Here is a 247,862-nt window from a genome sequence, read left to right as displayed (position 1 = left end):
TGAAAGACCAACCCTAATTGTGTTTGCATTTTGAGAAATTTGTAGGGCAGGACAATGTCTTACAGAGGAGGTCAGGTCTCCTGCTCCCCTGGTGCATTCACTATAGCTGCCCAATTTCCCTGCTTTTTAAAGTTTGATAGAAATAGCTGTGGGCTATAGGTACATTCTTAAACCACAAGGTTTTTTGCCTATTAGTGATATTTATTGCAATTATTTATGTCGCGTATTTCAGGATACGAATTTTTCCAAAGCAGATACCATGCCCATCATAAAATAATCTTTCTATATTCCTAATGCCTACTTATCAAATCTCCCACTATTTAGAGATCCCCTATCCTCAGAGATCTATCGCCAGTATAAGAAGAAATCAGTTCATCATCAAAGCCATGGGTTCCTCAGAATGATGCCTCATTCTCCCAAGGACTTTCATTTTCTATAGCGGTCTACATAGAGGTTTCAAAGTACATTCTGCATGAAGTAAAAAAATCACAGAGAATTTTGTGACCCATTAAAGACCAGCAGATTAATTTTGGCATAAACATTCATGGACAGAGACTACTTTATTAGTTGTATCAAGTGGTCACCTAACTGGGTTAGAATATATAGGGTGAATACAGGGGGTGGAGGATGTAAGAAAATGTGTTTTTTAATAAGCCATGGCCAGTCAAACAATGTACATTGTACTATATACGACGGAGAACAGAAACGAATACATAATATCAAATCATACAAGATTTAGGGTGCAATCCTAACCCTAGATCAGCCATGATGAGTGAGTTAGGATATGGTAGATCTCCTGGCTCTGCCGGGCCCTTCCAGCACAACTTGTTCATCCCAGCTCAGCTAGCTGAGGCACCAGTGTGCCCCAAGCCCGCACCACTGTAGCCCAACACCCCCCCGATACAGGTGGCGCAGGGCTAATAAGCATGCCCATGTGCCCCACCTACCTCTTGTGTCATGTGAATGACGTGTGCATAGTGCACACGCTTGCCATCAACCAAGAACTCCTGCCGCTATCTTCAGTGATGGCAGGCATGCGCACACAGCATTCACACTGACAGGAGAGGTAGGTGGGGCATGCGGGCATGCTTATTGAAGCCTGCACTGTCTGTATTGGGGGTGTGCCTAGGAGCTCCCTCTCCGCGATCCATGGCAGGGTCAGATTGCAGGACCTGATGCTGCCGCGAATCATGGAATGGGAGCGCCACCCTCCCACCCCAATGAGGGGCACTTCATTGGCCCCTCTGGGCCACAGGGGCCCTCGGCCATGGCCCAGCCTGACTACCTTCTGCTGCCAGCCCTGGGAACAATGCCTTCATGTTAATATGTCTCTTCTAAGCTTATTTCCCTCAAAGGGATGTAGCAGCAACAGCAACCACCTACAAGGAGGAACAGCGAAGGAGCCAGAAAACAAGGTCAGTCTGGGAAGGGGGGAACCGCTGGAAGAGGGCTAACAGGAGAGCTGGAGGCAGCCCCACATGCTGCCCCAGCACTCTCAGATCCTGTTTGTTTTACTGGGCATAATTCTGCACTGGATTGCAGCGTAATAAGCTTGAGTACCTCTTCTCTGCCTCTGATGCCTTTTTTTATCTGCCCTTCTGCTTCCAACCTTCTCACTCTCTACCTAGACTTTGTCTTCAATTATAAAATCAGTCATCTTTATCTCCTTCCCACACTCACTTTTGTCCTCCTCGTTTGGGTCATCCTAATCTTACGCCTCCCTCAACTCTTTAAATCATAGAATCATAGAATAGTAGGGTTGGAAGGGGCTTACAAGGCCATGAAGTCCAACCCCCTGCTCAATGTTGCATACACTTAATGGATTACCAAGAATGGTGCATCTGATGAAGTGGACTCTAACCTAAGAAAGCTTATGCATAATGTATTTTTCTAGGATGCAATCCAATGCACACTTACTTAGGAGTAATTCCCAAGGAACCCAGTTGAGCTTTCTTCTGCATAGACATGTATTGGATTGCAGCCTTAGTCTTTAAGGTGGTAGTACTCTGTTGTTTTGTTAAAATTGTACTGTGACCTACTTTACAGGGGTGTTGTGAGGACAGAAGATTATACAATACTCTGGCAAATTCAAAATGTAATTACAAAAATTAGGAAGCTTCAGGGAATGGTTCAGATCAGAATGCAGTGTGCAGAGCCCAAGAGAGCAGGGATTACACCCTTCCCATGCCCCACAAACCTATCCCAGCAGGCAGCCATCTACATGTAAAGTCCAGTGTTTAGAGGTCTGAGCTGTTTAGATGTCTGAATATCTTGACTGTTTGATTCTTTTTTCTTTGGTTTTTTTAGGTTAGGTTTTTTATGATTCCAAACCTGCACCCTACCCCCGATTCAAAATCAGGGACAGGCAGGCTGGAGATAACAACAACAGCAGCAACAACTATTATAATTATAATTATTATTATTATTACTGCTACTGCTACTACATCCACTCCACCTTTCCTCCAAGGAATTCAAGTCAGCATTCATGGGTCTCCTTTTCTTCATGTTATCCTCACAACAATTCTGTGAGATAGGTTAGGCTAAGAGATAGTGACTTGCCTTTTCTGATTGAAGAGTGGGGTAAAAATGCTTGCTCTCCTCCCACAGGTGGCTCTAGAGTTAGTGAGGCCTTAGGCGAAAGTCATACATGAGGCCCCTTGACATGAGGAGAAAAGTGCAGATTTTTAAGTGAAATAAAACATTGTAATAGGATCACAACAAATTGTATTTATAGGTACAATCACTTAGTAGCAATTTCCACTGCTTTCAGTAAATAAATATCTATAAATAATAGCAGAATATATTGTTGTCACCCTAAGCTAATTTCAAATAGATTACAGAGGTTACCATTGGTCAATTAATTAGTATAGTGACCCAAAGGGTTACTAAGAACAGGCTGAAAATATTCAGAGCATTTCCTGCTCTAGATAATCATTTAATGTTGGGAAGGGGTTCCCTCCCGATACATAAAATAGCTGTGACTTGTTTTTGTATTTTGGAAGCCTATCTACCCAGGGTTGGCAGGTTCCTGGCCTGAGACTGATCCTGTATCTTTAGGAGAAGAGAAAATCAGCCAAGTGCAGGTGTTCTTGCAACACTGTAATGAGAAAAACCACAAGGTGGAATTCTCCCTTCCCCCTTGCACAACTTTTAAAGATACAGAAGACCTCTTGGAGGCCTGGCCTGGCAAAATGTTGAATTACAGATTTTTCAAGATGTCTACCCTGATACCCTGCTGTGCTGCAACGGTTTCAGACCATTCACTGTTGTGACCCATGTCAGGGGGAAGGGCTGGCAGGAGGAGAACTCTGACTTTGAGGACTTGAGTAAGGGTTTGAGGAAGGAGGTCTTGCAGCATCCCCAGCTTTCCCCTTCCCCTGTGAATGGAAGTCGGAGGGGGAAGTCGAGGCCCAGCCCCTCCCCCCCGCTCTCGCAGGATTCAGAGGCGCAAAGAGCAGGCCGGCACTTCGAAAACGTTTGCACACGAAGGACTGCAAAAAGCTAACATCCCCTACCTCGGGGGTTATCCTTTCAAGCTTACGGTTCATCGAGGAGACTGCTTTTATACAACGGCAATGATAGGTCAAGGATCTGTTTTATTACACGATCTTGGGCTTGAGCTCCCAAACCTGCCATCTGAATCTGAATAGACTTTGGCAACTTGCACTAGATGAAAAATTAACTCAAGAGTGGAAAAAAGCTTGGGGGGAGACATCCTTCAATAGATTTACTCAAATATGGTATTCCTTTTTATGTTATGCTGTAGAAGATGGGGCAGAAGCAAGACCACCCTCATCATTAACTTCCTTTTGGTGGGATGTGTACCCTGCTTTTTAATTCTATTATTCTGCTTTCTGGTATTCTTTCTATTATATATATATATACATTCTGTTGCTGAATGTCCTCTTTTTCTATTTTATATAGAGTGACATGTTTATTGTACTTTGATTGTTGTTTTACTTGTTAATTTACTAGAAATCTCAATAGAACACTATTCACAAAATGAATAAAGTATGAATCTTGCATAGTCTTTGTCTGCAAAAGACAAAGGAGAGGCTTGAAGGTTGCAATCCTTCCCTAGGAGTAAGTCCCACTGACATCAGTGGGAATTACTTCCAATTACATGGTCCTGGGATTGTACAGAAAGTTCTTTGCTCTTCTCAATAATCTTTAGGGAGGCCGGTTTGCAGGTCTCAAGAGTCTTACAATCCACCAATTGCTACATCATGGTGGTTTAAGACAGAAACAGGAGTGTGTGAAACACACACATATATTCTGTACACCAACAACAGAAAGTCTTTCTGCTTCACGCCTGGGAGCTAACAAATATGAGTGACCATCCCAGAGGGCACAAATTGTCTGCTAAGGTATCAAAGCAGGGTTGCCAGCTTTTTTTTTTTCTGGTTCAGTTCCTTTTTGCCAGATGCAAACAGTTAACAGATGAAGTTTTTTCTCTCTATCCCTGGGAAAGCTCACTTGCTAAATTTCTGCCACTCAGGTAGTTGTTGAAGGCACAGGACAACTCACAGGAAAGGAATGGTCAGGAGTGGTTAGAATGGACAGCTAAAAAAATGAGTGCATTGCAGTTGCTGACTACCCCGCAGGCTAGAAAAGTAGGAAGAAAGAGCAAGGGCAGGGAAGAGGAAGGGGAAGAAATTGGAGTAGGATAGAATACCCTAATAGGTTTGGTTCTTTGTCTTTACATGCAGCTGGGGTTTGAGGCCACAGCCCATAGTTCGCTTTTGAAAAGAGAAGTAGTGTCCCCAGAATTAAGCTCTGTACTTCCAGAAACTCTACTCAGCTAATAGTTGATCCCTTGCGAAGGGGGACGCATGCTCTGCACACATGCACATCTAGAGGCATTCACTTCTCTGTACTCCCAGTTCCAGGCCTGAAGCATGCCATTTCATCCAGGCTTAGCCATGTCCATCCCCTGGAGAAAATCTCACTGAGTTCAGTGGGACATACCTCAAAGTAAACATGCATGGGCACAATCCAAAAGGAAGCCCCTTTGAATTAAAAAGAGGAGCAGCAGACACACCTCTCAGATGAGGTCTTCATGGCACCCGCACATCCCACAGAAAAGGATTAGGCACTTCCTTTGAAGAAGGAGCGACAGCTGCAGGTACTCCCTACAAGTTATTTTCTGCAAATATTATTACAATAAGTGCTAATGCAAAAATGAGAAAATTTTGCAAAAAGGCTTAGACATGTCTCCTGCTGTGCAGGGGTGGAAGTCCAGACACTCATAAATAATGTACTTACAGCATAATGGTACACATAGCTGGATCATCACCTTGCAGTGGTGAGTGGGCTTGCGTGTTCCAATGAACCCTGTGAGCAATGCCGTCGGGAGTCATGTACTCCCAGCATGGTCACCCATGGTGGTAAGGTCAAGGGAGAGGAACCAGACAAAGAACGATCCAAGAAAGTCCTCAACGGCAGAACAGGCGGAGGATAACAATGTGTACGTTACAACAGCTGTGAAGATGGATGAAGGCTGCAGCAGATAAAAGACTTCCAATTGTCATGGTACCCATGCCTTCAAAGCCCTTTTCTGTCAAGATTGTGTGCTGGTCGTTGTGCACCAATCTCCCCACATAAAACAAATTCACACACAGGCGTCTTCCAACCAAACCAAACCAAAAGTCCCATGGTGATCAGCGAATGGCAACGGGGGCAGGACTGTGAAATCCGGAAGCCCCTAGTCATGGACTGGCACATGGGTGGTGGATACAGACTCAGTCGTCCTGGATCAAGGACTGAGGCAGTTGAGTTGTTCACCAGCTGTATCCACAACTGAGCAGTCCTATTCAGGATCCACTCTGCTCACCCGTATGGGGAAGGGGCTAGAAAAGGTGCCCTAAACATAGTCTGCCTCATCTCTGTCCCTGACTGGATCACCGCGTCCAGTGGGGTCACCACTTAGCGGTCTCAAAAGACAAATGAACTTTGGAACGTGGAATATACAGACATTGCTGGACAATACAGATAGTTAATGTCCTGAACGCAGGACGGCCATCATTGCAAGGGAGTTGAGACGTTTTGATATTGATATAGCAGCACTCCAAGAAACTCGAAGAGCAGGAGAGGGACAATTGAAGGAAGAAAAAGGAGGTTACACCTTCTTCTGGAAAGGACTGTCTGAACAAGAACGACAAATACATGGCGTAGGCTTTGCTATTAAAAATGATCTTGTGAAGCTCTCAGAGCTTGGAAGTAACTCGTTATTTTTAACGAGTTACTTGTAATTCGTTACAATTTTAAATAACGAGTGGGTAATTCCATTACATTTGGCAAGTAACGGAACGACTAGTAATTTCCCTACTTTTCAGCTGCAACTTTAACGTTTCCACGTTAGGTTGCACGTTACTTGGGGGTGGGAACAAGGGGAAGACAGCTCCTGGCTGTGATTGGTTAACACAAGACATGTGCCTCACACTGATTGGACCTCTGCACAGACTCTCTCTTTCCTCGTGATCTGTGTTAGGATGCACAAGGGAAGAGGTGAATAGGCAGGGCCTGCTAGCGTCTGAGAGGAAAAAATGGACACCGGAGGAAAAAGCCAGAGCAAGGACAACGGAGGAGAAAAGGCAGCAGCAGAAGGGCGAAGAGCTGTGGAGGTGAGTGACGATGATTTGTGTGTGTGTGTGTGTGTGTGCGTGCGCCCCCCCGCGGCACCGTTCTGCCCCCCCGCCCCCCCACAGCACCGTTCTCCCCCCCCACACTGCCTCTCCTTGCCTCTGCCGTCCCCTCCATCAATCACAAGGCACTTCCAAAACTTTGGCTACTTCTCTTCCTTCCCCCCCTTTTTGAACTCTCCCCCTTGTTCCCATGCATACATACCTGTGTGCTGTATTTATCCAGACAGAGCACTCCTGCCTTTTAAAATGCCGGCTAGCTTTTTATTGTATATTTATTTGAACTCCATCTTTCTTTTTATTTGTATTTTTGTCCTGTTTAATCACAAGACTGAATTGTATGTGGGACAAAAACAGTCTCAGTAATAATAATAATAATAATAATAATAATAAATCATTAAGCATATAATAAATGGCTTAAGGCTGATTTTTTTGTTCTTGGCAGAGATGAGGTGAGAAGTAGGGTCCTTGCAGCTCCTCCTCTCAGTCCCCCAGCTCTCAAACTCATATTCTGTGAGAAAGAGAGAGATTCCCAGTCCCAGAGAGAGAGAGACTGTTGACAATCTCTGCTAATATCTATACAAATGTACATAACATGCATCACCTGAACTCACATGATCTAGAGTTACCTTAGATCTTGCAAGATTTGCAAATGAGAAGCAATAGGGTTTTATATTAGTTCTGATTGTCTATTGGGCTATCATAGGTTATATGTTTTTTTCATTTTCTATGGCAAAAACTCCAACTTCAGTGGAATTTATGTGATGTGTTCTAATCATTTGAATTTGGCTAATGAATGCTTTATTCTTTCATCAGAACTTTAGCAGTAGTACTAAAATATTAATAAAAAAGAAAAGGGAAAGAAAAAATACTTTACATACATCATTCAGCTGTATTGCTAATTATAGATATAGATATAAAAGATAAACGGCATTTTGTCAAAAGTATTTTTTGTCTACATTTTATACCTCATCCTTGGTTTTCCAAGCTTGGCATGGAATGCTTCTCATACAGAATTAATTTGAAATGCTGCATATTTATTATCATAATCATCATATTCAAAATAAAAAATATATGTACCGCCTTCAAGTTGATTCCAACTTATGGTGACCCTATGACTAGGGTTTTCATGAGGCTGAGAGGCAGTGACAGGCCCAAGGTCACCCAGTGAGCTTCATGGCTATGTGGGGATTTGAACCCTAGTCTCATTTTGTTCTTACAACAACCCTGTGAGATAGTAGGTTAGACTGGCCCAGGCAGGGTTATTCAGTGAGCAAAAATGATGCAAATAGGATCTCTTTTAATTGTGCTATCGACCTGCTTACTTCCACTCTGACTGGGGCATCTTGCAGGATGGGGAAGAGATGGGGGCACATCACAGCTGAAGTTCACCCACATAGGAGCATTATCTCTTGTTTATTACAGAGACGCCTGTTGCAGGTTTTGCTGCTGAGAGCAGCAGTCAGTTAGTGCGGCCACTTGCGTCACAGCTTGTTGATCCTGAGGAGGCAAAACTAGAAAGTGAGGTTCAGAAAGGAGGCCCTGTGCATGAGGAGGAGGAGGGCATGAAGCAGTGCCAGTTGCCCACAGCCACATCTGCAGAACAGCAAGTACCATGGTTTGGCTTTGAGAAAGCTTGTACATTTGTGAGCCAGAGTGGGAAAAATGTTGTTGTACGATGCAATTACTGCCTTCCAAGGATCAAAAATCTGAGATCAGCTGTTTCCTCCTCATCCAATGTGAAGAAACATTTTGAGGTAAGCCTTTGTCATGCTGGTCCTCAAAGAGTGTCCATTGTCTATTTATGTTTAAATTGTGAAGTTCCTCTTCCATTTTTTCTTGGCTTCATGCTTTGTTCTTCTTCCTCAGAGGGCACACCCTGAGAAGCTGAGAGCAATTGAAGAAGCAATAAAGGCAAGGAGACGTGGCCTTCCTGAACCAGTGCATGACACCCCTCCTCCCAAAATGCTGAAGCAGCAGCAGACAACCCTTGAGAGGTGGGGATCTGGCAGGGAGCCTGTCACCCAGAGCAATCTCAACAGGAGAATCATTGATTTCATTGTAGAGGAGACATTACCACTTCAGACTGTGGACAAACCATCATTCATTAATCTGGTTCGCATTGGACTCCCCAAAGATCTCACCATCATATGTGCCAAGACTCTGAGAGACAGAATTGAGAAGAGAGCATGCCACATGAGAGAAACTCTTGCAAACCGAATGGGTGCTGTGGCATATATAGCAACCACTGCAGATTGTTGGACCAATGGCAAGAAGAGTTACTTTGGGGTAACAGCCCACTGGATCAACCCAACTACCCTGAAACGTGAGGTCGGGGCCTTGGCTTGTAAGCGTCTGAAGGGGCGCCATACATACGATGTCCTTTCAAAAGCACTGCATGATGTACATGTGCAGTACAGGATCCACAACAAAGTTATGTGCACTACTACAGACAATGGCTCCTACTTTGTGAAAGCGTTCAGAGTTTTCATGGCCAAAGAACCAGTGGAAGCTGCAGGCACCAGTGACGATGATGGTGATAACCAGGAGGAGGAGGAGGCTGAGGTGGAGTTTGTGCCTATCTGTGAGATTCTGGACACAGGACCTGAGGCAGAGGAAGAAGCTGCAGACTCAGGAGAGGATTTTGTTTTACCACCACACCAGAGATGTGCTAGCCACACCCTCAACCTTGTGGCAACACAAGACATAGAGGCCATGCTTTCTGACTCCTCCAAAAGTAGTCTTCTTGGTCCTTTCAAGAAACAGTTTCGTTCCTTGATGGGAAAGTGCAGCAAGTTGTGGTCCAAGCAGAACCAGTCAGCACAGATTGCTGAGTATATCCGTGCGCAATGTGGTGTGTATCTGAAGGTACCGAATAAGACCAGGTGGAATTCCACCTTTGATGCGTTGAAGCAACTACATGAGCTCCTGTCAACTGTGCCACTAAAAATGCATGCCATAATGGACCGCTGCTCCTTGTCCAGGATCACAGCTGCTGAGATTGAAGTGGTACAGGAATACACAGAGATTATGGAGCCACTAGCCCAGTCCCTAGATATCCTGCAACGGGAGAACGGCATGTTCATGGGGTATTTGCTACCAATGCTCTGCAATCTGGACCGCAAGTTAGAAGGACTGGAAAACAAACCTGAGAGGTACACATACTGTTTTCAGCTGCTGAGAGGTGTGCGCGAAGCCCTAAGAAAGCAGTTTGCAGCTATCTGGGAGGACAAGAGGCTTCTTCTGGCAGCCTGCCTACACCCTCGCTTCAAACTAGATTGGCTGGAATTGTGTCAGGCCGCCACCCATACCAACAAGTAAGAACATTAGGGAAGCCCTTTGGGTGGATTACTCCAAGGGAAATGTTGTCTCAAGGGAGGCATCAGAGGGCTTAAGGTGGTAGGCAGGGGCTGGGCCTTTTCTTCCTGGGGCTCCTCATCACAACCTTGGGTTGGTGCAGGTAATCCTTAAGGGTCTGCTGTGCTGCCCCATGAGTGTGGTGACTTGGTCACCTTTCTACCTTCCATGTCATCATCCACAGGCTCAGGCTGGACCCTGAACCAGGGGACATGACAAGCATCAGGAAATGAAGAGCAGATGATGGTTTCCTAACATATATGTGTTAACATATCCTCTCTCTTTCTTAGATACACAATGGAAGCCTTGTTGAAAGCTGAAATAAAGATGGGTGTACTTAATGAGGACAGTGATCAGTCTTCAGATAAAGACCAGGAAGGAGATGACTTAGAAGATGACTTCTTTAACTTTCTGCCCCAGGGCAAGAAGTCAGCAGTGGACACTGCTGAGGAGGAACTGGTGAGGTACCTGAGGTCTCCCAGCAGGGAAGTGTCATCACTCCATGGCTTTCCACGTGTGCTGCGGTGTTTTTTGCAGCACAACACAGGCATGCCTTCAAGCGCCGCAGTAGAACGCCTGTTCAGTACTGGTGGCAATGTAATGACTGTAAAAAGACATTCCTTGTCTAACATGCTCTTTGAGCATCTTGTTCTTTTGAGACATAACAGAAACATATTATAAAAGCACTTCAAGTGTAAAATTTGATTTCAAGAGTTGGGGTATCTTCATTGCTTGGGGGGATGTGAGATTCTGTTATGCCATTATGTTAATCTTATGGATAATTTTTTTTATTCTACTACCCCCTGTGTGTGTGTGTTTATTTTTAATATTGTTTTAGGCTTCTTAGATGTGCAGCAGCCAAGGCCAGCACCTTGTAGGAGTTTTTTTTTTAAAGTAACTGAAATGTAATTGTAGTGATTACTTTTGAGAAAAAGTAATCAGTTACTTTCAGAGCAATTGTAATTGTAACGGTAATTACTACTTTTTTGGGCCAAGTAATTGTAACTGTAATTTATTACTTTTTAAAAGTAATCTTCCAAGCTCTGGAAGCTCTTGTCAAAAGTTTCTACTGGCATTAATGAATGACTCTCAACTCTCCGATTAAAACTCGCCAAAAACCAGCAGGCAACTATTCTAAGTGCTTATGCACCAACATTAGATGCTGATGAAGACATCAAGGAAAATTTTTATACCCAGCTGGACACCATCTTATCAGAGATACCTAAGGAGGATAAAATTATCCTCCTGGATGATTTCAATGCAAGAGTTGGGCGTGATTTTGATTTATGGCCAGAAACCATTGGGAAAGAAGGAGTTGGCAATAGCAACCTGAATGGAATTCTACTTCTGACTAAATGCGCAGAGCATAATCTTGTTATCACACACTCTTTCGCCAGAAAGATAAATTTAAAAGCACCCTCAGTCGAAGCATTGGCATCTCCTGGATTACGTAATTGTCCATGCCAGAGATTGTCGTGATGTACTCCTCACCAGGGCCATGACGAGTGCTGATGACTGCTGGACAGATCACCGACTAATTCAATCCACTATATGGTTCCTCAACGTAGGCTCCAAGGAAGAAAACCAAGGCGTTAAATGAACACCCATGCCCTTCAAGATCCTATTAAGCGAGCTTGCTTTCATCAAGAAACATCTACCTACGGAACTCCCTGAAAACGTTGAGTAACACTGGATTAAACTGAAGACTTCCATTATTGCAGCATGTGAACAAACTATTGGATACCAAACTAAGAAACATCAGGACTGGTTTGATGAGAATGATAGTGAGATTGAACATATCATTGACAAGAAAAGAAAAGTCTTCCAGATATGGCAAAAATACATTAACTGTGCTGCTAAGAAAAAAATCTATGCCAGTGCAAAGGCTGAGGTCCAGAGAAGAACTAGAGAACTTAAGAACGCCTGGTGGATAAAGAAAGCTCAAGAAATCCAGCATTTTGCAGGTGCTCATGATGCATGGGGCTTTTTTAATGCCACAAAGGCCATCTGCAGACCAACAAATTATAGTACAAATCCCTTACATTCAATAGATGGTACCAAACTTCTTAAGGACAAAGAGTCTATTGCACTGCGTTGGAAAGCGCATTACCACGACCTCCTTAATTGTAACTCTATTGTGCCTGATGAGGTCTTCTCGCAAATCCCGCCACAACAAATTAGAGATGAGTTTGCACTATCCCCTAATTTGGATGAAGTCAGTAAAGCCATTAATCAAATGAAAAATAACAAAGCTAGTGGACCTGATGGGATTCCTGCTGAAGTCTTTAAAGAAGATGGGCCTGAACTTACACAACAACTTCATAAGCTCATCAAAAAAATCTGGATGAGGGAAGAGATCCTGGAAGACTTTAGGGATGCCATAATTATCACTCTTTTCAAGAAGGTTGATAGAACAGATTGTGAGAACTACTGAGGCATCCCTCTTCTTGCTACCGCAGGTAAAATCCTTGCAAGGATCCTCGCAAATCGCCTCCTACCTATCTCAGAAGACATCCTCCCTGAATCCCAAAATGGTTTCTGCCCTTCCAGGGGGACAGTGGACATGATCTTCACTGCACGACGGCTTCAAGAAAAATGCAGGGAGCAAAAACGACCTCTGTATATGGCGTTTATTGATTTGACTAAGGCCTTTGATAATGTAAATCGAACTGCTCTCTGGACCATGCTTCTGAAAATTGGATGCCCTGATAAATTTGTGAATATTTTGCGACTCCTCCATGACAACATGACAGTGACAATTTTGGACAACAATGGCTCTCAAAGTGATGCATTCAGGCGTCAAACAGGGATGTCTCATTGCTCCGACCTTATTTGCTACATTCATTGCCATGATTCTACACCTTGTTGAGGGGAAACTTCCCACTGGCGTGGAAATCACTTATCAAACAGATGGAAAGCTTTTTAATCTCAGTAGGCTGAAGCAAAAAGCAAGGTAATTGCAACCTCTGTCATAGAACTTCAATATGCCGATGATAATGTAGTCTCTGCACATTCAGAGGAAGATCTTCAAACTACCCTAAATGTCTTTGCAGAAGCATATGAAAAGCTTGGCCTGTTGCTTAACATCAAAAAAACCAAAGTGCTTCATCAGCAAGTGCGAACCGATCCCTCTGTAGCACCATCAATCCAGCTTAATGGTGCGATGCTGGAGAATGTCGATCACTTTTCTTGTCTTGGCAGCCATCTCTCTGTAAAAGCTGACATTGACACTGAAATTCAGCATCGTCTGAGCTCTGCGAGTGCTGCACTCTCCCAAATGAAACATAGAGTGTTCAAGGATCGGGATATTCGCAGGGAGACCAAAATGCTTATTTACAAAGCCATTGTACTACCGACCTTACTGTATGCCTGTGAAACATGGACCATCTATAAACGCCACTCCCAACTTCTTGAAAGATTCCACCAACGTTGCCTCCAGAAAATTCTGCAAATTACTTGGGAAGATAGGCGGATGTTGGAAGGCAGAGCTGGGGTCCCAATCCCGGGGAGCTGGATCCCGGAGAGTTGGGAGAAGAGTATTCGGATGGATGGCAGAGGGAAGGGGGAGGAACTTCCCCCCTTTGGAGCGAAGACGAAACAGAGGAACTGCCAGTGATAAGGTCGCTTAGCAACAGGGAGCCTGAGCCCTCCCTGGACATTCTCACGCCTCCCCCTCTTTCAGGCTCAGAGCAAGAGGGGAAAGAGGGAGGGCTGCTCACAGCCAAAAAGCGGGGAGGCAGTTTACCATCAGCCCCTCCCCTATCCCCCATCCTGGAATCGGAAACTTCAGAAGAGGAGGGGGTGATGCTTCCCCCCTCACCGCGCACACGCAGACAGCTGAAAAGACAGGAGAGAAGGGGGGGAAGGTGGGCAGTACCTGAGGGGCAGTTAAGGAGGAGCGAAAGATTGCGCGCCCGTTTGGCCCCTTCTTAAAGAACAGGCGGGAAGAAGTCCCTTGCTCTGTCAACTTTCTCCCAATGCCGCAGGACCTGTATCCCTGTATTGCTTCATGAGAAAACGCAGTCTTTGTTTGGACATTACCCTAATAAAACACAAATTAACTACAGCCGTTGGTCTGGTTCCTGAGTCACATCCTGGGCCTGACAGCTTGACAGAGCCACCTAAATCACCCTCAACGCTCTCTTCACTTGACTGGGACAAGATGTCAAAGGGAGCAGCGGGGGGGACGAACCCCACTTCTGAGACGGAAGAAGTGGAACTCTTGAGGACTAAGGTAGCTGATTTGCAGACGGATGTTCAAGCCCTGCTAGCAGCAGTCAATGCGCTGAAGACGGATAATCAAACCTTGAAGGCCACGATAGACCAGATGCGAACAGCCCCTCCAGCTGCCGTTGTAAAGGTTCCCATTGGATTGCCCCCAAAATACGCGGGACAAAGTGATCAGTTGGCAACCTTCGTGGCTCAATGTGAGTTATATCTGGATGTCAGGCACACGGAATTTCCAGACGATGGGGCTAAAGTAGCTTTCGTGATTAGCCTCCTGGAGGGAGAAGCTGCAAAATGGGTGACTCCGTATCTCGTGAGAAAGGATACTGTCTTAGGAAGGTACAGACGATTTATACAGGAGATGACCGAGATGTTTCAAGACCCGCAAAGGGCTGAAACAGTAGCGCGGCAACTAGGCGCTCTGAAGCAAGCTAAAGGGACTGTTTCCGAGTACACTAACGCTTTTAAAATTCTGTCCCAGGAAACTGGTTACAATGATGCCGCCCTGATGTTTATGTACCGGAGTGGATTAAATGCTGAAATCCTGGATGAGTTGGCCAGGACCTCCCCCCCGCTGACCTACCAGGGCTCATCCGGCTATGCCTACAGATAGATCACCGGATGGAAGGAAGGCGCCTGGAAAGGAAGCAGGAGGTCCCGAGATACTCAGCCTCGGCATCCCGCAACAAGACCCTTCCCACTGCAGGGATGGCAGGTAATGCAACTGAGGGACAGGGAGGGGCTAGGCCAAGACTGTCGGAAGAAGAAAAGGAAAGACGCCGCCGGGAACGTTTATGCTTTTATTGTTCAAAGCCAGGCCATGTGGCCAGAGACTGTGGACTGAAAGGGGGGAAAGCCGAGCCGTCGGGAAACTAGAACACCCAGTCCACGTGCAGGCCGGTGGACTGGGGGCAGCGTTGTATAAAGGCCCCCCAACGATCCAACCTCCCTCAAAGGGGTTGTTGGTCTTGCCTATTCGGATTACAACTTCCAGAGGAGTGGTGTTTAATTCCACTGCCTTAATTGACAGTGGAGCCTCCACAAATTTTATTGATGCAAAGTTAGTCAAGCGTCATGGAATTTCCCGGTGGAAACTGGACGCTCCCCTAGCTGTGGAGACTATCGATGGGAGACCCCTGAAGTCAGGAGGGGTGACACAAGCCACGGAGGAAGTGAAACTTCAAATCCCTGGGCACGAAGAGTTCATTTCGCTATACGCGTCAGATCTCTCGAACTTTGAGGTGATTCTGGGAATGCCCTGGCTAGCAAAGCATGAACCCAAAATAAGTTGGAAGGAGGCGGTGGTGTGGTTCACCTCACAGTATTGCCAGGAGAACTGTCAACATGAAGGAATCAAGAACACCCTAGTGGGGGCAGTGCAACAGATCAAGCAAGTGACCCTGCCGCCAAAGTATGAAGAATTCAAAGATGTGTTTGATGAAAAAGAGGCAGAGACTTTACTCCCCCACCGCCCTTACGACTGTGCGATTGACCTAGTGCCAGGAGCCAGCATCCCATCAGGGAGAATCTACTCTCTCACAGAGAATGAGAGGGAGGCCCTGAAGGAATTCCTGGATAAAAACCTGAGGCGAGGATTCATACGCCCCTCACAATCCCCTGCTGCAGTGCCACTATTGTTTGTGAAAAAGAAGGGGGGGAACTCAGACCCTGTAACGACTATCGCGCATTGAACCAGATCACCATCCCCAACAGCTACCCGCTGCCCCTGATCTCAGAGTTGCTGGACCGACTGCGCTCTGCAAAAATCTTCACGAAGTTGGATTTGAGAGGAGCGTACAATCTGATCAGAATGAAGGAGGGAGATGAATGGAAAACAGGATTCTTGACCGCTTACGGACAGTATGAATACCTGGTCATGCCGTTCGGACTTTGTGGAAGTCCAGGAATTTTTCAAAAATTCATGAACGACGTGTTTAGAGACTTGTTGGACACGTATGTAATCTGTTACTTAGATGATATCCTGGTGTTTTCAAAGAACCAGGAAGACCACGACCAGCATGTGAAGATGGTGTTGAAGAGACTGAGAGAAAATCACCTGTATGCTAAATTAGGGAAATGTGGATTTGACCTCAAGTCTCCAGACTTCCTTGGATATCGAATCTCAGCGGAAGGCGTGGAGATGGACCCAGGGAAAGTAAGCTGCATATTTGGACTGGGGCCAACCTGTCACCAAAAAGGATGTACAACAGTTTTTGGGGTTTGCCAATTATTACAGAAAGTTCATTCCAGGGTTTTCCAAATTAACAGCTCCTCTGACTGACTGTTTAAGGGGGAAGAAGAAGTTTCAATGGACAGAGAACGCCACCGAGGCCTTTGAGGAGCTGAAGAGAAGGTTTGCTACTGAGCCCATTCTGCGCTTTGCTGATCCGAACTGCCCTTTCGTAGTGGAAGCAGATGCTTCAGATTTTGCCATCGGGGGGGTCCTGCTACAATTAGACCAAGAAGGGAAGGAGCTGCACCCCTGTGCGTACTTCTCTCGGAAGTTAAAGCCTGCAGAGAAGAACTACACAGTTTGGGAGAAGGAGCTGCTGGCCATCAAGGACTCTTTTGAAAACTGGAGACAATACCTAGAGGGGAACTCTCATCGAATTGAAGTGCGCTCCGACCACAAGAATCTTGAAAGCCTCCAAACCGCCAGAAAGCTGAACCAGAGACAGATAAGATGGTCCCAGTTCTTCACTAGGTTTAACTTCCAGATTACTTACCATGCCCAAGCCAAAAACCAGAGAGCGGATGCCTTATCCAGACAGCCACAATACAAAGAAAGTGAATCCGAGGACCAGCCTCAGTACGTAATCCCGCCAGAGAAATTAACGTTGGGAGTATGCCAGCCTTCATGGGAAGAGGAACTCAAAAAGGCACAACAAGAAGATGCAGACATGCTAAAATATCAGCAGGAGACGGGACAAGGTCAAGACTCAGAAGTAACCTTTCACTGGAGAAATGGACTGTTATGGTTCAAAACCGCCAGATATGTGCCAGAAGGGGAATTAAGGCTCAGAATCCTACGCCAGTGTCATGATTCCATCACAGCGGGACACTTTGGGATTTACAAGACCATTCAGAACGTGGCCAAGGACTTCTGGTGGCCTAAAATGCGTCGGGATATTGAGAGTTATGTAAAGTCCTGCTCTGTCTGTCTGCGGACAAAAACACAAACAGGGACACCAGCAGGACTGTTACAACCGTTGCCTGTCCCACACGAACCCTGGAAGGACCTCTCCATGGATTTTATAACTGATCTACCCAAGTCCCAAGGAATGACAGCCATCTTAATAGTGGTGGATCTACTTACCAAAATGGCACACTTTCTTCCTTGTGCAGGGGCCTTAGAGGCTAAAGAAACGGCCAAGTTATTCATAAAAGAAGTCTACCGGCTGCATGGATTGCCAAACAGCGTAGTCTCAGACCGAGGAACTCAGTTCACAGCCAAATTTTGGAGAGCAATGTGGAAACAGTTGCAGACGGAATTAAAACTCTCCTCCGCCCATCACCCCCAGACAGATGGGCAGACGGAATGCTTGAACGCCATTTTGGAAAGATATTTACGAAGTTATGTGTCCTATCAACAGACTGACTGGGTATCATATTTGCATTTTGCAGAGTTCGCCTACAACAATTCTCTGCACTCCAGCACTCAACAAACCCCGTTCTTCACTAATTATGGATTCCATCCTAAAGTCTTTCCAAGCAGCTCAGAAGGAATGCTGGTACCGGCAGCTGAGAACTTCCTTAAGGAATTGCAAGCGGCGCAACAGACACTGAAACAGCAGTTAAACAAAGCCAAAACGGAGTACAAGCGAGTTGCTGACCTGCACAGGAAGGAGGCCCCCCCTTCAACCGGGAGACCAGGTATGGCTGTCCACCCGCTTCCTCCAGATGCCGGGCAAATGTAGAAAATTACAAGACAAGAGGGTGGGTCCTTTCGAAATAGAAACTCAAATCAATCCCGTGGCGTACCGACTGAAGCTGCCTGACACGTTTAAAATACATCCTGTGTTCCATCGATCCCTCTTAACGAAAGCCGCCCCTCCCAGTGAGTTACGGCCGGAGGAACCTCCCGGAGCTCCACTCCTGGTAAATGAGCAGCTTGAGTTTGAAGTTGAGGAGATCTTAGATGCCAGGATCAGACACCACAAGCTGCAGTACTTGATTCACTGGAAAGGCTATGGGGTGGCTGACAGATCATGGGAAGATGCAGCTGATGTGCATGCTCCAGAATTGGTAAAACTTTTCCATCAACGTTTTCCCCACCGTCCCAAGCCAGACAAGGGGAGGGGGGCACAGCCTGGGAGGGGGGATGGTGTCGGAAGGCAGAGCTGGGGTCCCAATCCCGGGGAGCTGGATCCCGGAGAGTTGGGAGAAGAGTATTCGGATGGATGGGAGAGGGAAGGGGGAGGAACTTCCTCCCTTTGGAGCGAAGACGAAACAGAGGAACTGCCAGTGATAAGGTCGCTTAGCAACGGGGAGCCTGAGCCCTCCCTGGACATTCTCACGCCTCCCCCTCTTTCAGGCTCAGAGCAAGAGGGGAAAGAGGGAGGGCTGCTCACAGCCGAAAAGCGGGGAGGCAGTTTACCATCAGCCCCTCCCCATCCCCCATCTTGGAATCGGAAACTTCAGAAGAGGAGGGGGTGATGCTTTCCCCCTCACCGCGCACACGCAGACAGCTGAAAAGACAGGAGAGAAGGGGGGAAGGTGGGCAGTACCTGAGGGGCAGTTAAGGAGGAGCGAAAGATTGCGCGCCCGTTTGGCCCCTTCTTAAAGAACAGGCGGGAAGAAGTCCCTTGCTCTGTCAACTTTCTCCCAATGCCGCAGGACCTGTATCCCTGTATTGCTTCATGAGAAAACGCAGTCTTTGTTTGGACATTACCCTAATAAAACACGAATTAACTACAGCCGTTGGTCTGGTTCCTGAGTCACATCCTGGGCCTGACAGCGGACTAATGTTAGCGTATTGGAAGAAGCAAAGACCACCAGTGTTGAAACAATAATCCTCCAACATCAACTTCGCTGGACCGGCCATGTTGTTTGAATGTCTGATCACCATCTTCCAAAGCAGCTACTTTACTCCCAACTTAAGGATGGAAAACGGAATATCGGTGGACAGCAAAAGAGGTTTAAAGATGTTCTCAAAGCTAAACTAAAAAAAAGTAACATAAGCATCGAGAACTGGGAAGCCTTGGCCCATGAGCGTCCCAATTGGAGGTCGGCCGTTATCAAAGGTGCTATGGATGAGTACAGGGCAAAAAGGCCAAAGAGCTAAGCGGAAGGTACGTCAAGCAAATCCTCATCGTGACCATCTTCCATCTGGAAACCTATGTCCTCACTGTGGAATGCTGTGTGGATCCAGAATTGGCCTCCACAGTCACTTATGGACCCACCGCTAAAGACCTTACCTTGGAAGACAATCTTACTCGGCCACAAGTGTTCGCCAATGAATGAATGAATGACACATAGCTATTCAGAAGTAAGTAAGGGAGCTTACTCCAAGGTAAATGGATACAGGAAAAAAGTGCTGAACTTAAATATAGACAGTAAGAGTGGTATAAAATCAAATAATGTTAACTATTAAATTATTATTAATAGAATAAAATTATTCTGTAACATTTAAAAATCCTGATATTTCTTCACTGATTTTGCTTTTGAGGCATAACATTAGAAAGTGGGAGTGGGATCCCTCCCCAAGTACTTAGGAAAAGTCCTAACAATGCTTTTCCTTACTTTTTATTTCAAAAAGTAAAATAGTAATAAATACATAAATCATTTTGAAAATGAAAGATCATTCGGCTTTCCATAGTTCCCTACTCCCAGTGGCCATAAACCTAAAATAACTCCTTAAGAATCAATACTTTGTATACAATAACTTGGGAGTAATCTCAATTGAACACAAGTGGAATTTATGCATCTGAATAATCATACCATACTTGTCAGACCATACTTGGAGCTGTACTAATTTGACCAGGAAAGAAACAGAAAAACATGACCCTTTAGAGTACAAAGATGCAGCACGTTGGTTAAAGGAACCAAAATTTGATGCCTGTGATACAACCTCTAAATCCCCCTTTGGAGCCATTTTATATATTGATATAAAATGAAGATATTGACAACAGCCATGTGAGGTAGGTTAGACTAAGAATTGGTGATTGGCCCAAGGTATTTTTTGTAGTCCATAGAAGTTTATACTGTAATATATTATTCACTAATAGGCAAAAAACCTTGCGGTTTATGAATGTACATATAGCCCACAGATCTTTCTATCAAACTTTAAAAAACAGGGAAATTGGGCAGCTATAGTGAATCCACCAGGGGAGCAGGAGACCTGAACTCCTCTCCGAGATATTATACCGCCCTACAAATTTATCAAAATGCAAACACAATTTGGGTTGGTCTTTCACAGTCCAATGCACTTCCTATGTAGCTTGGAAGAATTTGGTAAGGTGCCTCTGAACATATGGTGAGTGGCGGCAATACCTGCCATCTCCAAAGAAGGAGAATTACATTTTTGTATGTTTGTTGGTGTTCTTACTTTGCTTCATTCCTGTGTTACTATTGTTTCTAGAGAGAATCTAATCTAGAAAATTTTATTTCTCTCATTATTCATCCTAGAAACCCGTGTCAAATTATTTTTATTAATTTCAAAGCCTTTTTATTGGTCAGTGTCATATGATGGTGAAGACAGCCTTTTGTGTTTCAAATTAGGTTATGTTCTATTTCTATTTTGGGTGCATTAACAGTTGAATCTGAAACTGTGGTTTGATGTAAAATCAGACTGATTACAAAATGTTGCTACTTCAGGAGTGACTCTAGCTGTTGGAAAAAACAAACTTAGCCTGCCCAAGATGCATGTTTTCAGCCTGCTATGTTTAAACCACTTCATTTAAGGCAAGGTGGGCACGGTCAATTAAAAACATAGGGCACACTTAGAATTTTGCTAGAATACATTTCACCTCCCACTGTTTTATCTTGTGCAAACTGAGACACTCCTGATGTCCACTGGAGACTATTTGGCAGAATAGTCAGTGCCATTATTCCACAATTATTTTTGGACTTATTTTAGTGTAAATTTTGCAAAGTGTTGCTGTACTTCACATATTCACAGAAATAGAAGCAAAACAAAATGATTTCCTATAGGATACTTCACTAAAATTGCAGAGTAGATCAGACATATTTAAAGCGACTATCTGAACTATGTCAACTGTCTTAATAATGTTGCTTCCTCCCTAAAACAAGATCAGCACAGCACATGCCTTTTTTCTATTATTTGGGCCGATTGCAGGTGTTGCCACCACTCACCATATGCTCAGAGGCCTTTACAGAACTTATTTTGTGATACCTTATGTCACAGTTTCTTTTGGGGGGAAGGGGGCCCTGTTTTGGGAATTGTACCCTTTTCTCAGATGGGAGATTTTGCAAGACCACCAGAGCTGGCCCGCTAAGGTTGGCTGTGAGAAATCCTCCTCTCTGTCCTTCATCCCAGCCATTTATGTGGGAGATTATTTCAAACTGGGAGGGATAGGCTTCCCAGGAGACTTTGCCATCATAGAGAGTGGGCTTCTGGGCCACACCAGCTGTGGTGACATTCTCTCAAGGCTTTTGCGTTGAGCACATGGGGTAGAAAAGTCCATGAGGGGAAAATCCTTACCCACAGTTGCTGGCTGCTGGTCTCTCACCCCCGCCACTCACTCCCAAGGTGGGTTGGTACTCTTGCTTCACCTCCTGCAGTTGCCTCTTCAGTTACCACAACTCTTTCTAGAGCAGTTTGTTTTCGTCTCTGCTGGCCAGTTCAAAGTTGGCTAAAGGTTTTTGGGATTTGGCTACTGACTCAAACACCCTAGAGTCCAGGCTAAGCAGTCTCTCATCCACCTCATCAACTTTCTGCAGGAAACCCCACATCTGGACCTTCATTTGTTGTTGGTCCTCCTGGTGCTCTCATTGCCTCTGCTGCTGGTCCTCCTGGCGCTCTACTTGCCTCTGCTGCTGGTCCTTCTGGCGCTCTACTTGCCTCTGCTGCTGGTCCTCCTGGCGCTCTCGTTGCCTCTGCTGCTGGTCCTCCTGGCGCTCTCGTTGCCTCTGCTGCTAGTCCTCCTGGAGCTCTACTTGCCTCTGCTGCTGGTCCTCCTGGCGCTCTACTTGCCTCTGCTGCTGGTCCTCCTGGCGCTCTCGTTGCCTCTGCTGCTGGTCCTCCTGGCGCTCTCGTTGCCTCTGCTGCTAGTCCTCCTGGTGCTCTCCTTGCCTCTGCTGCTGGTCCTCCTGGCGCTCTCCTTGCCTCTACTGCTGGTCCTCCTGGCGCTCTCCTTGTCTCTGCTGCTGGTCCTCTTGGTGCTCTCCTTGCCTCTGCTGCTGGTCCTCTTGGTGCTCTCCTTGCCTCTGCTGCTGGTCCTCCTGGTGCTCTCCTTGTCTCTGCTGCTGGTCCTCCTGGTGCTCTCCTTGCCTTTGCTGCTGGTCCTCCTGGCGCTCTCCTTGCCTCTGCTGCTGGTCCTCCTGGCGCTCTCCTTGCCTCTGCTGCTGGTCCTCCTGGCGCTCTCCTTGCCTCTGCTGCTGGTCCTCCTGGCGCTCTCCTTGCCTCTGCTGCTGGTCCTCCTGGCGCTCTCCTTGCCTCTACTGCTGGTCCTCCTGGCATTCTCCTTGCCTCTGCTGCTGGTCCTCCTGGCGCTCTCCTTGCCTCTACTGCTGGTCCTCTTGGTGCTCTCCTTGCCTCTGCTGCTGGTCCTCCTGGTGCTCTCCTTGCCTCTACTGCTGGTCCACTTGGTGCTCTCCTTGCCTCTGCTGCTGGTCCTCCTGGCACTCTCCTTGCCTCTGCTGCTGGTCCTCCTGGTGCTCTCCTTGTCTCTGCTGCTGGTCCTCCTGGCGCTCTCCTTGTCTCTGCTGCTGGTCCTCCTGGCGCTCTCCTTGTCTCTGCTGCTGGTCCTCCTGGTGCTCTCCTTGCCTCTACTGCTGGTCCTCCTGGCGCTCTCCTTGCCTCTACTGCTGGTCCTCCTGGCGCTCTCCTTGTCTCTGCTGCTGGTCCTCCTGGCGGTCTCCTGGTCTCTGCTGCTGGTCCTCCTGGCGCTCTCCTTGTCTCTACTGCTGGTCCTCCTGGCGCTCTCCTTGTCTCTACTGCTGGTCCTCCTGGCGCTCTACTTGCCTCTGCTGCTGGTCCTCCTGGCGCTCTCCTTGCCTCTGCTGCTGGTCCTCCTGGCGCTCTCCTTGCCTCTGCTGCTGGTCCTCTTGGCGCTCTCGTTGCCTTTGCTGCTGGTCCTCCTGGCACTCTTGTTGCCTCTGCTGCTGGTCCTCTTGGCGCCTCTGCTGCTTGAACATCAATTTTATCTGTTCCAGGAGGGTTACTTTTTCTCCTTCCATTTTAACTCAGGCACACCAATGCTTCTTCCATGAAACTCAACCCCACTTCTAACACCAGTGTTATGTGCCACCCCAATCTCCAAGTGGTGAGAGATTTCCAGGGGTCCCTGCACTTGCCCAGGGTTTGGTTTCCTTGGAAAGAAGGTCAGTGGAATCTGTGGTGTCTTTATGAAATATGGTTACACATTCCAATCTGAGCTTAGGATGGAGGGGTTCAAGGCATCAGCAATCCAATAGATCTTGCATTTTTCTTTACAGGAGACACCCCAGAGTCATCGTGCAGAGAGCCAGTCTCTCCGCCTGCCTCCAGTCCCCAGCCCTTCCTTCCACTCAAGTCCAAGCTCAAGCCTCTCCTTGGCCTCAGGAAAGGGGGGCTCTCCTGAGGAGTTTCAACAACAATAGGATCTCCCTGGCTCATTCACCAGTTAATGGGCACTTGTTAGGCCTATTAACTCACCTGGCCACTCTATTAGACTAACAAAGGGAGATCTGGCCAGCAGAGCAGATTTCTCACGTCAAGGTGTAGGATTCCAAATCAGAGGCTGAAGGGGACTCCTAGAAATCATCTATCTCAACCCCAAACCCATAACAATACAATATATATATATATATATATTGTGTACACACACACACAGAGGGAGTGGTACTGATGGGACTACAGAGGTAAAAATTAACATAGAAGACATAAACAGTATCAGGCTCTACCCTCAGTCCCTCCCAAAGGCTCTCCGGAACAAGATTGTTTTCAGAAGTCTCCGGAAAACCATCAGGGAGCAGAGCGGGCTTCTTGGGGTAGGGTATTCCAAACCTTGGGGGCCACAGTTATTTTATTACATTCATGTTGTGCCTTTCCACGAATAAGCTCAAGGTAGTGTTCATGGTCCTCCCACCATTTATCTTCCTAGCAACCACAAAGTTTTACTTTATCTTTGAATCCTCCTCCTTTGCTCCCTCATGTCATATCACTTTTCCTTATACAGCATTCTGAAAATCAGTCCCTTCCTTCTCATTTCTTTAGCTGAAACTCAAATTTGTATTCCAGTCATCTCGGTCTCAACTACTTATCTCTGGCTTTTCATTGTCACACCTCGTCTCACTTCTGTCCGGAACTCTGTCACCAAAATCATACACTCAGTGGAGGCTAGCCCACTAGGGCTACTGGGGCACAGCCCTCCCAATCAGAATGTCAAACAATGTTTAAAAAACCCCTCCCCCCAACCCCCCCTCAAACCTGCATACTCCTGTCTTACATGCAATTGTATTATTCAGCCACAAGAGTAGCTGTATACTATAGGCAGCATGGATTTTTGCATTTCTCCATGTTAAATTGAAAATACCCCTCATGACATTCTACAGCTTCCCATAAGCTCATTTCAAAACAAAATCTTACAAAACTTTTCCTGGATTCAGAAACACTTGCTTAACAACCCTCTAAGTTTTCATGGTGGTAAACAAAACACGCAGAAGGAATCATCAGTTTAAAATCCAAAACAAGAGGGGGAAAATCCGGACCCTTCTTGGACTTTTTTCTGTCAGTGGTCTCATAATTTGTTGAAATTAATTAAAAATCAGCTGTGTTCACAAAGTGCCTGTAATTCTGTTACTGACCTTGCCCAATACTCTGACCTTCATCTTCCGCAGTTTAAAAGTTAAAAAAAAAATGCATGGCTAGTTTTTAATTTTAAGAAAATTAACATTGGAGTCAATGATAAGCACAGGCATGCTCAGTAAGAACCAACTGTCAGTGTTCTAAAAACCTAGCAGCTGTTTGGCTTGGCTAATTGGGAGACTCTTAGTCTCCTGACAGAGTTCCAACGGCCAGAGTGGTTTAGCAGTCAGCCCTTCCCAGAGAATTGTTTAAAGTGGAATAAATGTCTGATGTGGTTGTGGCCTGGATCAGCTTTCGTTTAAATTTGGGTGGGAGACTACATGTCTGCTGTAGAATGAAAAGGTGAGGAAAACCCTGAAAAATAATGATACTGTTTAGCATGTTTTCATTTTGGAAAGGGGCTTTCTCTCTGCCAGTGGCCATCCACCCAATCTCCTTCCCTCCCTTCCCCTATCCCTACCCCTTCCTCCCTACCTGTACCCTTCCTCCCCCGCCCTCCACCAGCTTCACATATCCTAAGCATTATTGCACAGGGGTAAATCCCATTTAACTCAATAAGCATACAAATGATCAAACCTGCCCTCCCCCTCCCTCCTATCCCCTTCTCTTTCCTTCCTCCTCTCTCCACTCCAGCCCTCTCTCCCTCCCCCTCATATTCTGCCCCCATGGTCAGTTTCACTTTTCCTAAGCATGATTGCGCGGGAGTAAATCTCATTGAACTGAATAAGCATGCAAATGATCAAAGCTGCCCCCTTCTCCTCCTCCCTTCTATCACCTCCCTCCTGCCCCTCCCCTCCCCATCCCTTCCTCTCCCTCCCATTCCCCTTCCGCCATGGTCAGTTTCACCTTTCCTAAGCATGACTGCATGGGAGTAAATCTCATTCAACTCAATAAGCATGCAAATGATCAATCCATTAACTGGCATAGGATTCCATTTCTTACCTCCTGAGTTAAAAAGCAGAGAAATTCACTAATAGGCCAAAAAAAAAAAAAACCTTGTGGTTTAAGAATGTACCTATAGCCAACAGATATGTCTATCAAACTTTAAAAAGCAGGGAAATTTGGCAGCTATAGTGAATGCACCAGAGGAGCAGGAGACCTGATCTCCTCTCTGAGATATTGTACTGCCCTACAAATTTGTGGAAAAATGGAAACACAATTTGGATTGGTCTTTCACAGTCCAATGCACTTCCTGTGTAGCTTGGAAGAATTTAATAGCATGTGCCTCTGAGCATATGGGGAGTGGTGGCAAAACCTGTAACCAGGACTGCATTTCCAAAGATTGAGAATTACATTTTTTTATGTTAGTGTTCTTCTTTCTTTGCTTCTTTCCCATGTTACTACTGTATATGTTACCAAATTCTTCCAAGCTACACAGGAAGTAGATTGGACAATGAAAGATCAACCCAAACTGTGTTTGCATTTTTACAAATTTGTAGGGCAGTACAGTATCTCAGAGATTCAGTACAATATCTCAAGGAGTCTCCTGTTTCCCTGGTGCATTTACTATTCTCCCTCCCCCCTCCCCAACTTTTAAAGATACAGAAGACCTTAAACTGCAAGGATTTTGTTTGCCTATTAGTGAATTTTTTCTTGAACTTATTCTCTGGCCAATTTCCTCTCTGCACCACCCAGCCAATCTTCATCCAAAGGTGTAGCTATGGCAAAGAGGTCCCTCCTTGGACTGCCTGCTTGTCTGCCTACTAGGTAGTCTCCTACTTCATCTGGTATTATGAGGTTTATCCAGCACAGCCAGTATAGCAGATTAGGGAGGAGTCAGGCCTGCTTCAATAACAGTTCCATGTGGTAACCCAAAGGTTCATAGGGTTTTTGTGGTAAGAGGTATTCAGAGGTGGTTTACCATTGCCTTCCTCTGAGTTTGGATGCATCTTAGTCTAGTGTCCCAGCTTTGACCACTCCGCCTTGGGTGCCCCTGCTAGGAGTCTAGCCTCCCGGTTTAGACTCCTGACGGCATTGCTCTCAGCTTCTTCAACACTCTCAAACCCCCTCACCATGTTAAGGTGTGCATCCTAGAGGAGGGGAATAAGACTTGGTGAAGCGAAAAACCCAGACCTCCCACTGTGGTAGAGTAATTTCTTTCCATGCTCAAGAAATATCTCCCCTAAGTCCTTTTATTACATTGAATGGAGAGCTATTTGTTTAAATGGCTTTAAACCTGTCTGTTTGTACTGCTTGTTGATAAAATGCTGAAGCAAATGCCAACCTTATTTGAGCTGAGGGGCTTTACACATACACAGGCCACCTCCTTGGCTGTTTGGCTCTCACTTCTGTGGCTCACAGTTCAGACCACTTGCACAGCTATTAACAGACTTCCCAATGTGCTGTAATGGTGGGTCAAGATTTGAAACACAAATCCCGCAGAAAGTAACTATGGAAATAAACGTTCCGCAATGGCAGCAAGATTGGTTTAATCTGAGCTTGGATCTAGTCCATAATATATGAAGTAAGAGGCTTTATGGATTTCTGTAGTGTTTTTGCACTATATTGAAATATCCCTGTTCAGGCTAACTTTCTCCAGATTCTGATGGTGGTGCTATTTATTGACTTTCAGATTAGCCCCTGCTACATAGGATGCATCCGTCACCTGGGTTAATGTCTGAATCATAGAATAGTAGAGTTGGAAGGGGCCTACAAGACCATCAAGTCCAACCCCCTGCTCAATGCAGGAATCCAAATCAAAGGATTCCCGTCATATGGCTGTCCAGCTGCCTCTTGAATGCCTCCAGTGTCGGACAGTCCACTACCTCTCCAGGTAATTGGTTCCATTGCCATATGGCTCTAGCAAATTATGACAACTCTGACAGAAAAAAGTCCAAAAGGGGTCTGGTTTTACAATTTGAACTCTCGATTCTCTTTGACTGTGTTGTGTATTGCCATGAAAATGTAGAGTGTTGTTAAGCAAGCATTTCTGAGTTCGGGACTTAAGTTTTGTAAGGTTTTGTTTTGAAATGAGCTTATAGGAAGCATCAGAATGGCATGGGGGTATTTTCAATTTAACATTGCGGAATGTGAAAAATCTATGCTGGCTTTATAATACAGTTCACTCACATCTCCTCTTACCTTTTCCCTAAACTAAAAAGCCCTAAATGCTCTGTAACCCAGGGGTCACCAGTCTTTTGGACCAGAGGGCACAGTTCAAGTTCTCAGAGTGCTGGAGGCACCAGTCACAAAATGGCTGCCATGGGGGGAGCTGGCATAACACAAAATTAAAAAGTAGTCATGGTAAAGCTTTTCCCATAATTGTATTTCCATACCAGAAAAGGCCAGACCTGTTTAATTTCTGCCTGCCATACAGCTGTTAAAGGAATAAGAACCCTCTTTTTCCCCAATGCCAACCCTAAACCAAGGCTTAAGCCTCTGCAAAGCTTTCACATTTGCCTTTGTGGGGAGAGGAATTCTTTAACATTCATGCACACTTATGTAGTAGTATTTATGGTAGTCACTGACCATAACAAGAAAGACTTAATATGTAGTAGTATTTGCAGAAAATAATTTCTAGGCACTACCTGATCTCAGGCAAACCCATCATAGGAAAGATGCATCCTGGTTTCAGTGAGAAAAAAAGAAGGGCAAACTATGTAGGTTCTAAGGACTAGAAAAAAGACAGAAGCAGGAAAGATGCAGGGAAAACAGGAGCTCTATTGCCTGGTGTCTGAACAACTTGCTTATCAATCACATCTCTGACTTCACTCATTGGCTAATAACACTGACAGGCAGGAGCAGCCAGATTTGCTCATTTCACATAAATTACTTAGAAGGGTACTTGCTCATTTTGCTCCATAACTTACTTTGTAGGAGATGTGAATAAACCTTCATTAAAAAAAAAAAAACAAGCTTGGAGTCTTGTGCTACCTGCTGAGGGCACCACTGAAAGTCTTTGTGGGTGCCATAATGCCTGGTTGGTGACCTTTTCCTCATAGGGGAGTTGCTCCATCCCCTTAATCATTCTCTCAGGATGAAAATATATAATGCAGTTGTGTCATTATGGGTTGAAATTGGATTAGAGATGCTGGAGAATTACTTTTGTTGATATTTTAAATGTCTCTTTTACTTTATTTAGTTCATATTGATAAATACAGTAATCATTTATGTTCCTCACAATCTCCAATGGCAGCAATATTATTTATTTTAACAGGAAAGGACAGGATGTACCTTGGATTTCTCTTGAAATTTGCAAGCAGCATTAGAAATTTCAATTATTGATAAAGTCAGATGTATTTACACATCTGTATAACAACTATGCAAGGACAGTGTATCATCACTTCCAGCAGGTGTGTTAAGTGCATGTCCTTGTTTGGAAGAAGCTCACGGAAAAAGGCCAATTATGGATTTGAGGGTGTTATTCAGTGTTCTTCAAGGGCATTTTAAAAAAGATAATCAATTACATTTTCACAAGATATTTAAATTATTGCTCAGAAACAATGTAGTAGTCTTAGTTTAAAAAATCACAGAGCCTGGGCATTAAGTACCATGGACTACAGGATCTATTTTAATAGTAATTACACTATACATAACAGTTTGAGTTTCCAGTCAATAAATTCCAACATATGACAAAAAGTGTACAAAAGGAAACTAATGGCCGGGGGGGGGGAATCATACAGTGACTAACATTTCTTTGGAGCAACACATACCAAACAAAATGTACCACACAGACACAACATAATCATGCACTACTGAGACAGAGAAAAGGTCTTAATTCAACTACAGTTGTTCAAGAATACAGGAAGATAAAGTTTAATGAAGCAGATTGGTTTATCGGGCTCCAAAGCTGTAGTAGTAAGGTTCATCTGGTCGATACCCATAAGCAGTGGTGGGGCGGCTTGGGATACCCATGGACTGGCCAAATCCATCCATAGCAACACTATATAGAAAAGAAAAACAGTTGTGTTCACACTTGTAATATAGACATTGGACATCAACCAGTACAAGCTGCAGAGTTTTTCAGAATGCAAATATCTATATTAAAATGTATATATTTAATACCAAGCATATGACTGAAGTCTCCGCCCAGTTTTAAGAGCCAGTTCTCATGTTCAAATCAGACACCTCTTCTGCAAGTTACTGCTTGTTTGAAGCTACTGTGTGTGACTAGTGTAACAGGGAAGCAATAACCAACACAGGGGTAGCCAGTGTGGTGCACTCCAGATGATGTTGGACTCCAACTCCCATCAGCCCCAGCTAGCATTACCAATGATTAGGGATTATGGCAGTTGGAGCCCAGCCACATCTGGAGGGCACAATGTTGGTTACTACAGAACTGTCAGAAGCTTGGCCTTTCCCTTCTATGGGCTGAAAAATTGCAGACTGCTTTTTCCCCTAGCTGACAGAAAAGGAGCCATAATCTTCATGTTTATGTTCAAGAAAAGCTCTGCTATGCCTATTCCATTTTAGGCCTAAGCATTCTGTTCTGACAGTGACCAACCAGATGCCTATGGGAAGCCTGCAACTAAACTGCTCATTCATGTAGACCACTCAGGTGAGCAGTTATTTGCTAGCTTCTTGAACATGGGAACAAACTGTAGGTCTCTTTCTCTCACGCACACATATACACACACATGATTAAAGTGGAAAGGACAGAGATTAATAAAAAGAGAAAAGCAAGCATGAACAGATGGAAGAGTGCATATAGTGTACAAACTCAGTGCCAGGTACAGTCAAAATATTTCACTTCTAACAACCAATCAGTATATTACAGGCAGAAAATGTATGATCACCTTGGAATACTCTCACACAACGGAGATGGAATAGGAAAGCTTCTACAAGCTCAACTACTTAGAAACAAATTTGCATAGAATTGTGACTTTATGGAGAAAATTCCATAAAAGTTAGGATATTCATCATTCATTGTCCTAAAGAATTCTCGCTGCTTGGACTAACAGAACAAATAGTCCATGGGTACTTTCACTGAAGTTTTTGGACAGGTTTAGTTGATGTTTCTAAATTTAAGCCTTGGAAACTATCATGAACAAATATGAGGTTTAACAACTAGAAGGCAGGAGCAGTGAGGTTATACATGCACATGTTCTGTATGTAGACAAGCAGCCGAAAGCCAACTCATCTGCTGCTCAGGAAGTTTTTACATATAACTGAAACCTAACTGAAAGGTGCAAACTGCTTAAAAAGACTACACCTGATCCCTGATACCCAATGAAAATATGATGGGATCTATTCATGAATATTTCTAGATGTACAAATCTCCATATACATAAATCTTTTACAAGCAATGTGCAGGTATCAGCCACAACCTATTTTCCCATTATACTACAGTGCTATGCAGATTTAGGGAAGTGTCTACAGAAGTGTATGCTCTTGAAGCTGTGAGGCACTAGCAGACATAGTAAGATAAATGGAGGAAAGTTGGAAAGGGAAAAAGAAAAGCAGGGAAATCACTTACACAGAGCAAAGCAAAGAAATGAAAAAGGGGAGTAAGGATAAACTCAAACCCAAAGCAACTTAGTGGCATGAGGTAGGAGCATCATCCTCAGTCTACTTTGTAACCTTGCTTGGCATCTCATAATTGAATGGGGTCTTATGTTCAAACCAGGCAGAAGCATACAGGGGTGAGAGGTCTACTGCTTTTCAAGTGCCTTCCACAGCAAGGTCAATCAGGGAAACATGGATAGATGATAGTCATCTTTGCTTTATGAATTTGCTGTACCTGTTTTGGTAGCCCATCTAGGTAAGTCTGTACTTGGAATCATAAGCTACATGACATTCTAACTTGTACTGTTCACCTGGCGTTACTTCAGGTTAAGGACACTTGCAAAGGCTACTTTAAACAGAAAATGTTGCTATATACGAAGTCAAATCATTAGTTCATGATTGGCAAAAACTTTCTAAGGTCTAAGCATGTCTTTCTCAGTACTGCTAAGAGAATCTGGGTGTTTACTGTGGGACTGGTGCTTCTCATGCATGCGCATTTTTGCAGTATCCACATGTTATTATCAAAGTGCCAGTCTGTATTTGCCCTCATTTAATCTGGATTTGCCCTTTCCAGGGGAAATCCACTTAAACAACAACTCCTCTGTTGTCAATGACTTGTTTATGGTATCTTAACAACCTGTTTGCAAATTAAGCCTCTACCTGCTGGAAACATCCTGTGTGGACTGAACAGATGCTTCCCTGCTGGCAGAACTTCTTTGCCCAGTTTCATGCATTTCTTTGCTAGGTGCAAGGGGGCATAGGAGCAGGCTATTTAGAAGTCTTGGTAAGCCAGTAGATGGCACTCTCTCCTCATCCCTGGAAATCACTAGCTGCTTCCAGCCATTTTCAATTTACTTCAACTTATTCAAAACTACTCCTGAACATATTTTTAATTAGGTAAGGGAGGGGAATCATGGTTTCAATTACATTTTGATGAAATCAAGCCCTTTAGTTCAATAAACATGTAAGAGCTTGAAACATTTTGGTTATTTCCAAATGGTTTATGTATGTGATGGCTCTTCTATGACAACCAACATATTAAAATATTCAGATCACTGGGCACACTGTGAATTTAGCCTAATTTACATTACATTAGTGGCATAGCTGCTGCTCCACTATGGTTAAGTCCCACATTGCAGTGGCAGTATCTAAAGTTTTAATAATTATTATTTATATTTTTAATGCTTGCATTCAAAGAGAGAAAAAAACCATAAAAATAAAATTATACGAAGAGAAGGAAAAGAATGGAAATTACATAGTAGTAGTCTATTATATTAATGTAAAAGAATTATAAGGAGACGCATCATCTACAACTTTATCATTCCAAAATTCATAGAATCATTGAATCGTACATTTGGAAGGGGCCTATAAGGCCATCAAGTCAACCCCCCTGCTCAATGAAGGAATCCAACTTAAAGCATATCTGACAGGTGGCTGTCCAGCTGCCTCTTTAAGGCCTCCAGTGTAGGGAGCTCATCACTTTCTTAGGTAATTGGTCCCATTGATGTACCACTCTAACAGTTAAGAAGTTTTTCCTAATGTGATGTTCAGCCAAAGTTTGGCTTTCTGTAAGTTGAGCCCATCTGTGTCCTGCACTCTGGGATGGTTGAGAAGAGATCTTGGCCCTCCTCGGTGTGACAACCTTTCAAGTACTTGAAGAGTGCTATCATATATCCCCTCAATCTTCTCTTTTCAAGACTAAGCATGCCCAATTATTTCAGTCTCTCCTCATAGGGTTGTTTCCAATCCCCTGATCAACATTGTTGTCCTCTTCTGAACCTAATTTGTCTGGAATAAAAGCCCATCTCTCAAAGAATTTATCTTGCTAGTGTAGTTTATAGTTTTTCTTTTATATGTCAACTTTGTCATCAGTGCTATCTCTTGTATTGTTCTCAGCCATTCCATGTTAGTTGGCAGATTTTTGTTTTTCCATTGCTCAGTTATACAAAGTTTTGTAACAATCAAGAGGCTTGCCACCAGTTGAAGATGAACGTTTCTGACTTCTGATCAGTACACAGAGGACTGTTTTTGGATTCTTCGGTAGTACATACCCTGTTATTTCCTATGACATGTTCAATATTATCGTAGAAAATGGTTTTATTTTTGTGCAGCACCAAAAAATATGCATATATTCTTTTTGCTCTTACGTCTCCCCGCAGAACTAGATGGTATAGTTTGTTCAGCTAATATGGAGAAAGTTACCACTGATATACTGATTTTTAAAAAATCTTTCACATTAGCATTTATTGATGGAACATTTTTAAACAGCTATTACCACTTTGTGACAAAGTTAAATTAAATTTCTCTGTCCCATCCCTATTTTCTCTTATATGTTGGCTGCAATTGTTCCCTTTTCAACTGAGATAAAATTAAATATATTTTTGTAATTGCTTTCTTTTTAACAGCTTATAATAAAAGATTGTCAAATGGGATATTGCATATTTGTCATTAGTTGTTCCACTACGTCTTAACTGAAAAAAATGGTGGCCGTGTTTGATTCAATCCTATTACAATTTATTCATAGGAAATAATAAATCCTTGTTTAAACCATTTGCCAAAATACAGCAAATTTTTCCAATCTGCTTGATCATGCTTGATTTCTTATAAATTCATTGGTTAAGACTAAAGTTAAAAAGAGATAAGCCTGGGACCAATTGTTGCGAACAGTTACTCCAAATTCTAAATACTGCTTTTGTAGGCAGGAGAAGTGTAGTGTCATATAATTTTGGGGGGGTGTTAAACAAGAGTAGCTCCCATAATTCTTTCTTTTATAATTCCTGTTCAGCCTTTAATAGTATATTATTGCTGTCTCAAAACCAATTAACAATAGATTTCAGTTATATAGCTTGATAGTATCATATCCTATTAGGTATACCTAGCCCTCCATTGCTCACCTTTTCATATGAATTTTCATTACCCATTCTATTTGGTTTATTTGACATAGAAATTTCAGTTGTAGCTGAGAGCAATGCTGCATCAGACCAAGATGCATCCAGACTCAGAGGAAGTCTTCCCATGAAAACCCTATGAATAGACTATCCAAAATGCAACATGAGATAGTGCTGGAAGATGAAACCCCCAGGTCAGATGGCACACAGTGAGCTATTGGGGAAGAACAATGGACAAGTACAAGTAGTGCTGTGACTAATGACGCACCTGGGTCAAAGCCCAGAGGATGATGTGCACAGATGCGAAAGGAGAGTCCGGAGTTGTAGGAAGTATACAATAGAAACATGGGATTTATTTATTTATTGCATTTATATACTGCCTCATAGCTGGAGCTCTCTGGGCGGTTTACAACAATTAGAATCACAGAATCATAGAGTCGGAAGGGACCTTGTAGGCCATCGAGTCCAACCCCCTGCTCACAGCAGGAAATCCACAGCTAGAGCATCTCCCGCAGATAGCTGTCCAGCCTCTGCTTGAAGACATCCAGCGAAGGGGATGCCACCACCTCCCTAGGCAGTCCGTTCCATTGCCGAACTGCCCTTACTGTCAAGAAGTTCCTTCTAATGTCCAATCTGAATCTATGCTCCTGCAACTTAAAACCATTAGACCTAGTCCTACCCTCTGGGGCAGCAGAGAACAAATATGTACCCTCCTCTATGTGACAGCCCTTCAGGTACTTAAAGAGTGCAATCATGTCGCCCCTCAGCCTTCTCTTCACCAGACTGAACATGCCAAGTTCCTTCAACCTTTCCTCATAAGACTTGTTCTCCATACCGGCTATCATCCTCGTCGCCCTCTTCTGAACCCGCTCTAACTTGTCTATATCTTTCTTAAAATGAGGCGCCCAGAACTGAACGCAGTATTCCAGATGAGGCCTGACCAATGCAGAATATAGTGGGACTATTACTTCCCTCGACCTGGAAACTATAGCTCTGTTTATGCAGCCCAAAACTGTGTTTGCCTTTTTTGCCGCAGCATCACACTGCTGGGTCATGTTCAACTTGCGATCCACTACAATTCCAAGGTCCTTCTCACACGCACTACTGCTAAGCCGGGTATTTCCCATCCTGTACCCGTGCATTTTGTTTTTGTGGCCTAAATGCAGAATCCTGTATTTGTCTTTATTGAATGTCATTTTATTAATTTCAGCCCAATTTTCTATTCTATCCAGGTCCCTTTGGATTTTATTCCTGTCTTCCATTGTATTAGCTATCCCTCCCAGTTTCGTATCATCCACAAACTTCATAAGGCTTCCGTCCACCCCATCATCTAAGTCATTGATAAAAATGTTGAAGAGTATCGGCCCCAGGACAGAACCCTGTGGCACTCCACTCGAGACCTCCTTCCAGTCCGAAGCAGAGCCACCGACGACCACTCTGTGAGTACGGTTTTCCAACCAGTTGTGAATCCACCTGACAGTATTTCCATGTAGTCCGCATTTGACTAGTTTGCTAATCAAAAGGTCGTGGGGGACTTTGTCAAACGCCTTGCTGAAATCTAGATAGATGACATCTACAGCATTTCCACCATCTAGTAAGCTAGTGACCCGATCAAAAAAAGAGATGAGATTAGTTTGACAGGATTTTTTCTTGACAAACCCATGCTGGCTCCTTCTAATCACAGCATTGTCATCTAGATAGTTGCCAATGGCTCTTTTATTATCCGTTCTAATATCTTACCCGATATTGAAGTCAGACTGACTGGCCTGTAATTCCCCGGATCTTCTTTTTTACCCTTTTTAAAGAGCCGGACAACGTTTGCTCGTCTCCAATCCTCCGGCACCTCTCCCGTTCTCCAGGATTTCTCAAAGATGATGGCAAGAGGTTCCGAGAGTACATCCGCAAGTTCCTTCAATACTCTGGGATGCAGTTCATCAGGCCCTGGAGATTTGAACTCATTTAGGTTAACTAGGTATTTCCTGACTATCTCCTTATCAATCTCGAACTGCAGTCCCGACCCCTTACTGAGATTGCTACCGATGCAAGGTTGCACACTCTTCCCTTTTTGGGAGAAAACGGAGGCAAAATAGGCGTTGAGCAGTTCTGCTTTTTCCTCGTTATCTGTCAACATTTTCCCATCTTCATTGAGCAGCAGTCCCACCGTTTCCATGGTCTTTCTCTTGCTTCGAACATATCTGAAAAACCCCTTTTTGTTGTTCCTCACTTCCCTCGCCAGCCTCAGCTCATTCTGGGTTTTAGCTTTCCTTACGCTATTCCTGCAAGCCCGAGCCGCTCGTCGGTACTCTTCCTTGGTGATGCGTCCTTCCTTCCATTCTTTATACATGCTCTTTTTTACTTTTACCTCCTCCACCAGTCTTCCGTGTAGCCACATTGGCTTTTTCCGATGTCTTCCATTTTTCTTCCTCTTTGGAATTGTTTGCGATTGCGCATTTTGTAATACGTTCTTCATGAACTCCCACGCTTCTTGGGCTCCTTTTTTCTTTAGTCTATCTAGCCACGGGATCCTACCCATCATTTCCCTGAGCTTGCTAAAATTGGCTTTCCTGAAATCCAAGGTCCATGTTTGACTATATTCTTCTTTGGCTTTCCCCAGAATCCCGAATTCCAGCATTACGTGGTCACTTTCCCCCAAGGTACCGACCGCTTTAATTCCCGTGACCAATTCGTCCGTGTTAGTTAAAAACATTAAAAACAAGTATTTTACTGATATTAAACAATGGGAAACACCGTACGAGTTCAATGCAAATTATTTCCCCATTTTATTTATAGTTTTTTTCAAAATTGGGGTTTCAAGAAACAATACTTGCAAAAAAGAGAGGGAGGGAAAATATTATTTTATAATTTTTTTATAATTAGAAATATTTCATTTGAGTACAAATTCATTTAGGGTAGATATTAAATATTATTTTCTATTTTTAATTCAATCAGGAAGTGTTAATTTCAAAAACAGTGTTGTGTCCAAAATGAAGATGTGTTGTGAAAGAGTTGTTTCTATTTCATTCCAAACAACAGATAATACTTAAAAGTGGGTTTTCATCCAATGATAAGTAAAACTTTGTTCATTAGAGAATGAATATACTCAGTCCAATGCTAGTTCAAGTTTCAAATCACAAGAGTCAATTGATTAGAAGGCATTCACACAGCAATATCTCTTTCTAATCAAAAAGGGATCCAGAGGGGATCCCGGAAATTACAGGCCAGTTAGCTTAACTTCTGTCCCTGGAAAACTGGTAGAAAGTATTATTAAAGCTAGATTAACTAAGCACATAGAAGAACAAGCCTTGCTGAAGCAGAGCCAGCATGGCTTCTGCAAGGGAAAGTCCTGTCTCTGTAACCTATTAGAATTCTTTGAGAGTGTCAACAAGCATATAGATAGAGGTGATCCAGTGGACATAGTGTACTTAGACTTTCAAAAAGCATTTGACAAGGTACCTCACCAAAGGCTTCTGAGGAAGCTTAGCAGTCATGGAATAAGAGAGGTCCTCTTGTGGATAAGGAATTGGTTAAGAAGCAGAAAGCAGAGAGTAGGAATAAACGGACAGTTCTCCCAATGGAGGGCTGTAGAAAGTGGAGTCCCTCAAGGATCGGTATTGGGACCTGTACTTTTCAACTTGTTCATTAATGACCTAGAATTAGGAGTGAGCAGTCAAGTGGCCAAGTTTGCTGACGACACTAAATTGTTCAGGGTTGTTAAAACAAAAAGGGATTGCGAAGAGCTCCAAAAAGACCTCTCCAAACTGAGTGAATGGGCGGAAAAATGGCAAATGCAATTCAATATAAACAAGTGTAAAATTATGCATATTGGAGCAAAAAATCTTAATTTCACATATACGCTCATGGGGTCTGAACTGGCAGTGACCGACCAGGAGAGAGACCTCGGGGTTGTAGTGGACAGCACGATGAAAATGTCGACCCAGTGTGCGGCAGCTGTGAAAAAGGCAAATTCCATGCTAGCAATAATTAGGAAAGGTATTGAAAATAAAACAGCCGATATCATAATGCCGTTGTATAAATCTATGGTGCGGCCGCATTTGGAATACTGTGTACAGTTCTGGTCGCCTCATCTCAAAAAGGATATTCTAGAGTTGGAAAAGGTTCAGAAGAGGGCAACCAGAATGATCAAGGGGATGGAGCGACTCCCTTACGAGGAAAGGTTGCAGCATTTGGGGCTTTTTAGTTTAGAGAAAAGGCAGGTCAGAGGAGACATGATAGAAGTGTATAAAATTATGCATGGCATTGAGAAAGTGGATAGAGAAAAGTTCTTCTCCCTCTCTCATAATACTAGAACTCGTGGACATTCAAAGAAGCTGAATGTTGGAAGATTCAGGACAGACAAAAGGAAGTACTTCTTTACTCAGCGCATAGTTAAACTATGGAATTTGCTCCCACAAGATGCAGTAATGGCCACCAGCTTGGACGGCTTTAAAAGATTAGACAAATTCATGGAGGACAGGGCTATCAATGGCTACTAGCCGTGATGGCTGTGCTCTGCCACCCTAGTCAGAGGCAGCATGCTTCTGAAAACCAGTTGCCGGAAGCCTCAGGAGGGGAGAGTGTTCTTGCACTCAGGTCCTGCTTGCGGGCTTCCCCCAGGCACCTGGTTGGCCACTGTGAGAACAGGATGCTGGACTAGATGGGCCACTGGCCTGATCCAGCAGGCTCTTCTTATGTTCTTAATTCTTCCAGAGAATAATTTTCAAAATAACTAAATGCTTTAAAGTTTCTGTTTTCATCTGTTTCCTCTCTTGGTGCTTGCTTCCTTATTTATAACCCACCTATGTTTCACATTGACAGAACTTGCTAACCCCTCAATACGGTACTTGCTAAATAGTTTGCGTTACTTGCTTAAGTTCTTAGCTGCATTCTGTGATATGAACCTTGACTGACTGCAGGGCTGGTCTTCTGCCCTTCCTCTCTCCTTCCCCCTGTGGAGGAAGGGAAGGGCTCCTCAGCTGTAGCTGGCAGGCAACATCACTCAGTTCCTTCTCTCCACTTCTCTCGCTCTGGCTGTTGCAATCTCTTTTCAAGTAGTGTCTAAAGTTTTAAAGGTATGAATAGTTCTAATGCCAGTGCCAGTGGACACATGGCAGTAGTGTAGAAGTTTTTAGACATTTCTCATTCAATGTAGTAAACAACAACGGGGAGCGGCAATCATGTCACAAAGCTAACATGTAAATTAGGAGTCTCTCACACATTATATGTCCCCAGGAGCAGGAACAAAATAACTGATGGATCAATTTGTGGCTGGTACAAACACAGCAGACAATTTTCAGACCACCCTGATGATCAGCCCAGATTTGTAATACTGCTAAGAGGTGACTATCTAAAAATGTGTTGCCTTGATTCTTCTTTGCCATACAGGAAGTCTTGAAGCTTCAGATAGAAGAGGGAAGCTAGAAATAATACACATCTTGGCCTACATGCTAGTACAGACTCTCAAACTATTCCATGCATAGTGGAAAATGTGTTGTTTGACATGCCCACAACTTTTAAACTTTAAAACCACAGGGATGCATTCACTCCAGAATTCCAAGGAGTGATTGCTAGGTGCAGTAACAGGCATTTGGATATGTGTGAGATATGTAGACAGCTGGAGCTGACCAGAGTTCACTGGGGCATGGGGACATATAAAAGTGTACAAATAAGCCTAAAATGATTATACAAAATCATGAAGGTTTCATCCCTTCATCACCAACAACTGCAGCACTAGGGGACTGAAGAGGACCTGCCCTGGGAGTGAGTATCTGAACATCTGGATGCTTGCTGCTCGCTCCTTTGGGTTGCTGTCTCTCAAGACAGCTGAAGTCCCTGGTAAGTGCTGCAAGGACTGGGACCCCCACCTGACCCTTGCTCCAGAGAGAGGCTGCAGCTGCTGGCTGGGTCAGGAGGCATAAAAACCCAGCTGCCCTTGGGGAGCCCCGAGGGTGAGGGCACTACCCCCTCCTATTACATTTTCAATTTTTTTTGTTTTTTATTTTTCTGTTAAACCAATCTAGAGGAGATTGGTGGTGGGGAGGGCTTGTGGTGCATGTGTAGTTCCTGCACAGGGTGAGAGTCTGTGCAGTGAACTGAATGATAGGAGAAAGTCACCAGATGCCTTCAGAGTGAGAGTCTGTAACTGGCAGAAGGCTGGCCTTTCCTGGATGTGAGACAGAGGGGGAGTAGATGGGCCCTGTGTGAAAACGTTTGAATGGCTATGACTGTACCCAATTCTCGCAGAGGTCTACTGGGAGGTTTTGTTGGTGGGCTCGTGTTGGGTCCATATCAGGTGTTTAGGAGGAGTCTTAGTACGGAGGAACATGGGTGATGCCACCCCAATTTCAGTGATTACGGGCAGAGGGAAATATAGCCATGGGGAGGTGGTGAATTAACATAGAAGACGAAGGCAAGGCTATCTGTGCCTTGTTCCTTGCTGCTGCTCCTCTCACAGATGGGTTCCACGTGGCTCATCTGCTGTGCCCACTGGTCTGTGTGTGCTGTTGTTTAACGCCAGATAGGTAAACAATAAGACCACTCTCATCCATGATTTGATTGTGGATGAAGTACAGCTTGGAAGATTATTTTTTAAAAGTAATAAATTACAGTTACAACTACATGGCTCCAAAATTACCATTACAATTACAATTTCTCTGAAAGTAACTGATTACTTTATCTCAAAAGTAATCACTACAATTACATTTCAGTTACTTAAAAAAAATGACTACAAGGTGCTGGCCTTGGCTGCTGTACATCTAAGTAGCCTAAAACAACATAAAAAATAAACACACACATCCAGAGGTAGTAGAATTCTTTTTATCCGTAAGATAGCAATGGTGATCTCTCCGCTGGTAAGGGAGGTAGGGAGGGAGGCAGAGGCCACTACTCAGGTCTTTCCACGTCAAAACTAGTGCAACCCCCCCACCACCACCACTCAGCCAGCAAGCATAATCTCTCTCACTTAACCACGTCCCGGACCCTGCCCTCCCATGCCAGCAACTAAGGGACACTCACCCAAGCAAACATTTTCCCCTGAGATGCAAAACATTTTAAATACTGCAAATGTAGCACTGTAGCGAGAGGGTGGTGGAGGCCACTGTGAGTGCCAAGCGCACGCATGCACGCACACACACACACCCCTTTCACCTCCACAGTTCTTTATCTCCATCCTTCTCCTCCTTTATCCATGTTCTTGCCCTCTAGCTCTTTTTCCCCTCCACTCCATTCTTCACCACCACCATCCATCTTTTTAAGCAATTCTTTTATCCACTCCACTCCATCTCACTCTCCACCTCTTCCCTCGTTGTGAGAATATAGGAACCCCATGCAACTGAAACCCTGAGCGAGAGTATTCATTCATGACATGCCAAACTAAGTTCACCATACGGTCTGAATTGTCAAAGTACTTCCCTGAAACACTTCTTTGCTCATTCAGTAATTGTTCCTGGACAGAGACAGCCTGGCCACAGTCATCCTCCTGCTGGGAGGAAGGGCGGGATACAAATTAAATAAATAAATATTAAATAAATAAATAATCCATGTTCTGGAAACCTCCAGGTTAGATGACTGTAGTACACTTTAGATGGGTCTGCCCTTCGAGATAGTTAACAGGCCTCCATTGAAACAAAATGCAGTAGCCAAAGAGTTGATTGGTACAGTTTAAAGTAAGGTGAATAGCAAGCCCCTCCTTAAAATTTTGGAGATATTTCTCCCTCCCCCATGATCTTTCCAGAGGTGCTCCCAGTCACCCAAGTGTTCAGAAGTGTTCAGGCCACACTATAGATTGAATATGCATGTACAGGAGGATGAGGCAGAGCCCTGAAAATGAACTGAAGCACTTACAACTGTAGATAAGTTTTTTTTAAAAAAAACACACTGCATCAGAAAAAGTACGCAAGTACAGACTAAACTAGAACATCTCCCCTTACGTTCTAATTTTCTTGATGCAGATTTTTTTTTAATGTGGGAAAGCATTAAAATATATAACCCACCTGCAGTTTAAAGTGGTACGGTCTGCTACACTAACTTTGGCTATGCCACTTTTTCCTATTATATATACAGATCTGGCCAATGTTTATGCTACCATTGTACTCATTTTGTTCTCATATTCACCATAACATTCTATTCTATAAGCTTGCGTCTAGAACAAGGTACATTATAAACCTTTACAGTACTTTATATTAAGGTTAAGAAAGGGCTTATAGAATAGTAGTGAGTGCTGCACCATGTTTTTATGGAAGTGGATTTTTGGCACAAAAGCTATCATTTTCCAACAGAGGGGAGAAGCATACCACAAACCCTGCTGATCATTGACTCCTTTAAAGGGGCCTCTGCTTTTTTAAAAGAGGTGTTGCACAGAGGGATCCTCATCCATTCCCTTCTCTCTACAAAACTCAAACTTAAAGACGGAGAGGGATGTGCTGCTTTCTGCGCATCGTCTCCTTTAAAATGACAACTGTTCATGTGGTCTATATGCATTCACCTTCCACCTGCAACATTCAGCTTCTAGCTGGAAGGGAAATGTCTTTGTATGAAGCAAACATATAATATACACGTCCAGGCTTTCCCTTACTGTGTGATTCATACATCTCTTAAAAATTAAACGCATTGTTCACCATCCTATGTAGCATGAGTATGTTATTTAGACCAGGGACAGCCGACATGGTGCCTTCCAGGTGATTTCTATGACATCTCCCATAATCATTGAGCATGCTGGCTGGGGCTGATGGGAGTTGTAGTCCACAACATCTAGAGGGCATCACATTGGTTACCCATGACAGACTATCCTAATCTGATAAGACAGGGCAAACATTTCAAGTTATGGACAAACACCATTTCACTTGCATCATATCACTTGCCAGTGAATATAGGATTTTGGTGATGGTGCAACTGTTACAACCCTGAAGATTTTTGCAGAAAGATTAGATTTGCTGACTATTTCTGCCTAAGGAGTAAATGAATTGTTCTTGTTCCACCCAGTAAAAGGCAGTGATGTGCCAATGGAGTTAAATGCCATCACTGTTAGATTTAATGCTCATTAACAGTATCATGAAATACGGCTATTATGGTAGATGATAAAATCACACAATATTTTAGTAATGGTAATGAAAAAAAAAGTAAATTGAATACAACTGGTACCTAGTGATGTGACCATTTAAGAGAATTGTGAATATCAAGCAATTCAACATTGCAGGGCGATAAAAACCAAAATAATTTGTTTAAAGTTATTGCTGCCCAAGCAACTGCTAATTTGAACTGTTCTAATAAACTGAATAACATATGCCACAGGGTTTAGCTGGAGTTGTGATCAGCACAATTTATTTCTCATTGCTGATCCAAAGTAGCAGCCTGTGTAGTTTGCAAGTTGGTGACATTTAGTGTCAAATTAGACACACCATTCACACAATTGTGAATGGCTTTTATAATGCAAACTGCAAGTGTGAGCCCCCAATCCAGATTGGGACCTTGGTGCTGAGGGGGTAGGGGGTGGGGCTTTAATCCTTTAGTCCCTGTTGCAATCCCAATCCAGATAGCAGGTCCCATGCTGGCAAGAGAGTGTGGGTATGGGCATTAGGACTAGTGAGGGATTGAGCAAGCAGCGGCAAGAGTGTGTGGGTGGGGGCATTAGGACAAGTGAGGGAGTGTGGGAGTGGTGGCAAGAGTGTGCGGGTGGGGGCATTAGGACTAGTGAGGGATTGAGCAAGCGGCGGCAAAAGAGTGCGGTGGGGGCATTAGGACGGACGGGGACACACACACACACACACACACAGCTCCTCACCTCCATTCTGCTGCTGCCTCCTCCTTCATGCTTCCCTTAAGCTTTCTCCCTCCACTCCTTTCTTCACCACCGTCCACAATTTTACTCTCTCTCTCTCCACTCCACACCATTCAGCTCTCCACCTCCTCCCTCATGGTCTCCTGACACAGAGCAAAAGGGAAGAGCTAAGCTGCGCAGAAGCCCAGTATGAGGCATGTCTTTCGTCGACCAATCACAACAGCAGAAGACTTCCCTTCCTCCCCCCCCACTAACGTCCAAAAGTAACGCAGGAAACGTTATAGTTGCAACTGAAAAGTAATGACATTACCACTCATTCTGTTACAAGCAAAAATGTAACGAAGTTACCCCCTGGTTACTCAAAAAAATAATGAATTACAAGTAACTCGTTATTTCTAACAAGTTACTTCCAAACTCTGGGATGAAGGTGCTGATTTGGTGTGCATTACCAAGGCCTGGGTGGGTGAGCTGGGAGGAATTGATCTCACCCAGCTTTGCCCACCTGGATACTTGGTGCAACACCAACACAGGCTGCAGGGATGGGGGGGGAGGAGTTGCTGTGGTCTACAGAACTTCTGTCTCTGTCACCATGAAAGCACTCTGTCTTGGAGCTGGCTGTGAAGGGTTACATCTGGTGTCAGGCTGAGGAGACAGTAAACAAGGGTTGCTGCTGGTGTACCATCCACCCTGCTGCCCGGCAGCTTCTCTCAGCTGTGGTATTGAAGGAGCCCAGAACAATAGTGCTGGGTGATTTCAATGTCCATGCTGAGGCTGCCTCTAGTGTTCCGGCTTGGAACTTCATCGGACGGTTTCAAGTTGTCACTGGCCCGACACAGGGCAGAGCACACTCTTGACTTGGTTTTTGCTCCAGATGGAGGAAAGGGTGTTCTGGAGATGGGGGTGGTGGATGTCACCCCATTATCAGTCAGATCACTTCCTGGTGAAGTTTAGACTTATGGCTCTGATCCTTCCCTGCAGGGGGGATGGACAGATTAAGATGGTCTGCCCCAGGAGACTAATAATAAAGGATTCCTGAATGCCCTGGGGGTGTTCCCAGTAGACAGAGCAGGTGACCCTTTTGAAGCCCTTGTCATGCTGTGGAACAGCGAGGTGCGTCGGGCTCTTGACACAGTTGCTGCAAGCTGCCTCCCCGGCATTGTGGAGCCCAGTTTGCCCCTTGCTACACCAGTGAGCTACGGGCAATGAAACAGGTTGGACGACAGCTAAAGTGCAAGTGGCGAAAGACATGCTGTGAGGCTAGAAGGCTAGAGATTAGAAGGGAAAAAAGTAAGGTTAGGATCACCAAAAACAGGCAGAGAAACTAGCCAGGAAGAGAACCCAGTCTTCACCAACCACAGGCAGGGTCAGTCTGGCTAGAGGGATGACCCCTCCCCCTGGAGAGGAGGCACAAGGCTTGCAGCGACCCTGCTTGATCCTCCAGTAGGATGCATCATCCTATCAAGAATCTTCTATCAGGATCTGGCAAACCAGCAAGACCACCCCTTGTCTCTGCATCAATGTTCTACCATTATTTAGATCTCTCACTTTTAAAAAAAATCCCTGAGAAATTTGAAGTTTTATTTATTTAATACTTTCTTGCCTACCGTTCACCATAAAATCCCAGGGTGAGTACAGTAATAGAAAATACAGTTATAAAAGGTTGTTCAACAAATGGCTTCTTTTTTAAAGCTGCACACAGAAGTGACACAATAATCCTTATTTCATTCAATCAATCAATGGATTGATTTATATCCTGCCCTTCCTCCCAGCAGGAGCGCTGTAATGTGCAATAACAGGCAGAGGACCCATATTAGTACAAAGATTTTGGTAACAAAACATAGAGGCGAAAAAATGAATATAATTCACATTTTGTTAACAAGAGCAATCTAATTCAAATTTAATATTCACCAATCAACATCTTTTAAACATGTTACTTTTTATATAACTGCCTATGCACGCTCTGATATTTCACAGATCTTGGATATAAGAATTCCTGCTGTTCTGAACAGCAGTAGAACCTCTGTGAAATCCAACAAAAGCTATAAAAGAAAAACAATCTAAAAGATGCTGATAAATGACCATGTGTTGACAAGTTTGTTTCACAAGATTCTTCTTGCTAGTAGCACATAGTGATAAGCAACACAGGTTCAGAGGTAAAGTTTTCTCCCAGAACCTTTACACAGTGATTGGGAGATATGGAGTTAAATTGGTGTACAGCTTAGCTTAGCTAACTGCTGTGTAATGCTAAGTTCAGTTGCTGGATCATTTGGAGATCCGTTAAAATAGGAACTATATATTTTACCCCCATGTACTCTTAATAATTTGCTTTTTTAGTCTGAAATCATTTCCAGTTACGCTTGTGATCTCTACACATGTATTTCTCTTGAGCACAAATATATTTTTTCCGATTGGTCTGCCAGCCTTGTCAGAGTAAATTGCACTGTAAACTGAATACCAATACTTAAAGCTGCTTGGATTACTCAGCCTGCTAGCATGATCTAGGAACTCTTCAGAATGACAGCTGAGCTTTCTGGTTTGCTTGTGAGAACTTGTGAAAAGAGGGAATGTTCCAAAAATTCAAGACACATTTTGTAAAAATTTTGGGACTTAACCCTGCTTCAGAGCAAATAAAAATACCATATACTCATGATCTCAAATCAGCAGATACCTCAAAATGCAATAGGCTAATAACATGGTAAGAATTACACTAGGAAATTACAAACTCTTTCCAGCCCACACAAGCTAACCTTTTTATAACCATAATCCTCCAGAGCTTAGGAGGGAGACAGGTTGTTTACCTGTAATTATACACATTGGTGTTCTGTACTTGCACAGAACATTTCTGCCCAAGCGGGTAGGAAGAGCAGTTTTCCTGCTCAGTTCCCAGTAGACCGATGCAGCAGCCTAAAAGAAAAAGTAATAGAGCCTAGAACAAAAGCAAGACTCAACAAGCTGCAAAGGGGAAAGTCGATGAGTGTGACTGCACAGATGACCACTTGAACTAGTTACAAGTAAGCAACCTGTCTTTTCTTATGTATGTTTTTGGGTGGTCCCACAGATAAAAGATTAGCAAGCTAATTTCCCCAGAATATGGGAGCAGATCTGTTCAAGCAAATATGTTCAGGACATTTCTCCCCTAAGCTGCAACTGCTGAAGCCTGAACATCCAATGGTATACTACTTTATGAATATGGAAGGCTAGGATCACAATGCATGTTAACAGGTAACATCTCTCAGAAAAGCAGCCGTCAGCACCACTGTCCTACCTGCACCATCCATCTTGTACCATTGATTTTAACAGGACCTAAACAGTGGTGGCCCAAGACATTTAGCTGCTTGAAGCAAAGCCCAAATGGTGCCCCCCTCCCCTGCTAGGGCCAACACTTAAAAAGTCTTGCTGCATCATTGAGGGTCCACTTCCTGCCTTCTTCTCTTCAGCTACAATCCTATGCATGCTTACCTGGAAGTAACAAGGATGATCAGGGGACTGGAAACAAAGCCCTATGAGGAGAGACTGAAAGAACTGGGCATGTTTAACCTGGAGAAGACAAGACTGAGGAGAGATATGATAGCACTCTTCAAGTACATGAAAGGTTGTCACACAGAGGAGGGCCGGGATCTCTTCTCGATCGTCCCAGAGTGCAGGACATGGAATAATGGGCTCAAGTTGCAGGAAGCCAGATTTCGACTGGACATCAGGAAAAACTTCCTAACTGTTAGAGCCATACGACAATGGAACCAATTACCTAGACTGGTAGTGGACTCTCTGACACTAGCGGCATTCAAGAGGTAGCTGGACAGCCATCTGTCAGGAATGCTTTGATATGGATTCCTGCATTGATGGCCTTATAGGCCCCTTCCAACTCTACTCTTCTATGATTTTAAGTCCCATTGAAATCAGTGGAACTTACTTCTGAATAAACTTGTAAAATAATGTGCTGCATATTCCCCATCTTTCTTATGTACACATATCTTCCACCCCTGGATGTGTGAATGGGGTGTGTAGCTTTTAGTGTCTTGTGTCCATAGTTTCCTTGCTTTGATTATTCACAACAGAAAAATGACACACAAAACACAAATAGTAAGAGGGTTGGAAAAGAGAATAAACATGAATCTATTATGTAACCTCCCATTCCAATGTTTATCCACTATGTCACCCAGACATTTCTAATTCTTCTCTTCTTTGTAGAATCAGCTGAATTTATCAGACCTTTCTTTTTTTGAATTAGTGCATTACAATATATACAGAAAACAGAACAAAATCTCAAGCCAATAATTGCAATGGCAACTACAGATGAAATGAAGCAGTGTGTGCATGTGCATATGTGCACAAGGCAAGAGAAAGAATCTGTTTAGTTTTCTACAAAATATGAATTAGGTAAAACAAGTTCTTTCTGCACCATCCAGGAGTTAAAATTTATGTTTAAAACAGCTGTATCCTGCTTTTCTGGCAGCTCATAAGCAACACTAACATCCAGTTCTATTCTCCTTGTCAGGTGAGGCTGTAAAGGAGCTGAACTACTATCTGGATGCTGCAAATGAGATGGATGAGAGCCAGTAAACTGAGACTGAATCCTGACAAGACAGAGGCATTGGGGGCAGGTTCTGCGGCACTGTGGATAGGACTGTGGTTCCCAGGTCTAGAAACTGCGTGTGCAACCAGTGCTGGATGGGCTTGCATTTCCCATAAAGAGGTGTACAACTTGGTGCTCATTTGATTAAACAAACATTGTCACTAAGGGCCAAAGTGGCCTTGGAGGCTTGGAGCACCTTTTAATGACTTCAGCTGGTTCATCAGCTGTGTCTTTTCCTGGAAAGGACAACCTGGCTACAGTGATCCATGCTAGTAATCTCCATATTGGACTACTGTAATGTGTTATTATGGCTCCCCTTATTTATTTATTTATTTAATTAAGCTTATATACCGCCCGACTAGCAACAGCTCTCTGGGCGGTGAACATTAAAAATACAATAAAAATAACACAAAACTGTACACAAAACTGTACAGTCTAAAATCAAAATATAATAATTTACAATTAACAGGAATTAAAATGCCTCAGAGAAGAGAAAGGTTTTAACCTGGCGCCGAAAAGATGATAGTGTCGGCGCCAGGCGCACCTCCTCGGGGAGACCATTCCATAGTTCGGGGGCCACCACTGAGAAGGCCCTAGATCTTGTCACCACTCTCCGGGCGTCCCTATGAGTCGGAACCCGGAGGAGGGCCTTCGTAGTAGACCGTAGTGTACGGGCCGGTTCATATCGGGAGAGGCGTTCCGACAGATATCGTGGTCCCGCGCCGTATAAGGCTTTATAGGTAAGTACCAACACTTTGAATCTGGCCCGGAAGCATATTGGAAGCCAGTGCAAACGGGCTAGCACAGGTGTTATATGCTCAGACTGCTTAGTTCTTGTTAGCAGTCTGGCTGCCGCATTTTGCACTAGCTGTAGCTTCCGAATCGTCTTCAAAGGTAGCCCTACGTAAAGCGCATTGCAGTAGTCCAGACGTGAGGTTACCATAGCATGTACCACTGATGAGAGGTCCTCCTTATTCAGATAGGGACGTAGCTGGGCTACCAACCGAAGTTGGTAGAACGCATTCCGGGCCACCGAGGCTACATGAGCCTCAAGTGTGAGGTAAGAGTCTAAGATGACTCCCAGACTACGCACCTGTTCCTTTAGGGGGAGTGTAACCCCATCCAGGACAGAGTATATATCCACCATCCGATCAGAGAAACCATCCACCAACAGCATCTCAGTCTTGTCAGGATTGAGTCTCAGTTTGATAGTTCTCATCCAGTCCATTGTCGCAGCCAGGCAACGGTTCAGCACGTCGACTGCCTCACCTGAAGAAGATGTAAAGGAGAAGTAGAGCTGCGTGTCATCAGCATACTGATGACAACGCACTCCAAAACTCCTGATGACCGCCCCCAGTGGCTTCATATAAATGTTGAAAAGCATGGGAGACAGAACCGAACCCTGCGGGACCCCACATTGGAGAACCCACGGTGTCGAGCAATGTTCCTCAAGCACTATCTTCTGGAGACGACCCGCTAAGTAGGAGCGGAACCACTGCCAAGCAGTGCCTCCAACTCCCAATTCCGCAAGCCTCTCCAGAAGGATACCATGGTCAATGGTATCAAAAGCCGCTGAGAGGTCAAGGAGAATCAACAGAGTTACACTCCCTCTGTCTCTCTCCCGACATAGGTCATCAAACAGGGCGACCAAGGCAGTCTCAGTGCCAAAACCAGGCCTGAACCCCGATTGAAATGGATCTAGATAATCGGTTTTATCCAATAGCGCCTGGAGCTGGTCAGCAACCACACGTTCCAGGATCTTGCCCAGGAACGGAACATTGGCTACTGGTCTGTAGCTGCTGACATCCTCTGGGTCCAAGGAAGGTTTTTTCAGGAGTGGTCTCACTGCCGCCTCTTTCAGACAGCCAGGGACCACTCCCTCTCGTAAAGAGGCATTAATCACTTCCTTGGCCCAGCCAACTGTTCCTTCCTTGCTAGTTTTAATTAGCCAAGAGGGGCAAGGATCCAGTACCGAAGTGGTCGCACGAACCTGTCCAAGCACCTTGTCCACGTCCTCGAGCTGAACCAACTGAAACTCATCCAACAAAACATGACAAGACTGTGCTCTGGACACCTCAGTAGGATTAACTGCTATTAAATAGGAGTCTAAGTCCCGGCGAATGCATGAGATCTTATGCTGGAAGTGTTCAGCAAATTTATTACATCGAGCTACCGATGTATCTGCCGTATCTTGTAGGCCTGGATGAAGTAGGCCACGAACCACTTTAAAAAGCTCCCGCGGGCGTGAGAGAGATGACTGAATAGTGGCGGCGAAATGTTGTTTTTTTGCCGCCCTCACCGCTCCTACATAGAGCTTAGTAGAAATACGAACCAGCTCATAATTGCATTCGTCGGGAGTTCGTCTCCATCTCCGCTCAAGCCACCTCCTGTCTTGTTTCATCGCTCTCAGCTCCGGAGTATACCAAGGAGCTGTATGAGCTCTACATAGGAGAGGGCGCGCAGGAGCGATCGTGTCAACAGCCCGGGTCATCTCTGTATTCCACAGATCGACCAGGGCTTCGACAGGAGCGCCAGTCTTATCAGCCGGAAAAACCCCCAGAGCCTTTTGAAAACCCTTGAAATTGGTTCTGATGTTGCAACCAGTGCAGACTTCTGCCACTAAAGATCTGACGGGTTCATTTAGGTCAGGGGTGGTGAAACTCAGGCCCACCCTTCTTTTGCCGCCACATCCTAAAGTCCCTCAGGCCAGAGTATCTTCCAGATGGATTGTGCCCTTAGTCATAATAAATAATAATAAAATTTTATTTTTGAGTTGCCTATCTGGCCGAGTTAACGGCCACTCTAGGCAACATACAATAACAAGATAAAATACAATATAAAACCATAACAACAACGTTCAATAATTAAGCTACCCACTCTTACATGTAATCAGCAGCACTAAAAACTAACCCACCCCAGAAAGCCCACAGGCCTGCCTGAACAGCCAGGTCTTCAAGAATTGGCGGAAAGCCGTCAAGGAGGGGGCATGGCAGAGATCTAAAGGAAGGGAGTTCCAGAGGGTGGGGGCCACAATCGAAAATGACCTCTCTCTGGTCCACACCAGCCTAGCTGTTTTAACTGGTGGGACCGAGAGAAGGTCTTGTGTGGCTGATCTTGTCAGGGGGCATAATTGGTGATGCTGGAGGCGCTCCTTCAGATAAACTGGGCCAAAATCGTATAGGGCTTTAAAGGTTAATACCAGCACTTTGAATTGGGCCAGGTAAACAACTGGTAACCAGTGAAGATCTATTAATACTGGAGTGATATGATCACGGCAACGGCTGTTCTTTATCAAACGTGCCGCCGCATTCTGTACCAGCTGTAATTTCCGGACTGTTTTCAAGGGCAGCCCCACGTAGAGCGCATTACAGTAGTCTAAGCGAGAGGAGACCAGGGCATGTATCACTCGTGAGATAAGATGGACAGGAAGGTAGGGTTGCAGCCTCTGTATCAGATGGAGTTGATACCAAGCTGCCCGGCTCACTGCTGATACTTGAGCTTCCATAGACAGCTGTGAGTCAAGAATAACCCCAAGGCTGCGGACCTGGTCCTTCAGGGGCAATCTTACCCCATTAAACACCAGGTTTATATCTCCCAGCCTTCTCTTATCTCCCACGAGTAACACCTTGGTCTTATCAGGGTTCAGCTTCAGCCTATTCCGTCCCATCCATCCACTTACGGTCTCCAGGCACTTGGACACGGTATCTACAGCCAACTCTGGTGAAGATTTAAACGAGAGGTAGAGCTGAGTGTCATCCGCATATTGGTGACACTGCAGCCCAAACCTCCTGATGATAGCCCCCAGCGGCTTTACATAGATGTTGAATAGCATGGGGGAGAGGATAGAACCCTGTGGTACTCCACAATTGAGAGGCCAAGGGTCTGAGACCTCATCCCCCAATACTACCCGTTGGTGCCTGTCTGAGAGATAGGAACGGAGCCACCGTAAAACAGTGCCCCCTATTCCTAATCCCTCCAGGCGATCTAAAAGGATACCGTGGTCAATGGTATCAAAAGCTGCTGAGAGATCCAGGAGGATGAGGAAGGTATGTTCTCCCCTATCCAACGCCCTCCTCATATCATCCACCAGAGCGACCAAGGCTGTTTCAGTTCTATGTCCAGTCCTGAAGCCCGATTGGAATGGATCTAGATAATCTGCTTCATCCAAGTGTGTTTGTAACTGTTCGGCCACCACTCGCTCGATCACCTTGCCCAAGAATGGTAAATTGGAGACTGGACGAAAATTATTTAGTTCTTGTGGATCCAAGGAGGGCTTTTTCAGAATAGGCTTTATTACTGCCTTCTTGAGGGCTAATGGCAATGCACCCTCTTCCAAGGATCCATTTACCATTGCCTTGATCCTTTCATTCAGTCTCTCTTTACAGCTCATAATGAGCCATGATGGGCAAGGATCCAGTAGACAGGTGGTTGGCTTCACAGAAGAGAGCACCTTTTCCACTTCCTCAGAAGGAAGAGGCTGAAACCGATCCCATTGAACCGGAATGCAACTGGCCGACTTTGGCTCACTCCCTGTATCCACAGCGCACGGAATCGTGTTCTTCAGATGCTCGATTTTATCGGCAAAGTGTTTAGCAAATATGTCACAGGAGGCTTTAGAATGCTCCATGGGTTCCTGAGCAACTGGACCGACCAGGCTTCGGACCACTTGGAACAACTTCATTAACTTCAGTGGGTCTACTCTGAGTAGGACTAGCATTGAATACCACCCTATATTTTAATGGGGCTTTATTTACTTACACTCTAAGTGTCTGACCAGAATGGCACGTTTCTCAGGAAAACATTTAACCAATGGCTCATTAGTTACAAATGAGACTAGTGGATACACCATCCATAAAATAATCTAAATGGTCTCACTTCATAAAGGAATGGCTTTATTTTGTTAACTTGTTGACTAAAACCAGTGACCATATTTGTCTAGACCATTATCCTGTGGTGTTGTTGTTATATGCCTTCAAGTCGATAACGACTTATGGCGACCCTATGAATCAGCGGCCTCCAAGAGCACCTGTCATGAACCACCCTGTTCAGATCTTGTAAGTTCAGGTCTGTGGCTTCCTTTATGGAATCAATCCATCTCTTGTTTGGCCTTCCTCTTTTTCTACTCCCTGCTGTTTTCCCCGGCATTATTGTCTTTTCTAGTGAATCATGTCTTCTCATGATGTGTCCAAAGTATGATAGCCTCAGTTTCATCATTTTAGCTTCTGGTGACAGTTCTGGTTTAATTTGTTCTAACACCCAATTATTTGTCTTTTTCGCAGTCCATGGTATGCTCGAATCTCTCCTCCAACACCACATTTCATATGAGTTGATTTTTCTCTTATCCGCTTTTTTCACTGTCCAACTTTCACATCCATTCATAGAGATTGGGAATACCATGGTCTGAATGATCCTGCCTTTAGTGTTCAGTGATACATCTTTGCATTTGAGGACCTTTTCTAGTTCCCTCATAGCTGCCTTCCGCAGTCCTAGCCTTCTTCTGATTTCTCGACTATGGTCTCCACAGAAATAAATCCCATTAAACTCAAAAAGTATGCAAATGATCAAACTAGGGCTGCCAAGCCCAGCTTCCAAGAGGTCTTCTGTATCTTTAAAAGTTGTGCAGGGGGAAGGGAGAATTGCACCTTGTGGTTTTTCCCATTACAGTGTTGCAAGAAAACCTGTACTTGGCTGAATTTGGCTACTCTAAGTTACTCTTTTTTTTTTATAATAATTTTTATTATTCAAATTTTCATAAAACAAACACAACAAAATCAAACAACAAAAACAATACAACAAAAATAAAAAGAAAAACTTGACTTCCGATTTGTCACAGATCAGCTATAAGTATATAATATATATCAAACCTGTCCCCTAAAACATACGAAATTCACTTTTTTCCATAGTCTATCTTAATTAATTGTCAAATCCCATTATCATCATTTCATTTTTTTCTTTCAACAAAAAGTCCAAAAGAGGCTTCCATTCCTTAAGAAATGTATCTGTCGTTTTTTCTCTGAGAAGGCATGTCAATTTGTCCATCTCTACTAAGTCCATTAATTTCAATAGCCATTCTTCCGTTGTTGGTATTAGTTCCATTTTCCACTTTTGTGCATATAATAATCTTGCTGCCGTAATCATATATAATATTATTCTTCCATATTTCTTTTCCTTTTGTTTATCCATAAAACCCAATAAAAAAATTCTGGCTTTGACTGAATATTTATCTTTAAGATTTTTTGCATCATCCTACCTATCTGCGCCCAAAATAATTTTGCCTGTTTACACAGCCACCACATATGATAAAAAGATCCTTCTTGTTGTTTACATTTCCAACATACATTAGAAACATTACTATACATTTTTGACAACTTTTCTGGAGTCATGTACCAACGATACATCATTTTATAAAAATTTTCTTTAAGATTATAGCATAATGTAAATTTCAAACCTTTTTTCCACATATTTTCCCATTGATCCATTTGTATATTATAACCAAAATTTTTGCCCACTTGACCATACACTCTTTTACTTGTTCTTCTTCCATGTCCATTTTCAATAAAAAATTATACATTTTTGCAATTATAGATTCATTTGTACACAAACCTATTTCAAAATCAGATTTATTTATTTCAAACCCATACATTTTCTTATCCATTTTGTATCTTTCTAACAATTGTAAATAGGCAAACCATTGAGAACTATATCCTTCTTTTGTTAGTTGTTCTCTCTCTTTCATTATATATTCTCCATGCACATTTTCTAATAATTCTTGGTAAGTTAACCATTTCTCTTTTCCAGCCATTTCTCTTCTATAAAATGCTTCTTGACTTGAAACACATAGTGGTATTTTCGGAAAAAAACTTGTTTTGTATTTATTCCATATTTTCAACAAAGGACGTCTTATAAAATGATTATTAAAATCCACATTCACTTTTACTTTATCATACCATAGATATCCATGCCATCCCCACTTCAGGTTGTGACCCTCCAAATCCAATAGTCTTTTGTTCCTCAATACAATCCATTCCTTTATCCAGACTAAGCAACAAGCAGCAAAATAAAGTCTCAAATTTGGTAATCCCAGTCCTCCTCTTTCTTTGGCGTCTTGTAATAATTTAAATTTAACTCTTGGTTTTTTCCCCTGCCAAACAAATTTAGAAATATCTTTTTGCCATTGTTTAAAAGGTAAATCAGAGGATATTACAGGTATTGTTTGAAATAGAAACATCATTCTCAGCAATACATTCATTTTTATTACAGATATTCTACCCATTAATGACAACTGTAATTTATTCCATTTTAACAAATCTTTCTTAATCTCTGTCCATAATTTTTCATAATTATTATGAAACAACTTTGAATTTTTATTTGTCATAATAATACCTAAATATTTCACCTTTTCTTCTATTTTAAAATCTGTCTTCTCCATTAATTCTTTTAGATCCCTTAACGATAAATTTTTCACCAACATCTTTGTTTTTTGGTTATTGATCTTAAATCCTGCTAATGGTCCAAATTCTTTTAGTTTATCCATCAATACTTTAATTCCTTCCAAGGGATTTTCTAATACAATTATCAAGTCGTCAGCAAATGATCTGTTTATATTCCTCTTTTTTTATCTTTATTCCTGAAATCCTTTTGTCTTGCCTTATGTCTCTAAGCAGCACTTCTAGAACCAAAATAAATAAAAGAGGGGACAATGGACATCCCTGTCTTGTACCCTTTTGTATTTCACATGAGTCCGTTAAATCCCCATTGACAATTATCTGTGCCTTCTGTGATGTATAAATTGATCTGATCCATTTTATAAAATTATCTCCAAAATCCATTTGCTCTAGAACCTTAAACATAAATTTCCAATTCAAATTATCAAATGCTTTCTCAGCATCCAAAAAAATCAAAGCTGCTTGTATGTCATTTCGTTGTTCTAGACATTCCAACACATTCAAAACATTCCTGACGTTATCACGTAGTTGTCTTTTAGGTAAAAACCCCGCTTGATCTTCCTGAATAAATTGTTGCAATATTATTTTCATTCTTTCTGCCAAAATCATTGTAAAAATTTTATAGTCATTATTCAATAAAGATATTGGCCGATAATTTTTTGTTTTAGTTAAGTCCTGCTCCTCTTTCGGTATTAATGTTATATTAGCATTTTTCCAACTATCCGGTATCTTCCCCTCTTGCAAAATTGAATTCATTGTACATTGTAAAGGTGACAAGAGTTCCTCCTCCAAACATTTGTAATACGCTGCCGATAATCCATCCGGTCCTGGTGCCTTTCCTAGTTTAATTTTACTTATTGCATCGGATATTTCTCTTAACGTAATAGGACCATTAATAGCTTGTCTCTGAAAATCTGTGATTTTAGGCAAATTCTGTTTGGATATATACTCTTCTATTTTTTCAGAAGGAATTTCCTGACATTTGTACAACATTGAATAATATTGATGAAAAGCTTTTTGGATTTTTACATTGTCTGTCAACATCTCTTCTCCTTCTTGTATCTTTAAAATGAGATTTTTTTGTCGTTCTTTTCTTAATTTATATGCTAACCATTTCCCTGGTTTATTTGCAAATTCAAAAGTCCTTTGTTTAGCAAAATTCAATTTCCTTTCAATTTCTCTAACTGTCAACATTGACACTTGTTTCTGTAACATTTTAATTTGATTTATAATGAAAACTTTAGTTGGATTCTTTTTCAATTCTTCCTCTTTTTGTTTTATTTCTTCCAGAATTAATTGCATTTTCTGTTGTTTCTTCTTTTTTAGTTCAGAATTGCATTTAATAAAATATCCCCTCATAAATGCTTTACTTGTATCCCAAACAATATTTTCATCTGTTCCTTTGTATAAATTATGTTCAAAAAACTCTTTTAATTTCTTCTTACATTCTTGCACTACTTTATCATTCTGTAATAAAGATTCATTTAGTCTCCATCTAAATCCAATATTTTTTTTAAAAAAGTCAATATCACAGGGTTATGATCCGAAAAAGTTTTTGGTAATACATCCATCTTGGAAATGTCTTTCACTAAATTTTTAGACATCCAAATCATATCAATCCTCAAAAATGTTTTATGTCTTTCTGAAAAGTAAGTAAATTCCTTTGCATTGTCATTTATATATCTCCAAGCATCCACCAATTCTAAATTTTCCATCAATTCGAAGCAGATCTTCGGCAATTTGCCCTGTGTCTCTTTAATATTTTTCTCAGAAAGTCTATCCGTTTTTGGTGAAATTACCCCATTCCAATCACCCATGACACACCAATGATCATATGCAAATTCTGATAATTTTTCCATAAGTCCTTGTTTTATCTTCATTGGGGGCATAAATGCCCACTATCAAAATTTTTGTACCATGTATGGTGATTTCAACTCCCACAAATCTGCCACTATCATCCAATAATATCAATTTAGGAGACAGTTGTGAGTTAATATAAAAAACAACACCATTTCTTTTCTTGGATCCTGCCGAAATAAATTCTTCACCCAAATTTTTACAGATCAAATATTTAGAATCTTTCTTCTTAATATGAGTTTCTTGTAAACAAATTACATCCAATTTTAATTTTTTCAAATAATGAAATACTTCCTTTCTCTTCTGCGACGTATTAGCTCCATTTATATTCCAAGTTAGATATTTGTAATCCATTTTTAGGCATGTATTTTAGAAAAGTCTGTACCTGTTGCTCCCTTTAATTCATCATCATCCTTTTCTTCCTCTACCTGTTTCTGTTGACTTTGTTTCCCAGGAATTATATCCATGTCTTTAAGTTTGTCTTCTTCCATGTCTTTTGAAGCTTTTCTCAAGAAATCCCTTGCTTTTTGAACAGTATTCAATCGATACTTCTGTTATCTAAATGTAAAAATCACTCCCTCTGGAACATCCCATCTAAATTGAATTTTACATTGTTTGAGTTTTTCTGTGAAGAAAGTGTATTCTTTTCTCTTACGTAGAAGTCTAATAGGAATTTCCTTCATCACCAATATTTCTTTACCGTCAATTTTGAAGACATTGTTAAAATGATGTTGCAAAACCATATCTCTGGCCTCTTTTTTAAAAAGTAAACAAGCACATCTCTTGGGATTTTTTTCAATGTTGCGTATCTGGAATTAATTCTATAAACTTTATCTATTTCAAGTTCCATCTGATCATCATCCCAGTCCAAGAATTTTACCAAGGCATTAACAATTTTCTCTCTGATATCTTCACCTGTTTCCTCAGGAATTGCACGGAATCTCAAGCAATGTTCTTTGTCTCTGAGTTCCATGACAGCAATATAGTCCAAATTTTTTTCCAATTCTATATTTAAAATATCTGTTCTATTCTCTAAGGTTTGCACCTTGTCTTTAACATTTTTTACATCTTGTGTTAGTTGCCCAATTGTGACTTTAATCTGATCCACTTCTGTTGTGATATGATCTTTTAAATCTTTAAAATCCTTTTTCATATTGTGAAATTTACCTTTAAATTCTTGTCTGTCCTGTTTCATCTCTTGTTTCATCTCTTGTTTAAGATCATTAATCCCCTCCATAATTTTCTGGAACATATCTATCCCTTCCTGTGTATCAGTTGAACCTCTTCGCTCTAAAACTTTGGCTGCTTTCCTGGTTGTCATTCTTGAAAAAACCTTTTCTATTATCTAGTCAATGTTCCCAAACTTAGAGGCAAACTGTTTCTTTTTTCCCCCAACAACAAAAGAGTTAATATTCCAGGCCTGTTAATATGATCTAACCAGCACGGTTCTTATCTCCAGCACGTTCAGGAATGTAAAACAAATCCAGCTCTCAGCATCCAGCAGTTAGTAACATACACGAACAGCAGATTCGTTCAAAAATAAATAATCCAAAAAAAGGAATAAAAAAATAGTCTCAGATATATTTCCTTCAAATAATCAAATCATCTTATCTAATAAGTTGCCTCTTATCCGTTGTAATCTTTGTAATTCCAAATTTAAGCCAGCTTTTTGTCATAAAAAAATAAAACAAGTTCTTTAAGTTGCTCCCTTCTTCCTTAACTTTATATAAAAGAAAAAAGTGTGACTCACCCAGATTTCTGAATTGCTGATTCGTAAACAAGTCTCTTTTACGGTAGTAATTTAAGTCAAATGATAAGATATAGACAGAAAGAGGCTCGCTCGTTAAAAACATTTTTTTGAAAGAAAAAAAAAGTCTCGCTTATTTTCAGCACAGCTGCTTGTAAATCCGGACTCCGTCTTCCGCTGCTAGATATGCCTTCTTATCTCAGGGGATTCCTGATCAAATCCAGCTATCTACAGCTCAACGAAGTTGACGTGGATAATCTCTTCGGTTCTCCTTTATCTTGGAGAACATTTATGCCAGTCAGAGATTCCTCTTGACTGACTTTTAACTGAAAAAAGCTTCCTCTGAGGCAGAGCTCCCTCAGAGACAACCACCAGCCAGCACTCTTTCCGGGAAGTCCTCTAAGTTACTCTTTTAAAGAACTCACTATACTCACATAGTGGTTATTTTTCTTCTTTTTCTTGAGTACTTATGCAAAGGATGAAACCAGCTCTAGAGGAATAGAAATATTGCTGTGCGCACTACGAGTTAGTGAGCTGGCTGGCTAGCTACCTAGGCTCCTGTAACCCAGATCCAATTTCTGATTTTCCCAGTATGTGCAGCCTAGCATGAGGCCTCTTCAGGATTTCTGGACAGAAAAAACCCACAGCAACCAGTAAAAAAAAATCCAATTGCTTTCCACAATTAGTTTCCAATTGCTTAAAGTAAAGGTGTCCCCGCACTTATAGTGCGAGTCGTTTCCGACTCTTACGGTGACGTCTTGCGACGGTTACTAGGCAGACCATATATATGGGGTGGGATTGCCAGTTCCTTCCCCGGCCTTTCTTTACCCCCCAGCATATGCCGGGTACTCATTTTACCGACCACGGATGGATGGAAGGCTGACTGGACCTCGACCCCTTTTACCGAAGATTCGACTTCCTCCTTCCATTGGAATTGAACTCCAGCCGTGAGCAGAGCTTCGGCTGCGTTACCGCCACTTACCACTCTGAGCCACGGAGTCCTTTATACAGTTGAAAATTTTCCCCTTGACTGTCCAACAGAAAGGAACCTTTTACAGTCAAGAACAAGACTAGAAGGAGGAACTCTCAAGAAGGAGTTAACAAACACATCCTAAAGTATTTATTTTCTCTCTGCCCTTCCCTAAACTTCTAGTGTGGACCAGTTTGTTTTTCAGATGGAATCAAAAACAAAGATATTTAATGTAGCATGAAAGCCAAGCTCAGGAGCATACTGTCTTTACCAAAGTAGTTCAGTTCATGAAGAACATAGGGACAGACCCCAGGTGAAAGAGAACTGTAGTTATAGACAAAGTCAAGTTTTTGAGTCTGGTATTCCTGGGGATCTCTCAAAAAAGAGTGAGACAATTCAGCAGATTAAACTTCAATCATGTAAGTTAACACACTCCCTGGATGGAAGAGAAGTGAAGGGGAAGATTACTGCCTTTCCCTTCCCCTGGCCTGGCCCTCACTTCCTCCCCCCCTGCCCCCACTCCATTTACAAATGTGGCTGCCTCACCTATCAAGGAAGGTTGGCTACAGGGCTGCTACAGTATCATTTTATTAAATGCATTAAAGACTTGTCTCCAGAACAGACTGATGACATTGCATTCCAGCTACTTACTGAAATATTTTCCCAGGCTTCCATAACATCCCCAACATTTTGGAGAAATATAAATACAATTATATTTTAGTGAATACAAACACCAATGATGGATTATCTTTAAGGAGCAGGTGTTGAGCTCTTGAACATATGGAGATGAGCCACTCATGAAACTTTTTGCTACACTGGGGATCAACGTAGAACAAATCTTATGAATGGCTACAGCATGCATATTTATTTATTTTATTTATTTATTTCATTAAACTTATAGACCGCCCCATAGCTGAAGCTCTCTGGGCGGTTCACAAGACAAGAAACATCAAAAATACAATAAACGTATAGCAATATAAACACATTAAAAGTTTAAAATGTTAAAAGATTAAAAACAATATCAGCGCATACAAACATGTTAAAAAGCCTGGGTGAAGAGAAAAGTTTTAACCTGGTGCCAGAAAGATAGTAACATTGGCGCCAGGCGTATCTCCTCTGGGAGATCGTTCCACAGTTCGGGGGCCACCACAGAAAAAGCCTTTTTCCGCATTGCCACCCTCCGAGCTTCCCTATAAGTAGGAACTCGGAGGAGGGTCTTTGATGATGAGCGTAGTGTACAGGCAGGTTCGTAACAGGGAAGGCATTCCAACAGGTATTGTGGTCCTGTGCCGTGTAAGGCTTTGTAGGTCAAAACCAGCACTTTGAACCGGGCCCGGAAACAAATAGGCACCCAGTGCAAGCGGGCCAGAATCGGTGTTATGTGGTCGAACCGTCTGGTCCCCGTGAGCAGTCTGGCCGCTGCATTCTGCACAAGCTGCAGTTTCCGAACCGTCTTCATAGGCAGCCCCACGTAGAGCGCATTGCAGTAATCTAATTTCGAGGTTACCAGCGCATGAACTACTGAAGCGAGGCTCTCTCTGTCCAGATAGAGGCATAGCTGGGCCACCAGTCGAAGCTGGTAAAAAGCACCCCGTGCCACCGAGGCTATCTGAGCCTCAAGTGACAGGGATGGATCTAAAAGAACTCCCAAGCTACAAACCTGTTCCTTCAGGGGGAGTGCAACCCCCTCCAGAACAGGTCGAACATCCCCCATCCTGTCAGGAGAACCACCCACCAGCAGCATCTCAGTCTTGTCTGGATTAAGCCTCAGTTTGTTAGCCCTCATCCAGTCCATTGTCGCAGCTAGACATCGGTTCAGCACAATGACAGACTCACCTGGAGAAGATGAAAAAGAGAAATAGAGCTGCATGTCATCAGCGTACTGATGGCAACGCACTCCAAAGCTCCTAATGACCACACCCAGCAGCTTCATATAGATATTAAAAAGCATGGGAGACAGAACTGACCCCTGCGGAACCCCATACTGGAGATCCCAGGGTGCTGAGCAATGCTCCCCAAGCACTACCCTCTGGAGACGACCCACCAGGTAGGAGCGGAACCATTGCCATACAGTACCACCCACTCCCAAATCAGTGAGTCGTCCCAGAAGGATACCATGGTCGATGGTATCGAAAGCTGCTGAGAGATCAAGGAAAATCAACAGGGTCACACTCCCCCTGTCTGTCTCCCGACAGAGGTCATCATACAGGGCGACCAAGGCTGTCTCCGTGCCAAAACCGGGTCTAAAACCCAACTGAAATGGATCCAGATAATTGGTGTCATCCAAGAGTGTCTGGAGCTGGTTGGCGACCACTCGTTCCAGGACCTTGCCAAGGAATGGAACGTTAGCTACCGGCCTATAGTTGTTAAGATTTTCCGGGTCCAGGGACGTTTTATTCAGGAGTGGTTTTACAATCGCCTCTTTCAGGAGGCCAGGGACCACTCCTTCCCGCAATGAAGCATTAATCACTGCCCTGGCCCAGCCGGCTGTTCCATTCCTGCTAGCTTTTATTAGCCAAGAAGGGCAAGGATCCAACTTAGAAGTGGTCGCACGCACCAGTCCAAGCACCTTGTCAACGTCCTCAAGCTGTACCAACTGAAACTCATCCAAAAAATTAGGACGAGACTGTGTACTGGACACCTCATTCGATTCTACTGCTACAACATTGGAGTCTAAGTACTGGCGGATGCAAGAAATTTTATCCTGGAAGTGCCTAGCAAATTCATTACAGCGCGCCTGCGATGACTCCACCATGTCCGTAGGGCCAGAATGTAATAGCCCTCGGACTATTTTAAAAAGCTCCGCTGGACGGCAGATCGATTATTTAATGGTGGCAGCAAAGTGTTGCTTCTTTGCTGCTCTCACTGCCTCTAAATACAGCTTAGTGTAGGCACTTACCAGTGCATAATTGCATCCATCAGGAGTTCGCCTCCATCTGCACTCAAGCCGTCTTCTATGCTGTGTCATCGCTCTCAGCTCCGGAGTATACTAAGGAGCTGTATGAGCTCTACATAGGAGAGGGCGCACAGGGGCGATCGTGTCAACCGCCCGGGTCATTTCTGCATTCCACAGTTCCACCAGGGCTTCAACAGGAGCACCAGCCTTATCAGCCGAAAAACTCCCCAGAGCCTTTTGAAAATCCTCAGGAATCATTAGTCTCTGGGGGCGGACCATCTTAATGGGTCCCCCACCCTTGCAGAGGGAAGAGGTCGCTGTGAGTCTAAACCTCAACAAGCGGTGATCTGTCCATGACAAAGGGACCGATGTAAAATTCCCTACATTCAGATCACCATCTCCCAGTCCAGTGGCAAAAATTAAGTCTAGAGTGTGTCCTGCTATATGTGTTGGGCCAGCAGCATATTGAGACAGCCCCATGGTTGTCATGGAAGCCATGAAGTCCTGAGCCGCCCCAGACAAGGTGGTCTCGGCATGAATGTTGACATCCCCCAGCACCAAAAGTCTAGGGGATCTCAACAATACATCCGAGACCACCTCCGTCAGCTCAGTTAGGGAGACCGTTGGGCAGCTGGGTGGGCGGTACACCAACAGAATCCCCAATCTGTCACGTTGACCCAACACAAGATGCAAGCACTCCAAACCAGTAGCCACTTGGACACGGTGCCTGGAGAGGGAGATGGAACTCCTATAGACCACAGCTACCCCCCCTCCCCAACCCTCAGATCTACCCTGATGCTGAACCAGATACCCTGGTGGGCACAGCTGGGAGAGACTAACTCCTCCCTGCTCACCCACCCAGGTCTCTGTAATGCACATCAGGTCGGCTCCCTCATCCACAATTAAATCGTGGATGAGGGCGGTCTTATTTTGAACCGATCTGGCATTTAAGAGCAGCATCCGAAGATCTGAGGGCTGGCTGATAGGACAACCACAAAACCCGTGGGTGCGAGGAAGACCGGAACAAGGCACAGTCGTTAGCTGCCTGGGCCAAGTTCCCCTTACCTGGCCAGACTTCCTCACAACGCCATATCTCCCTCTGCCCGTCACCACAGCAATTGGGGCCCCCTCAGATCTCCCCACACAGCCCTGAAACCTCTCACCCAGGCACATAATGTAAAACCTTAAACGTACACGCAGTTCTCATACACATACACTCTCATCACACACTCATACCACCACACTCGCACAGAAACAAAGCTGTAAACACATGCTGACAAAACCCTGTTAAATACTCTTCTCCTAAAGAGATGAGTTGGGCGATGTTATAGCTGGCACTTCATCAAATACCCGGAAATTCTGGGTTATACTGCCCACGTTGCTATAGTGGCATGAAGAAAGAATATGTGCACCAACCCTTACCCATGAGAGATGGTGAAACAGTCAATTCTAATACAAAAAGGTTCTTCCATGGATATCCCAAAGGTCATGTTGCATCATTCATACTGTATGGTATCAAGAAAATTGGGGGACAATTTTGCAAGACATATGACAATGTTTAAAATGTAATGGTAAAAAAGGCTCACTGTAAAGGTGAATTGAGTACAGATTCTGAAACCACAGTACTTTATAAAGCCAATAAAATTCTACTCGTCAAAATTAAAATTTCATTATCTGACTTACATTTTTCAGTTTTCATCTGAAATAAAAAACCCAAGTAATATCCCATTAATGTTTAAGCCTGGTAATGCTTGGTCTCTTTAATTTGGAATAGTGCAAGTATACTTATTCATAGTTACACACGGCCCTCTTCAATTTATTACTATTTTAAATCTCTCTCCACCCCACCCCCCAAGTCTGGCTTTGCAAATGCTTGTTTAGAAATAGGGTCACTTAAAAGACAAGATGATTAAACCTTTTGTGCTACTTTTGTACCATACAACGGAGCTCTGCAAATGTTCTGCTGGCTGTGGTTTGGCATTTAACAGCATGTGATCAGTGACAAGAAGTAAATGTTATTCCATTTAACTGTTGCAGATTTACTGCAGTGAAAAGGGACTATGTAACCTGAGAAGCAACAGAACAGAGAGATCAAAGCTGCAGTCTGGAAACTAAAATAAACCTTCAGGCTACTTCCTGCAAGAAAACTCACTCTGGCAACTAAAACAGAGTCCACCTAAAAATTGTTCTGTTTTATGAGCTGTCACAGCAGCTCAAGTTTGGTCGGACCAGTCAAGTTCAGAACATTATATTTCCTTGTTTCTGTGTCATATACTTCTGTAAGCATTTTTATAGGGGAGTTTTGTTGTTAAAAAAAGAAAAATAGAATTCTTTCCTTTTGGTTGAAATTGAGAAGACCACAGCTAAACTCATTAAAATAAGCAGGCCTTCATTTACACATTCCATTCCTGTTTACTACATTTTAATATTTTATTTTTGAGATTTACAGGCAATGTACATTTTCTTTAATAACTCTTCCACATTCTGTTCAATTATTATTTAATATAGGCACAAATCAGATGGCTAGTAACACGGGCTGGCCTAGTCCTAGTAGCACATCTGGAGAAAGTTCAGGGAGCAGCGTGTCCATGAGAATTAATTAATACTAGGTTTCAAAAACTGGCTATTTTTGGTCTCTCACAGGACATGAAGAAACCTGAAATTACTACACCAGTATTAGAGACAGTATGTATTAATGTTGACTAGACTGCAGGTGTAATTGAGTTAAAGAACCACGTGTGATAAACCAATGCAGCTAAATACTTGAGATAGATTAACAAATCATAACACAGTCTCCTTGAAAAAGTCATCAAATAAATATCCTGTTCAGAATTATCACCACTGACTACTGTCCACAGGTCTTTTTAAAAATAATTAAAATAAACTGCTGAAGCATGCATGCATTTATGCTCTTATCGATTGATTGATATCCCAGCATTTCTCCCAGTAGGAGCCTACGGTGGCAAACAAAAGCACTAAAAACACTTTAAATCATCATAAAAACAGACTTTAAAATATATTAAAACAAAACATCTTTAAAAACATTTTTAAAAGGTTTAAAAATACTTTTTTAAAAAAACAAGGCTTAAAACATATTAAAAAGCAATTCCAACAGAGACACAAACTGGGATAAGGTCTGTACTTAAAAAGCTTGTTGAAAGAGGAAGGCCTTCAGTGAGCGCCAAAATCCATTTCAGTCGGGTTTCAGGCCTGGTTTTGGCACAGAAACAGCCTGGTTGCCCTGTATGATGACCTTTGTTGGGAGAAAGACAGGGGCAGTGTGACTCTGTTGATTCTCCTTGATCTCTCAGCAGCTTTCGATACCATCGACCATGGTATCCTTCTGGGGAGACTGGCTGAGTTGGGAGTGGGAGGTACTGCATTGCAGTGGTTCCACTCCCACTTGGCAGGTCGCCTCCAGAAGGTGGTGCTTGGGGAACATTACTCGGCACCCTGGACTCTCCAGTATGGGGTTCCGCAGGGGTCAGTTCTGTCCCCCATGCTGTTCATCATCTACATGAAACCATTGGGTGCAGTCATCCGGAGCTTTGGAGTGTGTTGCCATCAGTATGCCGATGACACGCAGCTCCATTTCTCCTTTTCATCTTTTTCAGGTGAGGCTGTCATTGTGCTGAACCGGTGCCTGGCTGCGACAATGGACTGGATGAGGGCTAATAAACTGAGGCTCAATCCAGACAAGACTGAGATGCTGCTAGTGGGTGGTTCTTCTGACCGGATGGTGGATGTCCAACCTGTCCTGGATGGAGTTGCACTCCCCCTGAAGGAGCAGGTTCGTAGCTTGGGGGTTCTCCTAGAACCATCTCTGTCACTTGAGGCTCAGGTAGCCTCGGTGGCACGGAGTGCCTTCTACCAACTTTGGTTGGCGGCCCAGCTACATCCCTATCTGGACAGGGATAACCTGGCTTCAGTTGTCCATGCTCTGGTAACCTCTAAATTAGATTACTGCAATGCACTCTACGTGGCGCTGCCTTTGAAGACGGTTTGGAAACTGCAGCTTGTACAAAATGCAGCGGCCAGATTGGTAACAGGGACCAGACGGTCCGAACATATAAAACCGATTCTGTCCTGCTTGCACTGGCTGCCTCCATGTTTCCGAGCTCAATTCAAGGTGCTGGTTTTGACCTATATTGGGACCACAATACCTGATGGAACGCCTCTCCCAATACAAACCAACCCATACACTGCATTCAAGATCAAAGGCTCTCCTCCGGGTGCCTACTCCAAGGGAAGCTCGGATGGTGGCAACAAGGGAGAGGGCCTTCTCAGTGGTGGCCCCCAAATTAAGGAATGATGGTGTTGACGAGGTGCACCTGGCACCAACACTGTTATATTTTCAGCGCCAGGTCAAGACTTTCCTCTTCTCCCAGGCATTTTAGCATGTGTTTTATATTGTTTTAAATTTTTAAATTGTGTTTTAAATTGTTTTTTAAAAGATGTATTTTAAATTGTATTTGTTTTTAGTTCCTGTAAACCGCCCAGAGAGCTTCAGCTATGGGGCGGTATACAAGTGCAATAAATAAATAGAAAGATAAGAGAATGGCGCCTGTCTAATATTTAAGGGGAGGGAAATCCAAAGAGTAGGTGTCACTACACTAAAGGTCCACTTCCTATGTTGTGCAGAACAGACTTTCTGATAAGATGGCATCTGCAGGAGGCCCTTACCTGCAGAGCACAGTGATCGAATGGGTATGTAAGGGATAAAACCGTTTTTCAGGTATCCTGGTCTCAAGCTTTGTATAGGGCTTTGTACACCAAAACTAGAACCTTGAACTTAGCCCAGTAGCTGATAGCCAGTGCAATTCTTTCAGCAATGTTAGTAAGCAGTTGCGCCACCACATTTTGCACCAGCTGCAACTTCCGGACCAACCTCAAGGGCAGCCCCACATAGAGCGCATTATAGTAATCCAGCCTGGAGGTTACCAGTGCATGGACAACAGTGGTCAGGCTATCCCGGTCCAGAAACAGTCGTAGATGTCTTACCAGCCGAAGAGGATAAAAGGCACTCCTAGCCACTGAGGTCACCTTGGACTCTAGCAACAAACATGGATCCAGGAACACCCACACACTACGGACCTGCTCTTTCAGAGGGATTATGACCCCATCCAAAATAGGCAACTGACCAATTATCCGAACTCGGGAACTACCAACCCACAGTGTCTCTGTCTTGCTAGGATTCAGACTCAAGTTTCTTGGGCCTCATCCAGCCCACCACCAAGTCCAGGCACCAGTCCAGGGCTTGCATGGCCTCTCCTGATCCAGATGTTACCCAGGTCTTGGTAATGCACACCAAATCAACACTTTCATCCACGATCAGATCATGGATGTGTGTGGTCTTGTTGTGTACTGATCTGGCGTTAAACAGCAGCACCCAAAGGCCAGTGGGCACAGCAGATGAGCAACGAGGAACCCCTAAATGAGAGAAGTGGAAGTGAGGAACAAGGCCTAGACAGCCTTGCCCTCGTCTTCTATGGTAATTCACCACCTCCCCATGGTTATACTTCCCTCTACCCATGATCACTGAAATTGGGTGGCATCACCCATATCCCTCCTTACTAAGACTCCTCCTAAACACTTGATATGGACCCAACAAGAGACAACCAACAAAACCTACCTGAAACAGTTATCCCAGTAGGCCTTGGAGAGAATTGGGAACAGTCACACCCACTCAATATTTTTCACACAGGGCACATGTATGTCCCCCCTGCCTCCCACTTAGGGAGGACCAGCCTTCTGCCAGTTACAGACTCTCACTCTGAAGGCTTCTGCCAATTTTCCCTATTGTTCAGTTCACTGCACAGGCTGTCACCCTGCACAGGAACTACACATGCGTCATACGCCCTCCCCACTATCAATCTCCTCTAGATTGGTTAAAAAAATAGAATGGGATAGCACCCTTGTCCTAAGGGCTCCCTAATGGGCTCCCCAAGGGATAAACCCCTTTGGTGTTGCCCCTTTGGTGGCAACCCTGCTGCTCAAGGGCAGCTGGGATTTTATGCCTCCTGACACAGCCAGGGGCTGATGTAGAAGGCTGCAAGATTGACTGCAGCCTCTCTCTGGAGTCAGGGTCAGGCAGGGGGGCCCAGTCCTTGCAGCAGTTACCTGGGACTTCAGCTGTCTCAAGTGACAGCAACCCAGAGGAGCGAGCAAGCAAGCACCCAGATGCTCACATACTCATTCCCAGGGCAGGTCTTCCCCAGTCCCCCACTGCTGCAGTTGTTATGGAACTTCTACAACCTATAAGCCACTTAGTGAAGTTCACTGAACAATCCATCATTCACTGAAACAGAGATTGCCGCCCTGGGCTCCTACTGGGAGAAAGGGCGAGATATAAATAAATAAATAAGCAGACCGACTTATATAAGGCTAAACTGAAGTAACTAGAAATGTGTTAGGTAAATCTTTATAGATTTCATTCAATTTTGTATCTGGAGTTTGCCTTCACAGAAAGAGGGTGAATGGTAAAGCTGTTATATTACCTGACTGAAGAAAAGGGGTGGGAGATATGAAAAACTCTTGCGCTTAGTGCTATACCTTTATTCTGCCCATCTCTCCATCTTTGAATTCCCTTGTTATTGATACAGCTTCCAGGTGGATATTGTTAAAGATCTGGCTTTCTGTACCTTGAATGGTCATTTTCTTTTTTGCCCATATATTCTGTTGTATCACTTCTTTAAATCTTAAGGTGATGAATGTGCCAAAATATCTCAGGGTTTATTCCTTCTTTTTGCTGTTTTTGCACCAATTCTTGTAACTGTCTCAATGCCCATTGTCGCGGGACTGTCTATATTTAGATGTTCCATCAGTGAAAGAGGAAACCCATCAAATCTTCTTGTGCTGCTTTCTCTGGAAGGCCTCTAAGCTTGAAATTATGTTTTCTGGATTCAAGTTATAGTTCTTGTAGTTTGCCATCAATCTTACTCAAATCTACTTTATAGTGTATTTATTTACTTTTCAGTTCCTTAATCTCTTTACATGCTGTCTAACTTGAGCGGATTCTTGTTTTCTCTGTACTGGGATTCATTCTTTATTGTTACAGTCAATGACTAGCAGTATCTCTATAATGTTACCCTGTTTTTCCACCTTTTATTCCAAATTCATTTTATTTGTTATTATTCCTAAATGTTCTAATTTTTTATCTCTCTTCTCACTGTTTCTTCAAGATCTCTCTGTTGTAGTATTTCTAAGAACATTTCATCTCTTTTCTCCAGGATTTTATTAATTCTTGTTCAGAATTTTGCTATTCCTCTATCAGCAAAGATTTTAGAGATAGCATCAAATCTATATCCTTTTCTGTGTGCTCTTGTTAACTATTCTTCTGCCATATTTTCTGATGCATTCACACTTGTTTCCCCCCTTGTTCCTTATTATTGAGTTATGAGTCTGTAAAGCCACTTGTGTATCCTCTTCTTCATCTAATTCCTGTTCTTGTTCTTTATTTCCTTTCATTTCGTCTTGAGTTAATTTTAAGTTTTTTGTAAACAAGCTTTGTTTGGGCTCTTTGTTTTTAATTGTTTTTCTCCTCCCCATTTTCTAAATTTTAAGCAAAGGAAAATAACCATATCATTACCCTATTCTCTTATTATTATTCCTTCTCCACACTTTGAGTTTTACAAGAAAAAGTGGAAGTGTTATTCCAATGAGATATGTAAGGTATTCTCTCCAAAAACACTTTTTCTTTAGAGACTCCCACACTTAGCTTTTCCAAATAAAGAACGTGATGAGATATATGCTAATTAGTTTCCAAATCCAGAAATACTGTGTGAGTTTTAGGTTATTTCATTAATCTAAACAACAAAATCAATTCCAAATCATAATTAAACATGTCATTCAAGTTGTTGCAATCAGTTGTTTTGATAATTCCATAAGCACTTATGTCTAACTAACAACTGAGGTTTCTAAATTATTCCTTGAATTACTTAATCTATTCCAAATGAAATTCAATCATTCATGCAAAATACTTGTAATTGTTTCACTAGTTCAATAACTCCTTATATCTACAAATCTTTATCACCAAGAGTTAAAGTTTATGCACTTCAACTAGATTTGTGATTCATAAGGGCGGGGTATAAATAAAATAATAAATAAATATACCCTGAGTATTTCAATCATTAGCAAGGTAAAAGAGTAAGAAAAGAGAAAAAATATGTATATATCAGATCGCTCTCCTAACATATACGATGATGTAGTTTGCTCTTCTTGCTAATGACTGCTATAGTGACAGAAGAGGAAAAAAAGGGGAGGGGGAATGGCTGTTCTTCATAGCCCAAGAGTTAAATTCTCAACAATCTCCGGCCCCTCTCCGGCCTTAACTCTGTTGGGATCTCCAATGGCTGGTAGACCAATTAGAGATTTAGTAAATTAGCAGAGTTTAGCTTAGTGTAGCTTGCTCAGTGTTCTGTGCTGCATGGGCATGATTTTACCTGAGAGAAAGTGAACTTTTACCTTGCTTTAAATCACCCAGACTTGGTTTCAAAATAAGAAAAGAGTAATTTTTTATATAGAAAGAGTATATATTAATAGAAATATATACTGGATAGGAAAGGTGCTACTTCTAGCTAGCTAAGTTGGAGGCTGGAATGACCATGCCTGGACATTGCCCCATGCTAGAGGAAAGGAGAGAAAGAGAACCTTCAGTGGTCGGCAGAGAAGTAAGAGAAACAGGAAGGTGAGTCAGAGGCGTGAATAGCTTATCCCTGCGACATATCAGTTTACACAGAAGGAAGACAGACAGAAAATAAGAGCGCAGGTCAGTGGCAGCCTACCCAGCTATGAAGACTGTCTCTCTATCTCCCCCCTCCTGCGCAAAGGGGACCTAAATGGAGTTGCACTTGTCACACTTCTAACACACTTGAGGGCCACAACATGGCCACTGGTTGCTGCAGTTGCTTTTCTAGAGGTGTCTGGAAGGCTCCACCACTTAGCTGTTCCAGGCTGTTGGAAGGCATGGCTGTGGGATATCTACCCATCTTTGCTCCCTCCCCTTGCAGGGATGGCAGGGCATCACAGCTGCAGCTCATTTGAAGGGTGAGTAGGTTGGATGCATGCTGTAAGTCCCGTCTCTCTGCCTTGCTCGCTCAAGAAATACAATGTCAGAAGTTTAACAATAGGACTCACTTTGGAGCAGTACTGAAGCTGCAGAGCAAAAAGAGCAGGTACGAGATTTTGCATCATGAAGCAAGGCTTGAAACCACATGCAATGCGGGATTTGACTGTACCTAATCTGGTTAAGGCATGGCAGCACTGGAAAGAGAGTCTGAACTGTATCTGGATCTTGCCTTTACAGAAGAGGAAGGAGAGCGAAAGGTAAAGCTGTTATATCATCTGACTGGAGAAAAGGAGTGCAAGAGATGCAAAACTCTTGGGCTGCCTACAGTACACTGCATATACTGTGGGAAACAACATGAAAAGAAAAAAGGTGTCCAGTATATGGACAGAAGTGCAAAAGATGTGGCAAATCTAAACATTTCTAAAGTCAGTGCAAGAGTGAGAAGAAATCTCATAGGCTGGCTATGAAAGCAATGCAGAATGAAAGTGATGAGTCAGAAGGTTATGAGGATGTCTTAAGCCTCAACTTTGGGATCAATGGATCACAATGTCCACATAGTGGAAAATATGGGGATGAAAGAAACCTAACCCCCTGCCTTATTTGCCACTATGTTGTTAAACAGGCATCCAGTTCATTTCCAACTGGATTGTGGAGCCACCTGCAATGTGCTGCCATTAGCACTAGTAGACAGAGAAACAGACCTTGAATCATGTGGCCAAGTGCTCATTATGTGTATGATAAGAATGCCCTGAAACCTGTGGGGAAGTGCAGGTTTAGAGTTTATTGTTCTTTGGATTGCAAACTTTATCAACTAGAGTTTATCATTGTTGAACAGAATGTCCAGACTACTGCTAGGAAGCAAAGCAGTTCAAGCCATGAAACTGACTCTGGTGCAACACGAGAACATCTTGCATGCAGTACAAAAGAGTGAGTAGAACCATTCCAGGGCCTAGATTGTGGAGAAAATACTGAAAACTTTTGGATATGTTTTTGAAAGGCTTTTAGCAGGGAAACTGACACTTGAGGTGGACCCTACTAGTAGAGCTAGTAAAAAAATCCCAAAAGGAGAATACCTATGGCACTGGCAGAGCCACTAAGGAACTGGCAAGCCTTCAAGACAAAGGCATAATCGTACCAGTAGAGAACCGCACAGAATGGATCATACATACTGAGTATCATATGGAAGCCCTCTGGAAAACTGCCTATGTGTTTTGACTCTAAACCTTTAAGGCATTAAGATGCTGCCATTATCCCCTGCCAACCATGGATGATGTGCTATGTGACTTATCATGAGCCAAACAGAATATTTATGTAACTTTACAGTTGACAACGAGGACATTGAACTTGTCAAGGATTATCAGTACCTCGGCACAGTCATTAACCAAAATGGAGACCATAGTCAAGAAATCAGAACAAGGCTAGGCCTGGGGAGGGCAGCTGTGAGAGAACTAGAAAAGGTCCTCAAATGCAAAGATGTATCACTGAACACCAAAGTCAGGATCATTCAGACCATGGTATTCCCGATCTCTATGTATGGATGTGAAAGTTGGACAGTGAAAAAGGCAGATAAGAAAAAAATCAACTTATTTGAAATGTGGTGCTGGAGGAGAGCTTTGCGCATACCATGGACTGCGAAAAAGACAAATAATTGGGTGTTAGAACAAATTAAACCAGAACTGTCACTAGAAGCTAAAATGATGAAACTGAGGTTATCATACTTTGGACACATCATGAGAAGACACGATTCACTAGAAAAGACAATAATGCTGGGAAAAACAGAAGGAAGTAGAAAAAGAGGAAGGCCAAACAAGAGATGGATTGATTCCATAAAGGAAGCCACAGACCTGAACTTACAAGATCTGAGCAGGGTGGTTCATGACAGATGCTCTTGGAGGTTGCTGATTCATAGGGTCGCCATAAGTCGTAATCGACTTGAAGGCACATAACAACAACAACAAAGTTCTTCCAGTATTTGATGTGAAGAATGGATTTTGGCACATAGAGCTGGACATGGAATCCAGCTACCTGACCGCTTTTGCAACCACTTTTGGCAGATACCGCTGGTTAGGAATGCCAATGGGCATCTGCCCCACACCAGTTTTAACACAGACTGAATCCTGAGCTGGAGAATATCCCGGCCTGAAGATAACTGCAGATGATAATTGTGGGAGAGAGAGATACAGAAATAGAAGCAACAAGGAATCAGGACAAAAACTTGTGCCATTTCCTGGAGTGATGCAAAGAGAAAAACATTAAATTGAATCCAAATAAGGCCAAAGACTGAAACCCTATATTGGCCACCTGTTGAGAACAGATGGTTTGAGGGTGGAGACCCTGGGAAAATTTAACCAATCTGGAAGATGCCAAGACCAAGGATGTGAAAAGAGTTCAAAGATTCTTAGGAATGGTGAATTACCTGGTAAAGTTTTTGAAGGGGCTAAGCCACTTAGACAACTGACATGACAAAGAAGTAGATTGGGGATGGTAAGACAGTCATCAACAAGGGAATTGATAAAATAAAGACACAATAATCAAGACACCTGTACTGAAGTACTAAAATCCAGAGGAACAGTTAGTCTTACAAAGTGATGCACAGGAGCTAGGAGCTGCCCTATTATTTCTGTAAAAGAAATTGCTTTTGCCTATAGAGCAATGTGTGAAACTGAAAGAGGACATGTACAAATCGAAAAAGAACTTTTAGCTGTTCTTTTTGGTATGGAATGCTTCCATCCATTCACTTTTGGACAGACGGTGCATGTTCAATCTGACCACAAGACGTTGGAAACCACAGTGCGGAAACCATTGTGGAGTGCCCCCAAAAGACTTCAGAGGATGTTGACAAGACTCCAAAAGTATGGTGTGTGCATCCAGCATCATCCAGGCAAGCACCTAGTAATGGCACACACATTAAGTACAGCATATCTCTCAGAGCCCAGAGAAAATGGTTCAGTAAAAAAAGATATAGAATCAATAAATATGCTGCATTGTCTACCCATTTCATGGCCACGCCTACAAGCAATGCAGGATTTGCAGATAAGTGTATTATCCTTCATGGGTGGCCAGCTGTCAGCTGAAGTTACACCACAATTCTCAGTAAAGGAGCAGCTCAGTGTGCAAGATGGGATCCTCTTTAGAGGAAACAGCTATGATTCCTGTTTGGACATTATGAGCATTCCTCACACATGGGAATTGAGAGCTGTCTGAGGAGAGCAAATGATATACTGGCCTGGCATGAATGGTCAGTTGAAAGCCAACGTGGCACAATGTGTGATCTGTAACTCTCTAGGTGACAGGTAGCAAAAAGAAACACTTTGCCCACATGAGCTACCAAGGACTCTCTCATACCTGTGGACTATTATTCCACTTTCAGTCAGATCCAAGATTTCAGACAATTATCAGAAAGCTAAAAGGCCACTTTGCCCAGTATAAAATACCTGATGTGCTATTCTCAAATAATGAGCCTCATTTGTGTCTGAATAATTTAGGGCCTTCAAGGCATAGTGGCAATTTGATCACCAGATATCATCACTGGCCTATCCCCAGAACAATGGGAAAGCTGAATCAGCTGATAAGACTGCAAAGTGTATTTTGGTCAAAATCAAGAAGGCTGGGAGAGATCCATTATCTAGCTGTCTTACATCACAGGAACACCTTTCCACGTGGTTTGGATGGGAGCCCAGCACAGAGTATCATGGGCCAAAGAACAAAGACTTTACTCTCAATGCAAGGGAATTCACTGCAGCCAGAAAGCCACAACAGATGAGCAGAACAAAAATCAAGATAGGCTCATTATTATAACAAATTAGCCACATGACCTACACATTGGTGAGCAAGTCTGGATACAGCCAACTGGGCAATAGAACAAGGAGTGGCAGGAAACAAGTCCAAAGTCAAGTAACTGCATGGTTGTTTGAGGTGGTGACCCCACAGGTCAAGTCTTCAGAAGAAATCGCAGAGAAGCAGCCAATCTGAATCACATGCAGACATTCAGAAACAGAAACTGAACCAAGAGCAGCCATTTCAGGAGGAAGCAGCAGCAACTTCACAGGCTGGCTTCCAGGGGAGAGACAATTTGGAATCCCTTGCCAGGAGGAATGGGCAACTGATCAATTTATCCCCACATTCCATGGATACCAATTATGCCACCAATTACCCAGAAGGCACACCACCTAGTGTAACAAAAAAAAAGTCAGAACTCAGGCAGGTTGCCTGGTACAGAGGCCACACTACCTAAAAACTACATTTAAATGGGGGGAGGTTGTTAAAAAAAGTTTGTGCTTGTTAAAAATTAAAATAAGGAATGATGTATCAATATGTGGATCTAAGTGAGAGAGTCAGGAAATCAGACAGGAGGAGAAAGTCAGTGTCAAAGAGGAAAGACACAGATTGAAGGAACACATTCTGAATCAGGAAGTGACTCATCACATACCGTACAGTAATTAGTTAGAGGAAGAGAGAAGCAGAGCAGGAGAAGGCATATTTGGTTTGTAGAAATAGACATTAACTCTGGACAGCTAACTCTTTTAGAGGTAATTTTGAGAGAATGCATGCATGATGTGCAACTCCAGAACTGCATAAGAAATCCCTTTCTTCTCACGAAGACACACAGCACCATCCCCACCACAATCACATTTTACATGAAGTGTATAAAATATAATTGAGCAATATCAGAAGTGCAGAGTCACCACCAACAGAACTGTGTGAGAGTGTGTGGAGAAACAACACCTAAATGAGAACTCTGTAGCTAACTCACATTTTCCAAAGACTGTAAAATCAAAGGTACAAACTGAAAAATGGAGACTAAGGTTGCAGAAGAGTTACAGAAATGGGAGGATTTAGAAACAAATTCTTCAAGGCTGAAAATTCCCAAACCATTACGAGCTGAGCTTAGCTCCCAAGTTTAGCCTTGGCTTATAAATGGCTCAGTGCCAACCCCCTTGACCAAGAGGAATAATTTTAAAAGCTTCCTTGCGTAAAAGCAGTGTTTTGTTTCTAAGCATGTCTTCATTCTGCAACGATGACTCCTGTGCATGCTTGTAGCTTATACTACTGACTCTGGAAGGTGTAATTTCCCAGAGAGAAGGAGAAAGACAGTAGAGGAACATTTTTTCTTCAGCCTTTGGGTCAGAATAAGTAAATCTGTGATTTGGAAAGTGCCTCTTTCCTGCACAATCCAAAGTAAAATTTAAAGGGTGGCATAATGGCTTAGGGCGCAATCCAACTCAAAGGAAGATGGAGTAAGTTGTGCTGTAGCAAGAGAAGCTGGCTGGAAAAAGGAAACTGCCAGATAAGAGGAATCGTGATTATGAGAATATATCCCCATAATGGTCTTCTAAGCTTTAGTCAATTACTGTAAAATCTTACACTTTTTTTGAGAATTCTCCAAACAGGCTTGGAGCTCATCCTCCCGATGGATGGATTTTACCCATTACTATTGAATAATTATTGCAATAGTAGAGACAGAATAAAGCAGTGGGCAAATGCACACATGTCCATATGATGGGAAATGTCAATAATTTCATATGCCATGCTACTTGATACAAAACCCTGACAGCAATTTTGACTAATGGGCTTAATAATATTAATAGATGAATGTTCTGATAGTAATCAAACGGGTTTTATTAAAGACTGAAAAGTAGTTTCCATATTAGAACAGCAAAACATTATAAAGAAGGTTCCAACATTTATTTTTAGATTCATACAAGGCATCAAGTGAAATGGCCCTATTTAAAGTTTTGGGAACATTTCAGATAGGGAACATAATTTTGATCTTAATTTTTGTTTATTCAACACCTACAGTCAAGGAGCACACCAGAGCTGACCTCAGCCACTGCATTATCTTGTCATTTCTTGTGGTATGAACTACAGTTGCCTCCTCTCACTTATATTAACCCTGGTATTAGAATAATTAGTTATATCTTAAAAGACGGGAGTGGGGCATGATGGTTAATATATCTTTATATAAAGATATCATGTCTATGGAAAATCCTATGGATTCTCTAGCTTTTCTCTGGAAGCTAATAGGTATATATAGCCTAACATAAATATATGAAACCCACCAGAAAATGAAAGGTGGTTGTAATAAAAGTTAGTCCCAAGACAGTTGTTATTTTGTTAAGATAAATACTGAGGTAAATTAAGCTCAGATACTTTACCATTGGTTCTGGTAAATTAGGATGCTAAATTGAATTCAGTATTCTCAAAAATGTTTCAAAGCTTAAAGATTTTGTAATGGATAACAATTATTCTTCAGGGTGATAATTGGTTTTAAATAAATGGGCTGTTAAATAAGGGATTGTATCCAATTACTCAGAGTAGAACCATTGAAATTAATGGACTAAGTTAGTCATGTCCTTTAACCTCAATGGGTCTACTCACAAGTATGACTAACACTGGATTTTGTTCTGATTAAATAAAGAAGATCTAGTAAGATCTTTGACAAAATATGAAGTGTTAAAAAACAGGAAAAGGGCAACTGTCTTAGTTATTTATAAAGTTAGGAGTTTAGCAGTAGTTGGTCATAAAACAGGCTTGTGAAAAGCTGATGTTGGTGCCACTGGTATGGGCAATATATGACAGCTCTGTTGCAAAAGTGTCTGAATGTTTTCCTGAGAAGCTATGGCTCTTCATCAGAAAGGAAAGTGAAACCAAATAAAAGTTCATCAGCAGTGAAAGGGAGATAGGAAGTAGGCATGGCTTGGGAGCCACTGATAAAACACAGATGAGGGGAGAGGGAGGAGCCCTCTACAACTCTATCTTGAATTGGAGGAATGGAAGGAAAATCAGTGCTACCAACTGCCTTCCCTTTCTCCAAAGCCAAAAAGAACTCATAGAAATCAGAGACAGAGTCAATAGCTTCTCGTCATCACACCCCAAACTTCTATTCCCCTATCATACCAATTTGCTGAATTGCAAGTGGAACCTAAAACAAACGATGTAGTGTGGAATGCTCCTGTTCAGTATTCCAGCCACTCAACCATGCCCTCTCCCAAGACATTCAAATTCCATTCCTCCTCTGTTTTCAGTTTTTTTCTCCTTCCAACTGTCAACCAGCATTTGGTGGCCACTGACCTCACTCACTGCTCATTGTGCTGTTTTTGGAGATCCCTTTCTTATTATTCTTTTTTCATTTTTTTTATACTTCTGCCAACTTTAGGGTTCACTCAAGACTTCTAATAACTTCTTCTTATATGTGGGGGGTCCCATTTCACTTGCAACAGCACACCCAATCTAAACACTGGAAATGGGGAATAATGATATTTGTTAACGCCATAGCTTTTTCAGATTAAAACCCTTTTTCCTTTGAAAACACCAGCCTCTAGACACTTTTTCTTGTTCACTGAAGTCAGATTTACAGTTTGCTAATGCTGATGTATGATAAACTAATAAAACGTGAACTGCTGGTTTACAGCCCAATTTGCTAAAAGATAAGCAAATGAATGATGTCCAAGTGCAAAAACTTAAGTTCATTTCATTAGATTTCAAGAGTACTCAGAAGCATCTTGAATGAATGAATGAATGAATGAATTTATTTCGGTCATGGACCAGCCAACATAGTATGAACACAATACACAAATTACACAATATACGATTTACAATAAAACCATTAGGAGGCATAAAATGTATAAAATTAGGAATACTAACATATATAAAAGGAACCAATAATTAAAATAATTGATTCATATCTAAAATCTTCTGTCTGCAGGTGGTGACCGCTGCGAAAAATTTAGCTACCCTGAGTGTCATCATTAGGCTAGTGTCTGCTAACAAAAGATGGAGGTAGTCAGCTTCAGACTTTACAGAAAGCTCGTGTAAGATAGGAGTAATAAGAACGTGCCGGAGGTCTCAGTAAAAAGGACAGTTCAAAAGAACATGTCCAATGGTCTCCACCTCCCGTGCTTCGCATGGACAAACTCGATCTTGATACGGCACTCTATTATACCTACCATCGAGCAGGGCAGATGGCAAAACATTGAATCTGGCCAGAGTAAAAGCTTTTCTATATTTGGCCACAGTTAGATTTGTTAAATAAGACATAGAAGAAAATACTCTTTGATTTAGACTCAGATTAGAATATGTCGCAGCCAAACTTAAATTATTCTGTAATTCTATATCCTTGATCCGTTGCTAGATGGCTATTTTGGCCTTAGTGAACCCGAGCTCTATGAGAGCCTCAGGCGAAAAACCCAGGGCGTAAAGTGTGTTGTATACAAGTCGCTTCCATCTAGATTGAAATGGGTCTTCTAGCGTCAGGGGAGCCAATCCTATGGGTGTAAATATCATTTTGAGCCAGTAATTGATTCTATAGATCCAGGCACGGGATTCAATTAGTAGAAGACCGACCTCGAGGTGTATAACCACATTAGGTACACAAGAGGGGAGGCCTAAAATGGCTCTTAGGAACTTGGATTGGATAATTTCCAGAGGGCCATACTCCTCGAGTGCACAAAATTACGCTCCATAGAGCATCTGAGCTATTACCTTGGCGCTAAAGAAGCATCTTAAGGACATTCAATAAAACTGCAAATTACACATTATTAAGAGTCACTGCCAACACCTCCACTATTACCTGGATCCAATTCTGGTTGTATGTACTTATGCTTACTAGCAACTTCAGAATGTGGATGAGCAGCCAGATAAGCATCCAAATCTGCATCCAATTGAAAGTATCACAGTATGGATTGTAACATCCATCTTCAAATGCACATCAAAACATGCATCTGATATATACCCGTGTTTCCTGACCCACAACTGTTAAACATGCAGAACAGCTTGCATCATGTGACTCATTAAGAGTAACCTAAAGGAAAGTTCCATTTTTTTCTACTCTCCCAACATAAATACATTTGGATAGTAGAGAATTCAAGCTTGAAAGGTAATTCCAGAAGAACCAAGAAACAAGGTATTAATATAACTTTCTCTCATTTTGAAACGTTAGTTCAAAGTGCACCTCAATATCAATTTACATTTTGTGAAGCAATGCACTGAGGAAAGTGTGTATATTACAAATATATGTGGTAGGTTGTGTACTGGGGGTTAATAGAGTGGTGGCATGCTCCCTCTCTGTGCTAGCTTTTCCCAAAAGGAAGACCAGGAGAGGGCTTGCTTGGATGCTGCTGTGCATGTGGCACCCAAGCCAACATGGTGGCACCCAAAGGAAAGGCCAGTAGGTGACTTCATAGGTGTGCATGTATGAGATGGCAACTAAAATGTTTGACTTGGACACAAGGGCAGCCCAAAGGTTTAGGCCCCTGGGTAAAGTTACTTTGTGGAAGTAATCTAAAAAAGAAACAAAAATTGGTATGTATGGTGGTAGGGAGATAAATGCAGCAACAGCTGACAAAAAGCTGAAAATGGTTTCCAAACTGAGAAGGGGAACCTATATAACATATGGTTCTCATTAGGATGTTAACAGCTAAGCATAAAAATGCCATAGAATTATCTTATGGAATGGATGAAATGTACACTGTATAATACATAAGAGAACACTGACTTTCTGTTATTATTTTTAATTAGCTTTCCTATCAAGTATTTTACCTTCCAACACCAACTCAGATTTGTAGAGATGGGCAAGTTGAACTCGGATCACAGGGGACTAGCAATTCTGTTCATGCCCCAGAGCACTAATGCATTTAACATCAAGCTCAAACATCAGGAAATCCTGGCTTCTAGCGCCAAGAAGTTCAAAACTGTAATGACACATGTCTGAAAACTGAAATTCATTATCCAAATGCTGCTGTCCCTTCTTTCATGCAAATAACTGCCCCCCTTTTTCTTTGCTATGTACAACAGACTATTGACAGCGAAGTGTTTTCAATTAGATTTTGCCTTATTTATTTATGACCATATAAGTATTCCCAGAAAGGAGGAAAAACAACCCACTGAAAAATACACAGGATTTGTTTATGTATCTGAGAAAAGAAGACTGAGGGGAGATATGATAGCACTCTTCAAGTACTTGAAAGGTTGCCACACAGAAGTGGACCAGGATCTCCTCTCGATTGTCCCAGAGTGCAGGACATGGAATAATGGGCTCAAGTTGCAAAAAGTCAGATTTCGACTGAACATCAGAAAAAACTTCCTAACTGTTAGAGTGGTATGACAATGGAACCAATTACTTAGGGTGGTGGTGGGCTCTCCAACACCGGAGGCATTCAAGAGGCAGCTGGATAGTCCCGTCAGGTGTGCTTTAATTTGGATGCCTGCACTGAGCACGGGGTTGGACTTGATGGCCTTATAGGCCCCTTCCAACCCTACAATTCTACGATTCTGGTACCTCAGTTCTAAACATTAGCATGGTTATATTTGGCTGAAAAGCCAAATTGTACTAGTAATTCATATACTATTGTACATTAGTAATATTACATTATTGTTACATCACAGGTATGCCTCTGCATCAATTAGCAAATCCCATTTTAAGCCATTGTGTGCTGATCCATCATGAGAAAGGGTAACCAGCATCAGGGAGGGCTCACTGAAGGGCTCACCACTCATCCTTTGAGCTTCGTATGGTGCTTTTGAAGATGCTGAGGAGTGTCATTGCTACAATACAATCTGTACGGCAAATTCCATGATCTAAGCTGGAAATGATGCACAGAATGATTTTGTTGTGGTTGTCTGGAGGTAGAGAAGGAAAAAAGGACTGGCAGGGGAAGGAAGACATTTGTAAGAACCATCTGCTCCTTTGTGAGCATTGCTGTTGAATACTTGCAAAAATCCTTGAAGTTGTTCAATTATTTGACAGGAATGCTTGCAAACTCAGATAGGTTTTAAGATAATTGGGTGGGGTTATCGCATCACAATTTCTGTATCTGAAAGGCCTTCATATGAGCAGAATATTAGGTTTTCAAAGCCAGATATGATCAAGGTTCTCCTCTCCATGCATTGTTATGTACCAGATACCTAGAAGCCATTTTAAACATTTGCAGCAATCTGTGTGAATATCCCTAACATAGTTCTCCATAGGACACTTGCAAAATGAGCACTTAAGCAGTTTAAAGCAGTAAACACCCCTCCCTCAAAAATGAGGAAACTTGTGACTTAACAGGACCTCTGTGGTGACAATGTACTTTTGGTGGGCAGACAGCACCCAAAGTTCTGGTCCTGCAAAATCACCTCTTGTCTGCAATGCGCATTGTGTTCAATTCTCTGAAAAACAGACAATGCAAATACACTTGAAAAGGGAGTGTCAACTCTTGATTTAACTGCGGGGAGGGGCAGGCATGAGAGTCAGGAGCTAGCAGGTTGAGGCTGGAGCTCCACACACCCACCCATACCGTGATATTATACATACTTCTCAGCTGAAATTGTTAATAAGCCATTCTAGAGTATTTTGAAACTAACATTACTTTGGATGTTAGCATAGACATTATCTGGAATGTTATGAAAGTGTTAGCTCAAGGAGCCTATACTGGTGAATCTGTCAAAACCAGGAAATCACTGGATCCAGTTAAAGAAAAATCTGTTAACTGAAATTGGCAATTCAGAATCCAAACACAAACTGGGACCAATTTTTTTTATGTAGCATTAGACATGAAAAGAAAAAACCCGGAGATGTTGGATTCTCATAATATCAAAAAACATACTGTATGTCAAGCAAACGTTTTATGAATCAGAAAATAGAAATTAGTGCACACTAATAAAGGGTGCAACAAATCTCATCTACGATTTTTTCAATAAATCAGAAGGATGGCACTGTCACCAAAAACAAATTAATGCCCTCTTTGCAGATTATTATTTTAACTTATATTGATCTACTTTACCTGCAAGAGAAACAGTGAACAATATTTCACACATTTAAACTAAAACCTATAGATGCGACCCACAGAAAACATCTGAATAAACCAATACTGGATGAGGAGGTTGATCTGGCTATCAAAAAGTTGAAAAATAATACGATACCAGGCCTAGATAGCTTTGGAAGTTCCTTTTGTAAAAAAAAATTACAAAATTGTAAAAATATTTCAATTAAATAAATGAGGCAAGTGTGGAACTATCTGAAATTTATTTATTTATTTATTTATTTATTTATTTAAAACATTTATAACCCGCTCTATCTCCGAGGACTCAGAGCGGCAAACAAAAAGCAAAGAACAATACCATATAAAGATTAAAATTGGCATAATAAAAACAGTATTAACTAAGCATATCAGCAGCAAGAGCCTGTCAAGCAATAAAAACATCCTATACATCGCTCAAATTAAATGCTTGACGAAAAAGGAACGTCTTGACCTGGTGACGGAATATAACAAGAGAAGGAGATGACCGCACCTCTATCGGTAAAGAATTCCAAAGTCTGGGGGCAATAACAGAAAAGGCCTTAGTTCTGGTTCCCATTAGATGTACTTGAGAGGTTGGGGGAATCACAAGAGGAGGATCAGCGGAGGACCTCAAGGGCCGGGAGGGTTCATAGGAAGATATACGCCCAGACAAATAAGAGAGGGCCCAAGCCGTGTAGGGCTTTAAAGGTTAAAACCAGCACTTTGAATTGAGTTTGGAAGCAGATTGGCAGCCAGTGTAGTTGTTGTAAAAGGGGAGTTGTATGGGCCCGTAGGCCGGCTCCTGTTAACATTCTAGCTGCCGCTCTCTGAACTAATTTAAGCTTCCGAGCTGTTTTCAAAGGCAGCCCCACATAGAGCGTGTTGCAGTAGTCTAATCGGGATGTAACTAAGGCATGTGTTACCTTCATCAAGTCGGATATCTCCAGAAACGGGCGCAGTTGGCGGACCAGTCTTAACTGGGCAAAAGTGCTCCTGGAATCCGCCAAGACCTGGGCCTCCAGGTTCAGAGCCGAATCCAGAAGCACACCCAAACTGCGAACCTGGGTCTTCAGGGGGAGTGCAACCCCGTCCAACATAGGTAAATTCCCAATGTCCAGATCAGTCCTGCGACTAACGAGGAGCACTTCTGTTTTGTCTGGATTTAATTTCAGCTTATTCACCTTCATCCAGTCCATCACTGAAGTCAGGCATTGGTTCAAAGGGCGGACGGCTTCCCTAGTATCTGGGGGAAAGGAGAAATAAAGCTGAGTATCATCAGCATATTGATGGTATCGCACTCCAAACCTCCGGATGACCTCGCCCAGCGGCTTCATATAGATATTAAATAACATCGGGGACAGCACCGAACCCTGAGGAACCCCACATGTTAGAGGCCAGGGGTCTGAACAGAAGTCCCCGAGTAAAACCTTCTGAGTCCTACCCTCCAGGAAGGAGTGGAGCCACTGCAAAACAGTACCTCGAAGCCCCATCCCAGAGAGATGGTCCAGGAGGATACTGTGGTCAATGGTATCGAAAGCTGCTGAGAGATCAAGGAGAACCAACAGGGACACACTCCCCCTGTCTAGTTCCCTACGAAGGTCATCTACTAAGGCAACCAAAGCCATTTCTGTCCCATGGCCCGGCCTGAAACCAGATTGGAATGGATCATAATAATCAGTTTCATGCAAAAAGTGTTGGAGTTGGGTGGCAACTACTCGTTCAACAATTTTACCTAAGAATGGAAGATTAGAAACTGGGCGGAAATTGTCTAGACATTTTATGCAGGTTTGGACGAGAATGATCTCGGAATAAGGGATCTTTCAATAGTTCCGTTGTCATGGACGGATCTAAAGAGGGTTTCTTTAATAGTGGTCTTACTATAGCCTCTTTTAGACGTCCAGGAAGGTAGCCTTGTTGGAGAGAGGCATTAATTACACCCCAAACCCAATTAGCCAATCCCCCTCTGGCCTGCTTTATGATCCAAGAAGGACAAGGATCGAGTAGGAAGGTGGTAGATCTCATTTCACCAAGAAGCTTATCTATATCCTCGGGGTGAACAAGCTGAAAAGAATCCAACGTAATAGGACAAACAGAATCCAGAGGTACATCCCCAGAGACCGCATGAATATTGGCATCTAAGTCGGAACGAATCTGAGCGACTTTGTTCTCAAAGTGTAAGGCAAATTCTTGGCACCGGATGAGTGAATGCCCTTCAATAGACTCGTGGTGGTCAGGATTAAGCAGCCCTCTGACCACACGGTAGAGTTCAGCTGGTTGGTTGTCAGCTGAAGAAATAGAGACCGAAAAAAAAGTTCTTTGTGCAGCGTGTCTGGCTGCCGCATAGATCTTTGAGAATTCCTTAACACGAAGTCTATCAGATAAGCTCCGAGTTTTCCGCCAACGTCGCTCTAGACCCCTACAAATGTGCTTCATAGTCATCAGTTCACTGGAAAACCACGGAGCTGATCTGGCCCGAAGACGCACAAGGGGACGCTCGGGAGTGATAGAATCCACTGCCCTAGTCATTGCATTGTTCCATAAATCGACCAGGGCTTCGACTGAATCGCTTACTCAAGAAACAGGAAATTCCCCAAGAGCTGACAGGAAACCACTAGGATCCATTAATCTCTTGGGGCGGACCATTCTAATAGGTCTCTTCTCCTCACAGAGGGTATGAGTCGCAGTTAGTCTAAATCTGACCAGGAAATGATCCATCCATGACAACGGAACTATTGAAAGATCCCTTATTCCGAGATCATTCTCGTCCAAACCTGCATAAAAAACGAGATCAAGGGTGTGTCCCGCAACATGAGTGGGAGCAGAAATTAGATGAGTCAACCCCATGGTTGTCATGGCCGCCATGAAGTCCCGGGCCACTCCCCTAAGGGATGAATCGGCATGGACGTTGAAGTCGCCCAGAACTAATAGTCTGGGAGATTCCAGCATCAACCCCGAGACCAGCCTAGATAGCCCGGGTAGAGAGACTGTTGGACAACGAGGAGAACGGTAGACCAACAGAAATGCTATTCTATCCTTGCCACCAAACTTCAGATAGAGACATTCAAGCCCAGTAATTTGCAGGAGAGGACATCTGGTCACAGAAATAGAATCGCGATAAACCACTGCGACTCCCCCTCCCCGACCCCCGGGTCTAGCCTGTTGTTGAACAGAGAAACCTGGTGGGCAAAGACCGGTGAGGTTAACCCCACCGGATTCATCCAACCAGGTCTCAGTAATACATGTCAGGTCGGCCTGTTCATCCAGGATAAGATCCTGGATGATCACAGACTTGTCATTCACCGACCTGGCATTAAGAAGCAGGACTAAAAGCCCGGGGGGATTGTCTTCTGAGTACACCTGTCTATTTGGCTGGGGTAGTCGAGTAGGGGTCATCAACCAGCAGGAAGTTGCATTTTTCTTGCGATGATAGAATGGTTTCCTCCTATTATATCTCCCTCTTTCAGATATAGTTGTTATAGATTTTCCCCCTGAAACCTGGTCCCCTAAAGAGTGTAGTCAAGGGTCAGAAGAAGACTGGTCTGTGGCTAAAGAGTATCGATTTTTAGGATTATCACCAGAGAGAGGGTATTCAGTCAATACGGTATATATTAAATCTAGCTGTGAATCCATTCGGCTAACATTGGAGATGTAAGGTCTAAAAGAAGATGTACAGTGGACATTAGAAGAAGCTTTCTGAAATACATTCACTTGCTGTCTCATAGACTCAGAGAAAGAATTTCGCATATTTAAAGGACTCTGAATTTCAGCTACATTCAGAGATGGAATATTAATGGGAGTAAAACTCCTAGTACCTGGAATAAATCATATATAGGGGTAATATCAAAACCTGGTTAGGGCAAGAAAGAGAGAGGGTCTTAATAGACCTTTTGTCCTACTTAATCAAGATTAAAATAAATCTGCTCTTTGTCTGGTCTTTGACTGTAATAAACTTTTACGATTACGAAATCTGCTCTGTATTAGCTTCCTGGTTATCCCTACAGTGATCCGCCCTGACCAAACGGGATTTATCTCCAAAAGACACATTTCTGATCCCATATGTCAGTTTCTAAATATTATTTATGCAGCTAATAGAGGGAGATGAGCAAAGGTTTGATCTGTAAAAATGATCGTAGGTTTCTGCACCCCAAGATACCTGAAAGTGTTATTGCAAAGAGACATTAGATAGTTTAGAAATTTCTAGCTGATCTTTAGGGCCAGTATTAAGACACATAATCTTGGATTTATCAAAGTTAGTGCAAAGACGTGCCACTTCTCAAAAGTCTGTAAATCTGCTTTTAAAGCCATTATGGCAACACACAGTTCCTGCTGTTTTGCCCAATTTCAGCCCCCTTTCTCAAAAAGATTAATAATCCCTAAACTCTTATCAGAAAGATCCTCCGTGGAGCAGAGTGGTAAGCAGCGGTAATGCAGCCGAAAGCTCTGCTCACGGCCGGAGTTCGATTCCAATGGAAGGAGGAAGTTGAATCTCCGGTAAAAGGGGTCGAGGTCCGCTCAGCCTTCCATCCATCCGGGGTAAGTAAAATGAGTACCCGGCATATGCTGGGGGGTAAAGAAAGGCCGGGGACGGAACTGGCAATCCCACCCCATATATACGGTCTGCCTTGTAAACGTCGCAAGACGTCACCCTAAGAGTCAGAAACAACTTGCACTACAAGTGCGGGAACACCTTTACCTTTAAACTCTTACCATGTTTCAGGTGTGGAAGAAATGCAGATCCGAGTATCCCCTAGTTGCTCACCTTTAATACCTTTACAGTATCACCCTAGCTTAGAAGATGTGACATTTAAAAAGTCATCTCATCATAGGATGAAAGGGACAGTTTAAGCTATGGGATTTCTATAGAAATGATAATCTGATCTCACTGGAACAACTTTGGGTTGATATAGGGGACCTAGGACTGAATTGGCTGCACATGTATCAACTGATCCACATCCTCACAGATCTTGGTGTTAAAACTCTTGCCACTAGACCTCTTACTAGAATTGAGGTTGTTATATTAATTCTTGGTTTTTGTGGCAAAGGCACTGTCTTGAAATTATATTAGGAAGTATTAGATACTAGTTTGGGACCATTTTCAAAGGTATTTGGGAAGAGGATTTCAGTTCAGAAAGATATGTGGACCAGCAAACCAGATTTCTACCCAAATGCAGGAATATACCCTTAAGATGTGACACATGGTAGGAGGCAGCATGCTTCTGAATACCAGCTGCTGGAAATTGCAGGAGGGGAGAGTTCTCTTTCTCAAGTCCTGCTTGTGGGCTTCTGACAGGCATCTTGTTGGCCACTGTGAGAACAGGATGATGAACTAGATGGACCAAGCAGGCTCTTCTTATGTTCTTATGGTATAGGACCCCATCTAGATTTCACAAATGTCACCTAACCTTGCCCCAATGTGCTGGTGAGGATGTGATAATAGGGGTACACATTTCCACTTACAGTGGAGATGTTCATTGGTGAAGGAATTTTGGACTGATGTATATGAAGAGATTACTAATATTGTAAAAAAACTAGTACAAGTCACACCTCAACTGTCACTTCTATCTTTGATGGTTTAAACATAAAAGCTAAAGAGCTCATAATATTTCCATTGTCTGCTGAGACTTTCAACTGTACAAAAATGGAAAACTTTGAAGGGCCTTTGTGGTATTGAAATGTATGGAACATTGCCATTTTCAAGAAGGTAGTACATAATGTCAGAGTCTTGCAAGGAAAAGAAACAGCAGTTTTATGCAGTTCGGTGGAACTTTATTACATATATCAACAGTAACAAAAATAATGAAAATCAATTTTCAAGTGTTCCCTGAAATATGGAATGCATGATGGTATCATTAGTTTCTTGTACTTTGCTTACATTTCAATTCTGAATTTTCATGGGGTTCAGTTTTCAGTGCAAATGTTTTGGTTTTTTGAAGATTCTGCCAAAATATGCCAAATTACATGCTGAACAATGCACAGCACTATCTCTCTTCCACTTGGCAGCAAGAGGGAGAGGGAGAGAGAGAGAGGGAGGGAGGGAGGGAGGGGGAGAGAGAGAGAGAGAGGAGGGAGGGAGGGAGGGAGGGAGGGAGGGAGGGAGGGGGAGAGAGAGAGGGAGGGAGGGAGGGGGAGAGAGAGAGAGAGGGAGGGAGAGAGAGAGAGAGAGAGAGGGAGGGAGGGAGGGAGGGAGAGAGGGAGGGAGGGAGGGAGGGAGGGAGGGAGAGAGGGAGGGAGGGAGGGAGGGAGAGAGAGGGGGGGAGGGAGGGAGGGAGGGAGGGAGAGAGAGGGAGAGAGAGAGAGGGAGGGAGGGAGGGAGAGAGAGAGAGGGAGGGAGGGAGGGAGGGAGAGAGAGAGAGAGAGAGAGGGAGGGAGAGAGAGAGAGAGAGAGGGAGGGAGAGAGAGAGAGAGGGAAGGAGGGAGAGAGAGAGGGAAGGAGGGAGAGAGAGAGGGAGAGAGGGAGAGAGGGAGAGAGAGACAGAGGTATTGACAGTATTTATTTTTTATTTATTATTTGATTTGTATCCTGCCCTTCCTCCCAGCAGGAAAGGCCATGTAGGCCACTAAAGTAGTGGCCACATTAAAGGAGATGAGCATTTTGCCTATTCTCATGCATCCCCTGAAGTCTGCCCAAATAGTGGAGTAGTTTTGCAGAATGTAAGGTAAGAGGTTTCATGAAAAGAACCCTCAGTTTTAGTTCACCACTTATTTAACTTGGTTTTTACAATGCATAGGACCAGAATAAAAATACATCTATCATTCAGCTATTTTTATGCTATTTTATCACAACTATAGTCAAAAACGCAGGTTTTCAGGATGCCTTACAAACATATCTTTTAAACAGAAGTTTGCAATTCAATGTCTGGAAAGCAACAGTAACTTTAGCATGAAGACACCCTGCCTTTTCACAGCTGAAAGTGCCCCCTGTGGCAAACTGACAAGATCGCTACAAAAACAAGCCAGATAGCAACCATCACCACCTTTCGTAAGAATATACAGCCAAGAAAAACCTTACTGATCAAGATGGATTATTGCATGCTGAAATCTGTCATCTCAATGGGCCATAACTAAAAATGCAGAAATATCTGTGAACTTCACTAAGCTACTTTGCATACATCCATGCTGAAACTCCTCTAACAACAAATATTATTTGGTTGGCAACTTAAGGTGTCCGAAATAATGAGTGTGTTGCAGTTCAGTTTATAGTGCTTTTACATTTTAAACAACCCCTTAACAGTTCTATGGTAATATTTCAAAGTAGTTCCAGCCTGTAGTATTCCAGAAAAAAATTAAAGTGGCACTTCTAATAATCTACATTCTTCTTATGTATAAAATTATATTGTTATGAAATATTCAAATACAATGCAATCCTCCCATACTCTTCTTACTGATGGAAATTATAGATTGTGAAATGGGTATGGATGTATTCCTTTGAAGAGTATGTAAACAAACATACCTCCTAAATAAAAGGTGTTCCATAATTCCTACAAAGAACAAAGGCCAACTCTTTTGTAATATCAAAGTTCACCTATTTAGTCTTCCCAGAAAAGCTGGTACATGATCAGAATGGAAGAGTTTGCCAGGACAAAGGAAGAAAACCAAAACGGAGAGATGCAGACACACATTTTCAAAAGAACTAGTGCGGCACTGAATTTACATGATGTTAGATTTTCAACATGAAAAGCTTGCTTTTGAATGAAGCAAAAGCCCTTAGGAAAAAAATCCTACATTAGTAATATTTTGCATTTTTTCAGATCCATTCAGAGCTATATATTTTCTTCTCTCAACACTGAAATGTTGCTTCTTGTGATCCCAGCCAATCAAGGTTCACATATCATGGCACCACACAGCTAGCTAGATTTGATTATGCCATAACTCCACTGACAGCAAACAAAGTCATCCTACTGTCAGACCACATCGCCCTCTATGTGCCTGCCCGGGCCCTGAGATCTTCAGGAGAGGCCCTTCTTTCAATACCTTCATCCACACAAGTACAACTAGTGAGGATACGAGATAGGGCCTTTTCGGTGGCTGCCCCTAGGCTTTGGAATTCCCTCCCTAAGGAGATAAGAATGGCCTCTTCCCTGCAGTCCTTTCGTCGACAGGTAAAAACTTTCTTATTTCAGCAAGCCTTTGATTCCGAAGGCGGCTAAGGATAGGCCCAAAAGGAGGTCATATTGCTCTTGCTTGTTTATTTTTTAATTATTCTGATTTTATGAGTATAGTTTTTAATTATCAGAAACAGATTAATGCTATTTTAAATTAGCGTTCATTTTTTAATTATATCTGTCTATATTTATTTACTTATGTATTATATGCTTTTAACTTTGGTAGGTTTTAATTGTATCTGGTTTTTATCCGGAAGCCGCCGTGAGTTCCAATTTGGAAAAACGGCAGGGTATAAATAAAGTTAATAATAATAATAATAATACTGCACAGGCACATGGGCAACATTGTTCTGCCACACTGCAGTGGACATTTCATTAAACCTGAGAGCAGTGCAGAACATTTGTCTTGATCTAATTTGATGCATATACTTACATATGGCTACATGAGCTACATATACACATGAGGATGCACATCTGACTGTGTGTTCCCATCCACATTCCACCTAACCAAATCAGGTGTGTGTGACTGGACACACCATCAGTTGGTTGCTTCAGCAACAGAGACACATTCCTTCTTCCTGACGCCAAGATTCTTCTGAAGAGCTTCTCTCAAAAGGATGTGAAAAATTATGCAGGGGAGAGACGTTTTGTAGGAGAAGATATTTGCAAAGCATGTTCCACCCCATCTCAGCTCAACATTTACAACTACCCCAACTTGTTTTTTTTTGGAGGTCTGGCATCAGCAAGAATGTTGTCTATTAGATGGATTTATTTTATTTTATTATTATTATTATTTGATTTATATCCCACCCTTCCTCCCGACATTATCATCATAATCATTATGGCAGCTGACACACTTATTTTTAATTAGGATCATTTAAAATTACTGAAACCAACTCTGCTAACTAAATCAAACCCCAGGTGTGTCTATAGTCCATTTTACAAGTAACAATGTCTGAAGAAGAGAAAGAGTTTGAATAACTGTTACAACACTGAAATAATTGTATTGTCTAGTTTTATGTTCTATTTTTATTGCAAGTTGTCAGACATACTTGAATATAACAATCTTTTAAAAAGAAAACCAGGATTTAAAGTGAAAGCTGGGGTTTAGTGAAGTTTGATGAATAACTTTCATAAACTGAGTTTCACTTTGCAACCTTGTTTCCATACTATACTTTTAAAAGATAGTTTGACTGACAAAGCAATCCTATATTCCAGTTATCCCTGGACCAGGGAGAGAAAGAGCAACAGAATGACCACCATATCCTATGCCATATACAGACAGCTTGGACAATACAAAAAGAGCATAAGAACAAGACACCCTCAGCATCCATGAAAACACTGCCAATGCCCACCAATCATAGACTGCATCGATGACAGTGGCCACATGCACACACAGAGGCACTCAATAAAATCAGATCAGTGGGGGCAAACCTTCAACACACATCTGAGATATTTCCCCTGCACATTTTTTGTGCTGGTGGCGTCTCTCTATGTATGTCAGCATAGCAAGGTGTCAAGGTTCCACCTTCTACTTTAGGTCCCTAGGGCTTCTCAGAACTCCAGGTTTTATTCAGAGGCCCGGGGTAGGTCCTTTACTCTGACATCTTGGGTACCCTTTATTGGTAGTAAAACACCAAAACATGTAACAAGTAATCTGAACCGGGGGGGGGGGAGGATAGTCAAAAAGGCAATCTATTCTTCCCTCTGCTGATTCCTTTTTTAAAATAACTACTTGTTTGTTTTCTCAGGGCTTTGCTCCCCCTCCTTCTTCTCGTTCTTGTCTCTTACAGATGGCTTCACTGAGTGCAAGCCTCATGACTCTGCAATGGTCACATGTATTTCTCCGCTGCAATACATATACCAAACTCCAAGACCCCTTTCATTAACAGACCCCACATTTAGATTTCTATAATCCCCTCCCCGCATTTTTGGCTCACCACTGAGATTAACAGCCCCAGACCCTTTGCTATATCCTTTCTTATGTCTCTTTCACGATACACTTCCTCTGGGGCAACATTACTTTTTCATGTTCCTTCTACTCTTCTCCCACCCCCTCGCTTTCTTACTCCACCATTTCACTTTCTCTGTCTCCTTTATTACATTTGTCCTGTCACACCTGCCTCAGACATTCCCATAACTTGCCTTGCCCAACTCTTCCTAATCGGACTGACTACAGAGCGACACAGGGACCAGCTGCACATCCTGTGCTCTCCTGACACATGCCTTCCATCAGCCAGCAGAGCTCAAGGACAGGATTGCACCCACACTGAAACATGTTTGAAAATGCACAAATCCAAAGCTTAAGATGTGACATTTATATTGTTCAAATTAATATAAGAAAAACCTTTTCCAGAAGCAATCTACCTGCTAGAGAAAGGATGCTGACCCACAAGGTCTCCATTCTGAAGGTGGTAATCACTGAAGAAATCAGGGCTCACTGCTCCATCATGGGCTATCAATCCATCTATGTAAAAGAAAAGGCAGAGAGTGAGTGTAGCATTTATTTTTATTCACTATTACATTTATATCCCACCTTTCCTCCAAGGAGTTTAAGGTGGCATACGTGTTTTTCCATTTTATCCTCACAACAAGCCTGTGAGGTAGCTTAAGCTGAGAGATAATCCCTGGACCAAGGTCACCCATGAGTTTCATGCCTGAGTGGGGATTTGAATCCTTGTCTCCCAGAACCTAGTCTGACACACCATAACAGCAAGGTCTTAGGAGACTTTCCTTTCTTCCCATTGGTTCTACTGAAGGAAAGATGCCAAGTTACTTTGAAGCAAGGGACTCATTTGTCCTATATATTGCCACAAGTTAATAATATGTGCTTCCACATTAATCTGCTTAGTGTTAGGTATACTTATTCCAGTTTGATGTACTGTGGCAAAAATGTTGTCAGCTGAAGAGGGACAAATTTCTTACTTTTTTTACCATTGTTTTGAATAGAAATCCCACAAAACCTGTCAGTCCTCTTCCTCTAGTCCTTATTCTTTCACAAGGAAATTTGAATCTAGTATATTTACTTGCTTATGTACACTTAGCCATGCTTGGCAAACTTATGCAAATTTAGTCCCAGTAGTTCTCAACATAAGCAATTTAAACCATAGAACAGTGAAATAGCAATTCTCATCAAACAGACTTATTTTCCACAGTTGCAATTTGCAGGTAAAGAACAGATCAACAATGTGCAATGTTACAGTTTCATTACTGGGGTACAAAGGAGTAGACAAACAGTTCCTCACAATTTCTCCCATAAATCAAGATGAATGTAGTAAATCAAATCAAATTCTCTTGCAATGAAGACATTCCCAAAGAAAGCTTTCAAAATAAACAAGGTGTGAGAAAGGAGATGGTAGGCAAGAATGAACAGCTGAGAGAGAAATTGTCATTCACATACTAATTACATTTCAACCCAAATCTCCAGACCACTTCTGCCAGCAGTTTCATGTAAAAAAAAAGCATGGGGGACAAGATGGACCCTTTCTGGTTGCCAAGAGGATGCTACTCCAAAGTAAAGGCTTCCCTACCCCAGAACTCTGAAGAATACAGTCTCCAGGACAGAGCTGCAACTGGAGCATCCACTGATGTTGTCCTGAGGTGATCCATGATTTATTTTGAAAAAACACTGCCTACCAAACTGATCATTTTCAAAAATTAATCATTTTAACATGCAGCACTGGAGATATAATACATTAATATACATATAAAATACATGAATAAAATAATATAATACAATAAAGCAATGGTGCATGAAGTAATGCAACTTTATCACTTCAAAGAACCATGTGAACCCTAGACTTATGCAAGCTGATAAACATGCATTCAGCTGTCTACACTGGCACACTTATTAAACAAGCCAACTTTATGCTTCCCAGCATAGGATAGCAGAATATTTGAACTTTAGTTGAACCTGTTTATGAGACTGGGTGCATTGGGAACCTCCATGAGATGACTGCAGGGAGTCTGTGCATGGGGGAAATGTATATTATCTATATCAGCCTTACCTGCATTGTAGTAAAGATCAGGTCTTTCAAGAATGTCCCCTTCATGAATATAGGGCTCAATGCGATCATCCCCATATAAGTACTGCTCATTTTCATCCATCTGCCGACTTTCCACCATTTCTAGCCACTGAGAGTTGTGCCATCGGAACTTCTCACTCTGGATCTTCTTAGCCCATTCTTCATCATACTCCTGTAGGGAGATTTAGAGACTTTAATGCTAGGATTTCAAAACAATAATTTGGTTTTGGGCAACGAGTTAACAATAATGTGTAGATAATGGCAAAATATTATTCCTGCATTTCAGGTACAAAATGGAAACTGGAAAACAAGCAGTGATTAGTGCAATTATTGAATGAGAAAACACAAGAGCGGTAGACCAATTCAAACTCCAGATCCACAGGCTGGAGTGGGTTATGATTGTGTAGATGAACCTGTCCTCTGGTCGAGAAGAGCTCTGCTGATGAAGCGCTACTCCCACCACAGAGGTCCCCGCTATGCCCATGGAAAGCACTACAGGCATTTATCTACCACTGGTATTGTTTCTGTCGGCAGTAGCCAGTTTTCATCTTTGAAATGGAGCATTCTGGGGGCAGGGGCAGAATGGAGATGACCTTCATTCATTGAGGAGGCCCTAGGATCAGACCACCCATCCATGCCAACCTACAGCTGGTATAACTAATCCCCCCATTGGAATCTTGCATATGGGCCAAACTGCATTAAGTGTGTGTCCCCTCCATGCACACTTTCCACCATGGCTGCCACTTTGCACCCAACTGTGCTCAGTTGCAGTGTGTGGTTTGCTGAAATTTGCTTTCACCAGTGAAAAACAAAAGCTAATAGTCTTAGTTCACACAGCTGGAAATTAGGAAGTATTCTAACTGAGACATAGCAATTTTCCTTCTTCCATTTTAACAGTGTCTTTTACTCTGTTTCTAAACTGTAAGTTTGGGGGCCATTCGGAGAACTCCAAATGAAGGATTTTCCATGACAAAAAGCAAAAAAAGGTTTCATCATGAATCCTGAATAAAAATAATCGAGTATAGATATCCCGAACCTTTTGAGCTGAGAGAATCAGTGATCTAGCTTAAAAAACTGCATCCAAGGAGAACACTGACTAGCCTATGAAAATTAATGCTAGTAAAAAGTTGTTAGCCGTTCAGTTGCCACAGGACTCCTGCTTCTTGAAAAAGCTGTTATTGGTCCTTCTCTTTTGCAATAAAACATCTTGGACAGGGAATGAAAATAGGCATCTTGCAAGCTAAAACCAGTGTTTCCACAAGGTTCTGGCTTCTTTGCTTTTCTCTAAACAAATCATTACCAGAAGCTAAAGTTTTGTTCTTGGTTTATTTGCTTGTGGTTATGGGGAACCTCCAGCCTGCAGGCCAAATTTGGCCCATGAGGCTGCTTTCCCAAAGCCATATGTGATGTCAAGTTTGGAGCAGGTAGAGCCATGGCTGGATGTGTTGAGTTGGGCAACTCAATCACACAGCTGATCCCTGCATAAAGCAGGGCTAAAGTCACCACCCATCAGCTGATGGGTGGCGAGTTCAGGCTTCTGCCAGAGGAGTACTCTTTGCACTCTGCTGTCCTGTCAGCTGAATGTGAATAAATATTTGGGTGCCAGAATCATGATAGATTGTGATCTGCTTCCCTGCACCCTTCAAGCTTGATACTTGCACAGAAAATCCTAGAAACATGGGAAATATCTGATAAATGCCAAATAAGAACATGAGAAGCAAGAGCATTGTTTGATAATGTATAGCAGTGAAAATACTGTTCTTCTACATGCCAAAACTTTAGTCAGTTCTTGTTATTCCCCTCTACTTTCATTAGGGCCTTCATTGTGGAAAATACACTATTTGTTTCTGCTTAGAATGTGGCATCCTTTTTAAAGTTTTACCTCCAGCTTCTTTGGACAACTGCTGAAACATTATGAAGCATCAAGTACCTTAACAACAAAGCACAGGTGTTATCACTGGCTTCCATCATACCTGGTATCCAATTAATATACTCTCTGCTAAGAGAGAAGTACATAGATCTGCTTTGCATTTTACTGAAGGGAAACACATTTTCGTGTTTTCTTTAATGTAGCAGTTCCTTAATTTGGTCGCTAATGTAGAATAAAGACCTAAACTTTGGTCAAGACTTTGCAAGTACAATGTAAATGAGGAGAGTGACATTGAAATATGCTGACAGGATTGTACAAGGAAATGCCACAGAATATTCTGAGAGAACTGCTGGTACTCAATCTTCTAAACTTATAAAATATGAGTGTGACCCTGATGCTCTACCCTAGTAGCTTGAAATGTTTGTGTTATGATAAGAACACAACTTTCTTTTTGCCTCTGAAAGAAAACTATAAGAATGTCCTGGAAAGGTGAGAATCAGAAAACCTTCAGGGGAGCTCATGACTGCCTGAATTTTCTCTCCAACAGCTCCTTGCTTTGCTTGTTTTTAATATAAGGTGCCTCTAGCAAGTTTTGTTGATTCAACACAACAGGAAGCTCTGTTTACTTCCACAATTCATGGTGCCGTGACTCAGATTAACCATCTCACTTTAAAAGCAGCAGTCTGGACCGTCCACCACTGACTCCCCAGCGCCACCTTAAGTAAGAGACCTTCTGAAAACTCTGTGGGGGCTGTCAGTGGGGGATTGCCCATGCTGCCTGGCCATCACCTGTTCGGGACGGTGCTATCCAACATTTTGCTGCCAGATCTGATACACTCACTATGTAAGTAGATAGTGTAAGTAAGAAAAAAAATGTGTACACGTGTTTGAAGTTTGAAGTATTTTCCCTGGGAAGAGGCATTGAGAGTGAAATTGAAAGTGGTCTTAGCGAATGGACCCTTGTTGTAAATTGAGTGAAATGAGCTGTGGTCTACCATGAAAGAAATATAACTGCCGACCACCTTATAGCTTCAACTTACCCTACCCTGCTTCCCTACCCTTGCTGTGATTTAAGCGAGTGAGCTCTGTGCTCTTGCACATTTTGAGTGCTCTCCTGAGGTGAAAAAGGAGGCTTGGCTGAATGAGCCTCCCTCCTCATTCCCCCGTGTTTCACCTGTTTATGAGCCAGATCTAACTGTGAGAAAATGAATATTGTGCTGCCGTTACACAGTCTTGTCCCTGGGCATTAGGTGGGTGTTGCTGTGCTGTAGCAGACCCCATGGCCAGACTGGAGTTCCGAAATAAGCTTTTCCTGAATGAAAGGAAAAACCTGTATAAGCTTCTCCTGTGTGAAAAACCCGTGCTTGTATGAGAGGGGAAAAAAGGAGGTGGAGGGACCCTGCCAAAAGGAAGACCAGCTTTTGATAGCCATCAAAGTTGCAGATTTTGGATGGAATTTTTATATTATAGTTTGCCCCGGTGGAAACTTTTGATTTAGATAAAATTGTTCACCTCCATGGAGCCCTTGAGTTTAGAGGCAGCAAAATACCTCAGACTCAGTGGAACACCTCTTTTTTATTGGTGTGAGGGAACTAGTAAGAGATTACATGAATCCTGGGTAAGGATTCCCAGGAAGAAGAAAAAATCTTTTGAAGCCCAAGGAATCTAAAGATGACAAGATCCCAGAAAATGTTATAATTCTTTCACTGAAATTTAAATGAAATGTTGGATTCCCCCGCCCCCGGTGTTTGACTCAGAAACAAAATACAGGTTTGCCTAGGGGATTTAAGAATGTAGCTGAAGGTGAGAGTATGTGTAAAAGTGGATGGAGTTACAGATCAGGGAACTGTGCTAAAAACATTCCCCATGAAGAACAGAAGGGTATTTGCAAGGCATCGGTGCAAAACCTAGGTTTTTCTAAAGGAAAGCCCCATGTGCAAGGGGAAGTTGACAAAGGGTTGGGATATAGTATGTCATGCAGAACATGTAAGGAGAACGGTGGAGAGCTAAAGTTGAAGGTTGGGGGTTGGACTTGATGGCCTTATAGGCCCCTTCCAACTCTACTATTGTATGATTACTTTGCAGGAAACAAAGGTTTGGAAGGATTAAAGAATGTCTTGTTGGCAAACAAATGAACCAAGGGAGATGGCAAGAGAATGGGTTAATGCCAACAGCTCAACCCCCTCCTCTTCCTCCATTCTCTGAAGGACTTCAGATCAGTAAACAATCACAAAGGCACACTTCAAGGCGGAGAGAAAGGGGAGCATCATTCTACCAGCAACCCTTACTTTCCCCAGCTCATTTTAAAATAGCATGGTTGTATTTTTATTTTTATTTGTTCTGAAGAACATTTGGGTATAGAAATTTGATAAATTTTAAAAGTTTGCACTGGGCTAGTCTTTGACTACAAGTGAGTCTGATGCTGGCACCATAATATGAGAATTCCAGAGCAACTTTTCATGTGCAGCACTCTGTAATAGCCAGAGGCTATGGACTCCCAAAAGCCCAGAAAACTAGAACTTGCCATCAGGGGGGTAAGATCTGTATTAAGTTGTATATTGGAAGTCTGTTCTCACACGTTTACCCACATTTTCAGAAAATAATGCAACCTTCATAAACTGTCACCTGCTAGCCCTTTCCTCGTCATGACCAACAAAGATGATTTGGGGGTGTGTGTGTTAATGTCTTATTAATGTTTATGTCTGTCTTGTTATGTAGCTACAAAATGTTTAAGTTATTTATTTTTTTATCACCGCTGCCTACGAGAGGCTTTTTCTCCTCCCCCTTCTTTTTCTTCTACAGATGATTTTTCCCCCTCAGAGCCTTGCAAAGAGAGGCTTCATTTTTACTCTGTAACTTTTTTCTCTTAGTATTTTACTTTCTTAATTCTTGAATTTGGACTTTAATTAATAAATACAGTGCTGCAAAATAGTTTAAATTTTAAAGATACTGCTGGCAATCCTAGCATCAAAGAGTGGAAATGTTTTGGTAGCTCCTTTCTAGCACCTCAGGCCACTTCTGTTTACCTCTTCACCACGACCCAGTCTCCAATAGCAACCATTGAAGATGTTACTCTTCCTCAAGATCAGGCCCCAGATTCTGAATGGAGACTGGCAGGGCATCTCTTGCACCCAGACCATCTGTGGCACTCCCCAGATGGCTGCTTGGTGCCACCCATGGTCCTTCTTCCCTATTTTGTTGGAGTGCACCATAGCATGCCCAGTCTAGCAAACCGGGAATGATACACGCAGTACAGCAAGACTGGTATGCTTCAAATTTTCCAACTGTGGCCCAGCAATATTGCCACACTTGCACTGTTTGCCAAACCCACATGGGCAAAGCTGTAAGGATGAAGAAGGCAGCCCATCCCATCACAATTACCAAAAGACCACTGAAGGCTGAAACCGGACTGAAATGGCCAGGTGCCCTTCCCCTTGCCCTTATAAATCCTGCCCATTGTGATCTCCATTTAAATGATGAAATAATCATGACCTATGTTAAGACGTTAATGAAGTGTTAAGGCCTTTTATTTATCCAGGTGGCCCTACCCTGAGAACCAGAGGACCACTGTCATCTGATCCAGCCAGGTGACTGGGTCCAAGTCAAGGTACATTAAAGGAAGTCTTCACTGGAATCTCACTGGAAAGGCCCCTTCCAGGTACTGCTGACCAACAACACTGCTGTAAAGTGCCAAGGACTCCAGGCATGGATTCACACATCACACTGCAAGAAGACTTCACTACCAACCTGATGACTCCAGTAGCAGCACCAGTCAGCTCCCTCCCCCCGACACCTTGGTCCTGAAGAAGACGACTTTTGACTTTGTTCCTGATTTTGGTCTGTTCCATTCTTCCTTGTTTTGACAGCTTTCTTCCTGCTTCTGTCCCCCTTTTTGGAGGGATACTAAAAGCCTTCACAGTCTGGTAGTGAGCCTAGTGCTGGTCAGCAGGGGAGCCGATTAGAGAAGGAACCTTCAGCAAAGGGCCATAATAATGCCCTCAAAGCAATCCCAGTGGTAAGCCAAGCGCTCACTAGTGAAGAGGATTTGCCATTTCAAGATGCAGCTGAACCTGTTCGGCAGACAAGGTATCACTTCTGAGAAAAGAAGAAGCCTTCTGCCTAGATCCTACTTCCCGAAGTGGGTGTGGCCTGTCGCCGAGTGGCTTCTATTCTCCGGACTAGTCTGGCTGCTCCTGTTCAGGCCTGGACAGCCTGAGGGGACCAGGCCTGGTTCCTAGTTACTGCAGCTCCATGGCAACAGGCACCCAAGGTACTGAATGCTGCATGCATAACCCAGAGAAAACCATTGAAGTGTTTCAACAGGCTGAACACATAATAAGCAAAGCTGCTAAGTTCTGTGACATAGACAAATGGGATTTATAGTCTTGGTTCAGTTCCATTTTTGGATCACTTGGCTCTACAATAATACATGGCTTATTGATATTGCTTGCTATATTATTTGGAATTTATACTATCATAATGCTTGTGCAATGCTGCTTAAGTTTTACCATGAAACAAATGCAAAAGCCTTTGAACTTGGAACAAAAACAGGAAGTGCTTAACATGTATGAGATTATAGAAATGAAAGAATATGAGGAGAATGAAATCAATAATTTAATGCAAATTGAAGTTTGAGATGAGGTTGAGCTAGAAAAGCTCAAAAGGGGGGAATTGTGGAATAAAGATTTGTAGGTCCCAACTTTGGTCAAGACTTTGCAAGTACGAAGGGGGTGATGAGGAGAGTGGCATTGAAATATGCTGACAGGATGTTAGAAGGAAATGCCATAAAATGATGTGAGAGAACTGCTGGGGCTCGACCTTCTTAATAGATAAATATGTGTGTGACCCTGATGCTCTGCCCTAGTAGCTTGAAATATATGTGTTATAAGAACACAACTTTCTTTTTGCCTCTGAAAGAAAACTGTAAGAATGTCCTGGAAAGGTGGGAGTCAGAGAACCGGGGGGGGGGGGATGGCTTTCTGAATTTTCTCTCCAAACGGCCATTTGCTTTGCTTTGTTTGCTTTTAATACAAGTTGACTCTAGCAGGTCTTGTTGATTCAACACAACATGAAGCTCTGTTTTCATCCACAGTAATTATTCATTCAGTACAATTGTTCAAATTGTTAAAGCTGCTATGGAGTAAGTTAGATACTCAACATTTAACTTGTAAAGCGATACAGCCATTCACATCTTTGCTCATTAACTAAGTTCACAGCTGCTGTGACAAGATCTGCCTAAAACCATTAGGATTACATGTATTCAACAAAACTGTTAGTCTGAAATTTATTTTTTTGGGTTCTTTATCTAAATGGTGTCATCACATAGCTTCCAACCACAATTTGTCCATCACTATAGACTGATCTATTATCATCTGCCTTGGTATAACCAAGCACAGATGAAATGGAGAGACAAGTTGGACTCGCAAATATATTGTGAACAAATACTGTGGAGTTTTTACATTACAGTGTAAAACCATATCTGGTACCTAATAAGGGTTATTTCCACTTCTTTTATCCGACATACAGTCCTCCTTAATGAAACATTCTGGATTCTTTCCAGTTCCAACCTGGTTATGGGACTGAAATGGCTTTGATTACTCTCATGGATGTGCAATGCCAGGAGATGGATAGGGGGAGCTTGACCCTATTAATTCTCCTGGAGCTGTCTTCATTATTGGTGTCCTCCTGTGTCATCTTTCTAGGACAGCATTCTGTACTTAGCTGGTTCTGCCTTTCCTGCACATCAGATCTCAGGTGGTGCTGGGAAAGTGCTGCTCTACCATGCAGCCAATGGCTTACGGGATGTCCAAGGTTCCATCTCATCTCCAATGCTTTTAAACATCTATAAAAAAGGCACTAGAGAAGTCATCTGGAGGTTGGGTTGAAGCACCATGAGTGGAGAGGCAGCTGACGTTCTGAATCAGCTGCTGAAGTCAATGAAGGGCTGGATAGAGATGAACAAATAATACATATAATATCAAAGTCCTGTTGGTTGTGGGAGAAGTCAGTTCAGGAATATGTGAACAGCCTGTCTTGGATGGGATCGCATTGCCCCCAAGGAGGCAGGTTCACAATCCAAGTGTACTCCATGATCTGGTGCTGCTTTAGGATACACAGGTGACAGCTGTGACTAGGAGTGATTTTAATCAGCTTAGGGTGGTATGCCAGCTGCAGCCTTTTCTGGAGAAGACAGACCTGGCTAAAGTAGAAATACCTGTAATGCCTTGTAGTGACATCCATATTAGACTGCTATAACGCATTCTCCACAGGACAGCCCTAGAAAAGGGCTTGGAAACTGCAACTGGTTTAAAAATGTAGGTACCAGATTTATACCTGCAGCTAGTCAAGAGTATACAGTTCCAATGTGGATTCATCTCCACTGATTACCCATTTGTTTCTCAACCCAAAGTGCTGGTTTTTACCTTTAACCCCTAAACAATCTTGGGAGCATACTTTGAGGATTACTTACTATCGTGTCTACTTTTACACTTAACCAACATCAGAGGTCTTGCTCTGTGTCCCCATGCTATTTGAAGCTTCTTGGGTGGGTAGGCAAGATAGGCAGAATGCAAAATATCTTCTTGTTAAAATGCTATTTAGAAATTATTTTTACTCACTCAAAATGTGCAGTATGAAGATTTGTATGTAAGATGTTCTGTGCCCACTAGTATAGAGGACTGGTGACAATAGTGACAAAGAAGCTGAAGCCATTGCATTTGAGGAAATAGGAACGCCAATACCTGGGTTAGTGGAGACTGACAACAATCCATGAAGGATTCAGAAGAGGGACCATAACTCAGTGGTAGAGCACAACACTTCCCATGAAGTAAATTCCAAGTTCAATCTGCATCACTAGTTAAAAGGATCAGATGAAGGAAAAGACTTCTGCCTGGGATCCTGGAGAGCCACTGAGTAGACAATAATGGACTGGATGGACATACAGTCTGACCTAGCATAAGGCATGTTAATCTGGGTTGGAAGGGAGAGAAAGAGTATGGGAAGAACCCAACAACCAAATGTTTTTTGCTGGCAGAGTTGCTGCTGGACATCATGTCCGAGGCTTGGAATATCTACTCCCACAATGAAGCTCTGAGGTAAGAAGCCCAATTCTTTGAAGACTGCATAGTATAACTTCAGGTAAAGGAATAAGAATCTCCTAGATTCTTCCTCTCCTAGACATAGACATGTTATCATGTCTATGAGAGATGAGAACTTTTCTCCCTAAAACCCACAGCACTTTCTGAAGGAGCTATTTTGTGCCATAACAAGGCTGAGCAAGATCAACAGTATAACATAGCAATGAAAGATAAAAAAATCAAATACTGGGGAAAAACCATAGCTAATACTAAATTAAACTAAGCTGAACAAATGAAAATATTTTTGAAGTTTCCAAAAGCTCAGAAATGCTATTAAATAATGCTACTCTGAACTAAGAGGGAAGGCAGTCACCCATTCTTCAAGGCATCATTTCCCCTCAAGGGGTAGGGCATGTACCAGCTCCCATTTTTTCTAAGCTCTATACGTTTCTGAGATGTTCTGTACAGGTGCATACTCCTTGTGCATGACTGCTGAGAGACTACAAAGAACTATTCTAAGTTCATTCTACATTGCAGTTCATGCTTAGGCTGGAGGAGTCATAGAATCATAGACTTGGGCCTATAAGGCCACTGAGTCCAACCTCCTGGGTTGTGGAGTATACACAACTGGCTCCCAGCTACACCAGTGAATTACTTTGGAGCAACACAACTTATGTGCTACCCATACAGGAGTGACTTAACAGGAATAATCCAAAGCCTTTAATCCTGTAGAAGGAGAAACAGCTTTGACTCACTAAATATGAAATATGTATTTCCATAAAATATTTCATAGTACAAATAGATGAAATTCACTAACAGGCAAATATCCTTGCGGTTTAAGAATGTACCTATAGCCCACAGATATTTCTATCAAACTTTAAAAAGCAGGGAAATTGGACAGCTATGGTGAATGCACCAGGGGAGCAGGAGACCTGACCTCTCTGAGATATTGGACTGCCCTATAAATTTGTCAAAATGCAAACACCATTTGGGTTGGTCTTTCACAGTCCAATCCACTTCCTGTGTAGCTTGGAAGAATTTGGTAACATGTGCCTCTGAGCATATGGTGAGTGGTGGCAATACTCGCTATCTCCAAAGATAGAGAATTATATTTTTGTATGTTTGTTGGTATTCTTACTTTACTTCTTTCCTGTGTTACTACTGTTTCTACAGAGAATCTAAACTAGAAAATTTATTTCCCTCATTATTCATCCTAGAAATCTGTGTCAAATTTATTTTTATTAATTTCAATGACTTTTTATTGGTCAATGTCATATGATGGTGAAGACAGCCTTTTGCATTTCAAATTGTTAGTTATGTTCTATTTCTATTTTGAGTGCATTAATAATTGAATCGGAAACTGCAGTTTGATGTAAAATCAGACTGATTACAATATGTTGCTACTTCAGCAATGACTCTAGCTGTGGGAAAAAAGAGGATGCATGTTTTCAGCCTGCTATGTTTAAACCACTTCATTTAAGGCAAGGTGGGCACAGTCAATTAAAAACATAGAGCACACCTAGCATTTTGCTAGAATATATTTCACCTCCCACTGTTTTATCTTGTGCAAATTGAGACACTCCTGAGGTCCACTGGAGACTATTCTGCAGAAGTCAGTGCCATTATTCCACAATTATGTTTGGAGAGTTTTTTGTGTAAATTTTGCAAAGTGTTGCTGTACTTCACATATTCACAGAAATAGAACCAAAAGAAAATGATTTCCTATAGGAAACCTCACTAGAATTGCAAAGAAAATCAGACATATTTAAGGAGACCATCTGAACTATATCAACTGTATTAATAATGTTGCGTCCTCCCTGCTAAAACAAGAACAGCACAGCACATGTCTTCTTTCTATTATTTTGGGCTGATTGCAGGTATAGCCACCACTCACCATATGCTCAGAGGCACATGTTACCAAATTCTTCCAAGCTACACAGGAAGTGGATTGGACTGTAAAAAACCAACCCAAATGGTGTTTGCATTTTGACAAATTTGTAAGACAGTCCAATATCTCAGAGAGGTCAGGTCTCCTGCTCCCCTGGTGCATTCACCAAAGCTGTCCAATTTCCCTGCTTTTTAAAGTTTGATAGAAATATCTGTGGGCTATAGGTACATTCTTAAACTGCAAGGTTTTTTGCCTATTAGTGAATTTCCCTGCTTTTTAATCCGGGAGGTAAGAAAAATGGAAATTTTACTTATCGTGAATTTCTATTTGTGGATAGGGCTGGAGGACATTCCTGATTAGGGATGGCTCCTCCTACTAGTCATGACAGGCAGGGTCTAGAAACTTCTTAGTCTACTCTCCTGGGGGAGGAGTCATCCTGCTCTCCAGACCGAGCTGACAGAGCAAGAACTCCTCGACCCCATCAACTCCAACCATGCAGACGTTTATTAAACAGACACCTGTACAAAGTAGTAACTAGGAAAAGATAATAACCAGAGGCAAAACAGACAACTGGAGAAAAACTTCCCACAAAATGAGATACACGCAGTACTAGACATTGTGTGAAAATGTAAGACGCTAGCAGAATGCTTCAAGCCCCAACCCCTCGCTCCAGAAGTCCGGTGCAGAGGAAGGAGAAGTGGGTGGAATGTCCTCCAGCCCTACCCACAAATAGAAATTCACAGTAAGTAAAATTTCCATTTTTGCTAGATAGGGCGGGAGGACATTCCTGATTAGGGATATAACATAGCAGTATCCACATCCCCAGGGTGGGCTTCCTCTGTGTGAAACTAGTGATTTAGCACCTTCTGGAATGCCTTGCTACCAAACACAGCATCGGCCGGGGATTAGAAATCTATTTTATCATATCTGATGAGGGTGTGTGGAGAGGCCCACATATCCCCCAGCAGACGTCCATGATTGGGAAACCACCCTTGCATGATGCAGAGGCATCCGCCCCTCTAACAGAATGTGCCCTCAAACGGAATGTGCTGCAGGGTCCTTACCCAATGCCTCTTAGGCCTGCCTGAGCTATGGCCGCCCTGAACCAGAGAGAGATGGAAGAGGTAAACACCTTCTTTCCCTTAAGAGTTCCCCAAGAAAGATACAAATGATGATTCGAGATGTCTAAACTCCAGTGTGCAGCACCCCTAACGTCCAGAAAGCTTAGGCTATGGGGCGGTATACAAATGCAATAAAGAAAGAAGTAATGTCCAACATGTGTCACCTATGCACCTGAGTGCAGGAAGGAGATGGTCAGAAAAGACGGTAAGTCCATCTTCTGAGACCTATAAAAAACTGATGGGGTTGCCACCAAAATACTGTCATATAAGACAATGTGTTCAGAAGGCAGGTGGCCATAGGGTCTAAGAGTGAGCCTGCTAGTGCCAACAACATCCAGTTTAGGTTCCAGGTTGAAAACCTGTGAACCGTCTGCGGAGAAACGAGAACCACCTCTTTAAGGAAATGTTTAGAGCAAGCGGTTTGAAGACAACAGGGAACCCCCAGACTAGAGGACATACTACTGAGGGAAGCTGCCTGGCACCTGAGGATGGCTGCACTGAACCCTTGGTCCAAACCTGAGTGTAAAAAATCCAGGAAGGCCTGAACGCTTCAGGACAATGGATCCACCGAGATTTTTGAGCACTAGCTCAAAAATACCCTCCAGGTGGGAGAGAAACCCCTATTGGTTGACTGTTTATGTGAGGTCGATAATATATCCAAGACTTCCCCCGAAAAAACCTTGTCCCTCGACCCGATCGGCTCAGCCACCAAGCTGTCCATCGTACACTCCATTAATTTGACAGCAACAACTACCACTGTAGCTCCCTCTAAGGCATGTCTGGAATGGACGCCCTAATTCTCTCCTTTGCTGGAATGGGATCTTGGAATGGAAGTAGAAGCTACTGAAAGGACTGGGGGATGAGCGTCACCCATCAGATTATAGCCCGACACCCTCCTCCGATTCAGTCAGAAAGAGCATGCCCAAAGAACACTTGTAAAGGTCGTTATTTATATGTCAGAATGGTTTGACCTTATACCAAACTCTGAGGCAAAAGCTTCTGCAGCTAGATGCAGCTTCTCACACTTGTTTGTGGTGGCAGATGCTGGCAATGTCACATAGACCTGTGCAGCACCAACCATCCCCATAATCAAACTTTGATTGAAGGGACATAAGAGAGTAGAGGGATAGGGGCTGCTTTTCCTCTTGATTAGTCAATACAGAAGCAAGCATTGTCTGCTTCCTGATTCTATTAAAACAATCCTCGGACAGGGATTATCTGTGAAAGAGAGGAATAAAGAAATTTATGTTACATTTAACACATAAAAGTGGACTGCCTTCAAGCCGATTCCGACTTATAGCGACCCCATGAAACCTTTGGTTGAGTTCATAGGGTTTCTGTGGTAAGCGCTAATCAGAGGTGGCCTACCACCGTCTTCCTCTGAGGCTGAGAGGCAGGGACTGGCCCAAGGTCACCCCATGTGGGGATGTGAACCATGGGCTCCCATGTCATAGCCAAACACTCCAGCCACTGTCCCACACTGGCTATCATTGAAAACATACATTTTAATTAATACTGAACTGCCAAGACTCAGACAGAAAAACCAGAATAGTCTCTGAGGTTGAAGGGGCCATTATGTGCAGGCCGTTACACCTATGGTATAGAAACTGAGCTCTTCTGAAGCTGTGTATACCATAAGCCAGTATACTGAAACCCTGACAACACACAGGCAAGTGGAACTTTTTCAATGTTTAGGGATATGAAACCAGAAAAAGAGACCAACCCATCTTTCAGTTTCATCCACCAGGACACTTAACCACCATCCTCTGGGGTGTGTGCTCAGGCTCTACAAGGGTTCCTAAGGTTGAAGGGGGTTGCCTTCAAGTCGATTCCGACCCATGACGACCCCATGAGTAAGGCCTCATGGCAAGTGGCACTCAGAGGAGGCCCACCATTGCCTTCCTCTGACGCTGGCAGGCAATGACTGGCCTACACCCCACTGGCTCTTCATAAGGTACTTATCTGAATTTATTCCAACTGTGGCTATAGAGATAAGCCAACTGTTCTTGCAAATACTACCACATGTAAGGGTTGTGGGCCTTCTCTTGGGGGGAGGGGGTGTAAACCTTTTGAGGCCTCAGGAAAGGCTTTGAGGCTTTCCATATACAGTATATGCTTTCCAACTGTGGCCCCCTAGAGGAGCTAACAGGTTCCTCTGTTGTTGTCCCGGCAACGTTCCCTGGGCCTACCATTTCAGGCCTAGCTCTCTAAATGTCTCAGTCCAGATTACTCATGTCCCTGTCTGTTCTGAGGAGGAAAATCTAACGTTTCCACAGGAACAAACCTGAAATACATAGGATTTCTTCCCAGATATTTCACCTCTTATGTTTCTGAGGGAGGAGGGAACAGACATAGCCAACCTGAAGGTTGACTAGGTTTAAGGGAGTCACTTTGTGTAACCCTTCCACATGGAAGGAACACACTTTCTCCAGGGAGTACACTACACGTATCCACTGCCCCCCTAAGCACCTGGCGTCAGGGCTAGAACACAGGGAAGAGGGAATACCTTGTCACCTAAGCTTAGGCATCCCCAATCCCCCCAAAAATCTTGATAGGCACCCTTTGTTCCAGCTGACAACCTCTAGGTAAAGGGGCCTCACATCAACCATCAAGGCAGAAACCAGGGAAGCTAGACCAATTCAAAAACATCGTGAAGAGAACCCACTCAGCCCTCAGGACAGTTCTGAAGAGGTGTGGGGAATTAAACCACCTCTGTGGGCTGTTTGGCAGGAGCAGAAGGGAACATCCTTATTTTATTTTATGCCCTGCGGCCAGGAACTGGGATGAGGGTTCAAGTGCCACAGGCTGTTCCTTAATTTACCGGAAAATGTGCCTGGTCAGAGCCAAGGGTGAAATTTCAGGTGCGGATTCCAATTCATCCCCTGAAAACTTAGAACAGAAGCAGCCTCAGATTTCTGGTTCCGCGAGAACTGGGTGCAAACTGCTGGAACAAACTGTTGGAGGAGCTCAAAGGGTGAGATCCCACAAAATGGCTGCCAAAGGGAAATCTGTGGGATTTCTTCCAAATATAACTAGTAGCTCCGAGTATCCCTAGCTTGTATGTCTCCTTCATGAAGGGTATCTCCCCCAAGGGGGAGGCCCCTTAAAATCCTGGGAATATATATAACATCAACCCAGGATGGAGACTAGGATCCTCGCTGCAAACACGAAATGCTTCTTTGTCTATTTAGTAGGCAGCTATGATTTACATGGGAACACCCATTCTGCATCCCACACATCATCAAGAGCCTGAGGAGAATAACCAGTCGACGGAAGCCTTTTTAGCTCCCGCTGAATTCGACTGGGCATGGGCATCGCCTCCCTCCTCAATATCTGAGAACTGCAGCACTCTGCGCCTTCAGAGAAAGGGGTTGAAAAACCTCTAGGGCAAAGAGCCTAGGTTGCACTGGGTCACCTCTAGATCCTTTCCTGATGACTCCCCCTCTTCCCTATCAGGTTCAGGGGAATCATCCAAATCAGACAATGCCCCCTGTTGGCCATAGACCTGCCTGGGCAACGGTCCTCGTACCTGCAACACCTGGACCATAGTGGGTGCAGGATATGCATGTGTCTGGGTGTCTGATCAGACCTGTTGACTCATAGCACCCTTTACCAGTGAGATCCTCGTCTCCCACCCTGGGCGCTGTCTGAACCGCCACCCTGCAAAATATGACAGGGAATAGGAGTAGGACACCCAGGTTGATGCTGGGGGGTGTGCCACCCCAGATGATGGCAAGGGTACAATGAGAGGGGGATCTGGTATAGCTGTATTGCTATGGCAAACTGCTCATCTCCTGTCCCTGCGTGAGTCGCTAGAGTGACATCTGCGCCTCTGCTTTCCCTTATGGGATCGCCTACTTGAGGGCCTGTCCCGCTTACTTTTAAGGGCATGGTAAATGGGGGCCCTGATTTCAACAAAGATAAACTCCTTGACCCCAGACAAGAGCTTAAGAAACTGAGAATGAGGGGTGGTGGAACTTCCATACCTTCAGCAGGAATACTCCCCCCCCCCACGCTGCCCCCGCTTGGGGTTGGGGAGAGCGCAGGCTGATAGCTTGTTGAGCCTTGCATTGGCAGCTCTCGAGAATCCATCACATCTCCCGTGTAACAGAAGTCTTGGCGAGAGAACAAGGAAGAGGCAGGCAAAGCCATAAAGTGGCAGCCGCAGCTGTTCTGCACTTAAGAAAAAAGTGCGGGAAACTGCTGCAATGGCGAACCGCCGGAGCAGGCGCCGCTCAACCCCCTGCTGCCGTGCACGATCCGATTTTCGGGTAGATACCCCCAGGCAGCACACCTCACTGGTTCTTCTCCTCAGAAAGAGGAGGGGGGAGCCGGATCCTGCGATCCCGCTCATCAGGAGTGTGGCGAAAACGCAGCTCCAAGGAGCAAAAAGTCAGTCTCCCTTCAAAAGTGGCTGCCGCTGTTGCTGAAGCACTGCAGCTAGCCATGCTCCGTTGCTCTGAAGAATGCCTTACACGGCGCCAAACTGCTCAGCTGGACTGAACGATCCTCCCAAGCCCCGGACCCATGATGTGAAGGTGGGCGGGCGGGGGGGGGGAGAAACCAGTAAAGGATGGAGACAGAAGAGAGAAATAGCTGACATTAAGGAGAGGAGAACGACAAAAAGCAGAAAAAACAGAGGTAAAAAGAAGTTCTGAGCAGAGAGAAAACTCAACCTTCACAGGCCGCAGGCAGGGCCGGTCTGGAGAGCGGGTTGACTCCTCCCCCAGGAGAGGAGACTAAGAAGTTCTAGACCCTGCCTGTCACGACCAGTAGGAGGAGCCATCCCTAATAAGGAATGTCCTCCAGCCCTATCTAGCAAATGGGATCCTGTGCAAGCTTGCTGAGAATGGATTGATCATTTGCATGCTTATTGAGTTCAGTGGGATTTACTCCTATGCAATCATGGTTAGGATAGTAAAAATTGACCATGGGAAGGGGGAAGGGAAGGGGGAGGAGGACGAAGGGGGAAGGGGGAGGAGGACGAAGGGGGAAGGGGGAGGAGGAGGAAGGGGGGATTGGAAGGGGATGGGGAGGGAGGGGCAAAGGAAGGGTGAGGGAAGGGACAAGAGGGAGGGGATAGGAGGGAGAAGGGAGGGTGGGTTTGATTTTGGGGTGCCAGGCTCAGGACCTGAGACTGATTCTGTATCTTTAAGAGAAGAGAAATTCAGCCAAGTACAGGTTTTCTTGCAACACTGTAATGGGAAAAACCACAAGATGCAATTCTCCCTTTCCCCTGCACAACTTTTAAAGATACAGAAGACCCTTGGAGACTGGGCCTGGCAGCCCTAGTTTGATCATTTGCATACTTTTTGAGTTAATGGGATTTATTTCTGTGGAGACCATAGTCAAGAAATCAGAAGAAGGCTAGGACTGGGGAGGGCAGCTATGAGAGAACGATAAAAGGTTCTCAAATGCAAAGATGTAACACTGAACACCAAAGTCAGGATCATTCAAACCATGGTATTCCCGATCTCTATGTATGGATGTGAAAGTTGGACAGTGAAAAAGGCAGATAAGAGAAAAATCAACTCATTTGAAATGTGGTGCTGGAGGAGAGCTTTGCAAACACCGTGGACTGCGAAAAAGAAAAATAATTGGGTGTTAGAACAAATTAAACCAGAACTGTCACTAGAAGCTAAAATGATGAAACTGAGATTATCATACTTTGGACACATCATGAGAAGACATGATTCACTAGAAAAGACCATAATGCTGGAAAAAAACAGAAGGGAGTAAAAAAAGAGGAAGGCCAAACAAGAGATGGATTGATTCCATAAAAGAAGCCACAGACCTGAACTTACAAGATCTGAACAGGGTGGTTCATGACGGATGCTCTTGGAGATCACTGATTCATAGGGTCGCCATAAGTCGTAATCAACTTGAAGGCACATAACAACAACAACAATCATGTTTGAAAATGGAAATGGACTGCCTTCAAGTCGACCGAACTTATGGCGACCCTTTGAATAGGGTTTTCATGGTAAATGGTATTCAGAGGTGGTTTTGTCATTGCCTTCCTCTGAGGCTGAGAGGCAGTGACTGGCCCAAGGTCACCCAGCGAGCTTCATGACTGTGGGTATTTGAACCCTGGTCTCCCAGGTCCTAGTCCAACACTGACCCGGGATAGGGGCAGGGAGGGGAGGAGATTGGGTTGGTGGGCACTGGGCAGAGGGGAAAACCCTTTCCTTTCCAAAAGGAAAATATTGTGAACAGTATCATTGCTTTTCAGCATTTCCCTCACCTTTTTATTCTACAGCAGGCACAGGTAGCCTCCCACCCAAATTTAAACCAAAGCTCTGCTCAAGCCGCCTCCTGTCTTGTTTCATCGCTCTCAGCTCCAGACTATACCAAGGAGCTGTATGAGCTCTACATAGGAGAGGGCGCGCAGGAGCAAAACAGCCCGGGTCATCTCTGCATTCCACAGATCGGCCAGGGCTTCGACAGGAGCGCCAGTCTTATCAGCCGGAAAAACCCCCAGTGCCTTTTGAAAACCTTCAGAATTCATTAGTCTCCGGGGGCGGACCAATTTAATAGGTCCCCCACCCTTGCAGTACTCTGTGAACATGGCTGATTTTTAATGAATTTCAACAGATTATGAGAACTCTCAGAGAAAAAAGTCCAAAAGGGCTCTGGGGTCTCCCCCCCTCTTTTTAGACTTTGAACTCTCAATTCTCTCTGACTGTTTTGTGTATCACCATGAAAATATAGAGGGTTGTTAAGCAAGCGTTTCTGAGTTCAGGACTATAAGTTTTGTAAGGTTTTGTTTTGAAATGAGCTTATAGGAAGCATCAGAATGGCATGGGGGTATTTTCAATTTAACACTGCGGAATGTGAAAAATCCACACTGGCTATAGTATACAGCCACTCTCGTGGCTGTATAATAATCCATGTGTGGGAAACCACATACATGCAATAATGTTACAAAACACCACTCACTAGGGTAAATTAAGCGTTTTTGAAGACTACAAAAAATATGTTGCATCCATTAAAATCTGCAAGCCTGAAAATACTACCATCAGTAATTTGAAAACCTAATTTGCATCTAAAAAATAAGCTGAAAAATTAGAGCCTATCCGTTTTCACACATGCAGACGTTCATGACACTGTTCCAGTGCACTGGGGTTGGTGTTTTTTCTTAATATTTCAGTCTGATGTGGTCCACATGGTATAACAATTATAACATTCTCCATGAGATACCAGGAACAAGCTCCTTAAAACATGCTGAACTATAAAAAATTCATCACATAACTTAGCAAATAAGATTTAAAATACAGCAAATAAAGCATTCCAGCAATCCTCTATTTCACAAATGCACCTACAATTTGTTTTAAAAAATCAGAGTTTCTGCTTTTCAGAAAAAGAACTTATTATTTTCATTCATCCTCATGAGGAGGAAAAAAAGTCACCTACTGCTATTATATCCAGTGTATTGTCACAGACTTTACGGATCTCAGCGTTTTTATCATGCATCAGGTCGATAAGATATGCTGGAGCCTCTAGGAAGATATAGTTAAGGATGTAAAGCAATTATGGTATTCTGTACATTTATGCTGTTGAGGACACTTACCAGGAAAATATAAACAATTTTAAACAGATTTTAATATTGTATTTGAAATTGCTGTAACCTATCCCTGGGTCCTTATGGTGGAGGGCAAGTGAAGAGAAGGAAGAAGAAAAAGAAGAAATAATAATACACACTGATTAACATCTATCAAAGTGTCTTACTGAAGATTCTAAAGAAATGAGACAGTGTTATTTTTAACAAAAATAAACAGTGCTGAAAGGAAATACCATCTTTTCCTATCACATTTGGAAAGAAGGAATACAGATTATTCCGTTACACCACCACCTGTAGTAATTGATTCTGAAAATGTAGACACCCTAGCATCACATGCAAAACAGAAAGTAGCTATTTGTTTTGCATATTTACATGTTTCCAGCACCTCCCATTAATCTCAGATCATGAGAACATTTGATTAAAGCTTGCAGCCTTACTGAACAGTCATGCAAGGATTGTTATTATTGAAATGTATTACCCATCCCAGAAGTCCCAGGGTGGGTTACAACAGTTTTAAAATACATAATTAAAAACTATTAAAACAACCTAAAATCACAGCATCACAAAAAATGGGGTTTCCCCCTAAAAATATAAATTACAGGTGTCAAAGGCCTGAGTAGAAAGGTGCATCTTCAGCATCTGCCAAAAACTGTACAGTGAAATTGCCAGGCATGCCTAGGTGAGGAGGGAGTTCCACAACTTAAGGGCAGCCACAGAGAAAGCCCTTTACTGGGGCGCCATGCCCCGAGTTTCTGAGGGTGGGGAACTACCAAGAAGGCCTCCTCTGCTGATCTCAACACCCAAGAGGGTCTGTAGGAAAAGACATGAATCTTTCAGATATTTGAGACCTAAGTCATTAAACATTAGCATGAGCACCTTAAATTGGGCCAGACAACAAACTGGCAAACAACGCAGTTGTTTTAGAACAGGTGTTACATGAGTTGTAAAGGGAACCCCAGCCAGTAATCTGACTGCTGCATTTTGGACCAGTTCAAGTTTCCATGTCATCTTCAAGGGAAGTCCCACATACATCACATTGCAATAATCCAATCTGGTAGTTACCAGAGCATGGAGTACTATGGCCAAGTCATCTCTGTCCAAAAGGGGCTGAAGCTGGTGAACCAGTGGGAGCCTGAAAAAGGCACTCCTAGTCACTGAGGCCACCTGAGCCTTCAACTGACAAAGTTGGATCAAGGAGTACCCCCAAAGTTGTGGTTCTGCTCCTTCCGTATTGACTCTTTCCAGGGGAGTCCAACCCCATCCAGAACAGCCATTTCCCCATCTCCCAGCCATTAGAACTCTGGACATATAACATCTTAATCTTTTCAGGATTCAGCCTTGATTTATTGGTCTGCATCCAGTCCATCACTGCCTCCAAGCACTGATCCAACATCTCAACCATCTCTTCCAATTCAGATGGAACAGAGAGATAGAGCTGGGTGCCATCTACATATTGATGACAGCTCACTCCAAATCTCCTGATGACAGCTGCCAGATGCTTCATATAGATGTTAAATAGTATGGGGGAGAAGATGGAACCCTGCAGAACACCATAGGACAGCTCCCATGGTGTCAAACTGCACCCTCCCATGACTACTTTTTCTACTGTGCAGAAGCACAGTGCCTTCAACCCCCATGTCCCTGAGACACTCCAAAAGGATACTATGGTCAACAGAATCAAAAGCTGCGGAGAGATCAAGGAAAATGAGCAGGGTCCCACTCCCCCATCTCTCTCCTACCATATGTTATCAACCAGAGCGACCAAGGCAATTTCAGCGCCACAGCCAAGCCTGAAACCAGACTGAAATGGATCCAAATAATCAGCTTCCCCCAGCTTGAAGCTGAATTGCCACCACTTTCTTAAGCACCTTGCCCCCAAAAGGGGGTATTTGCTACTGGCCGACAGTTGTTTCACACTTCTGGGCCTCTTGAGGAGAAGATGCACAGGTTGCCTCTGAATACATTCTGACCCTAGGAATCTGTTTTCAGTACCAGAAATAAACCGAGTTCAGAGTCCCTTCACAAAAAGTTCACTCCTGATTAGCTTTCATGATTTCAGCAGCCTAATTGAGATGGGAAAAGTTGTTTGGTTGTTGCTATTGATAAACAATTAGGAGTCAAAAAACCTTGCCAATCTACTGTAAATTACCATGAGATCTGCCAATAGATCCCAATCTAACTTCTGGCTACCCTTGCTACAGAGCAGAGGTTCTCAAAAAGTAGTCTGCAATGTGACTTTGAACAGCAGGAAGAGTGGTCCAGGCTGCTCCGTCATAATCTAAGGCCTGGATTTTGCTTGTTGTGAGATGGAACTAGTTTTCCATCCTCCCTCCTCCACAACTAGCGAATCAATCAGCATTTCCATTGTTGTTTCAGTATCTTTTATCCAACCCTAGGTGAAATAGCCACAGAAGGCAGGTAGCTGGCATTCTTTCAACTAATGTACATTCCAGTGTCTATTCCTGCGTTCTCTGTTTTGACATTTGTGCATGCACACCAAGGGTCTGTCCAGTCATGGGGCATGGAGTCAACAGACAAGAAAGAGCTTGAGAAACAGTGCTCATTTCCTACCCTTGTGGAACTGCTGTGTCCCCTTGTACCCTCCATGCTTCCTTTCTCCCCCTCACCCTATATTGTAGCCCCCTTTAATTCCCCCCTTTTGAAGCAGAAGTCTTCTTTCCCCCTGAACAGCTGGACATTCTCAATAAGTGGTATTGTTTGTCAGCTCTACACGGCATCAGCAATGTCAGGGGGGGCTGGAAATTCCTGGGTCTTTGGCAGGGAAGGAAAGTCCTTAGTCAGCAGTCGGGTTGTAAATCTGCCAGGCCTATCCAAAGCGTACTTGCCGAGTCAGAAGTCCAGAAGCGAGGTCAGTGGAGGTCCGGGATCAATTGCCAAGGAGGTCAGTCAAAGAGATGCTGCAGGGAAACTAGGTCTACACAAGCCACGCCTAACGTTGCAGTCAGCAACAAGCTGCACCCAAGGTGTGCCTTATAAAGAGCAGGATGGACAGCAGGTGTGAGCCCTCAGCATTTGGGCCTTAAGGAGACAGGCCTGCCTCTCTTCTGCCTGACCTTCTGCTGTCTACGTTCTGCAGGTGAGGGGGGAGTATCCTGTTCACTGTCTGTGTCTGGCTGCAGGGCCTCTGCTGTCCCTGGGGTGCTCTGCAGCTGAGGGGCAGAAGGAGCTGGATTCTCAGGAGGCTCCTGCTGCTCCTGGGTCTGCTGCTGTTACTCCCGAGTCGTCCTCATCTGAGGAGTCCTCTGACGGGGCCATGACACTGTTGAGAGTCACCAGGTAAGAAGGAAACCAGTAAAGATGTCCATGATACTTACTTGAATTTAAGTGATTCTTTTTCAAATGGGATTAAACTCCTAAGACTGCAATTCTATGCACATCTACCATGGCTCTTGGTGGGGTTTATGTCTGAGTAAATATACATGGGATAGTTGCATGATTAAGTTTGGGGAGAAAAAGAGTGAAAACTGTTATTACGTTTGGGAGGAAAGGCGGAGGAGGAGGAGAAAATACTGACCGGTTTTAAAAGATATTTGTAGATAACTGAGACCATGTCTGTGGAATGCTTTCAGTACAAGCCCTTTCCCACTCTTATAACTTGTCTTTTGCAACCAATCCCAGCTACAAACACAAATCCCTCAGTAAATTCCTCCCATTTCTATTCCATGCATCCATCACATGAAATATTTACATTGATTTAATTGTATTTTATTGCTTCTGTTATTTCTTATATATTTATTACAATTTGGATTCCACAGAATTCAAATTATAATGCAATATAAGCAAAAGAAGCAATAAAATATGTTTCAAGATACAGCATCTAGCATAGCACATTACAATTGCTACAACAGGCAGAAAAATCAGTAAGTGGTTTGCCAAGACTCTCCGCAACTTTCAAGTGACTCATGGAAGAAATGTTTGGGAACCACTGCTATAGAACATAGTGTCTCCCAGATTAGGATTTAAGCAAACAACACATCTGTTCACTAATAGGCAAAAAAAATCTTGTGGTTTAAGAACATACCTATAGCCCACAGATATTTCTACCAAACTTTTAAAAGCAGGGAAAATGGGCAGCTATAGTGAATGCACCAGGGGAGCAGGAGACCTGACCTCCTCTCTGAGATATTGGACTGCCCTACAAATTTGTCAAAATGCAAACACAATTTGGGTTGGTCTTTCACACTCCAATCTACTCCCTGTGTAGCTTGGAAGAATTTGGTAACATGTGCCTCTGAGCATATGGTGAGTGGTGGCAATACCTGCCATCTGCAAAGATGGAGAATAACATTTTTGGGGAGGAAGGCCTGGAGTGGGCAGGGGAGGAGGGAGAAGGAAGAAGGGGAGGGGAGGAAGAAGGCAGGAGGAAGGGATAGGAGAGGGAAAGGAGCAGAAATGCAGGTCTGATCATTTGCAAGCTTATTGAGTTCTGTGGGATTTACTCCCGTGCAATCATGGCTAGGATAGGTAAAATTGACAATGGGGGAGGAGGAGGGGTGAATAGAGGGAAGGAGGAAGGGGGGATGGGGAACAGGAAGGAGAGGGAAAGGAAGGGATTGGAAAGGAGAGGGAGAAGGAGGGAATTGGAAGGGGAGGAAAGGGACAAAAGGGAGGTGATGGGAGAGAGGAGGAGGGGAGGTTTGATCATTTGCAAGCTTATTGAGTTCTGTGGGATTTACTCCCGTGCAATCATGGCTAGGATAGGTAAAATTGACAATGGGGGAGGAGGAGGGGTGAATAGAGGGAAGGAGGAAGGGGGGATGGGGAACAGGAAGGAGAGGGAAAGGAAGGGATTGGAAAGGAGAGGGAGAAGGAGGGAATTGGAAGGGGAGGAAAGGGACAAAAGGGAGGTGATGGGAGAGAGGAGGAGGGGAGGTTTGATCATTTGCATGCTTATTGAGTTCAATGGGATTTACTTCTGTGCAAACATGCTTAGGATAGGTAAAACTGTCCATGGGGGAGGGAGAAGGGGAGGGGGAAGGAGGGGACTGGAAGGGGATGGAGGAGGGGAAGAGAGGGGTGAAGGAAGGGGCAAGAGGGAGTGAATAGGAGAGGGGAGGTGGGGCGGGCAGGTTTGTTCATTTCCATGCTTTTTGAATTCAGTGGGATTTAAGCAATCAGTGGGGTTTAAGTAATCCTAAGCAATCATGCTTAGGATAAGTGAAACTGACCTGGGGGAGGGGCACAGACAGGAGGAGGAGGGCAGGAAGGGGAAAGAGAAGGAGGAGGGCAGGAAGGGGAGGGGGGCAGGAAGGGGAGGGGAGGAAGAGATTGGATGGATGGTCACTGGGCAGAGGGGAAGCCCCTTTCCTTTCCAAAAGGAAAATATTGTGAACAATATTCTTTTTCAGGGTTTCCCCCACCTTTTTATTCTACAGCAGGCACAGGTAGCCTCCCACTCAAATTTAAACCAAAGATGTCCTGGACACATCCACACCAGGCCTTTATTTCACTTTAGACAGTCATGACTTCTTCCAAAGAATCCTTGGAAGTGTAGTTAGTGAAGGGTGCTGAGAGTTACTAGGAGACACCCTGTTCCCCTCACAGAACTTCAGTCAGGGCTGACTGTTAAACCACTCTGACCACTGGAGCTCTGTCAGGGGAATAGGAGTCTCCTCTCAGCACCCTTCACAAACAACACTTCCCATGATTCTTTGGAGAAAACCATAACTGTGTAAAGTGCAATAAAGATCTGGTGTGGGTGTGGCCTCGATTAGGCAAGGCAAGCCAGCTGTGAGTCTGGCTTTTAAAACACTGACAGTTGGTTCTTACTGAGCATGCCCAGCCTTATCATTGAGTTCAATGCTAAATTGAAGATGAAGGTCAGAATATGGGGCAAGGTCAGTAATAGGATTATACATACTCTGTGAACATGGCTGATTTCTGATTAATTTCAACAAATTAGGAGAACTCTGACAGAAAAAAGTCCGAACGGGGTCTGGTTTTTCTCTTTTTATACTTCGAACTCTCAATTCTCTTTGTTCTGTTTCTTGTATTGCCATGAAAATATAGAGGGTTGCTAAGCAAGCGTTTCTGAGTTCAGGACTAAGTGTTGTAAGGTTTTGTTTTGAAATGAGCTTATGGGAATCATCAGAATGGCATGAGGGGTATTTTCAGTTTAACATTGCAGAATGCGAAAAATCCATGCTGTATATCAACATGGTTTGTGTGAGAGGTAAGAACCATTTTACACACCTGAAAGGTGTTTTGCAGGGGGCATTAAAACACCCCCAAGTGAGGAAGGTGTTCTCTTATTGCTTGAGGCAGGAAAGTTAACACTCCAAAGGAAGTTCTCCGATACCCTCCCCCACAGTGTTGATTCATCATCTGGCCAAGCTTAGAAATTAAACAAATACTCAACAAGGAACAAAGATATAAAAGCACAGAAGTAGGTACAGAAAAAAAAACAAGAAACCTGGAAGTATCTGACCATTCTTGGGACTATCTGCTCCTAACTCATATGCTGCCCATATGCTGTTATGCTGCCCAGGGTGGGCCTTGGTGGTGTGCTAGTGCCCCCTGAGAAACACTCTTTAGGTGAGTGTAATGGTTCCTTCTCCAGTGGGTGCTAGAACACTCCCAAGTGGGATGTTTTATATCTGACCAAACTTATGTGTAGGTATTGCTGCCTAATAAGTAGCTAAAAACTGCTGGGGGACTTGCCTCCTGAAGGCTGCTTCCACATATCTCCTTTGTAATGTCTACTAAATATCTACTTTGTATTACTTGTTAAAGATGTTAGGATTTGCTCAAATGGCTGCCCAGGTGCATTCATGGCATATGCTACAAATGTAGCAGCTACTTGAATGAGCCATACCACCAGTTGGTGGAGTTAGATAAAGGAAATTGTATGCTAACAAAATTCAAGCTTTTATCCACCTAGCCATAGCAGATGAGGAAACCTTCTTCCCTAAATTAGTAGCATGGAATGACACAGACAATGGATGTCTTTGTCTGAATGGCTTTGTCCTATTAATATATACTTTTAATGCCCGGTGGACATTCAGAGAATGCCATGGACACTCAAGAGCATGAGAGGGAACCAGACCGAAAGTAGGAAGCACTAACTCCTGCTGATGGTGAAATGCTGCATTTGCTTTTGGAGTAGAGGTAGGATCAGTTCAGAGTACTACTATGTCTGTGTGAAACAAAGAAAACACACAAAGATGTGCTCCCAGTTCTGAAATTCTTCTCACTAATGCTACAGCTTTGCAAAACAGTTATTCATAGTGAAGTAGCCTTTAACGGATAAAGAGGCAATTTTTGGAGCACAGACAGGACTTTATGCAAATCCCATGTTGGGAGCTTATGTTGAACTGGATGGCTGGATAAGTTGCCTGTCTTAGAAACTGATTTAAGTACGGATGAGTGACTTTGGATTCAGATGGTGACTTGACAGAAGTGTTGCCAATGATGAAGCCTGTTTACACAACATATTTAGCCTCAAACCCTGCTTCAGTCCATCCTTCAGGAATGATAGTTCATCTATGCCTGCTTTCTAAGGCATCACATGATGCTTGTCACACCAGTGCAAAAAGGCTGCCCAGGTATACTTATAGTTTCTTGGTTGATGGCTGACACAAAGCCAAAATCATATTGATGACCTCTGGTGGCAAGCCTGTTCTCAACAGCTTTCTCTACTCCGCCCCCACGCGATTAGGTTCAGCCATTCTTGATCCAGATGAACTAGTGGACTCTGCACTAACAGATCTGAACAAATGGCAGCGTCCATGGTGGCTCCACAGCTAAATTCAGCCCTTCCAAAACCCATGGCCATCTTGGCCGATATGGGGCTAGCAAAATAACATTGGCCTTCTACAACCTTACCTTCTTTAATACTCAAGCCAAACGTGGAATTGGAGGAAAGATGTACATGATCTCAGCTAGCTAAGAATTCAAGTGTTTGCGCTTTCTGCTACCAGGGAAGGAAACCTTGTGAACTATCTTCAAAGCTGATAATTCACTTCAGAAGCAAACAGATCCATCTCCATCTTTAGAACCAAAACTGAATCTGCTTCAAGATGTGAACCTGCCGTCCTCCCAGCATCACACGTTGCTGAATCAGCCAATCCACTTGCACATCGTCCACCACCCCCAAACATGCTCTGCTATGGGGACTTCAAGGACCTCTATGCCCAGGATAACAGCAGAAGAAAATGAGATTTCCTACCTACATGTTGAATTACGCAAGCCTTCACAGTATTATTGTCTGTCCTCAACATCACCTGCATCAGTCTTAGAATGGACACAAAGTGTTGCAGAGCCAACCTTACTATCCTTAACTCCAGCCAGTTCATACTTTGTTTTGCACTCTGTACTGACCAGGTTTCTTATACCTCTCTTCTTCAGTGAGTGCCCCAGCCCACCAGACTTGCATCCGTCATCACTACCTCCCATGGTAGATCCTTCAGGGCATATGTGATGTTCCTGTAAGTTAACATCTGTAAATATGGTAAGTGCGGGTCTATTGGGTGATGTATGGTAATTGAATGAGAGAGAAAGGGGGAGTACATGGGTGAGAAGCTGAAGTATGCTGGATGATGAGTGGCTGAGTGGCTGGCTGGCTGAAGGTATAAATGGAGGTTTGTGAGTGAAGAGAAGGGGTCGGTTGGGGGAGGAAAGAGTTAGAGAGTTGGATTTGGCTGATATTTAAAGAGGATATATATGAACAGAAACATAAAGAGTAATCATATATGAAACCATATGCTTGTGAAACATTCCTGAAGTAATCTTGTTATTTCCTGTTATTAGTAAATAAATACTTATTTGGTTTACCAAAGGCCTGATCCTTGGCTAGGGAATATACAGACCAGAAGGGAGGGCAAGGTAACTACCAAGGCTGAACAGAAACCGTATCTAATGGTGGCAGTGGTGAAGGGAGAAATTGTAACAAGTCAAGTATCCAGAGCAACCCAGAGTTGTATGCTTATTATATAAAGATACAAGGGGGTTGGGAACAGCATAAGCGCTCAGTCACAAAAGTAACCAGCTAGAGAGAGACTCAGGCAAAGTCTCTGGGAGTATTGGTTACAGGAAGTGACTGGTGGTGCTGCCTAGCAGTGGGATCTAGTGAGATCTGTGCTAGAGCGGAGTGAGAAACCATATAAAGGACGGTCCGGACTGGTGGTGTCCCTGGTGGTGCCTAGTGAAAGGCAGTAGCCACAAGCAGGTGGGAACCTGACAGGGAGAGCCAGGGAAGGGCGTCACAGCATACCTCTGCACAAATTGCACTCCTTCATCCACCATCATAGGGATGCTTATAGCTGTCTGGTAAGACGGACTTGCAGATACAGAGGATTTGCAATCAGTAACTGATATGGTAGAAACATTCACTGCAGAGGCAGAGTATGGAATCTGGCCCATGGTGTCGCACCTTCACTTAGGACATAAAATATTCAGATCTTTTCCAGAGCAACACCCCCCTTTTACTTTGCTATTCTTTCCTATAATGAAAATATTGTCTGCTGTTTTGTGCCTCTCCGAGGCATTTTAATTTTTTGTTTAATGATGGTAATGTTTGTAATTTGATCTTAGTTATGCAGTTTTTAGATTGTGAAATTTGATTTTAGATTGTGATGCTTTTGTATTTTCCTGTATTTTATTGTATTTATGTTCACCGCCCAGAGAGCTATTGCTAGTCGGGCGGTATATAAGTTTTAAAAATAAATAAATAAATAAATAAATAAATAAATACTGTTTCTCCCAAGTGCTGCAAACCTTTGTGTTGGAATTAAGCGGCTCTTCATAACATTTATCAAGAACCCACGATCTTTCAAGGCTAAGGTCACTTGAATGTCTTGATATGCAGCCTGTGTTGTTGCCTAACTAATCAGTATGTTGTATAAATAAGGGAAGAGGTGGATTCCTTCCTGGCATAGATAAGCCATAAGGGTCACCATAATCTTTGTCAAGCCCTTTGGAGATCATGATAAATTGAAAGGCATCATCCTGTGTTGGTAGTGTTGGTTGGCATAAGTGGAGTGAAGAAACCTGCGGTGCTCTAGATGAAACAGCACATGGAGGTAGACCTTATTAGATCTATGGAGACCAGGAATCCTTGAGGTTGCACTTCCTAAACAGATACGAAATTTGGTCCTTCACAAATGTGTTCAAGAACTTCCTTGAACCAGTCTGCGTTTCACTGGGTTTGAAGAAACTGGAGATGGTACAAACAAGCTTGGAGGTGGAGTCTGGAATTCTATTCAATATCTGTTAAGCACTACATCCTTTACCCAATGGACTGATGTTGTTGCTTTCCACAGGTGAGCAAAGTGCCTACTGGAATCAGTGGAGAGTCAGAACTGTCTTTTTGTCTTCTGCATCTGGCAGTGACAGAACTTTGAATTCTGTATCCAGATTGCTGCTGACCTCTTGCTTGAAATCTGGAACATGAAATCTGGATCGATTGGGACAAAAATCTCACCCTCTTCCAGTAAGTCTTGTGGCCCAAAACGTGGTATACTTAGTATCAATGAAAAGATACTACCACTCACCTCTTCTCTGAGTTATTACTGGCATTGCCTTCTTTTTATCCTTTGTCTCCACTGTTTTAAAACATCTTCACCAAACAAGTTCTTACCAACATGGTCTCTGTGCATTTACAAGTCTCTGCGTTCCACCCCTAAAAGCAGCATGTAGGTCAGGTAATTTGCATGGTTGCACTTGAAGCATTCGTAGCAACTGATAATTATCAGTGGCTGACTCCAATTAGCCATTTGCTGTATTTGAACAGGATTATCGGAAGTCTAACTGCTTCCAATTCTGCTGAAATGTCAGCCTTCAGTGCCTCGTGAATCTGAAGTAACAGCTTTTAATAGCAAAAATGAAACTTGATGCTATTCCTGTTATTTACCGGAAGGGCAGCAGAGGACATAATTTAATTAATCTGCACAGAAGTTACTGGGGGGACTGAGTGAAAACCCGTAAATTCATTCTCGCTTGAATCAGAATTGAAACAGCCTCTAGGTCTGCAGCTGGTCTAGAAGCACTTCATCCTCTTGACATAAGCTCATGTCTTTCCACCCAGTGCTGACTCTGCTCACCAATGTATTCTGCTTTCAGGCACGCCATCTCTGTCCATGGTGAGGACTCCTTTCTTTTCCCAGTTGCAGAGACAGATACTTTGCCTTCGCCACCTCCACTACTGTGAGGCTATGTATGGTCTTGCTGCCTGTTGCCATTTCAATGGTTTGCAAACTTCTCATCACTGTTTTTCAAAATGGTGGCCATCCCCAATCGCACAAGATAATTAGAATAAGTATCTGACTTTTATTCTCTCAGAATGAGCCACCAGTGCTACCTTGCCTGCCACACCTGCTGCTGCTGTTGAAGAGCTTTGTTCCTCTTTAAAAGATGCAGAAATCCTTTTTTAAAATCTTCGGGCATTTCACCACAAGTAGAGACCAGCAATTGAACAGTTACTCAAGAGTAGAACGCATGGTAGAATAATGACAGAGAAAGGGTGAATTTATAGGAGTTTTTAAAGTTAATAAAGGATTACTGGATCACAGGGAGAATTGATTTAACTGTGAGGAAAGTATGCGATCAGGGAAACAGCTCATTAAAGTCAGAAAATACAGCAACTGAAGAAGTAAGGCTGACTGAGTGAAAAAGTGAAATAACAGGAAGACCACTCACCAACATCCTCACACAACACTTGCTGTCTAAATTTCCTCAATTAATTACTTTGGACACTAATCACAGTCAATCAGACCCTAAGACAAAACAAATCACATTTAACTTGTTAAAACTCAGAAAGGAAACATTAGTTAATTAGAAGAGGCAAGAACTGAAGAGTTTGGTGAAAACCGCACTGCTCAAGAGAGGCAGGAAAATGAAGTGATACTTTGGGGGAAAGGTATCAGAATGCTTCCTTTGAAGGGTTAAACATGTCCTGACTTAAGCAATAGGAAGAATATATTACCCACTTGGGAGTGCCCTAGTGCCCACTGGAGAAAAGGTAGAATCATAGAATCGCAGACTTGCAAGGGGCTATAAGGCCATTGAGTCCGACCCCCTGCTCAATGCAGGAATCCAAATTAAAGCATAACCAACAGGTGGATGTTCAGCTGCTTCTTGAAGGCCTCCAGTGAGAGCCCACCACTTCCACTGCTATACCACTCTAACACTTGTTCTTCCTGATGTTCAGTTAAAATCTGACTTCCTGTAACTTGAGCCCATTATTCCGTGTCCTGCACTCTGGGTTGATTGAGAAAAGATCCTGGCTCTCCTCTGTGTGACAACTTTTCAAGTTGAACAGTGGTATCGTATCTCCCCACAGTCTCCTCTTCTCAAGGCTAAGCATGTCCAGTTCTTTCAATCTTTCCTTATAGGGCTTCATTTCCAGTGCCCTGATCATCCTCATTGCCCTCCTCTGAATCCGTTCCACTTTGTCTGCATCCTTCTTAAAGCGTGGTGTCCAGAACTGGATGCAGTACTCAAGATGAGGCCTAACCACTGCCGAATAGAGGGGAACTAATAATTCACGCGATTTGGAAACTATACTTCTGTTAATGAAGCATAAAATAGCATTTGCCTTTTTTGCAGCCACATCATACTATTGGCTCATATTCAGCTTCTCATCAACAACAATCCCAAGATCCTTCTCACATGTAGTATTGCTGAGCCAAGTATCCCCCATCTTATAACTGTGCACTTGGTTTCTTTTTCTTGGTGTACAACTTTGCACTTATCTCTGTTAAATTTCATACTGTTGTTTTCAGCCCAATGCTTCAGCCTATCAAGATCCCTTTGAATTTTGTTTTTCTTCGAAGCTATTCCTCCCAATTTTGTATCATCTGCAAATTTGATAAGCATTCCCTGCACCTCCTCATCCAAGTCATTAATAAAAAAGTTGAAGAGCACTGGGCCCAGGACCGAGCCTGCAGTACCCTACTCGTGACCTCCCCCCAGTTTGAGAAGTAATCATTGATAAGCACTCTTTGAGAACAATTCTGTAGCCAACTGTGGATCCATCTGATAGTTGTTCCCTCCAGCCCACATTCAGCTAGTTTGCAAATCAGAGTATCATGGGGCGCTTTTTCTAAACCTTTGCTGAAATCAAGATATATGTCCACAACATTCCCACACTCTACCAGGGAGATTACCCAATCAACAAACAAGATAAATTAGTCAGGCAGGCTTAGTTCTTGATAAATCCATGCTGGCTTCTAGTGATCACTGCATTGTTTTCAAGGTGCTTACAGATTGACTGCTTTATAATCTGCTCCACAATTTTCCCAGGAATCAGTGTCAGGCTGACTGGTCTGTAGTTCCCAGATTCCTCCTTTTTGCAGATAGGGACAACATTAGCCCTCCTCCAATCATCCGGCACTTCACCAGTCCTCCACGATTTCTCAAAGAATAGACAGTGGTTCGGAGAGTTCTTCAACCAGTTCTTTCAATACTCTAGCGTGCAGTTCATTGGGCCTTGCATTCGAACTCTTTCAAAGTGATTAGGTATTCCTTGACTATTTGGTTATCAATCTCAAGCTGCAATCCTGCCCCTTCAACTTCAAATTTCTCAGAAAGGTCTAGACTCTCTTTTGGGAGATCACTGAGCCAAAGTAGGAATTGAGCACTTCTGCCTTTTCTTTGTCATCTGTTATGTTCCCATCCTCATTGAGTAGCTGTACCACCATTTCATTTCTGTCTTTTACTATGGATGTACCTGAAGAAAGCTTTTTTGTTGCTTTTGCCATCTCTTGCTAACCTCAGCTCATTCTCAGCTTTAGGCTTCCTGATGCCATCCCTGAAATTCCGTGCTACCTGTCTGTACACTTCCTTTGTGGTCTGGCCTTCCTTCCACTTCCTGTATGGATCCCTTTTTGTTGTCAGGCCATCTCTGAGCTTACTGTGAAACCACACTAGCTTGTTCTGCTGTCTTCCCCCTTTTTTCCTTGATGGAATTGTTTGCCACTGTGCCTTTAGAATTTCCTTTTGTAGAAACTCCCACCCATTTTGGACTCTTTTTCTCATTAGGATTGCTTGCCACGGATCCAAATCTCTTGCGTCAGCGCTACTTTTGCAGCCAGTCATTCAGCAGTCCCATAGTTCAACCAGTGATGGATGTCTTCTCACTCTTCTGCTCTGTCACCCTTTTTACTGTTTCCTCCACTTTGTTGTTGCTCTCCACAACAGTCTCCTCTTCTGCTTCAAAATGGTGCTATTCTTCCACCTCCTGTACCTCTTTGCTGTTCCAATATTGTATCTAAGAATCTTTGTCTTCTCTTATACTCTTCAGTGTTGCCACCCACCATTTCAGATCCCTCACTTTTTCTGCCAACAGGGTCACCAGCTTGCACTTGTTGCACATGCACGCCTTGTTGTTCTCAGGCAAGAAAAAAAACACTGCATAAACCTTGCAGGTCATCACCACTGGAGCGTCCTTGCCATCCATAGTCTCTACTGCCTTTTGTTTATTTCTACTTGTATTAGAATGGCCTGTGATTTGTCCCGTCCTCCTTCAGGGTAAATAGGAGAGTTCCACTAGTATATGGTGCATCGTGCAATGGGAAAAAAAAATTAGGGACCTCCCCCTTGACTTCCTCTGCCAAACTCCTGTTAGCTCTCCCTTTAGCCACACAGACAAGGAGGAATGCACACTGGAATAGCAGCCTCACAGCTTTTGATCTTGGGAACATATACCCTGACTGTCAGCTGAGTGGGAAACAGCAATGCAATGGAAAATGAGAGATGTGGTTTTCAGTCTAACCCTTGGGAGAAATGGATATGCCTTCCACATAAATCTGATTCTCTCATGCTTTTTATATGTTATGAATCCTTTTAATGGCATTCTGCTGATGTTTTAAGTAGTCCTACTAGCTAGTTTTACGGTATACTGCTCCTTTTATAGTTTTTTATTATTCTTTTTTATCTGCAAATTTTTATTTTGTTATTGTAAACCACATTTGGCCAAAGCATTATAGTAAAATACAAATATATAGATAAAAATAAAAGGCAATGCCTATCTTCTGGATATCCTGCTAGCAATAATTTTGGATGCAAAAACAGAGAGAGAGGAGTAGAATCCATGCCTCCAACTTCAAGGAGCAACACGCTAAGCAAAGGAGCATACAGAAAAGAGGGCCATAATGAGACGTTTGGGATCTTCCAGTAGCCTAGCCTGTGACACGGACTCTTTCTTCCTCCCTAGTTCTATGCATGGGAAAATCTCAACCATAAAGCCCAGTGCTAAAGGTTCTGCACACATAGCTATAGTTATATGGGAAAGCACTGGCTTACCAACAAAACACTCCAGGTGTAATTCCAGCTTATGGACTCCCAAAAGACAGGGCGGGGAAGAGCAGCAAATGCATGGACACACAAACACCTGAGATAGAGTAGTACTATAAGCCAGTCAGTTGGTCAGCATACTGGTCCAAAGACCCATTCAAGTAATTGTCTGATTCCATCATACCCCAAGATGCCATTCATTTTCCCCAGCCCCTTTCATCCCATCTAGCCACAATGCTCCATGATTTGGAAGATTGCAAGTGTCTGCCAATTTTTCCAGCAAACTTTATTACTTTCACGCTGCCTGATTATGGCACGCAAACTCATCAGAAATAAGGGGGAGGGTCAGGAGAGGCCAAGGTGCTGGGATCTTATGCTGCACTCTTGCTAGTATTCCAGTGGAAGAACAGTGGAAGACAGAGTCTAAGCCATGGGGGGGTGTACCTACTGTCCCCTTCCCATCTAATTTCCATCATGAAGACATCCAAAATTAGTGATGAAGCTGGGTGGGAGAGGTGTTCTTTCATTTGCTACCCATCAGAATAGAAATATAGCTCTAGGGTGGGGTGAGTTCTGAAAGCAATGCAGAAGAATAGGATTGCCATCCTTTTTGCTTTTGCAGAGCTCATGTGGCTAAGAAAGTTCCATGACATACAGCTGAGTAGCCAATACACAGTCACCATCAGTACGTTTCCACGATATGTATGGCTATACTCATTACATTGCTTCTCGTAAGGCACAGGACTCCTGGGAAGACAAATATGGCAGCTTCACAAAGGAAGAGCTAGCTTCTCACTCATCAATGCTCCCCCTTGTTAAATAGCAGCAAACAGTAGCTTTGGATACTACATCAATGCTAGTTTCAATTGCCTATTATGAAAGAGACCAATGTCATTTTGTAATTCTTGGATCTCTAGAAAATGCTTGGCTTGCATTTTTTAAAAAAATAATGCACCCAGAGCAGTTTTCCAATCCAATTTCAAATAAAAATGTATGGTTTAAGATGAACATGTAACCATGCTTCCTTGGAACAAGAGCTCGTGAATATTCTATATAACAAATAAAAGCACTGCAACAGGAATATCTGGTGTACAAAAGGATACGAGTCTCCTTGATGATGACATCTCTAGTGGCTTGATGGAAGACCATCTGGTAAAACACATAGATGATTTGGCACACAAACTCGTCATCTTCCTGCTGAGCTATACAAAAGGAAAAAGAATTGCCCCGTCAAATGTTTAATCCCCGATTACAAGCATGTACACATGAAGATGATACATTTAGCTTACTAAATTAGCATAATTCACATCAGCATACTGTATACACTACAACGATACCAATTTTAAGCTAGGACACACACTCCTCTACTGAAGTTCAGAAATAATCATTTTCTGAAAATCCTCCAGTGTTACTTACAGAAGGGGAGAAACATTTAAATTAGCATGCGTTTATAATTTTCCAAGGGTCATCTCTACTTCCTGCCCATGCCACAACTTTCCATAGCTTTGGGTCTTAGCTAGCTTTGGTTATGAGTTTGTTACCAGGGCCTATGAACAAACATTATAATTAGATTCTTGAAGATCTTTTGTTTTGAAACTAGTATGTACAAATGCTTCACATTCTTCTCACTTTGGCAGGGCAGTGTCTGCTTCTGGTCTTCCCATCCCATTCCAGTTTTGGAGATTTGAGAGCGTACTGCTTTGCTCAACCCACTTAATACCAAGAATTATCCTTGGTTCACACCACATCCATAAAAAAACAAAGTGAAAATCCCAACCTCTAAATCCAAACAGCCCTGCTTCATGGCCCAGCTCAAATGAAATACAATGAGAGTCCCTGGGCAATGTAAAGAAAAAGATGATTCCTCCTTTGTTTTTTAAACTACACTTATAGTAGTGCTACTGACCTCAGTTCTGAAGAAGGTGGTGGTGGGCAAGGGAGGTGGTCACTTTCAATAATGATACAAGGCAGGGCTTCAACTGTCCTTGCTTTATTTATTATTTGATTTATATCCCGCCCTTCCTCCCAGCAGGAGCCCAGGGCGGCAAACAAAAGCGATAAAAACACATCAAAACATCATAAAAACAGACCTTTAATACACCAAAACAAAACAAGTTTAAAAACATTTTTTTTAAAAAGCTTTTAAAACATCTTTTAAAAAGGGTTAAAAACATACAGTTTTTTTTAAAAAAAAAATATTAAAAAGCAATTCCAACACAGATGCAGACTGGGATAGATCTCAACTTAAAAGGCTGGCTGAAAGACGAAAAGCTTCAAAAGGCACCAAAAAAACAGAGATGGTTAAGGGGAGGGAATTCCATAGGGTAGATGCCGCCACACTAAAGGTCCATTTCTTATGTTGTGCAGAACGGATCTCCTGATAAGATGCTTTAAGGGCAGAACCACATTTCTTGAAAATCTGACCACCACTTTTACTGTGCAAAGTAACATCATGAAGAAGCAATCTGTAGGCAGAAGTGGCAGACTGAAGGGATTGAATTTTTCTCCTGCCCAGTTCCACACCCCTGCCACTTACTCCTCAGCTGGCATCCCAGAGCTGTGTTTGTGATGGACACAAAGATACCCCAGATGAAATAAACACAGCTAGGATGGGGGCAGAATTGCAGAAAATGTCAGCCAGGGGAAAGGTTAACCCCCCCACACACAAAGCCTCCTAACCTCTCTCAATAATCACTCATTCCCTGATACAACGTTGCTAAAGGAAAGCAGTTAAGAGTTTTGAGACATGAAGTAGACAGAATGTGTATTTTCAGGCTTAGTCTACATGTCCATCTTGCAACTGGAAATTTAGGAATGTGTGAACTGTTGGTAGCTTGGCCTGAAAATATATTGGGCTTATAAAGTGTTCCAGTTCAGTACTCAAAAAATCCCAAAGGATTTTTCAGTGTTCATCTGGAAGACCTGAAAAGCCCAATTTAGCCACCAGGCTCTCTTCCCAACTAGCCCCCCTCCCTTCCCCAAGTAAAAAAAAATCCTTATCTTGAGGAAGGGTGGGGTCGACAAATTTTGGCAAGCTTTGGTAGCCATCCCAAAGATGTGGTTGTCACAACCCTGCTGCCCCAGAGGAGCTAGCTGAACACTGATTAGCACTGAGAAGCGATGGGAGGAGGAAGAAGCTTGCATGCTCAGCAAGCAATTGGTGCTGGAAGGGAAGGGAAAGAGGAGGAAGAGATGGTAGCATATAACTGGAAGGTGAACATGACATCACATGTGCTGTAACCAGATTTGTTGACTATTAGGAAAAGGGGGTAACAAGCAGAGGGGGCTCCCTTCCAGATAGGAGAGGTCTCAACCTTGTCCTCAGCTGTAAACGATACAATCTGAAGTCAGGGGTCATAGGACTGGAATATAAACCCCATGCTCTCCAGTTATAGATGACACCCTGGGTGTCATTTTACAGCTGCAGCAAGACCCAAGGGTTCACTCCTATCTGGATGGGAGCCTTCTGTAGACTTTTATTCCCTCCCCATCACAAGGGAAGACTTATCTGGCTTAGGGAAGTGAGAGGGTAAGAAAGAGGACATAGGAAAGGCAGAGTATAAGCCCCATTTCTAGCCAATCCCATCTCAAAGGAAGAGGGTCCCAAATTTGAGTTGTGGCCTGCCTTCTTGAACAAGGGGCAGAGGAGAGTTTGCAGATCAAGTCTCAACTTCGTGAATACCCACCCCACACCTAATATTTTATTAGACCTCCCATTAAAAGCTATATGCTATTGAATTGAAGTAAATTGCTCTAGTCGTACAAATTCTATGACAATTTTGCATGGGTTTTTGGGCGATATATTTTATTTATTTAATTTATTTATTTTATAATTTGATTTATATTCCGCCCTTCCTCCCAGTAGGAGCCCAGGGCGGCAAACAAAAGCACTAAAAACACTTTAAAACATCATAAAAACAGACTTTAAAATATATTGAAACAAAGCATATTGAAAAACATCTTTTAAAAAAAAATATCCAGCTTCCTAAACCTCCCTGAAAATACTGAATTCCAGCACACTTGAATTTGTCATATGTGGACATTAAAAAAACTAACATTTTAAATAAGCATTCACAAGGTAGGTTTCATTTTAATACAAAGTGCTTACAGACTTGTAGAACTGGCAATTGTGTGCACTCCCAACATCACTGGGAGATGCTTAATAACATACCATTTAGTAGCTCAATGAGTGCTGGAATAATCCCAGATTTAGCTAACAGTGCTGCACAAGAGTCATCCATGGATACTGTGCCAATCATTATCACCACTTCCAAAACAAGATCATCTTCTGCAGAACCTGATAAATTTAACAGAGAAACTGTACTGCTGAATCCCATTGAGGCACCAGCCTTCATGCTAGAAGAAAGCCACACCCAGAGAGCATATTTCATGCCCAGCAAACTTTTAGCTTTTTTCTTTGAACAGCCGGCATCCCAGATTAAATCAGAGTGTCAAGAATACTGCTGTACTGAAGCAACATTTTGGTCCCAAGTTGTTACGGCTTTATATATCAACAGCCAAAACCTTAAACTTGGCCTGGCAGTACACTGGCAGCCAGTGCAGCTCTTTTAGCACAGATCTTATGTGTTATTGATAGGGCACCCCCTTCAACAGCCTTAGTGCAGCATTCTGCACTAGCTGCAGTTCTTGGGCCAATCTGAAGGGAAGCACCACATAGAGCACATTGCAGTACTTTAGTCTGGAGATTACCAATGCCTGGACTACTGTAGCTAAATTATCACTATCAAGTAATAGTCATAGCTGTTGCACCAACTGAAACTAGAAAAAAAGTGCTTCTAGCTACTGAAGCCACTTGGGCATCCAGTGACAAAGATGGATGTAGAAGCAGCCCCAGGCTACATACCTGCTCCTTCAAATGAAGTGCAACCTCATCCTTAACAGGCAATTGACTTGTTATGCGAACCACTCACCCAGACCCATCTGTCTTCTCAGAATTCAAAGATCAGTCACAGCCCTCATCCAGCCCATCACTGTACCCAGGCACCAGTAGAGTTCCTGCACAGCCACATAATTCAGATATTATAGAGAAATAGAGCTGAGTGTCATCAGTGTATTGATGACACCGTGATCCAAATCCCCTAATAATCACTCCCAACAGCTTCATATATATGTTAAAGGGCACTGGGAATAAAACTGAGCTATAGCATTCCACAGGGCACAACTGCCATGGGGCAGCAGAGCACTCCACCAATGCTACTCTCTGGTGCCAAACCTGGACATAGGAGCAGAACCTCTGTAAAACGGTGTCCCCAGTATTCATCCCACAAAGTTAGTCCAGGAGGATACAATGGTGAATGGCATTAAAAGCTGCAGAGAGATTGAGGAGAAGAAGCAAGGTTGTATTTTGTCTTGCTCTCAATAAAGGTAATTCATCAGGGTGACAGGCTGATTCGGTCCTGAAACCAGGTCTGAACTCAAGACTGGAACGGGTCTAGTAGATCAGTATTTTTCAAGAATGTCTGCAATTCCCTTCTCTCCTCCCCCACCACCACCCTAATCACCTTCTCCCAAAACAGGTTTATTTGTGACTGGTCGGTAGCTGTCACAAACCATGGGATTAAGGGGAGGCTTCTTTAGGAGTGACCACACACTTTAAGGGTGATGGGGACCACCCCTGATATAAAGACATATTAATCACCCCTGGACCCAACTGATCATACCCTGCTAGCTAGATTTGATTAGCCATGAGGGACAGGGATCGAGAGGGCATGTAGTCAAGTGCATTACTCTAATGTGGCAATTCAGGATCAGGGCAATTATTACTGGAGAAAATGAAGAAAGCCTGGATAACCAACAGCCCCTATGTTGGTCTCCTGCTGCATTTGGTAATCATTTGGCATAGTAAAGCTAGGTTTCTTGGTTTATTTTAGCTAAATAGAGAAATCAGAACTTAAAAGAGTTGTACATGCAGCCTTCCTATCAAAGCTCCTGTAACCTCCAAAAACTTCCACTACAGGTCAGAAGACCCTCTGGAATAGCAGTTCATGAGACAAGCAGATGCCACCACAAGAAAAATCAGCATGCACATATGATAAAACATGTACACACACTTTTCTTTGGCCAGAAAGAGTTTGAGCGTGGAAGCTGCTAGCTAGTTATAGGAAAAATACATTTTAAAGCTTATACAGACGTGAAAGTGTATTTGGATACTAAACGAAAACATGATTATCGGTTCATATTTCCAATGAAGAGAAAAGCCCCTATGTATATTTCACAAGCCTGACTAGGATATCTGATATTTTAATTTGATCGAGAAATAGACCATGCCTGGATTGTCATTTGGGATTTTAGCCCAACTATGAAAGTTTGCTAAAATGTTACTTTATGTTCTTCAATTTCCCAACTAAGATTCAAAAGAATAACCCATGCCAATTAATGTTCCTACTACCATACTTCACAACAAGAGAAAATATATTGAAAGACAACACATTAATAATACAGACCTGGCTTTAATCTTTCTTTGAGGTATGGTACCATTTTGTATTCTTTCAGCACAAGTTCCCAATCCAAATCAGGCAAGGTCAAATTAGCCAGTGTTCCTAAGCACTCTATCACAAATTCCTCTTCTTCATCATTAGATACCTGGGCAGCTAGATCACCAACATAATCCTAAACAAAGAAACACAGCAAGCATTTAGAAAATATACTGCATGCATAAAGGAAAAGACACTGGAGGAATGAATGAGACCATTAATATTGTCCTTCCCATTTTTCAAAGCCATTATGATGCTAGTGATCTACAACGTGAACCAGAACCTATCAGGTTTAGGTTTATCTAGCTGGGTACTAAACTTCTACTGGTGTGAAGCAAAAGCCTATCATTAGGGATTTATAGCAAGAAATTAATCCTTATAGTTATGTTATTCACCACTCCACCCCAAATTCAAAACTTCTCCCCATTTTCAAAGAAAGGGAAAAGGCAGAAAAAATTTTGAACAGTAAATGCTTAAGAATGGCAGGATAAACTGAAATTGGGGAGGGAGAGAATGCTAGTTGAAGTTAGCTGGAGATTAGGTCCAAAGGATCATCAGTATGCGTCTGATATTAGTGCTCTCTCTTTCATCAGATCCTAGGAAGGTAGTGGAAAGTGTGAACTGTCCTCTGAGGGCAGCAAAGGACTGGGGGAGGGTGATCAAACTGAAATTTAATCTGGAGAAGACAGAATTACCTTTGGTTGGGGATGGGTAGGGGAAATCAGTTGATTTGGGGTTAAGTGTACAACCTGTCAGATGGAGTTACTCGCCCTAAAGATGCAGGTTTGCAACATGAGAATGCTTCTGGAGTCAGTATCGCTTTGAAATGCTCAGGTGATGGCAATGACTATGGGGAGTAAAGTACCAATGCTTGTAACAAGTAACCTGAACCAGTGAGGGGTGGTAGACAGAAAAGTAATATTCTTCTCTCACAGATTCCTTCTTTAATAATTACTTGTTGGTATGTAGATTTTCCCTCCTCAGGCTTTACTTCCTTTTTTCTTTTTCTTAGCGTTAGGGTTAACTTCATGACTCTATAATGGCCACATGTATGTTTGTACTCAAAATGGCTTTATTTCCCAGGAGTAATAAACAACTTTCTTTATTCCAGTCTTACAAAAAATGACTAGGGATCCTTTTTAGCTTAGGCTGACCTGCTAGCTACATCTTTTCCAGGAGAAGACTGACTTGGCTACAGTCATTCATGCTTCAGTAATCTCTAGATGGACTACGGTAACACACTATACATGGAGCTGCCTGTGAAAAGTATCAGGAACTTCAAAATGATGCTGCTAGACTATCCAGGGCTGGTAGGCTGAAGAATATGAACACAGTCCTCCAATTATTTCCTATCCACTTCAGGTTCAATTAAAGCCCCAAATGGTTTCTCCAGTTTGTTCCCTTTCATATATTCCTTTCAACATCCAACTCTTATGTTCCCCGGCTGACTGAGGTATAGTGGGTGAAAGTGAGCAGCAGAAACCTTTCAGTGGTGGCATCAAAACTCTGGAATGCCCTCCCTAGCAGAGTGCATATACCCCCTCATGATATGTCTTTCAGTGTTTTGTGAAGACATTCCAGGAGGCCTTTAGGATGGGTTGAGTCAATGAGAATTACTCACTGCTAATGATATGGGAGAAGAATTTTTTGACAGCTAGTTTTCCAGGCCACTGATTGCATTATTACAATTTTATTTATTATGTTGTTTTTATTACTTTTGCATATTATTATTATTATTATTATTTATTGCCCTTCACCTAGAGAACCCAGGGCAGATGACAACAACCTTAAAACACAGTATTAAAAACAACTAGAATCACAAAATAGGGTGGGTCCTAAAAAAATAAAAATAATTTGTAAAAGTCTCAGGTATCAAATGCCAGGGTAAAGAGGTGCATCTTCAGCATCTGCTAAAACTGTACAGTGAGGCTGCCAGATGCACCTCAGTGGGAGAAAGTTCCATAACTTAGGGGCTGCCACAGAGAATGACCTCTCTCAGGCCACCAGCCCTCAAGCTTCTGAGGGTGGCGGAACTATCAAAAGGGGCCCCTCTGTTGATCCTGAGAGGGTCTGTAGGGAGAGGCAGTCTTTCAGATATTTGGGACCTAAGTTGTTTAAGGCTTTAGACACTAGCTTGAGCACCTTGAGTTCAGCCCAGTAATAAACCACTTTGCATTCCTAACAGGAAGAAAAGCTGGCTTTTAAAAATAAATAAATGGCAATGATCATGGCTGCTCTTATATTAGACAAACAGTGCGTACACAACTGTGTATCCAATCTAACAGGAGTGCATTTTGGCAATAAGAACCCTTAACACCTACATCTATCACTCACAATCTTAATTTTAGTAATTTTAACATTAACATCTTAAACAGCTTCATATTTTAACTGATTTAATACGTTTTTATATTTAACATTTTAGGATTGTGTCTGTCGTGTCCATGTGTTTAACTATGTTTAGTTATTTTGTTATATTGTTTCAATGTGTTTGATATATGTTTTTAATTGTATACTGGATGTTTTTATGCTGTAAACCGCCCAGAGAGCTTCGGCTATTGGGCGGTATAGAAATATAATAAATAAATTAATTAATTAACTATGTCAACCTAATGAAAACATGTTTGGTGCCAGGCTCGTTATGCAGCCCAATAAATTTTTTATATATACAAAAAGATAAATTTAGATTAAATGTGCTATATAAATGTCAACCGTACTTTCCAAAATACATTCAAATATACTCTCAGTACTAAAAGCACTCCACAAGCATCATAACAACTTTATAAAGGTAAAAGTTATTCTTAAAAGGTAGATGAAGGCAGGGATGCTGAGACAGAGATAATGGCTTAGAATCATAGAATCATAGAACAGTAGAGTTGGAAGGGGCCTATGAGGCCATCGAGTCCAACCCGCTGCTCAATGCAGGAATCCAAATCAAAGCATTCCCGACAGAGGGCTGTCCAGCTGCCTCTTGAATGCCTCCAGTGTCGGAGAGCCCACTACCAATCTCGGTAATTGGTTCCATTGTCGTATGGCTCTAACAATTAGAAAGTTTTTCCTGATGTCCAGTCAAAATCTGGCTTCCTCTAACTTGAGCCCATTATTACGTGTCCTGCACTCTGGGACGATGGAGAAGAGATCCCGGCCCTCCTCTGTATGACAACCTTTCATGTACTTGAAGAGTGCTATCATATCTCCTTTCAGTCTTCTATTCCCCAGGCTAAACATGCCCAGTTCTTTCAGTCTCTCCTCTTGTTTCCAGTTCCCTGATCATCTTTGTTGCCCTCCTCTGAACCTGTTCCAGTTTGTCTGCATCCTTCTTGAAGTGCGGAGACCAGAACTGGATGCAGTATTCAAGATGAGGCCTAACTAGTGCTGAATAGAGAGGAACTAGTACTTCACACGATTTGGAAACCATACTTCTGTTAATGCAGCCTAATATAGCATTTGCCTTCTTTGCAGCCACATCACACTGTTGGCTCATATTCAGCTTGTGATCAATGACAATTCCAAGATCCTTCTCACATGTCATATGGCTGAGCCAAGTATCCCTCCATCTTATAACTGTGCATTTGGTTTCTTTTTCCTAATTGTAGAACTTTGCATTTATCCCTGTTGAATTTCATTCTATTGTTTTCAGCCCAATGCTCCAGCCTATCAAGGTCCCCTTGAATTTTGTTTCTGTCTTCCACGGTATTAGCTATGCCCCCCAATATTGTATCATCTGAAAATTTGATAAGCATACTTTGTACCTCCTCATCCAAGTTGTTAATAAAAATGTTAAAGAGCACTGGGTCCACAACTGAGCCCTGTGGTACCCCTCATTACTTCCACCCAGTTTGAGAAGGAACCATTGATAAGCGCTCATTGAGTATGATTCTGGAGCCAACTGTGGATCCATCTGATAGTTGTTCCAACCCGCCCACATTTAGCTAGCTTGCTAATCAGAATATCATGGGGCACTTTGTCAAAAGCTTTGCTGAAGTCGAGATATATTATGTCCACAGTATTCCCACAGTCTACAAGGGAGGTTACCCGATCAAAAAATGAGATGAGATTAGTTTGGCACAATTTGTTCTTCATAAATCCATGTTGGCTCCTAGTAATCACTGCATTGCTTTCAAGGTGCTTACAGATTGACTGCTTTATAATCTGCTCCAGAATTTTTCCAGGGATTGATGTTAGGCTGACTGGTCTGTAGTTCCCCGGTTCCTCTTTTTTGCCCTTTTTGAAGATAGGGACAACATTAGCTCTCCTCCAGTCATCCGGCACTTCACCAGTCCTCCATGATTTCGCAAACATAATAGAGAGAGGTTCTGAGAGTTCTTCAGCCAGTTCCTTCAATACTCTGGGATGAAGTTTATCAGGCCCTGCTGATTTGAACTCATTCAAAGTGATTAGGTATTCCTTGACCATTTGTCTATCAATCTCAAGCTCCAATCCTGACCCTTCTACTTCATGTTTCCCAGGAGGGTCATAGGCCCTTTTTTGGGAGAAGACTGAGCCAAAGTAGGAATTGAGGACTTCAGCATTTTCTTTGTCATCTGCTATAATTTTGACATCCCCACTGAGTAGCTGTGCCACCATTTCTTTTCTCTGTCTTTTACTATGGACATACCTGAAGAAAGCTTTTTTTGTTGCTTTTAGCATCCCTCGCTAGCCTCAGCTCATTCTCAGCTTTAGCCTTCCTTACACCATCCTGGCAATTCTGTGATACCTGCCTGTACTCTTCCTTTGTGGCCTGGCCTTCTTTCCACTTCCTCTATGTGTCCTTTTTTGTTTTCAGGTCATCTCTAAGCTTTTTGTGAAGCCACAATGGCTTCTTCTGTTGTTTCCTTGTTGGAATTGCTTGACATTGCGCTTTTAGAATTTCCTTTTTTAGAAACTCTCATCCATCTTCGACTCCCTTTCTCATTAGGGTGGCTTGCCATGGAACTGTACTTACAATTGTTCTGAGTTTATTAAAATCAGCTTTCCTGAAGTCCAGGGTGTGCGTATGGCTACTCTCAGCTTTTGCTTCTGTTAAAATCAAGAATTCAAGTATGATGTGGTCACTTTCCCCCAGAGTTCCCATAACTGCCACTTCATCCACCAAATCATCTCTGTTGGTTAGAATCAAGTCCAGGAGAGCTGATCCTCTGGTTGTTTCCTCCACTTTCTGTAGGAGGAAGTTATCTGCAACAAAAACTCAGAAATTTCTTGGAGGGGCCGTGTTTGGCAGAATTTGTCTCCCAACAGATATCGGGATCATTGGAATCCCACATTACTACTACATCATGCCTCCTCGAAACACTGGCAATTTGCATTTCAAAATTACATTCTCGTCTTCTCCTTGATTGGATGGTCGGTAGTAGACTCCAAGCACCACATTCCTTTTTTTACTTGCCCCATTAATTTTAATCCAGATACTCTCGGTGGAGCTACCAGCTCATCTTCTTGGATTTCTGTGCAGGGATATATATTTTTAACATATAGCAGAACTCCACCTCCCTTTTGATTCCTTGTTCTTCTTGAACAAGTTGTATCCTTCAATTGCTGTATTCCAGTCATGGGAGTCATCCCACCAAGTTTCAATTATACCTATCAAGTCGTAATTGCCCACCTGTATTAGGAGTTCAAGTTCGTCCTGCTTGTTTCCCATGCTCTGCGCATTAGTATACAGACATCGAAGACCATGTGATTTATGGCTTGGCTTCCTTACTACATTTTTCTGAGGGCTGTTACTGGGCCCTATTAGAGCCAATCCCTTTGGTCCCGCTACTGTGCATAAGCCTCCATCAGTCACTACCACCAAGTTTATGTCTCCCTCCCCTTTAGGATTCAGTTTAAAGCCTTCCTGATGAACTTCTCCATGCTGTGGCCAAACACATTCTTCCCAGTCCTTGTGAGATGCAACCCATCACTTGCCAGCAGTCCATCTTCCAGGAACCATAGCCCATGGTCCCAGAATCCAAATCTCTCACGGCTGTACCACCTTTGTAGCCATTCATTCACACGGAGTATTTTTCTTTCCCTTTCTACTCCTCTTCCAAGTACTGGAAGGTTGGATGAAAAAACTATCTGGGCCCCAAAGTCCTTGAGTTTCCTTCCCAGAGATTCAAAGTCTGATGTGATTTCTTCATAGCTCTGTTTGGCAGTATCATTTGTTCCCACATGGATGAGGAGAAAGGGATACCTGTCGGTGGGCTTGATGAGTGATGGCAACCCTTTCATCACATCTCTAATCTGTCCTCCCGGTAGACAGCATACCTGGTGAGTCCACAGTTCTTCTCTGCATACTTAGGTTTCGATCCCACGCAGCAGGGAGTCTCCCACTACTAGTACTCTTCTCTTCTTCTTGTTGTGGGGCGTGGTTTCATTGTCCCTGCTTGATTGAGCTTCAGCCTCTTGGTCGTTGTCGCATGGCGTCTCCTGTAATTCTTCCACCACAGGCTGCCCTCCAGTCTCCTCCTCGAGTGGTTGAAAGCGGTTCCATAGCTCCACTGGTGAAGGGTGTCTTCTAGCTCTTCTGCTCCTAACTGTCACCCTTTCCCACGTAGTTTCCTCCACTTCATTGTTCCTCTCCAAAGCAGCCTCCTCTTCTGCTACCACATGTTGTTGCTCTTCCACCTCCACTTCTCTTTGCTGCTGTTGTTCCAGCGTTCTGTCTATGAACTCTTCATCTTCTCTTATAGTCCTCAGTGTGGCCACCCGCCATTCCAGGCCTCTCACTTTTTCTTCCAACAGTGCCATGAGGTTGCACTTGTTGCACGTGTACGCCATGTTGTTCTCAGGCAAGAAAACAAACATGGCACACAGCTTGCAGGTCACAACCACTGGAGTGTCCTTCCCGTTCATACTCTCTTCTATTTTTTGTTTCCTTCTAACTACTTGTTTTGGAGTGGCCTGTGCTTTGTCCTGTCCTACTTCAGGGTAAACTTGAGAGTCCCACTAGTATGCAGTGCGCTGTACAAGGAGAATTAGTAATTTGTTTGGGGTTTCTTTTATGGACCTCCCCCTTGACCTCTCCTGTCGAACTCCTTTGTCAAACTCCTGTTTGTTCTCCCTCTTTGCTCTCTCTTTGAAAGCTGGCTTACTTATATGTCCTCACCTGCAGATCGACTGAGACAGCTCCCTCTGCTCTGCTCTGTTAGGAGTCAGGAAGCAGAATGAGAGTCCCAGCACACACAGCTGCTGCTTGTTGCTCTCAGCAGTTCTCAGGCCACACCCTTAAGCCTATAGCTATCAAGCCACACCCCTTCCAATCAAGCTGCTATGGAGCCCTTCAGAGCCCACGGCTTCAGAGCCCTCTTGCCTTTTTTCCTTTCCTCGCTACAGCTCCTTTGTCAAACTCCTGTTTGCTCTGCCTGTTCGCTCGCTCCGTTTGCTCGCTCTCTGAAAGCTGGCTTGCTTATATGTCCTCACCTTAGACCAACTGAGACAGCTCCCTCTGCTCTGCTCTGCTCTGTTAGGAGTCAGGAAGCTTGTGTATGATCATCCAGAATGTTCATGGCAGAGGTAAAATTTGAGCAAGGGAACTTTTTGGTTTGCAGCTAAGATATTCTGAAGCACTCACATGTGTTCTGAAAGATATAGCCCAACAGAACAAATCTATCTACAGAACACATGAAAGCCTAATTCTTCAGAAGATATTAGCAAGATGTCAATGGTTTTCTTTCTTTGGTTTTATTAAAAGTAAAGAACAATGATGGGAATTCTTTTTATAGTCTGTATATTTATAGTAAACAGGTATTGCACAGCAAGAGCTAGGACAATAGTAACTATCTCTTTTAAAAATAATGACATGCTATAATATGAACTAGAGAAGGGAAGGGTTTACCCTATTTGCAGAACCCCATGGAACTCCAACAGTATTTAGCTACATTGAGTGAAGGCATTTGCAAAGCAACAACAATTCAAGTGCCATGTGCAACATGAAATTATTTTATCCATTATCTCCTTTCACTAGCTTAAAACAAGTCCCCCACCTTATCAGGCTAGAAGTCACTAATAAAGCACGCTTACAATAAACAAAGTTTTGGTTGGCCCATCGTGTTGAGAAATGTTCCTAATCATCTTCATCAATAATGGGTCTTTGAATTTCAGTGCTCTCTTCATCAGCATCTTCAGTCCATTTCCTGGAAAAAAATTAATCAAATGAAAGGGGACCAGCATATGAACCAACTGATTATAATATTTTGTATATTACCAAAGAGAATCCAATCATTTATGTTGCACATGAAGTCTACCATGGTTATATACGACCAGCAACAACTAAAAAGCCATAGTAGAGCCTTGCTATTAGTGGTCAACATTTTTTTAAAAAGGGGGATTCAAAACCTGTCACAGATAGCCTAATGTCCATTTCATGTAATTTGGTGGAAAACATTATTTGTTGTTGTGATTTATATCCCATCCTTCTCCCTAGGATTGCAAGGCAGGTTACAACAAAACAGTTTATAAACAAAACACATTATTATTAATAATCTTAGAATCTATACATTTTATACAGAATAACAAATCTTGTTAAGGAAAACTTATCATGGATTCTGCATAGGAAAGTCTCATTTCACCAGTCTTTTGGAATTCTCCAAATGTGTCAACAAGCAAACAGGTAGGGATGATCTGGTAGACACTGTGTACTTGGGACTTCCAAAAAACGTTTGACAAAAGTCACTAACTAAATGCTGCTGAATAAACTCAGCAGTCATGGAATATGAAAACAGGTTCTCTTGCAGGTCCGAAACAACAGGGAACAGAAGGTAGGAGTAAGCTGGCTGTTCCTTCAGCCAGGATAATTAAGTAGCATGGTTCCCTAAGAATCTGTATTGGGACCGATTCAGTTCATAAATGGAGTCAAGGGTGAGCAGTGACTTGTCCAAGCCTACACATAATAAATGATATCTTCCCCACCCTTTTTATTCTGGAGAACGATGAAAACCCAAGCAGACAGTGAAGAGCTACAAGAGGATCTCCAGACTGGGTCCTAACATTTAGATGGCTGTACACGGATAGGATCTGAACTGGTGTGAATAACTAGGAAAATTATTTCCTAAACCGCCTGGTCCTTATGGGAAAGGATAGTAAAGAAAAATCCAAATAAATAAATAGGTCTTGGGGCTGTGATGGATAATTCAATGAAAACTCAGCATGCAGTGACAGTGAAAAAGGCAACTCCACACTAGGGATCATTAGAAAATTGAAAATAATACAGCAGGTATCGCCATGCCTTCATGTAAATCTATGGCACAGCTACATTTGGAATTCCAGGCGTATGTCTGGTCACCCTATTTCAAAAGGATATCACAGCTTTGGAAAAGGTGAGGAAGAGGGGAACAAAAATAAGCAAGGAGGTTGGAACATCTTTCATACAAAAAAAGGCTAAAGCATCTGGAGTTTTTTAGTTTAGAAAAAAAGTGGTTAAGATAAAGGTTTACACGTTTATTCATGGTGTGGTTATTTATAAAAGCGTTTCTCTTCTCCATAATACTAAAACTTGTGGTCATCCTATGGGATTGATTGACTCTGAATGGAGCACAGACAAAAGAAAGTACTTCTTCAAACAATGCATCAAATAATTTCTGGAACTTGCTACCATAAGAAATGGCAATAGATACTGATTTACATGGCTTTAAAGTGGATTCAACAAATTTGTACAGGACACACCTATCCATGATTACTAGCTATGATAAGAACGTAACAGCCTGCTGGATCAGTCCAGCATCCTGTTTTCACAATGGCCAAACAGATGCCTATGTCATCATGGCTAGCAGCTGCTGAGAGCCTTATCCTCCATGTTATTATAGTTATAGTTAAAGTAACCTTCCTTTGAGAAGCAGTATGCCACTGAATATCAGGTGCTAGGGGATGGCAGCTTCATGCCCAGCTTGTGGGCTTCTTGGAAGTATCTAGATGGCCACCAATGGAAACAATGCTAGAATAATGCTGTTCATGTTCTTATACTGTCTTATTCCTCCTCCTCCTATCGGGGCTTGGCCTTTTCTTCTACAAAAAGCCTGGGATGGAAAATGCAAGGGGAACCATCACAGCTCCCTTCAGATGTTGTTTTACTACAGTTTCCATCAGCCCCAGTCAGCAAAAAAATGGTCAGGAATGTAGTCCAGCAACATATGGAGGACACCATATTAGCTATCCCTGGCCCATATAATGCAACAGTAAGAGACAAAGTGAAATCATAAGTTTGTAAAATAATGAAAGGCAGAAGACACACACCCATGTTTGGAAGATTAATTGGATTTTATTTTTATTCTGTGCTAATACACTTGTACACTCCTGAAGAAAAGGCAACACTGAAAAATAAAACTCAAATTATTTTTTACGTACCAAGAACAACAGATGCCTGTAATTTTTCATTAAAATTTAGATTCTGAGTACTAAATGCAAAGTTTATTAACTCCCCATATTACTGAAAATGTATTGAGAAATTAAATGGCAATTTATTTATTCAGATGTATAGGTCACAGAAGTGGATCCTCCCTGATTTATATTAAACTACCTCTTTAATATAAACGCAGTCAGCCTGATTAGGAATAAACAGGAATGAGGATGGGAGGAAAGTTCATGTACTTTTCTACCCATTTTCACTCCTGTACCTCTCACCTCTTGGAAGTTGCCTACTCTGCTCACATTTGATTTAGAAGATAAGAAGTAAAAATAATGATCCTTCTTAATAGACCATATACAATTCCAATATATCATTAATGGTGCACTGAATGGAAAGACTTGCTATATGATACAAACAGGGGGGGAAACCTTAGTAGAGGAACAGAAGAGTAAAGGTTGATTCAATGTTCCATTTTACGTACCTAAAACCCATTTCTTTAGAGCCAATCATGATTCATAATATTATTCATAGTTAGGCAATTACCTCAGGCATAATGCAGTACTCACCTTCACAAATGAGTTGCACATTCCTCTTGTTAGCAGCCAGATTAATGCAAAAGGAAATGAGCTCCAGGTCAACACGTTCATCAGGACACTCAAATAGCATCTTCATTAACTATCAACACATAAATTTCAAGCCATTGTATTTACCAGAAAAACAGCAATATGCTTAGCAACAGCAACAAACTGAACCCATCTCTTAGATAGAATCTACATCTCTACAGCCACATTATCTCAACGTATTTGCCCCAAGCATTGCTCAACTACTGTGGCGGACCCTGATGAAACAACTCAGGTTATACATGAAATAGGAGTAGAAGTTGTGCAGCAGCTCTTTGGACAACTTTGGACTACTGAAGACCTTCCTCTTTCAACAAGCCTTTTAAGTAGAGACCTTATCCCAGTCTGCATCTGTGTTGGAATTGCTTTTCAATATGTATTTAGAGCTTCTTTTTTTAAAAAAAGATGTTTTTAAAGCTTTTTTTAAAAAAGATGTTCTTAAAGATGTTTTGTTTTAATATGTTTTTAAGGATGTTTTGTTTTAATATATTTTGAAGTTTGTTTTCATGATGTTTTAGAGTGTTTTTGTTTGCTGCCATGGGCTCCTACTGGGAGGAAGGGCGGGATATAAATCTAATCAATAATAACAACAACTTTTAGGCAGGGACTGAAAAGCAGTAAACTAGTTTCAGAGTGAGAAGTATATATAAACAGAGAGGCAAAAAGGTCATATATATGATCAACCACCACCAGTGCAGGATGTGCTAGAAAACACTTTTGAGTATTTATTTATTAGTCACTTGATACCCGAAGTTCCCCAAGTGACTCACACAATGTTAAAACAAAAACAAATAGAACACATTATAAAACATAACAAACAACTACAAAACAATAGCAATAGCACCCCTACGCAGGCACAGGAAGGTTTGACAGCATATTAAAAGAAAACATCATCTCAATCTATCAAATGCCTGGGAGAAAAGGTAAATCTTTATCTGGTACCAAAAAGATGTCAAAGCAGGCGCCAGGCAGACCTCACTTGGGAGCAGATTCCACACATAGGGAGCCACAACTAAAAAGGCCCTCTCCCTTGTCACCACTCTCCAAGCCTCCTTCAGAATGTAAATGGTTTGTTTAAACACTGCATAGTTATTATAGACAGTGTATCATTGTTAATAAGAGCATAAGAGACATTAAAAACAGTTCATTCAGACTGGAGCTCCCAATTCTCTGGCCCTACCACAAACATGTAACACACTCCCTGCCATGACCCTTTGCCTGTTTTTAAAAACTGGAAGATTAATGAATTGAACTGGAAAACTTATTTGTTTAGGCTCCTTATGAATTTATTTACCAGGCATGGCAATATGGAACATATGTTGCCATTTACCTACTCTGCCTTCATTTTTTGTCTTCTGCTCCAGGTATATGAAGGGGAAGAGCTGCCTGAGGCAGCGCCTCGGCGTGCGACGCTAAGTGCGCACTTAGCATCGTACTTGGAGTCGTCTTGGGGTTGTCTTGCAGAAAGAAGACAATGGAAGAAATGTTATAGAAGATGGGGTTAGATGGGGAGAAGCACAATGGGACATTGGAGAATAGTTTTAGACATTTTTATAACTGTTATATTCAGTTTGTTTTGTTTATTCTGTTATGTACATTGTTGAGATTTATTGTTTAGTTATGAGAGCCAGTGTGGTATAGTGGTTAAGGTGTTGGATTACGACCTGGGAGACCAGGGTTCGAATCCCCACATAGCCATGAAGCTCACTGGGTGACCTTGGGCCAGTCACTGCCTCTCAGCCTCATGAAAACCCTATTCATAGGGTCGCCGTAAGTCGGAATCGACTTGAAGGCAGTATAGTTACATTTATGTTTATTTAAAATGTGATGTATTGTTTTTTCTTTTAATAGTACCAAATATGAACTGTTTATTGCATATCATATATTGATTTTTATGTTGTAAACCGCCCAGAGAGCTTCGGCTATGGGGCGGTATAAAAATTTAATTAAACTAACATAAACAAACATAAATATATATAAATGCCCTTTCCAACATAATCCTATGCATGTTTACTCAGAAGTCCCACTATATTCAATTAGGTTTACTCCCTAGTAAATGTGTTTAGAACTGTAGTCTTAGACATTGTTCCCTGTCTCTGGGACCCAGTGCCAGTTTTCTACGCACTCTGAAGACCAGTAGCCTAAGTATTTTTTCCTGTACAATTTGGGCTTGTATGAAAATAGGAACATTGGTTCCACCAGTCCCCGATTCCGATACCTCTGGCTATTATGATACTTATTCCTCTCGCCTCTTGCCAGCTATCACACCCTGTTGGTTCCTCCTACTCAGGGAATGGAAATGTCAGCAGGCAGTCTGGGACTTGAAGTTCTTGAAATAGCATGCCACAGAGGGAAGCCCATTTCTGTCTTTCCAACTACTAGTGTCATTCATCCTTACAAATGTGTTTTACTGATATATTAATCAGAATGGAATTATTTTATTGTGTTTTAAACTAAAATGGTATGTTTGTATTTTTGATGTTTTTGTAAATCACTTAAAACGGCCACTAGTACGAGGTTTTTAATAAATAAATAAATAAATAAAGCCATGCGCTCTCTGCCATAGTTCTTGCCATATGAGGATAGCAATGATGAACTTTATTTGCATTGGCAAGGCAATTTTTTTTTAAAAGCCCTTAAAAATCTTTTTTAAAACCCTTAAATAATTTAAGCCATGTATTTCACATGTAACAAGGCTGGAGTCAGAAAGAGCACATATCCTGTCTGTAATATCTCTTGTTTGCAGGAAGAAAAGCTGCTGCCCAATCACAGTTGGATTTCTCTACTGAGGAAGCTGTATGCAAAACGAGCGGAAAAAAAGTCTCAAACACAACCGGGAAGTTTTGTCTCTAGGCAAAGAATACATGATCTCGGACTTTTTTTTTTATCTCTATAGTTCAACGTGAACACTGCTTCTGATTAACTGCAGGAAATCTCACAAGATTGGGACACCCCATACAGATAAAAGGTTGTAAGTTCACATAAGCAGCCTCAACTATAGCCTACAATTGAGCCTCATTTTTTTTTCCTCATGACACTGGGGTTTGCAGTTGAGGTTTGCCCTGGTAAAGAATATCCATTCTGATCTCCAGCTCCCTATTTGGGCCCTGGAGTTCCTCGCTTTCTCCTTCTCCAAACAAGACAACAAACCTTCTGCACTGAACTGCAGAGAAAGAATTCCCAAACCCTGTCAGAAAGAGAGACACACCCCTACTGGCCTTGGTTTGTGCAGAGCTTAGAAGCAACTTGTTAGAAATAACGAGTTACTTGTAATTTATTACTTTTTTGAGTAACAAGTGAGTAACTTCATTATATTTTGCTGGTAATATAACGAGTAGTAACTTCATTACTTTTCAGTTGTAACTGTAATGTTTCCAGAGTTACTTCTGGGCGTTACTTAGGGGGGAGCGGGAACGTCTTCTGCTCCTCTGATTTGTAGATAAAAATCATGTGCTTCTGTGCAGTGCCATTCTTCCCTTGTGCTCTATCGGTGCTTAAGAGGCGACAAGGGAGGAGGTGGAGAGTGAGACGGGGTGGAAAAACAATTGTTTAAAAATGGACAGGAGTGGAGGGAGAAAAGAGCCAGAGGGCAAGGAGACAGCAGAAAAATGGACATGAAGAACTGGCTGCAGAGGTGTGTGTGTGGCATGCAAAGCTCAAGGTGGCTTCTGCCTCCCTCCCCATCTCTCCTCTCTTACCAGCAGAGAGAGACCCAAGCAAAAGCCAAGGCTTCATGGTCAGTGAGGGGCAGGCAGAAGTTGCAGCAGCAAGCAGACAGGGTCCTAGAGAGCTGTTACTTCCAGTTTTCTTTTCTGCCCTTCCTTTCTTGTAAGAAAGATATTCCCTGGAAGCTCTTTTGTGCAAATTCTCCTCCCCATGGCAAATGCACAGAGTTTCAAACAGGCACTTGTTAAAAATGATTGTATAGCTGACTTACAGTACAATATATACAAGTCTACTCAGAAATAAGTCTCTTTATGTTTAATGGAGCTTACTCCCATTTGCAGGTGGGAGAGAGAAAAAATATAGTACAAAGATGCATCAATCTGGTTAAGGCACGTAAAATTTGATGCATGTAATACAAGGACTAACCTACAATCAAGTACTAGTCTACTCAGAAGTAAGTCCCATTGGGTTTAATAGGGCTTACTCCCAGGCAAGTGTGTATTGTGTACACACTTACCTGGGAGTAAGTCCCATTGAACCCAATAAAGCTTACTTCTGAGTAGACATGTATTGCATTGCAGCCTTAGTTTCCTTCTTTCCCGTTTTAATTCTGCCTTCTGTATCTTCACAACAGCCCTGCGAGGTAGGTTAGGCTGAGAGTTAGGGACCGGTCCAAGGCAATAAATAAGCAAAAACAATGGTGAGAAAAATTTAAAATGTGAAAATGCTCATGCTCAGAGTATTTTTGTCACTCTTTGTCAAGAGTGTGTGTGTGTGCTTTGTGTATGGGTTTTTATGTCTACTGTCTCATAACTTCTTTTTGGCTGAGAATGTCATAGTTTATACTGTTACAGATGTTCTTTTTTTAAAAAATGCCAAAATTCCATGGTGGGTTTCTTTTTTACTTGAATTCTTTGTATGGTTTAGGGGTGGCACTGCAGGAGATCGGGCTCTTATGGACAGCTGTGGGGCAGGAAGAAATTAAATGGAGTAAGCCTTTTTTGTATGAAAATACAATTATAGAGAAAGCTTCACCTGTTAACATTCTATCTGTCAGACATCTTATTACTTATGTGTAGCCCCCTCCCCAGATATATTTTTGATTTGTGAATGCCATGACCACTGCCATTCCCTCCCCCCATTTATCTTTGCAACAACCCTGTGAGGTAGCTTAGGCTCTTATGTACATAAGAGGCAGTTGGTAGTTGTAGTTGGTACAGCCCCTGAAGTATAGCCCCTGAAAGTATAGCCGCTGAAATGCTGAAATGTATTCTGGTGGAGTCCAGTCCTATATATGTCTACTCCAAATTAAGCCTCATTGAGTTAAACAGATAAGTATGTAGGATTGCAGACTAATTTTTACCTCTGAAAGGAAAGCACTGTCAGACATGGAATTTAAGAGACATACTTTTCTGGATGTGTTTGAAACAGATGGGTAGGTAAGAAGGGAGTTGTGTTAATCTAATTGGGTCTTCAACATAGTGCCCTACAGATGTTGTTGGACTACAACTCCCATCAGTCTCAGATAACATAACGAGGCTGAAGTTGGTTCCTAGTTCCCAGTTCCTTATTTGCTTGAAAGTTAAAAACACTAAAAAAGGCAAGTTCACAGCTACAATAACTCCAAGCCAAAGTTAACATGTCTCTGAACCCTAAAATATATGTTGGGGTACCCCATATCATATATCACTATAATCTGGGGACTCTCCCTGTCAAGAATAACAACAAATTTATTCAATCAAAATTATCAGGCTTCTGAAATGCTCATAAATGCATAATGATGACATAAATAATAAGTAACTGGGTGTACCCACCCAACAATCTGTTCTGGGCCAGGACAACTCATACACCCCAGGGAACGGGAGGGTGTCCTCTACGAGATGCCAGCATGTCCCGCCTGGCCCAGAGCTTTTGCTGGGTGCAACGCAGGGATAAGGGCATCTATGCACAACCCAAAGAGACAAAAATATGCAGAAAACAGTAAGAAACTGGGGGTGCCCACCCAAAACTCTGCACTGTGCCAGGCCGTAGTGTAGTGGCAAATTCAGAAGTGCAGAGTCCCTTCATGATAGTCTCAGCTACAGCCAGACCCCCCTCCTTCATTTTGCTCCTGGGTTGAGAATGAGGTCCTTGTTAATGCCTTCTCCCACAACAACTGATGTCCCTAGGCAATGATCTGTATGAAAGGGGAGAGTATTAGCTACTGAAAAGTCTTCTCAGTGGGTGACTCACCTCCTTTCACTCTGATATTAGAAGACTCTTCTCAGTGGTTCATGCACTCTCCTTTCATGTTGATCAGCTCATATGATGCTGGAGACATAGGGACCCTGCTCCCAAAAAAGTAAGGGGTCTAGGACTCCCTGGGCCCCTGGACAACTACACTCCTGCTGCTAGGACAAATCATACATCCCAGGAAGGGGGAGGGTGGCCTCTACAAGATGCCAGTACAGTAGGGTCCTGCTTTCCAGCATTTCGCTAATGCGGCAGTTTTGAATAGTATCCATGTTCCATATATTCGGCGCTTGTTCCATTTTTGCTGCGAAAATTGCCAGAATACAGAGACACGCTGAGTGCACAAACTGATGGCGCCTGATGCCCTTCTCGGACTCAGCTGCTGAGCGCATGGTCAGAGCTTGGAAATGTTCCTTTTTTAAACCACAATTGGGCTGATGGGAGTTGTAGTTCAAAAAAGGAACATTTCCGACTTCCGGGAAGGGTGACTTAGCCTGTGCCTGCTTTTGAGACGGGCTCCTGCCTCAAAAGAAGCTTATTCAGATATATCAGTCAGATTTTTTTTTTTTTTTTGACTGATTAAACTTCTCCCGGGTAGGGAGAAACGAAGAGATTAACCTCAAAGCCTATTTTTGTTGGGACGACCAGATCTCATTAATTTGTGGGACGAGGTCCAGCCGACGAAGGTGGGACGGATTTTCAACAACAAGCTCTATCTGATAAAGCGAACGTTCATCTTTTCTTCAAAGAGAGAACGCACTAACAGGCAAGCACCCTTCTTTCTATATTTTTCTTTTACTTGACTTAAATTGTTGCTGTTTAAAAGAGATTTGCCAGATTGATCAGTTTTTGACATCTCACCGGGGAGCCATAACTTCTCTCTGCTATTCACTAATTAATAGCTTATCTCTGTTTTTGTTGCAAAAAGCTGTCCTGGATTTGCACCCTAAAGATATACACGGAAGAGGGATTTCTATTCCTGATTTTTATTCTGAAGAATATTATATTGTCTGAGATTACTTTTTTCCTAGTTCATTTTATTTTGACGAATCTGTTTTCTGACGACGCCATTAATTGTTTCGATCCTGGGAACTGCATTTTGTTTACTTAAGCATGGAGAGATAAGGCTGTCTGTTCTGTTTACGCTGTGATGTCACCAAGTTTGGAGTATTAACCCAATTGTTGCTGAAATAAGAAGTGGTTCTTTTATATTTTTCTTTTAAAATGGCAATTAAGAAAGTGGCTGAGAACCTGGAAGTATCTATGTTTCAGAAAATAATGGATGAAATTGAGATAACGAAACGAACCCTGCGACAGGGTTGTAAGGAGCTGAAAATTGAAATGAGCAAAATGATAGGGGTCCCTGTGAGAGAGGAGACTCTGGAGACTGGAACAAACGTGGAACAGGAAAAAGACCTGCGACAGGGTAGTAAGGAGCTGAAAATTGAATTGAGTAAAATGACACAGGAGCTTAAAGAAATAGGGGTCCCTGTGAGAGAGGAGACCCTGGAGACTGGAATAATTGAATTGAGCAAAATGTCACAGGAGCTTAAAGAAATAGGGGTCCCTGTGAGAGAGGAGACCCTGGAGACTGGAATAATTGAATTGAGCAAAATGTCACAGGAGCTTAAAGAAATAGGGGTCCCTGTGAGAGAGGAGACCCTGGAGACTGGAACAAACGTGGAACAGGAAAAAGATTTGAAGCTTATGGATTTTAGAAATAAAATCTATTGTTTGGAATTTAATGTTATCTCTGAAGAAACTAAGGAAGATTCTAGAGAGAAAGTTATCAATGGCATGGATAATCTTCTGGACTGGAATGATGTGATGGATGGAATTAACTGCAGCCATGTGACAATGGAAAAACTTTCAAGAGATGAGCCAGTGCATTTTTAAAAAAAAAAAAAAAAAAAAGAACAGAGATATGATCTTACAGCAGTATTTCAGCAACCTATTCAGAATGGTTGGCAAGATAATATTTGGGATAGAGGTAATTCCCATCAGACTCTTATTGTATGACTATGGTTATGACAGCAAGATTATTATGGAATACTGATAATGGAAGATTGGACACTGAAATTACTGGATTTAACAGGACTATCGGAAGATTGGACACTGAAATTACTGGATTTAACAGGACTATCGAAGATGGAAGATGGAAGATGGAACTAATAGGGACAATAGAATAATGGCTATTGAAATTATTGAACCTAACAGATTCTGATGAGACGGATTGTTTGAAATGTTTATTTTGACTATGGTTATGACAATAAGATTATTATAATTAGTAATGAGATGGATTAATTGATATGCTTATTTGGAAAAAAATTGATAGATATATTTCTTAAAGAACTGAAACCTCTCTTTGACTTTTTGTGGAAAGAACAAAGTAATGTTTATGAGATCTGATGATTAAGTAAGATAACTATTGGAGGAAAGTGATTTTATAATATGATTTAAGAGACAGGATTGTTATATATTATAGACTTATAACTGATTTGATATGTGACAAATGGGAAGTCAATATTTTATTCCTTATTTTTTTTTTCTTTTTGTTCAATTATTTTTGATTTTGTTTTTTGTCTTTGAATGTTTAGTTTTGTATGTTGTATGAAAATTTGAATAAAAATTATTAAAAAAAAAAAAAAAAAAAGGAACATTTCCAAGCCCTCATTCAGTTTGATTCAGCATTTGTGCACTCAGCGTCTCTCTGTATTCTGGCAATTTTCCAAACGTTCAAAGGTTAAGGTTATTATATTATACCATACAATATTTATATATACTGTATATAAATAAATGTAAAATATATAATAATTTATAATATTTATAATTTATTTATAATATGTAAATATAATAACATATTATATACAGCAGTACTGAATATATATATATAAATAATATACTGCATATAATATATATAATGTATACTGTATAAAAATATACTGTATAATATTTTTGTGTTAATTACAGTGGCATCTCAGTGTAGTAGTAGTGATAAAAAATGGAGTCTTAAGCCTCTTACTTTAGCTGCAAAGTTAGAAATTATTAAACTAAGTGAGCAAGGCATGTCTATGGCTGAGATAGGCAGTCAGCTAGGTTTGGTTCGCCAAACAGTACAATTATGAACGCTAAGCATAAAATGTTTTTTTTTTAACAATAATTTTTATTCAAATTTTCATAAAACATACAAAACAAAATCATAAAACATTCAAAGACAAAAAACAAAACAAAACAAAAATGATTAAACAAAAAAATAAAATGTTGACTTCCGATTTGTCGCAGATCAAATCAGTTATAGGTCTACAATATATAACAATCCTGTCTCTTAAATTATATTATAAAATCACTTTCCTCCAGTAGTTATCTTAATTAATCATCAAATCTCATAAACATTACTTTATTCTTTCCACAAAAAGTCAAAGAGAGGTTTCAATTCTTTAAGAAATATATCTATCAATTTTTCTCCAAATAAACATGTCGATTAATCCATCTCGTTAATAATAATAATAATCTTATTGTCATAACCATAGTCCAAATAAACATATCGATTAATCCATCTCATCAAAATCTGTTAGGTCCAATAATTTCAATAGCCATTATTCCATTATCCCTATTAATTCTATCTTCCATCTTCAATAGTCCTGTTAAGTCCAGTAATTTCAGTGTCCAATCTTCCATTATCAGTATTCCATAATAATCTTGCTGTCATAGCCATAGTCATATAATAAGAGTCTGATGGGAATTTCCTCTATCCCAAATATTTTCTTGCCATCCATTCTGAATAAGTTGCTGAAATATTGTTGTAAAGTCATATCTCTGTTCTTCTTTTTTACAAAATGCACTGGCTCATCTCTTGAGAGTTTTTCCATTGTCACATGGCTGCAGTTAATTCCATAGATTTTCTCTATATCAAGCTCCATCACGTCATTCCAGTCCAGAAGATTATCCAAGCCATTGATAACTTTATCTCTAATATCTTCATTAATTTCTTCAGAGATAACGTTAAATTCCAAACAGTAGATTTTATTTCTAATATTCATAAACTTCAGATCTTTTTCCAATTCCACATTTGTTCCAATCTCCAGGGCTTGTATCTTCCCTTTATTTTTTCTTTTCTCATCTCTGATCTCATTCTCCTCTCACAGGATCCCCTATTTCTTTAAGCTCCTGCGTCATTTTGCTCAGTTCAATTTTCAGCTCCTTACTGCCCTGTTGCAGGGTTTGTTTCGTTATTTCAATCTCATCCATTATTTTCTGAAACATAATTACTTCCAGATTCTCAGCCACTTTCTTGATTGCCATTTTTAAAACCACGAAAACAAAACAAAACAAAAATAAAGAAGAACCACTTCTTATTTCAGCAACAATTGGGTTAATATTCCAGGCTTGATGACATCACAGTATAAACAGAGCAGCCTGCCTTATCTCTCTATGTTCAAGAATACAAAACAAATTTAGTTCCCAGCATCAAAACAGTTAGTGGCGTCGTGAAGAAGCAGATTCGTCAAAATAAAATAGACCAAAAAGAGAATAGTCCCAGACAATATAATGTTCCTCGGAATAGAAATCCCTCTTCTGTTTATATCTTTAGAATGCACTTCCAGGACAGCTTTTTGCAATAGAAACAGAGATAAGATGTTAATTTCGTGAATAACAGAGAAGAGTTATAGCTCACCCAGAAGCTCTTTAAAGCTGATTCATTTGACAAATCTCTTTTTGCTGCAACAATTTAAACCAAGTAAAAAAAATAATAGAAAGAAGGGTGCTTGCCTGTTAGTCTGTTTTCTCTTTGAAGAAAAGATAAACGTATCGCATTAATCAGATAGAGCTTGTTCGGAAGTCCGTCCATTGCTGGCTGGACCTTTTCTCATAAATTAATGAAATCCAGTCCTCCCAACAAAAACAGGCTTTTGAGGTTGATCTCTACGTTTCTCCCTGCCCGGGAGAAATTTCATCAGTCAAAATAAAAAATGTTCTGACTGATTTATATCTGAATAAGCTTCTTTTGAGGCGGGAGCCCGTCTCAAAAGCAGGCACAAGCGAAGTCAACCTTCCCGGAAGTCGCTGAGCATAAAATGTTGAAGGAAATTAAAAGTGCCACACCAGTGAACACTAAAGTTATAAGAAAATGTGACAGCCTTATTGCTGACATGGAAAAACTTTTACTGGTGTGGATTGAAGATTGATTGCATTTATATACAGCCCCATAGCCAAAGTTCTCTGGGCAGTCTACAACAATTAAAAACATTAAAAACAAATGTACACATTTAAAAATACATTTTTAAAAAGCAATTTAAAAAGTGACATAGGAGCTGCCTTCATACTAAGTCAGACCCACTGGAGTCCATTTAGCTCAGTGTTGTCTACACTGACTGGCAGCAATGGCTCTCCTGGGTTCCAGGCAGGGGACGTTCCCAGACCTGCCTGGACACGCTGCTGGGGATCAAACCAGTCACAACGTGCCTTTAAGCCGAGCCATCATCCAGGGCAAGGCCCTAAGTCTCTTCAATACTATGAAGGCTGAGAGAGGCGAGGAAGCTGCTGAGGATAAATTCGAAGCTAGCAGAGGCTGGTTTGATAGGTTTAAGGAAAATAGCCATCTCCACAACATAAAAGTGCAGGGTGATAGTGCTGATACAAAAGCTGCAGAAAGTTATCCACGTGAACTTACAAAGATCATCAAAGATGGTGGATATACTAAGCATCGGATTTTCAACGTGGATGAAACAGGTCTATATTGGAAGAAGATGCTCTCTAAGACTTTTATTGCTAGGAGAAGTCAATGCCTGACTTCAAAGCTGCAAAAAACAGGCTCTCTCTTGTCAGGGGCTAACGCAGTTGGTGATTGCAAGTTAAAACCTATGATCGTAGAATCATAGAATCTCAGAATAGTAGAGTTGGAAGGGGTCTATAAGGCCATCAAGTCCAACCCCCTGCTCAATGCAGGAATCCAAACCAAAGCATTCCCAACAGATGGCTGTCCAGCTGCCTCTTGAACGCCTCCAGTGTCGGAGAGCCCACTACCTCTCTAGGTAATTGGTTCCATTGTCGTATGGCTCTAACAGTTAGGAAGTTTTTCCTGATGTCCAGTCGAAATCTCTCTTCCTGAAACATGAGCCCATTATTCAGTGTCCTGCACTCTGGGACGATCGAGAAGAGATCCCAGCTCTCCTCTGTATGACAACCTTTCATGTACTTGAAGAGTGCTATCATATCTCCCCTCAGTCTTGTCTTCTCCAGGCTAAACAGTCTCTCCTCATAGGGATTTGTTTCCCCTGATCATCCTTGTTGCCCTCCTCTGAACCTGTTCCAGTTTGTCTGCATCCTTGAAGTGCGGAGACCAGAACTGGATGCAGTATTCAAAATGAGGCCTAATCAGTGCTGAATAGAGGGGAGCCCATACTTCATGCGATTTGGAAACTATACTTTTGTTAATGCAGCCAAAAATAGCATTTGCCTTTTTTGCAGCCACATTACACTGTTGGCTCATATTCAGCTTGTGATCAACTACAATTCCAAGATCCTTCTCACATGTCGTATTGTTCAGCCAAGTATCCCCCATCGGTTTCTTTTTCCTAACTGTAGAACTTTGCATTTATCTCTGTTGAATTTCATTCTGTTGTTTTCAGCCCAATGCTCCAGACTGTCAAGGTCACTTTAAATTTTGTTTCTGTCTTCCACGGTATTAGCTATGCCCCCCAATTTTATATCATCTGCAAATTTGGTAAGCATGCTCTGTACCTCCTCATCCAAGTCGTTAATATAAATGTTAAAGACCACTGGGCCCAGCACCGAGCCCTGTGGTACCCCACTCGTTACTTCCACCCAGTTTGAGAAGGAACCATTGATAAGCACTCTTTGAGTACGATTCTGGAGCCAACTGTAGGTCCACCGGATAGTTGTTCCATACAACCCACATTTAGCTAGCTTGCTAATCAGAATATCATGGGGCACTTTGTCAAAAGCTTTGCTGAAGTCGAGATATATTATGTCCACAGTATTCCCACAGTCTACAAGGGAGGTCAAAAAATGAGATGAGATTAGTTTGGCAGGATTTGTTATTCATAAAATCCATGTTGGCTCCTAGCAATCACTTCATTGTTTTCAAGGTGCTTACAGATTGACTGCTTTATGATCTGCTCCAGAGTTTTTCCAGAGATTGATGTAGTTCCCTGGTTCCTCCTTTTTGCCCTTTTTGAATATAGGGACAACATGAGCTCTCCTCCAGTCTCCCGACACTTCACCAGTCCTCCATGATTTCTCAAAGATAACACACAGTGGTTCTGAGAGTTCTTCAGCCAGTTCCTTCAATACTCTAGGATGAAGTTTATCGGGCCCTGCCAATTTGAACTCATTCAAAGTGATTAGGTATTCCTTGACCATTTGTCTATCAATCTCAAGCTCCAATCCTGTCCCTTCTACTTCATGTTTCCCAGGAAGATCACAGACTCTTTTTTGGGAATAGACTGAGCCAAAGTAGGAATTGAGCACTTCTGCCTTTTCGTCATCTGTTATCATTTTGCCATCCTCACTGAGTAGCTGTGCCACCATTTCTTTTCTCTGTCTTTTACTATGGACATACCTGAAGAAAGCTTTTTTGTTGTTTTTAGCATCCCTCGCTAGCCTCAGTTCATTCTCAGCTTTAGCCTTCCTTACACCATCCTGACAATTCCGTGATACCTGCCTGTACTCTTCCTTTGTGGCCTGGCCTTCTTTCCACTTCCTCTATGTGTCTTTTTTTTTGTTTTCAAGTCATCTCTAACCTTTTTGTGAAGCCACATTGGCTTCTTCTGTTTCCCCCTTTTTTTCCTTGTTGGAATTGCTTGACATTGTGCTTTTAGAATTTCCTTTTATAGAAACTCCCACCCATCTTGGACTCCTTTTCTCATTAGGGTGGCTTGCCATGGAACCGTCCTTACAACTGTTCTGAGTTTATTAAAATCAGCTTTCCTGAAGTCCAGGGTGCTACTCTCCAGGTGTATGGCTACTCTCAGCCTTTGCTTCTGTTAAAATCAAGAATTCATGTATGGTGTGGTCATTTCCCCCCAGAGTTCCCGTAACTGCCACTTCATCCATCAAATCATCTCTATTGGTTAGAATCAAGTCCAGGATAGCTGATCCTCTGGTTCCTTTCTTCACTTTCTGTAGGAGAAAGTTGTCTCCAACAAAAACTCAGAAATTTCTTGGAGGGGCCGTGTTTGGCAGAATTTATCTCCCAACAGATATCAGGATAATTGAAATCCCCCATTACTACTACATCATGCCTCCTCGAAACATCGTCAATTTGCTTTTCAAAGTTACATTCTCGTCTTCTCCTTGATTGGGTGGTCGGTAATAGACTCCAAGCACCACATTCCTTTTTTTACTTGCCCCATTAATTTTAATCCAGATACTCTCGGTGGAGCTACCAAGCTCATCTTCCTGTTTTTCTGTGCAGGGATATATATATTTTAACATATAGCACAACTCCACCTCCCTTTTGATTCCTTCTGTTCTTCTTGAACAAGTTGTATCCTTCAATTGCTGTATTCCAGTAATGGGAGTCATCCCACCAAGTTTCAATTATACCTATCAAGTCGTAATTGCCCACCTGTATTCAAGTTCGTCCTGCTTGTTTCCCATGCTCTGCGCATTGGTATACAGACATCGAAGACCATGTGATTTATGGCTTGGCTTCCTTACTACATTTTTCTGAGGGCTGTTACTGGGCCCTATTAGAGCCAATCTCTTTGGTCCCGCTACTGTGCATAAGCCTCCATCAGTCGTTACCACCAAGTTTACATCTCCCTCCCCTTTAGGATTCAGTTTAAAGCCCTTCTGATGAAGTTCTCCATGCTGTGGCCAAACACATTCTTCCCAGTCCTTGTGAGATGTAACCCATCACTTGCCAGCAGTCCATCTTCCAGGAACCATAGCCCATGGTCCCAGAATCCAAATCTCTCATGGCTGTACCACCTTCGTAGCCATTCATTCACACGGAGTATTTTTGTTTCCCTTTCTACTCCTCTTCTAAGTACTGGAAGGATGGATGGGCCCCAAAGTCCTTGAGTTTCCTTCCCAGAGCTTCGAAGTCTGATGTGATTTCTTCATAGCTCCTTTGGGCAGTATCATTTGTTCCCACATGGATGAAAAAGGGATACCTGTCAGTGAGTTTGATGAGTGATGGCAACCTTCCCGTCACATCTCTGATCCGTCCTCCTGGTAGACAGCATAGCTGGCGAGTATCACTCTAAAAATCCTAGGGCCCTAAAGAACTATGCAAAAGCTAGCCTCCCTGTTTATTATAAATCCAATTCAAAAGCTTGGATGACTGGCAATCTTTTCTCAAATTGGTTCACGGACTATTTTAAGCCTACAGTTGAGGCTTACTGCAAGGAAAAGAACATTCCTTTTAAGTTTTTACTTCTTACAGACAATGCCCCTGGCCATCCTAGAGCTCTAGGAGATATGTACAAGGAGATAAATGTTATTTTTCTACATGGAAATACAACTTTATTGCTGCAGCCTATGGACTAGGGTGTAATTGTAGTGTTTAAATCCTATTGCGGTCAGGCTGTATTCATACGGCAGGTTAGGGACCAGAACCCCGTCAAAAGCAAAAACTGCTGAAAAGTGGAACATTGATCAGCTGTAGCACCGGGAGCTCCAGCTGACAGCAGTTGGCCCCTACAGCTGATCGATGTTTCACTTTTCCTTGATTTTTCGGCGGGAGCATGTGGCGCAATCAGCTGTAGTGTGGGTAGCCTCAGCCCCCACGCTCGAGCTCCCCGCACTCCAGCTGATAGCAGCGCCCTCTCCCCCCAGGACTAATTAGTGGGGGACTAATGCTCCCCTTACGCAGCAGGCTCCCTGCCGCGGATCACAGGGAGAGAGCTGCCCACCCGTGCCTGCTTGCTCGCCCTCCGCCAGCTCCCTGACTCATCCTCCCCTCGCCCGCTTGCCCTCCCCCGCCTGCTCACTCGCCCTCCACTGCCTCCCTCGCTTGTCCCCGTCACCTGCTTGCCCTCCCCGCCTGCTTGGTCGCTCACCCTCCGCTGCCTCCCTCGCTCATCCCCCCCTCACCCATTCACCCTCCCCTGCCTGCTCACTTGCTGCTCGCCCTCCGCCACCTCCCTCGACAATAAAATGGCACCCGATGCACTTCTCGGACTCAGCTGCTGAGCGAAGCGAAGTGCTGGGAAGTGGGGCCCTACTGTACCTAAGAAGAACTTTCGCTAAGGTTATAAATGCCTTAGACAGCGATACAGTAGCTGGGCAAAGTGAAAATAAATTAAAAGCATTTTGGAAAGGCTTCATGATTTTGGATGGTATAAAAACTATTAGAGATGCATGGCAGGAAGTTAAAGAAACAACATTGAAAGGTGTTTGGAAGAAGCTAATTCCCACACTTGTGGACGATTGTGAAGGCTTTGAGAATCCAGTGGAGGAAGTCACTACAAATGTTGTGGAAATGGCAACGGAATTAGAATTGGAAGTCGAACCTGAGGATGTGGCAGAATTGCTTGTCTTTCAAGAAAAGACCCTAACAGACAAAGAGCTTCTTCTGATTTAAGAGCAAAGAAAGATGTTTTGCGAGGAGTCCCATCCTGATTATAGTCCTGCTGTGCCTAGAGAAATGACAACCAAGGAATTGGAAGAAGCTATCAACTGTATAGAAACGGGGATGGCAGCTTTTGCGGATTGATCCAAATTTTGAAAGAAGTTCTAAAGTGAATGCAAGCCTTCTAAATGATATCACATGCTATAAAAAAATTCTAAGGTAAAGGAGACGGGTATTCATCAGGCAAAGTTCATTGCTTTCCTACTTTAAGAAAGTACCATCGCAACCTTCGACAGCAACAGCTACAGCTAGCCTTGAACAACCTTCAATGTCAACTTCATCCAAGTCTCCACCATCAAAACCAATAACATTCATTGATGAGTCAGATGATGGAGTTTCACTATATGCTGGGCAAGACCACATTTTTAATTGCAGGAGAGGGGGTAACGTTTATGCTGGTGGATTACTTTTGATATGTGCATTTTCTGTCTACCTACGTTATGTCTCTTAAGTTCTGCTTCTGGCAGTTCAATTGTGCATACATGTCCATCCAATGGGTTCAGTGGGACTTACTTCCTGGTTAGTATGTACAGGATTAAGTTACCTCTAAGTTATACTGTTGACAAAAAAAATTACAAAGGCAACTAGTAAAGTACTAAAGTTTGCATTTTTCTTTGATGATAGGGGATTGCTATGTTAATCAAAATGTGTTTTAGTTGAAAGGGGTGCTGCATTGTTTTTTGCAGCACAACACAGGCATGCCTTCAAGCGGCGCAGGAGAACGCCTGTTCAGTACTGGTGATAACATAATCTGTAAAAAGACATTCCTTGTCTGACGTGCTCTTGAGCATGCTGTTCTTTGGAGACATAACAGAAATGTATTGTAAAAGCAGCATTTCAAGTGTAAAATTTGATTGCAAGTGAATTATATGTGTGTTGGGGTATCATCGTTGCTGGGGGTGGGGTGGGGGCATGTGAGATTCTGTTATGCCATTCTGTTCATCTTACAGATAAAAAAAATTATTCTACTACCCTCTGTGTGTGTGTTCTTGTTTTTAATGTTTTTTTAGGCTACTTAGATGTGCACCAGCCAAGGCCAGCACCTTGTAGGCAATTTTTTTAAAAAATAACTAAAATGTAATTGTAGTGATTATTTTTGAGTAAAAGTAATCAGTTACTTTCAGAGCAATTGTAATTGTAACAGTAATTACTACTTTTGGGACCATGTAACTGTAACTTAATACTTTTTAAAAATAATCTTTCAAGCTCTGTGTTTGTGGCAGTGGTGGAGAGTGTGGAGAAATCTACAACTCTATTTAGAAAGGTAAACATGCAATTCTATAAACAAAAATGAGCAGCAAAGGACCCAGTCAGTGCAGGAATCAACACTATCAGCATGTCAGCAGTGTTATAATTTCTATTTCCTTAAATGTTGCTGATAGGAGCTCCAGAACTCAGATTATTTCTGCTTCCCAGTTCTAAGGCATCAAAAATGTATTCATCCTTTTGTCTTCAAGCATGCAAGCTAGAATATTTTCCCCTTCAGGTAGAAATGGAAACTCCACAATTCTGTAAAATGTCACCAATTAGATTCCTAAAGTGGTTTCTGACCATGCAATTATATTCTGGTATGTTGTGATGAGGTTAAACCAGATTTAACCAACACATATTCATTACAAGATAATTGCTATCCAAAATAGGCTGCTAATGAGATCACTGATGCTGCAACTTAGTGATTAATATGGATCATTAACGGCTTTTCATAGATACGTAAAAGTAGGGCTTTTAATTTTCCCAGAAAAAGGATTGATTTTATCTATATAAAAATGCCCTAAAGATAACTCACTCTCTAAAATTTAACTGAAATTCAGTCTGTTGACAAGTATTATTGTTTTCCACAGCACATAGCCCTTCCGCTGAATCTCCTTGGCAAAACCTTTTGTTTATACTCTCATTCTCCTGCAACCTTCCCTGCACTGGCCTGTATCACCCCTCGGCCCTCTACCCAAAACTTTATTTATTTATTTATTACATTTATACCTCGCCTTTCTTTTCATGATAGAAACCCAAGGCGGCTTACATAAGGTTCCCAGGCGGTCTCCCATCCAGGCACTGACCAGATCTGACCCTGCTTAGTCTCAGCAAGGACTTAGTCTCAGCAGGGCCTTATGTGTCTTCAGACCATAGCCTGGGACCAATTTTACCACCAAAACTAGTCACGTATCTTAGAGTTCACATGGTGTGACAGAAGCAATTTATATAATATGGAACTCATACTGTAGCAATAAAGATCATTATTGTATGATTACTGCAACAAAAGAGCATTTAAAAAGGCAGGCAAACCCTTCTGTGGTAATAAAGTCTGTGGTATGTGACAAAGGGCATTTGTCGCCCTGATGCTTGTTTTCATATCAAGCATGGGGAATGCTACAAAGCAGGAATTAACCAAAGCATGATTCACACAAAACACTTAATTAAAAAAGACAAAAGGGTGATCTCCAACAAAGAGCAGACCTTAAGTACACTGATTTCAATGCATCTATTCTGATTATGCCTAACATTCACCAATAATTATCTTCCTATCACATTTAGAAGTTAATTTTTCTCTCTCTTCATTAAGTAAAACATTAATTGAAGTTAAAGTATGTTGCCAGGGCTGAACTACGTTCCTCTACAAAGGAAGGAAAGTCCTACAAAGGGAGGAAAGTCCCATACTTTTATCTAAACTAATTCAAGTTTCTAGAACAATCCTTTGGTATGAGCTCCGTGTTTCCCATTATGTCTTCATTTAATTTGATTGCTACTCTTGCCATTTCAAAGGAGAGTGTAATCGCTGCCAAATAGGAAATATTAAAATTGAATTTGTTCTGCTTTTACTGTGTCCACGGTCATCTTTTCCTCATTTAGCAGGAAAGCAGTAAAAGGGCTGCAGCGTGTGCAATGAAGAGGCAGTAGTTTTCAATCAGACAAGTCCCATACTGAGTATCAGGTACCACAGTCCAAGACTAAAATCACTGTGTCTAGACTCTCTGGCACCTGACTTCACTTATTTACCAGTGACCAGAGGCCAACCCCCACAGCTTTCCGTTCATACACGTCAGTCCAGCCCTCTCCCTATCCCAGCTCAAACATCTTTGAATGATTATGCCAGAACTACATGCCTAAAGAATCTCTTTTGACTGGTTACTCCCTAACTCTAATGTATGAAGCAATACTCTGGTTTCTGAACTTCAGCAGATAATGGTGGACAAAAGCAAAGGGGGCTGTCAAGAGAGGACGTTTACTAGCATTAAGCTAAAAAGATCAAAGAGAGGCCAAAGTGACAACTGTGGTGGAAAAACATGTGGCTAAGTAAACTGCAGAGAAGTTTGCATACTGCTCTGTGGAAGAATATTGAATATCATTATGACATCACAGCACAACAATGCCCTTTGATTGGCCAGGCTATTACCTATAAATGCTTTCATAAACATCTGGATGGCATTTGCACCTATTTAAATAAAACATACACCACTGGGGTCTAAACAAGAATGGACTGTTAATACTCACTTTTAATTCTTACTATAACAGCACCCATTAACTCAGACAAGGCATGAGAGTTTTCCAGTGATGCTAAATTCCTTTTAGCTATTAAAATTGGTTCAAGCAGACAGACATCCTAGCTAACCTAATGAACCTACAGGTTGCAAACTGAGAACCCACAGAAGCATCTAACTCACAAAAGTGATAGATTTGTACTCCATGTGGCCCTTTTATATAACCTGCAGAGTCCAGTTACAACCCTGAGAATTCAAAATTTCTCAGTTGCAGATGTATTTTGATGCAAAAACACCAAAAGGATTAGAAACAAGGAAATCAGTAAACATTATGCTTTATTGTCCTTGAAAAATGTTGATTACACAGACTGAACATTCCTCTTTCAACAAGGCTTTTAGGCTGAGACCTATCCCAGTCTGTGTCTGTATTAGGATTGCTTAATATGTTTTTTAATAATGTTTTAACCCTTTTTTAAAGTTGTTTTTTATGTTTTTAATGCTGTTTTGTTTTAATGTATTTTAAGATCTGTTTTATGATGTTTTAAAATGTTTCTAGCAATTTGTTTGCTGCCCTGGGCTCCTGCTGGGAGGAAGGGTGGGATACAAATTAAATAATAAATAAATAAATATTCATTGTAACCCTTTCTGAATATAATTTCACTAATAGGCAAAAAAACCCCTGCAGTTTAAGAATGTACCTATAGCCCACAGATATTTCTGTCAAACTTTAAAAAGCAGGGAAATTGGGCAGCTATAGTGAATGCACCAGAGGAGCAGGAGACCCGACCTCTCTCTGAGATATTGTACTGCCCTACAAATTTGTCAAAATGCAAACACAATTTGGGTTGGTCTTCCACAGTCCAATCCACTTCCTGTGTAGCTTGCAAGAATTTGGTGACACGTGCCTCTATAATAGAAACAGTACAAAATCAGATTATTTAAGGCTCTTAAAGGGATGAGGGATACTCATCAAGGCTGTCTACTATCACCTTTTTTGTCTGCAATGTCAAACCACTGGCAAGCACACTAAGTCCAAGTAAAAATGGGGTGTGTTTAATATCAATATATACATAGAAGCTGCTCCAGAAGGTAGCCCCCAAACCATTAGGTTCAGATTACAGGGAAAAGAATGTAGACTTTGGAAGAGCTGACATGACAGAATAAAGTTATGGAAGAGGAACAACAAGATTAAGCTAGGCAGTCCCAATTTTTAAATATCCTGGTTTGGCAGAATGTAATAAGAATGCATGCCTCAAAACAAATTTTATTTTTCTAAATATTCCTTTTTCAGTAAATTTGTTAATATATGGACACAAAAACAATACCTGCATTTCATATTCCAAAACCTGATCACTTAGATTTTTCCAAAGCAGCAGTTTTTTGGATTTACATTTTCCAAATACAATCATTAATAGCACTGTAACTGTAACAAAACAAAAGGTGAAGCATTTGCCTGCCAAATCAATAGGCAAATCCTATTGCCTGTAAGAAAAAGAGGTGGTTACGAACGAACACACACACACACACACACACACACACACACACACACACACACACACACACACACACACACACACACACACACACACACACACACACACACACACACACACACACACACACACACACACACACACTGAAAAGGTATGAGCAAGGGGAGAATTATTGCCACATTTACTATAATGTCCTTATGAACTCTGCTACTAGGAAACTGAAGACTGATCTGATATGGCAAAACGGTAATTTTAAAAGAAAGCACACCCACCTGAGGTATACAGTCTGTGTATGCAAACATAGATTTAAACCGATCATCCATGCTTATATGGTAGAGAATACACATGGCCACTTGTTTATAATTTTCATTTCCTGGGGGAAAAATGTACAAAGAGGATAATCCAGATGAATCTGTCATGGTTGAATTGGTATCGATTTACATTTAATCATGTTTAGAGAAAGACTTTTCAAAGCTCACTATTTCAGGTTGCAGAAGCAAGCTTTTGTGCTATTCTGCTGTTGCTGCTCTTTAAAAAAAGGAATAAGGAAAACATTTACAAGTAAATGCAACACCAGGCAGGCAAGAATCAAAGTAAAAACCACTTCACACACTTTCAGATGTACCTTGGTATCACGTTGTGCCAATTATGTGCACCTCCTGATTTATTCTTTATGCTCAAAGTATTTTTCTCTTAAAACAAGCTAAGTCCTAATGCTTCAGGAGGCTGGTGCTGCAGACTGCCAGTTCTTTTCACTGCCACTGATTCTTTGCCATTTTCTGCCCCTACCTTAAACTATCAACCCAATAAGCTAAGAATAAGAATATTCCTCTTTCAACAAGCCTTTTAAGTAGAGACCTTATCCCAGTTTGCATCTGTGTTGGAATTACTCTTTTAGATGTTTTTAACCCCTCTTTTAAAAAAAAATCTTTAGTTTTAGTATGTTTTTAAAGATGCTTTGTTTTAATATGTTTTAAAGTCTTTTGTTTTTAAGATGTTTTAGAGTATTTTTAGTGCTTTTGTTTGCCACCCTAGGCTCTTTCTAGAAGAAGCGGCAAGATATAAATTTAGTAATGAATAATTCAAAAGCTGCCATTTTTCATTCTAACAGCCAATTCTGAAAGCTTGATAAAGAACTGCAGGAAAGAGGGCTTTTACAACAGAGGTGGACAGCTTGTTCCATACCAGGGATCTAATAAAAATATATTAAGCACAGTGTAGCTGCAATTAAATATATTCTTGATACTTCCCTATTGAAATAAATAGAACTGAAAAGTACTTAATATTAGATGGATCATGCCCACTGGTTTCTGAAGATCAGTTATCAATCTTCTATTGTAGGTGCAATTAGCAATATGCATGCCACTTTTATCATCAATGGATTGTAAGTTTTAGTTACAGATCATTTTGCACTAGTTCTACAATATTTTTATTTTGAAATACTTGCCCTCAAACTTAAGATACCTGAAACAATTTCTGAAAACTCAGAGCAAAATATTTGAATTGTTTTCATTTGCCTGCCTGTTTGTAATTCTTCAGTAAATTTGTATATTTTAAAATGTACTTCTACATCCATGTCAGCTAGAAACATTTATTTAATAAATAATAGGATTCTCAATAGACTAATACTGCCTCTGGAGCTGTGTACAGCCCTCAGCTCCTAAGTTGCCTAGTCTTGCTTGACAGTCAGAGGCTAATATCAGTGCATGATGGTGGATTGTATTTCTCTCCAAAACACAAAAGTCAACCTTAACAACCCCCTTCTCCCCCCCACCCCCCAAAAAAGTTCATCGCTGCCTTGGTTTTAAAAAGTCATCATTTTGAGCACTGGCAACCAGTGCAGCCCTCTCAGTCAGCAGGGTAACATGTTGCCAGTAATCTGCTCCTCTGAGCAACCTGGCCACTGCATTCTGCACTAGTTGCAGCTTCCAGAGCAGTTTGGAGTAGTCAGAACAGCAGTATGTGAAGTAACTGCCAAGGACTAAAGGTAAGCATATCAGCTCTGCTTTAATGCTTTCACCAAGTATAGAAGCCTAATCATAAGAAAATGGTATTATCTCAATTTTAGTTCATCATTTAATCACAATTTGAGAGAACATTTAAAGCAAATTTCTTTAGTACATTTTTAGCAGTGAGGAGAGAACTATCAAGACAATGTGTACAAATTCTATTACAAGTTCAATCTAAGTCCAAAGCGCTTAGAAATGCACACAACTCCTTCCAAATAATCATCTGGTAATTCCCCCAAGCTGATATGGAAGCACCAACACCAACCCCTCCATTATATGAAAAGACTATATTTTGCAGGAAGACATAATTTTAAGATTTTTGAAATTTTATTTTAAGACTAGGGGCTATGCCCCAGCTCGCTTTGCTTGCCAATCCCCCACTCACTCTGCTCGCCAGCTCCCTTGGCAACTCCCCTTGCACCTGGCGCACCACCTGCTACCCATGCAGGAACTCCCACTCCTCTCGTCAACCCACTTGCCTCTCCTGTTCCTCTGCTAACAGCACCCCGCCAATCCTCCAGTTCCCTCACCACCACCACCCAGGAACCCACATTCCTCTCCCCAACCTGCTTGCCTCTCCTGTTATGCAGCCACTATCCTCGACAAAGTCTGCAGGTGCTTCTGCCAGCCTTCCACCCTCCTGCATACCTGCTCAGGTTGCAGCCTCCACTGTATAGCCTGCTCACACGCCAACCCCTCTACCAATCCACCACTCCTCTCACCATCACCCCCAAGGCACCCATACTCCCCTCCCCAACCCACTTGCTCCACCTGCTGCCCTGGAAAAACTCTGTGGGCGCCATAGCCAGCCTCCTGTGTACCCACCTAGGCTTCAGCCACCATTGCATAGCTCACTCGTTCTATCGCTTGCCAACCCTCCACCAACTCCCCAACTGCCACCATACACACACCCAGGCACCCACACTCCCTACCCCAACCTGCTTGCCTCACCTTATCACCCATGTTTATGTCTTGCTGCCCTGCTGCCACGCTCCTGATGTTATATTGCATGATGGTGTAAGTCTTTTATAATAATGTTTATTATATGTATAGAAAGGTTTTTTATAACACAAAGTATTTGAACAATTACATAAGTATCATAACAATTCAAATCCTCCATCCCCTCCCCTCCAGAAAAACAAGAACAAAGCAGTAGGATGGCACATAGCAATATAGTTTAGTACAAGTAAAATCAACACATTCCTGCAAACCTAGTGTGAGCAGGCTAGTCCAGTTTCACAATTCTGACCAACATAAATCTTTGTCTGCTCCAGCCCTTGTTCTAGAGCCTGAGAAATGTCCCATCATTCCTGTCATGGGTTTGTGCCCTCTAATATAAATCACAAACATGTTCCAAACCGCATAATAGTTCAATGTTGATAATTTTCCTTTTGCCAATCTCAATTTGAAAGTCGGCTTCTCAACCATAGCAATATACCTAAGGCGGTTGTTTGCTAAAGACAAGAGAGAACCAGCCCTCTGGTTTGATATGCAGTTGCTCAAGGAGACCAAGACATATAGGTGGTCAGCACTAATTTCTTACAAACAATATTCATAGCCCATCAATCTTTACTACATCAATCTCTAACACATGTAGTTTTGATATCATGGTACTTTTACCAATGAGCTGCGGGGAGCGGACTAAGGTTGATAGGCAAAGGAAGGGACAAGCAGGTCCAGCACAGCATACCAGGATGACCCAGTTCACGAGGTTTCATAGAGAAAGTTGTAGCAAGGCAACAATTTAGAAACAAACACCAAAGCCAATTCTATGAAAGGCTTTTGACAGTCAAGAATAAAATGCTACAAAATATTCATACAACGCCTTGCAGAGACAAGCTGTTTAAAACAACAGCATTAAATGACTAACAGTGGATTGGTCAGAGCACTAAAGGACAGCTCTAGAAACTAACAGCCTGGACATTATGTATTATGGAATAAACTTTTGGTGCATATAATTCATCTGTTGAGGCAGTTTTGTCATCCTTCCTCAGACAAATTTATGGTCTACCTAAATGTGCCCCATCAGCGGCTCTTAGATTGGAATCTGGCTTAACCTCGCTACAAACACATGCATGGTCTATTGCTTTTAACTATTGGTGTAAAGTGTCATATGAAAACACCCCTAGTTATTCATTTTTATGGGAAGATACATATAATTCATACTGGGCAAAAAATTTTAGCTCCCACCTTACAAGCATAGGTTTATCCCCTGAATATTTAACATCTCAAGAGCCAAATTCAATAAAACATTTTATTCGAACTCGGCTTAGAGATATAGATTATCAACTTGCAATCTCTGCAGCCTCCTCCACATGCTCTCCGATTTATTTTGGCCTACAGCATGATCTGCTGAGTTACTCCCCCTATTTGGATTTTCTTACCATCCCTAAATATCGTACAGTCTATACTAAGGCCAGATTTAACTGTCTAGCCTCGGCACTACTGGAGGGAAGATTTCTGGGGATCCCTTTTGCTAACCGGATTTGCCCATGTAAAGCTGATGCGATTGAAACTCTTTTTCATGTTATTTTCTATTGTGTTCTATATAGGGAGGAACGTATAAAATTTATTACCCCGATAATAAATAAATTTCCTCATAAATCAGATAACAGTTTACTTTCTTGCTATCTGGTTTTGGCAGAGATATTACCTTGTCTGTAGCTAAATTCCTTTTTACTGCTCAACGAATACGTAGGGGTTGTTCTCCCCCTGATGTTTCGGATATTTAGAAGTATTTTATGTTTTATTGTAATATAGACTACAATAGTCTGATGTTTTATCCTTCTGATTCTCTTTGTATTTCTGTTCTAATGTATGAACTACTTGTCTTTTGCATATGGGTCTATGACCGTAATAAAATGGAATGGAATAAACTTAAATAACGATGAGCTCATAGGTTAATAAATTGGTGGTCAGAAATGCTTTGAATTTATTCCCACCAGAATGTATTACTGAATAATCAAATCATTATTCCAAAGTATTATTCAATTGTCTTTTGCATTTATATTGCCATTCCAGAACATTTGGTCATTCCCAGCTGAAGGCAGTTAATGCTCAACAACTCAGTCATTAGCAGCAATTACTAGTTTTTCTGTGGAAATTATTGCCATTATAAAACATACTCAGTGGTTTATAGAAATAATACTGTTTAAATTTGCAGCTGCAGTTCATCTGGAACAGCTGGGTGGAAAAACATTGTACCCCTTGGGCTGTTTTCACAAGTTTTTGATAAATTAAAAGCTCCAACTACACATACGATGGATCTAAAGTTCAAAATTACTTGAAGCTCTTGAACATTAAACAAGCCATGTAATAGCAATTATGGACCAAAACTATTCTGCTCATGAGCACACAATCCCTACCCACTTCAGAGCTGGAATGCTACACAAGCAGGTTCATCATCACTCTTTACATTTTTTACTTGTAAGCTCTATTCATCAGAACCAACCTGTAGCACCTGAGATAAAGACTATGCACATGAACATCTGGGAACCCATGCAAGTACACAAGAAGCATGCATTAGTGAAGAGTTTGAAGAAGTACCACTTTTTAATGAGATACTACTTTGCTACAACTTGCCATATGAATCCGGAGATGCATGCCATCCTTTGCCCTACCACCTCTGTCCACCCCTGTATAGAACAAAAAATACTGCATGTACTCCGAAGAGCTTATTTTTTCACTTTGATTTTTCCCCACATATGATGATGATGAAGTAATAATTTGTAGATTAACAGAACAATCTTAACAAAAATTACAATGGCTGAGAGGCAATATGGCAGAGGTCCCGCTACTCCCATGGAACATGAAATATACTGCCATCATGACAGATAGGCCAGTGGAAAACATCATCAGCGCAGATATCCTGCTGGCAAACATAAGCCACTGAAACATCTAAAACGGTGAAAAACACACATATGCTGTATACCTCCAGACCACAAACACATCTTGTCAGTGGTGCAACTTTACATCAGCCCTGGACCTGGAACAAGGAATTTCCTTCCCACTAACTTTACAACCAAGCATAAGATATGGTAGAATTCAGTACTTTACAGCACACCACCTGTGCATTAACTCCAAACAGGAATGCTACAACTCAGATACACACTTAGAACTCCTCAGGGGTAACTCTGGTGAGAGAGTAACTATGGAGTAGGGTGCTTTGCACAAAAAGGGGTAATTGTGCACAAATACCCTGCCTCCAGAACGCAGAGGTTTAGGTACCTATTGGGTTTCTAACTAACTGATGTGGGTCAGAAAGCCACCCATGTTTGACTAAAAACCCTACCCTATGATCCTGCCATATAGGCGAGGTTTCACTCAAAATTGGGTAGAGCTGCACTTTGTAATCCTACACACACTTGAATGACATAATCTAGCACTGATGAGACAACAATGCAAGCAAAGCCTAGGAACATTCTACCAAAGCACCTTCCATCTAGACAACTCTTGTGCGGATTATATTCAGTCAGAGACTTGAAGAAGGCAACACCTTCAAAATAAATCTCTGAACAATTATTGTTTTCCAACAGACCAATCCCTTTCATTCTTAATACGATTCAGCTAGTTACGGCTGGGGAAAAATTGACACCTTAGGCAATGTTCACACACAAAATACTGAAACCAGCTGTTGCAGGACTGCTGTAGGAATAAAGGTTTCCTCATTTAATTGGGAAACCAGGAGGAAGCATAACATTTTACTGCCATGAATAACTTAAAGCAAGCCTGATAAGAGACTTTGCTGCGCTCTCAGGGCGGGACGTGTGCTTTCTGTAAGATCTGCTACATCTAACCCTTATTTGTTCACTTAATTGGATAGGAAAATGCATATTTCATTATAGGATAAATTAGGCTTATTAAAAGTATAACATCGCTGTGGCCAATAAGAAGGTTTTTCTCGAAGTGTGAAACTGCATATTAAATTCATTATGAAAAGGCCAAGCCAGGCCATAAAAAAAAAGTTGGTTTAGAAAGCTTCTTTGAAAAAAAGATTCATAAAAATAACAGAAATGTTTATGAAAATAAAAATTATCACAGTATCATGAGCCATGTGGGGGGGGATAGACAAGGGCGAAACAGATGATGAGGATGGACTGGAAACCTGGGGAGAGAGCAGGCAGCAGGGTGGACTCGCAGGGCGCCCCAGCCCACATCTTTTGACATCTCAGCCACCTCAACTCCTGAGCCCCCTGTGGAAGCACCACCTGGCCCATCAGACACTCTTCAATGGGACAGTACCCATGCTAGAGGCTCAGCCTTGCACGTCAGACCTTTGCCAGCCGAGCGCTGCCCAGCTTCCCATGGCCAAACTATTAGCAGCCCCCCTCAGTTGCAGGGGGAAGTTGAGATCAAACCACCTTCACCCCGCGCTCAGAGGCACTTGAGGGGGAAAGCTCAACAGTCAGAGCTGAGGCAAAGTCTTTGCACACAAGATCCAAGCCTACTTAAGTTGTCTTGGTGGGGACTCGGTTGCTGAGTCAATGTCTGAGAGTCACAAAGTCATGCTTAGTCAGAGCTAGAGCAGAGCTGAGTTCCTAGAAAGAGTAGTTAGGTTAATGAGGTGAACTGTGTCATGCCTTCTTCGTATGAGTCCTCAAAGGAGGAAGGGCAGACTGGAGGGCAGCAGCAGCAGACCCAGGAGAAGGAACAAGCAGAATCTCCAAGGACGCAGCTCCAGCTCTCCCTCAGCAGGAGAGTGTCCAGGACACAGCTGAAGCCCCTCAGTTGGATTCAGGGAGTGAACAGGAGGCTCCCCTCCCCCCTGCGGAGCGAAGACGTCAGCCAATAATGCAACAACGTCGCCAGTCTGGCCGTTTAAGACAGCAAGCTCTTGGGAGCCGGAGGGCTGATTACCTGCACCTGTCTTTGGGAGTGGGATTTAAAAGGCAGTTCTTGACTTCAGTGGGCTGCTGACTACAACGTCAGTTGTGACCTCCACACTAGACCCAGATTGCAGAACCCAGACCCTTGGACTGATCTCTTGGCTAACTGGACCCAAAATTCCCCCTTCACTTCTTGGACACCGCTGGGAAAGACTCCTCTGATCTTCCCTTATCTCTTCCCAGTTATCTTCCTGGCCTTGGCAGATTTACAACCCAGCCAGCTGCCGGTAAATGAGTTTATGGCCCAGCTTTCACCCCGTTGAAGCTGACAAACTGCTTTGGATGTATCTATTACTTTAATAAAAGAGAAAAAGCCACAGCCGAGTCTGAGTCTGGATCCCTCAACTTTGGGCAAGACACACAGCTCTGGTAGAAAAATAAGAAGGTATGCAGCCTTTAAAAAGCAATAGATAACATTGATAAGAATAAGCAGCCAAGAAGGTCCACAGAAATATTCTGGGTGTGGGGGGGAAGTCTATGAATTGTTACTACAGGTAACTGGCAACCCACTCCACCCACCATTACATTTAGAATTCTGGGGGGAGGGGAATAGAAGCACTTGCCTAGAACTGATTAAGGAGAATGAAAAGAACAAGATAAAACTGACAAACAAGTATTTATCTTAAAAATCACCTCAGTCAACATATTTTTACAGAGCCCCAATTCCAATTTTACAAGAGAATGGCCAGAGTGAGTTCAGAGACAGTCCTTATTACAGGAAAACATCCCATAGTATATTTGCCACGAAAACTATTTCCTAGGGAGACAAGGTATGCAACGATAGAGAATGAATGCCTAGCAATTAAGGACCCATAGCAGCAATGGTGAACCTCTGGCATGTGGACCTTATTAGGCACAGCAGGGGGACCCATTTCGGCTGGTGAGGCCATTTCTCCCAAGCCAAGCCCAACTGCCTAAAACTAGGGAAAGATGCAGTTCACTGCCAAAAGCAGGGTTTGCTGGTGCACTGATCAGTTGATAAGTGGTGCTTGCAAAGCCCCTGTGCCTTTGCCCATGCAGTTTGAGTTCAAACCATGAGGGCAAAGGAAAATGCATCATCTGACATTATAGTGAAACCAGACAACTGACAAATGGACAGCCCCACTCACCTGTTAAAATGGCTCACAGAATTGTGGGAGATCAGAGTCTGGTCCACTGGCCAGCTCCAGTTCCCCACTCATGTGCTATAGCATCACCCAAATATAATTTCTCTGAGGCTAGTACATACAAGAATCCATTATTCCTGCCACGATCCTCTGCATGTTCTTAACAGTTGACAAAAAAGGCCTTCTGTTCAAGATGAATTGGTTACAATTCATTTTGCTGAAGCTTCCTATATATATATCCAGCTGCCTGATTTGTATTTCAAGCCAGAAGTGGCAATATTGCTTGTATGTACATTATTATACATAAGTGCTCCAACAAATGCCTTTTTTGATACCATTCCCTCTCCCTGGGATATCATCTCAATTCTACACACTCTGGAGACCACAAGCTTACTGATTTACTCCCATATGTAACGAGGCTTATAAATCCTATTAGCTGCACTGTCTCTCACTGTCCCTAAAATTTCAGTATCTCCAATTATTATGTTGCTCATCCCACCAGCACCCCTGGATTTTTCTCTACTGAATTGTCTAGGTAGCTGTCATTTCTATCCCAGCAGAGTCCCTGCCCCAAAAGTGCCACAAAGAACAAGGGAGTCCTGTCTCTTGACAATGGATATATGCCACAAATATTTTTTTAACCTCTCCCTCTCTGTTCTAACACCACTTCTGATTGGCTCCTAGAAGTTTCAAATGATCTGAACACTCCATCAGGTGGGTCAGACTGCTTCCAGGTCATTAAGCACTTCCCTGAGACCACCCATGGGCTGCTACTAAAAGGTTGAGGACAACTCTAAATCCTTAATATAAGAGGTTGTTGAAAGAATTGTTGCCCTAATAGTTTACTCTCCCTTTATTTTTGCTGTACTTCTGTGGGGCACTAAGCAGGATCAGGAGATTTGGAGAGTGAAAATAGTCTTTCCCTGCCTCTTTGCTCATTTGCAGTTGTCAGCTGTTGGGACAGTTTGTTTCCAATTCCTGTTCTCTTTTATTGTTAGCAGTGACTGCTGATGCAATGTGCATTAGTCATGTGTTTTTGAAGGACATCATGGGGATAGCCTAGCACACAGCTACCAGTGTAGCGAAGTAGGGGAAGATATAGCAATGGGACGAAACAAATCATTACCAGCCTTCACCAATCTGGTGCCTTCCAGGTGTTGTTGGACTACAATTCCCATTAGCCCCAGCTAGTATGCCCATGCTGGCTGGGGCTGATGGGAGGTATAATCCAAAAACATCTAGAGGGTACCAGATTGGCATAGGTTGCCATTACAGAGGAAGTGATACCAGACATTTACAGCCTGTTCTTTCTCTGGCTCTTCTACTAACCACTGACATGCTGGTCATCCCTCTCAGTCTTATGATACTGCTGTTGAATGCCCGATCATTAAGCAGATGAGCTGGGAGGTATTAACTTGTTCTAGTTTTATATACTAGGTTTCTTGGCTCAACAACAACCTAGGCCGGGAAGGAGGGGCGTCCAAGTCACAGTGATCTATTATGAATCCATCCTCCTTTCAAGATGTCCTATACAGCAATCTCCTAATTTTGTGTGCATGTGCCTGATGCTGGCCCTTTGAGAGTAGACTAGGAATCAGCTGGTACTACCCAATGGTCTCTGTGACTGAGCTATCAGAAGTGATCTTGAAAGTCCTGTTCGATTGCCATAGGTTAGTTGCATTGGGAAATTTCAATATCCACTCTGAGGGCTCCTCATTTGGTGTGGCTCACATTTCCTGCCCTCTATGGAAAGCATGGGCCTGTCAGAGTTAATATTTGGTCCAACATACTGGCTGGGCATACAACTGATTTGGTAGTTTGTGCTGAGCAGCATAAGGATTATTTGCGTATGGGGGATTTGTTATTGATATGATAAAATTAAACCCTGAGAAATTCTTACTCCTGCAGTGGTAAGGGAACCTATTTGGATGGCCCACCCTCAGAGATGGATAGATGCAGAGAGATTCACAATTATCAGAATAGGGAGCACCTGAATGGGGGGAAATGATGCAGGCGGGGAACACAATGACTCCTGAAAAGGAGTGATTAGCTACCTGAGCAAGAACTAGGAATCCTCACCTGTCTGTACAGTTGCCCACATGGTAAACCACCAGAATTGCATTTTGGAGTATCTTCCTGGACTTCTCAGGCAATGGAACAGCCTGGGCTACAAAACGTTTTTGTCTGGGCTGAGACTTTGTCTGAGCAGTAATGATCTTCCTGGCTCTGGTGTGTTCTTTAGCACCAAATCCTGGCTCAGCCTCTCAGCTCTGATCCCATGGCACAACTGTTGGCTCCGCTCTCGCCTGTGCCCAGCTCCCACAGAGTCCGATCAACTTCTCAGTGCTCCAGTGAGCTGGGAGTGAGGAAAGGGCGGGGGTGAAAACTACACCTTCTTGAAATTTAAGCCACACATAGCTGTTTCATGGCAAATGCATCATCTTCTGCTTGAAAAGTTACCTTCATAAGAAAGTGTTATCACAGCAAGGAACAGGCCTAGAGCATGTGTAAGAGATAAATTGTATTACAAATCCTTTATTTTAGGAAACTACAGCTAAGGGTGGATTCAGTTTCCTGTACGATGTAAACATTTGTGGTTTTTCAAATGCAACAACTCCCACCAGCCCTAGCCAGCATGGCTAATGGTCAGAGATAATGGGAGTTATAGTCCACAACATCTAGAGAGCAACAAGCTAGCTACTTGTGCTATAATACATTTACTAATAAGTTACCACCCAAATTCAACAAGTAGAATGCACAATTTTGCCACAAGTCCACATGCTCCCAACACGGATCCCACCCCACTTCTTTTCAGACAAACCTTCAACCATTCTACTTCCAAGGTTTTGGAAACAAACAGGTTCATAGATTGCTGCAGTGTTAAATGCCCATGTGGGTATATCAGTAGAAGCCTTTTGAGAACAGGTGATAGGTATATTGACACAGTCAGTGCTCAAGGACTTTCAACCATTTAAAGCAACTGTGAGCAAGTGTTTAGTACTATGATCATCATCACCTTGCCCATCTGGATACTCTGCACAGCACCAGGCTAGACTAGGGAGTTGGGGGGATGCTACTGTCCATAGAAGCACCATCTCCTTCACCAGGAAACCTCATGATGTTAGGATGGGCTTAAAGGGCGTGTACTTGGAGGATGTGCATCTGGTGTTGGGCCAGAGAGACAGACTGGGGATGCTACTGGTCTACCAACCACTGTCCCGTCCAGAGCCGGAACTATGAGGCTGAGATGCGGGTGCAATTAAATCTCGTTTTATTAAAGTAATGGATACATCAAAGGCATTGCGCTTCATAGAAAAACCTGCACTAACTCACTAAAATCCCTAACTACGCTCTAGACAGGCTCTGCGGCGTATGAAGGAAGTTGACACAGCAGCTCCCCACTGTAAGCAGCAAGCTTAAGTAGGGAACGTTTTCGATCGTAATCTCTGACTCCTTCGCAAGCCCTGTCTCTGCCCCGTTTGTTTCTCGTGGCAGCGGGAGCGAGGTGACAGGGGGCGTGTCTCCTACAGCTCATCGGAAGACGCCTGCTTCTGAGTAACGGATTCTAGGTCAGGGGGCTGCGTCACGCTGGTGGCATCCTGGGAACTGCTTGGCAAGGGAGGAGTTGGCACTTTTGCTGGAGCTTCCCCCAACAGGTCCTCAGCAGCAACTGGGGGTGGTGAGCTCTCCTCCTCAGAGATCACGCCTTCCGTGGGAACTGGCTGGAATTCAGGCTCGCTTCCCCCCCAAGGTCTCGCTCAGACTCAACAACTCCCGAGTCTTCTGTATCTATCTCCTGGAGGGAGATCTCAAAGAGGCGCCTGAAACTCATGCCTCCCCCCTTCCTGCCCCTTCTGGGGGAGCTGAGGCTGAACAACCACCCTGTTGCCCTACAGCATCCCTGACTGAGCTGGTGGAAGTGGTCTCTGGCATGATGCTTGAGAACCCCAGGAAAATGGGTGACTTCAACATCCAGAGACTACCGTTGGGATGGAATGGTACTTCACGGCCTCCATGGCAACCATGGGGCTGTCTAAAATGGTCATCAGTCTAACATATCGGGCAGGGAATACCCTTGATGTAGTTTTTACCCCAAGTAGTATGAGAAGTGGACTGAAGGTAAGAGGCGTGCACTGGTAGTGGCAATGCCCACCCATAAGGGCCTGCCCTCGGAGACTGATGGAACGTGATGTGTTCCTGAAACCTCTGGGGGATTTTCCAGTGGAGAATGCTGACAATCTTATCGAAACTCTGGTCTCTCTATGAAATGGTGAGATGAAATGGGCACTTGGCATGATCTGTCCTGAGCATGACTGGCTACAAAGGTGATGCTGATGTGAGAGATTTGGATTTTGGGACCAGGGGAAGATGGACCGTTTGCAAGTGACAGGATTGGGAAGACTGTGTTTGGCCACAGCATGGAGACCTTCATCAGGAGGACTTTAAACTGAATCCTAAGGAGGAGGGAGATGTAAACTTGGAGGTAATGATTGACAAAGGGTAATGCACAGAAACAGGAAGTGAGAGAACGTATCTAATCGGGTCCAATAATAGTCTTCATAAAAACATATAAAGGAAGCCAGACCATAAATCACATGGTCTTCGACGTCTATATACTAATCCCCGGAGTATTATTATTATTATTTATTTATTTGATTGATTTATTAGTCGCCCATCTGGCTGGTTACCCAGCCACTCTGAGCGACGTACAAAGCAAAAACATATAAAATATCAGATCAGTATGGAAAGAAACAGGACAAACTTGAACCCTTAATACAGGTGGGTAAATATGACTTGACAGGTATAAGTGAAGCTTGGTGGGATAACTCCCATGACTGGAATACAGCAACTGTATGGGATAACTTGTTCGAAAAGAACAGAAGGAATAGAAAGGAAGGCAGTCACACTATATGTTAAAAATATGTATCCCTACACAGAAATACAGGAGGATGAGCTTGATAGCCCCATCAAGAGCATCTGGATAAAAATAAATGGGGCAAGGAATAGAAGGAACACGGTGACTGGAGTCTATTACTGACCACCCAATCAAAGAGATGATGATGATGAAACTTTTGAAAAGCAAACTGTCAATGTTCCAAGGAGGCATGATGTAGTAGTAATGGGGAACTTCAATTATCCCAATATCTGTTGGGAGACAAATTCTGCCAAACACAGCCCCTCCAAGAAATTCTTGTGTTGCTGATGACTTTTTCCTACAGAAAGTGGAGGACCAGCTGTCCTTGATATGATTCTCACCAATAAAGATGACTCGGCAGATGAAGTGGCAGTTACGGGAATTCTGGGGAGAAATCACCACACCACACTAGAGTTCTTGATTTTAACGTACCCTGGACTTCAGGAAAGCTGATTTCAATAAACTCAGACATATCAAATGTGAAGTACAAGTCAAAGGGGTAGGACTGCTGCTCAAGATTGCTAGACAAATGGTCAAGAATACCTAATTACTTTGAACAAATTCAAATCTCCAGGGCCCAATTAACTTCATCCTAGAGTATTATTATTGTTATTATTATTCATTTACATCCTGCCTTTTTCCCAGAACTTAAAAACCTAGTTAAATTAAATTAGAACACATTTTAAAAATTAAAAATTAAACAGTTACAAATATATAAATAAAACATACAGAAGTTAATTAAAATGTAATTGAACTCACTATAAAATGAAAACAAATTAAACATTGCTATTAAAAAACACAAAATACAAATCAGTAAAAGCTTACAGTGAGTTCCCAAAAGCTTATTGGAACAGGAAAATCTTCTCCTGCCAATGGACGGACAGCACTGGGGGAGCTTTTCTAACCTCCCTAGGAAGGGAGTTCCAGGGCCTGAGGGCAGCCACCGAGAAGGCTCTTTCTCATGTTCCTGCCAAATGTGCCTGTGAGAGTGGCAGGACTGAGAGAAGTTCTTCTCCCAATGATCTCAGGTCAGACAGGCCCATATCAGAACTGGCTGAAGAACTCTCAGAACCACTGTCTATTATCTTTGTAAAATCGTGGAGGATGGGTGAGAAGTGCCGGATGACTAGAGGAGAGCTAATGTTGTCCCTATCATCAAAAGGGCAAAAAGGAGGAACCAGGGAACTATAGACCAGTCAGTCTGACATCAACCTCTGGGAGCAGATTATAAAGCAGTCAATCTGTAAGCATCTTGAAAACAATTCGTGATTACTAGAAGTCAACATGGATTTGTCAAGAACAATCCTGCCAAAGTGATACTGTCTCATTTTTTTATTGGGTAACCTCCCTGGTAGACTGTGGGAATGCTGTGGACATAATGTATCTTGACTTCAGCAAAGCTTTTGACAAAGTGCCTTATGATGTTGTGATTAGCAAGCTAGCTAAATGTGGGCTGGATGGAACAACTATCAGGTGGATCCAGACTTGGCTACAGAATTGTACTCAAAGAGTTCAACCGTTTCTTCTAAAACTAGGGAGAGGTAATGAGCAAGGTACTGCAGGGCTCAGGGCTCTTCAACATTTTTTTTAATGACTTGGATGAGGAAGTGCAGGGAATGTTATCAAATCTGCAGATGATACAAAATTGGGAGGGAAGACAGAAACAAAATTCAAATGGATCTTGATAGGCTGGAGCATTGGGATGAAAACCTCATAGGTCCCTTCCAACTCTACTATTCTATGAGTCTACGGACCAGGAGAGCAGTGGTGTGGCAGCACCTATTCTTTAGAACCCCCTGCCTACTGATATCCAGCCAGTGCCTTCCCTATATTCCTTTTGATGCCTGTTTAAAACTTTGTTTAGGCAATCCTATCCAGACGCATAGATGTTGATGCGTTTTAACCTGTTTAGTTAGTTGCTTTTTTAATTGTTTTAAAAATGTTTTAATTACTTGATTTTAATTGTTTTATTGATCATTTTTAATGTTTTTTGTAAACTGCTTAGAGGTTCTTTCACAAAAGTGGCATATAATTAGTTAAATAAAATTAATTTATTAATTACATAATTCAGTATTACTGTAAACAGGAACCTGTCTAAAGTTCATCAGATTGGCTGGCCCGCCACATTACGTTTTTTAGCTTTAGGTTACATATAGGCCACATTCACACCATACATTTATTCCACTACTATTCCACTTTAAACAGTTATGGCCTCCCCCAAAGAATCCTGGAAAGTGTAGTTTGTGAAGGGTGCTTAGATCTCTTTTCCCCTCATAGAACTACAATTTGCAGAGTGGTTTAACATTCAATCCCTCTTCCCAGACAACTCTGGAAATTTTAGCTCTAGGAGGTGAATGGAGGATTCCTAATAGCTCTCAGCACCCTTCACAAACTACACTTCCCATGATTCTTTGGGGGAAACCATGACTGTTTGAAATGGAATAATAGTGGAATAAATGTATAGTGTTAATGTGGCCACAGTGATGATTTGGAGAGTGAAATCATGATGCCATTTATGTCTTGCTACACCCCTGCACTAAGGAAGCACCCACAATTACATATTGAGAACATCTAGATTTTTTTTTGAAGATATGTCATGTATAGACTGGACTAGACATGACTAGATTCAGTTGTGGTGGCTGACTTAATTTATTAATCATTACAAAGAATAAGCAATTTCAAAGTATGTACCTACTTCAATAATAATAATAATAATAATAATAATAATAATAATAATAATAATAAACTTTATTTCTACCCTGCCCTTTTTCCAATAGGACTCAGAGCGGCTTACAACTAAAAACAACACCAATTAAAACATACAGAAGTATACTATTAAAAAAGAATTAAACTATGAGAAAAATTAAAACCATAAAATATAGGTTAAAAACAGCGGACAATTTAAAATAATAAAATCATATAATGTAATCACCGAACCTATGACACTTAATCCTGGTCGTTCTCTATCCCAAATGCCCATTGAAATAAAACAGTCTTTACTTGTCACCAGAAAGACGGCAAGGAGGGAGCAGATTGCACCTCACTCGGAAGGGAGTTCCACAGCCTAGGGGCGGCCACCGAAAAGGCCCTATCTCGTGTCCGTGTCATATGTGCTTGCGAAGGTGTGGGGAACACAAGAAGGGCCTCACCTGAAGATCTCAAATCCTGGACAGGTTCATGTAGGGAGATACGATCTGTCAAATAGCCTGGACCTGAGCCGTATAGGACTTTGTAGGTCAAAACCAGCACTTTGAATTGTGACCGGAAACAAATTGGCAGCCAGTGGAGCTGTTGTAACAGGGGAGTTGTATGGTCCCTGTAACCAGCCCCGGTTAGCACTCTGGCTGCAGCTCTTTGTACCAATTTAAGTTTCCGAACAGTCTTCAAAGGCAGCCCCACATAGAGTGCGTTACAGTAGTCTAAGCTGGATGTAAGCAAGGCATGCATCACCCTAGTCAGATCAGGCAGCTCCAGGAAAGGGCGCAGCTGGCGCACCAGTTTTAATTGGACAAATGCGCTCCTGGATACAGCAGTAATCTGGGCCTCCAAATTCAAAGCTGAGTCCAGGAGTACACCCAAACTGCGAACCTGAGACTTCAGGGGGAGTGCAACCCCATCCAGCACCGGTTGAATCCCTGTTCCCTGATCTGCCCTCCAACTGACCAGGAGTACCTCTGTTTTGTCAGGATTTAATCTCAACTTGTTTGCCCTCATCCAGTCCATCACTGATGCCAGACACTGGTTTAGGACCTGTACGTCTTCCTTGGCTTCAGGTGGAAAAGAGAAATAGAGTTGAGTGTCATCAGCATACTGATGGCACCGAACCCCAAAACCCTGGACAACCTCTCCCAGCGGTTTCATGTAGATGTTAAATAACATGGGGGACAAAACGGAACCCTGAGGGATCCCATAGGTCAATGGCCAAGGGGTCGAGCAGGAGTCCCCCAGTACCACCTTCTGGGTTCGGTCCTCCATGAAGGATTGGAGACACTGTAACACAGTGCCCCCAAGTCCCTCTCAGCAAGACGGCCCAGAAGGATACCAAGCCGCTGAGAGGTCCAGTAGAACCAGCAGAGACACACTCCCCCTGTCCAATTCTCTGCGTAGGTCATCCATCCACTTCAAGTTTACATATTGTTTACACAGCTACATGGATGAACCACAGTTTAAAGAGAGCCTTGCCTAATTTGAAGCAAAGGCATCTCAGCAACAGGTGAATCTGTCAATTTTTGTTTCCCCCAGCTCTTCATTTTTCCATTCTTAAATTCAGTTCTCCGCATTTCTGCAGAACTTTACAATTTATTTTTTTAATCTTCATGAAAATTCATTGGCATTTTAGTCAGAATTTCTCCTAATGAACGTTTTTGTATGCACTTTTGACTAATATATACAAGCAATGTAACCTATAATGCATTTTTGTAAGTTATTTTCACTAACATATATTTTTATGCACACCCTGCCTTAATATATGTGTTTTTGTATAGATTGGTTAGAGAGCTGCATCACAAAAAATGGCAAAAGTGCAAATTTCAAAGGATAGCTGTGTTTCAATTCACGTACTGGTTCGAAAAGTGCAAATTAGGTTGTTTCTTATTATTGTGTGTGTACTGCCTTCAAGTCGATTCCAACTTATGGCAACCCTATGAATAGGGTTTTCATGAGGCTGAGAGGCAGTGACTGGCCCAAGGTCACCCAGTGAGCTTCATGGCTATGTGGGGATTTGAACCCTGGTCTCCCAGGTCATCGTCCAACACTCTAACCACTATGCCACACTGGCTCTCGTTTCTTATTAAAATACAAAGCAAAATCAAGTTTCTCTCCATCCCTACATCTCATTTTCTTTTTCTCCTACCTTGTGCATTGGCTTCAACTCCAATTATACCGTTGGCCCACCTTGCTATGATATTCTAAATCATCTTCATTTAAGGGGAAATTCTGGAGAACAGGTTAATTAGGAAATCAATAGCCAAAATCTGTATTTCTTGAGAACATCTATCAATAGGAAAGCATTATCAGCTGCGTCAAGATTAAAGTTAGTAGTAAAAAAAGAATGAAGCTTACCCAGCAATGCAGTGAGTTTTGGAAGAAGCCCAACCTGTACCATCTTATTTCTCAAGCCTGTGTCAAAGGAAAGGTTCAGTAAAAGTCGAAGAGTGATGTTCAGCAGGTCTTCATGTTCACATGGTACCATTTTCACAAGTTTGTCAACAATATCCATTTCAACCTGTGAGATAAGCATAGAAAGGTAACAAGTCCCCAACTCCTGTTGCTAGGATTTTATAAAACTGAACAGCAGATAAAAGATTAAGGATGGAAAATGCAAAATATGTAAAGCTTTGTAAAGAGGTGCAGGCATGTCTCCTGTTGTGCACGAGCTGATATCCAGGCACACAGTAAGAATTCACTGTATAGTTAACTTACAGTACAATGGTATACACATCTACTCAGAAGTAAGTCTCTTTTTGTTTAATAGGGCTAACTCCCAGATAAGTGGGTTCAAGACAGCAACCTAGGCTTTGGTATAGGATTAGCATAAGGACAAAAACAAGTTCATGTGCCTTTAATAGTTGTATGGCTGGCAGAAATTCAATAGGTGAAGCCTTTTCTAACATGGAAATCCAATTATAGGGAAAGCTCCACCATGATATTACTCTTTAATTTTGTGTTATGCCACATCCCCTATAGCAGCCATTTTGTGAATGCTGTCCAAAGCACACACTCAAAATTCAAAATGTGCTCATTGGTCCAAAAAAGTTGGCACCCCCTGTGCTATGGCCCCACAACCAAGTTGTTCTATTTGCTTGGTTCCACTTGCTGCTGAAATCACTTAGCTGACTGAATATCTAAGCTACAGCATGGAACCTGGGAACTCAGTTATCTTCCCCTGTTTTTCATTTACTGACTCTGGATCCTCACTTGCTGAAGTGGAGATCCCAGCTGCTTAAAAACTCCTTTTCAGGGTCCAATCTTGCTTGCTTTCCTTGCTCTTCCTGCCTGACCCAGAAATTTCAATGCTCCCCAGTTTTATTTCTCCAGGATTGCCCATCAGGTAATTTAATTTAATATTTAATTCTCTATCTTCTTGTGCTCCTTTCTCTACAAATGGTAGCCTCCACATCTGCTCCCTCTTCCTATCTATTTGTGTGTAACTCTGTTTTAGAAGCCAAATCCTGGCCTTTCCTTAACCCAGTCTAAGTTCATGCCTGAGGCCTAGTCCAAAGTGTGGTCCCAGAACGAAAGAGCAGACTAGTGTGCCTCTTCAAGCAGTACTGAGCATACCTTTCCTCTAGAACCCCACACCTCTCGTTACTCCCCTTTCTCCCTCTCCTCTTAATGCCTTGTGTGCTTGCTTCTTCTTGTGTCTATGTTGTACAAGTGTTAGCTAAATCATTCTAGCCGTGATTAAACTAGTGCTATCAAACCAAAGAAATATGTACATATTTTTGCTGAGCTATTCCCCATTTCAGTAGTAAATGTTGGTTCTGTGTTTGCAATAAACATTATCCCCATTTTAAGACCTGTGTAAGTTACTAGATAAATCTGACAAGATGTGTCATTGCCACTGTCTAGAGATCCTACATGAGAGTTAGAATATGTATAAGTTAAACATGTGTCTACAGAGGAGGCTCATTAACAGCACCGCTTAAATGAATGGGCGTTGAGTGTAACATAAAGATTAATTTCAAAGAAGCCTGCAAGACCTACCTCTTTGCTGAATTTATATTCTGTTCTATTTGGGATGGTTTTACATGTTTTATAGTTTGGTTTAGCTATTTTTATAATTGTATATTTTATTGTTGTAACCTGCCTGTAACCTTATGGTGAAGGATGGGTAATTTAAAAAATAAAAAGTCTGGAGCAGTACTGTAGCAACTTAGAGACCAAGATTTTATGGTGCTTTTTCTTCCAAAAGAAGGAACATGCCATTTACAAATTCAGTGGTTCTGCCAGACTGCTCTGAAAGACAACTTGAGAGCTTATTTAAGGAGCATCTGCAGAAGGGCCTACTGAGCTGGACAGTAGGGGCAGTCTCTATACATCTCTCTCTATCACACACAACCCAAACCTCCCTGTTCTTCGCTTCCTCCTATGTACCTTGATATATAGCAAGGGAATTTGGTAGCAACTCCCAAATCTCTCCCTATACTTTCACAAGAAATAATTATAAATGTGACTAATCTAAACTGCATACTCTGTATTAAAAAAATGAAAATTTCCTGTATTTGATTTAAAAGAGCTCATCTGCTGCATCTGCTTGATTTGACATTTCACAAAATTCAGTAAAATGTGAAAGCATATAAACTAGTTGTTGCCAGGAAGAAAATCCAGTTGCTAACTGAACAGCTAAATAAAAATAAGTTAAAGCAGTTTAGGGTACTTTATTCCTGCCTGCTTTTATGTAACTCTCTAACTCTGTGGAGCCTTTAAAAAAAACTTTTAGGAAATTTTCCTACTGAACCTCATTTAAATAAAATGGGAGCTGCATAAGAGAACATAAATATTTTAAAGGTTTCCTAAACAAACAGGCAAACAGCCAGAGAATGGTGATCAGCGCAGGAAGCTGTGCATCTACTGCAATGCCAACAGTTCTCAGAAGTAAATCGAGACTGAGAAAACAGCATTTGTGTCACTCAAATCAGCTCTCATCTGGATGGCTTCCTCCTGCACCCAGGCCCTCTGATTGACACTGTGAGGTGCTTCTGAGTAGACATGGTTTATATCAGGTTTTACAAGATGTATCTTAATTGTATTTTTCTTTACCTATCCATCCATTCTTTACCTATACCAATAATCCAGAATGGGCAGATTAATCTATTTATGCATAAAGATAACCTAATATCTCTAGAACAGTGATAGGGACCCTGTGTCATTGTAGTACTCCAACTCCCAGTAGCCCCAGACATGCTGGCCACTGGTCCAGGCTTTTATTTATTTACTTATTTAACAAAATTTATATACTACTTGATTGTAGAACACCTCTAAGCGGTTTACAAAAAAATCGTTTGTGTATTTTAACTGATCGACCTTTACTGTATCTTTTGAATCCTTACTGTACACAGATAAAAGACTTCTGTGTTAAGCAGCATATAAATTTTGAAATAAATGATGAGCTGCAATCCAGCAACATCTGAAGGGCCATAGGTTCCTACCACCACCACTCTAGGTTAACCTAATGTATTCCGATAAAAGGAATGCTTGTTATATGAACATACAGCAAATTAGACCATTGGTCCATTGATCCCAATGCAAAGTGCAAATGCAGACAATTACAAATGGAGAGCAGGAAAGAAATTCTATTGCGTTTTCCTGATTGTCATACACACACACACACAGAACCAACACTGTTTCAGCAGAGTACTAGAAGATTTACCATATCATTTTTGTTTTCCATAAAGATGCTGAGTTTCTTCAGAAATGACACAACCAGTATCAGCAGTTCAAAGTTTTCTCTGTCCAGAGCTTTCACCAGCATGTGGACAATGTTTTTGTTTCTCATCTTCAGCTCAGTACGAGTGTCCTCCGCAAGATTCAGCAGCAAATAAAGGGCAACTGGTACATTTGGATGAAAGGGGGGGGGGAATCACAGTACTTAGAGACTAAAAATGTTAAGGTTCATCCATTTATAATAACATGAAATGTTTCCAAAAATCTTGGACACTCCTCCTGTGCATGGCTCAATGAAATGAGTCACACAAGAAGAGTGTCTGCTCTTTGCCTCCCTGACTAATTTCAAAAAAACTGAGGTAAGCCATTGCATATATTTCAAGCCTTTTAGTTTGCCAGGGGAAAATGTTATTTAGTCTTTTTAAAAATAAATGTTAATATTTACATCAATTATCAGAAAAAACATGACTTGTCTCCTACATTCCTTTAACATCACCTCATTTCTAATGTTCCATCATATCTGTTAACACCAACTCTCTTAACAGAATGATCAGCGGACCATATTTAAGCAGCAAAGGCAGACCAGCACACTCCAATGGCTGCTCAGAACAGCTTCCTTGGTTTACAAAAAGCCATTTCCAGAGGCAGCATAATGCCTTTCAGATAAGCTGGAATTTGGTGGCTAAGACTAAATCAGCAGGAAGTTAAGGGAGTTCTGTTTCTGTTGAACATGCTACCTACAGTATTGAATAGAGGGAAACATTAGAAATTTCTGGGAAACATTTAGGTGTATTCAATTATAAGCAGAAATAATAACAAGGCTATAATATTTGATCCCTTTGAAATCAATGGGATCTACCATGAATAACAAAGGTAAATTTAATTCTTCAGTTTAATTACATTAATGAAATCTGTAGTCACAACTACACTTCTGCCAAATGCATGAACTCTACACTCTTCCAAATTATGAAATAACATCCCACCATATTTAGGGGCATACTGAGGTCCAAATTTTTCTGTAGTAATAGCATTCATATACAGTATCAAATTTCCATAGGCAATTTTATCTATTCAATATATTTCCATTTCCAATACTGTACACCAGTTCTTAAACAATTGCTAGAGCTTGATTCTTTGCCGATGGTTGCTAGCTGCTACCTGGCTGGTATTAGCAGTGTGCTATGATCTTAGCTTTCTACAGGCCTCACAATCTGAAAGCAATTTTTAAAAAAAAAAAATTTAAAAAATTATAGGCCACTTAAAAAATCTCTTAAGCAATTTACATAAAACGGTTTAAAATATTTATCAAATAACAAGAGACAGACTTTAAAAACAAGTAGATATTAGATTGGCAAAAACAGATTTTAAAAAATCAACACAATTTAATAACAAGCATACATAATAAAATTATATGTCTGAGTAGGCTTGACAAAACACAAATGTCATCAAAAATAGCAAGATGCCTGTCTGCTGCTAACAGCTGCTCAACCGAAATGAGCACCACTAAAACAGCAGTTTTGAGTAACTCAAATAGCTTGAGTGTTAACATAAGAGTGAGGGCATGACCTTTTCAACAGTTTCCATTACAAACTGAGAAAGTAACTACTTCATACATCTATGCCTTGATGAATTTAGAATTTGTACCTCGAAGAAGCTGCTCTTGCTTGACAACAAGTCCTTGATACTTTTTAAAGGTTTTCTCGTATTCCTTTTTCAGGGTTTGATTATCAGGATCTTCATCAAGTGAATGTTTGGAGTTAAGGATATGCTCAACACAACATAAAAAAAACCCAGAAACTGATAAAGCACACTTTGATCACACAGTATATGGCATATATGAGTACAAGCAGTCTAATGCAACTACAGGACAGTATCTGATAGCTTCTATAAGGAAAGCAATCGGATTAATAATATGAGGCAATTTGCTGTGTCAAGGGCACTTAAGATAATGTATTCTCTCATCTTATATACAAACCATGAGCTCATTCCATGAGTGTGGATCCTTATCTAGTCAAAATGACACTACCCACTCATAAATGAGAAATATTAACAGAATATTGCAGAAGTACAAAAGTAGTCTTTAGGGGGGGAACCCTAAATGCGGGGAACCCAAAAAGAGTCCAACAGAAAGTGAGCATGCTTAGTGAACACAGAATACCAACCTTTTTTTAATGGAGGAAGGGAAGGAGAGAGATAGAAAACTGGAAGAGGGGGAATGCACTGGCGGGCCCTTACAAGAGGCATAGTTGGCTGGAAACCTGAATGGTGACACTGAATGCTATAACATTGTGTTGCAGGTCCCACTTAGCTATTACAAACAACAAAATTAAGGTAAACACTACTAATTACAAAATAAAAGGATATCAGCTTTCTTCTTCTTGGCAAGTTCTTCCTGCCACAGCTCATGCCTCTTCAATTCATGATCAATTATGTTCATGCAGAGAGCTCCAATTTTGTAGTGTGTGATGAGTCCATGAAACTGAGAAAAACTACGTTACGAAAAATACCAATGTAAACACCCAGAACAGGATGACCTGCTTTAAAACAAAACTCTATCACAGATCAACTTTGCAACCACAGAGAGGTTTAATCTGTACTCTTCCCTATTTTTAAAATTTAAATATTAAATTTTCAGAATACATTCATATACATTATAAAGTTATTTGACGTACCTAGAGAAGCAGAAGAAAATATAAATTATATTAGTAGCAAGTTCTACACTTTGTTTCCAATCCTCTCGTAGAACTCTGGCCAAAGCTCCCAGTGCAGTTTCTAAAGAGGGAAGGAAAGTAAAATCAGTGGTGGATTTCACCGCATCTGGCTTATATCCTTTTGTCTAACCAGAATAAAGCACACCTGATGTATTGTTAACATCACTTCTGCCTAAAATCTAGACCAAAACCCAGGAGCATCTCCTAACCAAGCTAAAGGGTGAAAGCAATCAGGAAACCCTGAAAGACATTTTCTATATAGGCTTAATCCATACTGCATCAGCAGGGATTGCAATTGGGTTAGAAATTCTTGCCCAGTTTTCCCAAAGATGTTTTGACTCTGTCTCCTTCCTCATGTGGCAAACTTTGGATTTTCAGTTTCACAACACTATGAAACAGTTCTTTCACCAGACAATTGTGCAGATACTTGTGACAAGATCAGAGAGAGAGAAAATGAAGGGCTCCAAATTCCAATGAAACCCCTCAGGAAGCAAACACCCTTGCTCTGAAAGACCATCTGAAACTTGCACTCAGTCACATTACTTTATTATTACACATAATACACATAATATTCCTTTATTATATATTTATTAAATTTATATCTCGCCCTTTGTCCCAGTAGGAGACCAGGGTGGCAAATAAAAGCATTAAACACACTCTAAAACATCATACAAACACTAAAATATATTAAAACAAAACATCATTAAAAACATATTAAAACATCTTTAAAAACAGAATCGTAGAGTAGAAGGGGCCTGTAAGTCCAACCCCCTACTCAATGCACGAATACAAATTAAAGCATACCCAACAGGTACCTCTTGAAGGCCTCCAGTGTTGGAGAGCTGACCACATCCCTAGTTAATCAGTTTCATTGTTGTACCGCTCTAACAGTTAGGAAGTTTTTCCTGATGTTCACTTGAAATCTGGCTTCCTCCAACTTGAGCCCATTATTCCATATCCTGCACTCTCAGATGATCGAGAAGAGATCCCAGCCCTCATCTGTGTGGCAACCTTTCAAGTACTTGAACAGTGCTATCATATCTCCCCTCCTCTTCTCAAGGCTAAACATGCCCAGTTCTTTCAATCTCTCCTCACACGGCATTGTGTCCAGTCCCTGATCACCCTCGTTGCCCTCCTCTGAATCCATTCCAGTTTGTCTGCATCCTTCTTAAAGTGCGGTGTACAGAACTGAATGCAGTACTCAAGATAAGGCCTAAACAGTGCTGAATAGAGGGGAACCAATACTTCATATGATTTGGAATAAAGGTAAAGGTGTCCCCGCACTTGTAGTGCGAGTAGTTTCCGACTCTTAGGGTGACGTCTTGTGACGTTTACTAGGCAGACCATATATATGGGGTGGGATTGCCAGTTTCGTCCCCGGCCTTTCTTTTCCCCCCAGCATATGCCGGGTACTCATTTTACTGACCACGGATGGATGGAAGGCTGAGTGGACCTCAACCCCTTTTACCAGAGATTCGACTTCCTCCTTTCGTTGGAATTGAACTCCGGTCGTGAGCAGAGCTTCAGCTGTGTTACTGCCGCTTACCACTCTGCGCCACGGAGAATCTCCTAAAATAGCATTTGCCTTTTTTGCAGCCACACCTCACAGTACATTCATGTTCAGCTTGTGATCAGCAATAATCCCAAGATTCTTCTCGCATGTAGCATTGCTGAACCAATTATCCCCCATCTATAACTGTGCATTTGGTTTCTTTTTCCTAGGTTTAGAACTCTGCATTTGTCACTGTTAAATTTCATTCTATTGTTTTCAGCCCAATGCTCCAGCCAATGAAGATCCCTTTGAATTTTGTTTCTGTTTTCCAAGTTATTAGCTATCCCTCCCAATTTTATATCATCTGCAAATTTGATAAGCATTCCCTGCACCTCCTCCTTCAAATCAATAATGAAAATGTTGAAGAGCACTTGGCCCAGGACCGAGCCCTGCAGTACCCCGCTTGTGATCTCCCCCTACTTTGAGAAGGAACCATTAATAAGTACTCTTTCAGTACAATTCTGTAGCCAACTGCGGATCCACCTGATTGTTGTTCCATCCAGCCCACATTTAGCTAGGTTGCTAATCAGAACATCATGGGGCACCTTGTCAAAAGATTTGCTGAAGTCAAGATATGTCCACAGCATTCCCACAGTCTACCAGGGAGGTTACCTGATCAAAAAATGAGCTAAGATTAGTCAGCCAGGATTTATTCTTGATAAATCCATGTTGGCTTGTAGTAATCACTGCATTGTTTTCAAGGTGCTTACAGACTGACTGCTTTATAATCTGCTCCACAATTTTCCCAGGAATCAATGTCAGGCTGACTGCTCTGTAGTTCCCAGATTCCTCCTTTTTGCAGATAGAGACAACATTAGCTCTCCTCCAATCATCCAACACTTCACCAGTCCTCCACGATTTTGCAAAGATAATAAACAGCGGTTCTGAGAGTTCTTCAGCCAGTTCCTTCAATACTCTAGCATGCATTTCATCGGACCCTGGAGATTTGAACTCGTTCAAAGTGATTAGGTACTCCTTGACCATTTGTCAATCTCAAGCTCCAATCCTGACCCTTCAACTTCATGTTTACCAGGAGGGACATAGACCCTCTTTGGGGAGAAGACTGAGACAAAGTAGGAATTGAGCACTTCTGCCTTTTCTTTGTCATCTGCTATCATTTTGCCATCCTCATTGAGTAGCTGTACCACCATTTCTTTTCTCTGTCTTTTATTATGGATGTACCTGAAGAAAGCTTTTTTGTTGCTTTTGGCATCTCTTGCTAACCTCAGCTTTAGCCTTCCTAGCACCATGCCTGAAATTCCATACTAACTTTCTTTCCTTTGTGGTCTGGCCTTTTTTCCACTTCCTGTATGTGTCCTTTTTTGGTTTTCAGGTCATCTCTTTCTTTGAAGCCACATTGGCTTCTTCTGCTCTGTTCTCCCTTTTTTCCTTGATGGAATTTTTGCCATTATGCCTTTAGAATTTCCTCTTTTAGAATCTCCCACCCATCTTGGGCTCTTTTTTTCATTAGGGTTGCTTGCCATGGAACAAGATGCGGTGATAATCATGTGGGACTGGAATGCAAAACTAGTGAACAGAGAAGAACTAGGAACTGTGGGGAAATGAGGCTTAGGAGACAGAAATGAAGCAGGAGACTTATTGAATTTTGTGAAGCCAATATTTGTTTCTTGCGAACGCATTTTCTGAGCAACTGAAAAGACAACTGTACACGTGGACATCACCAAATGGTCAATATAGGAATCAAATTCACTAATATGCAAAAAACCTTGCAGTTTAAGAACATACCTATAGCCCACTGATATTTCTATCAAACTTTAAAAAGCAGGGAAATTGGGCAGCTATAGTGAATGTGCCAGGGGGGCAGGAGACCTGACCTCCTCTCGGAGATATTGTACTGCCCTACAAAGTTGTCAAAATGCAAACACAATTTGGGTTGGTCTTTCACAGTCCAATCCACTTGCTCCGTAGCTTGGAAGAATATGGTAACATGTGCCTCTGAGCATATGGTGTGTGGTGGCAACACTTGCCATCTCCAAAGATGGAGAATTGCATTTCTGTACATTTGTTGGTGTTCTTCTTACTTTGCTTCTTTCCTGTGTTACTACTGTTTCTATTTAGAATCTAATCTAGAAAATTGTATTTCCCTCATTATTCATCCTAGAAATCTGTGTCAAATTTATTTTTATTAATTCCAAAGCCTTTTTATTGGTCAATGTCATATGATGGTGAAGACAGCCTTATGTGTTTCAAATTGGAGGTTATGTTCTATTTCTATTTAGGGTGCATTAATAGTTGAATCTGAAACTGCACTTTGATGTAAAATCAGAGAGATTACAATATGTTGCTACTTCAGGAGTGACTCTAGCTGTTGGAAAAAAGAGGATGCATGTTTTCAGCCTGCTATGTTTAAATCACTTCATTTAAGGCAAGGTGGGCATGGTCAATTAAAAACATAGAGCACACCTAGCATTTTGCTAGAATATATTTCACCTCCCACTGTTTTATCTTGTGCAAATTGAGACACTCCTGAGGTCCACTGGAGACTATTCTGCAGAAGTCAGTGCCATTATTCCACAATTATGTTTGGAGTTTTTTCAGCGTAAACTTCGCAAAGTGGTGCTGTACGTCACATACTCACAGAAATAGAAACAAAATAAAATGATTTCCTATAGGAAATTTCATTAAAATTGCAAAGTAAATCAGACATATTTAAAGTGACCATCTGAACTATATCAACTGTCATAATAATGTTGTTTTCTCCCTGCTAAAACAAGATCAGCACAACACATGTCTTCTTTCTATTCTTTGGGCTGATTGCAGGTGTTGCCACCGCTCACCATATGCTCAGAGGCACGTTACCAAATTCTTCCAAGCTACACAGGAAGTGCATTGGACTGTGAAAGACCAACCCAAATTGTGTTTGCATTTTGACAAATTTGTAGGGCAGGACAATATCTCAGAGAGGAAGTCAGGTTTCCTGCTCCCCTGGTGCATTCACTATAGCCGTCAAAATTCCCTGCTTTGTAAAGTTTCATAGAAATTTCTGTTAGGTAGAAGTACATTCTTAAACCACAAGGGTTTTTTTTGTCTATTAGTGAATTTCTCTGCTTTTTAATCTGGGATGCAAGAAATGGGATCCTGTGCAAGTTTGCTGAGAATAGACTGATCATTTGAATGCTTACTGAGTTCAGTGGGATTTACTCCCATACAATCAGGCTTACGATAGGTGAAACTGACCACAGGGGATGGGGAGGGGAGGAGGAGGAGGAGATGAAGGGCAGGGAGGAGGAGGGGGATGGGAGAAGGCAGGAAAGGGAGGGGAGAAGAAAAGGTTTGATCATTTGCATGTTTATTGAGTTCAGTGTGATTTACACCTGTGCAATCATGCTTAGAATAGGTAAAACTGACGGGGGGTTGTGGAAGGGAGGGCTGGAGTGGGCAGGGGAGGAGGGAGGAGGAAGAAGGAAAGGGAGGAGGAACGCAGATCTGATCATTTGCATGCTTATTGAGTTAAATGGGATTTACTCCTATGTAATCATGGTTAGGATAGGTAAAACTGACCATGGAGGAGGAGGACGAGGAGGAGGGGAAGGAGGGGAAAGGGAAACGAGCAGATTGGAGGGGGCAAAGGAAGGGGGAGGGGAGGGCAGGTCTGATCTTTTGCATGCTTATAGAGTTCAATGGTATTTACTCCCGTGCAATCATGCTTAAGATAGGTAAAACTGACCATGGGGAGGAGGAAGGGAAGGGAGAGGGAGGGGATAGGAGGGAGGGAGGGTTTTATCATTTGCATTTTTTTAGTTCAATGGAATTTATTTCTGTGTAATCATGTTTGAAAATGGAAATGGACTGCCTTTAAGTCGATCCCAACTTATGGCACCCTATGAATAGGGTTTTCATGGTAAACGATATTCAGAGGTGGTTTTACCATTGCCTTGCTCTGAGGCTGAAAAGCAGTGACTGGCCCAAGGTCACCCAGCGAGCTTCATGACTGTGTGGGGATTCAAACCCTGGTCTCCCAGGTCATAGTTCAAGACTGACCCAGGGGAGGGGAGAAGATTGGATGGGTGGGCACTGGGCAGAGGGGAAGCCCCTTTCCTTTCCAAAAAGAAAACACTGTGAACAGTATCATTGCTTTTCAGGATTTTCCCCACCTTTTTATTCTACAGCAGGCACAGGTAGCCTCCTACCCAAATTTAAAGCAAAGCTGTCCCTGGCCACATCCACACCAGGCCTTTATTTCACTTTCGACAGTCATGGCTTCTCTCAAAGAATCCTGGGAAGTGCAGTTAGTGAAGGGTGCTGAGAGTTCCTAGGAGATGCCCTGTTCCCCTCACAGACCTTCAATCAGAGTGGCTGACTGTTAAACCATTCTGGCCACTGGAACTCTGTCAGGGAAATAGGAGTTTCCTCTCAGCACCTTTCACAAATTACACTTTCCAGCATTCTCTGAGGGAAACCATGACTGTCTCACATGAAATCAGAGTCTGGTGTGGTCATCTGATTAGACTGCGAAAAAGACAAATAATTAGGTGTTAGAACAAATTAAACCAGAATTGTCACTAGAAGCTAAAATGATGAAACAGAGGTTATACTTTGGACACATCATGAGAACATAGGATTCACTAGAAAACTGAAGGGAGTACAAAAAGAGGAAGGCCAAGCAAGAGATGGATTGATTCCATAAAGGAAGCCACAGACCTGAACTTACAAGATCTGAACAGGGTGGTTCATGACAGATGCTCTTGGAGATCACTGATTCATAGGGTCGCCATAAGTTGTAATCGACTTGAAGGCACATAACAACAAGAAGTCATGGAACCTTACTTATCATTGTTCTGAGTTTATTAATATCAGCTTTCTGGAACTCCAGGGTACACATATGGTTACTCTCAGCTTTTGCTTCCTTTAAAATCAAGAACTCTAGTACAGCGTGGTCACTTTCTCCCAGAGTTCCCGTATCTGCCACTTCATCCACCAAGTCATCTCTGTTGGTTAGAATCAAGTCAAGTATAGCCAATTCTCTAGTTGCTTCCCCCATTTTCTGTAGGAGAAAGTTATCTCCAACACAAGTCAGGAATTTCTTTGAGGGGCCATGTTTGGCAGAATTTGACTCCCAACACGTATATTGGGGTAATTGAACCCCATTACTACTACATCATGCCTCCTTGAAAAACTGGCAATTTCGTTTGCAAAAGTCTCATCTTCGTCTTCTCCTTGATTTAAAAACACCTTTTTTAAAACCATGTTTTTTATTTAAAAACATCGTAGCTTTAAAAAAACATCTTAAAAAGCAATTCCAACACAGATGCAGCCTCGGATAAGTCTCTACTTAAAAAGCTTGTTGAAAGAGGAAGATCTTCAATAGGTGCCAAAGAGATAACAGAGATGTCTAATATTTAAGGGAAGGGAATTCCAAAGAGTCGGTGTAACAACACTAAACGTCCACTTTCTATGTTGCGTGGAACGGACCTCCTGATAAAATGGTATCTGCAGGAGGCCCTCACCTGTAGATTGTGGTGATCAACTGGGTATATAAGGGGTAAGACAATCTTTCAGGTATCCTGGTCCCAAGCTGTATAGGGCTTAGTACACCAAAACTAGAACCTTGAACTTAGCCCGGTAGCTAATGGGCAGCCAGTGCAATTCTTTCAGCAGCAGGGTGACATGCTGGCGATACCCTGCCCCAGTAAGCACTTGCGCTGCTGTATTTTGCACCAGCTACAGCTTCCAGACCAACCTCAAAGGCAGCCCCACATACAGCACATTACAGTAATCCAGCCTAGAGGTTACCAGAGCATGGAAAACAATGGTCAGGCTATCCTGGTCCAGAAACGGCCACAGCTGTCTTACCAGCCAAAGCTGGTAAAAATACTCCTAGCCACGGAGGTCACCTGGGACTCTAGCAACAAAGATGGATCCAGGAGCACACCCAGACTACCAACCTGCTCTTTCAGAGGGAATACAACCCCAGCCAAAGCAAGCAACTGAACAATTATCCAAACTCAGGGACTACCAACCCACAGTGCCCTCATTTTGCTAGGATTCAGACTCAGTTTATTGGCCTTCATCCAGCCCATCCAGTTCAGCCACCACTCCAGGATTTGCACGGCCTCTCCTGATTCAGATGTTACAGAGAAAGAGAGTTGTGTATGATCAGTGTACTACTGACACCTCGCTCCAAATCTCCTGATGACGACTCCTAAGGGCTTCATACATGTTAAAAAGCAATGGGGACAAGATGGTCTATGGTATCCCACAGCACAACTGCGAGGGGGTTGAAAGACAATCACCCAGCACTATTTTCTGAAAACGACCCCTGAGGGATGCAGAACCACTGTAAAACAGTGTGTCCAATACCCATCTCACTAAGTCAGCTCATAAGGATGCCATGGTCAACAGTATCAAAAGCTGATGAGAGATCAAGTAAGAATAACAGGGTCACACTCCTCCTGTTCTTCTGCTGATAAAGGTCATGAATCAGGGCATCCAACACAGATTCAGTCCCATAACCAGGCCTGAACCCAGATTGGAATGGGTCAAAATAATCTGTTTCATCCAAGAGTACTTGCAACTGCTGCACCACAACCCTATCAATCACCTTCCCTAAAAAGGGGGTATTTGCAACCAGGCAGTAGTTGTCACAAACCAATGGGTTCAGCGTGGGCTTTTTCAGGAGCAGCTGGATCACCACCTCTTTCAGGGCAGCTGGGACCACTCCCTCCTGCAACAACACATTGACCTCACCTGGATCCACTCGGTTAAACCCCCTCGACAAGCTTTAATAAGCCAAGAAGGGCAAGGTTTGAGAGGACACATTGCTGGCCACATCATCGCAAGCACCTTGTCCACCTCATCAGGCTGCATCAACTGAAACCGATCCCAAGAAGTTGCAGCAGACATTGCACTAGACACTTCACTGGGGACAACATTAGATGTGGATGGGACATCAAGATTGCTATGGAGGCAAGCAGTTTACTCTCAAAGTGCCTTGAAAACAATTCACAGTGGGCCTCCGAGGGGTCTAAAACTCCATTTCCTGAAGGTGATGTCAACAGACCCCTGACAATATGGAAAAGCTGCACTGGACGACTACTTGAGGATGCAATGGTGACACAGAAGTGTGCCTTCTTCACCACCCTCACCACCACACAGTAGGCATGGTTATTATGTTTTACTCTTGCCCAATCAACCTCACATCACATCTTTCACCACTTGCACTCTAGCCATCGTCCAGCCTGTTTCATTGCCCTTAGGTCACTGGTGTACTAAGGTGCAAGCTGGGCTCCCCAATGCTGGAGAGGGCACTTGCAGCAACTGTGTCAAGAACCCGCCACACCTCACTGTTCCACAGCATGACAAGTGCTTCAACAGAGTCACCCGCTCTATCTACTGGGAACTCTCCCATGGCATTCAGGAATTCAGTGGATTCCATTAGTCTCTGGGGGCGAACAATCTTAATCAGTCCACCACCCCTGCAGGGAAGGATCAGAGCCATAAGTCTGAACATCACTAGGAAGTGGTCTGACCATGACAATGGGCTGACATCCACCCCCCCATCTCCAGACCACCCCTTCCTCTATCTCGACAAAACACAAGTCAAGGGTGTGCCCTACCCTGCGCATTGAGCCGATGACAACTTGAGATAGCCCCATGGCCATCATGGAGGCCATGAAGTCCTGAGCAAGAACACTAGAGGCAGCCTCAGCATGGACATTGAAGTCACCCAGGACTATCGTTCTGGGCTCCTCCAATACCACAGCCAAGACAGCCTTCGTCAACTCAGTCAGAAAAGCTGCTGGGCAGCAGGGTGGATGGTAGACCAGCAGCAACCCTAGTTTACTATCTCCTTGGCATGACACCAGGTGCAGGCCCTCACAGCCAGCTCCAACACAGAGTGGTTTTGTGGTGACAGAGATGGAAGTTCTGTAGACCACAGCAACCCCTCCCACCCCTCCCTGCAGCCTATGCTAGTGTTGCACTGAGTATCCAGGTGGCCAAAGCTGGGTCTGATCAGCTCCTCCCAGCTCACCCACCCAGGTCTCGGTAATGTACACCAAATCGGCACCCTCATCGACGATCAAATCATGGATGAGTGTGGTTTGTGTATCGATCTGGTGTTAAACACCACACACAGACCAGTCGGCACAGCAGATGAGCTCTGAGGAACCCGCCCATCGGAGGAATGGAAGGGTGGAACAAGGTGTAGATAGCCTTCTATAGTAGCTCACCACCTCCCCATGGCTATACCTCCCTCTACCCATGATCACTGAAATTGGGGTGGCATCACTAAGTCCCTCCTTACTAAGACTCCTCCTAAATACCTGATATGGAGACAACAAGAGCCCACCAACAACATCTACCTGAACCAGTTATCCCAGTAGAACTCTGTGAGTATTGGGAACAGTCAGACCCACTCAATATCTTTCACACAGGGCACATCTACTTTATAACTTGCTTTACTGTATGCTATTCAGGTACAGAAAGATGGCAAGCAAGTTTGAAAGAGCAGGAATGGGAGTCGAGGAAGAAGACAAAAAATAACCAGGGACAACGTTAGAAAGTGTAAGGACTAGGCCCCTGAAATCAGGGCATAATGCAAAAGAAGCAGGTACCAAAACAAGACAATTGATAGGTGCCAGATCAGAAGTATATTGTCAGCTGTACTAGCCAGCTGTGAAGTACTACATTATTATTATATGCATTTTCAAAACAGATAGCCACATCATGAGGTCTGTATTGATAACCTGGTATGTTTGCATTAATAACCTGGGATTGTATCCAATGAAGTCATTGTGCTTGCAGAACGACTCTCACTTGCACAACAGAACTCCCCCACATGTGCCCCCCTGCACCACACAAAACTCTGTCCTGGGGGTTCCCCCAACCCTTCAGAGCAGTTGTGGTGGAGGTATGGGAATTGGAGAGGGAGGGGAAGTTCCACTGTGCACACAGAAATAGTTCTGCAAGCACAATTACTTCCTTGGATACAACCCTTGCATTTAATCTAAGTTAATGAAAACAAAATGTGATCCCCCCCCTTTTAATCTAGGATTTATTAAATGGCTTTTGACTATTTTCCCCTTTCTAATTTTTCTTGAGAGGCCCTTGGTAAGTGATTTTGTGGAATCTTGAATATCACAATAGTTTAGAACTGCCACACACCCACACCCAAATGACTAGAAAATCATTGACTATAAAAAAGGGAAATAACAGCGGTGACAAAGCAACCTTATGAAAAAAATCTTAGTAGTAGTCATATTTCTTTTTTTTTTAATTATTTTTCTCTTCTGAAGATAGACCAATACCACCGTGACAGGTTTACTTTGACATCTATTTTGAGATGCCTCTCTTTCCTCTGTAACAGGTGTGGGGAACCTTGATGGAAGTTATACTTTGGCAACATCTGGAGGACCAAAGGTTTCCCATACCTGCCCTATAACAAAATGCAAGTAAAAGTATAGCTATCTCTACATTGGCTTAATCAGTTGTTCCGGCTCACTAATTCTCTGCCATCCAACAGAGAGAGGCTGATCCTGAAGAGTTGCAGCTTCTCACTGCTAGAAGTCAGAATTCTATCAAGGCAACATAGCTTTGCACCAGTCGTTAAAATCTTCCTGGTTTAAGAATTTGTCAGCAACTGTGTTGCATATTTTAATAAAATAAGAAATAAACCTAAACCTAACAAACACGTCCATAGACTACTAAAAATGCTCCATTTACTGAGGCAAAAAACAATACAGGCCCAGTGTTAGGAATAAGCTTAAAATTACCATTAAGCAGAAGTTCTTCCAGATTATCAGGATTTCTGGCCAGCTGCAGAATGAGTGCTGAGCCCCGCACCTTATCAGGGATATCTTCATAAAGTAATTCAATGTATTCATCCATATCATTGATATTGGCTACTTCATCAATCTGAAAAACATCAGGCAGCGAAAAAGAAAAATACTGCAGACATGCCAGGAAACAAATTGCAAGTACTTGGACTCATTCTTCATTTTTCATACAGGTAGCCCTACTATACTGAAGAGGATTGTTCATATTATAAACTAGTGAGGAAAGCAAAGGCCCCAGACTCCGATGTCTCATTTTTAAAAAAAGCAAGCCTCTAGCTCTCCTAGAAAGAAAGTTATGAAGCAAAATGTGCAGGTACTCTTCGACACGATTAGAAGAGTAAATTAGCCTGGCTGCTCCCACCTGTCAGTGTTTTTAGCCAATGACTGAAGTCAGAGTTGTGACTGATAAGTGAGCTTCTGTTGTTGTTGTTGTTATTGTTGTTACGTGCCTTCAAGTCGATTATGACTTGTGGCAACCCTATGAATCAGCGACCTCCAAGAGCATCTGTCACAACCACCTTTTTCAGATCTTGCAAGTTCAGGTCTGTGGCTTCTTTTATGGAATCAATCCATCTCTTGTTTGGCCTTCCTCTTTTTCTACTCCCTTCTGTTTTTCCCAGCATTATTGTCTTTTCTAGTGAATCATGTCTTCTCATGATGTGTCCAAAGTATGATAACCTCAGTTTCATCATTTTAGCTTCTAGCAACAGTTCTGGTTTAATTTGCTCTAACACCTAATTATTTGTCTTTTTCGCAGTCCACGGTATGCGCAAAGCTCTCCTCCAGCACCACATTTCAAATGAGTTGATTTTTCTCTTATCCGCCTTTTTCACTGTCCAACTTTCTGCATATCTTAAATTATTGATGTTTGCATATTTTAAGTTATTGATGTTTCTCACTCCAATTTTCACACCTCCTTCATCTTGGTCCAATTCCGCTTTCAGTATGATAAGTTCTGCGTACAGATTAAACAAATAGGGTGATAAAACACACCCCAGTCTCACACCCTTTCCGATGGGAAACCAATCGGTTTCTCCATATTCTCTCCTTACAGTAGCCTCTTGTCCAGAGTATAGGTCGCGCATCAGGACAATCAGATGCTGTGGCACCACCATTTCTTTTAAAGCATTCCATCGTTTTTCATGATCTACACAGTCCAAGGCTTTGCTTTAATCTATAAAGCACAGGGTGATTTCCTTCTGAAATTCCTTGCTCCATTCCATTATCCAAAGTATGTTTGCGATATGATCTCTGGTGCCTCTTCCCTTTCTAAATCCAGCTTGGGCGTCTGGCATTTCTCGCTCCATATACGGGAAGAGCCTTTGTTGTAGAATCTTGAGCATTACTTTACTTGCATGGGATATTAAGGCAATTGTTCGATTACTGCATTCTCTGGGATCCCCTTTCTTTGGAATTGGGATATATATGGAACGCTTCCAGTCTGTGGGCCATTGTTTAGTTTTCCATATTTCTTGACAAATTTTTGTCAAAATTTGGACAGATTCAGACTCAGTAGCTTGTAGCAACTCTATTGGTATGCCATCTATTCCTGGTGATTTGTTTCTTCCAAGAATTTTAAGAGCAGCTTTCATCTCACATTCTAAAATATCTGGTTCTTCATCATATGGTTCCTCCGTGAATGAATCTGCCATCCTGACATCTCTTTTATAGAGTTCTTCAGTGTATTGCTTCCATCTTCCTTTTATTTCATTGTGGTCAGTCAGTGTGTTCCCCTGTTGATTATTTAACATCCCTACTCTTGGTTTAAATTTCCCTTTCATTTCTCTAATCTTTTGGAATAGGGCTCTTGTTATTCCCATTTTGTTGTCCTTTTCTATTTCTATACAATAACTATTGTAATAGTTTTCTTTGTCCCTACGTACTAGTCGTTGTATAGTTGCATTTAGGGTTCTGACCATGTTTCTATCTCCTTTTGCTTTTGCTTTCCTTCTCTCTTTAACCATTTTAAGAGTTTCTTCAGTCATCCACTGAGGTCTTTCTTTTTAACTATAGGTATTGTCTTTTTGCATTCTTCCCTGATAATGTCCCTGACTTCAGTCCATAGTTCTTCTGGTTCTCTGTCAACTAAGTTTAAAGCCTCAAACCTGTTCCTTATTTGATCTTTATATTCTTCTGGGATCTTATTTAAATGGTATTTTGGCATTATGAGTGCTTTGTTGTTCTTCTTTAGCTTTACTCTGATTTTTGATACAATCAGTTCATGATCTGTACCGCAGTCTGCTCCTGGTCTTGTTTTTGCACAAAGTATGGAACTTCTCCATCTTCTGTTTCCAATTATATAATCAATTTGATTCCTATATTGACCATCTGGTGATGTCCATGTGTGCAGTCGTCTTTTTGGTTGCTCAAAAAAATGTGTTGGCAAGAAACAAATCATTGGCTTCACAGAATTCTATAAGTCTTTCTCCTGCTTCATTTGTCACCTAAGCCCCATTTCCCCACAATTCCTAGTTCTTCTCTGTTCCCTACTTTTGCATTCCAGTCCCCCATGATTATCACCGTATCTTGTTTTGGTGTGTGATCAATTTCCTCCTGTACTTCTGCGTAAAATCTCTCCAATTCTTCTTCTTCTGCATTTGACGTTGGAGCGTAGACTTGGATGATGGTTATGTTAATAGGTTTCCTGTTTAATCTCATTGATATCACTCGCTCAGACCTTGTGTTGTAGCTCCTAATTGCTTTTGCTACATCACTCCTCACTATTAAAGCAACGCCGGTTCCTCTTGATTTCTCATTTCCTGCATAAAATATTTTGTAGTTGCCTGATTGGAAATGTCCCATTCCCGTCCATTTTAATTCACTCACGCCAAGTATTGTAATGTTGATATGCTCCATTTCTTGCTTGACAATTTCTAACTTTCCCTGGTTCATGCTTCTCACATTCCATGTTCCTATTGTGTGCGTTGTACAACTCCGGACTTTCTTTTCGCATCTGTGCGCATCAGCCTCTGGGCTTCCTTTGACCCAGCTGCGTCATTAGTCACAGCGCTACTCATACTTGTCCTTTGTTCTTCCCCAGTAGCTCGGTGAGTGCCTTCTGACCTGGGGGGGTCTCATCTTCCAGCACTATCTCGTGTTGCATTTTGGATACTCTGTTCATAGGGTTTTCGTGGTAAGAGGTATTCAGAGGTGGTTTACCATTGCCTTCCTCTGAGTCTGGATGCATCTTAGTCTGGTGTCTAAGCTTTGACCATTCCAACTTGGGTGCCCCTGCTAGGAGTCTAGCCTCTTGGTCTAGACTCCTGTCAGCATTGCTCTCAGCTTCTTCAACACTCTCAAACCCCCTCCCCACATTGTGCATCCTAAAGGGGGAGTGAGCTTCTACGCCCAGGTATGTGAGTGCAGGATGGCAGCCTAGGCTTTGATTTAGGGTTAGCATTGGGGAAAAACAGGGTTCTTATGCCTGTATCAGCTGTATTTCCACAATGAAGATCAGCAGAACACAGCTGACTTCCTATAAATATGAGGTTCTCCAGAAGGGGAGGGGAGGGAGAGGGAAGAAAGGAGAGAGGGAGAGGGGGAGAGAGGGGGTGGTGGAGAGGGGGTGGTGGAGTGAGGGAGGGGGAGAGGGGACAGGGGAGAAAGGGGGGAGGCAGCAAAGACTGTACTCTAATGTTGTGTTATGCTATGCCCCCATTGTAGCCATTTTGTGACTGGCGCCCTTTCTCAAAATTTGAAATGTGCCCCTGGTCCAAAAAGGTTGGCAAGCGCTAATCCAAGAGTAGTATCTCTACATTAAATATGTGAAGTATCAGTATAAATTAAACCCAGAAGTATCAGTATTATCTTCCTATGTGTATATAGATTTGTTTTAACTAGCTGTTTGAAAGTATAGAAAAAGCATGATGCTGTAAGAAATGAAGTGATGAAATATGAATGAATCTGTAAGGAGATTTTCTTAATTAGGTTTCAGTATTTTCAAATACGATACAGGCTCTCTACAAACACTGACAATCAACTGAATGTTGGTGCTTAAAGAGAGCCCTGCATAGCCAACAATCAGCTGTGATCTGCTCTACTAAGGAAGTGTGGTCAAGGGGTTGGAGGAAGTAGACTGGATTCAAAGTGCTTCTTCCCGCACTTTGAATCCAAGCTGCTTCCTCTGGAGATTAAAATATGCTTTATTTAAGCATTTATTTAAACATTTTTTTCTTTCCAGAGGAAATGTTTTGCTTTCAAAGCACTGCAGGACATAACCTGAATCTAAACCGCTTTCTCTGTAGAGGGAAAAATGCCCTCTACAGAGACTTCCTGTAACTGCTGATCAGGCAGTTATAGCAAGCCTCTTCGAAGGTACACTCTTAGTGCCAATCAGCTGAACTTCAACAGGTGTCAATCACATTTTGTCATTATGACAACATGTGATTAACAGGTGGGTGGTCCTGCCCACCTGTCAAAGTTGGCCCATAGGGGGTGGGAGAGATAAACATCCGGCCTGACTGCTAGCAGATCCAATTCCTCACCTGTTTAAATAGATGAACGACAGAGGTTTAGTTTCATACTAGCACCGGCAGTTTTGTCCTCTATAACTACAGAACATATGTACCAGCAGTATGCAATACCAGGGAGATACAGAAAGTACAGTAGGGCCCCACTCATACGGTGGGTTACGTTCCGGACCCCCGCTATAAAGCAAAAACCGCTATAAAGCGGAACTCATTGAATAGAATGGCGAGTGATGCCCGAAATCCACCATAAAAGCGGAACAAGCACCATATGAGTGGGGCTTTAGTCTAATTGAGACCGCTGCATTAGCGAAGCGCCTTAAAGTGAAGCGCTGTAAAGCGGGAGGCCCTGTATCAGTAATTGAAACATTGGAAGCGATAGAGTAGATTTCAAACTTAAGCAGGAGAGTGTTTGTATGAGAAATGAGGAACCTGTGGCCAACTCCCATCTGTCAAGGCAGCATGACCAATAGTCAAGGATGATAGGAGTTGTAGTTCAACTATATCTGGAGGGCAATGGAATCCCCATTCCTGGTTCATATGTTAAGGAATTGTGCATAAAAAGAAACCAGTTACATTACTGGATGTGAATTCTCTGAATTCTCTATTTTTTTGTTGGAAGATATTTTAAAAAGCATAGATAGAAGAACTGCTGGATTACATAATGGGCAATATGTTATGGTCAACAGAAATTGTGGCAGTTTAAAAATGGAAAGAAGTGTATGAGTGCGCTGTTGACCCACTCAGCCAGACCACCCCAATTGCTTTAAGCAAGGTTGAACATACAAGTCGAAGATGTCACAGTGCGAAGCACCCCGTCGAACTCAATAGGCTGAAAAATCTAAAAGGCATCCCTAGTTAAAGGAGAAACAGCAACCAAGAGTACAGAGTCAGAGACTGTAACCACATATAAGAAAGTTCTAGCAGTGACAGCAGTGCCTAGTTAGACCAAGCAGAGGCATGTGAACTCATAACATAGATGTCAATGAGAAGATGACAGTTTATTAAAAATCCTCTAACTTTAACAAAGCCTACCTCCATGCCTTCAAAAGGTGGTGGATCTTTTGGCTTACTGGATTTTTCTTTCTTTTCTATGGAAAGAAAATACAAAATTATAGCTTTAAAGGCTCATTTAAAGATCTCACCCTGTTATAACAATTTTCTTTATATTCAGCTCAAAAAAAGGAGGGGATGATTAGTGTTGAATCAGCAGCACATATACATTCTAAAGGCTGAAGCATGCTTGTGGGGAAGATCAGTTGAAATAAACAGACTTAGTTCTAGGCAAACGTAGCTGAGATGAGGGTATCAGGATGGCAAATTATTAACACTTATGTGAGACACAAAAAGCAGAGCGCACAAACTGCTTCTATGAACAGCTCTTGGCAACCCACAACATGCTATTCCAAAGAAGCAGCCACCATTCGAAGGGCAGCTGAAGAAAGATCCACATAACAGATCAAATGCAACCTTTTGGACTCAAACCATAAGGCCTTCCCTGCCACTTCCCCTCATTCACTAATCAGAAGAGAAAACATTATGCAGCATCTTCCTGTATGTCACTAAATATGCCACATTTAGAAAAACATTTTCAGCAACAAAAATGTTGGCAATGTTGTTTGATTAACAAAAATGCATTTATATTTCAGCATTGTTATATTTGACAAGTAATGACCTTCCCATAAGGTTCTGTCTATTTGTCTGGAGGAAATTAGAAGCTGCCTTCACCATTGCTCTTCGCCCCTCAATAAACTGAGAAAGTGAGAGGGGCCCACACCACAGACTGTTTCTAACTCTCCATTTAAGCTTGCTTTGCTCACCTTTTGCTGATGAGGTATCTCTGCGGTTCTGCAGGTAATATAGCAACTGTTCTACCTCTGCTAGTTTGGAGGGGTGAATAAGTTTGCATTCCTCCACCACCTTCCGAGCCAGGGAAGAAATGTCTGTATTTGCATTGAGGCTCTTCAGTCGAATGCTGTAAAATATAATCCAAGAATTTTCACCCTTAGCTTATGCAAATCTCAACTATTTAATAATTGGCTTCAAATTTATATCCAAAAATTTGTTTAAACAGACATTATCATTCAGAATTTTCCATCTTTTTTCTTTGAGGACCTACTCATGGCACTTTTTATTATTTTAATTTTTGCTCGAGAGCCCACATGTTCAATCTCAAGGTACATCCAAATCATATAACACTTTACATCTACATTTTTGTAGGTATTATCACTCACACCAGTTATAGTCCAGATAAAACAAGCAGCATTGGGAAAATGCACAAAATAATGGAGAGGGGTGTTTCCTGACTCCTAACTGAGCAGAGCAGAGGAAGCTGTGTCAGGTGGTCCACAGGAGATACAAGTGAGCCAGCTCTCAGAGAGCAAGCTAATAGGAGTCTGGCAGAGGAGATTGGCAGGGGAGGTTCCTAATTTTTTTTTTCCCTTGTACGGCGCAACACATACCAGTGGGACCGTCCTATTTACTCTGAAGGAGGACAGGACAAAGCACAGGCCATCCAATACAAGTAGAAAGAAAGAAACAAAAGGCAGTAGAGACTATGGATGGGAAGGACACTCCAGTGTTGGTGACCTAAAAGGTGTGTACAATGTTTGTTTTCTTGCCTGAGAACAACACGGCGTGCATGTGCAACAAGGGCAAGCTGGTGGCGCTGGTGAGAGAAAAAGTGAAGGGCCTGGAATGGCGGGAGGTCACACTGAAGGATATAAGAGAAGAAGAGTTCTTAGATAGAACGATGGAAAAACAGCAAAGAGAAGTACAGGAAGTAGAAGAACAACAGCATGTTGAAACATAAGAGGAGACTGCTGTGGAGATCAACAACGAAGTGGTGGAAACTCCATGGAAAAGGGTGACAGTTAGGAGCAGAAGAGCTAGAAGACATCCAGCACCGGTGGAACTATGGAACTACTTCCAGGCACTTGAGGATGAGACTAGAGGACAGTCTGAAGGGGACGAACTACAGGAGACCTCACACAACAGTGAGGCTGAACCTCAGTCAAGCAGAAGCAATGTAACCACAATGCATGACAAGGAGAAGAGTAGTAGTGGTGGGAGACTCCCTACTGTGTGGGATTGAAATCAAAGTATGCCAAGAAGATCCATGGACTCGCCAGGTATGCTGTCTCCCTGGAGGATGGATTAGAGATGTGACAGAAGGGTTGCCATCTTACTGATATCCCTTTCTTATCCATGTGGGAACGAATGATACTGCCAACCGGAGCTACAAAGAAATCACGTCAGACTATGAAGCTCTGAGAAGAAAACTCATATATCCCTGCACAGAAATACAGTGGGATGAGCTTAGTAGCTCCACCAAGGGTAAAAAAACTGTAAATGCACTGCCTTCAAGTCGATTCCGACTTATGGCGACCCTATGAATAGGGTTTACATGAGGCTAAGAGGCAGTGACTGGCCCAAGGTCACCCAGGGAGCTTCATGGCTATGTGGGGATTCGAACCCTGGTCTCCCAGGTTGTAGTCCAACACCTTAACCACTACACCACACTGATACCAAGGGTATCTAGATTAAAATAAATAGGGCAAGGAATAAAAGGAACATGGTAGTTGGAGTCTACTACCGACCACTCAATCAAGGAGAAGACGAGGATAAAACTTTTGCAAAGCAAATTGCCAATGTTTCGATGTTACCCCAATATCTGTTGGGAGACAAATTCTGCCAAGCACAGCCCCTCCAAAAAATTCCTGACGTGTTGAAGATAACTTGCTCCTAGAGAATGTGGAGGTGGCAACTAGAGGATCAGCTATCATGGAGTTGATTCTAACCAACAGAGATGACGGTGGATGAAGTGGCAGTTACGGGAACTCTGGGAGAAAGTGCCCACTTTCTTGATTTTAAAGGAAGCAAAAGCTGAGAGTAGCCATACACGTACCCTGGACTTCAGGAAAGCTGATTTTAATAAACTCAGAACAGTAAGTATGGTTCTGTGGCAAGTGACCCTAATGAGGAATCTGGGAACTACAGACCAGTCAGCCTGACATCGATCCCTGGGAAAATTCTGGAACAGATTATAAAGCGGTCAACCTGTAAGCACCTTGAAAACAATGCAGTTATTACTAGAAGCCAATATGGATATGTCAAGAACAAATCCTGCCAGTCTAATCTTAGCTCATATTTTGATCAGGTAACCTCCCTGGTAGACTGCGGGAATGCTGCGGGCATAATATATCTCGACTTCAGCGGAGTTCTTGACAAGTGCCCCATGACATTCTGATTAGCAAGCTACCTAAATGTGGGCTGGATGGAACAACTATCAGGAGAATCCGCAGTTGACTATGAAATCGTACTGAAAAAGTGCTTACCAATATTCATTCTCAAACTGGGTGGAGGTAATGAGCAGGGTACTGAAGGGCTCAGTCCTGGGTCCAGTGCTCTATAACATTTTTATTAATGATTTGGATGAGGAGGTACAGGGAATGCTTATCAAATTTGCAGATGATACAAAATTGGGAGGAATGGCTAATACCTTGGAAGACAGAAAGAAAATTCAAAGGGTTCTTGATAGGTTGGGGCATTGGGCTGAAAACAACAGAATGAAAATTAACAGGGATAAGTGTAAAGTTCTACACCTAGGAAAAAGCAACCAAGTGCACAGTTATAAGACGGGGGGATACTTGGCTCAACAATACTACATGAAAGAAGGATCCTGGGATTGATGTTGATTTCAAGCTGAATATGAGCCAACAGCGTCATGTGGCTGCAAAAAAGGCAAATGCTATTTTTGGCTGCATTAACAGAAATATAGTTTCTAAACACGTGAAGTATTGGTTCTCCTCTATTTGGCACTAGTTAGGCCTCATCTTGAGTACTGCAGCCAATTCTGGACACCACACTTTAAGAAGGATGCAGACAAACTGGAATGGGTTAAGAGGAGGGCAACAAGGATGATCAGGGGACTAGAAGCAAGGCCCTATGAGGAGAGACTGGAAGAACTGGGCATGTTTAGCCTTGAGAAGAGACGTAGGGAAGATATGATAGCACTCTTCAAGTACATGAAAGGTTGCCACACAGAGGAGGGCCAGGATCTCTTCTCGATCGTCCCAGAGTGCAGGACACTGAATAATGGGCTCAGGTTACAGGAAACCAGATTTTGATTGAACTTCAGGAAAACCTCCTTAGAGCGGTACAATGGAACCAATCACCTAGGGAGGTGGTGGGATCTCTAACACTGGAGGCATTCAAGAGGCAGCTGGAAGCCACCTGTCAGGTATGCTTTAATTTGGATTCCTGCACTGAGCAGGGGGTTGGACTCAATGGCTTTATAGGCCCCTTCCAACTATACAATTCTATGATTTTAGCAAGCTCAGGGAAAGGATGGGTAGGATCCCGTGGCTAGACAGACTAAAGAAAAAAGGAGCCCAAGAAGCGTGGGAGTTCATGAAGAACGTATTACAAAAAGCGCAATCGCAAACAATTCCAAAGAGGAAGAAAAATGGAAGACATCGGAAAAAGCCAATGTGGCTACATGGAAGACTGGTGGAGGAGGTAAAAATAAAAAAGAGCATGTATAAAGAATGGAAGGAAGGACGCATCACCAAGGAAGAGTACCGACAAGCGGCTCGGGCTTGCAGGAATAGCGTAAGGAAAGCTAAAACCCAGAATGAGCTGAGGCTGGTGAGGGAAGCGAGGAACAACAAAAAAGGGGTTTTTCAGATATGTTCGAAGCAAAAGAAAGACCAAGGAAATGGTGGGACTGCTGCTCAATGAGGAGGGCAAAATGTTGACAGATAACAAGGAAAAGGCAGAACTGCTCAACGCCATTTTTGCCTCCGTTTTCTCCCAAAAAGGGAACAGTGTGCAACCTTGCATCGGAGCAATCTCAGTAAGGGGTCGGGATTGCAGTTCAAGATTGATAAGGGGATAGTCAGGAAATACCTAGTTAACCTAAATGAGTTCAAATCTCCAGGGCCTGATGAACTGCATCCCAGAGTATTGAAGGAACTTGCTGATGTCCTCTCGGAACCTCTTGCCATCATCTTTGAGAAATTCTGGAGAACAGGAAAGGTGCCGGAGGATTGGAAACTGGCAAACGTCGTCCCGCTCTTTAAAAAGGGTAAAAAAGAAGATCCGGGGAATTACAGGCCGGTCAGTCTGACTTCAATACCGGGAAAGATATTAGAACGGATAATAAAAGAGTCCATCGGCAACAATCTAGATGACAATGCTGTGATTAGTAGGAGGCAGCATGGGTTTGTCAAGAAAAAATCCTGTCAAACTAATCTCATCTCTTTTTTTGATCGGGTCACTAGCTTAGTAGATGGTGGAAATGCTGTAGATGTCATCTATCTAGATTTCAGCAAAGTATTTGACAAAGTCCCCCATGACTTTTTGATTAGCAAACTGGTCAAATAATAATAATAATAATAATAATAATAATAATAATAATAATAATAATATTTAATTTATGTGTCGCCTATCTGGCCGATGGCCACTCTAGGCGACGTACATGTAAACAGTTAAAACACAATGCGATAAAATACATTAATACAATATATAAACAATACAACAGCAACAACAATACTAGTGCAGGGTAAGAGGCATTTCAGTCATAGAAGTTAACCCTCCCCGGAAATCCCAAAGGCCTGTTGAAAGAGCCAGGTCTTTAAGGCTTTACGAAATACATTTAGGGAAGAGGCGTGCCGTAGATCTTGTGGGAGGGAGTTCCAGAGAGTGGGGGCCGCCACTGAGAATGCCTTCTCTCTAGTTCCCGCCAATCTAGCTGTTTTTGTCGGCGGGATTGAGAGAAGGCCCTGTGTGGCTGATCTTGTCGGGCAGCATAATTGGTGGCGTTGAAGGCGCTCCTTTAGATAAACTGGGCCGAGACCGTATAGGGATTTAAAGGTTAATACCAACACCTTGAATTGGGCCTGGAAGACAACTGGAAGCCAGTGTAGATCGAACAACACTGGTGTGATGTGATCCTGGCGGTGACTATTCGTAAGTAGTCGAGCCGCCGCGTTTTGTATAAGTTGTAGTTTCCGGACCGTTTTCAAGGGTAACCCCACGTAGAGCGCATTACAGTAATCCAATCGAGAGGTGACCAGGGTGTGTACTACCAGTGGGAGCTGATGAACAGGAAGGTAGGGTTTCAGCCTTCGTATGAGGTGTAGTTGATACCAGGCTGCCCGGCTCACTGCCGAAATCTGAGCCTCCATGGACAGCCTGGAATCAAGCACAACCCCAAGGCTGCGGACCTGGTCCTTCAGGGGTAGACTCACCCCACTGAACTTCAGGTCAACATCTCCCAACCTTCTCTTGTCCCCCACGAGTAGCACCTCGGTCTTATCGGGGTTCAACTTCAGCTTGTTCCTTCCCATCCATCCACTCACGGATTCCAGGCGCTTGGACAAGGTCTCCACAGCCAACTCTGGTGAAGATTTAAACGAGAGATAGAGCTGAGTGTCATCTGCATATTGGTGACACTGCAGCCCAAATCTCCTAATGATTGTCCCCAGCGGCTTCATATAAATGTTAAATAGCATGGGAGAGAGGATAGAGCCCTGTGGCACACCACAATTGAGAGGCCAAGGGTCTGAAACCTCCTCCCCCAACACTACCTGTTGGTACCTATCGGAGAGAAAGGAACGGAACCACTGTAATACAGTGCCTCCAATTCCCAATCCCTCCAGGCGATGTAAAAGGATACTGTGGTCGACAGTATCAAAAGCCGCTGAGAGATCGAGGAGGACAAGAAAGGTGAATTCTCCCCTATCTAATGCCCTCCTCATATCATCTACCAGAGCGACCAAGGCTGTTTCAGTTCCGTGACCAGTCCTGAAACCCGATTGGTATGGATCCAAGTAATCCGTTTCATCCAAGTGTGTCAACAACTGGTTGGCCACCAGTGCGGACTACATGGAAATACTGTCAGGTGGATTCACAACTGGTTGGAAAACCGTACTCACAGAGTGGTCGTCAGTGGCTCTGCTTTGGACTGGAAGGAGGTTTCGAGTGGAGTGTCACAGGGTTCTGTCCTGGGGCCGATACTCTTCAACATTTTTATCAATGACTTAGATGATGGGGTGGAGGGAAGCCTTATGAAGTTTGCGGATTATATGAAACTGGGAGGGATAGCTAACACAATGGAAGACAGGAATAAAATCCAAAGGGACCTGGATAGACTAGAAAATTGGGCTGAAATTAATAAAATGACATTCAATAAAGACAAATGCAGGATTCTGCATTTAGGCCACAAAAACAAAATGCACGGGTACAGGATGGGAAATACCCGGCTTAGCAGTAGTGCGTGTGAGAAGGACCTTGGAATTGTAGTGGATCGCAAGTTGAACATGACCCAGCAGTGTGATGCTGCAGCAAAAAAGGCAAACACGGTTTTGGGCTGCATAAACAGAGCTATAGTTTCCAGGTCGAGGGAAGTAATAGTCCCACTATATTCGGCATTAGTCAGGCCTCATCTGGAATACTGCGTTCAGTTCTGGGCGCCTCATTTTAAGAAAGATATAGACAAGTTGGAGCGGGTTCAGAAGAGGGCGGTGAGGATGATCGCCAGTATGGAGAACAAGTCTTATGAGGAAAGGTTGAAGGAACTTGGCATGTTCAGTCTGGTGAAGAGAAGGCTGAGGGGTGATGATTGCACTCTTTAAGTACCTGAAGGGCTGTCACATAGAGGAGGGTACAGATTTGTTCTCTGCTGCCCCAGAGGGTAGGACTAGGTCTAATGGTTTTAAGTTGCAGGAGCGTAGATTCAGACTAGACATTAGAAGGAACTTCTTGACAGTAAGGGCGGTTCGGCAATGGAACCGACTGCCTAGGGAGGTGGTGGGATCCTCTTCGCTGGATGTCTTCAAGCAGAGGCTGGACAGCTATCTGCGGGAGATGCTCTAGCTGTGGATTTCCTGCTATGAGCAGGGGGTTGGACTCGATGGCCTACAAGGCCCCTTCCAGCTCTATGATTCTATGAGAAGGGACTACAAAATGCAAACACAAATCATCATATAAATCAGTAGATTTTAATAGTTAACCTACTACCTTCCAGTCACCTTCAAAGTCATTTTTGTTGTACCAAATCAGAAGATTTCATTGACTATAAATGGAAAGAAAATATATCCTTGCACCACTCTTGAATTCCAGATGCTATACTTCTTCCAGCACCCAGAAAGCCAAGTACAGTGAATCCTACCCTGATCTCCCATAGGAAGATGTCCTATATACACCAAGGCCTATTGCAATTCAGCCAACACAACATTTGACTTGAACTACACAAGGTAGGATCAAATTGCTGCTCAATGAGCAGACCCAGGCAAGTTACACTAGATGAAACCCTAAATGTATGTAATCCTAAATTTGTGTATCAGAAATAATCCATTATATTCAGTGGGATTTACTTCCACATAAACACGTTTAAGATCAGGCAGTTCTCAGCATGCAAGAAAAAAATAGTGACCCATTAGTAAGTATAACAAAATAACACTATTATTTTGAATGTGGAAGTACTGTAATAAAAACACAGATAAAATGAATAAAAATTATCCAGGGCCACCCCCCACTCACTACAGTCACCTCCATCCTGCTCAAAAAACACCTTACCAAGAGGCTTGGAGGATGGTCCATGCTGAGCTGGCTAGGAAGCAGTTGTGGAAAGGAACAAGATGAGATAGAGACAACTAGAAGGAGAGACGGGGAAGGGGCAGAGATGGTGAGGGAAAGCAGTACAAGGAGAGCAAATAGAAGAAGAAAGAGAAAGAAGCAAACCCAGGACAGAAGCCACCAATAGGGCAGACGATAGCCATAAAGTCCTATTTGCTCCCAATGCCTCAATTCACCTGAAACTGGATCACTCCCTGCCTTGAATTCCTAAAGGAGGACCACTCTTCACACAGACCTCTCCCAAAAAGTAGACCTGCAAGGATACAGGAGACCTTAACTACCGAAGACTACCTCAGGAGTGCCAGAAGTCCCTGAATAAGTAAACTGAAACATCAATTAACCTACTTTTTACAGGGAAGAGACAGACAGTGCCATATTGGATATGCTGCTATTGTCTCCAGAATCACAAGAAGAATAAGTGAAAGAACAAGGAAAAATCTTGGTCCTTGAAAATGTAACATAGAGCTTAGACGCAAAAGCAGCATCAGTAGGTGGAGCATAGACAAGGTTGTGCATGTCATTATGCCACAGGAACAGAGAGAAAAAGACTAAAATATAGTACGGGACATAGAATCTGCTTCTTGAGAATCTCAGTTTTTAGTCCTTTTGACTGTGAGATAAACTTGAAAGTGTGTTGCCAATAGTTGCAGAGTATCAGAGTCAAACATATGGCTGAACAAGATGTCCACAGCTTGGGGGCAGAGCAGCAGCATCCTGGATAGCTCCTTGCTACTTGTCCATGGCTAGCAAAACCAACATGAGTTGTACAAAAAGGTCTGAAGATGCCTTAACAATCACAGTAACATAGTAACTGAATATAATGCCAGTTAAACTGGGCAATTTTAAAGTTGGAGTTAACTTTTTTCAAGTAAACTATCACAGCATATATTACACACAGCTTTCAACATGTTCTAAAATGAATTCACTAACAGGCAAAAAACCTTGCAGTTTAAGAATGTACCTATAGCCCACAGCTATATCTACCAAACTTTAAAAAGCAGGTTGGCAGGCCCAGCCTGGTAAGTTTTACCTATCCTAATCATGATTGCATAGGAGTATATCCGATTCAACTCAATAATCATACAAATGATCAGACCTGCCTTTTCCCTCCTTCCCCTTTCCTCTCCCTTTCTCCTCCCCTCTTCCTTCTTCCACCTTCCTTGCCCACTCCAGCCCTCCGTCCCTCCCCCCCACTCAGTTTTACCTATCCTAAGCATGATTGCACGGGAGTAAATCCCACTGAACTCAATAAATATGTAAACGACCACATCTGTCCTTCTCCCCTCCCCCTCCTGCCTGCTCCCATCCCAGTCCTCCCCTCTGCCTTTCCACTCCTCCCCCTCCTCCCTTCCCCATCCCCTGTGGTCAGTTTCACCTATCCTAAGCATGATTGCCTGGTGTATGTGTGTAAATCCCACTTAACTCAATAAGCATGCAAATGATCAATCCATTCTCAGCAAACTTGCACAGGATCCCATTTCTTACCTCCCGGATTAAAAAGCAGGGAAATTCACTAATAGGCAAAAAACCTTGCAGTTTAAGAATGTACCTATAGCCCACAGATATTTCTACCAAACTTTAAAAAGCAGGGAAATTGGGCAGCTATAGTGCGTGCACCAGGGGAGCAGGAGACCTGAACTCCTCTCTGAGACATTGTCCTGCACTACAAATTTGTCAAAATGCAAAGACAATTTGGGTTGCTCTTTCACAGTCCAATCCACTTGCTGTGTAGCTTGGAAGAATTTGGTAACATGTGCCTCTGAGTGTATGGTGAGTAGTGACAACACCTGCAATCTCCAAAGATAGGGAATTATATTTTTGTATGTTTGTTGGTGTTCTTCTTACTTTGCTTCTTTCCTGTGTTACTAATGTTTCTACAGAGAATCTAAACTAGAAAATTTTATTTCCCTCATTATTCATCCCAGAAACCTGTGTCAAATTTATTTTTATTAATTTCAAAGCCTTTTTATTGGTCAATGTCATATGATGGTGAAGACAGCCTTCTGTGTTTCAAATTGGAGGTTATGTTCTATTTCTATTTTGAGTGTATTAACAGTTGAATCTGAAACTGCAGTTTGATGTAAAATCAGACTGATTACAATATGTTGCTACTTCAGCAATGACTGTTGGAGAAAAAAGGATGCATGTTTTCAGCCTGCTATATTAAACCACTTCATTTAAAGAAAGGTGGGCACGGTCAATTAAAAACATAGAGCACATGTAGAATTTTGCCAGAATATATTTCACCTCCCACTGTTTTATTTGTGCAAACTGAGACACTCCGGATGTCCACCGGAGACTATTCCACAATTATTTTTGGAGGTTTTTTTATTGTACATTTTCAAAGTGTTGCTATACTTCAAATATTCACAGAAATAGAAACAAAAGAAAATGATTTCCTGTAGGAATCTTCACTAAAACTGCAAAATAAATCAGACATATTTAAACTGACCATCTGAACTATATCAACTCTTAATAATGTTGCTTCCTCCCTGCTAAAACAAGATCAGCACAGCACATGTCTTCTTTCTATTATTTGGGTGGATTGCAAGTGCTGCCGTCACTCACCATATGCTCATAGGCACACGTTACCAAATTATTCCAAGGTACACAGGAAGTGGATTTGACTGTGAAAGACCAACCCAAATGGTGTTTCCATTTTGACAATATTGTAGGGCAGTACAATATTATTATCAGAGGGGTTTTTTCCATTGCCTCCCTCTGAGGCTAGTCCTCTCCAGCTGGCTAAGGGCCTGCTCAGCTTGCCACAGCTGCACAAGCCAGCCCTCCTTGTCTGCAACTGCCAGCTGGGGGGCAACTGGGCTCCTTGGGACTATGCAGCTTGCCCACGGGTGGCAGAGCACGTAACCCCTGAGCCATTCACTGTGGAGGCGATCTCTAGCTGGCCCTTTACACCCAGCAGACACGAGCGGGGATTTGAACTCACAGAATCTGGACTCCCAGCCAGGCTCTCCTCCCCACTGTGCTATACCAGCTAGGATAGGTAAATCTGACCATGGGGGAGGAGAGGAAGGGGGACAGGAAGGAGCGGATTGGAGGGGGGCAAAGGAAGGGGGAGGGGAGGGCAGGTTTGATCATTTGCATGCTTATAGAGTTCAATGGTATTTACTCCCGTGCAATCATGCTTAAAATATGTAAAACTGCCCATGGGGAGGAGGAAGGGGAGGGGGAGGAAGGGGAAGGAGGGGATTGGAAGGGGATGGGGAGGGAAAGGGAGGGGCAAAGGAAGGGGGAGGGAAGGGGCAAGAGGGAGGGGATAGGAGGGAGAAGGGAGGGTTGGTTTGATCAGTTGCTTACTTTTTGAGTTCAATGGGATTTATTTCTGTGCAATCATGTTTGAAAATGGAAATGGACTGCCTTTAAGTCGATCCTGACTTATGGTGACCCTATGAATATTCATGGTAAACGGTATTCAGAGGTGGTTTTACCATTGCCTTCCTCTGAGGCTGAAAGGCAGTGACTGGCCCAAGGTCACCCAGTCAGCTCCATGGCTGTGTGGGGATTTGAACCCTGGTCTCCCAGGTCGTAGTCCAAGACTGACCCGGGGGAAGGGAGAAGATTGGATGGGTGGGCACTGGGCAGAGGGGAAGCCCCTTACCTTTCCAAAAGGAAAACATTGTGAACAGTATCATTGCTTTTCAGGGTTTCCCCCACATTTTTATTCTAAGCAGGTACATGTAGCCTCCCACTCAAATTTAAACCAAAGCTGTCCCTGGCCACATCCACACCAGGCCTTTATTTCACTTTAGACAGTCATGGCTACTCACAAAGAATCCTGGGAAGTGCAGTTAGTGAAGGATGCTGAGAGCTGCTAGGAGATGCCCTGTTCCCCTCACAGACCTTCAATCAGGCTGACTGTTAAACCACTCTGGCCACTGGAGCTCTGTCAGGGGAATAGGAGTCTCTTCTCAGCACCTTTTATAAACTACACTTCCCAGGATTCTCTGGGGGAAGCCATGACTGTCTAAAGTGAACCAAAGTCTGGTACGGGTGTGACCTCCTGATTAGACAAGCCAAGCAGCTGTGAGTCTGGCTTTTAGAACACTGACAGTTGGTTCTTACTGAGCATGCCCGACACTATCATTCAGTTCATTGCAAAACTTCTTAAATTAATTAAAAATCAGCCAGGCATTTTTTTAACTTTTAAACTGCAGAAGATTAAGGTCAGTGTACGGGGCAAGGTCAGTAACAGGATTACAGGTACTCTGTGAACATGGCTGATTTTTAATGAATTTCAACAGATTATGAGAACTCTCAGAAAAAAGTCCAAAAGGGATCTGGGATTCTTTCCCCTCTTTTTACACTCTGAACTCTCGATTCTCTCTGACTGTTTTGTGTATCGCCATGAAAATTGAGAGGGTTGTTAAGCAAGCAGTTCTGAGTTCAGGACTGTATGTTTTGTAAGGTTTTGTTTTGAAATGAGCTTATGGGAAGCATCAGAATGGCATGGGGGGATATTTTCAATTTAACATTGCAGAATGTGAAAAATCCACGCTGGCTATAGTATACAGCCCCTCTTGTGGCTGTATAATACATTAATTGTTTTCAGTTCTGTTGGTTTTTTTCTTAAAACACAATGTAAAGAAATATAGCCTATTGAAGTGAAGACTATTGTGAAGTCTTAACACATTTACAAGTATTCAAATAAAAATAATTTGATAAATAAAACTTTGAATTTTAACTTCTAAACCAGATTAAGTTAGCATTCGGTCAAAATATTTGCCAGATAAATTTCTAACCCAGAGGGAAGGAAGAGAGAAAGGCAAGTCATTAAAAAAAAGGCTCCAAGAAGCAACAAAGGGGAGTTGTTTAAAAGTAAGAAACGGGAAGAATCCTCTGCCAGCTCTTCATAGAAGCAAGCCCCCCCACAATTGTTCTCAATTTACTCTCCCCTCGGCCCCACCATGAAAGTCTCTGAAAATTTCTCCCTTTACATGGTGACCCAAATGGCCCCATAAAAGGCGGAAGTGTCAGCCCAATGCTACATTGGGTGCTTTATTGTTTTTTCCTTATATACATAAAAAATTGTGGATGTATTTATATAGTATGTAAAGTTTACACTGTATAGTTTACTGAACATGTCCAATATGCTCAATCAAGCACCTAAAATTCTGTAAATGAAAACATTTAAAATGAAACAGCTAGACATCAAGCATTTTTTAACAAGAACTTATGAAGATACTATAAGCTTACATTTTTTGACACTCCTTGCGCTCTCCCAGCATAGGATCTCCCATCTCCCCAAGGATTGTAGCTTCTACTTCATAGTGAACAATAAGTGCCTTTTCTGATGGGTGTACATCAATATTTCCTCCTTTTACCTTCCTGTTAAGTAAAAAAAAAAGTAAGTGTGATAAGTTACATTTATGCTGGGTGATACAATAAGAAAAGTATATCAGAGGCTCAGAGAGAAGTCCTTGAATATTTTCCCATTCTACGGTGCCTTAACAATCATTTATTTATGCATTCATTCATTCGCATATCCCACACCTTCAACATAGGTGTATGTTCCTGAGGCCAACGTAACATAATAGTAAGAAATCAAAAAGTGCAATTTCAAATACTAAAAGCATACAAACTAATATAGCAAATTAAAGCAACAAACTAAAACAGAAACAGCCAATATAAAATAGATGGTAAAATCAAACATCCAAGTTAAAGAGTGCTTGCATTAATAATTCCCCAAAGGCTGGGAAAACATTATTGCAAGGTGCCTAAATGATAGCAAGGATTGGACTTTAAGACAACTGAGCACTCTTGTATTTTGCACAGTAATTACATGGCTGGTGTGAGACAATATGTACCTAAGAAGAGCCTTCTGAATCAAAGGCCCATTTAGTACACCAACCTGTTCTCACAGTGACCAACCAGATGTCTGTGGGGAACCCACAACAAGGACCTGAGCAAAGCAGCACTCTCCCCTCCTGTGATTCCCAGCAACTGGTATATAGATGCATACTGCCTCCAACAGCGGAGCCAGAGCACAGACATCATGGCTAGTAGCCTTTTGTAGCCTTATTTTCCATTAATTTGTCTAATCCTCTTTTAAAGTCATCCAAGTTGGAAGCGATCACTGCCTCTGCAAATTCCATAGTTTTCAGACAGGAAGAAAACCTTTTCTTCTTCCACTTTCTCCATGTCATGCATAATTTTACACACTTTTATCATGTCTCCTCTTACGCACCTTTTCTCTAAACTAAAAAGTCCCAAATGCTGCAACCTTCCTCATAGAGGGGTTGCTCCACCCCCTTGATAATTTGGGTTGCCCTTTTCTGAACCAAGGTCTTGCTCCTAGTCAGTCACGTCCAGTTCAGATGCCATGAGTGCATATGTGAGAATCAGATTTTTTTGTGCCAACGTGCATCACTTTACACTTGCTTACACTGAATTGCATTTGTCATTTTACTGCCCATTCATCCCATTTGGAGAGATCCTTTTGGAACTCTTCTTGGTATCATGAGCAAACTTAGCTACCTCACTGCTCACCCAACTCTAAACCATTTATACACAAATCAGAAAGTGCAGGTCTGAATACCGATACTTGGGGGACTCCAGTTTCTATGTATCTCCATTTATTCCTATTCTCTGCTTCTTAACTAGTTCTTGATCCACAAGAGGACATGAGTTCTAAGCTTGACTCTTGAGACTTTGGTAAGATACTTTGTCAAAAGCTTTTTAAAAGTTCACAATGTCAATTGGAGCACCTCTATCTATAGGCTTGTTGACACTCTCAAAGAACTCCAAAAGGTTAGTGAGACAGGACTTACCCTTGCAGAAGCCATTCTGGTTTTGCTTCAACAAAGCTTGTACTTCTATATGGTTTAGAAGTCTATCTTTCACAATGCTTTCTACCAGTTTCCCCAAAACAGAAGCTAACTGGCCTGTATTTTCCAGTACCCCATTGGATCCTTTTTTCTTTTTTTTTTACAAAAATTGTGTTATCTGAGGACTGTAAAGTGGCCACAGTATAGAAAGTTATCTTAGAGGCAAGTTACCTATTTTTGTTAGAATATCAGCACATTTGAGTTCAGAACTCTCAGGTGGATGCCATCCAGACATGGTGAGTTGTCAGTTTTTATTTTGTCAGTAAGGCCTAGAATTTAGGCTCTTGTCACAACTATGTAGCTTAGTTTCCCAGGCTCTCTTCCTGTGAAAGTTAGTTCAGGCACAGGGATCTGCCCTATACCGTCAGCTGTGAAGACAGATTTTGTTAAAAATAATTCAGCTTCTCTGCAATCTCCTGATCCTCACACATTTGGACTCCCCTGGTATCCAATGGTCAACCACTTCTCCAGCTTGTTTTCTGCTACTACTGTATTTAAAGAATGCTGTGTTGTTTGTCTTTATGTTTTCAGCAATGTGCTCCTCAAATCTTTTTGTTTCCCTCTTTTTAGCATCCCTTATTATCTGCTTGCATTTACAGTAGGCCCCCACTCATAAGGCGGGTTACATTCCAGACCCCCACCTAAAAGCAAAACCCGCCAAAAAACAGAACTCCATCAATAAAATGGTGCCTGATGCCCGAAAAACACGATAAAAGCGGAGCAAGCACCATATGAGGGGGCTTTACTCTAATTGAAAGCCACCATATTAGCAGAACGCTGAAAAGCAGGCTGCCGAAAAGTGGGGCCCTACTATATTTTGCCAAAGTTTGTGTTCCTTTTCATTTTCCTCATTTGGATAAGACTTTCATTTTCTGCAGGAAGTCTTCTCGCTTCTAATGACTTCTTTGACTCTGCTTGTTAACCACAAAGGCATCCTCTGGGCCCTGGTGGTACATGTCTTGATCTGTGACATACACTGCAGCTGAGATTCCAATATTGTGGTTTTAAATAACTTCCAAGTATTTTGGAAATATTAGATCAAGGGTGGTCAAACCGCGGCTGGCGAGCCACATGCGGCTCTTTGACATATATGTGCGGCTCTTTGACATATATATGTTGTTGTGCAGTGTTAGATCCAAATAACACAAAATTTCAGTGACTAATAGCACAAACACCAGCTTCACGCCACACTACAGAGAGGGCTATCTCCCAGATCAGTGCTGATGTTGCGGGCAAAATTCAAAATGATTTAAAGAATTCCCTTGCATTCAGCTTTGTTCTTGACGAATCTACAGACATACAAGACAACCCACAACTGGCGGTATTTGTTCATTATGTTTCCTCTGATGTAACTGTGAAAGAAGAGATGTTGGACCTAGTGGCACTACAAGAAACAACTCGTGATGTTGACATTAAAAATGCACTTAGACACAGCCTTAACAAATGCTGATATTCCACTGGATAAACTCGTCAGTGTTGCAACAGATGGAGCACCTGCAATGGTGGGGGGTAATGCAGGATTAATTGCACTTATGAAAAATGATCCCAGCTTTCCAGAGTTTCTCCCTGTTCATTGCATTATTCATCGTGAACACCTGGCAGCCAGATACTTCAAGTATGAAAATGTTATGAAATCTGTTCTTGAAATTGTCAATTTCATACGCTTAAATGGGAAGACCCACAGACAGTTCAAAAATTTTATTGAAGAACTGGAGCTTGAAGATAAACCCAGTGATGTCTCTTTCTTCTGCATTGTGAGGTGGCTGTCAACCAGCAATGTCTTAAGTAGGTTTGTGGATCTGTTGGAGCCTCAACTGGAAAATGATGAATAGATGCAAGATCTAATGTTCCTTACTGATATCATCTACAAACTCTCAACTTGGCACTCCAGGGGAAGGATAAGATTGTTTTTGATCTTACTCAGACAATTTTCAGTTTTCAGAATAAAATAAGAGATTAAGAGACATACTGTCAAGAAACTTCAGTTACTTTCCCAATCTCAAAAGAAGAGTAAATACATTCCCTGATATTGAAATAAAAGACCACAAACTGGAAGAATACAAAGATAAATTACAAGGACTGCTTGATAATTTCCTAGACAGGTTTGAGGGCTTGCAGAAGCTGAAGCCCTGCTTCGCCTTTCTTGTAAATCCATTCATGGTTGATGTGATCAATGATGGTTGTCCAATTCTTGAACCTCTGGTTACAGAATCATCTGCTGTGGAAATGGAACTAACAGAATTACAGGAGGACCTGGGTCTAAAGATGATCCATAAATCCCAGTCTACAATTGAGTTCTGGAAGCAAGTTCCAGAAATAAAATATCCTGAACTGAAGAAAACCAGTGTGCGACTCATCTCAATTTTCAGCACAACATACTGCTGTGAATCACTGTACTCTGTAATGAAGTTTGTGAAGTCGAAGCATCGTGCTATCCTTACAAATCAACACCTTTACTAAGACAAATAAATATCATGAAAATATCTGTTTTTACGCCTTTTATTTGCATATTTTTCTTAGATGTTTCTGTAGTTCATTACCTTATTAAATATGCTCAATACAGTTAAAACAATAATCATTCAGGATTTTGAAAACATTTGGTATAGACATGTGTACTTTGTGATTATTGAAACTAATACAAATTAACAGTTTAAAAACTACATACATGAATAAATATTATTACGTACATATATTTCTTAATATTTATATAAAATTTTTGTAACAAAATGTGCATGTAACAATAAAAACGTGTGTGTAATATTTATTCATGTCTTGCGGCTCTCAAACATCTGACGTTTATCGTACGTGGCTCTTACGTTAAGCAAGTTTGGCCACCCCTGTATTAGATCCTCTGTCTTTTGATAAAAAGTCTTATTTTCACGTCATGCTGTGGAATGTAAGTGGGATAAAAATGAACTACTAATAAAACAATTTCTAACGAAAAGGCAGTGAGGAAAAACCATGCCCAATCCTAGCACAAAAAAAGAAAATGACCGATCCAAAGGCCACTTCCCATCAGCAACACAAGCAAATACAGTTCTTCCCTGCCCTTTTTCAGGTGAACAGAAACGTTTTTCAGATGAATAGTAATATTACTTAGAAAGAACTTTTAACATGAAATGTGCTTTAGACTGTTTTGTTTATCCTCAGAATACTCAGCAAAAGCAGTTTCTACTATCCTTATTTTGATAGATGGGAGAACTACATGCAAAGCAGTATCTGTTCCAGGCCATACTTGCATCATACTTTAAAAACCATTTCAAGAGCTATCTTCAAGTTTCTGTTCAGTACATGGATAGCACTATCTTCTAATTGTAACCAGGTCCCATTATTTCTCATGGTAGCCAACTGGGAAATGAGGCTGAGTGCACTTGTATCTCTCAGGTGTATCAAGACCCAATATAAGAAAACACTTCTAGATTGTATTCTTTGGGGGAAGCCGTGGCTGTTTAAAGTGTAATAAATGTGTGATGTGAATGTGGCCTCTCTTTTGTTATTGTGAGAGTTGTTAGGAAACCCCTATTCCCCTTATAGAGCTACAGTTCTAAGAGTTCTCTGGGAAGAGGGACTGACTGTTCAACCACTCTGACAAGTGTAGCTCTGTGAAAGGAATAGGGGTTTCTCAGCACCCTTCAACAAACTACACTTCCCAGGATTCTTTGGAAGAAACCATGGCTGTTTAAAGTGGAATAACAGTGGAATAAATGTATGGTGTGAGTGTGGCCAGAGACAGTTCCAGAGGGCTTTTCTCATTCCTAGTGTGTGTTCCAGTTTGTTCACCATCCTTTGTGTAAACAGTGCATCTTACAGTCACTGCAATATTATTGTTCTGCACTCAGTCTCCACACACCAAACTGACAACAGCAGTCAGTAACCCCAGCCAGGTTAAATCAAGCTACAAGCAGAATTTCCATCATTAACTGTATCAACAGACTCACATGATCCAAAAAGAAATACACGTCTCAGCAAGTCTTTGAACAAAGCCACTCCCCACTTCCCTCTTAGCATAATTATCTATTCCATCAGCTCTTAATGAGAGTGAAAAGCTGATTAGAAAATAGGTTTTTTAAAATATCAATTTTAAACCACCCCTTCCCATCCAATAAACAAAAATTGCATAAATTAAAAAACTGTACAGAGAAGATACACTCACACAAATAGACAGCTCAGTGAAATAAAAATTCAGCAAGTATCAAGATAAAAATAAGTGAACAACTGACTAGGGAATGCTGACCAGGGATGACAAACACAGAGATGGGGCCTAGTTAAGGCAGTATGGGTATGGCCTTGAAGGAAACAGCTCTGAACATGCTCAAAATGCACTTCAAGGTAGCATCACCAGCTCTATACCAAAGCTGCAATTGGCCTCATAACAACAGGAGAAAGAGGGAACCTTCACAACTAGGGCTGAAAAGCTGGCAATCCTCCTAAATGAAAATTTCAGTCACCTGTTTTTTGTTCTGCCTAGAGATATATGGGAAAACCTCCTTCCCATAACTACACTTTTGGTTTAGGATTAGCTAAGTGGAACAGAGACCTGACTGACCACAAAGCAGATTGGCAGAAATGCCTCCACCAGCATCTGTAAGTTCATAGAAGTATGTCTGTGGGACAGAATGTGTGGCTTTGAGACTTTGGGGGGCCGTTAAATATCATTTATTTTTCTTGGGAGGACTGTGACCCAGTAGGCCAGAGGACCAGCCTCCATTGGCAGTCACCGTCTTCACAAACCCACCACCACTTTCTGCCATTCCATCGTTTCTTCCTCTCTTTTTTATCTACCACTCTTGCCCATCACCACCCCACCAGTAGCCCATCCACCAATCTCTGCGATTCCCAACTCCCAGGCGAAACCTGCCACCTCAGTAACATTTCAGGGTGAAGGGCCAAAACCAACGGGGGCGGGGGGCGGGCTTGGCTTGAGAGGCGGCGTACTTTGCTCCGCCGCCCCCATCAGGCTCCTCGCCTAGGGTGCCAGGCTCAGCCTGACTCTTCCCTGACCTTGCAGGTGGCATCCTCTACCCCTCGTGACTCTGCGCCTCCTCGGGGGACTTGGCTATTCCGTGCTCCCTCAGCCCTTTTCAGTACTAGCAGCCCTTTGATGTAGCTCAGCTACGCCCCACCCATTTCTGGCACAGCCCGCGGAGCCTCCCAGGCATCCTTCGCGATCATCAACAATCCCCCCGCCCCCCCTCCCTTAACGCAAGACAGCCGCGCCCTTCCCGGCCTTCCCCGGCCTTCCCCTCGTATTTGCACTTCAAAAGCGATTCCATTCAGTACATCACATGCCCCCTTTTGCCTTTGCTGGAAGAAGCGTTACCTCTTGAGGTACCGGGCGTCCTCCCCCTGCATGCTGGCGGCGGCGGCGGCGGCGACACTGAATCGGAAAGGAGGCTGAAAGGGGTGGCTGCCGCAGCAGGCGGATGGGGAAGGTACCGTTACTAAGGAGAGGGAGAGGAAAGCGGCTGGTGGTGCGCAGGCGCTATCGGTCACCCTAAGCGCAGGCGCACATGGTGAGTCCGGAAAAGAACGAAGGGACGAATGCCTTTGTAGGGCATGAATGGAGTGGGGGCAGGCTATTGTTTGAGAGTCTATTTAGAATTAGGTTTACGCACTGTGTTCAGTTGGGTTTGCTACCTCGTGACAGCACAGGATTTTACCCTTCAGGAAATAACATTTAGAAGAAGGGAAAGAAAAACAAATATTATTTTAAAGAAGGAAAGGGGGGAGGACGGCAAGCCTGCTTTCACTTGTTTCAAGGTACTGAAGTAACTACAAAATATCTAGTTCTGACAGAATGCTAGCCGATGCTCCTCATGGCAATGTATTATATCTTAATTTTCTAATTCACAAGCAGGTTGGGTTAGGACGCTGCTCTTCTCAGATTTAAAAGCGTGAGTCCCACTGTGCTCAAGAGAGCTTAAGAGTGCCTAGGGCTGCAGTCTGAATTTAGTTCTGGACAACTCATTTTAAATTATGCCTTACATTTTGGATTTATTTTTAACTTGTGTGCTATTTTGTTACTGAATTAATGGATTTCTGTTTGTGATTCTGCCTGTGTGTGCATGCAAGGACAGTAAACAATATCATTTACTTAAATACTACTGCTGCTATCCTATGCACAATTATGTATATTTACTTGGGACTAGTCCCACTGAACTCAGTGGTACTTATGAGTAGATCAGTTTCAAGCTGATTTGAGAGTAAGTGCCCAGTACTTTCAAAAGGCAAGGGCTCCTAGTAGCTGGACAGAACAATGTTTCTCAGCAAGGAAGAAAATCAGTCTACATGCTCTTTAGTTGATGACCTTTTATAATTTGGGAACTGGACATAATTGCATTATTTAATTATTGAATTTATATCCCGTCCTTCCTCCCAAAGGAGCCCAGGACAGCAAACATAAAACAATTTAACAAAAAGAAAAAAAATAGTAAAAACAGTTTAAAACATTCCAAAAACACAATTACAATTTAAAACATTCTAAAACACAGTTAAAATATCATAAAACAGTAAAAATATTCTAAAACAGAGTTTAAAAAGTCTTTCATCAATGATCTTCAGGTTGCCAAGTACAGTCCTCTTCAGCCTTCAAATTCCTGGGTAAACAGGAATGTTTTCAAATTCCTCCTGAAAGTTAATAGTGATAGAGATAGATGCACCTCACTGGAGAGGGCATTTAACAAACTGGGAGCCACCACTGAAAAGGCCCTGTCAAGGGTCAGGGCCAACCAGGCAACGCTCAGTAACAGCACCAACAACAAGGCCTCACCTGCTGATTGTAGGGTTTGAGATGGTTGATACTGGGGAAGGCGCTCTTTTAGATACTTGGGTCCCATGCCATTTAGGGCTTTATATGCTTGCACTAGCTCCTTGAATTAGGCCCAGTAGCTCACTGGCAGCCTTCAGGACCGGTGACACATAGTCCCATTGGGCTGCCCCATTTTCCAGCCTAGCAGACACATTCTGCATTAGCTGCAGCCTCCAAACTATCTTCGAGGGCAGCTCCACATACAGTGCATTACAGTAGTCCAGATGGGAAGTCACCAGAGCATGGACAACTGAGGCCAAGCTATTCCGGTTCAGGAATAGCTGTGGCTGGAGAATCAGCCTCAGCTGGGCATAAGCACACTGAGCCACAGAAGCCACTTGGCACTCTAGTGACAAATTGTAATCCAGGAACATTCCAAGACTATGAACCTGTTACTTCAGGGGGAGTCCAACAACTCCCAGAAAAGGTTGTACACCTAATTCCCGGACACGGGAACCTCCCAACCACAGCACTTCTGTCTTAATAAGGATTCAGCCTCAGTTTCTTGCTGCCATCCAGCCCATCACTGCCTTCAAACACCTGTCAAACACCTTCATACCTCTCTTGATTCAGATGGAATGGAGATATAGAGCTGTGTGATCAGCATGACACCATACTCCAAATCCCCAGATGACAGCTCCCAATGGTTTCATATAAATGCTAAATACCATAGGAGGCCGAATGAACCCTTGTGGGACCCCACAGCCAAAAAGCCATGGAGCCAAGCAACAATCACCTTGTATTACTTTCTTGTAGTGGTCTTTCAGGTAGGAGTGGAACCATGCAATACAGTACCTCCAACTCCCATCTCCTTCAGTCGCTCCAGAAGGATGCCATGGTCAATGGTGTCAAAAGCCACTGAGAGAACAAGGAGAACCAACATGGTAGCATTGTCCCTGTCTCTCTCCCAACAAAGGCCATCAGTCAGAGCTAGCAAGGCTGTTTCTGTGGTAAAACCAGGCTGGAAGCCAGACTGGATCTAGATAAGCTGCTTCCTCCAGGCATGCCTGCAACTTGCCAACCAACACTCAATCACTCTGCCCAGGAAGGGAATATTAGAGACTGGATGGTATTGTAAAACCTCTGGATCCAGGGAGGGCCTCTTCAAGAGGGGTCACATCACTGCCTCTTTCAAGGTGATGGGCATAACTCCTGCCCATCGTAAGGCATAGACTATTCCCTGGACCCATCCAGTCAGTCATTAGATTTTACCAACCATGATGGGCAGGGATCAAGAGCTGGCCTCACTGCTGGATGCATCCTGTCCACATCCTCGGGCTGCATCAAGTTCAGCACAAATCCAAGTAATTTTCCCCTCTAATTGATTCACAAATCTTTCACAATAGGCTATTGAGTGGTCCGTTGTTGATGACATCACACTGGTCTGGACCAGCCAATCTACTGCTCTAAACAGCTCTGCTGGGTGATTCACTTAGGATGCAATAGAGGCCTGATACGTAGCAGACATGGAACAGAGGTGTAAAAGATTATTGGGAGACTTCAGTAGTAATCCTAATGAAACTTAGGATGAGGTCCAACTTGGTGAGCAACCCCAATGCCATTCCATTGAGAGGCTGGGAAACTGAAACTGCAGTGCTATATAGTGATCCGCATGAATATGTATATGCAGAAAGACAAAAACAAGATCTATGTAGATACAAGTTTTCATTCATGTTCGCTAATGGGATATGTACAGACTAAGAATGTTTGTGGCCATAAGCCATTCCCTGGAACAGATTCTGGGAGTGCCACAAAGATATTAAAAAGATCCCCATGGGGTAGGTTAGGTCAGTACGAATGTCTGTTATCTCCCTGCTCGTCAATGTATTACAGATATTTGGAGGATGGGTGATTTTTGATGACACCTCTGTCCACCTAAAGTGATAAAAATGCTCAACATTAGATTTTAACTCAGGGTTTAGCTGCATTGTAAGTGCTAAAGCTAAAGCTGAGAATGAGCTGAGGTTAGCAAGAGATGCCAAAAGCAACAAAAAAGCTTTCTTTAGGTGCATCCACAATAAAAGACAGAGAAAAGAAATGGTGGTACAGCTACTCAGTGAGGATGGCAACATGATAACAGATGACAAATAAAAAGTAGAAGTGTTCAATTCCTACTTTGTCTCAGTCTTCTCCTAAAAGAGGATCTAAAACCCTCCAGGGAAAGGTGAAGTTGAAGGGGTAGAATTGCAGCTTGAGATTGATAGACAAATGGTCAAGGAATACCTAATCACTTTGAACAAGTTCAAATCTCTAGGGCCCAATGAAGTGCATGCTAGAGTATTGAAGGAACTGGCTGAAGAACTCTTGGAACCACTATCTATTAGCTTTGTGAAATCATGGAGGACTGGTGAAGTGCCAGATGACTGGAGGAGGACTAATGTTGTCCCTATCTTCAAAAAGGGCAAAAAGGAGGAATCTGGGAACTACAGACCAGTCAGCCTGACATCGATCCCTGGGAAAATTCTGGAACAGATTATAAAGCGGTCAACCTGTAAGCACTTTGAAAACAATGCAGTTATTACTAGAAGCCAACACGGATTTATCAAGAACAAATCCTGCCAGACTAATCGTGGCTCATATTTTGATCAGGTAACCTCCCTGGTAGACTGTGGGAATACTGTGAGCATAATATATTTCAACTTCAGCAAATCTTTTGACAAGGTGCCCCATGATATTCTGATTAGCAAGCTAGCTAAATGTGGGCTGGATGGAACAACAATCAGGTGGATCCACAGTTGGCTCCAGAATCGTACTCAAAGAGTGCTTATCAATGGTTCCTTCTCAAACTGTGGGGAGGTAATGAGTGGGGTACTGCAGGGCTTGGTCCTGGGCCCTATGCTCTGAAACATTTTTGTTAATGACTTGGATGAGGAGGTGCAGGGAATGCTTATCAGATTTGCAGATGATACAAAATTGCAAGGGATAGCTAATACCTTAAAAGACAGAAACAAAATTAAAAGGGATCTTGATAGACTGGAGCATCGGGCTGAAAACAACATTATGAAATTTAACAGGGATAAGTGTACAGTTGTCCCCTAGGAAAAAGAAACCAAATGCAGAGTTATAGATGGGGGATACTTGGTTCAGCAATACTACATGCGAGAAGAATCTTGGGATTGTTGTTGATCACAAGCTGAATATGAGCCAGCAGTGTGATGTGGCTGCAAAAAAGACAAATACTGTTTCAGGCTGCATTAACATAAGTATAGTTTCCAAATCATATGAAGTATTAGTTCCCCTCTATTCAGCACAGGCTAGGCCTCATCTTAAGTACTGCATCCAGTTCTGGACACCACGCTTTAAGAAGGATGCAGACAAACTGGAAGGAGGAGGAGGAGGGCAATAAGGATGGTTAGGGGACTAGAAACAAAGCCCTATGAAGAGAGATGGAAAGAACTGGGCATGTTTAGCCTTGAGAAGAGGAGACTGAGGGGAGATATGATAGCACTCTTCAAGTACTTGAAAGGTTGTCACACAGAGGAGGGCCAGGATGTCTTCTCAGTCATCCCATGGTGGCAGACATGGAATAATGGGCTCAGATTACAGGAAGGCAGATTTCAACTGAACATCAGAAAAAACTTCCTAACTGTTAGAGTGGTACAACAATGGAACCAATTCCTTAGGGAGGTGGTGGGCTCTCCAACACTGGAGGCATTCAGGAGGCAGCTGGACAGCACCGTCAGGTATGCTTTAATTTGGATTCCTGCACTGGGCAGGGGGTTGGACTTGACGGCCTTATAGGCCCCTTCCAACTCTATGATTCCATCATGGAGAGTGTCCTGGAGTAACTCCAAAATCAGTGTGCCTGCCCAAGTTCATTTAATAAAAGATAATAATTTTAGGTTATTTTGTTCCTCTAGTTTTTAAACAATTTACTTTAAAAACTGTTCTTTGGTTTAGCACAGGAGTCAGCCCAGAAATTACTGTTGGTAAAAACAGGGCTGTGGAGTCGGTATGCCAGACCTTCGACTCCGACTCCTCTATTTTTCTACTGTCCGACTCCGACTCCTTCATAAATGGCAAATATATATTAACTAGTAATAACAGATTTACTGTAGTAAAATGGTAGCACAAGGCATTTCATCACCACCACGTGAATCCAGAGCTTGGAAAAGTTACTTTTTTGAACTACAACTCCCACGAGCCCAATCCCTGGGGCTGATGGGAGTTGTAGTTTAAAAAAGTAACTTTTCCAAGCTCTGGATTCACGTGGTGGTGATGAAATGCCTTGTGCTACCATTTTACTACAGTAAATTTGTTATTACTAGTTAATATACATTTGCCATTTACGAAGGAGTCGAAGTCGGAATCGGAGTCGGTACATTTCTACCGACTCCGACTCCACCCAAAATTGCTCACAACTCCGACTCCACAGCCCTGGGTAAAAATGAAGTACACAATAAACAAAACCCACAAGGGGCTTTATTGTTCGATATAAAATTGGTCAGGTGCTTCCCTGCCCATAAAATTGAATGGTGTTACCTAGTTACAATGCTGAAGAATGGGTCCAAGGCTTTTTGCTGTCCAGGTACCTCTCCCATGGTCTGTGATGTCCTTCCCTTTTAGTCTGCACCTTTGGTGCAAAAAGACATTGAGTATTGCTTGGACCCAGCATCTCAGTGACCAGTGAACTGTGACATCACTATGATAACTTCAGGCTTTGTCATGAGCCCTGCTGGAGGGGGGGTGGATTGATGAGAACAAAGCAGAAGAGGACTTAAGAGTGGGATGGTCAAGCCAGTGAAGGGTCGAGCAGAGAGTTGGACTCAGAAGACACCCCAGCTCTGGACTTTGACAGTTCAACCCCAGCAGCTCCAGATACCCCTGTGGAGAGTCAACCTAACCAGCTGGTTGTTTCCCAGCCTGATGTTTCCCCTCTCCCTGTGCCCACGTTGCCTGCAGGCAGCCCTCCTCCCTCTGAGAAGGAAGACGGGACAGTGACGGGGGCTCCACCTTCACCTCGCGCCAGGAGGTGAATGCAGATGTAAATTCAACAGACACAGTTGAGGTGGAGTCTTCGCCTGCACACATGCTCCCAACAGTGACAATTAGCACATGCAAGCAGGGTGCCTGCCCAGCCTTACTTAAGCCAAGTGAGGGGGGGTAGGTGCTGAGTCAACGTCTTAGTGCTGCAAAGTTGTGCCTAATTAGACCTAGAGAGATGCTGAGTTCTGAGTAAGCTGTAGGAAGATTGATGAAGCACATTGAACTGAAACTTTCTCTTACTGCAATAAAAGAAAAAACCACAGCCATGTCTGAGTCTGAGTTCTTCGAGTTTGGGCAGGACAGGCTTCCTGGCTGGTAGTAAAAGAAAAGTGACTGTACTTATTAACTTGTGCTCCTGCTATCTTTCTGGGATTTTCTTTTTCATGCATCTCTAAACATATTTCATCCTAAAAATCACATTTTGGTACTACTTTCAGATGAAAATTACACTGAAAAAATTTGGAAAAATGTTAAATCCAAAGGATTACTATATTCTGATCCATGTACTAGTCTAGGAGGACAAACTGAGTCAATTTGGAGGTACAGAGCATGCTTATCAAATTTGCAGATGATACAAAATTGGGGGCATAGCTAATACCATGGAAGACAGAACCAAAATTCCAAGGGACCTTGATAGGCTGGAGCATTGGGCTGAAAACGAAATTCAACAGGGATAAATGCAAAGTTCTACACTTAGGAAAAAGAAACCCTGCACAGTTATAAGATGGGGAATACTTGGCTCAGCAATACAACATGTGAGAAGGATCTTGGATTATCATTGATAACAAGCTGACTATGAGCCAACAGTGTGATGTGGCTGCAAAAAATGCTATATTAGGCTGCACTAACAGAAGTATAGTTTCCAAATTGTGTGAAGTACTAGTTCCCCTCTATTCAACACTGGTTAGGCCTCATGTTAAATACTGCGTCCAGTTCTGGTCTCCGAAGAAGGATGCAGATAAACCGGAACAGGTTCAGAGGAGGGCAACAAAGATGATCATTCATTCATTGGCGATCACTCGTGGCCGAGTAAGATTGTCTTCCAAGATAATTTGCTTGGAAGATGCCTGTGCGTGAATTTGTTTTATGTGGGGAGATCGGAGCACGATGATCAACACACAATCTTGACAGAAAAGGGCTTTGATCCAATGGCATGGATACCAGGACGATTGGAAGTATTTTATCTGCTGCAGCCTCCATCCATCTTCACAGCTGTTGTAACGTACACATTGTTATCCTCCGCCTGTTCTGCCGTTGAGGACTTTCTTGGATCGTTCTTTGTCTGGTTCCTCTCCCTTGACCTTACCGCCATGTGTGACCTTGCTGGAAGTACATGACTCCTGATGGCATCACTTACAGGGTTCATTGGAACACACAAGCCCACTCACCACTACAAGGTGACTATCCAGCAAGGGACACAAAGATGATCAGGGGACTGGAAACAAAGCCCTATGAGGAGAGACTGAAAGAACTCGGTATGTTTAGCCTTGAGAAGAGAAGACTGAGGGGAGATATGATAGCACTCTTCAAGTACATGAAAGGTTGTCACACACAGGAGGGCCGGGATCTCTTCTCGATCGTCCCAGCGTGCAGGACACAGAATAATGGGCTCAAGTTTCAGGAAGCCAGATTTCGACTGGACATCAGGAAAAACTTCCTGTTAGAGCCATATGACAATGGAACCATTTACCTAGAGTGGTAGTGGGCTCTCCGACACTGGAGGCATTCATGAGGTAGCTGGATAGCCATCTGTTGGGAATGCTTTGATTTGGATTCCTGCATTGAGCAGGGGGCTGGACTCGTTGGTCTTATACTATTCTATGATTCTATGAATTTGCTTACAAATGCAGACTGAATGAAATTCTCCCCCATCCCTATATATGGTGTATATTTTCTACATTTTCCTATTTAATAAAAAGGTATGCTGTCACACCGTCATGACATCACACAGCATGATGTCGGGAGCTGTGGTAAAGACAGCTTACCGGGCAAGTGGGTGAGCGAGCTAGCAGGTGGGCTACATGGCGGTGGTGGCAGCTGAAGCCTGGGTGGGTGGGTGGCTGGTGACACCAGCCTGGGTAGGCCAGCAGATGGGAGGCCAATAGCAGCAGCTCAACATCCGAGGCAAGTGCAGTGGTGCTCCAAGGGTGAAGCGGTAGGGGCGGTGCGCCCCGGGTGCAGGCAATAAGGGGGTGCATTGTCTGTAGAGATTAGGGTTGCTCTTCTCTCGGACTCCATCCAGTCTGACATCAGGGTTGATCCTCAGAAAGAAGCCGCCATTTTTGCAGTACAGCCACTTGGGGTCCTTGAAGTGTGTGTGTGGGAAGGTGCCGCCACTGCCACCGCCGTCAGCCTCCCACTGCAGACAAGTGCTCCCCTGGTTGCTCTCCCACCCTTCGCAGCCGGCTGCCTCTGCCCCCCAGCCTCACGATGGCTTCTCCCTCCACCCCCCCAGCCTCGCCACCCATTGGCTATCTCCGCTGGGAGGGCCGGGGGTGGGCACATGCAGCTGAAGGAGAGGGAAAGGCGCCCTTTTGCAAAGTAAATGGGGAGGCAGGAGCCTGCAGCTTCTCTCTTGGGGCTGCCTTCTCAAGTTCTAGCAAGTTCGTTTATGGAGCTGCGCAACTCCGAGTCTGGTGGCTCAAAGAGACCTTTCACTGGAGCCAGCAAGCCAGCCAACTCTCTCAGCCCGGCACACAGGGGAGTCCCCTGGCTGAAAATCTGCTGCTGCTGCCACCCAGTGCTCGGAGGGAGGGACCCGCCGCCACTGCTTCTGGGCTTGCAAATGTGAGGCACCCTTGACCAGTGCTGTTATTTACTTGTTTGTTTGTTCCATTTCCTCTGTCCCTCCTCCCCTTCCCTCCAGTTTGTGGCTCTCTGCTGGGCTGGTTGTTTGCCTGCTGTCATGTATGACTGAGGGGGAAGGAGGTAGTTGCTTCTGCTGCTGTTGGAAACTGGCAAGGATGGGGAAAGGGAAACAAAGGTGCCTTCCCTTCTCCGCATCCCTCCGTGTAACTCTAGCCTGCCCGGCACTTGCACAATGCACCCTGGGCCAAGTCCTCGCACAACACAACAGTGCTGTCATTTTCCGGCTGTCCTGTGCAGTTCCAAAGCTTTGTGTCCAACACTGTCGCAGCTTCAGTAAGACGAACTGCCGTGCAAGATCTTTCTTGAGGCGACTAGGCCAAAGTGACACTGAGTCCCCAAACTCTTGCCCCAAAAAGGCAGGCCAGTAGCAGCTCACCTACCTACCTCTCTCCACAGGAAAAGCAGCAGCAGCAGCACGTGCTAGCCACACAAGCAGTAAGCAGGTGCGTGCCAAATGAAGCGCAAATCGCACAGGGAGCTCAAGCAAGTGACCAAATCAAACCTTGCATGCTAAAGGCAACCCACACAGATTACAAGGTAATTGTGTGCTTTTGAGCAGAATCTGAACCACAAGGCGTGTAGTAGTAACCACCCTGATACATGGGAAGAGTGTCTTTCTGAATCCCATGAGTGGTGAAAATAAATGGGAGGGAGGGGAGTTGGGCCTGCACATATCCAAGAAAGGGAAAAGCGGGGAAGTGTCAAAAGGACATCAGAAGAATCCTGCAGGATAAAGCCAAAGGCCCATATTTCCCTAATCTGGATGTCACATTTGCACCATCGTATAAGAGTCGGAATTAAATATCATACCACTATAGAATTTTCTATTTTTGCTTTTTTCTGGCCATAAGGACCTACTCCTGCTTTAATCTCAGACAACATGTAAAGGGATTTTTATTTCAGAGGGTATTTGCCTTGCCACATTTAAATTGATTGGAGAATTAGTGGCTCTGACTTTTTTTAACTGAAGAACCAGTAATTAATTTTCTTCCTTGACATGGTTTATTGATGAATTTTATTAGCTTGAGTGCTGTGTATTTATAGTCACTTATTGTTTTATTATTGTTCCTATTGATTTTATTGGTCACTTGTTTGAGTGCCATGAGCTGTAAAGCAATTTAGAGATGGATAGTGCCATGGCTCCTTCCTACACAAGCGTTGGTCCAGTTCCTGAGATGAGTTGATGCTGGTGTAGAAAAAAGCAATGGTGTTGACTACTATCAGTTAACCACAGACTTCCAGCATTACTAAAACAACTCAGGAGGAGTACGTGCAGCAGTGGTTCTCCAATCTATTGAGAAAAGACATAACTCAGTCTCTCCTGATTCAGATGTTATGGAGAAGTAGAGCCAATCAGCATCAATATACAATAATGATGAATCATTATCTTTCATTCTTAATCTGGAAAAGTGAAATGCGTTGAACTTGAGGGTAATGCCTGTTCGCCATTCCTGACATTCAGCAGCCCAACCTTTACCAAGCAGAAGATGGGAAAGGAGGCCATGCACATCCTCGTTCTTCTGAAAGCCACTCCAGATCTGCAGTGAAGGAAAAATAGGTTTCAGATGTTCTTGCTGAATGTTTTTTGGGGGTGGGGGGAGGCAAAGAGCTCCCCTCAACCTGCACAGGATGAACCAGAACTGGTCAGGGATGTTGTAGTCCAACATTTGGATGGCCACAGGTTCCGCATCCCTACTTTACAGTCTGGGCAGACTTTTTAACTGGCTGCGTTTGATCTGGGTTTTTTTGTTTTTTTGTTTAAAATAGTGTTAAGCCTGCAGAAATATTACACTGTGGAATGTTTTTTAATTTTGTTTTAAAAAATTACCTTTTATTATTAAGAAGTTCATTATAGGGATGCTATTTTATTGCACATAACATGGTTTAGAATTTCAAAATTTAATAAAAAAATTTCAGTGTCTGCGTTTCTTTTCTGGCCATTATTCAGAGCTTGGAAGATTACTTTTAAAAAGTAATAAATTACAGTTACATGGCACAAAAAAGTAGTAATTACCATTACAATTGCTCTGAAAGTAACTGATTACTTCTTCTCAAAAGTAATCACTACAGTTACATTTCAGTTACTTTTTTTAAAAAAACGCCTACAAGGTGCTGGCCTTGGCTGCTGCACATGTAAGTAGCCTAAAACAACATTAAAAATAAACATACACATACAGAGGTAGTAGAAAAATTCTTTTTATCCATGATAGCAATGGTGATCTCTCCGCTGGTAAAGGAAGTGGGGAGGGAGGCAGAGGCCACTACTCAGATCTTTGCACATCAAACCAAATGCAACCCCCCCCCCAGCCAGCCAGCAAGCCTAATCTCTCTCATTTAACCACCTCCCGGACCCTAACCTGCCACCATCTAAGGGACACTCACCCAAGCAAACATTTTCTCCAGAGATGCAAAAAAGTTAAAATACTGCAAATGCAACACAGTAGCCAGAGAGGGTGGTGGAGGCCACTTTGTGTGCCAAGTGCAAGCACACACATGTTGTCATCTTTCACCTCCACAGTTCTTTATCTCCATTCTGCTGCTGCCCCTTCTCCTCCTTTATCCATGTTCTTGCCCTCTGGGTCCTTTTTCCCTCCACTCCATTTGTTTTCTCCACTCCACCCTGTCTCTCCACCTCCTCCCTTATCACCTCCTACCCACCCACAGACCATGATGATAATGAAAGTTAAAGAGGAAAGCACAAAAGCAGGACTACAACTGAATGTCAAGGAGACTAAAATAATGACAACAGAAGGTTTATGTAACTTTAAAGTTGTCAATGAGGATATTGAACTTGTCAAGGATTAGCAATACCTTGGCACAGTCATTAAGCAAAATGGAGACAATAGTCAAGAAATCAGAAGAAGGCTAGGACTGGGGAGAGCAGCTGTGAGAGAACTAGAAAAGGTCCTCAAATGCAAAGATGTAATACTGAACACTCAAGTCAAGATCATTCATATCATGGTATTCCCGATCTCTATGTATGGATGTGAAAGTTGGACAGTGAAAAAAGTGGATAAGAGAAAAATCAACTCATTTGAGATGAGGTGTTGGAGGACAGCTTTGCGCATACTATGGACTACAAAAAAGACAAATAATTGGGTGTTAGAATAAATTAAACCAGAACTATCATTAGAAGCTAAAATGATGAAACTGAGGTTATCATACTTTGGACACATCATGAGAAGACATGATTCACTAGAAAAGTAAATAATGATGAGAAAAACAGAAGGGAGTAGAAAAAGAGGAAGGCCAAACAAGAGATGGATTGATTCCATAAAGGAAGCCACAGACCTGAGCTTACAACATCTGAACAGGTGGTTCATGACAGATGCTCTTGGAGGTTGCTGATTCATAGGGTCACCATAAGTCAAAATCGACTTGAAGGCACATAACAACAATAATAAATGGCATGGTCACTGCACATCTTGGAGACCATTGCCTCTCTTATGTCCTGCTCTAAAATAAATGAAGTATAATTTACTAAGCTTTTTAAGGGTGAAATGTCATTGTGTCCAGAACCAGAAATAAGGTGAGTCACAGGTAAATGGGTTGAATTAGGACCACATTTATTTCCAAGCACATGGGCAGAGGAAACATAGGGGAAGGGTTGTGACTCGGCTGCTCTGCATACTGAAGGTCCCAGGTTCAGTCCCTGGCATCTCCAGGCAAGGCTAGTGCTGCATACACACCATACATTTAAAACACCTTATTTCCCACAAAGAATCCTGGGAACTGTAGTTTACCCCTCCCAGAGTTACAATTGCCAGAGCATCCTTAACAAATTACAGTTCCCAGGATTCTTTGAGGGAAATAACGTGCTTTAAATTAATAGTGTGTATGTAGCCTAGGGAGGACTGCTGCCTGAAACCCTGGAGAGTCACTGCCAGTCAGTGTCAAAAATATTGGGCTAGATGGTCCAATAGTATAAAGCAGCTTTCTATGATCCTGTGTAACATTACCATACGGGAAGCTAGCTCTTCCTTCTCCTGCAGGCATTACGTACAGATTATTTGGATGAGTCTGCCTTTGCCCAGGGACGGGGCATCAGTTCTCATTACCCATTTCCCCAAGACATACCCTTTCTGGTAAGTAAGTTAAAGTTAAAAGGGCCAATTCATATGTTCTTGTCTGTGGTCACAAGGCCCTCAGTGACTCTACTGCCTCTGTTCCATATAAAGTAGTGTTACACCTTATTACAATCAGATAAATAGTATAAATTCAAGCTTTTTAAATAGCATAATAGGCAATTAGGCAAAAGAAAATCAACTCACTTCCTAACTGCCATACAACAATCAATCAAACTATTAAACAAACCAATACAATTAAATTCCCAGCCCCCTATATAACAGCTTCATCTAACTAGAGCTGGACATACATATCATTCTGTTCACTCAAAGATACCCTTACATGATCAACATGCTCACATCCATCAAACACAATCAATTAAATTTTTACAAGTGTAAAACTAATTATAAAAAACATATCCACACAATTAAAATACACCATGTCTTCAAAACATTAAAAACAGTGATTATTAAAATGTACAATGAAACAAATGTCTGGCATGTTCCAGCCTCTCCTATATGGTAGGTTATCCCATAGGGCTCCATGCAGCCCTTTTTCTTTCTGTCCTTCTGTCCTGAAGTTAATGCTATGCTCCAAAGAGCTGATGGGAAACTACCATTATGCTATGTTATTATTACTGGAATGAATTCATATGGGAATCAGCCAGAACTCCGTTAGGGGTTCCAGATGCTCAGTAAGGGGAAACGGTTTTTTTAAAAAAAAACCCTTCTTAGAAATGATGAAGTATTTATTCAGGATTTGTTCACTGGCATTTTATAGTAGGTGGCAAGATTTTCTTCTTTCCCACATCCCTCAAACACCAGGGCCAATCTGTTTTCACAACACTCAAAGCTCTGCATTAAACCGAGGCCACCCTGTTCTATTTGCAGATGGGCTAAGCAGGACCTAGGTTAACTGATATGATGAAGCTCCTTGCAGTTGAGATCCATACTCTGCTGATAGGTGTCACCTTTTAGGGAGTAGCAGGGGAGGCAACGGGATGAGCGGGGGGCAGTGGGACAAGCGGAGGAGGCATTCTGCTACTGCTGCCTTCCACTCCTTTATCCTTGTCCTCTGGCATGGTCCGGCTCTCGACTTCCTCCCTTGTGTCTCCTAACACAGAGCAAGAGGGAAGGAAGAGCAACGTTGTGCAGAAGCCCAATTTGAGGCACATGTATTTCATCTACCAATCAGAGGAGCAGAAGGCTTCCCCTGCTCCCCGCCCAGTAACGTCCAAACATAACATTGGAAATGTTACTATTGCTGCTAAAAGGTAGGGAAATTACTAGTCATTCTATTACTAGAAAAATGTAATGAAGTTACCCACTCGTTACTTTAAAAAGTAATGAATTACAAGTACCTCATTATTTCTAACAAGTTACTTCCAAGCTCTGCCATTATTATTATTATGCG

The 247,862-nt window shown here is 42.5% G+C and overlaps 2 protein-coding genes across 8 annotated transcripts; one reads left to right on the top strand and one right to left on the bottom strand.

Moving 5' to 3' along the window:
* Window positions 1-9,609: 9,609 nt before the first annotated feature.
* LOC133387824 (uncharacterized) lies at window positions 9,610-10,753 on the top strand. The gene is made up of 2 exons (XM_061633497.1): window positions 9,610-9,958; window positions 10,289-10,753. The coding sequence occupies exons 1-2, from the start codon at window positions 9,672-9,674 to the stop codon at window positions 10,677-10,679; spliced, it is 678 nt and encodes a 225-aa protein (XP_061489481.1). The 5' UTR covers window positions 9,610-9,671; the 3' UTR covers window positions 10,680-10,753.
* Window positions 10,754-29,676: 18,923 nt separating this feature from the next.
* Window positions 29,677-233,227, bottom strand: KIFAP3 (kinesin associated protein 3). Of its 7 annotated transcripts, none has more exons than XM_061585275.1 (21): window positions 233,043-233,227; window positions 226,092-226,223; window positions 213,056-213,210; window positions 212,271-212,326; window positions 206,707-206,848; window positions 195,382-195,481; window positions 195,074-195,198; window positions 194,354-194,452; window positions 192,696-192,874; window positions 189,386-189,548; window positions 170,682-170,782; window positions 148,889-148,997; window positions 146,003-146,115; window positions 137,972-138,137; window positions 135,679-135,804; window positions 132,611-132,709; window positions 116,108-116,193; window positions 96,722-96,911; window positions 95,082-95,181; window positions 39,425-39,581; window positions 29,677-30,076 (listed from the first exon to the last, which is right to left on the bottom strand). In XM_061585275.1, exons 1-21 carry the CDS (start codon window positions 233,072-233,074, stop codon window positions 29,999-30,001), a joined length of 2,508 nt encoding a protein of 835 aa, XP_061441259.1. In that variant the 5' UTR covers window positions 233,075-233,227; the 3' UTR covers window positions 29,677-29,998. The 7 variants fall into 7 exon arrangements, 6 of the variants coding, with proteins under 6 accessions (XP_061441259.1, XP_061441269.1, XP_061441275.1 ...); XM_061585285.1 differs by lacking the exon at window positions 233,043-233,227 and adding an exon at window positions 232,724-232,829; XR_009757971.1 differs by lacking the exon at window positions 39,425-39,581 and adding an exon at window positions 44,302-44,441 and having other exon boundaries at window positions 30,001-30,076; window positions 233,043-233,226.
* Window positions 233,228-247,862: the final 14,635 nt, after the last annotated feature.

The sequence above is a fragment of the Rhineura floridana genome, chromosome 1, assembly GCF_030035675.1.
Source record: "Rhineura floridana isolate rRhiFlo1 chromosome 1, rRhiFlo1.hap2, whole genome shotgun sequence".
NCBI lineage: Eukaryota > Metazoa > Chordata > Lepidosauria > Squamata > Rhineuridae > Rhineura > Rhineura floridana.
The sequence above is the reverse complement of the archived record's forward strand: the minus strand, read 5'-3'. Positions and strand labels throughout refer to the sequence as shown.

Bases quoted from the DNA above. Each gene is read 5' to 3' on its own strand.
- LOC133387824 (XM_061633497.1), top strand. From the start codon at position 9,672: ATGGAGCCACTAGCCCAGTCCCTAGATATCCTGCAACGGGAGAACGGC. The intron at 9,959-10,288 runs GTAAGAACATTA...TCTCTTTCTTAG, and splicing joins GCCGCCACCCATACCAACAA to ATACACAATGGAAGCCTTGT.
- KIFAP3 (XM_061585275.1), bottom strand. From the start codon at position 233,074: ATGCAGGGGGAGGACGCCCGGTACCTCAAGAG. The intron at 206,849-212,270 runs GTAGGCTTTGTT...GATGTTTTTCAG, and splicing joins CACCTTTTGAAGGCATGGAG to ATTGATGAAGTAGCCAATAT. The intron at 138,138-146,002 runs GTAAGCGTGCTT...TTCTTTGTTTAG, and splicing joins CAACCAAAACTTTGTTTATT to GATTATGTTGGTGATCTAGC.